At 41.3% G+C, this 282,757-nt stretch overlaps 2 protein-coding genes across 3 annotated transcripts; one reads left to right on the forward strand and one right to left on the reverse strand.

Moving 5' to 3' along the window:
* The first annotated feature begins 24,018 nt into the window (after positions 1-24,018).
* Positions 24,019-78,506, forward strand: B3GAT2 (beta-1,3-glucuronyltransferase 2). The gene is made up of 4 exons (XM_058554056.1): positions 24,019-25,173; positions 47,282-47,426; positions 77,248-77,396; positions 77,474-78,506. The coding sequence occupies exons 1-4, from the start codon at positions 24,589-24,591 to the stop codon at positions 77,558-77,560; spliced, it is 966 nt and encodes a 321-aa protein (XP_058410039.1). The 5' UTR covers positions 24,019-24,588; the 3' UTR covers positions 77,561-78,506.
* Positions 78,507-78,568: 62 nt separating this feature from the next.
* SMAP1 (small ArfGAP 1) lies at positions 78,569-234,258 on the reverse strand. Of its 2 annotated transcripts, XM_058554058.1 has the most exons (11): positions 234,078-234,258; positions 190,438-190,571; positions 166,645-166,730; positions 158,053-158,128; positions 147,854-147,934; positions 145,444-145,524; positions 103,672-103,762; positions 86,838-86,965; positions 82,296-82,467; positions 81,079-81,386; positions 78,569-78,984 (listed from the first exon to the last, which is right to left on the reverse strand). In XM_058554058.1, exons 1-11 carry the CDS (start codon positions 234,193-234,195, stop codon positions 78,850-78,852), a joined length of 1,410 nt encoding a protein of 469 aa, XP_058410041.1. In that variant the 5' UTR covers positions 234,196-234,258; the 3' UTR covers positions 78,569-78,849. The 2 variants fall into 2 exon arrangements, with proteins under 2 accessions (XP_058410041.1, XP_058410042.1); XM_058554059.1 differs by lacking the exon at positions 147,854-147,934 and having other exon boundaries at positions 234,078-234,256.
* Between the last annotated feature and the right edge of the window lie 48,499 nt (positions 234,259-282,757).

Raw genomic sequence — 282,757 nt, forward strand, 5'->3', positions numbered from 1 at the left:
ACTTTATCATGCATATTTTCTTTTTCCTTAAACATTAAAACGGTAGTAAACATTCTTCTCAGAGACCGTGCCTCAAGTGAAGTCTACTTATCTTTTCCATAAAGGCAGGAAAAAATAATATAATATATGTACCATTTATCTTAGAAAATACACAAATCCCATGTATTTATTATCATTAGGAATGTTATATTTGGATAAATAAATGTTGGGAAAACAAAGATTACACGTGCGGGGATGAAACTGAGGCACACGCGGCCCACTCACTCCAGAGGCCTAAGACGTGAGCACTCTCTGCTTCACCAGGAGGAGGTTGATCCTTCGACCTTCGCTTGATGTCTCATGTCTAGACTTTGGTTTCGGTATATGACGTTTTGATTCTCAGTGATGACCTTCTGTGCTGTATTGTATATATTTTAATTTTTCTGCTTATTAGGATGTTTTGACATCTTAGGGAATCTCTCTGGCTGGGGCGGGACTGCCCCTCCCAGGGCTAGCCGCTTCTTAGAAAAGGAAAGTGCCCAGCTAGGAGCGTGCCTTTGATCTGCAAACTAACTAATCGAGGGCCGAGGGCCGTCCCTGCTCTCTGTGCCCAGACACCCCAGGAGGCAATATTCCTCTGCCTGAAACCAGGGCCAGGTAGCAGACAACCACAGATGACCCTTACAGCCCAAAGCCCACCAAAAGGATTCAAGCCAGCCACTCCTACACTGTCTCCCTGCCCCGCCTGGGCTTTCCCGAGGAAACGCCGATAAGGGCATAGCCCAAGCCTCCCCTCCAGCCTCTGCCTCCTGACCACCCTGGTGACTTTCCCACGTGGCCCTGCAGGAGCCGCTCCTCCTGCCTCCAGGACCTGTGCATGTAACAAGCTCTGTTTCCCTGAGCCTCTCCTCTGTCTCCTCCCATGGCTACTCCTGGGTGAAGTGCTGCTACAGTGTGTGAGTGAATTTCCCTGGTGACTATGTTTATTTGCTGTAATCGAAGATTCTGCTCTTTCCTCTGTCACAATGGCTGCCATTTCTCAATATACTGACTTCCAGGCAAGCCTCCCGACACCACACTCGACATACGCCCAAGCTCCTGAGACCTCATACTCAGCAGACATGTTCATCTCTATCCCTCTCCATCTCCGTCTCTCTCTCTATCTCTATGGATCTCATCCTCTCTCTATCCATCTCATCTCCATCTCTCTCTATCTCTATCTCTATCCATCTCATCTCTCTCTCTCTATCTATATCCATCTCTCTCTATATATATATATCTCTACCTATCTCATCCTCTCTCTATCCATCTCATCTCTATCTCTCTATCTATATCCAGCTCTCTCTCTCTCTCTCTCTCTCTCTATCTCTACCTATCTCATCCTCTCTCTATCCATCTCATCTCCATCTCTATCTCTATAGATATATATCTATCCATCTCATCTCTATCTCTCTCTCTCTCTCTCTCTCTCTATCATCTCTCTCTCTCTCTCCCTCATTACATCTAATTCCCTGCCTTCTGAAACCTGGGAAGTAATGCAGGTCACCAGAGAAACCAGTCATGCTTGTTAGATCAAGTTTTACACAATGACAGGGTATCCTAAGCTGGTTCCTCACTTCTCACAAGGCCTTCCCTGGTCTATTCTGAGTGTGTAGCCACGTGGGGATCACTGAGAACGCCAGATGCCCCACCACCAGAGAGACGGAGCACAACTTTTCCACCTCTGTCCAGCAGTTCAGCTCAAGTTTCCTTCTTCATTAGAGACTAAATGTCTTCACTCGGCTCTCCTTACCCTGTACATCAGCAAACGAGATTCCTTTTTATTTTCTTTTTGATCCTCTTTCACACAATTTTAATGTATTGTTTCTACTAAAAATACATAATTTGCTTAATTTAAAAATTCCCAAGCAGTATTTTACTGACTTTTCAAAGACAAATTGAGTGTGAGAGAGTCGTTCTAAGTTTTTCCTCCCACTTTAGGAAGTGGTGATCTCAGCCTAATTGTGGAGCCGCAGCCCCAGAGCCGTAAAGAATGAGGTCTCAATCAAAATGACAATTAAATTAATCAGGCAAAGTGACCTCGACAGGAAGTGTTTAATCAAATATTTGTTTGTCCGTGAGGGGTGGTTGAGGGATTGTGTTTGCTGTCAGTCACTACTGGGAAAAAGAAATGAGTGACTGACAACAATGTGAGAGAAGAGATTTGATTGCTTTCAAATCAACTTACAGTCTGTCCTGGAATCAGCACAAATTCAGCCTTCTCTCCTGGCCCTTTGATGTTTCCAATTATGGTCCAGTCCAAAGTGATGTTCACAGTGATGTCTGGGCATTGTGGGAGTCTTGGTCGCCTAAGAGAAAATCAGTCATGTTCAGAACATCCCACTTGTAACTTCAGGAAGATTCTTAGCAATAGATGAACCAAAACCTTCCTCTGATTAGCTCTGACTGAACCATACAGTGCACTTGACCAGACTTGCCTCTCTACCAAATGAGGATTAATCAAAGTTTATCATATGTTTATTCCCTCTTGAAAATATTTTCATATGTCTCTCAAATGTCAATATCTATTTTATTTTTACATTCTGATATTTATGTATAACCTACTTTGTACCAGAAAAGATTTGATTGCTCATAAAATTCAAGTAATACAACCAAATAAAATAAATTCAAAATACGTTAAAAAACCTGAGACATAGATGTAATAAAGTAGGAAAGTTACACTGGGACCAGGATGAGGTAAGCACAAAAATGTAGTCTGTAAAACACTTCTCTTCTGCCAACATAAACTATAATTTTGTCTTTAAGCCTTTAGCAGCCAAGCATTTGCTCTGTAATTCTTCATTTCACAGAAAACCAAATAGAGCTATTGTGCTCAAGGTGGTAAGTGCCTATTAACATTAGCTAAAAACCAGCCTCTGAGATTCCAACAGGAAAATGAAACGGGCCAACAACTTTGCAACAGTCTTTATGGATCATAAAAGGCCAGAAGCACAGTGCAGGGGTTCTGGGGGGTGTGGGGAGCAGGGGACTCATGTCTCCAGAAGTTGGTCTGTTCCCATCCACAAAGACACTGGTCTTAGCAGATGAAGTACAAAGGAAGAAGCAGGAACACATCGCTCTGCCCCCTGGGCACCCTCTGCCCTCTCTCTGTCCCTGTAAGACACTGTCACTGGAGAAGACTGTATTTTATCTGTTTTTCATACAGTCTGAAAAGTAAAAACCTCAAGAGTGAAAACCCAACCAGCAGAAACGTTACTAGTGCAAAGTAAAAAATGATAATAATAAGGCCTATGTATGGAAATCAGCTTCATTAATTTTCACTTAGATTATCATAAATATTGAGATATTAATATAATTCCAAAATTAATGAAGTCCATTAATATTACTTAGGATATCATAAATATTGAGATTCCCTCCCTTGATAAGAAGGGTCAGGGCCTCTGGAGGCCAGGGCAGGGCCCTGGTGTGGCCACCAGAAGGGACTTCCTAAGAAAGTGACAGGTTAGATCCTGGCAGACTGTCTGAAATTCCATTGTGAACCCAATGGTTCAAGACCAAGAGGGGGAGGCAAAGGGTGTAGTCAAACCACCCAGAGAGGAGGGGAGGTGAGGACAGGACCGCAGTCTCTCTTCGTCCACTCTCTGAGGCCACTGCTGTTGGGCGAATGAGAGCATTCAAAGAGAGCAAACAAATAGGAGTGTTAAGAGGCTCAAAATGCAACCTAAATGCTATCTGTCACACACAGCTCCAGCAAGACAGAGAGGGCTCATAGACTGTACTAGCTACCACCCCATGTGGTTTGGGCTTACATATTTTTACGTCAACTTCATGGGCAAACAAACCTCGGTCTATAATTCAGTCAACATTTTTGGCCACCTTCCACATGTGGAGCCCTGGCACAGGTGCTGGGGGACACAAAATGCACAGAACCTGGCACTTCCCACCAGGAACTCGTTGAAAAGGGGGCGCAGGGAGAGGCCGTAGGGAAACCACAAACACATATAAAATGCTGAGGCCAGGGTGGGCTCATGAGCACTGTCACCAAAGTGCAGGCTGACGGAGAGACTCGACCGTGGAGGAAGGAGAAAAGACCCTCAACAGTGGGTAGGGGATCCAGGCGCTGACCTTGGGCGGGACCCCAGCAGGAGGTAGGAGGGGGAGCTGGGGGAGGGCCTTTTGAGGCAGCAGAGGCAAACAAGGCGGGCCAGGGAGAGATGTGAAGAGAGCAGACCTGAGTGTCGGGCTGGGTGTAGACAGTCACGTGAGGGCTGTTCTAACCAACTTTGTCTGTAAAAGACTTGTTCGATTGACTTAAAACTCACCCCAAAAAACAGTAAAACCTTAAGTAATTAATTCAAGTTCTTATGGTAAGGCCATGAAAGACTCAGTGTTCCACATATAACTTTCCATGGTTTTTAAGAACATTAACCCATCTACTTTACAGCATTCTGTTGCTGTGCATTTCCAGTTATGCTGACGAACGTCCATGAGAAACCATCACAAAACTGTTAAATTAATCCCCTTTACAGAGCAATCACATCTTACCTTCCTAATTTAGGTGTGGCTAAATTGGCAATTGCAGTCTGTGTTATGGTAAATTTTTCATTTAATAGTTATAGTGGCTACTTTTTCACAAAATGATCAATTTAGAAACAGGGGAGTAAACTGGTTTTGCAGCCCAGAAATAGTACAGTAAGCAAATGAAGCAAAATGAAACTTGATTATAGCAAATCTGATATGGTAGATGACATATTTAATAAAACTCATTGCTCTTCCTAGATAAGGAATCCATAATATAGACGTGTCAAATAAAACATTAATCACGCCCTGGGAAAATTATACAATATCTTATCTTTAGTGGAAAAGTAGGAAGACTACATAATTACTTCATTCAAAAATTAAATAGTATTATCTTCTTTGTAAAAAGTAATGCCAAGAATCTTAATAAATTCTTAGCCCACCTCTTCAGAAAAAGCATATTATTTTTAAGTGGTGTAATACAAAACATTTTAAACCCAGATGAAATAAGCATTGCAGAACTATTTGAGATTCATATTTCCAAACCTCAGAACAATTATGAAATGAATTCACTTATTTAACATTCTTTTCCAGTATGATGAATCAAAACTATTCCATTGTAGGATCAAAAATTGACCTGAAAAGATGAATTACTATTCTGGGTTTCCACTCTAGGTCAATGTCAGTTAAGGTTGAAATTTGGACGACAGAGTATTTGGTGGGATTTGATTCCTGAACATCATGTTCTTGTTCTTCCTGTTGAAATTAATTTGGTACTTAGAAGTAATTTTTTTCCTGGAGGTCCACTTTTGTTAATTTATATCTTAATTGTCCCCCAATATTATTTGCAGTGATTTAGGAGGATACATAAAATATTGCAAGATAAAATAAAAGTTGATGAGGAGAATGAAGCAGAAGGAAAATGAGGAGAGGAAAGCAATATGAAGCCAGCTGAGGTGAGGGCACACACGTGTGGTGTGAAGTCCTGGACCCTCACTCAAGAGGGCCACAAATTGGCCTCTCGATGTCGAAACAGTTAGTATGTAGAGTGGACCATGTGTCAGAAGGTCCTGTGGCCAATCATATTTTCCAAAAGTGGACAGAGCTGTATTTCCAGTCCCTTGTGTTTCTCTGGAAACTTGCTACTCCCAATCAAGAGGTCGACTCTATTTCCCTTCCCTGGGAACCTGGGAATGACTTTGTGACTGCCAACAAGAGCGAGGCAATAGAGGGGATGCTCTGTGACATCCATGGCTACGCCACAGAGGATGACACAGCTTCCACCTAGCTCACTCTCTCTGTCTCTCTCTCTCTGCAGATGTTCACACTTGGAACCCAGCCGCCACGTGTGAGGAAGCCCAGGTCACAAGGAGAAGCTGTATGTAAGTGTTCCAAAGCCAGCATCAGACACATGAGGGAATGAGCCTGCAGAAGACTCTAACCAGCCTTCGAGTCTTCCAGCAGAGACCCCAGACATTGTGGAGCAGAGACAAGACACCCCACTGTGCCCTGTTGGAATCCCCGGCCCACAGAATTCATGAGCATAATAAATGACCATTTTACACCACTAAGTTTTAGGGTAATTTATTAGGTGGCCATAGCAACTGCAACAATCTTTTCCATGAGAACAAATCTAGAGAAGCTCAACCATTCCCAGTTCTGAGAGACTAGAGACAAATTTCTCTCCTGGGTCTTCATTGAGAGAACACTGTAAAGTAATGAACAGATTCTCCACAATATTTGTACAACACAGTCATGGTTTCCTGGGTCTCACCTTACATTAACCCTCTGGGTAGGTTCACGTTTATAGCTGATGGCCTGGCCTGCTGCAGAGACAGGTGTGGCAGGTAGAGGGTGCAGCCTCAGACACAAAGACACTATTAAGGGTGCTTGGTCAGAGGGGTGGAGATGCCGGGGCTTGGGGGCGGTGGGATAAAGTGGAAAATCAGGGAACTTTTACTTCCTACTCTTTACTGCTGTTTGAAAAATTTACCCTAATCATATCCTTACTTTAAAAAAATTTTAAGAATTAATGAGGCTTTGAGTTTTATATGAGACATTTACAGTCTTCCAAATTTGTCCCTTTTTGTCCTTTTGGAAACCTTCCTAATATTGTTTGCCCTTGTCGTGTTCTCTCCCAAATATAGATATTTGGGGATGTATATAATCTTATTTTTTTCTTATTTTTCATAACCACAGGCAATTCACCTTTTTAGTTGACCCATACTGCTTACGTAGTGCTCAATTAATGACCACTCTCCTTTAGCTCTGGATTCTGGGAGCTGACATATGTGTGATGACCAAGGGCAGTTTGGGGTTCTGATTGGTTGAATTCCCTGGTGTTCTAATTAGTCAGAATCTCAGTCCGTGATACGTCTTCCCAAATGAGCAGGTTGTGGTAGCGGTGCTTCCAGCGAGTTCATTTTCTATTTCACATGGCATATAAGAGTGTTTATTTGTTCTAAGTGTCTGGCAATGTCCAGTTGCACAAATCCTGAAGATTAATAACACAGTCTCTCCCTACAAGATAGCAGAGACTGTGTCCTCGCATATATCTCATAATTTATTGTGGACTGAGCTCCTTCTGATGTTGCGGCAACAGGGAATCCTGTGAGCTCTTGAACCATATCACTGGCACTGGGGTGAGTCAGGCAAACAACAAAGATTACCAGGGATCACAGGGAAAACGGAGCAGGAGGAGGGCAATGGGCACATGTGAGCTGAAGAACAGTTCCTGGGTCAGAATTGGTGGGACTTTCCGAGGCTGGGTGGGAAGTCTAAACAGCCAGGTTAAACAGAAGGCCATCAGACAGAGCCATGATAGGGAGGGTCTGTGAAGGGTCCCACACGTCTACTGGAGGAAAAACGCCCGAGTCAGAGATTTGGTCTAACCTTCGAGGGACTTCAGGTGCTCTGTCCTCCTTCAGGAGGCAGCCGGAGGGTGGGAGAAACCCAGTTTCAGACGCCTCCCAGGATCCTAATGCCTTTCCTGGAAAGGGCCAAGGCCAAGGGTTAGACCACCTGCCTTTCCTTTATACCCTAGTCTTCTGAGAAAGTTCGGGGGGTCCCAGTCTAGATCCTAATTAGTTAAGAAAACCAGCCAGCATGGGCAGAATTGAACATTCACATTTAACACTCGCTCACGCCCGTTTCTCTACACCTTCAGGAGGAGAAGAAACCGAGGGAGCCACACACAAGACCATGTGTTATGGCTCTGCCATCCCACAGTGTGGAATCAGGCCGCTGTGAAAATGATGCCCACCACCACAGTAGCTGAACTGGCCCTCCTCCGTATCTGTCCACATTCAAAACTGATCCATAATCAATACAGACCGGGGTCTGTGCATGAAAGAGTGACCTCTCACCTGCCCGTGAGACCTTGCGTTCTACTCATGACATTATTGATGCCATTAGCCCAAACTTCAATGACTTTACATACCAGAGACCAGGGGTTTTAAAACACACAAATGAGATGACTTTCAGGAAGCATCATAGTTCCCTAAGAACAAAGACCCCTCCACATAGAGATTGACAGCCGTGGGTCTCCTGAGAATCGACGGAGGCATTTTGGAGAACATACCCTGAGTGTGGCAGGAGCTCCACAGAGCAGTGCTTCTTGACCGTGGTCCCTGGACTAACAGCATCAGCATCACGTGGGAACTAGTTGGAAATGCAGGCTCCCGGGCTCCACCCGGACCTGCTGAATCCGGAACTCGGGAGGTGGCCCTCCATCTGCATTCTAGCAAACCCTCCAGCAGGTGGTTCTGGAGCAGCTCGAGGTTGAGAACCACTGCCACTGGGGGATGAGAGGGCTGCCACCAGGACTCGGGGCGGAGGGGATGGTGGGTGGCTTTACCACCGTCACCACAGCTGCATTTCCACCACTGACCATTACAGGCTACTTTAAAAAATGAAGAAACGTGTAAGACAGGAGGAGGAGGGGAAAATTCTAAATAGGAAAATAAAGGGCGCGAGTAAACTTAGGACTGAAACAAGGAATTAAGGACAAACAGAAGGAAAGAAGACAGAAAGGGAGCAAACTTTAAAAAGTAAGTAAAAGGCAGCAGGAAGCCTGAGGGAGAGACAGAGGCAGACTGAAGGAGGCAGCTGAGTAGGACCTGAAAGCGAGCTGGACTGGGCTCATTCGAGCTCCGCCACTGGCTGGTTAAATGGCCTCTCCAGGCCCCAGCTTCCTTGCAAAACGGGTGGCATTGTTGTGAGGTGTCAATGACATAACATGTTTGAAGTGTTAGCACAGTGACTGACACACAACTACTGAATAAACACTGTTTCTTTCTAATTGGAAATAAAAGTCCAGCACTCCAACAATGGCATCACCCATCAGTGGCAAACACTGACGCATGTAAGAGTGTATTTGTAATGGAACTGGTGAAAAGCAGCAGGGAGGGGAAAGACAGGAAGAAAAGAAGTTAGAAAATAATCACATGCAGTTGATACAAGCGATTAGGTGACATGGGACCCTAGTCTTCGGGAGCTGGCTTTGGGTACCTGCCTCCGCTGCCCAGGCCTGATGCAGACCCTGGTCTGAGCGCCTCAGGGGAGGCTGACAACATCCCTTAGCCGCGTGTTGCCTCCCAGCGCCTTCAGAGGAGAGACCTTCCCGCCCTCTCGTCTCCACCTCCACCTCCGGGCCTCGCCTCCCAGGTGCACCTGCTCTGGAGGAGTGCCGCTGAGCTGACTGGTCTGAGCCCAAAACCCCACTGGGACTGGATTCCTAACGGGCAGGGCCCCCACACACCGGAGCCCCGTTAGTCTCTGCCTCCCCTCTCCTCATTCGGCTTCTAGGTTTTTCTGGGAATGCACCCTGCTTAGTCTCCTTCCTCCCGCCTGCCCTCTGCTCTGCCTGTGCTGAAGGTCCCAGATTCGCACGGATGGGGTGAGGGGCCAGTCCAACCCCAGCTGTGTATCAGAGCTCAGCCCTGGAATAGCAGGGTGGCCCAAGTACATACACATGGGTTTTCGTTCTGCTGTTTCCTGTGTGTGTGTTGTTCCCTTGAGAATCACAAAGATGGGTGTGAGTCAGGCTTTCTCGGGTCCCTGGCATTAACAGTGACAAAATTTCACCCTTAAGCATAGCAGCAGAGACTGGCCCTTTCCCAGGGGGAGGGGGAGGGAGGTCCTGTCAGGGAAAGTCCTGTCGCTTCAGTGAACAGATCTCTGCCCTTGTGAAGCTTCAGCAGCCTGGGAATCCAGGAGCAGCAGCTGGTCAGCTGTACGCCTGTGCACCTGGGTCATTCGCGACTGCTTAGACCTTAGGCTCTTATTCTAATACTGACACGATGCATCTACACAGTGGTTGGGTAATTATTTGAACACTTCCAAATATTCATTCATTCATTCAACGGACATTCATGGAGCACCTACAAAAGGCACAGAGTAGGCACACTAACGTGCCATCACTGTGCTAGGTTGTGCCAGAGGGGCCTCATTCAAAACTATTTTGAGTAGGTATAGCTTGGTTCAGTGTCCTTCTCGAGAAGAGGGTGGTCACAAGAAGACAGCATAAGAATAATTCCTAATTTGGGGAATTATTAGGAAGTTCTGACCTGTGGGTCAGATCTGATGATCTGATTTCATGTCGTCTGGTTTTAGGCAGGCTGGACAAATACCGCGGTGGTGTTCCTCTTTGTGCCTGTACTGGAGCTACAAAAGGAAGCCCTATCACAAACCTCAAGGCCTGTTGTGTGTGGGTGCCCCATGGATCCCTTTAGCTCCGGGACTGTCTGTGGCTCTCTCCCCACATCTGTCCATGCGCTCTTTCCACTCCCCTGCTCCTCCAGCCCAAGGCTAACGGCAATATGATGCAAGCTAGATACAAATTTTAAATTTTCTACTAGATTTTAAAAGTAGAAACAGGTAAAATTAATTTTAATACCTTTTTTTTTACACCCAATACATCCAAAATGTTATCATTTCAACCCGTCATCAATAGAAAAATTACTGAGATACTTTACATTTTTTTTTGTACTAAGACTTTGAAATCTTGTGTGCAGTTTACACACGCAGCACCTCTCAATTCAAACTGGCCACGTTTCAGTGCCCAACAGCCATGTGGGTCCAGCCGGCGGCCACCCTACTGGACAGCGCAGCTTTCGTCCATTTTCTCCCTTCCTCCACCCCGACTTTGTCTCTACCATTCCCCCTTCTCTTGTGTAGCTTATAGATACATCTGTCCATAACTGTTCGAAACTTTAAGAACGTATAGTTCTATTACTTGTGTCAGAAACGTGAGATTGCGTATTACCCCCTTACCGTTTATGAAGTGTTTGTACACGGTGACAAGGATGACCTTCCTAACAAGCCCCTGAGGGAGGCAGAGCTGGCTGGTACTGCTCGCCCTTGTCTTAGTCCCTTCCAGCTACTTAACAAAATACCATGAACTGGGCGGCTTACCCACAACAGAAGTTTATTTCTCACAGTCCTGGAGCGGGAAATCCAAGACCAGGGTCCCCGCACGTTCCAGTTCTGGCGCCAGCCCTCTTCAGGACTGCAACAGCTGACTTTGCCTTGTGTCCTCACATGTGGAAAGGCGCTCTTAGCTCCTCATCCCCTCGTAAGGACATCAATCCCACCGCGGGGGCTGCAGCCCATCACCTCATCCGCATCTAATCCCCTCCCAAAGGCCCCGCCTCCAATATCGTCCGTCACCTTGGGGATTAGATTCAACACTTGAATTTGGAGGGGACACAAACGTGCAGTCCATCACATCCCTCCTCGTCGACTTCTCTAAAAACAGCAATAATAACACCAGCTAACACACAGCACTTGCCACGTGCGAGCTCGTCGGAAGAACTCCACATATATCAAACAATGCACTAAATGAATTTTTTAAAATTTATATTTTCGGAGATTTTTTTTTCTCCTGATAGTCAAGTGCTCTTGTTAAAACAGAAAAAAAAAAGAACTATTCCTTTGAACTTACAGCCTGTATGCCATACGACATCAGTTACAGTCGGTCCAGTAAACATCCCTTTCTCTCTAGCTACCACCAATCTGACGCTGGCAGCAACAGAGAGAAAACACCCGTATCCATAAATCCTTACGCCCAACAGAGATGCCTTCTCTAAATCTCCACTATCATTTTTACAGTGTGGTGCTGATTACAAATAGAATTTCACACGCACTGTCCAAGTTAATCCTCGTGAAAATCCCCAGGTGGTCCCTATTGTTATGAGTCAAACATAAAACATAACAAGAGGGGCTGAAACCAGGACCCGCTCTTCTGAACTCCAGCCCAGGCCTCTTCCTACCACAAGTTTGTGCTTTTGGGTAACAATGACTGCTTGATTACTCATTTTTAAAAACGTCTGCAATCAGTCCTATTCTAATTGTCATGATTCACTGCATATTCAGAGGCCAAAAGTGCACCCTACGCCATCATCATCACAGCAGCAGCCATGCTTACTGAATACTCACTGTGTCATTGTCCTAAGAGTTTTACACACATCAGCTCATTTCACCACAAGGACTTTAAATGCTGAGATGACTTGCATTTACAGATCTCCTGTTACCCATTCAACTCTTTCACATTTGTAGAAAACAGCTCTAGTAGTGGAAAGAATGCTGGCTTCGGAATAAAAGAAGAATTGGATTCAAATTCAGTCTCATAACTTACCGGCTGGCTGACCTTAGAACAGTTTCCCAGTCTCGGCACCTACTTTGCAGAGCTGTGTGAAAGTGTGTTTAGTGCATTGAACAGAACCTGGTTCACGGCAGTACTTACACAGCATCTCGTAGTTCTAGGATAGACGACAGGAGGCAGTTACTGTTATCATATTCATTTGACAAGTGAGGAAGAAGTTCAGATAGGCACCCGTGATGGGTACCTAGGGTATGGACTCAGATCTCCTCATTCAGACCAGCTCTTCTTCCTGGGTGCCATGTTGCCACACTCTTAACAAGGTTGACCTGTGTCTCAGGTAACTTCTAAGCACTGTGGTAACCGTGCCAGCGGACAGCGTCCACACTTAGGTTTCCGTGCTTTATTACTACTGCGTTCTACATAATGAAGTGCTTCTGGATCCTACAGAGTGACAGCCCCTCCACTGTGACAGCCTCGCCACCCAGCTGCTGGAGATTGTATTAGAACGTGGGCTTCATTCGGAATTCAAGGGCTTTTGTTTTCGGTTAGTTGAAGTGTGACTCTGAGCAATTATACCATAGTTTGGGAATGATGATTTTGCTGGTTTAATTGCATTCTATTTGAATAGAATGCCAAGCACTTTTCTAGAAAAATAATGGACTCGATTTTGCAGCCCTTATGCTATTTCTGCTTCAGAACCAAGCCTACTTAATGAGCTCCTTTCCTGACTAAATGTATGTGGGTTAATTCTTAGGCTGAAGCTATAAACTCCCGAGGGGCAGAGGAAGAAGGGAACAGACCCCTTGTTCACTTTGTTTTAGGGGTTCATATTTCATTTACAATACATGCCCAAGCCAAGTCATACTTAATTTGGCAAGCAAGAAACAGAAACTAATAAATGTAGGCACTTCAATTGTCCAACGGTAAGCTCATAAATTAATTTGTTATGAAAATAATAAGGAACATTCAAGCCAATGGACTACAATATTTAGAAGAAATTGCCTCTAAAACATTGACAATGTTCTTTTAATTCTTATATTTTGGAGGTGGGGTGCTCATATAACACGTGTTTACCCACGGGGACTAGATTTACTTTTGAGACAGACAGGAGATACTTTCTCATTTAAGAAGATACTGCAAACCTTCTTTAACTCTGTGCAATGGACTAAAGGTTTGTGTGCCCCTAAAATTCATATGATAAAATCCTCATCCCCAATGTGATGGTATTAGGAAGTGGGCTTTTTGGGAGGAAATTAGGTCATGAGAGTAGAGCTCTCAAGAATGGGATTAGCTCTCTTACAAAGGGGACCCCAGAGAGCTCTCTTGCTGTCTTTCTGCCTTGTGAGACACCATGAAAAGTCATCAGTCAGCAACCCGGAAGAGGGCTCTCACCAGACACCGAATCTGCTGGCACCTTGATCTTGGGCTTATAAGCCACCAGAACTGGGACAAATAAATGTTTGTTGTTTAAGCCACTCAGTCTCTGCTCCTTTGTTATAGCAGCCTGAAGGGTTACAGAATACACCACCCCGAAATCTGCCACTTTGGTATCAGGATTATTTTGAGAGAAAGACACTTGAAAAATAGCAGGTCCAAGAAGGGCCTCTGACCACCTCCCCCCCGCCCCCACCGCCTTTTCTTCTGAAAGCAAAAGATAAAACTCCCTTGTGGAAGATGGTCTCCCCATACCACAAGGAAAGAAACATTCTCATCACCAGAGATGGGGAGTTGAGGCCGAGGAAATTCTGTACAGACCTTGTTAAAATAATTCTCATCTTCCTTTAGCCTCCCCATATATTTTAGTTACTTTTCCTCAATACCTCTCTGTTCAACCTAGTGTAAACGCATAGGTTGCACCACTTCTTTGGGGTCTTCATTTCCCTATGAGGGCTCCCATGTCACATAAAACTTCTATTAAAGAAGTTTGTATGCTTTTCTCCTGTTAATTAGTTGTACGTCTACTGAATTCTCAGGGTCAGCCAGAGACCCTAAGTTTTGCCTCCCCCACAGTTTCTGGACGATGAGGATGTGATGGTAAAGGGCTGGATGCCCCACCCTTGCCCTCTCCAGAGCCTGTGGATGGGGTCCTGGGAGAACTGACGAGAGCCGGCAGAAGGCAATTTTCGCCACAGTCAGCTCTCCCGGCTCTCTGTAGTACTGGTGCAGAGAGGAAGGTGGAAATTCCTCCTTGTCCCTTCCTTTCCAGGGATAGATTGGCAGGAGAAAAACATTTGAAAAAACTTAGTTTCTGGATTGTGACTCTTATGAATTTGGTTGTGGGTACCCATTGATTATTGATCCTTTCCCTTCCGGGGACAGCTATGGCTTTCGACTTTGTCTAATTTTGTGTACCGAGAGCTTGACTTGGCTTTCCATCTGCCAGGGCATGCGGATTGCTGGGCCTGTGTATGTGGCAGCCAGTTGTCAGACTGGGGGCCCTGAGAACATGGTGGGACAGAAATGTGGGCTGCACCCCCTGCAGCCAGCACCCTACCGACGGTTGCTAGTTCTCAGGGGGTCTGTCTGAGGCTGGATCTCGGGAGAGCTGCGTCTTTTGTGCCCTCTTTGGGGATGCCTCTTGCGACCACTGTTAATCCATTAAAAGGTTTACTGGTTTCAAGCCGTAAAAAGGCTTATTGGTTTGTAGTCACATTGAAATAGATATACCTTTGAAGATTTGCACTTTTATATCTCAAAGGATTTTTTAGAGATCTCTCATCCTAAACAAATGTCCTATTGTTATCTATGGGAAGATCAGATTGAAAGGAAAAAAATTAATAAAGCAAAGATGAGAATCAACTCCCATATAAATCAGTAAATTTTGTGTTTCTGTATTTATACCTAACTCATGACTAAAATATAAAATGAAAACTATAAGATCTCTGTGTCTGTCTGTCTATGTCTGTACATTATGTACTGGATAACGTGATCCTTTTCCTACCTGCAGATGATATTGCCAAAATTAATTCTTAAAAGAGCTTTATTTAATTGGCTTAAGGAAAATAAGCACTATATAAATTAAGTATTCATAAAATTCTCAGAAATATAGAACTCCAATGTTTTTCAAGGTTAGATGATCTGCAATAATCTTCAGTAAATAAAAACTAGTTTAAGTTTGTTGGCCTAATAAAAATAGGCGTGTCTTCAGAATTGTCAACATTGAATTTAGTGCAGGCATACAAATTCTTCCACTTGGGAAGCTTATGTTATCTCTACTAGATGTTTAAAATTGTAAAATTATAAGTTCGACCTAAGGACAAAACATGTAATAAAAAATAAATTCTTAATGTATGTCAATCATGGCAGTAAAAAAAGTTGGAGAGAACCATGTGTTTTTTTGCTTCTTTGCTCCTGTGATTTTTTTTTTTTTTTTATATTTGCCTGATTTGTCTACAGGAAACATAACTTAAGATGATGGACAGCTTCGTTTAACATCATGAAATTTTGATGAGCAATTCAAACATAATTGTTAAAACAAGTGAATTAAATGAATATAAGTAGGATAAAAGTTTATAAATAAACTTTTTCAATAATGATTATGTTTTGTAAAATATATCTGCTTAAAAATAGTTTCCAAAATCTTTTTTGGTATCTTGAAACTTTAAAGTTATACTAAGTTAAGTAAAATGATGGATTTTCATTGAATATCTAGATCCTTTCCAAACAAGATAAAATACTGAAACATTAATTGCTAAACATAAGTTTAGCTATTTTTGACTTCTTAAGTTTTACAGAGACAAAAGATATTCGAGTCTGCTAATAAACATGTTCTTTTATGTCACATTGAAAAATTATATTATGAAAAAGAATGTACCTATAAATCGTGAAATGATATATTCATAAAATTTGCTAGTTTGCTACAGAATGCTAGTATATGACAGGCACTACTACAGAAACTACTATATGACAGAAACTACTACAAACCATAAGAGTAAAGGGAAAAAATTTTGTATGCACAGTTTGAAAGGAAAGTAAGATGTACTTTTGATTAAAAAAAAAAAGTATGAGGTATGAAGGACATGTTTTCGTTAAGGGAAAAAGAGACTAATTTTGTCCTAAAATAAAATGACTGGTTGTTCCAGAATGAGAAATGGAAAAAGAGTAGGACAAAACCTAAATGGATATAGAAAGTTGCAGAAGATAGTAGGGGAAAAATTTTATGTTGCAAGGTCAAAGTTGAGTAAATGGATTTATTTATAAGAGTTTTTATAAACTCTTACAAATAAACGAGCTCAATAATAAACTGAAACAAAACTAGTGTTTAATTTTCTCTCTGTTAAAATGACAAAGTTTCTTAGATTATTGGTCTTCTATTAATAAGAGATTATAAAAGGTTTTCCTATACTTTTGAGTAATCTGTGTGGGAAACAAAGATTCTGTATATTATCAAAAGAATTTCCTCTGCTTCATGCAGCTTTATTAAGGCTTTGATTACATAGAAAAACTGAGTCTTCTCAATATTTAAAAAGCAAAGGTTTTTTTCACCTAAAGTATGTTACTTCCTGAATTTGCCTTTAAAATTTTTTATTGTCACTTTGGTTAGATGGATAACTAGACATTGTTTTATAGTGATCTGTGATCTATTTAATTAAGTGTTCAACTCTTTAACATTTTTTGACAAACTTCCTGTCTTGACATGAGTGCAGCCATGTTTGGCCGCTCCATTGACCTACAGCCACCAGCACAAAAAGAAATACAAAGCTGCTTTCTGCGTGGTGGGAACTGGCCCTTCTCTCACGGAGGGAGTTGCAAGTTGTAACATTTCAAGGCTCTTGGAGCGTCGTAGCACGGGATGGACTGGCCATCTGTGCCGGGCTGGGACGATAACCAAAGAGAACAATGCACGTACACAACTACTGGGCTGGGACGTTAGCCAGGGGGCTCAGTGCACGTACGCCACTGATAACCATTTTGTGCATGGGAACACTAAATGCTTGCTCTGCAAACTCTGTAATTGCTTACTCTGAAAATTACTGATGGTATAAAAACTGCTGGAAACTGAGACCCGGTGAGAGTTCCACCTGTGGAAGGGACACCTTGCCCAGGACGTGTGATCCTTGCCCAGCCGCGTCGATTGACAGAGCTCTCCCGGCAGTGAGGCGTGGATGTTGTGAGTAACTGATTTGATGTGAAGTAATTGATTTGATATGAAGTAATTGATTTGATATGAAGTAATTGATTTGATGTGTTCTCTTTTCGGTTAACCTGGTGTTTCTCTTTTTGGTTGATTTGTGTCATTTCTCTTCAGCCGATGTGGGTGTTTTCCCTTTCCAGTCGGGCTGATGTTTTTTTTCCCTCTTGATATTTGACCTATCTAGATCTGTTTGCAGACTGTCGCCTTTACTATCCTCTATATAATAAAATATACCTTCAGTCCATTTGTTTGGAGTGGAAAGTGTCTTTTACGTCTCCGATCGAATCCCCGAACCTCTCATAACACTTCCCAAAATCAAATTTTGAATAAAGTGTTTTTCGACCTGAAATTAACTTTGGGATGTCAATTACATTATAATAAACTCTCATCCGATCTTTAACCATAGCTTTCTTTGAGCCTTCCATCATTCACAGATAGTTATTTTTCACTCTAATGCTTCCCTGAAAACTTTTGCAGTCAACTACAAACAAAAGCGCTTCATCTTCAAAGACATTCACGGAAAGGACTCAGACAAGTACCCTGGAATACGGGTTTCTGGTAACTTTAAAATCATACCACTGAACTGGGTAAGAAATTCTAGAAATCTAATGGAGAAACTGATTCCTAAAACTGCTAACTCAAGATCAAGCAAAACAAGAATTAGGGCCAGCCCCAGTGGCCTAGTGGTTAAGTTCGTCACTCTCCGCTTCAGCAGCCGGGGTTCAGTTCCCCGGGCTCGGACCTACACCACTCATCCGTTAGTGGCCATGCTCTGGTGGTGGCTCACATAAAAGGAAAAAAAGAGGAAGACTGGCAATGGATGTTAGCTCAGGGCAAATCTTCCTCAGCAGGAAAAAGAAAAACCAAGAATTAATTACACGGGACTAAATAAACATTATATTTTTCAATTAATTTTTGTTAAAATATTACTTTTTAAAATTTTTGTCCAGATTAAAAGATTCATTTTCTCTTTTCTCTTAAACTATCTATAACTTAGAGAAATTTTGTAAATTATACCTTTGTAAACAGAATTGAAGCATTTATCTTTTCTTCTCACCTGATCCCTTCAGAATTTGCAAATTCTTATTGAATATTCTTATTTTCATGACAATATAGTTGTTTGCATAAATTCAATAAGAATTTATTCCTCTTGTAACAGGCCATAATTGAAAATATTGGTTATATTACCAGGGCTTTGACTGGAACATCATATTTGAGAATGATATGCACAGAATTAGATATAACCAGATGGATTTAAGGAACTAAGATTGATGGAGCCAATGCTTATAAAGTTCCTTGAAATACCAGCCTGGTAGCTTGCTTATAGGGTTTCCAAACTTACAGGAGAGCAAGGAAGGTCACTTCCTGACAGACCCAGGACACTAAAGATACAATGGGAACCTCCAAAAGAGAGGAATTTACCCAAATCTATAGGTACCGCAGGCCAACTCTGGTGGTGAGTTCCTGACTTGGCTTATTAACCTCTATAGGCTTTTAAAGATCCAATCTGGGATTCTTTATTGAAAGTTCCAGCCAAGCAGACTTCAAAAGAGCCTATATGATAAATCACTATTCTTGTCACACTTAAATGTAAACAATCAAGCCACGTTTAATGAGAGTAGACTTATTTTACAAACAAATTAGTCTTGCTTCGATTATCTTTGATAAAAATGGGGGTGATTGAAGGGAGGAAATTCTATGTTTCAATAAAAGCTATAACTCACCCTTGTGGGTTGTGGAACTGTGCCATGTTCACTGACCTTAAGCTTTTTATCCTCTTCATAAACTGGGTCCTGCCATTTTGTGCATTTTGTCAATAATTAATTTTTCCAATTGTTCTCCCCCCTCCTGGCTTGACATGACTAAAAACTAAAACTGCCCTTTTTCTGAAGCACTGCAAGGTGAAGCTTGATGACTTGATATAAATTTCAAGGAAATCACCACAACAGATCGTGTATGGACAACCTTCATGCCCCCTGCTGTGTGTCCCACTCAGAAAGTTCACCATAACACCTCATGCCATCACCAGAGACATTCAAACTACAAACCAAAAAGAAAAAAAATTCATCGGATTTCCAGCACCTGTCCTCACTCCACCATCTAAAGATCTAGAAATTTCGACTGACTGCCCTCTGGACCCAAAAACTGAGTTTATGCTTTGTTCTAATCATTAACCTTTGTTTTTCTTTTGTTTCCGTAGAAATGCCCCTCATTAAATGCCTGTTACTCATACCGTACAAAGCCCTAATTTAGATGCTCCCACTTCCATTACACGGTTGTCTCCTGAAATAGGACATAACACTTTAACTGAACTGGTCTATTCTCAGGACCAAGAGACTGATTGAACAAGATATGGAACGATCTACCAGCTCAGCTTCTGGCCTGTGACACCAGTATTATCTCAGTAAACAAACTGTAGTACATAATAACCTATTTTATGTATTTTAACTTTTTATTATGGAAATTTTGAAACATAGGTAAAAATAGGCCCAATAATACAAGGAAGCCCCCTACCCCCCCCACCCCCCTCCCCGTGTGTAATCTCCCAGCTTCAACAATTGTTAACTCAGAGCCAATCTCCTCTATTTTATGTATCAACTACTTTACAGTGCTTAAAATACTTGCATCTCATAACAACTGAGAAGGTAGGTCGTGTAATTTTACAGTAAAATCCTCTTTCTAACAAATTACCACTTTAATGTAAATGCCAATTTTAAAGATAGAGGAAAAAAGATACTATAAAGTGTGCTCATATGCCTTTATGCATGTTTTATTGGGTTTTGGTGTATCCTAATTCATTAACAAAGGGGAAAGGAGGAACACCAGCATGTTTTATCTTCAGCTATTCTTCAAACTGAATGCAATTATTTTTCAATAAAATTGTTAGGATAAATTGCCAATTTCTACTTTTCTAGAAAACTGCTTTTACTGAACAACCTTGATCCCAACCCAACCTATAAAAATAAAATTTTACTGAACTACTTCTAACATCAAATTTTGTACATAACAGCTGCGAATGTCTAAAATTTGAAGGAAGCATTATAATTTAGAACAATTCTAGGCCAAAAGTGACATTTGTAGAGGATCCAGATGCATGAAAATAAAATAAACCAAATGAGCTTTTTAATTCATGGTTTGGATATCATTTTTCTAAGAGTTATCAATGAAACTGTCACGTGTTCCTGGAATTTGGGGCTATTAGAATGATTTATTTTTACATCTCTCTTTCACATAATTGTGTCTGCTATTTTAACAGAAAATATTTATGTTCACATGCACATGGGTATTGATTATCAATACCTTCACATTACGTTATTACTTGCACATGAATTAGTTCCAATTCTCTTTTCAACCTGATTTGCATACCCATAATATTATCGTATAGTATGTATCATATTTACAAATACTTAATTGTGTATAGATTTTTTCTTGATCTTTTTCTTACTTGTCTAAGAATATCAAGGATGTCCCCCAAATGCTTATTTAAAGGTTGATTTAGTGACAGTAGCAGAACCCCAGGCTCCAATGTCAGATGGGAGGAGTTCTACACGGTGCACTAATTATGCTGCAGAAGTTACTTCTGCATTTTACTCACCAAGGCAAAAGTAAATGTTTAGGGATTATATGATATGTTTTTGTTAACTCCCAAGATGAGATTTTTTTTACCTTTACTTGAGAACTGAATGCTGAAATGAAGTGGCTGATGCCAACAATCTAAGGCTTCATTAGTACAGATGAAGCAATGCTCACTTCATTACACAAATAATTAGAGATTAAATGAAAACAAACACTGAGAACATGTACAGAAGCTCTGAAGTTAGGCAATCATTTTAATTACTCTAGTGACTTCCACCAACCTTCATTATCAACCACAGATCAAGTTTAAATTGTTCTATGTAAGAATATCATAAACTATATGGGAAAGTACGGTAGCTACCCAGTGATTATGCTTCATAAAAATGACATTTTCTTCAAGTTTCCATTTAAAGGAAGTGTTTCCATTCCAGTGCCTGATAAACTCTCTAAATATTTTTAAAGCATGATAAATTTTTGCATTTAACAGTGATTTACCCTGGTTTTCTGCTTCAAATGGACATTCTTAATAATTTTTGTATCTCCATATCTTTACTCAGATGTGATCATAAAAGATTTGGGTCCACATTTTTGAGTCATTGAATGTAAAACAATATGGCATATCCAGTCTTTGAAATAAATGTCACTTGGAATCATGTCACCCTTATTGCGTGACAAGCTGCACCTTGTATTGGGGGTAAATTGATTTCCTCTTTCTTCCCCTCTGTACCCCAAACTGAGAAGACTCTACTACACACACAACGCCTTCCTGACAGATGGGGCCCTATTTAGAGGCACTGTCAGTCCTGTTTAGAAGGGATTTCATTTTATAGTCCTGGGTGATGACAATCTTGCAAGATCTCCTGGGTTAAGATCTTTTGAGGAAGTGTTACTTGTATGTAAATACCATCTATTGACTGCCTGCATAATGCCAGCTCCTCTGCAAAATACTTTACCTAACTTATCCTGTTTAATCCTTACAAAATTCCCATGGAGTATGCATTATTAACTCCATCTTCTAGATAAGGAAATGGAGGCTTTGACAGGCCACTGACTTTCTAACGCTGCGTAAGTAGCCCAGCTGGGAATCAAACCCAGGTCTGCCGGCCTCCAAGAACCAGGATGCCCCCAAGAGATGGCTGAAGGAGGTAAACCGGGAAGCAAATACTGACCAAGGGTAATGGAGACGATGGTGTGACCTCCTTGATGCGGATGTGCCACTAAAGTGCCATGTTGTATGACACCTGTGAATTCTGGGCACCAGTTAATATCCCAAGTTCCAAAATTTGATTTTGAAAGTGTGTCATCTCTCAATAGCCCTGGTTGCTGGAGAAGAAGCGATTAAAAAATAGGTTTTATGGTATAGTGGGAATAACCAAGAGTTCACTAACGAGGTGCTTTTTAGTACAATTCGGGAACTACTTGAGCTTCACTCAGCCAACCCACAGGGCATTGTTCTTCAACTACGCACATTAAAAATTCCCACAGGGGGCCGGCCCGGTGGCGCAAGCGGTGCGCGCGCTCCGTTGCGGCCGCCCGGGGTTCGCTGGTTCAGATCCCGGGCGCGCACAGACGCACTGCTTGGTAAGCCATGCTGTGGCGGCGTCCCATATAAAGTGGAGGAAGATAGGCACAGATGTTAGCCCAGGGCCACAGATGTTAGCCCAGGGCCGTCTTCCTCAGCAAAAAAAGAGGAGGATTGGCGGATGTTAGCTCAGGGCTGATCGCCTCACAAAAAAAAAAAAAAATTCCCACAGGGTGAAGGAGACTTCGGTAACCCTTGGGGGGGGGGGGGGGCGTGTGTAGTGCTTTCTAGGATTTAAGAAAAGCCTTTGCTGAACTCCCTCCCCCAAGACACCGAGTTCGATTTCCGTGGGCGCACCCCCGGGCCAGACCAGGACACGTCTTCCCGAGGCTGCGTTATGATCGAGGCCCCCCCAGGCCGGCCGAGAACAGGATCGCACGGGAAGGGGTCTAACAGGTGCGGTGTTTCCCGTGTTGAGGATGCCCTAACTTGCCGCGTTTGAAGTGTGAGTTCTGAGCGATACAGGGAGGTGGGGACCGAAGGCTGGACCCTGGGAGGGTGGAGGCGGGTCAAAGCTACACGCTTCACTCTCAGGTCTCAAATTCCGGCGGAAAGGGGCTGGCGGGACCTTCACAGACGCGGCATCGCTGGGCGGGTGGGGGGCGCCGCAGCACCCCTACCCGCCCCCAGCTCTCCATCGCCCGCCCACAGGGAATTACTCGTGAACAAGCCTGAGCAAGACAGACAGCTCAGAAGACGGGCTCAGAAATTCTTATCGCCGGCCGGGAAGAGGCTCTCCCGCAGCAATGCCCGCGCCTCCCGGGCTGCGAGTGTGCGGCGCGCCCCCCGCTCCTCCCCGTGCGTTACAGACGCAGGGCTCGGCGGCAGGTGCGCCTCATAGAAGAGTCCACACCGAGCACCAACTGTTTGCTCGTGCCTTGCGGACACTATCCTCGGACGCTGTGACCGGTCGCACGTGCGCACACCCGGGAGCGCAGCCCCGCGCGGACGGCCGCGTCCGAGTGATTCCCAGGCCGCGCGGGAGCCACGTCCTGTGTCCGCTTGGCCGCTTGCCACTGACCTCAGGGAAGTCACTTTAAACTCTGAGCCTCGGCTTCCTCGTCCAGAAAATGAAGGCGATGCCACCTCCCAGGCCTCTAGAAGGGGTCGTTGGGAGGGTCAAACGGAATAATGCCGATGGCGCGGACTGCGAGGATTGTGACTTCAAATTACTGAGGAAAAATAAGTTAAACGTGCTCGGCTGGAGTGGCAGGAATTTCCCCAACGATCTACGTGCAGCGGGGCAGCGGCCCCTCGTCCCGGGCTCCGCCGACGTGGGCCTTTCGGGGACCCCGCTCTGCGGCCGCGCCTGGGCCCCCCCCCGGCGCCTGGCTCCAGAGAGGGTCCGGGCCCCTCCCGCCTCCTCGCACCCCGACCTCGGTTTCCCGAGCTTTCCGCCCGGGAATGCGCTTTCCTGGCGGATCTCCAAAGACAGGGCAGCATTTCAGAAAGCTGAGCGCGCGGACCTCAGCGGACTAGGGCCCCCTCCCGGAGATCGCGCCGCCCCGCGGTGCCGCCTGTCCGCCTCCCCTGGCCGTGCGCCCCCTCCCCTCCACTCCCCTCCCGCCCGCAGCAGCGCCGCGGTCTCCCTCGGGGGGGCTGGGAGCACGCCGGAGTCTGCAGCGCCCCCGCCCCTCGCTCCTTCTTTCTTCCCGGCTTTGGGATCCTGCTGCCGGAGCGGCAGAGGCGCTGAGCGGAGCAGGACGGAGCGCAGGCTTGGCTGCGGCGCGCGCTTGGAGCCGGAACCACCGCCCCGGCGTCCTCTCCCGGCCTCGCCGCCCCTGCCGGGACGTGACTAGGAGCCCTGGGCGCCGGCCTGCTGCCCTCGAAGGGGCCCCGGAGAGCGCATCGGGGCCCACGGCGGAGCCCCTCCGCCCGCAGCGCCGCGGGACCCGCTCCGGCTCGCAGTCCTGGGGAAGCGCGCGGGGATCTCCGCCTTCCCGGCGTCGGCACCACTCCGGCCTGCAGCGCGCGCTGCACCGAGTCCGCCTCGCGCCGACCCGCCCCGCGGCCCCCGCTCCTCGGCACCTGCGCGGAGCCCCCGAGCCCGGCGCCCGGCCCCGCAGCGCCCCGACCCCGACCCCATGGAGAGCGCGCCGGCCGCCGCTTCCTGAGCGCGGGCGCCGCCGTCCAAGCCGCGCGCTGGGTCCCCGTTCGCCCTCCTGGGGCGTCAGAGAGGCCGGCGGGGAGCGCGCCATGAAGTCCGTGCTGTTCAGCCGCTTCTTCACTCTCCTGCCCTGGGTCCTGATCGTCATCATCATGCTCGACGTGGACACGCGCAGGCCCGCGCCCCCGCTCACCCCGCGCCCCTACTTCTCCCCCTACGCGCGGGGCCGCGGGGGCGCCCGACCCCCGCTCCGCAGGGGCGGCCCGGGACGCGGGTCCGAGCGGCGCAACCAGTCCGGGCCGCCGCGCGCGCCGCCCCTGCCCACCATCTATGCCATCACGCCCACCTACAGCCGCCCGGTGCAGAAGGCCGAGCTGACGCGCCTGGCCAACACCTTCCGCCAGGTGGCGCAGCTACACTGGATCCTGGTGGAGGACGCGGCGGCGCGCAGCGAGCTGGTGAGCCGCTTCCTGGCGCGCGCCGGGCTGCCCTGCACGCACCTGCACGTGCCCACGCCGCGGCGCTACAAGCGGCCCGGGCTGCCGCGCGCCACCGAGCAGCGCAACGCCGGCCTGGCCTGGCTGCGCCAGCGGCACCGGCACCAGCGCGCGCAGCCTGGCGTGCTCTTCTTCGCCGACGACGACAACACCTACAGTCTGGAGCTCTTCCAGGAGGTAGCGCGCGCCGGGGGAGGCGGGAGGGCCTCGCCGGGCTGCCCGGGCCTCTCCTGCCCTGGGGGTGGGGGGCGGGCGAGAGGACCACCGTGGCCCAAGAGAGCGAGGCTGGCCGGGCTGTGCTGCCCCGGCCCCCGAGATCGGGCCGAGGGACGGCACAGGGCGAGGCGCGGGGAGGACGCCGGCCGTGAGGATGGAGCCCAGAGGCGGCGGGGCGAGCTCGGGGGACCCTGTGCACAGGTGTGACTCTGAGTGCAGAGCCACGTGGGGAGGAGGGTGCAGATGGTGACTCAGAATCAGCCCGGAGACGTTTCTCTCGTCCAGTCCGCTGGCACCAAAACGGTTATTGGTGAAAACGCGGACTTCCTCGGGGGTCCTTCTCTCTCTTCCTGCGCCCCGCAACGGCCGGTTCTGACTCCGAAGATGACCTCTTGTTCAAGTAGACCCTCTGGCAAATGAGTGGAGGCGGTTCTGCCGCGTGGTTGTCTTTTCGGAGCTGGACGGCCGGGTCTTTTTCTGGACCTTTCCCTCGGCCCCTCCTGCCCCGGGCCTCGCCCCCAGGTGCCCGCCGGAGGTCCTGGTTGCGGCCGGCCCTGCTGCCGAGACGGCGCTCTCTTCGCTCGGAGGGCGCGCGCCACGAGCTGCCTGCGCCGGCAGAGCGGATGTTGTGTCTGGAGGCTGGGATTTTGCAGTCTGTGTGTTTTCTGCAAACGAGACTTGGTTACCTGGTTTTGTCAGTTTTCTTTTTCCTTGTACACAAATAGACCTAAAAGAAAGTCTTGGATTCTTTGACATCCCGTCGGACCGTTGCCTTCCTCTACCCAACATTCCTCGACATCCTGCCTCTCAGACTCCCGCCCCCAAGTAAACTGGACAGTCTGTATATCTAGGAATCATATAGGCCCCACACTTTCATCCTAATAGCCGTTTGCCTTTATTAACTCAGGACAGAGGTACTCTTTACCCTTCCGGGTTAATTTTTCTTCCTATGTGGCTTTTAAAAATCCATTTCTTAGGGGCAGTAGCCGCCGTCATGTCTGTTCCTCCTCTCCTTTGTGGATAAAAGGACCAGGAATTGCTCTCCATCTTGCCTCTTCATCCTTTCACGATGTAGGGCTTCCCTTCCATGTTTCTTCAGAAATAAGTAAGCTTGACATTGTAGGGTGTGGTCTTTATTAAAACCAAGATTACAGTTATCATCTGTTTTTTCAAGTTGGGCTTTTATTTTGATCCTGCTTATTACTCTTTTCGCCAAAAGATGTGGTTTGTATTCTGAAGAAAAGACCTTTGCATTTCCGTGCACCATAATTTTAAACCTCAGAGGTTTTTTTTCTTCTACAGCTTGCAAGTGTCCTAGTCTGTGAACATGTGTAGTCTTGTGTAAGTGAAGTAATGCACATCATTGTTAGTTAACCTTTTAGGGCAGTGGGCTGTGAAGGGGGAGTGGTTTTCAGTTTATTCCCAGCTTCTAGCCTGGTTGGGATGCGGTGTTAGATGAGTTGAAGAGTTGGCACTACAGGCAGTGAGACGGTTCAGAACACAGGTTTTCTTTGATGCTTTCCAACTGAAAGGAAGGCTTGGTGGTGGATATTAAGCAGCAAGATAAGCATCCAGTAGATTTTTTCATTGGTCCATAGGAAAAAAAAAGAGCAAGAAGAAGAAAGAAAGAAGAGAGAGTGAGGAGAAAAAATAGTATTGGCCAGGAGGAAACTAGAAAGGAAAAAACATGCAAAGCTTTCAAGATACTAAAGTAAACTTAAATTAAGAGCATGTGCATCTCTTTTATAGAGATGCCAAGTATACAGATTACACAACAGAAGGAATTTTTAAAAAGCATAATATGCACAGCACACTTAGAATTTAAATTCTGTAGTCCTAGAGATTCCTTCCAGACAGCAATTTTAGGACCAGTCCCCTTCTCCAGCACCATCCATCCTCCCCACACACAGTGTTTTTGGACAGAGTAGGCATCTGTTCACCATGAGTACTTGTATCAACAAGTACCTTCTGTCTTTTTTACAACACCTTCTTTCCCTTGCGTGGCAAGCAGTATTGAACTCTCTAGAAAGTCAGATAGTGGAATTTATGCCTCCTTAGTCTTGTGCATTCATGAGATGGTCTACCCTACACCTGTTCTAGGGTTAGTGATTCCACGTGGATTACAGTCTAGACATTGCTCTCTTGGAGGAAAGGTAGCACCAGAAAAAACATCTAAAACCTGTGGCTTCCGGGGGAAGGGGAGATGCTGATAAGCAATGCTGTAGGGCCGAGGCGTATATCTCGGCCCTCTGCATTGTGCACACACATTAGTTTTTAAGTAATTCACAGTACTTAAGGAAAGGACATCCCAAGTCAGGCTTCATCTTTTATTCACAGTGCTTCTAATTTCCATGGTTGATGTTAACGTAGGTAAGATAAAAGGGGGAAGATGAACCGGATACAAATTACCTCGCTGAGCGCTGGTGGCAAATGAAGGCAGGGAAAGATGAAAGGTCTCCAAATTAAATTAAAGACACAACAGGCAGTCTGTGTTCAATTATTCCTCCCTGGTAACTGGAAGGGTGCTTTCTTCTCCCGTACAGCTGACTAATTTTCAGCCTCTCCTTTCAACCAAACTGTGCCACCAGGAAAGAAATGTTTGCACTGAGCAGCCCTGTGTTAACAGCCAGATCCCTTTGCAGATGAAGCTCGGTGTGAGTGGCAGCTGCAGACTGGGCCGGCCAGTGGAGACTGAGGTGGGCGGGGTGTTTAGGCTCCGGCACCTCAGGGACTCACTCCTCCTGCTCTTCCCGTGGCTTTGATGGGTCTTCCACTGGGGCACACAGGTCGTCCTGCCTGCCAGTGCACCTTATGGATGGAGCTCTCTGGAAAGCTTATTTGCAAAGGATTTAAACTGCCTTAATACAAACCACAACTACAGGTAAACGTGAGTCTGTACCTAGTGATATTTTCAATAACACTGTTGATCGGATTTCTTTATTAGAAAACTCCAAGCTTTCCTGACTTTAAAGCTGATGCTTCTCAGATGAAGTTGCTTTCACCTTGGAAATCAATTGAATTGAAAGGTTAAAAAATAGCACTTTCCAAGGAAGAAAAAAAAACTTTTAAAAATTTAACTTTAAATTTAATGAGGTAAGACTTGAAGACAGGCCGACTCTGAGACACTTAAGGGGCCCCTGAAAGGACTCAGTTAATGAGACTGCATCTCAAAGATGTCTCTGGCAAGCAGTGGCCTAAAGAGGCCCTTTGTCTGGGTTTTGTGGTTGGTGCTGTTAAGCTGTTTGTGCACTAGGCAGGTGGAGGGTCGAGGTTTAATTCTGTGGCTCCTTTTCTGAAGCATTTGTATCACTTCTGTGCTCCTCCTTTACGTGCAGCTTGTTGGAGCCATAATCCAAGGAAATTCAGATTTACAGTGCTTGCCACTTCTCCCCCTAAATAGTAAAGTCTGTGTGTGTTTCCTGACAGACAAGAGATACAGGTACTTCTGTAGGTAATTGTCTTTTCAAAGCAAGGAAACCTAGATTCTCCTAGGTGTAGCACAGAAAGACTATTTTACCTGAAATGTGCCCCTTGTGTTTTATGTCTCTCTGTCTAAAAGCTTATTGATAGTTATGCCATAGGTCTGATAAAATGTGAGAATTTTGTAAAAACCTGTATATAAAACTACAGCCAATTTTCTTAGGCCATCAATGTTAAATCTACAGAAGTTCTTTACTCTCCCTGGGTGTATAGTACTTGAGTTATGGCTGATTTTTTATGGGGTTTTCTTTGGTGACCAGCAGTTTTCATTTGGGATTTTGATATTTTAATGGACCAGAAATAACAATTTGGGTTTAAAAGACGTTCTCTATTCTGCCTCTTCCTATTGTGGTTTTCCATCATTCTTTGTTCTCCAGCCTACTTTTCACTGATTATTCTTCCTCATGGGCAGACGTGGAGACGTGTCTGGGTTATTGTTGGGTGCAGTGAATGTGTGGCTTGTCACATTTAGGCTCTTGTCTGCTGCTTCTGGAGACTCTGGGGGCGACTCCATTTCTTCTGTCTACTCCACCTGCCTCAAAATTACAAGCGGGTAAATTTCTCTTGTGTGAACAGTAGTGGAATAGTAATTGCTTTGAGGCATACTGCAAAAGCAAAACAGAAGACCCAAAGTCAGCTAGTCTGGGTGGTATTCAAGTAGAGCTTTTTTTTGAACAGAATTCAATAATGTTCAGATATGTCTATTGAAATCTTGTGGACTCTGATGGAATATCTGCTAAGTTAACACATTATTGTATATTTGGTTTACAGTGCTATTGAAGCATGAAATTTAAGTTTTGCCTGGTTCTCAAAATCTCTCCCCAAAATGTAAAATTGTTATACCTGCCCACAGATGGATAGATGAATAGATAGGTAGGTGGGGGATAAGTAAGTAGGTTTAGAATAGATTTCCAATTCACAGAAATGAACTAAGATAATCCATTGTGCATGCCTGATCATTTTTGTGTACAATTTTCAATAAATGTTAAAAAATACCCTTTACAATGGACCCGAGCAAAATACAGTTGTCATCGATTGAACCCTTGTGAGCCGGGAACCCCCTTGGGGCTTTACCTGTATTACTTTATTTGCTCTTCACAGCAGCCCCTGAGGGGAGACTAGTGCCTCCCCATTTCTTTCCTATCCTGATGCTGATACTCAGGTGTGAACAGGTCTTTGGTGCATGCTGGGTTTTTTTTGTTTTTTTCTTTTGTGAGGGAGATCAGCCCTGAGCTAACATCCGTGCTAATCCTCCTCTTTTTGCTGAGGAAGACAGGCTCTGAGCTAACATCTACTGCCAATCCTCCTCCCTTTTTTCCTTCTCCAAAGCCCCAGTGGATAGTTGTATGTCTTAGTTGCACATCCTTCTAGTTGCTGTATGTGGGACGCGGCCTCAGCATGGCCGGAGAAGCGGTGCGTTGGTGCGCACCGGGGATCCGAACCCTGGGCCACCAGTAGCGGAGTGCTCGCACTTAACTGCTAAGCCACCGGGCAGGCCCCAAGCCACCGGGCAGGCCCTGGGCTGAGGTTTTTAAAGTGTAGCTGACTCAAATGTAGGACGGACGTGCTGGGGAGTCACCTGGAGAGGTCGTGCAGCTGCTCAGAGGCGGGGTTTGAACTCGAGAGCCCTGGGTCAGCGCCTGTGCTGTGCACTGTCCCTCGGCACGTCTCGTGAGCTGCACAGGCAGGAAGACGGACCATGTCGCTGAGAGGAGTGAAGCCTTTGATCAGCAGGAGTCTTCTGCCACACGAGCTCAGCGCTGTCTCCTTGGCTGCATCAACTTCTGATTTTCTTTTTGACCTTTTTTTTTTCCTTGTACCATTTGGTCTTATGAAAATTTTATCTCCTCCCTGACTATCTCATGTATAGACCATTTGATTTTTAGATTGTTTTCTCAAGTCAGATGAACCTGCCAAGTCAGTATATAAACTACAGTCGTGGTAATATATATTTAACTAAGTATTCTTGTGAACAAATAAGAATTGCTAATTTCTGCAAGAAGATACAACGTTGAACTTGGCTGCTTTCCTCAGTAGACACGTGTGCATCAGCAGCTGTATCTACGGGGCATGAGTCTTGTCAGGGCGGACAGACTTGAGTGGAATAGTAATTGTCAGGGCAGAATGAAACGGGGGACGATACTGAATTGTTCAGGTGGACTCAGAAGTTCTCACTGGGACAGAGGCGAGGAGCTGGGAACCTGAGCCAGTCTGAGCTGCAGTCCATGTGGGTGATGGACACTGGCTGGTCGCTCCCTCTCGCAGAGGCTGAGGCGGCTCCTCCCTGGAGCACAGAGATGCTCTCATAGGAACTTCAAGCCTCACACTGGCATGCTGGTTGTGCTGGCTACTGATGGCTGCACTGCCCCAGTCACCCATGCGCTCCTTGTGGGTAGAAGGTTTGTTAATTTCCTTGTCTGATTTCTTCTGGGATTAGGAATTTCCCTGGATTAAAAACAAAATGAATAAATCATCGGCTGAGTCTTTTTGCATGCTAGGAAAACCCTGAGATGGCTGTGCTGAGGGGCTGACCATGTTCTCGACCACAGGTCAGATTATTTGGTCTTTTTCCCAAAATAACTAAAAACTCAGTAGTCTCCCCCACCACCACCATCTCCTCCATCAGTGGAAAGAGAACTTTAAAGAGTATGTATGTTACATGCAGAGTCGAGGACTACTGTTCGTTCACCTGAAGGGCAGGTGTTTATGAATTGTAGCTTCATCTCTGATGAAAGCTGAGTGAGCTACATGTGAACATTCTCCATTCACTGAGACTTCAGGTACCTGAGATAACAGTGTATCACTTTGCGAGACTCCTTCTGCCTACCTGAGCTTAAAGATTCCCATGTTCAGAAGGTATTTGAATACGTGTAGTTACTCAGTGTGCCTTTTCCTCCACATAACAAATGCTAATTGAGCACCTACTGTGTGCCAGGCACTGTGCTGACAACAGCAGGGGGATCCAGCCGTGGACACAGAGCATCGCAGCCTCACCAGTGACAGCAGGGGGATCCAGCCGTGGACACAGAGCATAGCAGGGGGATCCAGCCGTGGACACAGAGCATCCCAGCCTCACTAACGACAGCAGGGGGCATCCAGCTGTGGACACAGGGGGCATCCAGCTGTGGACACAGCACATCCCAGCCTCACAGATGGAGCGTCTGGATAAGTATGCACACTGAGATCAGCACATGCTGAGAGGAAGGCAGGTGCCCAGGAGTGCAAACAGAAGCACCCACTGGAGTTGCAGGTTGGAGGAGGAGTTGTGGAGGAGGTGACATTTGACCTGAGACCTAAAGGATGACAAGGCTCAAGGGTGATGGGGCAGGAAGGAAAGAGCTCTCCAGGTAGGGGCCATATCGGTGCACCTGAGAAAGGAGGGCATGTGACAATCCAGAGAATGAAAGCCATCCTTGACTGCAGGAGGCGTGGTGCCCAGAGGACGAGGGGGAGGAGTGGGTGGCCACCTCTCCGTCTCCTGCATGTCACAGTACGATGCTTGCCTTTAGGAGAAGAGGTAGCGTCCCTCCCTAGACCTGCCCTATAAAGAAAAGAAGTCATCAGTTTCTTTGTGTTTGGAAGTGTATTTAAATCTGGATGCTGCCACGTCCTGTGGAAATCTGTGAATGTGAAGTGTGTACAGAGCAGTGTGAGGAGCATGCTCTCATTTTTTTCCGTCTGTTTTTCAGATCCCCCTTAGGCACATCTTTCACCTTTAACTTTTTAAATAGAACTTGCATAAGGTGAGTAGTATATTAGTAGAAAAACTGTGAGTATTTGTACATCTAGCTGTGCAAAGGAAGTGGTAATATAGACCGTTGTGGATTCTCTATAGCGCCTAACATCGCATCATGTAATATAGTACAGTCGTGCGCCACGTAACGACGTTTCGGTCAAAGACAGACCACAGATAGGACGGTGGTCCCTGGTACCATAGAGCCTGGGTGTGTGGTAGGCTGTGCCATCTAGGTGTGTGTAAGTACACTCTGTGATGTTTGCACAAGGACGACATCGCCTAACGACACGTTTCTCAGAGCATCCCGCCGTTTAGCGACGCATGTCTGTACATGTATTTCAGTTGACTGTTTCTCCAGCTAGAATATAAACTCCGTAAGGGTAGGAATTTTCTTTTGTTCCCTGCTGTATCTCTAGTGTCCAGAGCAGAGCCTGGCTTGTAGTAAATGATCATTAAATATTTGTTGATTGAATGGATGAACTATAGGACGCTTAGAAGCTGAGCGATCTATTAGGAAGAAAGCTGTTCTTAGAAAGGAGCCCTGCGCAGATATTATCAGTCAAGTGATAGCTTTGAAGACTGTGTTGTGTGTCTAGGATTATATTGAGCCCTTTAAGTAGTAACTTAAAGATAAATGTGGGCCCTGCTCTGACTCTAAGAGCTGTCGTGCTACAAGGGGAGAGAGAAGGTCCATGAACATTTATGTCTGTAGCAGGCATACCTGGCAGTGCCCACTCAGGGGAGGGGAGGTGTGAGCCAGGTGAGTGTCAGACCCTTCACGTGTGAAAGGCTGGAGGCTGGGGGAGCTCGGATGGGAGCTCGGGAGCTCAGCAGCCCTGTCTGCAAATCCAGTATGCTTGCTGCAAGTACTGACCTGTAGGCAGTTATAAGTTAGTTACATGAGTAAGTTAGTTCTTGTTCCCTGTCCCCTCCCCTGTGACGACTGCTCCAGCTGAAGGGTGTACCAGATGGCTGCACGCTCTCTGTTGGTCAGATGCCTCTGAACACTTCCTGACATCTGGACGGTGTTTCTGGGGACCTGGCGGGAGGAGGAGGAGTAGAGGTGCTTGACTTTCCCAAATTAGTCTGTCCCCAGGCAGAACTGTATCAGTTGGGTGTCTTACTTACCCCACTGGGTGTTTCTGCCATGACTAGAGGCACAAGTGTTAAACAGGGCTCATCTACGAAGAGTCCTGGGAGGAAGTGAGAAGGGAGCCAGGAAGAAGCATCGACAGGACCTTATAGGGTGAGAGGAGGTGGAGGGTGTCCTGCGGGTCGAGGTCTGAGGCTGATGAGTGAGTGTGTGGAAGCTGGCAGGCCTGTAGCTCAGAGCAGGATGCTGCTAGATGTCGCGCAGGTGTGGGGTGTGATGTTTAGTTACTGCTGTCGTCCCCAGCACCCAGCGTGGACCCAGGGCATGTCACACGATAAATTATTTCTGGCATGAATGAATGAATCAAAGAAATAATGTTACAAAGCAGAGGGCAACTTAAGAGGGAGGAAGGAAATGAATGGATTTTTAAAACACATGATTAGAAGCAGTAGCTTGATTTTTTTTCCTTTTTGCTGAGGAAGATCGGCCCTGAGCTAACATCTGTGCCCATCTTCCTCTATTTTGTATATGGGATGCTGCCACAGCGTGGCTTGATGAGCGGTGAGTAGGTCCATGCCTGGGATCTGAACCCGCAAACCTCGGGCCACCAAAGCAGAGCGTGCGAACTTAACCACTACGCCACCGGGATGGCCCCTGTATAGCTTGATTTAGGGTCATTTGCTAGGGCGGGAGAGTTAGGAGTATGTCTTCCTCTTTCCAGCCCCTGGTGGAGGGGGCAGAGCACATCCCGTTGCGCAGCCTCCCCTCGCGCCCAGCCCCCCAGCCTCAGCCGGGACACTGAGCTGGCCTTCCGCTGACTTGCACCCTTAGCTTTTTGTTCAAACATTGCTTCAAGTTTCATAAATAAAAACATTTTAAACTTTCTTTCCTGCTAGAATGGGGAAGATGTAGCATTCGGAGGGGTGTGTGTGTGTGTGTGTGTGTGTGTGTGTGTGTGTGTGTGCACGTGCCCACAGGGTCCCCTGGTTGCCTCCCCGCCTGCGAATGAGTGGTGCTCTCCCGTTCTTTCTTCACAGACCCTGCACCTCCACGTCCGTCTCTGTCAGGAATCATGGTCGCACCCAGGGGCCTGGTGCAGTGGCCCTCAGCATTTTCACATGAGAGACTTTAGTAAAGTTACACACCCTCTAGGACATTTTCAGATTGGTGTCCAAATTTTTTAAATCATTTAAAATAGTTACAAAGCATGTGATTTCCAGTGTATTATAAGTATTATATTTATAATTATATATTAAGTATTAAATATATAGTATATTAAATATATATTTATTATTAATAATTTCATTAATAACAATGATATATTCTATTAATTATAATATATTCATAAGAATATTATAATAATAGTAAATATGTATAATACTATATATTTTAAGTGAAACTTAAATATACCCAGGGGATATAATAAATTCTGTAACAATTTTATACCCACTATTATTTATTTATTTATTTATTTATTTTGCAAGAGTTAAGTATATTTATCTTTTCATTGCGGTAACATTGGTGTATAACATTGTATAAATTTCAGGTGTACATCATTATACGTATATTTCTGCATAGATTACATCATGTTCACCACCCAAATACTAATTACAATCCATCACCACACACATATGCTTAATCATCCCTTTTGCCCCCCTGTCATTCATTTGGTAAGTAGACTTTTCAATAACATTTGGAAATTTTATATTGCCCCTTTTTCTATCTCCATTCTTCCTCAGAATTTCATCCTAGCCTAATATTTTGAGGTTCAGGGTCATTTACTGACCCTCCTGTCATGTGTATCTGTAGTAACAACAAAAAAATGAACATAGATGGAATTTAAATTTTTCAAAATTCCTGTGACTATAAGCTTCTGTCTCAAAAATTCTTTGGGATTGAGTTACCATTACAGTTAGTAGCAGTAAAAAAGTAATCAAAATAGCATAAATGTTACCAAGTTGGGTAACTGACTCTTAAGCATAAAAGCTCTATTTATTCGAAATTGATTTCCTAATCACATGGTTGGAGTGCGTTGTTGATATCTACTCTGTCTTCATTGATGAATACTGCTACTAGAAAGAGAGAGAGTTTAGCGTAAATTATGTTCCCATTAGGTCAACCTAAAAAGAAGTAAATCAGGTGGAAAGCATTTTCGTATAGCTGTGGTCTTCAATATTTTGAACTCTCAAACTCTAAGCCAAAAACCATGTGGTAATCAGCAAAAAATATTTAACGATCTATTGATGACATTAGGTCTCCTTCAATTTTGTTGAAAGCGAATAATTAGAATCCTCTAGTCTTCCAAAAGGATTTATTACCCATTCATTAGAGACATTAACTTAATAAAGAGAGCAGTCTTTCCAGTTCTCTTTGTTTAGGGCCCTGGGGTTCGACCACGGTGGGACAGTACACTGAGTACGGTTCGGGATGGTGAGAAGTTGGAGGGAGGAGGCGAGTGTGAGGGGGCAGAGGGAAGGCAGACCTGCCCCTCCGCCCGGGAGGTCAGTGTTGGGAGAGCACGGGTGGGCACGCTGGGGGGCTGGCATGCTGGATCCCTCTAAGGCTCCCCGTGCTCACGTACTCCAGGAGAGGCTGTGTGCGTCTGGGGCCCTGCGCCCTCAGTGCTCCTCCCCAGAAGGGGCGCTCAGTTAGGGCCTGGGCGCTGGGGCTCGGGCCCGGCTGACCCACCGACAGGGGAGCCGCCCCACGTCCTCTGGTCCGTGCGGCGAGGCGGCCCGCTGTGGGATTAGGTGTGCTGCTGCCGCTCAGGTTGCGCGCCTCTGAGCTGGGGCTTCGGGACAGGTGAGGACGGGCCCGGCACTCAGCTTCCGCACGCGCGCTGGGGAGAAGCAAGGGAGCCGCGGCGCGTGTCCGCGGTAGATATCCGTGTGGACGTCTGCTGCCTCAGAAGTCGGTGGCGCGGGAGCTGCCAGAGGCTGCAGGAGACGGGGTGGCACCAGCCCTCCCAGCCACCGTGGCCGCGGCGACCCGGGCCGCTGCTGTCGCCGGCGGGGCGGGAATCCGAGTCCTGTGTGGGACGTGTGTGGACGTGTCGTTTACCATCCAGATCAACTCGCATCACCAAATTCAAATGCCAGTGTCAGCTTTAAAGGTCGGGTGACAGTTTGGGGTATTTCTGTAACTCTGAAAAGTTTCTCCGCGGCGTCTGTTCACGCTGGAGGAAGTCCTTTCTGCCGGGGCGCCAGGCTCTGCAGAGGAGCCCCAGGCTCTGCAGAGGAGCCCCATTAGGTCCAGCTGTCAGCTGTGCTCCTTTTCCTCGCTGGTTATATTCACTCTTTGCCTTTCCATTTCTTTCCTGCTGTGCATCCTGCACATCCTGAAAAGGCAGGTTTTGTGATTTTTACCTTTTCTGGTCTCGCTTCTCCTTTGTCTTAGGATTTAAAAAACAAAAACATTCAGAGGCCGGGTTGACAATGCTTGTGGTTTGGGTGGACAGTGATTTGGGATTTTACAGCAGCCCAGGGTGTCCTCTGAGAATCCGATCATCGTCCCGTAGATTACAGTGTAGGCGTTCATGTGGTCGGCTCCTATAAATCCGGTGGAGTTGAAAGTATATGCCTCTTCTCTGTTTCTCGTCAGGTCACTTTTTCCCTAAATGTGAAGGGTCGTTGGGGAGAAACAAAAATTAATTGAATATTCTTACTTTTTTATTGTGGTAAAATGTACATGACATAAGTTTTACCATTTTAACCATTTTTAATTGTTCAGTTCAGTGGCATTAAGTACATTAACTTTGTTGTGCAACCATCACCTCTATCCATCTCCAGAACTCTTTCATCTTCCCAAACTGAAGCTCTGTCCCCATCAAACAATAACTCTCCATTTGTCCCTCCCCCTAGCCCCTGGTAACCTGTAATCTGCTTTCTGTCTCTATGCAATAGGTTATTCTAGGTACCTCATTTAAGGTAGAATCATACAATATTGTGCCTGGCTTATTTCACTTAGCACAGTGTCTTCAAGGTTTAGCCACATTGTAGCATGTATCAAAATTTCATTCCTTTTTAAGGCTGAATACTATTCCACTGTGTGTATAGGCCATGTTTTGTTTACCATTCACCCGTCAAGGGACCTTTGCATTGTTCCCACCGTGTGGCTGTTGTGAAGGCTGCTGCACATTGTGAACATCGGTGTGCAAATATCTGAGTTTCTGCGTTCAGTTCTTTTATGTGTGTGTGTACAGAAGTGGAGTTGCTGGGCCATATGGTGGTTCTACGTTTAATTTTGGGGGAACCACCATACTGTTTTGCACAGCAGCTGTACCATTTTATGTTCCCACTGACGGAGCACAAGGGTTTCAGTGGCTCCACATCCTCGCAACTCTTATTTTCTGTTTTTGATAATAGTGTGAAGCGGTAACTCATTGTGGTTTTGACTCGTGGTTCCCTAATGATTGGTGATGTTGAGCATCTTTTGATGTACCTACCTGTTGGCCATGTGTATGTCTTGTTTGTGGAAATGTCTATTCATGTCCTTTGCCCACTTTTGAATTGAGTTGTTTTTTTTTTTGTTGTCTGAAGTGTGGCCTGAGCTTTGGGGCCATGGTGGACAGGCAAGGGCTGGCCCCGCAGAAAGTGGCCTCTCAGTGCCACTGCAGCCATGATGGACGCTGGCCCAGTTTGCCACATTTTCAGAGAGTCCAGAAATCTTTGGATTTTAACAGGTCTCAATTTAGAACACAAGCTCTGTGCAGGCCAAACCAGACTTTCCTGTAGGGCCGCATATGGTCAAATGCTCCAGCTGTGACCTCTGGTCTGCACAATGGATAAGAGCAGAGAAAGTGAGGGAAAAATTGACCCCGGGCTAGAGAATAAGTCTGCGTCATACCCGACAGGGTGGAGAGAGAAGGATGATCGCCTTAGGCACTTCTGAAAGGGATTTCTTTTTCATAATAGACTTTATTTTTAGAACAGTTTTAAATTTACAGGAAAACTGAGAAGATACTAGAAGGTTCCCACATGCCCCACACCCAGTTTCCCTGTTATTAACATTTTACCTCAGTGTGGCACATGTTACACTTAGTGACTCAATAGTAACTAGAGTCTGTTCTTTGTTCACATGTCCTTGTTTGTTACCTAGGGTCCTTTTTCTGTTCCAGGATCCTGTTCTGGGTACCAAGTTACGTTTAGTGTCATGTCTCCATAGGTTTCTCTTGGCTGTGACGGCTTCCCAGATTTTCCTTGTGTTTTGATGACCTTGACGGTTTTGAGGAGTACTGGTCAGGTATTTTGTAGTATACCCCTCTAGTGGAATTTTCTGAGATTTTTCTCATGATTAGAGTGTGGTTGTGGGTTTTGGGGAAGATCACAGGGGTAAAGTGCCATTCTCATCACATCATGTCAAGGTAGCACACTATCAACATTATTTTATAGCTCAGATTGTTCCGGCTCTCGATATTGGGAGCTCTTTCAGTTGGCTGTGTTCTTTTTTTTTTTTTTTTTTGTGAGGAAGATCAGGCCTGAGCTAACATCCATGCTAATCCTCCTCTTTTTGCTGAGGAAGACCTGCTCTGAGCTAACAACTGTTGCCAATCCTCCTCCTTTATTTCCCCCCCCCCCAAAGCCCCAGTAGATAGTTGTATGTCATAGCTGCACATCCTTCTAGTTGCTGTATGTGGGACGCTGCCTCAGCATGGCCAGAGAAGCGGTGCATCGGTGCGCGCCCAGGATCCGAACTCGGGCCGCCAGTAGCGGAGCACGAGCACTTAACCGCTAAGCCATGGGGCCGGCCCTGGCTGTGTTCTTTTGACATGACCCCATCAATGTGGGTTTGTTTGGGGTTTTGTTTGTATTTTTTAAACATCTTCTTACTCCCTGGCACTACAAGATGCTTTAGGTTCGTCTTGTATTTTTCTCATCCCAGTCCTAGAATCAGCCATTTCTCCAGGAAGCTGGGGTTCCTCTTACTGGAGAATGGTATTAGAAAAGACCACAGAGGTCAAGTGTCACCCTCAGCACGTCATACCATATCAAGGGTATGTGCTGTCAACATGACTCGTCACTGTCGATGTTGACCTTCGTCACCCAGCAGAGGGAGGGTGATGTCCCCCATGAAGGTTTCTTCCCTGTGAAGATACACCCCCACCCCATACCGTTCTCCCTGGAAGGAAATTGCTGTGTGAGCCCACACCTAAGGGTGGGGAGTTATGCTGCACCTCCTTGGGTGGGGGAGGGTTATCTGCATAGTTACTTGGAATTCGTCTGCATGGGAGATTTGTCTGTTCCCCCGTTCTTATTTACTCAATCATTTATTTATGTACTTGAGGTTTTTAGTGTTTAGTTTTTAGTGTTCATTTTCTGCTTTAGGTTGTAACCCAATACTACCATATTTTGTTGCTCAAATTGTTCTGGTTTTGGCCATCGGGAGCTCTTTGAGTCAACTCCTGTGGGCCTTTTATGTGCCCCCATCAATATGTGAGTTTTTGTTTGTTTTTTTGAGCACTTCCTTAGTTTCTGGCTCCAAAGATACCCCAGGATCATCTTCTATATTTTCTGCCCCAGCCCTAGAATCAGCTACTTCTCCAAGTAGCTCAGGTTCCTTTATTAGGGCATAGTATTAGAAACCAAGATCTGGGTGCTTGGGGGGCTCATTGCTGCTGGAGAGTCATTGCTTCTAGCCCCCCTCAGCTGACAGAGCAAGGAGATATATGTGTGTACAAACCCATGTGTATACACATATCTATCAATGTGTCTGTACATAATCATCTCTGTATTAAGGTAAACATGAGTTCCTACTGATGTCTCCAGCTCTAATCCATAGCCACATGGATCATTCTAGCCTTCTCTCTTGCTTATCTGTAAGTTCTCACTCCAACAGTGAGAAGCCTGGCTCTCAACATCCACCCCCCGAAATAGATCTTTTTCATTAAGGATTGCAGGGCGATGCTCCTGTGAAGGCCTGTGGCACATGAGTTCCTTTCTTCCTGGCAGGCTTTTGGTTTTGGTCTCCCTGTCCACAGTGGTTAATGCCCCTTCTGCTTCGGGCTTAGCTCATGCTGATGTCCTCAAGGAAGCCCCCACAGGTCCAGACGCGTCAGCCTCTCTGCAGCATGCCCTCCTAGCACTATCCACTTCCCTTCCAGCACGGTCAGCATCAAACTCGACGAGTTTTGCTGTTAGTTGTGTCATTGCTTCTTTTTTCCCCCAGAATGTTGGCTTGCCAGGCAGGGACCTTGTCTGCCTTGCTCAGGGGCTAGCCCAGCACTGGACACACATTAGGTCCGTGAGAGATGTTCAGTGAAAAAATACAAGAGACATGGAAGAAGTGTTAGGCTCAATCTTCTACCTAGTGACATGGGAGAAGGGCTGAGAATATAGCATTAGGAATGTTTCTGCTTTCTAGAATTCTTAGCTCCTTTAAGTAACTAGCTTTTGCAGCTCAAAAGTTCATGCTGAGGAAATGTTGGTATATGGAAATCAAAACAGGCAAAGAAAGAGCCAGGGAAATAGAAAGTCACGTGAAGGACACTGTGTGGAGTGAATGTCGCTGAGCCGAGTAACAATCAGGGAGGAAAAGATGGTGAAATCATTAGGGGGCAGATGCAGGAAAGAGAAAGAGCAGACGTGATGTCAGCTTCCAAACTTGTTCCAAAGAACATTTACGGGTGTGTTGGATCGTAGAAATGTAGATTCTGTGATGGAAAATATCAGACATTTATGGACAAGGACATTGGAAAGACCCCTCAGCTGCGGCTGTCTCTTCTGTGTTCCTTCATCGCGTGGGCCCTGCTCTTCCCTTCGTGTCTGTAGTTCATTGATCCTGCTGGGTTTGGTGGGTGTTTTTGCCACTGAAATTATTAGTTTAAAAGCAGGATACAGGGCCGGCCCCGTGGCTTAGCGGTTAAGTGCGAACACTCCGCTGCTGGCGGCCCGGGTTCGGATCCCGGGCGTGCACCAACGCACCGCTTCTCCGGCCATGCTGAGCCCGAGTCCCACATACAGCAACTAGAAGGATGTGCAACTATGACATACAACTATCTACTGGGGCTTTGGGGGAAAAATAAATAAATAAAATTATTAAATAAATAAATAAATAAATAAAAGCAGGATACAGAGTGCAACATTCTTTATTGTAATTCTATTCCTTGAGATTGCCCATAGCGTTTGAAATTTCGGAAGATCAAGAACTTTATTCATTTCCCTTTGGAAAAAGTAAAACGAGATGTCACCTCGTGCTGCGTCTCAAAGGAAGCTGAAGGCGCTTGTTTAACTTGTTCTGCTCTAAGGGCATCCTGACAATCACCCACGTGTGATGCTCTCAAGGGTCCAGTCCCCAGAGCTGGCTGCCAGCTGTCTCCCAGGGAGGGACCAAAAGGATGCAGCTTGAAGCTGCAGAAAAGAGCTGGCTAAAGAAACAGGAGCTGGCTGTTGGTAAGACCAGAGTGCACAGTGGTTACCCGCCTCCTCCTTTCCTGGAGAAGATGGAGACAGACAGGCACCACCGGTCGTGGGATGGTTTCAGGGGCATTTAGCCGGAGGGTGTGGAGATGTGTCAAATCATCTTCTGGTCCTTTGTAGCCATTGGTCTATGGAAATTACTCTGCCTGGGATTTTGGCTGGTTAGCATTGCTATGCAGGTCCTGTCCGTTTAATTGTGCGTCGTGGCGGGAGGAATAAATGACAGAGTATGACTTTGGCGTTGAGTAAATAGGAGGAGAGTGCCTATGGGGGCCAGACTTGTTTGTCGTATCGTAACTCACAAATCTGTGAATTGCCTCTTCTTTTTCTTAGTATTCAGTGCTTCGTTCCTCAAGTTTAGATTGGAGCTCACACCAGGCACCTGGACTTGTGCCTGTTGTGTAACTGCTATTTTGTGTTAAGAAAGTAACAAAGCTCTTAAATACTGAGGATCTTTTAGTTATTATGAAAGAGCTTCTACTTTTAATAGTAACAGTCATTGTTACATTTCCCCCTCTCAGAAAAGAACTTGGCTGCCAAGGAATCCTTAAAGAGCACAGATTGAGTGAAAAGGACACAGAACAAAGGCGAGATCCCAGGGGTGAAATGAAGAAGTTCTGTAAATAGCTGTGCTATTTTCCTTTGAAATGTCTGGCACACTGTGTGGTGCCGTGGTCGAGCACCGAGGGGCTGTGCGTCTAACTCTGCGATGGAGGTTCCACGTTGAATCTCAGAGCAGCATACGTGGCAAGGGCATCTGGATCTTTCTGGAGTTTTAAGCTATTTAAATGACAAACTTCTTTTAATTTAGCATACCTGGAAACTAATCCTGCCACATCCCTGCGTTCAAGCGGTCACGGCTTCACCTTTAACGCCTGACCCCCTGAAAAGCTGAAACAGGAACGCATGGAAGCTCTGAGCTGCTCTCAGAAATTTGGAGTGTGCTGAGCAAAACCTACATAAGACGAAAAGATTGAAATGTTTCCATTTTCTGCAGTGTGTGAGGGAGCAGGAGTCTGAAGGTGGAGTGAGTTGGGGAAGGAGCTGTATTTCTGTGAAAATTTTAGTAAATTTTCTGGGGCTTTTTTTCCACCTGTGGAGAAGACCTAGGACCTAAAAGCATTACATGGTAATATTGATTCAAAAATTAAATCACCAAAATCTTGCTGAGAGAAATTATAGATCTAAACAGTTGGAGAGAGATATCATGTCCATGGGTGAGAAGACAATACTGTTAACAATGTCAGTTCTCACCAATTTGATATGTAGATTCAATGCAATCCCAATCAATGTGCTGAAATGGACAAACCGACTCTGAAACTCACATGGAAATGAAAAGGAGTCAGAACAGTCAAAACAACTTTGATAAAGAACAAAGTTGGAGGACTGACACTCCCTGATTACAGGAGTTGTTATAAAGCTACGAGAAATCAGGACAGTGTGGTTTTGGCATCAAGACCCCCAGACAGACCAATGGATCAGAGTGGAAAGCCCAGAAACAAACCCGCACATGTACGGCAACTGATTTTTCACAAAGGTGCAGAGGCAGTTCAATTGTTTTGGGACAATTAGATACAGTTGGAGCAATTGGAGATCCATATGCAAAAACAAGAAAAGAACTTCAATAAGTCCTCATACTATACACAAAAATTAACTCAAAATATATCACAACCTAAGTGTAAAACCTACAGCTGTGATACTTCTAGAAAGGAGGAGAAAACCCTTGTGCCCTTGAGCTTGGCGGCAGAGATGTCCAAGACACGAAACCAAGAGCACGATCCATGAAAGAGTCAGCTGATGGCTTGGACTTCATCAACATTAAGAGCTTCTGTTCTTCAAAAATACTATCATGAGAATGAAGAGATAAGCCACAGACTGGGGGAAAATATTTACAAAATCATAAATCTGAGAAGCGATTTGTATGCAGAATATATAAATAACTCTCAAAACTCAATAGTAAGGAAATAATTTTAAAAATAGGCTAAATATCTGAACAAATATTTCACCAAAGAAGAGATTCAGATGGCAAATAAGCACGTGAAAAGATACTCAACATCATTAGTCATTAGAAAAATGCAAACTAAAACCACAATCAGATACTATTCATGCCCATTAGAATGGCTAAAATAGGAGACTGTCACACCTGGTGTTGGTGAGGATATGGAGGACCTAGAACTCCCACACTGCTGGTGGGAATGTAAAATGGCACAACCATTTGGGAAAATAATTCAGCAGTTTCTTTAACAGTTAAAAGTACACCTGCCATACAATCCAGCCATTTTACTCCTAGGTTTGTATCCAAAAAGTGAAGTTCCCATAGACTTGTACACAGATGTTCATAGCAGCTTCATCTGTAGTAGCCAAAAGCTTGAAACAACCCAAATGTCCATCAACAGGCGAATGAATTAAAAAAACTGTGGTCCAGCCATACAGTAGAATACTATTCAGCAATATAAAGGAATGAACTACTGATACACATTACAGCATGGATGAATCTCCATATAATTATGCTGAGTGCAAGAAGCCAAATTAAAAAAAAAATAACAGTATGTACTATATGAATCCGTTCATATAAAACTCCAGGAAATGCAAACTAATGTGAAGTGACAGAAGGGGCTCAGTGGCTGCCTGGGGACAGGGCATGTGGAGAAGGGTGGGAGGGAGGGATTGAAAAAGGGCACAGGAGGGGCCGGCCCGGTGGCGCAAGCGGTTAAGTGCGCGCGCTCCGCTGCGGCGGCCCAGGGTTCGCTGGTTCGGATCCCGGGCGCGCACCGACGCACTGCTTGGTGGGCCATGCTGTGGCGGCGTCCCATATAAAGTGGAGGAAGATGGGCACCGATGTTAGCCCAGGGCCGTCTTCCTCAGCAAAAAACAAAAAAGAGGAGGATTGGCAGATGTTAGCTCAGGGCTGATCTCCTCACAAAAAAAAAAAAAAAAAAAAAAAAAAAAGGGCACAGGAGACTTGGGGGTGATGGATCTGTCCATTATCTTCATAGTGGTGGTGGCCTCATGGTTGTGTACATATGTCAAAATGTTTCAAATTTTACACTGTAAAAAGAGCATTTTAGGGCCGGCCCGGTGGTGTAGTGGTTAAGTTCGTGTGCTACTCTTTGGCGGCCTGGGGTTCACAGGTTTGAATCCCGGGCACGGACCTATGTGCCGCTCATCAAGCCATGCTGTGGTGGCATCCTATATAAAGTAGAGGAAGGTGGGCACAGATGTTAGCCCAGGGCCAGTCTTCTTCAGCAAAAAAAGAGGAGAATTGTCAACAGATGTTAGCTGAGGGCTAATCTGCCTCCCCTCCCCCCACAAAAAAAAGAGCATTTCATTCTTTCCGGGGCCCCCAAGACCACCGATATGTTTAGCGATTTACTAGGACTCGGAGCACTCGGCGTATAGTTGTACTTGTGGCTGAGATTTATTACAGTGGCACAGTCAGTACACACAGCCGGATCAGCGAGGGAAGAAGGCATCAGGAAGGGTCTGAGGAATCCACGTGCGGGCTTCCAGTGCTCTCTCCCTCCCGTAGGTAGTCACACGGAGCACACCTTCCCTCCAGCAGCAGAAGTGCAACCACAGGTGTACAATGTTTATGCCCATGGAACCCACGTAAGATTCAGGGCTCAGGGTTTTATGGGGGTTGGTCATCTAGGCACCCCCTGCCCACCACTATTTCAGATTCCCAAAAGGAAAGCAGGTGTTCAGTGCCCCAGGCAGGCAAAAGAACCCTATCAGCTGTTCCCATGTGCCTGCCAAGGGCCGTCCTTACAAGCAGGCCTTTGGAGACAAAGTGATCTCAGGACCATTAACTGTCTTCTGCGCTCAGCTATACCTCAGTAGAACTGTTTAAAAAGTCATCATATGTTAGCTCAGGGCCGGTCTTCCTCAGCAACAAGAGGAGGATTGGCATGGATGTTAGCTCAAGGCTGATCTTCCTCACAAAAAAAAAAAAAAAAGAGAGTGGAAATACTTTAAAAAGTCATCACATAAGTTCATATGAGCTAGCACAAGGCAACGGTGATTAATTTATTGAAAACGGGATAGACTATAAAAATAGCAATTTCCAACTTGGGGAAGACCAATATGGTGAGGTCTTCATTACCCGGAATGCCTTATGCCCTTAAATCCTTTTTTTGTAGTAACATGGGATATTAATAAATAAGTAAAATTAGGATGCTTAGCAAATGAGAGCTTCTAATTATTTTTACTCTCTAACAATATGACTTTTCATTTGAACTGTATTTGAAAATCTTGCCCAAGTATATAATTTTTATTTTTTCATAAAAAAATTCCTTGACTGATAGTCATTATTTTAACCATTGGTTAACTGATAATGACCCAGCTCTACAGCAAATAAAGGTGAGGCATTGGTGTTGAGGTTATAATTACCTCATGCCCTGGGGCAGGTTCTACCCAAGGACACACCTAGTTGAGGTTGAGTGGAGCTGCAACCCATCTGTACTTTGACGGCCGGCCCGTGAGCCATGGGCACCGAGAAAGGGGCACGTTGTTCTGGTTTGCACAGAGGTGCCGTGTGGCTGACTGTGGCCCTGTTCACATGTGTCCTGGAGGTTTTCCCCCAAAATGCTGCCTGATATTGGCAAGCTTGCTGGTGAACATGTCTGTCTTTCTCCTTAAAGAAATCCAGCGGATAACTTTGGGTTGATCATTGTCTTGACCCAGGACTCTGCTGGAAAGGAGCCAGCTACTCCCGATGCCCGCCTGGGGCCTTTCCTCTCTAGTTTGGCCCAATTGCCCTTGAAAGGCAGGTGAATTTAGGGTGCGTTGTTCTTTTTGTCACTCTGGAGGATGCCTGGCGTCTCTGCTGTGTCTGGATCCCATTATTAATATCCCTAGCCAAGATTTCTGTGTGTCTGTAGCAATAAAAAATTTGGAGAAAAGCAACTCCTGTGGCTCCTCTGAGTGAAACTTTTGCTGTTGCTGAGTAATAAAGTTTTGGAAAGGGGAAGTAAGCCTTCTCACCTCCAAAGATACAAAGTATGGTTTAAAAGATTCACCTTTGAAACAAATAGAAAATATCTGACAGTCATACCTTAGCTTCCCGTCAGGGATGCTCAGCTATGGACGCCCCCTGCACCCCCACTATTTCTCTCAGGCCTTGAGCTGCCGGCTGCGTGCATGACCGAGCACCCAGCAATGGCACTGAGCCGCCAAACGACATGGAGAAGGGTAGCAGTCTGTCAGCAGAAAGGTTCTGTCGGGAAACTCAGTTTTGGAAATCTGCACTCCTCCCTCCCATTTCTTCTCTGTGGCTCACATTCCTTTCCTCCCTTCAAGTTCTCTTCCTAAGGAAACTTAAAGCAGATCTCTCTCCCCTTTTCGTAGATGCGAACGACGCGCAAGGTCTCTGTGTGGCCAGTGGGCTTGGTTGGCGGGCGACGCTACGAACGTCCCTTGGTGGAAAACGGCAAAGTGGTTGGTTGGTACACCGGCTGGAGAGCAGACCGGCCCTTTGCCATCGACATGGCAGGTGAGGAGTGTGGAAGGTGACATTTATCCCGCCCCATTTGTAACAGGGCACCAGAGGAAGGAAGCTTTAGAAAACCACTTTGGTGAAAACCCTGGATCGTATCATATTCAGCAGATGAACTGTTTAAGTAAACTTTCAAAACAGGCTCTTTGGTTAATTCAGGTGGAAATTGATTTTATGGGTGATTAGAAAAGACTCATTCCGCTCCATTGTGTCACCTGGCCGTGTGTCCAGCCCTTTATCCAGCAGACGTTTACGGGCCGGGTCTGGGTTGGCATTGGACATTCAGGACGTGGCTCCTGCCTCACAGGGCTCTGTTGACTACCTTTTGGTACCTCTTTCTAGAAGTCCAGTTTGTTATAATATATCACGTGCTTGTAGATAAATTTAATAGTGATATGAAATTGACAAGGTAATCATTTTAATGCCTATTGATAAATTTAGTGCTTACTGATACATTTAATAGCTAAAATATAAATTTGGATTACTGGTTTTTCAGGCATTTATTAACTCTGAGTATAACTGTCTTTTAACATTTTTATTCTAATCAACCAACTGAATTGGATAAGACCTGTAGTAGACCACAAATTCTAAAATGCTGCTTTATCATCAAGTGACTCATTGTCTGTGGGTTATATAGAATGATGCCTGTGATAACTGTGGAAGGGTGCAGTTTGAAACATGAGGCTTAGAGGCAGAAAAATCACTGACATCTATAACCTAGAAGATGGAGGCAGAAAAGCTTCAACATCGATCTCGTCTGTCTTCAGCTCTGAAGCACAGCCCTGTCTGTCTGTCCCCTGTGCTTGGTCAATCGTGTATGCATCTCCCGACTGGGGTCAGAATCCCGCTGCTCAGAATTCTGAGGGGTGAAGGCCGTCCTCTGAACTGAAGTCCTCACTTCTGTTCTGACAATAGCATAAATTGGAGGAGCACGGTTATGAAGCACACGGGAGTAAGAGCTGTGGGGGAGGCGCTCGTGGATGGAGGTGTGAGGGGTCTGTCGCACTGCATCATGGGAGAAGACAAACTAGGACGTTTTTACTCCCGTTTAACAAACGCTGCCTGAGTGCCAGTTCTGTGGGACTGCATCGTGGTCTGTGACCCCTGGGACACTCGGGATCTCTTACCCTGCCCTGGTCACCCTCTGCCATGCCCCCCTCTGCTTTCTGACCTCTCCCTCCTCTTCTGACCCTAGCCTTCACTTCGGTCTTCAGTTCTTGCAGCCCCAGGGCCAAGCTGGTATCTCAACAAAAGCGTTTACCTGAAGGCAGACGGACAGGTGGGTGGGCCACACGTGGATGGTCCCGAGGCTTCTCAAGGGAGGCCTCTCCTCCATCAAGGCTGAGTTGGTGGCTCTGCAAATATAAGGCTGACCATAATGTGTCTTTTGAGAAGCAGGTTTCTTGCTGATCAGAAGTGTAACCTTGAGCAGAGCATCCGGAGAACATTAGGCAAAGTCTTGCTGTCTGGGACTTGGCTTCTCCTGGGTAAAACGAGGCAGAGGCGTGAGTGACCACCGAGGTCTTCTCTAAGGTACCCTTCCTCATCTGGCTTCCCTTCTGGAAGCTCAAAGAGCAGCCCAGGTCCCTGGGTGCCAGTTGAGGAGTCGTGATGCCTGAAGCAGCGGCTGATGGATGTTCGGCTCTTCTCCTTCCCAGAGCCTCGTTTCCACACAAGCCCCCCAGACGTGTCCCTTACACCCAGGATCTCGGCCCATTACCCTGCAAGGTAACTTCAAGGTGAGGGCAACTTGGACAACTCTGCCTGGACTTGATGCAAGAACTTGATGTGCAAGCTCAAGTATCGAGCAAACCCATTGAACATTCTGCACTGGTCGCCCCAGAATTTGGATCCCAATAGTTAGAGCTAAAATTCAAGAAAGGCGCATGGGTTTTGTGCATTCGAGCTGGCCCGTGAAAGGACATTTGATGCTCTTTCACTGCCAAATTGTCTGGGAAACTTTTCTCCATGACATAACTGATGTTTGGATTTTTCTGAGCATTTCCATGTATTTTCAAAGCATAATATCTGTCACAAAATATGAATGATTTGCTTGTTTTGTATTAATTATCCTTGTTTTAAAATAGGAATAACATTTCTGTCTCTAAGGAAACAACCTCTGCCACATTAAATGATTTTCTTCACTTCACATATGAACTTGCTTTGAAAATTATTTTTCAGTAAATTATTGATATTTTTGGAAAACTTTAAGCGAGACTGATTTGGTTGATAAGATAGCGATTCTGGTTTTGAGGCAGTTTGTTCTCATTTTAAAACTTGAAAATTCACAGCTTGTTTAGACTCCACGTAAGAGTCATTGATTCTCTGTGGGAAGAGGGGAAAGGCCTTTCGGACCTTCATGTCCAAATGGTACTTCCCACCTATTTTCAGGTTACATCAACACTCACAATATCGAGAAAGAGAGGGGAGCTGGAAGCCTCCTCCCTCCTGTACCCAAGACAGTCCAAGGAGCACTTCTCAGAAAATGGTCTGTGATCTCTGAGTGGGAGGGCTCGTTGGAGCCAGGGTCTCTCTTAGATTTCCGCAGCTGATTAAGAAACGTGGAGGAGCCCAAATGTAACATTTCCACAGGGGTCTTGCTTTGGGGGGTTGAGCATGTTCGGTGGGAGCCCCTCAGGGTCTGTCCTGTTTGTACTCCTGTGAAGTCAGCCTAGCCCATCACTAGAAGCTCATTCAAGTACCTCACATTACAACTGTCATGTTTGTGTCCTCCAGGGCGTTTGACTTAGTATCTCTCTGTATTTCGCCATATTGGACTTGGCAGATGCTATTTTTGCTCTCAGATGAGGAAACGTTGTTTTGAAATTATCTTGTATGCACAACACTAGTGGCAGAAGTAAAGATTGTTTCTGTTGTACTGGGAGAAAAATAAAAAAAAATTTCTCATGATTGATACTGCGAAAGAACTTAAGATGCCCACTCACAGACAGAAGGAAAGCATCAGGCAGCCCTGCGCGGGCAGCAGTGGGCCGCTGGCCTCTGCAGTCAGTCGGTGGCCACACTGCTCTGCCAAGCCAGTGGGATGCAGGAATATTTCCACTGGTCTGTGCCTCGGGCTTCAGTCCCTCACCTTGGGCATCTGACCACTGGCTGGTTCTTACTGACTAGGAGCGAGACGTCCACAGTTTTTAGCTCTGTTTTGAGGTCAGGGAGTCACTTTCAGGTGACAGACTCACTTGGCCAATTCCAGGGAGGTGTCAGTAAGAACCAACACTTGAAAGAACTGAGCTTACAGTAATCTTCAGCCGAGCAAGAAGGGTGGATTTGTTCAAATTCAGAACCTAAGGCTAAGATGTTGATTTCGAGTTCTCAACATTTGCAGGCACCTTATTCTCAACTCGAGAAGGTGGCAGACAGGGCGCTGTCCTCCTCCAATGATAATGTGTATAGTTGCAAGTCGAGTGCCTGGCGCACAGTAGGGATTCTGTCCCAGTAAAAATCCAACTGGGTGCAGTGCTGTTCAGCTCTGGCACTAACCACCCAGAGTTACACAGACCCACAGGTTAGAGGGCATGGTCCCCACAAGACTGCCCTTACCTCAGACACCAGCCACACTGGGCGTCCCCAGGCCATCTGCACTTTTGACCAACTGGCTATAAATATGATGTTTCCCACAAGGCTCTCAGGTTTGATAATTTCTTAGAAGGACTCACAGAACTCAGGATAGCGCTCTACTTATTATTACAATTCTATTACAAAAGATACAAAGTAGGACCAGCCGATGGAGAGACACACAGGGTGAGGTCTGGAGGAGGACGCAGAGCTTCTGTGCTTTCTCCTTGTGTGCTCAGGATGATCACCCTCCCAGCACGTTAGTGTGTTCACAGCCCGGGAAGCTCCACTGAACCTCTGTGTTCAGAGTTTTTGTCGCAGCTTCATTATGTAGGCACGGTTGATTAAATCAGTGGCCACGTGATTGAATTCAGTCTCTAGCTTCAGTCCCCAGAGGCCGGGATGGCCCAAAGTTCCAAGCCTCTAATCACATGGTTGGTTTTTCTGGTGACCAGCCCCCATCCTGAAGCTACCTAGGGCCCGCCACGAGCCACCCCATTAGCCTAACAGAGTCACTCCTGTCACTCGGGAAGTTCTAAGGCTTTGACAAGCTCCTTGCCAAGAACCTGGCACAAAGGCCAGACAAGTTTTTTGTCATGCCCTGGGCTCCGTAAAGGATAACTTTTATGTCCTAGAGAGGAGTGTCTCCTGCGTCCCCGATTTATCGTGCTTTCATCCACAAAGGCTAAGGGGGTGTTGTGTGATGTTTCAGGGTCACTTTCAGCCTTGTCTGTGGACTTTTCAGGACTGATAAAAATGAGACGTGGTTGTCATGTGATAAAACTGTCTCTCACATGTGGCTTACAGAGGGACGGGAAGTCTAGGAGGGGCCTTAGTGTTCCGGCCTGGAGTCCTGTGGGCAAGGGTGTGATGAAGGCCTGGGAGTGGACGAGCTCCCACAGGGAGACCTGTAACGGCCTAGGATTGCGTCCTGGGAGCAGTCATTTAAAGTGGCTGCAGGGGGAGGAGGCAGGGAGGGGGGCAGGGCCCAACGAGAGGGTGTTGGAGTGGACTGGATGCAGTCCCCAGAGAGAAAAGGTGGGCAAACCATGAATTTGGTTGTTGGATGTGGAAGAGGAGGGTGCTTGGTGAGTGTGGGGGTGGGAGCCAGGAGCACGTAGAGGGTGGTTGGCACCAACTAGGACCTCGAAGACTGTTCCTGGAACAAGGGATATATGAAAGAGTGAAGGGCCCTCATTCAGGAGGAGCAGAGGGTCAGCAGAGTGTCCGAGGAAAGTCAGGTTTCCAGCAGAGCCGAGAGGGAGAGGAAGTTCGCTCCTTGAAGGGGTTAAGGAGGTTCCATTTTGGTGGGAGGGCGACTAGAGAGGGTGTTGTGAAATGAGTGGCTGGGAGGCTCTGGGAGGGGGGTGTTGGGAGAGGTGGGTGGGGTGACTTCCGGGGTCCCTCCTGCTCCAGGAGGTGTGGGCTTTGACAGGTTCTGACTCTTGGGGTCGAGGCTGGTGTGCATGGCCCACGGATCTGTGCTGTTATTTCTGTTGACACCCAGCGTCCCCACACTGCGGCTCATCACCATTTCCAGTTGGTCATGGTTCTAGTCTCTGGAGACGGAAAGGGCCCTTTGCAAAGTAGGACAGTGAGGCAATGAGATGGTGATTTAGAAGAGATTTCAATGACACTCATGATTTAGAAGAGATTTCCAGGGGAAGTAGGGCGGATGGTGGCGCAGGGGTGGGGGGAGCGTCACTAGGGGGTGGCAGCTCAGGAGACAACTCTTTGAAGAAATGTGCAGGATGAGTAGGGAAGGGAGATGGTAGCAGTTTCAAAGTAGGAGATTTGCCTTTTTTCCCCTTTAATGATAGAGGAGAAGTTGAAGTTTTGAGAGGAAATGAGGGGGAATTGGGACCTTGGATGGACGAGTTCACCTCAGCAGAACCCCCTCCTATTCCTGTAAGGAGTGGGGGTGAGTAAGGAAACCAAGACCTGGCGGGTGGAGGGGCTGGTTGTTGAATGTTAACGAGAAGCGACGATGGACTGACCCACGAATGCCTCTTGAGCACAGGCTGCATGGCCTGAGGGACCGCGCCCGGCCTCCAGCAGAGAGCGGGTGTGAGAGTACATACCTCACTCCACCATGGGGCAGAAAATGGGGTACGGGTGGAATGTTTGGGGTTTACATTTAGAGCCGCTGCCGTTGGGGGCGGCTCAGGAAAGGCGTTGTGGAAGAGGTGGCACTGAGGGGCGCCCTGCGTGGAGGCCCAGGTCAGGGAGGGGCAGGGCGCCAGGGGAACAGCAGCCCTGGTGTGTCGCTCTCAGAGGAGAGCAGGCTGGGGGCGGACCGTGAGGGCCAGTTGCGGGGACAGAGGTCCGTCCTCCTCTGTGAGATGTTCCGAGTGGGCACTGACAGGATTAGAAACCTGATCTGAGGACAAGGCGGCGGCAGGTGCAGACAAATGGGGCTAGGGGGTGGGGGTGGCCCGCTGGGCGGGGGTCGTGAGGCTGAGGTGGGGAGGGAGGCGACAGGAGGCCCTAAAGGCAGCCGCTAGCAGGGATTTATAAACTTGAACAAGCCTTTTCAGATTCTGCCTGTAGTCAGCAGAATTGAGATCTCTTTAACACGGTTGTATGGTGATAACGGATGTACTACATTTAATTTTGGTTTGGTTTTAGTTGGTGTGACTTGCTGTCTTATCCTTTGAGTTGTAGCTTAGGTGCAGAAAACATGGTAATCTTGGGTAAGGAGAACATTCTGTTAACTGGAACACCAGTTGTGAAAAATAGGCATCTGCATATTAGGGACTAAATCGCTTTCCTGACTCAAGTTTCCGGCTCGATTCCTTGTGGGTGCACTGTCCTCACGGAGGGTGGCGGGGTTGGGAGGGCTCGAGGTGAGAGGGAAGACGACGATGGCGCTCCTGGGTCCTTCGTCGCTACGGCCCCCGCCTCCGAGAAGCGGGAGGAGGCCCAGGTTCTGACAGTTGCTCACGGCTCTTCAGAGGCCTCCTGTGCGCTTAGGGTGAGCGGCTCCTTGTCGCTGTTGCCCCACGGTCCTGCCTGGCCCCCCACCTGGCCCGCCGTGCAGCCTCGCGCCCTCTGCCCCGTCTTCGGTGGCACCGGCTCCTGCAGTTCCTCCAGTGCATCCTGCCCTTCCCCTCGGGGCCCGCACAGAGGCGAGGCCAGAACGCTCTTCCTCAGTTCAGCCCTGCTCATCCCTCAGGCCGCTTTCTCAGGGAAGCGCTGGCACCCCATGGAGACAGCTCCCCTGCCCGTGTTATCGCTGCCCAGAGTCATAAGCTCGCATGCTTCTGCCCCGTGGCACTTACCACCGTGTTAGGTCTTTAACTGTAACTGTTGAAGCCCCCCACTCCCACCCTGACCAGGATGTAGCCCCCGTGGGGGCAGACACCGAGCCTGTCCTGGCCCCCACCTGTCCCCTACCCTGGTCCCACGGGCACCTCGGCCCAGCCTGCAAGGGCTGAGAAATGGCCCTAGTCCAGAGTTTCTGTCCCCACTGCTGGTTACCAGGCAAAGATTTTTTTTTTCATTATTCTACGCGATGACTTGACCTGAAGAGGGCTGAGTGACGCCAGGCGGCTTACGGAAGCGCTCTCTGCGGCTCTCTGGAGGCAGCAGCTGTGCAGGGCCTTCTCTCGTGATGTTTGTTGATGAGGAACTCGGCCTGGTTGATTTCCTCGACACCCCTTCCGTGGTGGACAATGCAGTAAGGACCCTCAGCCCAGCTGGGGCAGATGATCACCAAGGCCAAGTGAGCACGGCCGGAACTGGTGGAGTTTTACTTTGCTTCGTGAACATAAATCCTGAGAGAGAAGGGAGGGTGACCTTCTCGCCACCTGGGAGCCATTTGTAATTTGTGTGCTGTTTTCAGCGCAGGAATGTCTGTAGGAGGAAGATGAAGTTCTTGAACGTTCTCAGGAGAGTGAATTCTTGTGTCATATGGTGCCTTTCAGTGCAGGGTCTGGGGACGACCTGGGACCCTGTCGTTAGGTCGGTGCAGTGCGACTGTGGCTGGAGCGGGGTGTGGGGTGGAGACGGCAGTTCTGTCCTGACAGCCGACAGAGCCGCGGCGCTGGTGTGGGTTGTGAGGGTAACGGCAGCCTGTCTCCCCTTTCTTATCTGTTTCTGAAATGAGGCGCATCCTAGAGCCTGGCAGGAGCTGATGGCCGCAACACCGTGTTCAGCCTCTCCTCGCGCACCGTGTCTGTGCTGGGTGGAGGAGGGCGCGTGGGTGAGGAGGCCAATCGGCGTGCTCAGAACCGGGGGGCTGTCCCTAGGGTGCTGGGGATGGGTGGCCGTGCTCACACTGGGCTTGGTGGAGGAGGAGTGTGTCCCCTCAGAATTTCAATGGAATAAAGCTTTCATTTAGGACTAAGAATTTTGAAAACCAGAAGTCTTCCCTTCTCTCAGGGAAATGGAACAGACTTCATCATCATCATCTACAGGGCGTTTACCAGGCTTCAGGCGTTCTTAGCACTCCGTGTGCTTTCTTCTTGAGTCCTCACTCAACTCTGCAAATTATCCGCATTTGAATAGAAGGAAACCGAGGCCTAGACTTGATGAGTAACTTGTCCCAGGTTGCACAGCGATGGGGGTAGAGCTGGGATTCAAACTCAGGTCTGCATGTCTCCAGGGACAGCCCTCCCGCTGGGCTGTGAACCCCATCTCACCCTCTTACAGCCAGTGACCGAGTTCTTGTCTCTGAGCCTCTGTTTTCTTCATCTGCAGAACAGAGGAAATGGAGTTTTTCACAGACTAGGACTCACATACAGAGCACCTGGTTCACCCTGTAGACAATGAATGTATGTCTCTCAACCAGGAAGCAAGATCCGATTCTGTGTCTGGATTCAGATGGCCCATGCATTTGTCCAGGGGAGTCTGCACGGTGCTGTGTGTGACTGATGGCCATGGTGCCAGACTCACGCAGGCAGCTGTGGGGAGGGGGATCGCTGACCCCCAGGCCCCGCTGGGCACACGCAGGCTGTACTGTCTCGATTCCTCACCTGTAGGTTAGGGATCAGACCTCTGCCTCCTGGGTGACATGGGGCTGAAATGAGAATAGAAACGTGCAGAAGCTCCTGCCGTTCTGTGAACGTGAGTCCGCACCGCATGCAGCCGTTTCAGAGCCTTCTTGAAGGTGATGCTTAAGAACATCCAAACTCTGCTGTGGGCTTGTGATGAGCTTCATTCCTCTCCTGGCTGGAGGACCTGTGCTCATCATCCTTCAGTGAATTAGCTCAGCACACAGGATGGCACGTGGGGATGAACGCTGGCCCTTGCTTTTGATAAAATACCCAAAAAGAGAGTGATAATGAGAAAAAAACAAAACCCAGAGAAAGATCATTAAAAACTTGTCAAGAAGCAGATATGTGCTCATTTTTGTAATTTCCCAGCTGAAAAACTAAACAAACAAACAAAAAGCATTTGAGCTTTCAAAAGAAAATGCTGTTTATGACATTTAGATCTGCAGGTATCTGGTGCGGCGTGCGTGTCAGCACCCCGCTGCCGGGGAGGAGCCTTGTTCTCTACGTGTTACTGATGGCGCCTGGGGGATTTAAAAGAATGATTCTCGTGTTTTCTAATCAGGTCACAAGGGGGGACAAATGTCCGTTTCCACCACCGTCACCTTCCTGAGAGTCCCTGGGAGAGCATCTGTCGACAGAGTTTTTGTCTGGACTCCATTAACGACAATTATTAGTGTAAAGAATAGGAATTCGGGATTGTCGCTGTGCACGGCTGACCCAGGGCCGGCGCGCTGCCAGTGTTCCTTGGCGCACAGGTTGGTTGCTCTGACCACTGCACATTTCTGCACTGGCTTCAGAAGTTAGTTAGCCGGGTTCTTCCTGGGCCGCCCGAGCAGCCGGATCACCCCAACCGTGAACACTGCACTTCAGTCCACCTTGTTACAAATCCCTCAACCACAGCTAACCGCCCAGATCAGCCAAGCGTTGCCCCAAGCTGATGGGCGTGAGGTCATTGAGTGGCACGCCCTCCACCATGCAACGTGGAATGTCACTTTGTCTTCCCATGTTTGCCTGGCTAATTTCCAGTCACCTCTCAAGACTCTTTAGTGGTGCCGGAAGTGCTTTCTCTGGGAAGGTTGTCCTGATTTTCTATCCAGTGTAGATGCTGCTCCCACACGTTCCCCTCAAGTCCTGCGCTTAGGCACTTGTTCTCGAGGTGGCGCTGGTGTCAGCGTCCTGCCTGCCCCCTGCTCCTCTGCTCCCCCGAGCTCCACCGAGAGAGGCCCCCATCTCATCTCCCTGCATCTCCAGGCCTGGCATGGTCCCTGATAAATGGCTGAGGAATGCATGAATTTTCACTTGTCTTTCTTTTCTCCTTTAAGGATTATCAAAATTAAAAGTTTCACAGCTTCTGGTCCCTTCTGAGACCACAGTGCCGTTACTTCTTAATGGTGAGATTAAAAAAAAAAAGGGGGGACCTTGAGCATATTCCAGAGAGCTCTCTCAGGGGGGTCTAACCCGGCGGGTCTCAACCTGGCTACACATCAGAATTACCCAGGGAGCTTTGAAAAAACACCCAACGCGGGGCTCCATTTCTGATCAATTAAGCCATAACCTCTGGGTGTGGGGCCTGTGTTGGGGTGTGTGTGTATTTCTTTAAGTCTTGGTGAGTATAAACTGCAGCCAGAGATCAGAACGGCTGGTGTAGGTGGCAGAGCCACTCTCATGTTCCCTGCTATAGTTCATTATAGTCTGTTAGTAGACACGGCCCTTCCCATGGCGCCCGCTGAGTCAGTCTGGGGGTTTGAGGTGGGAGAGCCCCATACTACCAAAAATGTGAGAATGCTCAGTAAAATTATTTCCACAGAATGCACTTCCATTGATCAAGCAAAAAGAGAATTTGAGCACAAGAGAGGAGTTTTTAAAATCCTAACAACTAAAAGACTGCCTGTATTCAGTAGAAATGCAAGTTTATCTTTTTATTGTGGTAAAATATACATAACATAAAATTTACTATTTTAACCATCTTCAAGTATACATTGGCACTAAGAGCATTCACACTGTGCCACCATCACAGCCATCCCACTCCAGAACTTTCTCATCGTTGCAAACTGCAACTCTGTTCCCATCAAACACCAGGCCCTGGTAACCCCCGTTCTGCTCTCCATCTCTATGAATTGGACTATTCTGGGCACCTCACAGAAGTGCAGTTATATAGTGTTTGTCCTTTGTGTCTGGCTCATTTCACTTAGCACGATGTCAAGGTTCTTGCATGTGGTGACGCATCAGAACTTCCTTCCTTTGTGAGTCTGAATGATACTTCGTTGTATGTGTAGACGACGTTTGCTTATCCATCCACCCACTGAGGGGCATGGGGTTCTCTCCGGCTTTTGGCTTTGTGAATAGTCTGCTATGAACGTGGGTGTGCAGACACTGTTCACGTCCCTGCTTGCCGTGCCATGGGGTACACGCCTGGATGTGGAATTGCAGGGCTGTATGGTCACTGTGCATTGTGTTTCTTTGAGGAACCACCATACTTTTTTCTACAGTGGCTGCACCATTTTACATTCCAAATTCTGCATATCCTCGCTCTTATTATTTTAAAATTATTTTCCTTGTATTCGCTGGGGTTTGGGGAGCAGGAAGATAGATGCCTGTCTGCCTGTTGTGCTGTGTTTTCTGGGTTAGACCAGAGTGGTTGGTGCAACACATTCAGCGGTGCTCACGGATAACGTAAAGCAGAAAGTCTCCAAGGTGAAGTAAAGCATGAGACGTGAGACGGTGGTTCTTACCAGGGCAGCGGGAAGCCTGTGGATTCTGGGATTCTGGGATTCCCAGCGTACATGAGGGGTCATTGCCCATCAGAGTCTGGCTGTCGAGCCAGCAGAACCGCTTCCCCTCTGAACACCAGTACTGGGCATCCTTAGCTCCCTACACCACTGACTAGAGAGTCATGGATATTTTTAGTTTTCAGCTAATTAAGCCTCCTTAATTTAACTTTTATTCTTAGGATCAAGTTTTCTATCTTTGTTCAGCCTCCTGATTGTTTCCTTAGCAGATTTAAGTTTTCTATGATGGTTTATTGCTTTCAGAGTAGAGATTTAAATGAATCATTTATAGATTAAAGAAAGAATACTTCTTAGAAATGAAGTCTTATTTTTTCCACAAAGAACAATGGCTGCTAAATGGCTTTTGAGGAGTTTTAAAAACTAGACAATAAAAAAAAAAAAGGTTTACCCTGAAGCAGTCACAAAGTTTCAGGCAGCATTCAGGAGCGGATCTACAGTCCTATTGAACAGCCCCGGCCAGGCTTCTTCATTCCTTTTCTGCACCAGAAGAAAATGATTCTAAATTATAACTGGAAATAAATGTGGAAAGCTATAGTTCTGTCTGCCCCTTAGGAAGCCGTGGATTGGGGAGGAATCTCTATCATGGCCATAAAAGAGCACGTCATGACATGCGAGCATTCAGTCTTAGAACCAAGGACATCTACAGTTGAACACTGGCATGAAACAGTGGCAATTTAGAGATGATAGTCAATAAGGACACATTCCTTTTATGTAGCCTTTTCTGCTTTCTGTATCTGATTTAATCTAGTGAAAATGATTCCTAAAACACTACTATTAACATATTTGTTTCTCAGTTGGATAGTTCTGAGATAAACAGGCTGGAAGGTACAAGATTATGAAAAAAAGCACTTAAGTAGCAGGTTTCCATTTTCCCCTTCATGCCTACGTTACTGTAGCTTTTTCTTCCATGCTTATCTGCCTCAAAGGGTGATAATGGGATTAAGGAGTTTGAAAAAGAGAAAGGCAGTGACATCATTGGAAATAGCAGAGTAAGGACCTCCAATAGCCACTCCTCCGTAGAAACAATGAGAATGCTGGCAAAAATTGTCAAATTCAGCTACTTCAGAACTGGAAACTAACCAAAGGTGTGCAACGATCTGGAAAGTGTTTATTCAAGAAAAATAGCCAAATCTTGGTAAGAACAGTAAGTATTGCAGTGTTTCAACTTGCCCTGTTCCCATCCCCTCTCCCCAGCTCCACATGGTCACCTTGAGAAGCAGAGCCCTGTAATCCTGGTGGACGTCAGCAGCCACGGATCCTACAGCCCTGGAGGGGAAGAACAGGGTTGGCACTCCTTCAGGCTCCACTCTGGGAGAATTGCCATTATGTGACCCAGCAGTTCCCTAGAAAAAACCATTCCCAGGCTTGTCTTTATCTGACCTCACTCAGAGCTCACCCAGTGCAAACAGCCTTTTCTCTGGCAGCATTTGTCAAAAACAGAAACCTCAAAACAAATAAAGCCAAGACAAAAAAATAAAAACAAAATGTTGATTTTTACCATCACAGCTCCCTGAGGCAATGGTAACAGTTGTGGGAAACAGTAAGTGAAGCAAAAAATTTAAAAGAAAAAGCTGGGGGAATCCTTCATTGCATAGAGGGCTTTAAGAAGTTCTGACGTATTTCTGGCCATGGATGTGTAGGTCTGTGTGCACACGCTCAGAAACCGTACAAGGCTCTGAGTTCTTCCCCCAGGCTGACCTGGAGCCTCTGTGCACGCAAGAAGTGAAGGCTGGGGCAGAGGTTGTAAACTGCGTGGCCGACTTGTGAAGGCATGGCCGGCATGCACAAGGGGCCCCTTGGCAAAGACTGAGACTCTGGTTCCAGGCCTTTATGGAAGTCTGTGTCCAATAGCTGACCTCTAAGCTAACTGAGCAGAGACTTCAGTGGCCACATATCGCAAAGAACACAGACGTTACAGCATTAGTTCAAGAAAGTCAGTAAACAAACATTAACAACAAAGAGCAACAACAACAAACCCTAGAGAGGTGAGAGAATCTGATTTCCAGAGTTGCCACATTATTGAAAATGTGCAGTTTTCAACAAGAAATTACAAGACATGCAAAGAAACAGATCATGGCCAATATACAAGAAAGCAAGTCAATAGAAACTGTCCCTGAGAAAGTCCAGACATGGTACTTACTAGACAAAGACTTTATTTTTTTTATTGAGATAAAATTGGTATACAACATTATATAAATTTCAGGTGTACAACATTATAATTTGGTATTTGTATACACTACAAAGTGATCACCACCATAAGTCTAGTTACTGTCCATCACCATACAATTGACCCCCTTCACCCATTTTGCCCACCCACAACCCCCTTCCCCTCTGGTAACCACCACTCTGTTCTCTGTATCTATGAGGTTTTGTTTCTTTGTTTTTTAGATTCCACATATAAGTGAAATCATATGGTATTTGTCTTTCTCTATCTGACTTATTTCATTTAGCATAAAAACCTCAAGGTCCATCCATGTTGTCACAAATGGCAACATTTTTATCCTTTTTTGATGGATGCATAGTATTCCATTGTGTGTGTGTGTCTATATATATATGCACATATTCTTTATCCATTCATTCCTCAATGGACACTCAGGTTGTTTCCAAGTCTTGGTTATTGTGAATAATGCTGCAATGAACATACAGGTGCATATATCTTTTAAAATTAGTGTTTTCTTATTCCTAGGATAAATACCTAGAAGTGGGAGAGCTGTATCATATGGTAGTTCTATTTTTAATTTCTTGAGGAATCTTCTTACTGTTTTCCATAGTGGCTGAACCAATTTACATTCCCACCAACAGTGTACAAGGGTTCCCTTTTCTCCACATCCTCTCCAACACTTGTTATTTCTTGTCTTTTTGATAATAGCTCTTCTAACAGGTGTAAGGTGATGTCTCATTGTGGTTTTGATTTGCATTTCCCTGATAATTAGTTATATTGAACATCTTTTCATGTGCCTGTTGGCCATCTGTATATCTTCTTTGGAAAAATGTCTGTTCAGATCCTCTGCCCATTTGTTAACTGGGTTGTTTGTTTTTCGGTTGTTGAGTTGTATGAGTTCTTTATATATTTTGGATATTAACCCCTTATCAGATATATGATTTTCAAATATCTTCTCCCATTCAGTAGGTTGCCTTTTCATTTTGTTGATGGTTTCCTTCACTGTGCAGAAGCTTTTTAGTTTGATGTGGTCCCAGTTGTTTATTTTTGCTTTCGTTTCCCTTGCCATTGAAGTCAGATCCGGAAAAAACATTGCTAAGACTGATGTCAAGGAGCTTAGGGCCTATGTTTTCCTCTAGGAATTTTATGGTTTCAGGTCTTATATTCAAGTCCTTAATACATTTTGAGTTAGTTTTTGTGTATGGTGTATGTTAGTGATCTAGTTTCATTCTTTTACATGTGGCTGTCCAGTTTTTCCAACCCCATTTATTGAAGACCATCCTTTCCCCATTGTATATTCTTGCCTCCTTTATCATAAATTAATTGACCATATATGCGTGGGTTTATTTCTGGGCTTTCTAGTCTGTTCCATTGATCTATGTGTCTGTTTTTTCTACTAATACCATACTGTTTTGATTACTTTAGCTTTGTAGTATACTTTGAAATCAGGGAGCGTGATGCCTGCAGATTTGTTCTTCTTTCTCAAGATTGCTTTGGCTGTTTGGGGTCTTAAGTGGTTCCATGCAAACTGTAGAATTATTTACCCGATTTTGTGAAAAATGCCATTGGAATTTTGATAGGGATTGCATTGAATCTGTAGATTGCTTTGGATAGAGTGGACATTTTAACAGTTTTAATTTTTCCAATTCATGAGCACAGAATATTTTTACATTTATTTGTGTCTTCATTTTCTTTCATCAGTGTCTTGTAGTTTTCAGTGTACAGGTCTTTCATCTCTTTGGTTAAATTTATTCCTAAGTATTTTAATCTTTTTGATGCAATCTAAATGGGATTTTCTTAGTTTCTCTTTCTGATGTTCATTATTAATGTATAGAAACACCACACATTTCTCTATATTGATTTTGTATCCTGCAACTTGACTGAATTCATTTATTCTAACAGTTTTTTGGTGGAGTCTTTTAAAGTTTTCTATATATAGTCATGTCATCTGCAAAGAGTGACAGTTTTACTTCTTCCTTTCTGATTTGGATGCCTTTTATTTCTTTTTCTTGCCTAATTGCTGTGGCTAGACTTCTGATACTATATTGAATAAGTGTATGAGGGTGGGCATCCTTATCTTGTTCCTTATCTTACAGGAAAAACTTTTCAGCTTTTTAAGCATTAGATATGATGCTAGCTGTGGGCTTGTCATATATAGCCTTTGTTATGTTGAGGTATGTTCCCTCTATACCCACTTTATTAAGAGTTTTTCTCACAAATGGATGTTGAACTTTGTCAAATGCTTTTTCTGCATCTATTGAAATGACCATGTGATTTTTATCCTTCATCTTGTTAATGTGGTGTATCACATTGATTGATTTGTACATGTTGCACCATCCTTGCATCCCTGGGATAAATCCCACTTGATCATGTTGTGTGATCCTTTTAATGCATTGTTGAATTCAGTTTGCTGATATTTTGTTGAGGATTTTTGCATCTGTGTTCATAAGGAATATTGGCCTGCAATTTTCCTTTTTTGTGGTATCTTTGTCTGGTTTTGGTATCAGGTAATGCTGGCTTTGTAAAATGAGTTGGAAGCATTCTCTCCTCTTCAACTTTTTGGAAGAGTTTGAGGAGGATTGGTATTAAATCTTCTTTGAATGTTTGGTAGAATTCACCAGTGAAGCTGTCTGGTCCTGGAATTTTGTTTGTTGGAGGTTTTTTATTACTGATTCAATCTCCTTACTAGTAATTCATCTATTCTCATTTTCTGTTTCTTCATGATTGTCTTGGAAGACTGTATGTTTCTAGGAATTTATCGATTTTCTAGGTTGTCCAGTTTGTTGGTGTATAATTGTTCATAGTAGTCTCTTATGATCTTTTGTGTTTCTATTGTATCAGTTGTAACTTCTCTTTCATTTCTAATTTTATTTATTTGAACCATCTCTTTTTTTATTGTTGAGGCTAGCTGAAGGTTTGTCAATTTTGTTTATCTTTACAAAGAACCAGCTCTTTGTTTCATTGACCTTTTCTATTGTTTTTTTAGTCTGTATTTCATTTTATTTCCACTTTGAACTTTTTTTTCCCCTTATATTAACTTTGGGCTTTGTTTTTTCTTCTTTTTCTAGTTCTTGTAGGTATCAAGTTAGATTATTTGAGATTTTTCTTGTTTCTTGAGGTAGGCCTATATCGCTATGAACCTCCCTCTTAACTACTTTTGCTGCATCTCATAGATTTTAGTATGTTGTATTTCCATTTTTCATTTGTCTCAAGGTATTTTTCTCCTTTGATATCTTTTTTGACCTATTGGGTTTTCGGTAGCAGATTGTTTAATCTCTACCTGTTTGTGATTTTTTTTTTTTCAGTTTTCTTTTTGTGATTGACTTCCAGTTTCATACCATTGTGGCACAAAAAGATGCTTGATATGATTTTAGTCTTCTTAAATTTATTGAGACTTGTTTTGTGGAGTACCATATGATCTGTCCTGGAGAATGTTCCATGTATGCCTGAGAAGAATGTGTATTCTCCTGCTTTTGGATGGGATGTTTTGTATATATCTATTAAGTCCATCTGTTCTAATGTGTCATTTAAGGTCGATGTTTCCTTGTTGACTTTCTGGATGATCTATCCATTGATGTAAGTGGGGTATTCAAGTCCCCTACTGTTATTCTTGCTGTTGCTCTCTCCCTTTAGGTCTATTAATATTTGCTTTATATATTTAGATGCTTCTATGTTGGGTGCATAAATATTTACCAATGTTATATCTTCTTGTTGGATTGACCCCTTTATCATTATGTAATGTCCATTTTTGTCTTTTATTAGTCTTTGTTTTAAAGTCTGTTTTGTCTAAGTATAGCTACCCCAGCTTTCTTTTGTTTCCATTTGCATGAAACATCTTTTTCCATCCTTTCACTTTCAGTCTGTGTGTGTCCTTACGTCTGACATGCTCTTGTAGGCAGCATATAGATGGATCTAGTTTTTCTTTTATCCATTCAGCCACTCTGTGTCTTTTGATTGGAGCATTTAGTCCATTTACATTTGAAGGAATTATAGATAGGTATGTACTTATTGCCATTTTGTTAATTATTTTCTGGCTGTTTTGTAGTTCCTCTCTCTCACTTTTTTCTTCTTTTTCTCTTTTTATTGTGGTTTGATGACTTTCTTTACTGTTATATTTAGATTCTACTATCATTAGCTTTTGTGTATCTACTATAGGTTTTTACTTTGTGGTAAAAAATGAGGCTGATATATGGGAGCATGAAGCTTCCATATATCAGCCTATGTATATACTGGTCTCTTTTAAGCTGATAAGTTTGAACACATTCTAAAACTACATTTTTACTCCCCCCACTCACATTTTATGTTTTTGATGTCACATTTTATATCTTTTTATTTTGTGTATACCTTAACTAATTGTTCTATTTATTTTTACTACTTTTGTCTTTTAACCTTCATATTAGCTTTATAGTTGATTAGTCTGCTACCTTTAATATATATTTACCTTTGTCAGTGAGATTTTTACTTTCTTATGTTTTCTTATTACTAATTAGTGCCCTTTCTTTTCAGCTGAAAGGAGTTTCTTTAACATTTCTTGTAAGGCTGGTTTAGTGGTGGTGAACTCCTTTCCTTTTTGCGTGTCTGGAAAAGCTCTTTTTCTCTCCTTTGATTCTGAATGATAACCTTGCCAAGTAGAGTATTTTTGCTTTCAGCATTTTGAATACATCATGCCACTCTCTTCTGGCCTGTACAGTTTCAGCTGAAAAATCTGCTCATAGTTTTATGGAGGTTCCCTTGTACATAACATGTTTTTCTCTTGCTGCTTTTAAGACTCTCTCTTTATCTTTTACTTTTGACATTTTAATTATAATGTGACTTGGTGTGGATCTCTTTGGGTTCATTTTGTTTGGGACTCGCTGGGCTTCTTGAACCTGGATGTCTGTTTCCTTCCCCAGGTTAGGGAAGTTTTCAGCTATTATTTCTTCAAGTAGGTTTTCTGTCCCTTTTTCTCTCTTCTCCTTCTGGGACGCCCATAATTTGAATTTTGTTCTGCTTGATGTTGTCACATAGCTCTCTTAAGCTATCGTAGCTTTCTAAAATTCTTTTTACTTTTTTCTGCTTTGTCTGTGTGAGTTCCACTGCACTGTCTTTCAGGTCACTGATCCTTTCTTCTGCTTTATCTAATCTGCTGTTGAACACCTCTGGTGTATTTTTTATTTCAGTTATTGTATTCTTCAGCTCTGTGACTTCTGTTTGGAATTTTCTTAAATTCTTTTTGTTGAAGTTCTCACTGTGTTCATCCATTCTTCTCCTAAGATTGGTGAGCATCTTTCTGACCATTACTTTGAACTCTTTATCAGGTAAATTACTTATCTCTGTTTCCTTAAGGTTTTTTGGGGGGTTTTATCTCATTCTTTCATTTAGACCATATTCCTCTTTGCTCATTTTGCTTGACTGTGTTTGTTTCTGTGTATTAGGTGAAACAGCTCTCTCGCCCATTCTTGAAGGAGTGGTCACAGGAATACTGAGAGTGTGTTCCAGTCTGTGTCTGTGCAGTGTCCTGGGGGTGGTAGCCCGCCAAGAAATGTCTCTCCAATTGTTTCAGTTTGTAAGGACCTAGAAACGTAGGCCCCTCGGCCACCAGTGCCAGGTGTTCACAGGGCGTCCCCTGTGTGGACTGCATGGACCTATGAGGTTTGGTGGGGCAGGGCCACACTGCAGTAGAGTGCCAGGCTGGTCTTGGCCACAGTGGAGCACCAGGCCAGGACAACTGGCACTAGCAGGGTAGAGGGAGGGCACCAAAAATGGAATCCACAAACACTGAGCTAGCAAGGCAGAAGGAGAGTGTAAAATTGGCACCCACCTGCGCTTCTGTACCCAGAGAGAGTTCCAGCAGACCCCTGTCCCTCAGCAGACACTGTAGGATTAGTCAGCGTGTCTCCTTCACATACAGTCCAGGTGCTTTCCAAACTGCTGCATCTGTGCTGGATCCCGGGCAAGTGAGTCTGTGCATGAGCCCTGTAACAGCAGACTCAGTTTCCTACAGCCCTCTGGGTCTCCTGGATGTAAGCCCCATTGGTTTTCAAAGCCAGATGATTTGGGGGCACGTCTCTCCAAGGCAGATTTCAAGGGGTGGGGTGTCTGCTGTGGCCTTGAGCCCCTTGCTCTTCAGGGAGAAGCTCCATGTTTGTGACATCCCTCCTGCCTGTGGGTCACCACACTGGGGGTAGAAGTTTTGGCAAGGGCATCTCTGCCTCTTCTACCCATCTCAAGGTGGCCTTTTTATCTTTTCCTTGGAAGAGCTGTTCAGTTAATCCTCAGGTCTTTCTCAGAGAGAATTGTTCTCTTTGTAGCCATAACCTTGGTGTGTCCGTGGGAGGAGGTGAACTCAGGATCTTCCTACACCGCCATCTTGAACCTTCTTGTTTAGACAAAGACTTCCAGTCAGCTATTTTAAATATATCCAATCAACCAAAGGAAACCATGTCTAAATAACTAAAGGAAAATATGAGAATGATGTCTCATACAATAGAGGATATAAAGAGGCAGAAATTATATTTTAAAAAAGGAAACAAGAAGAAATTCTGGAGTTGAAAAGTACAATAACAGAAATGAAAAATTCACTAGAGAGGGTCAAAGTAGATTTGAGCAGGTCAAAGAATCAGAAAACTTGAAAGGTCAATTGAGATGATCAAGTTTGAGGAATAGAAAGAAAAAAATGAAGAAAAATGAACAGAACCTCAGAGACCTATGGATCAAGAGTACCAATAAATGCATAGTTGAGTCCCAGAAAGAGAAGGAAAGGGCTAGAGAGAATATTTGAAGAAATAATGGTTGAAAACTTCCCAAATTTGTACAAAAAACGTTAATCTACATATCCAAAAGCTTAATGGATTCCAAGTAGGATAAATTCAAAGAGAACCACATGTAGACGCATCATAAACAAACAGTTAAAAGCCAAAGATGAAGAGAATCTTGAGAGTAGCAAAAGAGAAGTGATGTATCACATATAAGTGATCTTCAATAAGATTAACAGCTAATTTCTCATCAGGAATGATGTAAGCCAGAAGGCAGTGAGATGATATATTTAAAATACCAGAAGAAGAACATTATCAACCAAGAATTCTATATCCCACAAAATTATCCTTCACAAATGAAGAAGAAATCAAAATATTCCCAATAAACAAATGCCGTGAAAATTCATTGCTAGCAAATGTGTCCTACAAGAAATACTAAAGGGAGTCCTTCAGGCTGAAATAAGTGACACTAGATAGTAACTCTACTCCACGTGAAGAAATAAGAACACCAGTAAAGGTAACTCCGTAGATAAATTGAAAAGACAGTATAAAGGTAATTTTCACCTGTAACTCTTCTTCTCCTCTCTGATTTAAAAGGCAGCTGCATAAAGAAATAATTAGGAATCTGGGCTGAGACATACAATGTATGCAGATGTAATTTGTATGACAATTACAGCATAAAGGAGGAGCTAAAAGAATGGAGCTATGTAGGAGCACAGTTTTTGTATACTACTGAAATTAAGTTGGTATTAATCTGAACTGGATCATTAGAAGTTAAGATGCTAATTGTAATCCACAGGGCAACCTCTAAGAAGATAACTCCAAAAACTATTGTGAAAGAAATGACAAGTACACTACAAAGCATACACTAGGGAATTTCTGTTTTTTAGTGTGTGTGTGTGTGAGGAAGATCAGCCCTGTACTAACATCTGCCAATCTTCTTTTTTTTTTTTTTTTGCTGAGGAAGACTGGCCCTGGGCTAACATCCATGCCTATCTTCCTCCACTTTATGTGGGACGCCGCCACAGCATGGATTACCAAGTGGTACATTGGTGCACGCCCAGGATCTGAACCGGCGAACCCCCGGGCTGCCGCAGCAGAGCGCACACTTAACCGCTTGCGCCACCGGGCTGGCCCCCAGGAATTTCTGTTTAATGCAAAAGAAGATGGTAATGGAGAAACAGAGAAATGAAAATACATTAAACATATAGAAAACAAATTGCAAAATGGCAGATGTAAATCTTAATTTATCAGTAATTACATTAAATGTAAATAGATTAAAGAATCTAGTCAAAAGGCAGATGGGCAGAATGGATTTAAAAAAACATGATTCAACTCTATGCTGTGTACAAGGCAAACATTTTAGATTCAAAGACACAAACAAGTTGAAAGCAAAAGAATGAAAAAAAAAATCATGCGAACAAGAACCAAAAAAAGCTGAAATGCCTATGTGAATACCAGGCAAAATAGATTTTAAGACAAAAATTGTTACTAGACACAAAAAAATGTTATTGTATAATGATAAAAAGATCAATTCATCACAAAGATATAACAATTATAAACATATACGCATCTTACAATAAAGCCCCAAAATACTTAAAGCAAAAATGACAGAACTGAAGGGAGAAATAGACAATTCAACAATAATAGTTGCAAATATCAACATCCCACTTTCAATAATAGAACAACTAGATAGGAGATCAGCTAGAAGCCTTGAAACTACTACAAAACAACTAGACCTATGACATCTATAGAACACCTCACCCAACAGCAGAATGCAGTCTTCTCAAATGCACAATTGAATCTTCTCCAGGATAGACCATATGTTAGGCCATAAAACAGGTATAAATAAACTTAAAATAATTGAAATTATACCCAGTATATTCTTGGACTACACGAGAATGAAATTAGAAATGACTACCAGAGAGGAGTTTGTGAAATTCACAAGTACGTGAAAATTAAACAGCACACTCCTAAATAAAAATTGGTCAAATAAGAAATCATAAGGGATACTGGAAAATACTTTGAGATGAGTGAAAATGGAAACACAACATACTAAAACTTATGGGGTGCAGCTAAAGCACTGCTTAGAGGAAAATTTATAGCTGCAAATGCTTCTATTAAAAAGAAGAAAGATCTCAAACCAGTAACCAACCCTTTTACCATAACTAGAACCAGAAGAGGAAACTAAACCCAAAATAAGCAGTAGGAAGGAAATAAAGATTAGAGCAAAAATAAATGAAATAGAGAATAAAAAAGCAAAGGACAGAAGCCACATGATCAGGGGACAGCCCAGTAGCGTAGTGGTTAAGTTCACGGTTAAGTTCACATGCTCTGGTTTGGAGGCCCAGGATTCATGGGTTCAGATCCTGGGGGCAGACCTACACACCGCTCATCAAGCCATACTGTGGTGGCATCCCGCATAAAAATAGAGGAAGATTGGCATAGATGTTAGCTCAAGAAAAATCTTCCTCACCACACACACACAAAAAAAACCCACATGATCAAATCAATAGATGCAGAAAAAGCACCTGAGAGCATTCAACATTCTTTCATGATAAAAACACTAGACAGAAGTTCAATAAACGAGGAATGGAAAGGGACATCTTCTGCTTGATAAAGGGCATCTAGGAAAAACCCACAGCCAACATCGTATTTAATTGTTGAAGACTGAAAGCTTTTCTCCTAAAATCAAGCACAGAACGAGGATGAGACCTTTTTTTTTTTTTTAAGGAAGATTTGCCCTGAGCTAACATCTGTGCCAATCTTCCTCTATTTTGTATGCAAGCAGACACCACAGCATAGCTGCCAATGAGTGGTGTAGGTGCATGCCCGGGAACCGAACCCAGGCCACAGAAGTAGAATGTGCCAAACTTAACCACTAGGCCATGGAGCTGGCCCTGGATGAGCCTTCTTAACACTTGTTTTCACCAGTGTACTCTAGGTTGTAGCAGGACAATTAGGCAAAAAAGGGAATAAAAGGCATCCAGGTTGGTAAGGAAGAAGTAAAACTATCTCCATTTATCAACAACATGATCTTTTACATAGCAAATACTCAGGAGTATATACACAAGCGCACGTGCACACACACACAACACTACAAAAAGCAGCGTGTGCTTTGCTGGGAAGAGATACGAAAGGAGAGGCAGCCACTTCAGATAGAATTAGGGAAGAGCGGAAAAGGGGTGCCTCACATGTTTTTCTTTCTCCAGCAAGTTCCCTGATACTACTGCGTGTGTAGACACTTCAATTTAGAAATTGAAATCTTTTTTTTTTCCTTCTTATTGTTTAAAGTGGGTAGAGAGAGACTTCTGAAATTACCTGATACTTATTGGCAACAGCAGAGTGTCAAGAGCCCAATACTCCAGTACAACTAGCCAGAGCAACTGTTGCAGACAGAAAGCCATTAGGGTCTTTGTTTTGACCAGACTGTGAAGGTATTGTTGCCAAAAACCATCCTTTGGGAACTGGCAGTGGTTTTGATGTGTGGCAGCCTTGCTGAAATTAGATTATGTGTAGTTAGAGGAGAGAGAGTGGTAGTGGGCGTGTGTGTGGAGGTGAGATGAGACTAAGTTGACACACAATTGAAGAACAAGCATTACTGATGCTCTTAACTGTGGCTGAGGGGGGAAGGGGAGGTTTGCTGGACTTCCTCCTTTCCAATTTGTCTGTCTTTTTTCTTTCCTTCCTTCTTTCTTTTTTTTTCCCCCGTTATTGCAATGGCTAGGACCTTCAGTACACTGTTGAATACAAGTCAAGAGCAGACACCCTTGCTTCATTCCATCTTCAGGGCTGTAACACCCAATCTTTCACCGTCAAGTATGATGTTCACAATAGTTTTTGTAGATGCCCTTTCTCAGTTGAGGAAGTTCACTTCTATTCTTAGTTTGCTGAGAGGCTTTTTTAAAATCATGACTAGATGTTGGATTTTGTCAAGTGCAACTTCTCCATCCATTGAGATAATCAGATAGATGTTTTTTAATTTTTCAGTCTGTTAATGTGGTGAATTACAATGATATTGAAATGTTAAACCAACATTGCAGTCTTGGGATAAACCTCACTTGGTTATGATTTATTGTCTTTTTTATAGTCGGATTCAGTTTGCTAAAACTTGGAAGAATTTTTCTGTGTTCATGGGAGTGGTGGGTTTGTAGTTTTCTTGTAATGCTTCTGTCTGGTTTTGGTATCCGGGTACTGCTGGCCTCATGGAATGATCTGAGAAGTGCTCCCTCCTTTTCTGTTTTCTGGACAAGTTCTATTATTTCTTCCTTAAATGTTTGGTAGAAACCACCAGTGAAGCTATCTGGGCCTGGAGGGGTTTTTTTGGTTTTATTTATTTATTTATTTATTTTTGTGAGGAAGATCAGCCCTGAGCTGACATCCATGCCAATCCTCCTCTTTTTGCTGAGGAAGACCAGCCCTGAGCTAACATCTATTGCCAATCCTCCTCCTTTTTTTTTCCCTTTTTCTCCCCAAAGCCCCAGTAGATAGTTGTACGTTGTAGTTGCACATCCTGCTAGTTGCTGTATGTGGGACGCCACCTCAGCATGGCCGGACAAGTGGTGCATCGGTGCGCGCCCAGGATCCGAACCCGGGCCACCAGTAGCGGAGTGTGTGCACTTAACCGCTAAGCCACAGGGCCGGCCCCTGGTTTTATTTTTGTGTGTGGGTTTTTTTGGTGGGAAGATCTTTAACTACATATTTAATTTCTTTAATTGATACAGGGTATTCAGATTATCTGTGTCTTCATAAGTGAGCTTTGATAGTTTGTGTCTTTCAAGAAACTTGTCCATTTTTATCTAAGTTGTCAAATTTACTGCCATAAAGATGTTCATACTACTCCTTTATTTTCATTTTAATGTTTGTAGAACCTGTGCCCGTCCTCCTCCCTCATTCCTGGCATAGGTCATTGGGGTCCTCTCTCTTTTTTCCTGATAAAAATGGGTAGATGTTTATCAATTTTATTGACTTTTTTTTCAAAGGACAAGGTTTGATTTCACTGATCTTCTTGTTTTCTATTTCTATTTCAGTGATTTTGGCTCTTATATTTATTAGTACTTATTTTTTCTATTTACTTTTGGTCTCATTTACTCTTCTTTTTCTAGTATATAAAGGTGGGAGCTTAGGTCACTGAGTTGAGAACTTTATTCTCATCAAAAGTGGTTAGTGTTTTTAAAAATTCATTTTTCATCTAAGTACTGCTTTAGATGCATTGCACAAATTTTGATGTTTTGTTTTCATTTTCATTCAGTTAACCACTTTTTCATTTCCCTTTTGATTTTTTCTTTGATCTACATTTTAGTTTGAATTATGTTGTTTAGTTTTCAAATATTCGGGGGATTTTCCAGATGTCTTTATATTATTGGTTTCTATTTTACTTCCATTGTGGTCAGAGAAATACTTTGTAGAATTTGAATTCTTTTAATTTTATTGAGATTTGATGTATGGCCCAGACTATGGCCTGTCTTGATAATGTCCCATGTGCACTTGAAAAGATTGTGTATTCTGCTGTTGTTGGGTGGAGTGTTCTATGAGTGTCAGCTCAAGTTGGTTGAGTGTTAAGTCTTATATAAAGATATATATCTTTACTGATTTTTCAGATTTGGAAAATTTTCAGTTATTTCTTCAAAAAAGTGTTTTGTTACCTCTCCCCCTTTCATTCTGTTTCTGTGACTTCAGTGTGTGTGTTTGTGTGTGTGTGTGTATGCACACACGTATGTGTGTGTTGTACATGCACGTGTGTCTCTTCCTTTTTGTGTTTCATTTTGGTGGTTTCTATTGTTATGCATTCAAGGTTACTCATCTTTTACTCTGCAATTTCTCGTCACTTGTTCATCCCACCCAGCATAGTTTTCATCTCGACACTGCAATTTTCATGACAAGAACACTTTGGGTCTTTTTGTCTTCCATGTCTCTCCTTAGCATGCTCAATCTTTCCTCTACCCATTTGAACACATGAAGTATATTTATAATATGTTTCAATGTTCTTGTTCAGTAATTCTATCATGTGTGTCATTTCTGGGTTTGTTTCTGCTAATTTTTTCTCTTCATTATGAGATTGTACTTTATACATCTGGTAATTTCTATATCAGGCATTTTGAATTTTATGTAACTAGGTAAGAATTATATATGTATATATGCATACAAGTAATATGTATAACATACATTTTTTATACACACATTTTTTTCCTGGGATACAACTAAGTTACTTGGAAACATTTGATTCTTTCCAGGCTTTTACGGTGTGTTAGGCAGAACCAGCTCAGCCTTTAGCTTTGGGCTAATTTGCCCCCACAGTGGACACGATACCCTTCCAAGTACTCTTCCAAATGCCCCAGCTACCACCAGCTGCATCTGGCTGGTGGGAGTGTGAACTCTTCCTGGCCCTGAGTGACCTCCAGGACATGGTCCACTTGCTTTTTTCCAGTGGTTCTGTACTTGGCCTTGGTCGTTTCACAGGCATTTGCTGATCACACTCAGCTGGACTTGAGTAGCGCCCTGGACAGGCAACAGGGCTCTTTCCTCTCCAGTACTCTGCCCTGCGAAGTCTAGCTGTCTTGGCCTTTCCAAATTCTCAGTTCTGTTTCCTCAGCTCAAGGAGACTGCAACGCTGTGCGAGTTCCTCTCCCCATGGAGAGCCTGCAAACTCGCTGCAGGCAGGAAGCCAGGGCAACGCAGGGCTCCTGTCTGTCTCCCTCTTCTGAGATCTGTCTTGTGTGCCTCGTTTCCAGTGTCTGGAAGCCATCCCCGCTGCCCACCAAATATCTTGTCTGATTTTTAGTTACTTAAGACAGTGGGAAAACCCAGTCCTCGCTGCGCCGTCTTGTCCAGAAGTGGAAATGGCTTGTTGGACTTTGAATATCTCACAGATGTTGTTTCTACTCATTAATCAATAAGCATATATTGAGGCGGGCCTGTCCCCCTCACTGGGAGGGAGCAAATCCCCACCCTCCATTGGAAGTCAGGAAATCTTGCATTCACAGTCAACAGCCAGTTTTCATTTCATTTTTTACACACTGACCAGGACAGAGAATCCTACTCCCATGAATTTGTAAGGCCTCTAGTATCTCAAAAGCTACTGTAAGCATCTTTAAAGCTAAATTAACTTCACTAAAAAAAGGAAAAGGTACAACTTGTAATACTTGAGGCATAAATACTTGGAAATGAAGAATACCCACTATATCTTGGGTTGGAAACTAATGGGTTGGGAACGAAAAACTCCTTGTTCACTTTCAGAGGGAGAACTCGAACTCTCCAGCTTCCCAGCAGGTCAGATGGTTCCCCAAAACGCATCCTGGGGTTTGCCCTCATTAGCACGTGCTTCCCATGCTGGCTGCAACCTGCTTCCTTTGAAGGTTCCCTGAGCAAGGGTGCCACGCAGGAAATGGAGGTGGGTTTTGAGGAGCATCTGAATAGCCCCCACCCCCTCTTGCATTAGAAAATACAGAGCCGCTTTGCTGCTGTGGCAGCCCCCACTCGATCTCTCTCCAGGGAGTTGGCCTTCCAGTTCTCCTCTCCCCAGTGAGGCCAGGAAAGGGCCTCACAGCAGAACAATGTGCAGCTTCACACCTTCTGTCAGCTTTGCTGAAATTGTAGATTTTGCCATGTAACTAACTTTGCTGTAAGAGCCAGAAGGATATTTCTGAGCTACATATGGAAAGCAAGAAAATAATCTGAATCCTGCAGCATCACGATGATGAATGTGTTAAAGTCTTAGGGGAAAATGAAGGAAATCGGATCAACATGGTTTTGCATCATTTGCAGAATGACTTCTGCAAAATGCACACCCAATTTTTTTTTTTATGAGAATGGGGAAATACAATCAGTACCTTGAAGCCATGTGAAAAATATACCAGGAGCTTCAGTGTGATCGATAAGGGCAGACCTCCTCAACCAAGAAAAAAGAGGAATCAGCACAGGAAAATAAAGCAAGCAATCTGAGTGACCTCTTAGAAAAGGCCCTTCTCATGTGTTAATTCAAACCTCTGGCTCTCTGTCGAGGAGCCTGTGGCTGTTCTGCCAGCCAGGCCTGAGTGAAGAGTGGTGTGAAGTGCAGCTGGCCTGCTCGGCGGGACTTCCACAAGCCCTTTACACCCCCCGTACACACTGCTCTCCAGCGCTCTCGTGATGACATTTACAATGGCATTTTTATTTATATACTGCAGTATCTTTTGAACAGTGCTTTGCAGTTAGTGGAGTCTTTCCATACACTGGTTTTACCTGAGACAGGGAGTTGAGAAGGTGTCACACCTCTTGGCAGATGAGGAAATGGAAGTTTCAGAACCAAGAACGGTTGAGTGACTTGGCCAGTGTCCCAGGGAAAGGACCTAGGCAAAACAAAAGGCTTCTAATTCCAAATTCAGTGTTCTTTCTGCTGGAACGTGCTGCCCCCCAGGACTGGTGGGAGCTTCTGGGGCCAGTTCTCAGGCTAATGCTTCGTGATTGTTCTTTGTTCTTCACTCAGCACCCTTCGTGCCCACCTGCCGTGCACAGAGCTTCGTGCTAAGGTTTCCCACGAAGACAGCAGGGTCTAGAACACAGGACTGGCCGGCGTAGCCTCTGGGGACTTACGGGAATGCTGGCGTGGTTTTCTCACAGTTCCTCATTACTGCCTGGTCTCATTTGGTACTTACTTTGCTAACTATATTTTTGCAAGAATCAGCATAAATCAGGTCAGTTAATGTAGAGATGGGCAAAAAACTGCTAAAAAATGTTGCTGGGATTGGTCCTCATAGCTGTTAACTCTGGGGGTGCCTGGCTTTACAGTGTCGCCGTAGTCATGAGAGCAGTGGTCCAGGGCTTCAGGCTTTCAAAGCAGCTGTGAAGGTTGTAACAATTGCTTGCTGAGATGGCTTGTAGAGTGTTTCATGGCTAAGCCTTTAACACAGAGTTTATTAACTAGAGATTAACAGTAGTGATTTTTCTTATGACCAAACCATTGAAGGAAATTGACACTAATTTATTTCCTTGAAAAATGAAATGCAAAAAACAAATTTATCAAATGACCTGATATTTTCTGCACTGATTTCCAACCCCACCCCCAGTTCAGATTGAACCAAATTGGAAATTTAAACCAAATGATTATGTATTATACATTTTCTAGTTAAGTGACTTCTGTTTCTCAGTCTTCTAAATTCAGGGTACATCAGAGCAGTGTGGGTCTTGATAAAGCATACATATACCAAGATGTCAAAGGGCAGTGCGGGTAGGTCTGGAGGCTCTTTGGCTACATTCAGTTCTCAGTTGTCCCGGAGTGTCTTATGCAGGGTGTGCAGCGTCTGCTACAAGTCACCCTGAGTTATCCACAGCCTGGACTGCCTACTTCACAGTAGAGGCCCGTGCTCAGGCCCCTACCACGGCACTGCAGGGGCAACAGGGTGACGACTGGTATCCTTTTGAGACTGTGATGCACGTAATGCTCCCGTTCAACTGTGTGAACCAAGATCTGGCATAGAGCAGATATTTAAAAATTGTTTTTGATGTGACCAAAATTATACATAGAAAAAAGAGAAGCACACCAATATTTTAAAGTCTTTTTTTTTCCTTCCCTAACTTTTCACAAAGGATTTGCTGTAAGTCTTCAAGTCATCTTGTCCAATCCAAAAGCTGTGTTTAAGCGTCGTGGATCCCAGCCAGGGATGCAAGAGTCTGACTTTCTAAAGCAGATAACAACAGTCGAAGAACTGGAACCGAAAGCAAGTAACTGCACCAAGGTATTCATTTCACTTGTGCTGCTTGACCATGTAGAGGGTCAGCGTTGTGTGGCTACCAAAGGTCTCCCTCCCCTTAGGTCCTCGTGTGGCACACTCGGACAGAGAAGGTTAATCTAGCCAACGAGCCAAAGTACCACCTGGACACAGTGAAAATTGAGGTGTAAACGCAGTAGCACCTGGTGCCGCCTGCCTGGCCAGTGAACGTGGAAGAGGACACGGGGAGGCCTGGCTGCAGAGCATTCAGGTACTGTCCTTCACTTCAGTACAACAGCCTGTCGTCACCTGATGGACATCTGTTTACACAGAGCTCGTCAGTTGACATCAGCTAACTGGATGGTATAAGATGTATGTTTTTGTCTTTGTTTGTTCTGCATGTTCTCCCTACAACTAAACTGGAAGACCTCTGTACAGCACAGCTCAGTGACACTGCAGGGACCACTCTGAGTATCTCGTATACTTTTCCTTCCCCCATTTGGCCTTATAATTGGTAGAACTGAACAGGTTTTAGAAACAGCTTACAGGTATTTCATCAACTAAATGTTCCCATCCCTGACTGCAATGTTACCTAATTTTTGTAAGGTTGGTAGCAGTATACATCATAGGAAATAAAACCCACAAAAAAAAGGTCTATGGATTCATCTGTTTAATATAGGGCTATAACATTTTATCAGTACTAGGCACCATAAAATGTAAACACAATTACTGTCATAAACCTGGATATACCTTCAAGGATTGAAAGTGGCTTTGTTTAGTTACCCTGTTTGCATATAGTGCAGAGAAAGGTCTTCATGTTAGCACTATGTATATAAGAGATCCAAATTACAAGAGAGGCAGATAAAATCTGAATTCTTTCAACATTCATTAAAGTAAGTTTTGTAGTGACATCCAGGTTTATCTTCCTTTCACTAACCACGTTCCCTGTAAGCACATCGTAACCACAGCACAGTGAGTGAATGATGAAATCAAGGAATCTGGAACACCAGGAAACAGTGCTCAGTGACACATTTACAGTCTATTTATAGGATTACACATTTGATCGTACAGTACCTTCCTACAGGATTACGGGCTAATTTGGGGGCAAGGTTTATACTGTTAGAGGTATTACTAACATGATGATAACTACTTCCCTTATATGCAAACATTAGAGCTATAATTTTATCAAGTAAAACTGATTGATTGATTATGCAAGTTGACTGAGCAGCTTATCAAACAATGTGGTTTATGAAATCATGGGAAATACGAGCAAAGCTGCCCTGGACATAAAATGGTTTCTCAACCTGCTTTTCACCACATCAAATTTAATCAGTACAGACCACACGGTCAATCAGGTAATTCTTAATATGAACAAATGGGGGAAAAGAAAAAAATATATGTACATGAATAAACAGGGACTAGATGCATTTCAGCAAGGAATGTCAGGTGGCGGTTCTGGGGGAAACTTGCACTGTGGCTTTCACTTCCACAGCTGTGTGCTGAGAGTCTGACCCGATGAGCTTCCAGACCATCCTGCTGTTGTGTTGGGGGGCTGGCCGAGACCCACGGGAGGGCTCGCACTGCTGAGAGCCATGCCAGCCATCTGCTGATTCATCTGTGAAACATAAAAGGCTCAGTTTAAGAGGCTTACATCACTTCTAATTCTTGTTTCTTTAACCACAGGTAGACATTTTTAATAGTCACCCTATTTTATTGGAAGCTGCCTTTATTTGAAGACATACTGAAGCTTAATAGCAATTATAATAAGTATTTTTCATCAATGTGAAAATCAGAGCCCTGGGTACAAGCAGACTAAATACAGTTATTTCTCTACAGAAAGCAAAGAGCTACGTTGTTCCCATCTTAGTCTTTTTTCCTTCTACTTTTTAGCACTGTCCATAAAGTGATCTCAATATATTCATTTTCTAGACTCCATTTCTTATCCCCTAAAGATTAACCACAACTGAAAAAAAGTACCAAAGCAATCTTTGACATACATTTTTTTCTTCTGCTTAGCTAACCACATAAACATCTAAAATTAATTTTCATTATAAGATATAAGGTATAAGATGACATGTATTTTTCTTCCAGACTGGAGTCCTGTTTGTTTGTATAGAAGCATCTTAACCCTTCCCTGTGGTTCTCTTCCTTCTAAGACTGATGATAAGTGAAGGCAAGGCAAGAAGATTTACCACAAGGCAGAGCAGGTTAAAAACCTGGGCTCAGGGTTGGACTGCATTCTTGATGAAGACACTAGTATTAACCACATCACTGATCAGGCATGAGTGTCTGAAGGGGCAGATCACTTCTTCAGACTCACTAAAGGATGCTGTAACCACCTTGTGGTTGGCCAGCAGATGCCACTGAGGGGGAGTAGAGAACGGCACTCCCCTTCAGCACGACGGAGTAAGAGCCCCCGCTGGCTCCTCACGGGCTCATCCAGCACCTTCACCTGAGCAGGTGAGCTTCAGCATGTTGGCTACACAAAAGCTGCTACTAACATTTCATACTTGGAATTTCTGTGATTCCCAGAGAGTGGAGACCAATGTCATACAGACATTCCTTTAAATAGTGACAGTAAAAGTCACTTGGAGCATTCACAGGGTATACAATGACGTTAGTTAGAAACCACTACAGACTATCCCCTGAATGCTCTCAAGGTAAAACAGCCGACCACAACAGAAACCCAGATCACCAGAATGCTGGAGGCACATCAAACAGCAAGTGCAGGGGAGGGGCAGCAGGAGCATGGACCTGTCTGAGGCCTTTGTCTCTGGAGTCAGAGGAGTCAGACGGAGCACCTCAGACAGAAGTGGATTTGAAAGAGGTAATACTACAACGTCATCTCCTGGCTCTAAACTAACTTAAGTAGAAACAAGATTTTATATATGAAGAGGTGTCTGAGACAAATAAGGGTTTGTTCATATCTTATGCGAATTCTTGAACTAGTGGTAATCTTTTTAAACATAAATATAATTATGGGGATGAGTAAAAAGGAAATACAACTTTACAACGATTTTTTTGTGTGTGTGAGAAGAATTGGCCCTCAGCTACCATCCGTGCCCATCTTCCTCTACTTTATATGTGGGACACCGGCACAGCATAGCTTGATGAGCAGTGCACAGGTCTGTGCCCGGGATCTGAACCTGCGAACCCCAGGCCACTGAAGCGGAGTGCATGAACTTAACCACTACGCCACCGGGCCGGCCCCCAAAGATTTTTGAAGAAAAAGATTTTTTATAAATCCATGGGCAGTAGCCATAGGACATGGAGAACAGCCTAAATCCCTCATAAAATAGTACTTGAAATACATGAGGCTGGATTTTCTTTCTAATTTTTGAAAGTTATAAAAAACTCAAAAGTTATTAAGATAGGTTGGGCTAAGTGCACTATAAAAATGCCCCCCAGGGAGCTGAATTAGGCCTGGTGCTAATTTAAAGGGGGCAGACAGGGAGTCTCTCAGGATGCCCAAGATGACTTCTCCTGTCACTCATGTTAGAATCTGAACATTCTTGGTACAGGGACAAGGACAGCTCCTTTGTCTATTTGATATAACTTCAAAATATCTATAGACAGTTTGACCTTATACAACATTATCCCCACTCAATTCTTTCTGACAGATTGTTAGATTTAAATACAAATAAAACCATTTACAAAATAAATCTAGTTTCTTTGATTTTGGAGAAGTTGGAGAGTAAATGACCCCTACCTGCGAGAGGTTCCACTGAGGCTGTTGAGCTTGTGGCAGGCCAAACTTACTCTGGGGTGCGCCCATCTGTCCCACCATTCCTCCTTGGGCGCCAACAATGTTTTGAGGAAGTGGCATCACACCAGTTTGTGCATTTCCCATAAACCCATTGGGCATGGGCATGCCCACCATCATGCTTGCATTCTGTCCCATCACATTTCCTATAAGGCCAGGCGCTCCAGGCACAGGTACGCCCATCGACGGAAAACCCTGAAATGCAGTCGGTGCTTGTGAGGTAAATGGTATATTCGTGGGTCCCAAATAGACACCTGCATCATAAGAACCATGAAAAGAAAATGGATGAGGAAAACAGCTATTGTATCCAGGTGCACTCACCTCTATAATCACAGAAAAAGGATACCATATTTCTGAACTACCCACAGAAAAAATTTTAATTCCAGTCTAGCTGCTCCTACTGCTCAGACCAACTCACACCTACTCCTTCAGAGCTGGTTACTTCCAGAATGCAGACACATCAGTTATTAACCTGAGCAAGTTTAATTAGGATAAATAAGTCTTATGCAATAGCTATGGAAAATACCCACTGTGAAGACCATGCGATTATGTGCTGTCTCTGCTGACCTGCTCCACTGGTCCCCCACTACCAGATACACAGTGAGAGCTGACTGTGTCTGGATCTAATGGAAGCAGCTGGGATGTCACACAATTTCAGCTCATATGTGAAATGTAGCTCATCATTGTAGACGAAATCGTCTGACATTAAAACTGTGTAAACAATAAATCTTACCATGCTAGTATTTCATTATAATTATTTTAAACATCCCGAAGCTTTTTTGGAATCCATGTGATAATTCAGACTGCTTACTGTTCACTTGCAGAGAAAATACCATACTGTACACAGTTATCAACTTCATGCAAATCAAATTTAAATAATTCTTTAAAGATAATCCATGTCCTATAAGCTTGTGAAACAATGTCAAGTGATATGTGAACAGCTTGTGAATTCTAATGAATAAAGTTTTGTGAATTCTGTACATGCTTTTTAATTTTAATGCCTCATTCATTTCAGTTTTGTAGTTGTGTAAATTGCAACAACAAAAGCACCCATTACATAGACAAATAGGTAAGAAACATAATTGATAATATTGTAACCACAAAGGATATACTTTTAGTAATGTCACTACAATTCACTGAAAGTAGATTTCAAACTGAATTACCAGGAGTACTCTGCTGCTGAATGGTGCCTGTACCATACAGAGATAAGATGGAGTCTTTGGAGAGCTGTTTCTTCGCCACCTCTTCTGACTTTGTAGTTTGCTCAGTGAACAGATCCAGATCCCCAGATGTTACTGTAGACAGAGTGGCAGTGGCTGGTACGGAGGATGTCCCCTAAGATAAACACCAAAATAAGCTGTTGAATTCTGTATACTAAAACAAAGCTCATCCATTACTTAAAATCCAAATGAAGTTATGAAACTAGACAGAAATAAAACGATTGTAGAAGGTAAAATGGTGACATTAAAGAGGATCATTCCACAAGCCCACACATAAAAAAAAAAAATCTAGGATAAAGGTACAATGTTTCCTATTTTGAATCTGTTCATGTAGCAGTAGATCAAAGCTCTTTCATAATCAATTGCATTTACCTGCTAGACTAAAGCAGAGGTTTTGCCCATCACGTCCTGACCACAATGGTATGTGGCTGCTGTCTGAGGACCTCCATTCCTGGGAGACTCTCGGGCTCTCCCTCAGCAACTACTGCTTCAAGGAACTGGTGTCCCTTGGAATAAAGAACATTTCTACAACTAGAGCAGACTGCAACAGGGTCCTGCAATGGCTGATTTTGTCTTTTTGGGGGGTAAATAAGGGTTTTGTTTTTCAAAAGCTGCATCATGATATTTTTATAAACCTAATCTAGATCAGTTTTAACCACATTAGAATATTCAGATATTTAAAGTCTTAGCTAAAAAACCTTGCAATAAATTGCCATCCAAGTATTGTATTCACAAACTAAGCAGAACAATATTTTGAATCTATTACGACAAATTAAGCAAGAATTTTGAGATGGAAAGAAAAAGCCACTTAATTGTGCAAAAGATCTGAAATGTATAAGAAATTAGACACGATGGAACAGCAAATATAACAATGTGCTTGAATACAGCATATCTGAACTACCAGTGAAGATGCAGATCTAAGGCTGAAAGCGTGGGTTCCACAGCCAGCCCGCCAGGACCAAGGCTCTGGCCCCCTCACTTCCTGTCACCTGCCCTTCCTCACCCTCAATCACCTCTCTCCTGGAAAATGTGGATAAGAAGATACCTACCTTACAGAACTGCTTGGTAACCACGAGATGTGCTGTGCAGAATGGCAGGGTCAAGCACACAGTGTTTACTGTTAATGTCAGATAGAGCAACCACCTCACTAAGCGATCTTTTTCTCTTTTTCCAATATGTTTAAATTTATGTTTATTCATTCATAAGCTATATGTATACATTATGATGAAAATGCTAGGTTAAAAATACTATTTATTGAATGCAAGTTGAACGAGTAAAGTCAATTCTGTATTCTTGTTTTTTATGAGATGATTCAGATTGCAGTTTAGCCAACATATATTCATTCATTTAATACATGTTTTTGTTCTGTTTTACCCTTTTGACCCCCTTCACCTATTTCTCCCCCTCCCACACCCCACCTCTGGCAAACGCCAATTGGTTCTCTGTATCTGAGCTTGTTTTGTTGGTTTTTTTTTTTTAGATCACTAAGAGATCTTTTCATCACATTTAGTGTCTGTTCAATCTAAGAGATAACTACAAGAAAACACAAAGTGGTTGGGAAAGCTTTACCCCAGATTCCTCCTAGAGCAGCCTGACTGATACTCACAGGCTCCAAACATGGATGTTTCTTCTGATGAAGGCAGATAATACGGAATATCTACTTCAACATGGACACAGTCTAAAACAGCCCCACCAAACAGCATGACTAGTAAGCACTCAAACGTCCATTTATTTATTTATTTATTTATTTATTTTTGGCACTCCATTTGCCAGCCCTAGAACTCCAGGATAAAAGAACAATTTTGCCCGTCAAGTGACACTGCAGGACCCCTACCCAAAGGCCCTCTGGCTGTCTGGGATCCTAGGGCTGAACCAAGGAGAGGCCAGAGCACTTGTGCAGGTCTAGATACTGTTGGTGTGTGTATATTACAGATAGAACAGAAAAGGATGCTTCTACATGTCACCTTTGGGGGCTCTGCAACGATTCCCCTCAACCCTCCATACACATGTGCACTCTGGTCAGCAGAGTATTTCTAACTCACTCAGGGAAGACTACACAGCCAGACGGGTAAAGCAGAATGTAAAATCAATTATCTCATATTCACATGAGTGGGAAAATCTTTTACTAGAATTTGTACTATGTTCAGAAAATAAAATCAGAAGTAAACGAATATAGGATTCAGAGTAATTCCTACTGGTGCTCAATCAATTTCACATAATAAAAACTCACCAAAACTAGTAAATTACCAACTACCAGTATATGTATAAAAGTGTACTTTAACCTGACTTCCCCTTCCTCCTATTTTCAAAAACATTACTTTGAAAACATGCCTGGATTTTAATCTTTACATGTAGATTGGATGACAGATAATTCTGTTTATCAAATATTATAGGGCTCAATACAACTGGCACAATTTTGGTCCAAAAGCAACATTCCAAAGAAAGAATCATGTGATTAAAAAAAATGGCCCTGTTAGTCCATCAGTTACTGATGCAGAATGCCAAAGCATGAAGGCTACTCTAACCCCCCATAAAGGCAGGACCCCACACTCCTTGTCATGGTGCCACCTAAGAGTTCAGTGAGGTCTGCACTGTTCCACTTGCTGCCCTGATACTGAACAGAACACATGAGTACACTGACGCCTCAGACGTGGGGTCTAATTCTCCAAGCAGCTGCAAAGCAATTCTCTCCCCTGCTAAAGAAGTTTAGCAGATAAAACAGCCTCACTAGAATACCAGACCAAAAGAAACTACTTTTCATGCTCAGATTGTCAAATACCCTAAATACTTCCTTCTAAAGAGACAATACTAGCATTAGACAATTTTTTATTATCACATGCATAAGCCCATGCCTGCACAAATTCACAAGGTAATTAATGTTAACTGAAACAATAGTGGAAACACTTAGTTCCTCTATTTATGTGCTGGGGGAGGGGGAGGAAAAGGGGCAAAGCCCTCTTTCCTGAAAATAAACATTAATGCTGCAGACAATTTTGATCAAGATCCATTTAAACTAATAATTCCTAAGAAATCCATTTGCTCAATTCTAGTGGTAATTATACAATGACTATCATAAAAACAATAAATATATGTAATAAAATATATGTAATTAGTCTTCTTAATAAGACATAGGTTCATTCTTAGCAAAACTTTCCATCCAAACAATTCCCATTTGGCTCAGTTTTTCTAGAGAAAGGAACATATTTTACCTCAAAAATTATGCTGTACTGAAACAAACTGGCTGTCTATAAAGTATAAATTTAAAATAGAATCTTAAAGTTATATGCTTAAGAGTAACCTGTATTCCTGAAAGTTCATATATGTCATCTTAAAGAAAGACGAATACTGTATGATATCACTTATATGTGGAATCTAAAAAAAAAGTCATACTCATAGAAACAGAGAGCAGAATGGGGGGGGGTGTTGGTAAAAGAGTACAAACTTCCAGTGAGAAGATGAACAAGGTCTGAGGATCTCATGTATAACATGGTGACTATGGTGGACAACGCCGTATTGTACAAGTGAAATCTGCTAAGAGAGCAGAACTTAAGTGTTCTCACCCCACCTAAGAAAGGTAAATAATGTGAGGTGATGGATGTGTTAATTAACTTGATGGTAGGAATCCCTTCACAATGTACACACATATCAAATTATTATTTTATACACTTTAAATATATTATAGTTTTGTCAATTATACCTCAATAAAGCTAAAAAGTTATTTAAAGTATTAAACTATTTACAATTTAAAAACAGGCAAAAAAACATTCCATGTCATGTTAAGAAGGCAATTCAAAATTTCTTGACCATTGATAGTTAAAAAAAATCCTTCATGTTCTAAATAGCTTTTAAAGAATCATTAAAATAAAAAAAGTAAGGAAGGTTTTAATGCTTAAAGGCTTTTATGAAGATCAACTTTAAACAGTTTATCTTCATAAAAAAGAATATGAGGACTGAATTTGCTAGAATTTCTTATTCTTGGTTTTCCTGCAGCCATAAGTAAACACTATCTTGGGGACGACACAGCAGAGCATAAGAACGACTGGCTGCTTGGTCAATACTGATAGAACCACAGTTTAAAAACCTCTGAAGTGAGTGGCCTTGTTGATAGTAGGCAAGGCTGAAACAGTCTGAGTTTTCCCACTTGTTCATTCTCAACACTGTTGTTTTCCTCAAGCAAGTCAGCAAACTTTAGACAGTGAATATTGAGGCTCTTTGGGTCATACAGTGTCTGTTCAACTATTGAGCTTGCTTTTGTATTGTTAAAGCAGCCACACACAACATGTAAACGAGTGGGAGTGGCTGTGTTCCAATAAACTTTATTTACAAAAACCAGCTGCAGGCTTGGTTTGCCAACCCCTGGTCAAAAGAACAGAGGCTTTCAAAACAGTGACTGCTCAGAAACAATTCTTGCAAATTTGAAATTCTGAAACTTTCCCAAAAAGGAAATAAGCAGTGATCATGTAAAACCATATTCTTACCACATACCTGAGCTGGGGGCATGACAGATGCAGGTAAGGGATTAGAAATCATTGGTCCAAAGATGTCCAGATCATCATTCAGGGCTGGCACCGTGGTCATATTCCCGTTGGTAACTGGTGCCTCAGCAGGGCCATCTGAAAAGAACATAGATTCTTGTCTCTAAGTAGAATCTCTTAAATTACTTGAAACATGGCATTATTTTAAAAATTAATATATTGTTTTAAAAAAGAACAGTTCAAAAGGTTGACAACAAAATATACATTCCCTTTCTACCCCAGGTTCTATCCTCTTTCCCCAAAAAACCATTTTCAGTTTTGTTTATTCTCCCAGAAATATTCCTTACCCGCCGTCTCGAGGTACATATCCAAACCCCTTGTTAAGGAATGGTATCATACTCTTCACGTTACTCTGCATCTGATGCTTCCTTACGTGCCAGGCACTGTTCTGGGTACTTCATATATATTTGCTCATTTAATCCCCATAACCTTATGAGACAGACACTACTTCCAAGATAACTGGCGAAGCTGGGAATTGCTACCACGTTCTTACAGGTAACACCTCCCCATGAATGTGTGTGTGTGTGCATGAATGTTTTGGATATCGTTTCGTATCAAGTCTACCTATCTTGAAAATAAATGTTGATGACTAAAATTTAACATTTTCAGACATTTTAAGTTAAAATAAGGAAAAAAACTGGATAGAAAGAAAAAACAAACATAGAACTAGGTAAACTGATTATAGGAAGTATCCATAAAACTCTGAAATAAACCACAGCCACCTTCAGTGATGGCAGTACGGGAGGGGACTCTGGTAGAGTGCCAACGTGCTCTATCAGCTTCCTCCTCACCCTACCATTCCTTTTTACCTCAGTGCAGAACTGACTAAGCGGAAGGGGTGGAGTTGGAGTGGAGTGTGGCGGAGTTTGCGCGCCCGGTCTTCCGGGGACTGAAACATCTCTCACAGCTCGGTTTTCTGTGGCCACAACCAGACAACAGCTCAGAGTGTCAAATCCAATCTCTTGGGACTTATATCCTAACCGAGCTTCTGTTCTAATCATTTACTGTCTCATCTGATCTCTCTCTGATCTACACACTCCTCACAGGCACAGCCGTCATCCTTTAGAACCTCTTCAAAGTTGAGTGGGATGTCCTGCACAGAGTAGGTGCTCAAATATCTGACAAATTGAACGGAAGGTCTACCACATGCTGGGTATTTCTACCACAACCACAGAAACTCAAAGGTTTCTTCTCTTTTTTGAAATACCACTATAGAAATTGGTATCTTTTATTTCCCTGTTTAAGCTTCAGTGAATCACAAATTATCATTAGTTTCAATGAGTGAATGGTCACAATAAAATATTTTTTACTACTTAATTTATAAAAGGGTGTGTGAAACCCACAAAAGGTTGGTCTGCAAGAGATAACTGCAAATATTTTCAGTGACTGTCAGAGATGTATTATGAGTACGACCTGTGTGCATGTGTTGCACCTGTTATTTATCTCGTCAAGCACTATCGACAATTCAAAGGTGAAGCAATAAAACAATGCGTAGATTATTACCAATGTGCAATATACAGAATTTTAAGCTAAGACACAACTGTGACATAAAAGAATTCAAATATGACTCATACATGGAAGTAACTGTTTTCATTTCTAACCCTTTCAAATGGCAACATTTTGAAGTTAGATCTCTTTAAAGAGCTATCTTATGTTTTCCAGTGCATTCCACATTCCATTTACACGATGTGTGTAATACATCATGTACTTATTAACCAGAAATAAAATATTTTAAAAGGACAAGGTATTTTAGATTAAAAACACAATGACAGGGGCCGGCACGGTGGCATAATGGTTAAGTGCTCGTGCTCTGCTCAGGCAGCCCAGGGTTCACAGGTTTGGATCCCAGGCGCGGACCAACGCATCGCTTATCAAGCCATGCTGTAGTGGCGTCCCATATAAAATAGAGGAAGATGGGCAGGGATGTTAGCCCAGGGCCAATCTTCCTCAGCAAAAAGAGGAGGATTGGCAACAGATGTTAGCTCAGGGCTAACCTTCCTCACCAAAAAAAAAAAAAAAAAAAAAAAAAACTACAATGATAGGAACATCTTTTTATTGTGGTATCCACGATAGCTCAGTAAGGAAACTTGAACAGCAACACCATGTGAGCCAGTGGTGTCTTTTTTTTTTTTTTTAATTGCAGTGACATTGGTTTATAACATTGTATAAATTTCAGGTGTACATCATTATACTTCTATTTCTGCATAGATTACATCATGTTCACCACCCAAATACTAATTACAACCCATCACCACACACGTGCCGAATTATCCCTTTCCAGCCAGTGTCTTAACCCATGAGCTGCAGAGCTGGGGCTGGGAAACAACCTCACCAACAGATGTGTTTCATTCTCTCCTACGGACAAGGAAGCAATTTATTTGCAGAAAATATGACTGACCATATATATGCAATTTAAACTCACAAACAGAAGCACATGTCCTCAAAGTAAACTACAACCAAGAGGAACAAAAGCAGAAAAAGAAAAAGCTGATAAGTTGAGTATAAGTATTTCCAGTTTTTCAGTTAAAATTTTTTGCTTTCCCAAGTAATAGCAGATACTAACAATTAGGACAAATTTATGAAAAAAAAAATCTTAAACCTGAGAAAATACTTTTAACAACTTAATTTTTTTTTGGTAAATTGAGAAAATACTATCAACAGATTTTTCCCACGGGACACAGTCTAGTGTATAGAACACCAGTGAGCCCAGGACACACTGTGCGAGAACTTAAGAGGTTCATCCACTACATGCAAATGATCTGTTTTCATTACTTTTATAAACTGTACATCTGTCAGAAATTTAAAGTCTATTCTAAATAGTACATTACAGTCCACTAAGAATATTAACTTATTGAGACTTTCAAATCTGAACCCTATTCAGTACCTGGTAGTACAGGGTCTAATCTGTACAACAGGCAGCACTTGACTTGGTTTTGAGTCTTACTTTGTCATTCACACCCCTAGGGGCACATATGTGACTAATGAAAGAACAGCTGCACATAGCATGGTGCTTCTATGTGCCAAGCCTGAAAAATACAAATACACACACACAGCTGCCTGTTGAATCTCTGTAACGAAACTGTGAGAGAGGGACTACTCATCATGCCACTCACAGATGGCAAAGAGTTACACGTGTCCAGTGTCCCAGAGCTGGAGCAAAGCCTTAGGTGTAATCGTCCTCAGTTTCTACTAGAAAAGGAATACATTCTTGTAAGAGATTCAAATCATGCAAAAATGAATAAACTAAAAGTTTCCTACCATGGATGGTGGCGATGGTTGCACAATAATGTGAATGTACTTAATGCCACTAAACTGTACACTTAAAACTGGTTAAAATGGCAAATTTGATGTCGTGTATTTCACCACAATAGAAGTATCCCTACCATACATTTTCTATGCTTATAAACATATGCTTAAAAATATGCTTGAAACAATGTATATACACAAATACAATACAAAAATAGTTTTCTTTACATAAAATTGTGTATCTGTGGTTGGGGGTAGACTGCATTCTATGATACCACATGGACCCATAATAGCGTATTTATTCAATCCTTCACTACTGAGCATTGAGGTAGTTTCCAGACTTTTGCTATTACAAAAACAGAACAGTGAACATCCACACTCAACAGAAAGTCTGCACAGATCACTCTCTTCACTGCAGGTAACATGACTTCTGTCTCTACCACTGCACTGTAAACAACTCCATTCTCTTATTCCATTAAAAAAATTTTTTTACGTGGCCTTTTGAAATCTCAGAAAGGCACTCCACACAAGCAACAAAGTTGGGCTCTCTTTGTATCCCCTACCACAGTTAATGGAGCTGTCATGAAAGTCAACTCACACTGTGAGTCCAAAGGGCTGTGGGATCCTTTAGAATGAGATGGAGGAAGCATCTGCTTAGGGAGAGCCATCTTTGTGGCCAGACTGACACTATTTTCAAGTGACTGGGGAAGATTTTCTCTTAGCTCCAAAAACCTCAGGTAAGGAACTTACTCCCAGCCTGACCAAGGCTTCTCTGTCCAGCCTAGTGATCGACACAGTTGACTCTGCTCTGCTCTCAAGTCTATAACATTCCTGCCACCCTCTTTTCTCTCTACCCCAGTCTTCTCCCCATATGATCCCCAAATATGATGGATTTCACCTCCATCAATTTTCCTTGTTACTACAAAAGCTAAGCATTCACAGAATTATTGAAAAACAAATCCTTAACTTAAATGAAAACTTGTCAGCCTTGCAAAATCAGTAAATACAAGTTCCCAGTGAGTTTCCCCAATGGATTTCAATGTTGGCTAATATGACTTACTGTATGTGGCTTGCTAAACACATTCTTTAAAAAAAATTGTTTCAATTCATTTTGAAGATTGTTGTGTTTTTTATTTTCAGTATTTAAAAAGGACAATTAAAGACTAGCTATCATTACCATCATTATAAACATCACATGTTGCCTGGATGTTTTTAAAGAATGTTTACATGTTATTGTTTTTGTCTCCATGAAAGATGGGAGGCCCATCTCCTTCCATTATCTCCCGTTACAAAAACTAAGGAGCAGAAAGACGAAAAGACTTGCTCAATGTCACTTCCCTCTGCACTAGAACAGAGTCTTCTGACCCCTCAACTAGTGAGTGCTCTTTTCTTTAAACCACAAAAAAAGTCATGTAATTACAACTGCACCAAATTACAAAGAAATCACTTAAAATTATGAAAACTAAAACCAAGTTTTAAATAGTTGATAGTTATTTGTACTAAGTGAGAGAAGCAGTGACATAAACAGTTCAAAACCCATTCAGTACCACAAACACTTCCTCATCTCCCCACTCCACTGTCCTCCTACCAGCCCAGATTCTTCTCAATTTACAGTGAGGGATCCAGGTCGACGTGGTCATCAATGAGCAAACTGGGCTGAGGGAAGCAGCTGTGGATATAATCAGCCCTGTATCCACAGAGTATTCACAAGTCACTGGGAGTTCAATGCATCCTTTGACCAAGGGTCCACTAATAGCACAGTCTTTGCTGATGTAATGAAAGCTCAGAGGCCACAAAAGCAACAGAATACCAAGATGTTGAAAACACAGTTTTTCAGGTAAATAATTTAAAAATCTAGAAAGAATATGGCTTATTCAAATTAAATGAATTAAATAGTATAAATCACCATAATTTCAGAAAAATATTTAAACCCACATGGGTTACATTTTGTGTGCACAAACATGCGTGCCCATGCACACACACACACACACACACAGACAAATGGAAACCTCCTTCCTCTTCCAGGGTGGTGGGAACCGCAGATGCTGCCTTCTGTGAGAAAAGGATGTCGGTGCAAACAGCCCATCGGAGTCCACACAGACAGGCACCTCGGTGTGCATGTGGTGTTCCTTGCTCAGCCGCAGAATAGTGGTGGGGGCAGCAGCCCCTTGAATCAGTAGGCAGAAACAGTAGTTGGCAAACAATAAAAATAATGGGAGACCCAGAGTACAAGAAAAGCCTGAGGCAGATGGAAGAAATTTAGTTGAGGACAACATCATAAAGAACGATAATGAAGCACAAAGGACCCCTCAAAAAGGCAATGAGCAAACAGAAGAAATTAGGACAATGCGGTAACATGACGACGGAATCTCAATCTTAAAGGCAAAGGCATCAAGCCTTCAGTTAGCAGCTTGTGGGTAACTATTTTCTTTCAACGTTACCTTAAGATTTCAGGCTAGCATTTTATTTGAACATTGAGTTGGTAAATGACTATTTTAAACTGCACACATACCAGAAATTGATAAAAAAATGTTAAAATGTTTTGAGGTAAAGAAAAAAAGTTGTTAAAATCAGTGCTCCATCTCTCATGAACAGAAGGCGTGCCCAGCATGCATTTACTGGCCCACTTCACATCATGACCCTGACGGATGCTGAGAAAGAAGGCAGCATTTCAAATGGGACAGTCATGAAGGCCAGTCTCTGTCATTTAGAAATCCTCAATATGGTTCTATTAACTGTGGCTATAGCAGAACTCATCTGACACCAATAATCCAAATCAGTCAAGGCAAACAAAGTATTTAAAACAATATTTAGTGTCTTCTTCTTGGCCCATTCCAAGTGCCTTTGAACAATAATTTATAAACTAAAAGGAAATAAGAATATAACACTTTGCATTTTATTAACTTTTTTTTAGTATACAAACTGAAATATTTATTGATTTTAACTAATTGTATATATACTATTATATTATAATTCTACCTGTATTTAATTCCATATATAATGTATATAATATATAATAATTCTATCTATATATATAATTCTTTTTTTGTAGATAGTTGTATGTCATAGTTGTACATATTAACACATTTGTAACACTAATATTTTTATTTAAGCTCTATTGCCAGGTACTCTGATGGACGCTCTATACAAAGTATGGTGGTTCATGCCTCGCATGGCCTCAGGACAGTTTACACAACGAGCCAGGACTTCCACAGAAGTCTGGTGATGCACCTGGAAAGCTCACCTGTTCTAACCAGTTTGAGAAGCTTTTCCTGATGCCCCTTCCCCATCCTGAGTTGAAATCCTTCACATGGCCCTCCCTCCCCATAAAAGCGCCTTGAGGGCAGGGGCTGGCTTCAGTACCCAGCGCAGGCACAGCACTTGGCCCGAGCTCCCTTCTGAGGCAACGAAGGACTCCTGAGCCCACAAGACCGGGCCCCACTCCCACTGTAGGCCACCTCCCCCCATCTGGTCAGTCAGGCCTACTGGCTCTTCCTCCCCAAATCCAGGGGCTGTCAAGTGGCCGCCTGCTCAAGGGCCTTACTATTTTCCCGTTCAGTTTTTCAGGCACCTGAATGCACTGCGATTGGATGGGCATGCCCCCGTGCACTACAGGCCTCTTGATTCCACCCTGGCACCCAGGGTGTACAGCCCAGAGCTCATGCCCACTCCCTCCTGGCCTCTCCCCAGAAGAGAGAGTGCAGCTGCCACCCTGATTCAATGCTTAACACAAGGCAAATGCTCAATAAATGCCTGATGAGCTGAAATCTTTCCTGACACAGATGATGGGGGGAATTCTGGTGACAGCAGAGCAATGGTGGAAAACAACAGTTAAGTGATCCTACTTGTGTTGGGAGAAAAAGTGAAATAATGACTCTACTTTGGAAAAGTACCAGGGATCTGCTGACAAATCCCTCATTAGTCCTTGCCCTACTTCACCACCAGCACATTTAGCTCTAGCTGATACTTCCTCCTTGAAAATCTCCTCCCTTTGAGTCTAAGGCCACACTCTTGTGGAAGAGCCTCCAGCCTCTCTGTCGATATGCTCGCTGGCTCCTCTGCTCTCGCAGCCACAGCTTCCCCGCAGCTGTCTGCCTGGGCATCACAGGGGCTTCCCCTCGGGAACACCTACCCCAGGTTTCCTTGCTCCAGTTCACTGACGACGAGGAGGCTGGAACCATCTCTCTAAACCAGAAACATGTCCTCCAGACTCGCTCTGTCCACAGCCTGGTGCCCCACTGCTGCACAGCCGCACACACAACACTCACGCACGCATCAGTGTCCTCCACAAACACCTCGCAGGCAAGGCGGCATCTCACTCCCCTCTCCCACAGATGGGCTCCAAGGGCACCCGACAGGGACCCTGAAGCTCGGTAAGACACGGACAGGTTACAAAGGGAGGGCACGAGGAGCTGCACTTATCTGGGGAACTGCTTATCTTTTCCCACTGTTATTCACTCTAAAGACGACCTCCAGAACACATTAGATTTTAGTTGAATTAAGTCTGCACAGTTCAAAAAACCTCATTTGTTCCTCCTCTAACTAGCAGCAGCAAGAAAATTAACCTTTGAATTGAGGAAAATAAAATTTAAATTGGGAATTTTAGCATTATTCCAGATTTCAAACTGAATTCTCGTAACCAACTCTCTTACGTAATCCCATCTCTTCCCTCAGTAATAGTCCTCTGTCTTCTAGTTTCCAGATTGCAACCTCGTCCCCCACTTGCACTCCTCTACAGACAGAGAGCTGCATATTCTGGTACCTACTAGAGTCCCATGAACTCTGCTGGTGCTAATAAATGTTAATTGAGTTCATCCTTTACCTGAATGTCAGAGGCATTAACTGGTTATAATCTATTTGCACAAATAATAAAAAAAAGGTCAAAGAGCAACATGAGATTTGATGTATCACTAATCTAGTTTAAGGCAGATAAGAATATGGTAGGTAAACAGATCTTATGTTTTTCATTACCGGTTTTGACTGAGTGTGAACATGCAGCCTTAAGTGTACCCTTGCTACAGTGACAACCGCCATGTCTAATTCTTCATTGGTAACTACTAAGGTGTCATCCAGAGAATGAGTTTACAGTGGAAGCAGCACTGATTAAAGAAGGCTGCTTCCACGAGATGCAGCGATGCTCGCCTTAATGGCAAAACTCCTTAAAGCTTTATAAATTTTCATATTACTCAAAGAACCCTTTATATTTTCTACTAAGAAACCATTTAAAGCCTTTTCCTCAATAAAAATATTATTTGAAATTCCTTTGTATTAAAACACATGACTTGCTTTATAAAATGAAATAAACTCCCATGTGTGTTACTTTGTAAATTCAAGTCACAAATGTCCATTTGAAGCATATTAAAATTTCCACGCTTCAAACTGTTTTCAAATGCTTAAAAAAAAATAGGTGCCTGAGAGTTAAGTGGAGCTATTTATTTTTATTTTTTAGTTAACTTTTCCTCCTGCTAAATAGGTGGTATTTAGGCTAATTTACCAAAATGACTGAAGTGGCCTTAAAAGGTGATCTTAACCCTCTTGCTGTCCGTCCGTCCCTTCCTGAGCCCTCCCTGCTGCTCACTGCTGCAACCCGGCTGACTGGAGCAGGGCGCCCGTATGAATGTGGTGCAGTGAGCAGCTGCACCACCGCCCTCAGGGGACAGCCATCTGGAGCTGCCGTCTGAGGCTGCTGAGGAGCGGTCAGAGGCAACTTCAGAGAACTGATTGTTTAAAACATACCTCTCACATATTTACGAAGTCTCAAAACACAAGAAATATATAAATATGAAATACCAAATTGTAGGAAAAAAACTTCTTTCTAAATACTTAAATGGTGACAGACTAGATTTCCTTGAGGCCACCCAATTTCCTCAGCTCTCTTGGCAGCTGCAAATCCTCCACAGGCCAGACTACGGAGGCTCTGTGACCCAGTCTCCAGCAGGAGTGCTGTCCTGCATTACTCAGCATAACGTGAGCCCCCCTGCACACCCATCTAAAGGCCCAGGCTGTCTCTTAACTGCTCTCATCTGACTTGACGCTCAGGGTACAGTCTGGCACAGCACTGCGAGTGTTACTGTGCTAGGTGCTTCACGTTTATCTGTTTGTTTATTCTCATCATCAACCACAGAGGGGTTATTTGCATTTCCCCAGATGGAGATGCTAGAGCCCAGACAAAACACAGGTGCTGCCTCTAAATCCAGTGCTCATCTTATAACATAATGCTGCCAGCTATCAATTTGACGAATGGGTCCCATGTCTTAGAATTTTATTTTCTATCACAGCTCATCATAGTGTGATCATTAAGAACATGGGCCTGGCTCTGTAATCTACTGGCTCTGTGACTTTGGGCAACTTATTTAACTTCTCTGTGCCTCAGTTTCTTCATCTGTAAAATGTAAATAATGGTAGTTCACCAACCTCAGGGCCGTTGCAAAGATTCAATGAATAAACATCTGTAAACACACAAAACAGTGCCTGGCACATAGTAAGCACTATCTGTTTCTTAGTTGGGGTAACAAGATACTGATTTAATGAATACTTGAATCAAACACCTTGGTTTGGTTCATCTTAAGAGCTGAGACTAGACTTTGGGGTCAGACAGACCTAGGTTTCAGTCCCAGTTCTACTGTCCAGAGGCTGCACCTTGGAATTAACTTTTGTTAGCTTCAGTTTTCTTGTCTGTTAAAAACAAAAAGGAAAAAGGTGCGTGTGTGTGTGTAAAACACTCTCCACCCTCCATGGCTGTTGTATGATGACACGCACCTGTGCCAGGTACTACGGCCACCGAAGCCCCGTGGGGCGCTCCCTGCTGGCAAAGCCCACCTCCCGCTCTAGAGGTTGAATACTGTTTCCTCGCCCCTCCTGCAACCAGAGTGAGGAAACATAATCCAGTTCTGACCAGGGGACCCTGAGAACTCTGCTGGGGGAATTCTCTGGAAAAAAGTTTTCCTTCCTGAGAAAAGAAACTTGTGAAGAAAAACCATCCTCTGGATGTGGCTCTGGGAGGATGAAGTGCACCACCCATCTGTTGACACAAGGGCACAAGCCTGAAGACTGAAGCCAGTGCTGGGATGAGGGTGGCAGGATGGGAAGAAGAAAGAGGAGCCTAGCTCCTCACCTCCGTCCCACCCGGCTCGGCCCTGAACCCTCACACCTCCAGACTCACCAGTAACTAGATGTCCTTCCGTTTAAGCCACTTGCAAGCTTTCCGTTACTTGCAATCAGAAGCGGCCTCATTCACAGGTCATTTTCACTCCTTTAAACACCTGAATATAGTAGGCCCCCTAATCCACAGTTTCGCTTTACATGGTTTTTGCTTTACACGGTTTCAGTTACCTGCAGTCAACTGTGGTCTGAAAATATTAGATAGGAATGCCAGAAATACACAATTCATAAGCTTTAAATTGCATGCCCTTCTGAGCAGCATGATGAAATCTCTCGCCGTCCTGCTCCATCCCGCCCAGATGTGACTCATCCTTTGTCCAGGGGATCCACGCTGTACACACCACTCACCTGTGAGTCATATCTCAGTTACCAGCTCAACTGTCGAGGTATCGCAGTGCTTGTGTTCAAATAACTCTTATTTTACTTAATAACGGCCCCAAAGCACAAAAGCAGTAATGCAGGCAATTCAGATATGCCGGAGAGAGGGGTAAGAGCTTCCTTTAGGTGAAAAGGTGAACGTTCTCCACTTAATAAGGAAAGAAAAAAATTGTATGCCGAGATTGCTAAGATCTACGGTAACTTTTATTACAGTATATTGTTATAACTGTTCTATTTTGTTATGTTATTGCTATTAATCTCTAACCCTGCCTAATTTATAAATTAAACTTTATCATAGGTATGTATGTGTAAGAAAAACCATAGTACAGACAGGGTTTGGTACTATGCACAGTTTCAGCCATCTACTGGGGTCTTGGACTGTATCCCCCCGCAGATAAGGGGGGATGACTGTCTTCTCTCTTTGCTGTCCTGTCCATCAGCACAGTCTTGAGAGGTTCTGTGCTGTTTCAGACTACCAAGAAGCTGCCCCTTCCTGCTCGCCTCTCAAGTCTGAGACATCACCTGTCTCTGGCGCCAGTCCTCTTAACGGCCTAGTCCACGTCCCCTTCGCTTCTCCCTAGCATGGACTCAGGACCATCTGCAAGGGTCTGCCTACTGCCAGTTCTCTTACAGCAATATATTCACCTACCTGTATTTTTTTTCCTCCACAGGTGTGACTACACAAAAACAAAACCAATTCCTAAGACGTCCTTTTTGAAAGTTCATTGAACATACTCCTCTGAGCAGAAGCAATACAAGTTTTCATTAGGTTTTAAATCACATCTGAAAAACGTAACAGACTATAAAATTACTTGGGGCACTTGTGCTGGAGTATTGAGGAGTGTGTACACAGCTGCACAAGCATCCTCCTGACCTGGTCCATGCACAGCTCACAGGACTTTTCCTGGGGGGTTTTCCAGGGCCACTGCTGCTGAGTCCAGGATTCTCTCAGTCACCTCACTTCCAGACTGGTTTTATGTTATGGCATATGGACTCTGAAAAAGAGGAATTTCTCTGTGGGAATTCTCTGCTCTAGAGATAAGCAGAGTGCTTTCTGTGGGTGTTCTATCCTTTAGTTTGTTTTTGTCCAGTAAATCACTGGGAATCAAAAAGAGAGTAATGCATTCATCTCTCTCATTAAACTGGAGGGTACGTTACTAATTAAGTAGGTTATATACTGATAACTGTGTTTAACTAGCATTGTCAACCCATTTTAACTTGGCCATTGTAATAAGTTGAAGCTTTTATTTCCTGAAATACAAGCATGAATGAGAAAACTTTAAAACTTGCCCAAATCTACATGTTCCTTTAAGCTTCTCAATTAAGAAAAAACTGAGGGAACCTCTATCTACTTCTCTATATAATTCAGTATTTAAAATAAAACTTATAAAATATTTAGGCAGAAATGTCCCTAAAGTGAGTAAACGTAAGAACAGATCATTTTATTTAAGCAGTGAATACACCCCTGAGCTAGACTTTCATTAGCAAGATCATACTTGATTCTTTGTGAGATGGCTCCTAGAGCCCTGAGAGACACAGCAAGGTCCACCCCCATCACACACACCCTCTGTGCCTGACAGGACTGCGGGTCACAGCCTCCTGACGAGGGGCCCGGCTGCTCTGTAGTGTCTGCAGTGTGCACGCAGTGCAGGGACCGCCACAAGACAGAAACCCCGCAGGAGGGCTTTCCACCTTTGGCGAAAGATGGAACTGAAACCTTAAGGTCATGTCTAACACTAGCAATTTGTGATTCTTCTCAAGCCTTAAGCTTAGAGCATGCCCTCACCCTTGAAGATTCTATTCTCAAACAGGGTCTTCCACAGGAAAAAAAAAAGCACTGCTGAATGCCAGTATTAGTCTGGGGGGATTATCCTAACCAGACTGCTAAGCAGTCTGTCAGCTTTTATCATGTAAAACTAAGTAAAAATCAACAAAGAATGGACACTAGCATAATTCCCAGTCCTGGACTAACTACACAAGTAGGCGCATGAAGAGCACCCCCCACATGCCCTAGAAGCTGATTTCCATTCTCTTCTAACATAGGAGGTACACATTCAAGTCAAGATGGGTCTGTGTTGGAGTCTGATTCGTGTCTTTGGCATTCAGGAATTGTGCAGTCTGGCCCTTAGTTAAGGGGGGGCCCCAAGATCTTAGGTTATTTCCAAGACTAGAGGGCAGGTAATAACCAAGAATCTGACCCCACTTCTGGTATCAGAGAGTAAAACACTGACTAAATAGCATTTCCACAGGCTTCAAACGCAAATCAACGTCTAAATGTGAAGCAGTTCTTCCAGGTACGGCCAGGAACACAAAGCCAAGGTCAGCACACTACAGCCCACTGCTTGTTTTTAAAGTTTACTGGGACACAGCCACATGCATTCATTTATGTATCTGTTTATGGCTACCTGCACATTACAACCGGAGAGGCGAGCAGTTGCAACAGAGACCATACAGCCTGCAAAGCCCAAAGTATTGGGCCCTTTTCAGAAAAAAATTGCTGACCCTTGCTAACAAGTATACAGAGAGCATTTTATGTTCGACCCTGGGATGGGGAGTGGATCAGGAACAGTGAGCTGAAGAAAATGTTTAGCCTGAGTCACCAGGTTTAAAGAGAGAGCATGGGCTCACCAAAGTCCCATGTAAAGAGAAGATCAAATTACTAAAATGAGATCTTACCCATGACCCTATTATGAGCCTATCAATAGTGATCCCAAATACAAACTGTAAACTCGTGGTTTGTGGCCCTCTGTGGCTGAAATAACTCTGTGGGGATTTGCTCTGTATTTTCTGCAAATGTTTTAAGTCAATGCCTGTTCTGGTCTCACTCATATGAGGATATGCTGTCATACTTGCATGGCCACAAATCATACTTCCAAGTACCTGCTCCCTACTCCCCATCATGTTTCAATTTACAGGGGAAAACCAAAGTCCCATTAAGGAGAGAGATATGCTTACAAGCAGAAAAATAGTCTGCTGCCCACGGCAGACACCAATACTCAATCCTGATTTAAGACCACTGTTTGTTTTGAGCTGGAAGGGACCTTTGATTCTCTGTGGTCCCCTGGACTTTCATGAACTCATCAAATCTCATGCTTAACAGAGCTTTAGGAAAAAAAGGTCTGAAAATATTTTTTAAAATAATTTTATTTAGGATATTGATAAGCAGCAGGAGTGAAGAGTAGCATGTGCTCTGGGTAACACACCTCCGTTTCCTGCTGCTAAAACTCCATCGGCCAGATATTCCTCTTTCTGACCTCAGCTCCCACCCGACACCTCTGGAGCTCTTTCAATGTCTGATCTAAAACTGTCAGTCACCAGCAAAACCCCCTATATATCCTTAACCTCTTCTTCAAACGTTCCCTTCCCCTTCCAGTCCTTAATGAACCTCAGTTCTCCCCTAAAGACACTGTTTCCTGAAGCTCTCCCATTGTCTAAGAGAACGGTCTCAGCAGACCCACAGACCCATGCATGAGGAAAATAAAGGTTAACTGATGCAATCCACTGAGATTCTGGAATTGTTTGCTATGCAGCATGGGCACCAATGGCTGACTGACTGTCATGGAAACTGATACCAGAAGAGCTATCAGCTCCATCAGCAAACCCTAAAATCTGTGGTACTGACTTTGAGACCAGGCAGTGTTAGACAAGTAAACCCTTATAGGAGCTGGAAAAATGGAGACATAATATGCAACAGTGAAACCGTTGGTAAGCAGTTCCCAGCAACAACCTGGAAGGTAGGAAACATCAAATAAAGTTCTAGCAGAGAGGCCTCAGCTGACCCACAGACCTGAGAGTAAGAGGAATAAATGTTGACTGACGTGGCTGTTGAGCGCGGGGGGTTGTTTACTAGGCAACATGACTGCAGCAACAGCTGAGTGTCTAAGGCCGGTCACTCCAACTGTCTACAGTTCCCATCCCCTCCTTGCTATTCAAGACATTGCTACAGCAATTTTCATTGCCCTGAAGCATCCGATTTGCTTCTTCTACAGGCTCATTCTCAAAGGTAAACATCCTCTAATTTCAACTGGTCAGCAAATCCTTGGGCTCTATCTTTAAAATATATCCGGAACTTGATTACTTCTTATAACCTCAATGCCACCACCTACCCTAAGCCAATGCCATCTCTCAATTCTATTATTGTAATAGTTTCTGTTCTGGTCTCCCTGCTTGCAGCCTTGCCCTGCTACAACCTATTCTTAACAGTGCAGCTACAAGAATTCTTTAAAAGCTCAAGTCAGATCATGTACTTCTTTGCTCAAATCCTTCCAATGTGTTTCCAGGTCACTCAGCGTAGAAGGCGAAGTCTGTCTCTATGTGCCTGCCTCCCTCCTCACCCCTGCTCCTCTTCTCCACCACTGCTCTTCCTCAGACCACCCCGCTCCAGCTCACCGTCATCCTTGTGGTCCTTGCACACGGCAGGGAAGCTGCTAACTGCAGAGCCTCTGCACTTGCGCTCAACTCAGAATGCTCTTGCCCACATGTCCGGACAGCCACAACTCTCTGAGTCTCTGCTCCAGCGATATCTCAGTGAGCCCCCGCCCCCGGCCACCCTATTTAAAATTACAACCACTCATTTTTGTTTTCTTTTCTCTATAGCACTGACCATATATGATCCATGAGATATTTTACTTAACTGTTTAATCACCATCTCCTCAGACAGAATGAAAGCTCTCAGAGTCAGGTATTTTATCTGTTTCTTTTCACAGCTATCTCCCTAGTGCCTACAATGGTGCCTGGACACACAACAGACACTTAACAGACATTTGCTGAATCAACGCATGAGCCTGTAGGATAAGAGGCAGGTCTAGTATATCTTATACTTCTTAGTTATGAGAAAATCAACCAGGCTCTTAGAACGGAAAGGAAACACTGCAGTCAGGACAAAGATACACACAGTTTTAGTAAGATATTTTCTTACTTTGGTAATAAGCCTTTTTTCTTTTCTCATTTACAGCAAAGGAAATAAAATACAGAAATTATGATGACTAGAATTCAATATAATTATATTTAGTGCCCCTGGACTGAAGCCCTATTTTCAAAATTTCAGTTATTTTTTTATATTTCTAATGTATTACTTATTTTCACCATCACAGAAGATTTTTACCTCCTGGGAGTGTATTTGCATGACATACTAGCTTCCTAAGAAATGAATAAAACATTCACCCATGTTCTTAAAACAGAAAACAGTTTACTCAATAAGAACTACGTCAATTTTTAGAAAAACAGTAATGAAGTTCAACTGTACCCTTCAACTATCTTTTATTCTTCTCTTTTGTTAATCTTTCTCCAAACTAAAAAAGAAATTTTTTTAATTAATTACTGCTCTAAGGCTTAGATGTTACTAGAAATAACCATTTATCAAGTTATTTTAGAAGGAAGAGGAGGGAAATGTAAGACGAGCTGACAATACTTGTAGATAATCACAGTGCGAGCACTCCTTGAACGAAGCCTATTTATCAGACAACACATATCTGTCAACCACGAGAAGAAATATGACATTATTGTCATCAGATATGTGAAATGAATCTAGCCACTAGATCTAAGTATGAAGCGTATTGCTTCAGTTAACCAAAATTAAATTTTATTTTAAACCAGCACATTTTACAATAAGGCTACCCTGGAATTATTTTGTTAAGGGAACCTACCCCCACCACCCCAAGAAAAACTAAAAGAGAGAGAGAGAGAAGAAAAAAGCATCTCTTTTTCATTTTAAGTGTGGCAATGTCACAGTCTACCAAGCCTTTGAAGATTACTTTGATATCTCCTCTTTCCCTAAGGAACTCATTACTCGTATTTCAGTGAAGACGGTGTGACAGACACTAGCTCTTTTAATAAAGATTTACTTTTTTGTGGGAACTCGGCAAACAAATCATACCATTTTCAAATTCAGTTAACAGGTATCTTTTGGCATATTGACAAGAAAGCCATCGTATTCATTTCAAATCAAGGTTTCAATTGTTTTGTAACTCTAATGGTGACTAGCGTTTTTTATTACTTACCGAGTCCCAAAAGATCAACCGTGGGCTCTGCAGCCTTCTTGGGGCTGGTACTTTTTTTAGGCTCCACCTGCTGATCTTCTTTCTTCTGCAGCTTTAAAGTAAATAATCAGATTTATTAATTTTTCTTTAATAAATCAAACAAGCTTTTAACCCTCAATTAATTTTGTGTATTTCTGACGTAATGAAGCATATGAGGCATGGTGTAATGAAGCCTACAGCGTTTATTACTGTATAAAAAACAAGCAAATATGATCATTGAACTTGAAATGACAAACCTTACTTATTCAGACCCCAAAATCATGAATATACACATTTAATCTTAATGTTATTATTCTTAATCATTAAATCCTTTATGTGAAATTATATTTTTTTAAGAGCTGCATTTCATAGTATTTGCCAGTTACTGTTAACGCGTGCCTGTTGGCAGAGGTCGGTCGGGCAGGCCTTGGCGTCTCCATGAGCACACTGTCACCCTCCCCTCATCCACACTGCTGACAAGTGAGACTTCACTGCACCAAGAAAAGCCTAATGAAATGTTATTTGATATAGGTTTTCCTGCTGAGTGTACACTAGCAGTTACATTTTATATATAATATTCTTCTAGTTCTCAGGAGCCCAAGTCACAGAGACACATTCCAAACTCTCTTTCTCATTCTTATTTATACAAAAAATGTGTAGGACAGGATGAAAAGACCTACATCTACTGGATTCTCAACTCAAGAGCCTACCTCTCCATTTCTTTAGTGAGGTTTAATTGACACATAGCATTATATTAGTTTCAGGCGTACAACATGACGACACGAGATTTGTATATACTGCACAAGGATCACCACAATAAGTCTAGTTAACATCCATTACCATACACTGTTACAAAATTTTATTTTCTTGTGATGAAAACTTTTAAGATCTACTCAATCCACTCTCTTAGCAACTTTCAAATATACAATACAGAATTATTAACTATAGCTGTACATTACACCCCCAGGACTTATTTATTTTATAGCTGGAAGTTTGTACTTTTTAACTTCCTTCTTCCATTTCACCCAATCCCACCCCTGCCTCTGGTAACCACCAATCTGTCTGTTCTTTGTACCTATGAGCTCGGGGTTTTTTTTGTGTACGTGGGGTTTTTTGTTTTGGTTTTGTTGGTTTTTTTTTTAGATTCCACATATAAGCGAGATCACATGGTACTTGTCTTTCTCTGTCTGACTTATTTCACTTAGCATGATGCCTTCAGGGTCCATCCGTGTTGTCACAAATAGCAAGATTTCATTTTTTTATGGCTGAATGATATTCCATTGAATACACAGCCTACCTCTCTTAAACCGAGAAAACAAAGCATTCATTCATTCTTTTCTCAAACCATTCCTACAAGATTATTGCTTCTACAACTACACACAACTAGTTGTTATAAGAGTTCATTTTTTGTTGGCTATACAGATATATAATTTCTAAGAACATACATCTACCCTTACTTGTTTTTAGTCACTACTATCTCCTCAGAATTATTTTTTTAACCAATTAGCCTACCGTCACAGATATCAATTCTTTAATAACCTTCTCAAACACAGAAATATCAGCCTATAATTATATATAATTCTCAGAAGTTTAACATAATCCATTTCACATTCTCTTTTACTTTTCAAACTCCAGTATAAGAAAGACCTACCTTCTCAGTAAAATAATTTCAAAGAAAGCATAGTTTGTAGTAGCAAAGTAAGCAATTCTTTTCAACTGAATAGTTAAACTGCTGGGATTTCCTTCCTTTTTTTCCTTAACTGGAGAGCCTGTGTTACTATAAACACCTGATCTGCAAGAGAATCTGAGGATTAAGTGGCCATAAGCACACACTGCAAATATTCCTGGGCAGGATCCGGGAGCATCCTGGGGCAGGTCTTCACTGGGCACACCCCCGCCTGCAGTACTCTGGATATTAAGGTCTGAGTGTCTTATGCTCAGTAGGCATTTAAAAATCTAGTCCCTGATTTACTTTAAAATCAGAAAGCCTTTTAAAGTTGAAAATAAATTTAGATAACCTGGCCAAACTCATTCATTGTGCAAATTAACTGAGGCTAAGATATTATATGCCAAACAGAGATAGAATAACTGATTTTATTTTCTGTCCCTCAAATTAGAATTCTTTCTTTGGTGTGATATTTTACTGAAGCTTCTTCCATGGAAAGAAGCATGGAACAGAAACCAAACCTGTGAGGGCCTCCTTGCTATTCACTTTCTGCAGTCTAAGAATCTGGAACGTCTTCAGGCTAAAATGACTTCTTTTTATTTTTTATTTTATTTTTTTATTTTTTTTTGTGAGGAAGATCAGCCCTGAGCTAACAACTGCCAATCCTCTTCTTCTTTTTTTTTTTTTTTTTTGCTGAGGAAGACTGGCCCTGGGCTAACATCCGTGCCCATCTTCCTCCACTTTATATGGGACGCCGCCACAGCGTGGCCTGACAAGCGGTGCATCGGTGCGCACCCAGGATCCAAACCGGCAAACCCTGGGCGGCTGCAGCAGAGTGCACACACTTAACCGCTTGCGCCACCGGGCCAGCCCCTAAAATGATTTCTTTTTAAAAATTCAAATTCAAATTCTGGTTTGAGGGACCTTCCCAGCAAATTAGAACTACATTTTAAAATAGCTCTGAGTATGAAATTACCCTCACTGTTTGGAAGGGGGCGAAAAAGCCGAACGCAGCAATGTAGAGATCCTCTGGTAATCACTCCCACCCTCAGAACTCCTGCCAACAATGGAAAGTATCTTTCCTTCCAGATGTCCACACATCTGCAAGTGTCGCAAGAGTTTCTCTTTTTCCTTAGATTTCAGTGCATCTTAGTTTAAATGGGTGTTTGTCAACCACTTCCATAGGAAACTATATAACAGAGAACATGTATATCTATGCAGGGTGAAGAGAAATTTGACAGCAAGAATAAAGGAAGAACCTAAAGAGAGTTTATCTGCAGGTGTGGCCCACAAGTGGGTTTTGAAATCTATTTTACAGATTACAACTAGAATTTTTTTTTTTTTGGCATTTAAAAGAAAATGAAATAGAATAGAAAATAGAATGCACCACAAAGTAAAGGTAAGTATTCATGAATTGTTTTGCACATTTGTGACACACATGAGTGCCTGCGGGCTGGATCATAACGTACAAGATATTTCTTACCAGAGTCAGGGGCTGAGAAACACTGCTCTGAAGACAGTCTGCTCCTTTGCTCCTACGATGGGTCAACTACATGGGTGAGGAACGCCTGTGCCCTAAACCTTACCAACTACAGTCATGTGTCACGTACCAACATTTCAGTCAACGACAAACCGCATTACGATGGTGGTCCCATAAGATTGGTACCACACAGCCTAGGTGTGTAGTAGGCTAGAGCATCTAGGTTTGTAAAGGACACCCTACAATGCTCACACAACGATGAAATTGCCTAACAATGCATTTCTCAGAACATGTCCCCATTGTTAAGTGACACATGACTGTACTCCAAATAGAGATGGCTCTTCTAGATGGATTTCAACAATTTAGACATGAATTACCCTTATAGTTGGCATCTCAAAGGTTGTTCCACCAATCAAAAAGGCAAAAGAGTTGATTACTTTGTCTACTATCCCTTCATCCTTAAATCCTGCTGAGCAGTATCATGAACATGTTGATGTGTGGCAGAGATAATTTCAGAGATCACTCTTCCATGTCTTCATAGTAATCCAAGTGCTGCCTTATAGACATTAGTGAGAGCTACAAAGACTGTATTCAGATGATACTCTTCTTTGCTCATAAATGTAAACGTAAGAAATTAACCTATTTTTATTTTGAAACATATAAAGAGAAAATTCAAGGACAGATACACCAAAGGACCAAACTACACAGGTAAGGAATCATCCTGAAATAATAGCCAGAATAATACGTAATCTTTTAGAGCTAAATGTCCATAAAAAGAGAGTAATTTTGTATACAACTTCTTCAAGTGACTTTCCAATAACTGAAAATTAATTCTCATTTATATTTACAATTATTTTTACAGATCTTTGTGTAAAATGATAGGAAGAAAGTATTTATTTTTTTAGTCTTGGCTGAGTTATCTAAAAATATAGACTTGGAGCATAAAAAAAATCTTTGCTTATATAGTGTCATTATGAGGGTTCAAAAAAACCTCTAAAACAATCTTCTAAATTGGGCAATCCTCTAAACAAAGACAGACCCAATGTTTAAAAAAACACAAACTAAAAATATCTAGATATTGCATTTTATTCCATTATAATGTACATTTAAGCCCAATACTATCACCAATAAATTGAGAGGTAAAGCCTATTTCAGAAGGGTCCTACTTCTAGCCATAAAGTCATATCCACTGCTGAGGCTGCCCAATACTGCTATATTCTAAAGACTGACAAGACAGCTACGCAGTTTTTGACTGAGGAGGAAGATTATGGATGGTCTCAGATATTGGACTTAGAAGAGACAGTCAAAATAATAAATAATAAATCTCTTTACCACACTGTATAATCCAGCATTTCAAAAATGAAACATTTAAAATTATCAAAATCCAATCTAAGAAGTAAGACAGGAAGTTTGGAATAGTATTCTTCTTGTCCCTCACTACAATTTCCATAGCAACAAGGCAAAGCAATGGCCTTTAAATCTCCCGGATCTCTCAAGAAGGGAGTAGATGCATTTGCCCTGGAAACTGCATTTACCCCGAAAACCCGGTCTCATGGCCACTCTGAAGTCTACTTAGTTTCTATAGCAACACATACTTGTTGCTCTCTTTATTTACATAAAGAATTTATCTATAGATATAGATATAGATATATATTACCAGGTTAACGTCAGAGAAGACTTGTAAGTGGATTCCCAAAATGTATTCCAATTAAACACTTTGGTTAACAAATGGAAGTGTAATAGATTATGCCTTCCTGACAAGCTCTTCTAAAATGAAAAAATCTTCAAGAACATATCTGATTTCTACCAGACTTGCCTATAACACAAGTCCTATTTATCAAGTATTTTTAGGCTATAAAGATAGAAAACAAACAACAAAAATATTAACGTATAAACTATTAATCGTTACTTTTATTCTATAGCATACTAATTCTGTTGTACTTTGCAAAGAATAACAAGATAAGATTAAGATATTGGAAATATGGCTATCACATAAATATAAAGTACATAATTTCTTGAAGTCAAATTTTGGAAGACTTAAGAATGACAATACTATTATCTTGTTAGGATTTTGGGGCAGGGATATAATCAAGTGTGAGAACAGTAAACCAAGACCTTAACAACTACATTTTCCCTCATATAACTGTCACCCTTTTGATATTTCACATTCAGCTCAGACATGTCAAGCAGTCTGAATAGAATCATTCTACTTTAAATTTCCTGACACTTAAAACATCACATATGGAATTTGCCTTTTAATAAGGGAGGAATGCAGTTGACTGTGAGTGGATAACATTAGGGAATCTAGGGGCTGGCCAGGTGGTGCAAGCGCTCCACTGCAGCGACCCGGGGTTCGCCAGTTTGGATCCCGGGTGCACACCGACACACCACTTGTCAAGGCATGCTGTGGCGGCATCCCATATAAAGTAGAGGAAGATGGGCACGGATGTTAGCCCAGGGCCAGTCTTCCTCAGCAAAAAGAGGAAGGATTGGCAGATGTTAGCTCAGGGCTGATCTTCCTCACCAAAAAAAAAAAAAAAAAAAAAATTAGGCAATCTATAATTTATTAAACAAAATTTTCTAACAAGTAAGAACATAAGTCCACTTAGATAAAGCAATTTTATAAAATGTAATTTCCTTAGATTCATATTGAGCAGATGTTTCTTTCAAATTATTAAAACCTTATTAGTGGAAGCTGCCCTAGCCAATCTTCTCCTAATTTATAACACTACTCCACAGAATATAACTGAATCAAAAACAACTTAGTTTCCAAATTCTACAATTACTACCATTTCCTTACCCTTTAAATAACAGAAATAACAGCTGAGCCTCTACAGTGTGATTCACTCTTCTTTAGTTGGCCAATCAATGTAGATAACAGCATTAATATATATTATAAGATTAAGGAAGCTAAACGACTTTCTAAGTTCTAAAAGTAGTTATTCAAAATTTCCTTTAAAAACTGACTACATCTCAAATTATGCCTTAACTAGTTCATCTATCATTAGTTTCCTTTAACATTCATAGAATCATACAAGTAGAAGAGACATAAAACCTATTATGTTCAACTCTCTCCTTTGAAAGTAAAGATATTAGAGGGATATGATTTGTCCAAAGGCTCCACAATGCAGAGGCTAATCTCCTGACAGGGCTCCTTCCTCTACCCATGATGCCTTTTCCTTAATAATTTCTATTTATTACAAATTAGATTCAAAAATAAATATTTACCCAATGCCTACTACATTCCTACTATACTGATGGCTATAATTACTATATATGTGTGCACTTTCACAACCAAATTATATACAACCCTGTTTAAAACTATTTTATGCGGGAAACAATTTTGCACATAACTCTTGTTTATTCCCAATATCTTATTTCGTTTAACTTATTCAAAATCTTATTAAAGTTTCCCTTTTTCTTCTTTACCATTCTTTGTAATGTACTTATAGATCTTTTTCACATTAATCTCTTAATATATTATATACTCTGTTTCTGAATTTAATATTCTTTCTTTTTTTTTTTTTAATGTTTTTATTTATTTTTTTTCCCCTAAAGCCCCAGTAGATAGTTGTATGTCATAGTTGCACAGCCTTCTAGTTGCTGTATGTGGGACGTGGCCTCAGCATGGCCAGAGAAGTGGTGCATCGGTGCACGCCCGGGATCCGAACCCGGGCCGCCAGTAGCGGAGCACGCGCACTTAACCACTAAGCCACGGGGCCGGCCCTTAATATTCTTTCTTAAATTGTATTTTTAGGGTTCAATTTAAAATTGTAATCTACATTTTATTTCCCCAATCATAGGGACACCTTTCAGTAAATGGCTCTCTATAGGGCCTAGAGACACTACAATCCCAAACAATACTTCACTGGGCTGGAGAAGTATCAAAGATTGATATAAATTTCAGAACAGGAAGGATCCTTAGAAGACACTTAGTTCATTATGTGATGCATAAAATACCTCTAATGTCTCTCTTACGTGGCCAGTCTCTCTGTAAGAAAATTTTCCAGTATTATGGAATCATTGGCTATGAGCACACAGCATATTCTATATTTGGACAATGCTGAATATGAGAGTTTCCTCTTCAGCCAACTCGGCACATCCACCCACTTACCCCTCTGCTCCATGACACAGCCATGCAAAGAGCAAACAGAGAACAGAGTAAGTGGAGCAGCGACCCTCTCGGCAGCCATTCAGACCACTCGTTCACAGCAAGCCCTCAGTCATCTAAAATTCCCTGACATTTTCTTTTGTGCAAATATATTCAGGGTGCATATTCTGGGTGCATCTATTTCAGAATTTTACTTTTATCCAATTTGTTAGTATTTTGTGTTTAAGATATTCTGAGGATTTGATTCTGTCATGCAATGTTTTAACTAATCTTCATTACTTGGTCATTTGAAAATCTGACATTGATGTACTCAATTAATAAAAATGCAGAAAAGAACAAAGTCCAGACCTGATCCCTGAAAAATGCAGCAAACTCCCTTGATACTGACATCAATGCTATTAATTGGACTTCTCCGAGTAAAGCTGTCCATCCAGCTCACAGTCTACCCTGCAATCTGATCAGGAGGCCCACCTGCGTACATCTTGACCAGAAGGATATCTAAAAATCTTGATCAATAGACTTAATCCGACAGGAACTGTTTGTTCTTAGTGATCCCATGCAGGCAACTAGTGTGCTAACACTTTGAAAAAAGAACTAAGCCATTAAAAAAGATCCCACTTAAATTTTGCATAGAATTCATCCTGACTAGTCATGTGGTTTATTGAGATGGGAGAGACAGCAGAATGAGAAGGACCAAGAATTCTGTTTTGGTCATGTTCAGTTTAAGACATCTGCTATGTGGAGAGGACAAGAAGGCCGCTGAATACATTTGTCTTGGGTTCTAAGGCGGAGTCAAGACTAGAGATACAGACTTGGGAGCTATCTGTGTGTCCTTGAGAGTTAAAGCTATGGCACTGGTTCAGGCATTCAGGCAGAGTAGAGTACAAAAGAAGGGAGCCCAGCACTGAACTAGGGTCCTACAACATTTTGGGGTCTGGCAGAGGAGATGGAGCCTTTGTTGGACACTTACAAGGGACAGGCAACAACGTGAGAATCAAAATAGGAGACTGGGGTTCGTGAAAACCAAGACAAGAAAGTGCTTTAAGTAAGAGGGAGTAGCCATCTGTATAGGAAACTGATGAGAAGAAAGATAAAAACAGAAAAATCCACTGGATTTGGGAACACAGAGATAACTGGCGACCTTGATTTGAGGAGTGTCACGAGAGAGCTGCAAAAAGAAAGTGGAGTAGAATGCAATGAGGAGAAAACCTTGTGTAAGAAAGTGTAAACAATGACCAAAGATGGCTCTTTTCAAAAAGACTGGTAGCCAGAGGTGATAATAATTAGAGATAAGAAGATACAGTAGAAAGGAGATAACTGAGGGAGCAGGGGAGGGGACCAACAAGGACTAAAGCTGTTAAGTAAAATATTCAGAGCCCAGCTGGAGCAGCTGGTCTCTGGCAGGGGCAGGACCGTCCATTTCATCAAGAGGAAAGGGGCACAGACGTAACTGACTGTTTGGTGGTGGGAAAACGAAGGCATTCCCCCATGACTGCTATTTTCTCAGTCAAATATGAAGCAAAAACATTACTGAAATGGGGTGTGTAATATGTTTACAGAGAGAAGAGAAAAGCATGAAATAACCCTTTGGAAAACTAGAAAGCAAACATACCAGGAAAGAGGACAGTGTAATCGGACTGGAAGACAACACTGAACGCCCATTTGAGATCGCAGCCATGAACTGAAAGTGAGACCAGTCAGCAGACAGAGTTTCTGCTCAATTGAGGGCACGAAATAGGACAACAATTGGGTTGAATCAGTACTTGCCAGACAGAAGTCCCACTGAGGGAGAGCAGGGTAGTCACAGAAGTGAGCAGAAGGAGACTATGGAATTTGTTATGTCCAGAGGACTATTTAAATCATTCCATTTTGAGGCACACAGGTCAACATCTTCAGCAATTTTCTCAACATCTTCTCAATTTTCTTTGCTTGTTAACCGGCTTATCTCTACCAAATCCTCATTTGACAGTGGCACTGCAAATAATTAGAGCAGTGTTCCAACAACATTATCTACTTGAAATCTTTTCATATTATTACTCAACTGCAGTGACTGGATTTCTCAATAAAGACTTCCTACATACAATTGTACGCATGACAAAACATCAGAAAAGAGGGATGGTATGAAAATATCACTGAAAGAGCAACTAAAATTAAACCAGATGAAGCAGAAAACAAAATATATATATAATCTGGAAATATACCTTCCTCCTTTCCTCCCCTCAAGGAATACCTGAGGGATCACCATGGGCCAGGAAGAGGGAATGACTGAGGTTAAGGACATGTACAACGAAGCCTTACACTCCTGCTAGTAGGTTCTGATGAGTTTTTATGGAAGAAAAGAGCGGAGGGAGGGGTTGGGGAGTGACCACAGGCAGGAGACAACAGGTTTCTTCCTCTCTTTTTCCTTGGCTCCTCATCTTTCTCCTAGACTCTAAGCTCCGACAGGACACATATTTTTTTCTGATGTCATCTTGGCACCTCCAATGCTAGAACAGGACCCATCACATAAAGATGGTCAATAAACGCGTACTGAATTAAGAACACCCAGGCAAAGCTAGAGAAGACTGACGGTCCTGGAGAAAGCTAGTGCAGATGGGACCTAAACGTCTTTGTTCCTAGAGGCTCTTGGAAATGAACTCTATCAAGCAGACCAGCCTTTTACCTATCAGGTTGCTAGAAGGAGATAGTATCAAGATCACAGTTTCCCAAGAGCAAATCATAACTAAATCCACTTGATTAGACTCTAAGCTATAAAGGGCAGGGATTTTTGTCTGATTTGCTCACTGTTGTATTCCAGGAGCCTTTTACCGTGTCTGTCACGTATCAGGCACTCATTACATATCTGTTGAATAATTTGGGTGCATCTTCAGGATTAGACAGATGAGTGGTCCACCCCAAAATGCTTATAAACTATGACTTTGAATTACCATTTTAAAATTAAACTTTAATCATAAACACTGAGATCCTTCTGACTCCAAAGTCCATGTTCTTTTTACTATACCATGTTGCCATTATTTAGCTGAGATGGTGTGTTGAATCACTCCAGGAACACACATATTAGAAAATTTATGCTAAAGATATAAACAGCTTGCTACTTCCCAACGAGTATCAGCAGTTGTTTAAGTTAATCCACAGCAGACATTCCGTGAACTCCCTATCAGTGGCCTCTTTTTGAAAAGATTTCTCTATCAATTATGAGATGTGTGACCCTGGTAAATGTCTCTGTCTCTGTCTGAATCTTATGTTTCTCGTCTGTCTGATGACTATATTAAAACTATCTAGGGTCACTGTGAGAATTAACGAGCACACATAAAATGCTACTATTAGCACAACGCAGGCACTTAGTAGAAACTCAGTTAATCCCTTGAGCATTCTCTTTTCTTTCTCAACTTTTGGCCACAATAGTGATACACTGAGAGGCCACACAGCATACTGGTAAAAAGCAAAAGGTTCCGATTCAGATCTCAGCTTGGCCACTCAATAGCTGTGTGACCATGAATAAATCCCCAAGGCTCTCAGTAGTAAACAAGGACAACAACAGTATCACCTCCTGCAGTCATTGTGAGGACTACGAAATCACACACAGTAAGGGGTTACACGATGCCTGCTAACTTAAGCACCGAGGACTGTGCACTTAACTGTTTTCATTACCTTCAGTGATCTATCAAGTCTAACTGTGATCCTTCTACCTTGGCTGCAACATTCTTATGCACAGGCTTTAACTTAGTCAAACTATCTTTCATCAAAGCATTTATTGAGGAAACATTTTTCTTATTTTCCATTTAAGGAAATTTCTAATTTACTGTGAGGGACTGTAAAGATTGTATGCTTACTGAACAAAAGTCTGTCTTTCATTAAATAGGAAATGAAAGTTTTGCATATAAAGTAATTGGATTTCTTCCCTTTTTATTGCCTCACTTGCAATAAAGCTTTAAATGACTGTAAAAACATTTTAGAACTCCATGAAGAAAAAAAAGGTTTCCAATTTACTACAAGGCTGTAACAGAACCTAAAATATGGTTTTCTGTCACAACTTATATACTCTTTATCATCACACTTACTTTAATAATGAGCAAGTATTAAAAAGCTATTACAGGGGCCGGCCCGGTGGCGCAAGCGGTTAAGTGCGCACGTTCCGCTGCGGCGGCCCAGGGTTCACCGGTTCAGATCCCGGGTGCGCACCGACGCACCGCTTGTTAAGCCATGCTGTGGTGGCGTCCCATATAAAATAGAGGAAGATGGCCATGGATGTTAGCCCAGGGCCAGTCTTCCTCAGCAAAAAAGAGGAGGATTGGCATTGGATGTTAGCTCAGGGTTGGTCCTCCTCACAAAAAAAAAAAAAAAAAAAGCTATTACAACTTCAGCTGGTTTCTTTTTCTTTTTAGGCTTGAAGGTATTTTAGTATATAGTTATTTAACTAACAAAATTAAGTTACTATCATCTTGTTATTGCTTTCTATGAGACAATAATTCCTATTTTAGCTACTCAATTCTTTCTTTTTTGAACTAGATAAAACAGTAAGAAGAGAGCAAATTCTTTTGGGTAAAAGAACTGCCTGCACATTCTATACACTTAATTAGCACCAACTAATAAAAATACTAGTTTCTATACTCATCAGATTCTTTTTTTAAATGACAATACAAAGTTTTGGTGAAAAATGCAAAGCAACTGTAACTATATAAACACTGGAGAGAACATAAATTGGTACAATCACTGTGGAAAACTCTTTGGCTTAAAGACTGAAGCTGGACATACACATACCCTCAAGCCAGCACTTCCACACTTAGGTATATACCCAGTAAGCTATGTGTGTATGTTTACCAAAAGACATGTACAAGAATGTTCATAGCAGCTCTATTTACCAAAGTCCTGCTCATGTTAACCATCTAGAATGGAAAAATTAAGTAGGGCACATGTAGACAACAGAATAATACTTAGCAATAAGATAAGAAAAGAACACACAATAACACAGATGAATCTCACAGACATAATGATAAGCAAAAGAAACCAGACACAGAAAGACTACGCACTGTATCATTCCATTTATGTGAAATTCAAAAGCAGACAAAACTTACCTATATTGACAGAAATTTGAATAGTGATTAACTTTGGGAGAGTGCTGAGTAAGAGAGTGCAGAGGTGCTGGTAACGTTTTGATAGTGATCTGTGCATTGGTTACACAAGTGTATAAATCTGTAAAAATTCACTGAGCTATAAACTTAAGACCTATATGTTATACTTCAATAAAAAGGTTAAGAAATTTTTTAAAACTTCTAAAATCTCTATGAAGTCACAAAATGTCACTTTCAGACAGATATATACTCACGATATAATAGTTTTTTACAATTCTCTTAATTTTCTCTTCAAAAATAGGATATCTTGGAAAAAAATCCCAACAGCAATTTCAAGTGCTACCTAGAGTGATACGCTGTAACACTGGTTTCACTGAGAAAAAGGACAGAGAAGTCAAACGTAGACTGTATGAGGACTAAACCCAGCAGCTACTGATTACTCCCTTGAACTACAGTTCCTGATCTATCGATTAGCTCATTCATGTGTATTGTTTAGCCTATTTAAAAAGAAGAAGAGTCTGGGGGCCCACCTGGTGGCGCAAGTGGTTAAGTGCGAGTGCTCCACTGCGGCGGCCCAGGGTTCGCTGGTTCAGATCCCAGGTGCACACTGACGCACCACTTGTCAAGCCATGCTATGGCGGCGTCCCATATAAAGTGGAGGAAGATGGGCATGGATGTTAGCCCAGGGCCAGTCTTGCTCAGCAAAAAGAGGAGGATTGGCAGATATTAGCTCAGGGCAGATCTTCCTCACAAAATAAATAAATAAATAAAAAGAAGAAGAGTCTGGAGATTTAAATGCTTATTTAAGGATTCTTCCACAGTGGTGAAAAGCAAACTTCTAAATAATGCTTCTACTTACAAGAAAGTAAACTCACTCATTCTGTATAATTAAGTGGAAAAAATAACAAAAAATATCTGCCTGATTGTCCTAGATGGAAATTATCTCACTGGCTCTGAATTACCTTGAATAATATATAAAATTTTCACAATTTTTCTTTAGTCTCTGTACTAAGACATACCATACCTATCACCATCAAATCAGTTTTCTTCTCCCTTTACAAAACTGATAATATCAATTGACTGTTTCCTTACATTTTACTGTAGAGAAAAGTGATATGAAAATCTATAAACAATATATCCAATAGACATTGCTTGTTTTTGGTAAATTACTATTTGGTGTGTAACTTAGCTCAAGTTTACTTAATCAAAGGAAGATATTCTTTAAATTAGTTTTTTATGTTTTCACTTATAATATTCTATAGCCAACATGGCTCCAGAATTTCATCCTTAATCACATCCCTTCACCTTCAAACATATGACAAAATACTAAATGAGAAGACCCATAAGATCAGTCAGGCTCAGAACTGAAGTAAACATCTTCCTGGAGCAGAAATCAAACAGAAAGGCAAAGCAGAGAGTGAAACTGAAGCCACTGCCCTATAGAGCCCGATAAGCAGGGAGTACAGAGTAACAGGATTCTGAATCCAGTCCACTGTGTGAATTCAGGGGCTAAGACAAGCCTTTCCAAAATAATCTTAAGTAAAGGCATGTTACTGCCAACTCAGCAGAATGCTCCTTTCTTACTGGCAGAATTTAGTTTTAAATAACAACGTATTTGGCATCCTATTTCAAAATCTTAGAAATATTAATATTGTTTTAATGTGGCTTCAACATATTCTGTTCCAATAAAAACTGTATCAAGGCTACTCCCATTTAGTAGTCAATTAAACCCCTCAGTTTATTAGGATAAACAGTTCTCACCATTTACCATCTGGGTCTAAGCAACCCTTTTTATTTTTTCATATTTTCAAGTCATTTTATGCTTACTTTAGAGAAGTAAGAATAAAAGATGAAAAACTACATTAAATATTTCAATTTAATTGAATTGAAACACAATTCAAATTAATTGAATTGAAACACAGAAAACTCAAATTTTAATTCCACGTTTCTGGTTTTGAGAGTATACAGACCTGAAATGGGCAATATTCTCTGAATGAAACATCCATGTACATGGAATTTATCTGTCTTGTAATCACTGATTCCAGATTTCAAATATCTACCAATAAATGGCTACTTCTGGTTCTTCTTATTGTTGCATCATTAAAACATGATACTTTTTAAAACTTTGACAGCTCATAATTTTGTTGATGAGAGAATGACCACTTCTTCACTCCATAATTGCAACAACAAAAAATACATTACAAGAAAAGAATATGAGATTGTCACATGCTACGACATGGATGAATCTTAAAAACATTATGCTAAGTGAAAGAAGCCAGTCACAAAATACCACATGGTATAAGACACCATTTATATGAAATGTCCAGAATAGGCAAATCCATAGACACACAAAGATTAGTGGTTGCCATGGAAAGTGACTGGTAATAGCTATGGGGTTTCTTTTGGGGGTGATGAAAATTTTCTAAAATTGGACAGTGGTGATGGTTGTGCAACTCTAATATACTAAAAACCACTAAATTTTACACACTAATGGGTGAATTTTATAATATGTGACATATTTCAATAAAGCTGTTATTTAAAAAATAACATGGTAGAAAAATTCACAATTGGAAAATGCCATTAGCATGTTTTTTCCACAAACTAGAAACAAAAAGACTACCAGGATTATACTTTAATAGTAAATATTCCAATCCAGTCTGAGGAATGCCAACACTCTATGGAGACAGGCTCCCACCACCACAGAGCTAATGTCCTCCAGCCCAGCTCCTCTTCTTCCTCTGAAAGAAAGAAGGTTAGGAAGCCAGGAAGGAAGAAAGAGAAGATTAAGGAAAGCACCTCTCCATCTCAACATCCCACCCCAAAAGCCAGAATTATCTCCTGATACCAACTGCTGAAAGAAATCTCTATTATACCCTTCCTCTGTTCCATTTTGCTTGCAAATACATTTGTATGTGGTAAACCAGCATAAGATGAAAACCACAGTAATCGGCTTTCTTTATAAACAAGATCTGAGTACACCCTATCAATTTTTAATGTACTAGCATATTTAAAAATAGGATCTAGAAAGGGGGGAAAGCGAAAATAATGGAGAAATGGGAATGGAAGAAATACCTGCTGACCATGGTTCCTGAACCGCAGGTCACAGATCTAACAAGGTCACTGTCGGCTATTCAGTGTGGGAACAATATTTTTTCAACTAAAAAAAACAGTAAACTATGGAGTTCTAAATTCAAATCTACAATCTGTTCTTGATTTGCCATCACCAGTCGCAACTTTTTTCTACAAAATGACAGGCACAGAAAGCAAACAACTTAATTTGAAAAACTGTCTATCATATACAGACTGACATGAGCACCCCTAAGGCCTATACTATGGTAATGAAATAGCCTTTTCCACTAAAAGGAAGCAGGGCTCTCTAGTCAAATGGCTGATTAAAGGTCTGGGGCAGGCAGTGTACAGGATGAGCTTAAAATAATTATCACACCAAATATGAAGGAAATTACCAGATGACTACAGCTGCATCACAGAGATACTGAGGAGCCAACTTGAAGAGGCTTCCCATCACAGGATAGTAACTGCAGTGGACAGAAACACATCACGTATGTTTAATTCATACATAATGAGTATGAATTTAATGAATGAGTATAATACATACATAATGAGACAAAAAAACCCTAATTGGACACAACTGAAGGACACTAATCAATCAACTCATTATTCTGAAAACTGGTAAATTAAAGCAAAGAATCAAGCTGCCTCTCCTATATGAAGTACACTACCAGGTAACCAAAACTAGTAGAAATATTTCAATTACTAAATGACAAACAAGGAGGAGGGCTTTGGTAACAGGGCATACGCATACAGTGATAGATGGTAATTAGTCTTCGGGTGGTGAACATGATGTGGTCTACACAGAAATCGAACCATGATGTACATCTGAAATTTATATAATATCATAAACCAATGTTACCTCAATTAAAATAAAAAGAAACAATAGAATTAGGATATCACCATTTTGCAGCCCCTGATGAACTGCTGGAAATAGGTATTGAGGTAAACGGGCTAACATCACAAAAGGACAAACAGCCAAACATTATGTGCCTCCAATGGAAAAATAATAATACCACAACAGTCTAGCTTAAAAAAAAAAAAAATCAAATGAGAATCCAATCAACTACCTATTTAGAGGAAACAGAAAAAACAAAACTATGGAGATGCAAATTTGCAAAATTCATTTCTAGGATTTGTTTCAAAATAATATGTGGAGAGAATAAAGGCACAGCTGAAACAAGGTTGGGCATGAGTCGATAACTGCTGAAGCCAAGTAACAGGTACGCAGCCATCTGACATCTTTCACATAAAGTTTAATAAAATGAAATTTTAAATATCTGAACTGAATTCACATTTACAAATACAATATACTTTCAGAAATAAATCTCAAAGATTTATGATCTTGTAATAAAGGGAAATTTATATAAATATTATAACAATGTTACCTTGACAATTAACTCTTTTTTTTTTAGATTTTATAATGTAATTACGAACACTTGTTTCAAAGACAATTCTCAACATCCTTGGGTCTTCCAAAATGGGTTTACAGGGCAACCCCTTACTCTCTTACGGACCTTACTGGCTTGTACTTGGTTTTCAGGGAACTCAAAGCACCCGCGCAGTGGAAAATAAACATTAAATAAACTTTTCATTTTCTGACCTCTCTTTACAATCAACAAAGAGATGGCGCCAAAGAGGATTTAAACTTTGTGAACATCTTTGAGAACTCAGACATACAACAGTTACAATAAAAACATACAAAAAAGAAGCAAAGAAGACTCTCGGTAAGTTAAGTGCCCAGACTATCCGGCTGTCATTTAAAACGACTTCGTCAAGAGAAGTGGAGACTCTAAGCTGGAGGAGCTGTGGTTGATGAGAGCAAGTCCCCGTGTTCTGAGAGCCTGCAGAGAAGGGGATGTCCGACCCTCTGTCCTGTCACTGCAGGAGCGAGGATTATACAGACCATGGTCAGATCTCCGGAGATCAGAAGATGAGAGAAACTAAGGAGACCTTTCCCCAGATGTTTTCAAATCAATGATGAAGGAAGGATTGCTTCCCCTTCCAGAAGTCAGTTCCAGAAATCTAAAGTTCACAAAGCTATAGAAATAAGGTCCTAAGGTATAGTACAAAAAAATAGGGACACTGGACCTGTATCTACTCAGCAGAATCACAGAAGTTTGGCTTCAACAGGATTAGTGGTTAAGAAGTAGAGAAAATGGTAGAAAAATATGTTCTTGCTGCATTTCATCTCCATTAGAAGCTGTGTATTAAACATACAAAATTTGGCAGCCCATCGCAGAACTGCTAAATTAAAATAACTAGGGATGGAAGGATTCTTATATAGTTTGAGAACTACTGCTGGGACCAAAACTAAGGTCTGGGAATGGGGTCCTGTAACCAAAACCTATCTATTGGTTGGAGAAGAGATGGATTTGGGGGGATTTGTTAGATTCAATGCAATGTCCATAAATCACCAATATATCTGAAATAGACATTTGCTAAATTTCCTTGAAAAATAAGTAAATGCATATTCATCATTAAAATCACAGTACTGTATCTTTAAACTCTTTACCAATGCTATAAAGTTTAAAGTCTAATGATCTGCTAAAATATCTCTTGGGAGATAAAATATAGAGAGTTGGCATAATAATGTCATTTTAGGCTTTTGGTTAATAAAAAGTAATGGTAGTGGCAATTACTAAACATTACATTAATATGTTTTATTGGTAAAGAACCTTACGCATTTGAAATGATTCCATGTACATTTTCATATGAAGGCAGGAATTTTTGTTTTGTTTATTACTGTAGCCCTAGTGCTGTGTGTACAGTGACTGCTTAATAAATATTTGTTGAGTGAATAAACGAATGAATCTGATACAACAGGCCCTTGGAGTCTGACAAGACTATTTGTTAAAAAGCAAAGCAAAATGCACTACAACAAAAAAGTCTTTCAATCATTCTAAGAGAAGCAGATGCTGGCTAATCTATTTTTATAGACAGCACTCTCCGTCAAGCCTCCTTTATCTCTTGCTTGGACTACAGCTCAGTCTCTCCTCCTTTCAATACATCTTACATTCTGCAGCCAGGATATCATCTGACTAAATCCCCGCTCAAATCAATACACTTCCCTACTCAAAATCAGAGGCAATCCACTGTTTATCATGAAACTTCAGGTTCTCTCAAAATTATCTTCACTGTATTATGCTTCATTATTGTCCTACATTCTAGTTAAATTGGACTATTCACTATTGCCAAAATATGCCTTACAATTTCAATCATTTTTTCATGCTATTCCCTCTGCCTGTTGCCCTCTCCTCCTCCTTCCTAACAATCTTTCAAAGCTCATGTCAAATGTACCCACTTCATGAAGACTTTCCTAACAATCCCAACACGTCATCCCTCACATCTCTAAACCTCCACACTCTGTAATACCTCTCCTGTTGTACTGTATCAACCTTTTGTTAAAGTTATTTTTCATATCATCCCCTTTCAATCACTTGCTCTTTCTGAATTTTAAGATTCTTGAGGGTAAGCTGTCTTCATCATTTTTATATTCCTTCCAACCCTTTAGCGTGCCTTGTACACTGAAAGCATCGTAATAGTTGCTACATTCAATCCAAACATTTCCTCCCAGAAATCTTCCAATGTATCTCTCTAAATCTCCTTCCCTCCCTCAACCTCTCTCCCTTTCTCTATCACACACACACACACACACACACACACACACAAAACATCTGGGTGCAAAATGGTGGTACCATTTAGTATACTTGAAAGCAACCAAACTGTCTGACCAAATCCCTCTGAAGGTCACTTTTATCAGCCTTACACTTAAATCGCACAGAATGTCACAGCAGCTCAAGCAGCAACACCCACTCAGTCCTACAGCATGCATTACACAGTCAAGACAGGAGGACTAAGTGTGGGTGTGGATGAAGATATCGGATGGTATACTCAGGGAACTGAGTTCAGGTCAACTGAAGCAACAGGGTATAAAATACAGTGCACACCTGCAGGCTCTGATGACACCTGATCAAAGCTGTGCAGCCTCTGAACTAAAAGGAAAAGCTTCCAGTGATGGAATGTCTGGATAGTACCAGGCAGAGAGGGAAAAACAAAGACTCTACGGTGGTCTCTACAAGGTTATTAATATCCACTGCTATCAGTGTCCTGGTCAGAGTCAAAGGACGTGCATCCCAGGCAGTAACCACGAAGTGATGAGACCTGCTGTGGCAATCCACACATAAAAACCCCTCTGGATACTTTTGGAGCAATACCTCAATCAAGACTGCTTATCACTGCTGCCAGAAAAGAGAGTCCCTCTCTACTTCTCCATATCCACAGCTAAGAATGTTAAATGTAGGAATAATCAGGGCCAGCTGGTAGCAGGAGGCCACAAACCCACGCAAGAGAGAACTCTTAATATCAGATAGAGACGTGCATCTAGAACAGCCATCTCTGGCAGGCAACAAAACAGAAAGAGCTGGAACTCCCAAGGCCAGGGGTTCCTTTCCTGTACACAGGACGAAACTTTTTAAAAACAACATGGGTGCCTCCCACGTGAGTGGAAAGCTTGTGCTTTCATCGCTGCACATTTTTTTACTTTCTGGTCAGATTTTATCAGCTGAATTAAGGGATAAAGAATGTAAAGAAAATGATCTTCAAGTTAAATAAGAAACAGGTTTTGAAATTTTTCTCAGAGTTTTTGTGCACTTAGAATTTTTTTTTAAAAAACAAGTATTACCAGAGAAAGCATATGTTAATACATCTGCAGCACTACAAGTTTAGTATTCAAAGTGTAAGTCCTTTCTCACTGGTTTTATTTTTGGGAGGTACAAGGGGAAATAGGGAAAGAAAATGTAAAAATGATATGTCAAATTTTTACATTTAGAAATTTTATGTAATTAAGAAAACAACATTAAGCCTTAATTATTTTTAGTAGTCTATCACATGGTGTGTAAATAGTTGGTGGAGAGGAGCATCTGAGAGTCTTAGATGTTTTCATTTAAACAAAATGTTATGCAAATATATTTGTATAACTTAAGCATACTTTATTTTCAATTCACTATGGTTCTCACCTGTAAGGATGGCACAGTACAGGGGAAGATAAAATACCCTTACTCACTTTTGTTACTGGGGGGTGAGCATTACTCCTCTGGACAAGCAGACCCTTCCCGCCCTCCACGCCTGCAGCTTCCCCATGCACACGACCACAGGTCAGTGCAACACACTGCCGTTACAGGTAAAATAAGCTAATGCTTTGTTTTCAAAGTTTAAACATCATATTTAAAAACAACTTTTGAAACAGCATGATTACAAGAGAAAAGGCTGTAACTCAGATATACAGAATACTCAGCTAAAAGGCAGCCAAAATAAATGCCATAATTCATGAACGCCCAAACATGTATTCAAAAGAAAAACATGATGATAAAATTGTTATACTATAAAATTCATTAAAATTGGGTTACAAAGATAAAATTGAATATGTTTACAAAGTACCTTTAAAAAATTTATTTATTAAATTTTAATTGTGGCAAAATACATAACATAAAATTTACCTTATTAAGCATTTTTAAGTGTACAGTTCAGTAGCATTAAGTACATTCAGATTGCTGTGCAACCATCACAGCCATCCATCGCCACAACTCTTTTCATCCCGCAAAAATGAAACTCTGTGCCCACCAAACAGTAACTGCCCATTTCCCCCACCCGCCAGCCCCTGGCAACCACCATTCTACTCTCTGTCTCTATGAATCTGACTACTCTAGGCACCTCATATAGGTACTCAGAAGTGGAATCCAACAGTATTTTCCTTTTGTAATTGGCTTATCTCACTTTGTATGATGTCCTCAAGGATCATTCATGTTGTAGCATGTGTCAGAATCTCCTTCCTTTTTATAAGGCTGAATAACATTCCACTGTATGTATATACCACATTTTGCTTATCCAGCCACCCACTCATGGACATTTAGGTTGTTCCCACTTTTGGGGTTTTGTGAATAATGCTGCTATGAATATAGGTGTGCAAATATCTGTTTGAGTCCCTGTTTTTAATTCTTTTTGGTATACATCCAGAAGTGAAATTGCTGGATCACATGGTAATTCTATGTTTAATTTTGTGAAGAATCAGTACGTTGTTTTCCACAGTGGCTGCACCATTTCACATTCCCACCATCAGTGCACAAGGCTCACCATCTCTCCACATCCTGACCTACCCTTGTTATTGTCTGTTTTTTCAATCGTAGTCATCCTAATGAGTGTCAGGTACAAAGTACACTTCTTAAATCCTATAAAAGTTTTCATTTCCACCTATACTTGGAAGTGTCATAAAATGAGGTAGAAACTTAGAAAATATAAAATCTTATTAATGCAGTCCATATACTAAAATTTATAGTAATACAAATATTGCATAAGAAAATGCTCATTATATAATATTAAGTGGGGGATGAAGAAAGAAAAATATAATCACAATACGGTCCACATAGGAAAAAAGAACTGGAAGTAAAAACTAAAATGTTAAAAGTGGTGAGACTCTGGGTAGTAGGATGACAGGTGATTTCAGACTGGTTTTCCTTTATACCTTTTCTTGTATTTTCCATGGCTTTTGTAACAAGGAAAAAATGGCTATAAAAAGAGATGAGGCTGCATATCACCATCACAATGATCAAGATTTAGGAGGACATGCAGAGCTGGTTAGGTGGAAAGAAGAGACATGCAAGGGGGAGAACCAAATCAAAGTTTTTGAGACAAAAATAAGAACTGCATGTTCAGAAAACAGTATCTCCCCAGTTTCCCTGGAACTTGTATAGATTTGGGAAAAGATTAACTAAAACGAAAAGTGAAAATGGGTAACAGCCAGATGCTGGAGGGCCTGGGCACTTGGACTTCATTCTGTAAGCAATCGGACTCAGTCACCTTTTCATTTTTCAGTGTTCAGGCCCCCAACAAGTTTTGATGAAGCTGCAATCATTTTTTTCTGCTTCCAGTTTTTCTAGCACTGCAATACTTTCAAATAAATGCAGTAATTTAGACAAATAATTATAAGTACTGTAAAAGTAATATTTCAGAAGATGAATAACAACCAAGTTTATGGCTATAGGGCTAATGCTTTCTGTGGCTCAAGTCTAATCATCTAATCTAATTTTTATCCTAACACTCTATTCTGTTTTTGGCTCCAAAATGCAGATGATTCTAATCAGACAGGAATTAGATGAAAAGATATGTGATCTTAAAAGATAAACTTGACTCTGAATGACTTCTAATTAAGAAAATGCCCATTTCTGTTCCAATTGATCTTATATTTTACCTCCTACTTAACAGCATTATTATAAACTTTTCTCATATACATAACGATATTATTTCCTTTCAGCATCTGAGAAAAGGATTTGTGTCTATATCCAAAACCAGCCTTGTTCTCACTGGTGCTCCCCAGCGAGTCCTGCAACAGACAGGCTCTCGTTCTACTACTGAGACCCAGTTCCATGGATCTAGAATTTGAAGCAGCGATTCTGGAGTGAGGAGCAATTTTGCATGAGACACTCAGCAATGTCTGAAGACATTTTTGATTATGAGGACAGGTGGGATGCTGCTAAACACCCTACAAGATGCAGGACATGCCCTACCACCTGTATCCCTAGTACCTAAAATAGTGCTTGGCATGTGGGAGGTACTCAAAGACGCCCACTGAATTAACAGATTTACATATGAGGAAACTGAGGCTCAAAGTGGTCAGACAGTTAGTAAACAGCAGAGCTGAGAAGTGAATTAAAGTCTTCTAACCAAGTCTAGCCTCTTCCATCTTTATCTTCTAGTAGTTTGTTAATATTTTTCAAAAGACTTTGTAAAAGTCCATATCCTTTGACTTAGCAATACCCATTTTAAAAACTGGTCCTAAGAAGTTATCACATAGTTGTGTACTGATTATATACACAGATTTTCATTATTCAAAAGAGGGATAAATTTTAAGAAGAATCTTACAGTACTCAGAAGAAGATAAATTATAATGCACCCATTCAATAGAATGTTATTAAAGATAGAAAAGCATATGTAAATTTATCAGTAAGAAAAGACATTCAAGATATATTGTTAAATGACAGAGAAGCAGCAGGTTACACAATAATATGTATAGTATGATCCTATGTGGATATGGGATATGGGTCGTTTCATGGGAAACAATCAGGAAGGATGAACACCAAAACGTTAAGAGAGAATTTTTTCTACGTGGTCAGATCTGTGGTGATATTTTTTTTCTTTCTGCTTATGCATGTGTTCTAACTTCTTAAAAATATATATGGTTGGGGTATTATTGGGAGGTAAAACAGACAGGCTCTGAAAAATTCACTAGGTTTTTATCTACCCAGTCTCCTGGTTACAGAACGAGAAACTCTATAAATTTACTGGACAGAACATATAATTTCTTTTATGGGTAGCACTGTGATCTTTTCTTTTTCAGAGAGAAAAGATTTATCTGTTTAAAAAATACTTAATAGCTAAGGAAAAACAGAAAATTGTCAATAGTAACTAGCAATCTATACATTAATAAAACTTGGACAACCGAGAAGCAGCACTAAAATGCTTTCTAAGCCTAATGTATAGTGGTATTGAATATTATTTTTTTTTAAATCTACAAACAAAAGATTATTATCAAACTACTCTCCAAGGTCAAGCTTTAAGCTGGAAATGAAATGATTTGTGGAAAACATAAAGAATTTTCCAAACGCACTTATGAAATGCTCTGTGAGACATCTGCTGTGCCTGCTCACCTAGATATATGTTTCCATGATTCCTACCAAAGCATTAATTATTGGAAATATCTTATTCTCAAATGCATTAATGCATCACATGAAAGGTTTATTTAGCCTAAATTACACTGAGAGCTTGGTGGCTGTGAAAACGTCTCTGTCAGACTGCTAAACAACATAATCTATCAATATAGCATCTGGCAATGAGCCATTTAATTTAACTTTAATGGTTTACTAAGAATAATTTATTTGATTTAAAACTGGTTGCTTACCTTTACATGGCTGTATTGAAATTTCAAGTTCAAAAGATTTGCAATTGTACTTTTCCTTATATTGAAAGGTTAGACTACTTCTATTTATCAAGCAAAAATCTATTTTTTACAGTTTTATTAACATAAAAGTTTTGTTCAAAAAGGCAACTGTGCTGGTTGTTTTTGGTTCTTTCCCAACTAGTTAAAAAAAAATCACTATTCATCTAAATCATCTTAAAGATTTGAATATATGTCATATCTTGAGATAAACTCTTTTATGACAGTCATTATTATTAAAAGCAGGGGCCTTCTCCTTCCCACAGAATTACTGCTCCTCTACTTTCCTTCCTGGGGTTTTTTATTTTACATTCATATACTTTGTGTATTGATTTTCTCTTATATATTTCAAGAAGCTAGTGGCAGATATCTGCACAAAAAACACTTTTTAAATTTCACATTTAAAAAAACCATAACACACACTTTGGGGACCACAAGCCATTGAGAGCAATCTCTTTTAAACTAAAGTACCCAGCATAGGATACACACAGCACAGAAAGTTATACCACAAAATGTTGAAAACAGTTATCCTTAAGTAGAGGGACTATGAGAAGTTACATATTTTTTAAATGTTTTGATTGTTGCATATTTTATTTTTTTCTACACAGAATATGTAATACTTAATAAAGAAATAATAAAAGTTTGAATAATAGAATTTTAAGTACATAAAAATATTCCAAGATAGATGCATAATTATGTCCTAAATTCTCATTACAATTACCTCAAAGAGACTCTAAGAAAGTCCATGAAAATATAAAATCTTCACTTTGATAGAATAATCTAAATTATTCTGTTAATAGATCCTTTACACAGAAAACCAATGATGCAATAACACTTATACAGATAGACACCTAATAGAAATACCTAAACACCTTAAAGTCATTTTTTTCAAATTTTATATATATGTTTGTTCTATATAAATACAGAAGTAGCTTGCATTACAAATAACTGAACACCTTTTCTCCTAAATTAGATTTTGTGTTTTAAAAGGAAAACAGCTGACTAAAGAGAACGGCAACTAAGGTGGGTGAGAAACCAGTCTGAAATAACAGGGAGAACTCACTGAATAAAAACCAACTCTGCAGAGTTCTGAGAGCCATCTTTATGGGTGTTTTCAGATGATTTTAGCAATCTGTACCTATGTTCAGTAGGTGGAATAAGTAAATCTAAATTTAGAACTCTTTATTGTCAGAGGATCTCTAGAGATCATCCAGGCAAAACTTATCATTAATAAATGAAGCAAAGGGGGTTCTGCGCAGTTAACTTACTTTGACAAGGAGACAACTAACCACAGGGCTTGAGCCTGGCTCTCCTGATCCCGCTTCTTCCACTGAACCAACTCTCAATTGTGGGGAAGCAGAGGAGGAAGGATCTCTACAAACTAGGCCACCTCTTTTTATAAATAAGGTTTTACTGGAACACATTCATTTACTGCTTTGGTGCTACAAAGAGTTGAGTAGTTGTGAAAGACACCTTATAGTCTATAGCCTAAAATATTTACTATAGGGTTCTTTAGAGAGAAAAGTTTGCTGAACCCTATATTAAATGTTTCTTTTTTTTTATTGTAGTAACATTGGTTTATAACATTATATAAATTTCGAGTGTACATCATTATATTTTGATTTCTCTGTAGATTCCATCAAAGTCACTACCCAAAGACTAATTACAATCCATCGCCACGCACCTGTGCCTAATCACCCCTTTCACCCTCCCCTCTTCCCTCTTCCCCTCTGGTAACCACCAATCCAATATCTGTCTCTATGTGTTTGTCTCTTGTTTTTTTTATCTTCCACTTATGAGTGAGATGATATGATATCTGACTTTCGCCCTCTTACTTATTTACCTTTGCATAATACCCTCAAGGTCCATCCATGTTGTGACAAATGACCAGATTTCATCCTTTTTTATGGCTGAGTAATAGTCCATTGCATATATATATATATCACATCTTCTTTATCCATTTGTCCCTTGATGGACACCTAGTTTGCTTCCAAGTCTTGGCTATTAGTGAATAATGCTGCAATGAACAGAGGGGTGCACATATCGTTATGCATTCATGTTTTCATGTTCGTTGGATTGTTTATCCCAGCAGAGGAATGGCTGGACCGTAGGGTAGTTCTATTCTTAATTTTTTGAGAACTCTCCATACTGTTTTCCATAGTGGCTGCACCAGGGTGCACTTTTACCAGCAGTGTATGCGAGTTCTCTTTTCTCCACATCCTCTCCAACACTTCTTGTTTCCTATCTTGTTAATTATAGCCATTCTAAGGGGCGTGAGGCGATATTCTCATTGTAGTTCTGATTTGCATTTCTCTGATAATTAGTGTTGTTGAACATCTTCTCATGTGCCTGTTTGTCATCTGTATATCTTCTTTGGAGAAATGTCTGTTCAGGTCTTTTGCCTGGTTTTTAATTGGCTTGTTAGTTTTTTTGTTGTTGAGATGTATGAGTTCTTTGTATACTTTGGAGATTAACCCCTTAGCAGATGTATGGTTTGCAAATAAATTCTCCCAATTGTTAGGTTGCCTTTTTGTTTTGTTGATGGTTTCCTTTGTTATGCAGAAGCTTTTTAGTTTGATTTAGTCCCATTGGTTTATTTTTTCTATTGTTTCCATTGCCCAGTCAGACATGATACTTGAAAATATGCTGCGAAGACCGATATCAAAGAGCATACTGCCTTGTGTTTTCCTCTAGAAGTTGCATGGTTTCCAGTCTTACATTCAAGTCTATAATCCATTTTGAGTTGATTTTTGTGTATGATGTAAGATAATGGTCTACTTTCATTCTTTTTCATGTGGCTGTCCACTTTTCCCAACACCATTTATTAAAGAGACTTTCCTTTCTCCATTGTATGTTCTTGGCTACACTGTTGAAAATTAGCTGTCCATAAATGTGTGTTTATTTCTGGACTCTCAACTCTGTTCCATTGATCTGCATGTCTGATTTTGTGCCAGTACCATGCTGTTTTGGTTACTATAGCTTTGTAGTATATTTTGAAATCAGGGAGTGTGATACCTCCAGGTTTGTTTTTTTCTTCTCAGGATTCCCTTGGCTGTTTGGGGTCTTTTGCTGTTCCAAATAAATTTTAGGATTCTTTGTTCTATTTCTGTGCAAAATGTCATTGCAGCTTTGATACAGATTACACTGAATCTGTAGACTGCTTTAGGAAGTATGGACATTTTAACTATGTTAATTCTTCCCATCCACAAGCATGGAATATATTTCCATTTCTTTGTGTCTTCTATTTCTTTCAACGTTTTATAGTTTTGAGTGCACATATCTTTCACCTCTTTGGTTAAGTTTATTCCTAGGTATTTTGTTCTTTTTGTTGTAATTGTAAATGGGATTGTATTCTTAATTTCTCTTTCTGCTATTTCATTGGTAGTGTATAGAAACACAACTGATTTCTGTACCTTGATTTTGTATCCTGCAACTTTACCGTATTCATTTCTTATTTCTAAAAGTTTTTTGGTGGATTCTTTAGGGTTTTCTATATATAAAATCATGTCATCTGTAAATAGTGACAGTTTCACTTCTTCCTTTTCAATTTGGATCCCTTTTATTTCTTTTCTTGCCTGATTGCTCTGGCTAGGACTTCCAGTACTATGTTAAATAGGAGTGGTGACAGTGGGCATCCTTGTCTGGTTCCTGTTCTTAGAGGGATAGCTTTCAGTTTTTCTCCATTGAGAATGATATTAGCTGTGGGTTTGTCATATATGGTCTTTATTACATTGAGGTACTTTCCTTCTATAACGATTTTATTCAGAGTTTTTTTAATCATAAATGGAAGTTGGATCTTGTCAAATGCTTTCTCTCAATCTACTGAGATGACCATGTGATTTTTACTCATCATTTTGTTAATATGGTGTATCACGCTGTATGATTTTTGGATTTTGAACCACCCCTGCCTCCTGGAATAAATCTCATTTGATCATGGTATATGATCTTTTTAATGTATTGTTGTATTCAATTTGCTAGTATTTTGTTGGGTATTTTTGTGTGTGTGTGTGAGGAAGATCAGCCCTGAGCTAACATCCATGCTAATCCTCTTTTTGCTGAGGAAGACTGGCTCTGAGCTAACATCTATTGCCAACCCGCCTCCTTTTTTTCCCCAAAGCCCCACTGGATAGTTGTATGTCATAGTTGCACATCCTTCTAGTGGCTGTATGTGGGACGCGGCCTCAGCATGGCCAGAGAAGCGGTGCGTCGGTGCGTGCCCGGGATCCGAACCCAGGCTGCCAGTAGCGGAGCTCAAGCACTTACCGCTAAGCCACGGGGCCGGCCCATGTGGAGGATTTTTGCATTGATGTTCATCAGGAATACTGGCCTGTAATTTTCTTTTTATGTGTTGTCCTTTTCTGGTTTTGCTTTCAGGGTAACATTGGCTTGGCAGAATGAGTTAGGGAGCTTCCCGTCTCTTCAATTTTTTGGAAGAGTTTGAGAAGGATAGGTATCAAGACTTCTTTGAATGTTTGGTGGAATTCACCAGGGAAGCCAACTGGTCTTGGACTTTTATTTTGGGGGAGGTTTTTGATTACTGTTTCAATCTCTTTACTGGTGACTGGTCTATTCAAATTCCATATTTCTTCTTTATTCAGTTTGGAAGGTATGATTCTAAGAATTTATGCATTTCTTTTATATTATCCAACTTGTTGGCATAAAGCTTTTTGTAGTATTCTCTTATAATCTTTTGTATTTCTGAGGTGACCATTGTAATTTCCCCTTTTTCATTTATGACTTTATTTGAGCCTTCTCTCTTTTTTCTTGATGAGCCTAGCTAAAAGTTTGTCGATTTTGTTTACTTTTTCAAAGCACCAGCTCTTAGTTTCATTGACTTTTTTCTATTGTTTTTTTTTTTTCCTCTATTTCATTTATCTCTGCTCTGATTTTTATTATCTCCTTCCTTCTACTGATTTGGGGCTTTGTTTGTTCTTCTTTTCCCAATTCCTTTAGGTGCACTGTTAGATTGTTTATTTGAGATTTTTCCTGTTTGTTGAGGTAGGCCTGTATTGCTTTAAATTTCCCTTTTAGAACTGCTTTTGCTGTATCCCATAAATTTTGGCATGTTGTATTTTAATTTTCATTTGTCTACAGGTATTTTTTTATTTCTCCTCTGATTTCTTCACTGACCCAATTGTTCAGCAGCATTTTGTTTAATCTCCACATTTGTGGCTTTTCTGATTTTCTTCCTGTAGTTGATTTCCAGTTTCATACCGTTGTGATCAGAAAAGGTGCTTGGTATTATTTCAGTCTTCTTAAATTTATGGAGACTTGTTTTGTGGCCTAATATGTGATCTACCCTGGAGAATGTTAAAGGTTTCTTAACATGCAATTCAGAAGTTTTGGAACTTAACCCATAAAAACTCATTTAATGGACTGTAATAAATAGCAATAAAACCAGAAACACAATAAAGAGTTTAACTCCTCAACCATAAGGAACTATTTCTCCATTCCACGTTTTGATATGCACATCTTTAAGAAAAGAAAAACTATCAAATTGACAACCTTCCAAAGAGGAAATTATAATATGATTATTTAAACTGAAAGAGAACTCATATACATTCCTTTAATAGAGTACTTCTCATCTACATGAACATAATTATAGACCTCTGGCTACGTGGGAGATACACTAGTAGATAAAGCTAAACCTAATGCATGAGAAAGTTCAACAGGGCGAGCCCCAGTGGCCTACTGGGTAAGTCTGACACGCTCCACTTAGATGGCCTGGGTTCGGTTCCCAGACGCAGACTTACACCACTTGATTGTCACTGGCCATGCTGTGGTGGCTCGCATGCAAAAAGAAGAAGATTGACAGTGGAAGTTAGCTCAGTGCTAATCTTCCTCAACAAAAAAAAGAAAAAAGAAAGAAAGAAACATCAAACATATGACAGAATATTTTAGAAAAAGTCAAATTTATACACAATTTTTCAGCAGAATATCTAAAGCACAAAGGAGAGACGTTTATTTAAATGTCAAAAGCAACTGTCCTATTAATGACTTGATTCATTAAAATTTTAAGTTTTACCTTTCTCCTCCCACAAAAGAAAGTCAACCTGGATCCAGCTGACCCCATTAGTAACAGATGCTTGCATACCACAAAAATGTAAACCTCAGTGAGACTTAAGTAAGTACAAAACACAATTTAAACAAAAGTACAGTGATGTCAGCAACATGATGGAGTGAGCTGTTCCCTTTGACTCTTCCCCTCTGAGGTACAACTAAACAGACATTCACTGACTGACAGAGGATACCCACAGAGCACAACAGGACACCTGAGAGACCCACGCAATTATGCATCTGAAGGTGGATGGACTGGGTCCCTGGGATGCAGTGGAAAGAGGTGAGCGCACCCCTCCGCCTCCCTGGCAGCAGTGAGTCAGGCTGCAGGTCATTTCACAGAGGCCAGTGCTATTCTAAGAGGAGGCAGGGTCAGCCTAGACCACAGGTGAACACTATCCTGGCCATAAGAGCACACACCGTGCCACCACACCCCTGCCAGTGGGAACGTGCTTCAGGGCAACTGTAAGAAGAAGCGGCAGCAGCCCTGCACGCACACACGAACACTTCCCCAGCCTGTCGGAGGGCCCACTATTCTGCACAACTTACAGCAGACGGGGTGGGATCAGAAACACAGCTCCAGATTCCCCTCAGCAGTAGCAGGTGGAATCTGCAACCTGATACAACCACAGATGACCTGGCAGAGGATTAGTTCATCAAACGCCATGAAAAACTACAGTAACAATTCAGAGCAGAAAGAAAATGACAAGTCTCCAGAAATCAAAGCTGATATCACAAAAATTTACAATCTAAATGACAAAGAATTCAAAATAGCTGTTATAAAGAAACATAATGAGGGGTAGCCCGGTGGCGTAGTGGTTAAGTTTGGCGCGCTCTGCTTCAGCAGCCTGGGTTCATGGGTTCAGATCCCTGGCATGGACCTACAACACTCATCAAGCAATGCTGTGGAGACTACTCACATACAAAATAGAGGAAGATGCACATGTGTTAGCTCAGGGACAATCTTCCTCAGGCAAGAAGAGGAAGATTGGCAACGGATGTTAGCTCACAGCCACCCTTCCTCACCACAAAAAAAAAAGAAACTCAATGAGTTACAAGGAAATTCAGAAAGACAGTTCAGTGAGGTCAGGAACAAAATTAAGGAGAAGAAGGAAGATTTCACCAAAGAGATAGAAACTATAAAAAAAAAACAGAAATTATGCATATGAATAGCACAATCAATGGGATAAAAAACAATTTAGAATCCTTAAAAAATAGAGCTGATGTTATGGAGGACAGAATTAGTGAGTTAAAGGATAGAAATAAAGAAATGCTTCAGGTGGAGAAGGGGAGAGAACTAAGGTTTTTAAAAAATGAAGGAATTCTTTCAGAAATGTCCACCTCGATTCGGAAAAGCAACATGCAGATTATAGGTATTCCAGAGAGAGAAAAGCAGGAGAAAGGAGCAGAGAGCTTGTTCAAAGAAATTACTGCTGAGAATTTCCCAAAGCTGGGGAAGGAACTGGACTTACAAATATATTAAGCCAATAGAACTCCTAATTATATCAGTGCAAAAAAAACCTTCTCCAAGGCATATAATAGTAAAACTGCCAAAAGAAGACAACAAAGAAAAAATGTTAAGGGCAGCAAGGCATAAGAAAATAATCTACAAAGGAACCCCTATCAGGCTTTCAGTGAAATTTTCAGCAGAAATCTTTCCGGCTATGAGAGAATGGAATGATATATTCAAAATACTGAGAGACAAAAACTTTCAGCCAAGAAAACTATACTAGTTTCCAGCAACACTATCCTTCAGATACGATGGAGAAGTAAAAGCTTTACCAGATAAACAAAAGCTGGGGAGTTCATCTGCCTCTAGACCTCCCTAACAAGAAATGATAAACAAAGCCCTCATATCTGAAACAAAAAGGCAAAGGTCTACAAAGCTTTCAGCAAGGAGATAGACAAAATCAGAACAGTGAAGCTCTATATCAGAACAGGTTAGCAAACAATTATAACACAAAAGATAAAAAGGAAGGAAAGCAACAACACTAAATATAAATGCTTCAACTTAGTCACAAACTCACAACACAAAACAGAATAATTTGTGACAACAACTCAGAAGGGGAAGAGGAGAGGGATGGAACCTGCTTAGGCTAATGGAGAAAAGAGGCTATCAGAAAATGCACTATCTCATCTAGGAGAGCTCTTATACAAACATCACAGTAAACACTAAACAAAAAATCAGAGCAGGGGGCCAGCCCTGTGGCACAGCAGCTAAGTGCGCGCACTCTGCTGCTAATGGCCCATGTTCGGATCCCAGGCGTGCACCAACGCACTGCTTGTCAGGCCATGCTGTGGCAGCGTCCCACATAAAGTGGAGGAAGATGGGCACAGATGTTAGCTCAGGGACAGTCTTCCTCAACAAAAAAAAGGGGAGGACTGGCATGGATGTTAGCTCAGGGCTGATCTTCCTCACAAAAAAAAAAATCAGAGCAGAGCCACAATTCATAAATAAAGAGAAAACCACCAAACTGAAACAGCAGTCAAAAATACAAAGGAAATATAGAACAACTGGAAAACAAGAGATAAAATCGTAGTGTTAAGCCCTTATAAATCAATAATCACTCTAAATGTAAATGGACTGAATTCTCCAATCAAATGACACAGAGTAGCGGGATGGATTAAAAAACAAGACTCAACAGTATGCTACCTCCAGGAAACACATCTCAGGTCAAAAGACAAACATAGGCTCAGAGTCAACGGATGGAAGATGATACTGCAAGCAAATGGCGAACAAAAGAAAGTAAGTGTTGCCATACTTATATCAGACAAAGCAACTTCAAGATAAAAAAGACAATGAGACAAAGAGGGGCAGTATATACTGATAAAAAGAACTTTCGTCCAAGAGGACATAACACTTATGAATATATATGCACCTGACAAAGAAGCACCAAGAATATAAAACAAGTATTAACAGACCTAAAGGGAGAAAATAACAGCAACACAATAATAGTAGAGGACCTCAATACCCAACTTACATCAATGGATATATCATCCAGACAGAAAGTCAACAAAGAAATAGTGGATTTAAATGAAACACCCGATCAGATGGACTTAATAGATATATATAGATCATTCCATCCAAAAACAGCAGAATACACATTCTTCTCAAATGCACATGGAACACTCTCAAAGATAGACCATATGCTGGGAAACAAGACAAGCCTCAACAAATTTAAGAAGATAGAAATCACATTAAGCATCTTTTCCAACCACAATGCCATGAAACTACAAATCAAGAAAAAAGCTGGGAAAGTGACAAATATGTGCAGGCTAAACAACGTGCTACTAAAAAACCAATGGATCAATGAAGAAACCAAAGGAGAAATTAAAAAATACCTGGAGACAAATGAAAATGAAAATACAACATACCAACTCTTGTGGGATGCAGCAAAAGTGGTTCTAAGAGGGAAATTCATAGCAATACAGGCACAACTCAAAAAATAACAAAAATCTCAAATATGTAATCTTAAAATACGCCTAACAGAACTAGAAAAAGAACAAAGCCCAAAGTCACCAGAAGGAGGGAAATAATAAAAATTAGAGCAGACATAAATGAAATAAAGACTAAAAAAACAGTAGAAAGGATCAATGAAATTAAGAGCTGGTTCTTTGAGAAGATAAACAAAAATGACAAGCCCTTAGCCAGACTCACTGAGGAAAAAAAGAAAGAAGGCTCAAATAAATAAAATTAGAAATGAAAGAGGAGAAATTACAAGAGACACCTCAGAAATACAAAAGACTATAAGAGAATACTATGAAAAACTATGTCAACAAATTGGATAACCTAGAAGAAATGGATAAATTCTTTGACTCATACAATCTCCCAAGGCTGAATCAAGAAGAAATAGAGAATCTGAATAGACCAATAACAAGTAAAGAGATTGATACAGTAATCAAAAACCTCCCAAAAAACAAAAGTCCAGGACCAGATGACTTCTCTGGAGAATTCTACCAAACATTCAAAGAAGATTTAATACCTATCCGTCTCAAACTATTCCAAAAAACTGAAGAAGATGGAATGCTTCCTTACTCAGATATGAATCCCACATCACCCAGATACTAAAACCAGACAAGGACAACACAAAGAAGGAAAATTACAGGCCAATATCGCTGATGAACATAGATGCAAAACTCCTCAACAAAATATTGGCAAACCAAATACAGCAATACATTAAAAGGATCATACACCATGATCAAGTGGGATTTATACCAGGGATGCAGGGATGGTTCAACATCCGCAAATCAATCAATGTGATACAGCACGTTAACAAAATGAGAAATAAAATCACATAATCATCTCAATAGATGCAAAGAAAGCATTTGACAAGATCCAACATCCATTTGTGATAAATACTCTCAGTAAAATGGGTACAGGGGGTTGGCCCCGTGGCTTAGCAGTTAAGTGCACGCGCTCTCCAACTGGCGGCACGGGTTCGGATCCCGGCTGCACCCCGACGCACCACTTCTTTGGCCATGCTGAGGCTGCGTCCCACATACAGCAACTAGAAGGATGTGCAACTATGACATACAACTATCTACTGGGGCTTTGGGGGAAAAAAAGGAGGACTGGCAATAGATATTAGCTCAGAGCCGGTCTTCCTCAGCAAAAAGAGGAGGATTAGCATGGATGTTAGCTCAGGGCTGATCTTCCTCACACACACACAAAAAATGGGTACAGGGGGCCAGCCTGGGGGTATAGCGGTTAAGCACGCACGCTCCACTGTGGCGGCCCGGGGTTCAGATCCCGGGGGCGCACCGACACACCACTTGCCAAGCCGTGCTGTGGCGGCATGCCACATAAAGTGGAGGAAGATGGGCACGGATGTCAGCCCAGGGCCAGTCTTCCTCAGCAAAAGGAAGAGGATTGGGGATAGATGTTAGCTCAGGGCTAATCTTCCTCATAAAAAAAAAAAAATGGGTACAGAAGGAAAGTACCTTAACATAATAATGGCCATATATGACAAACCCATAGCCAACATCACACTTAACAGTGAAAAACTAAAAGCCATCCCTCTCAGAACAGGAATAAGACAAGGGTACCCACTCTCACCACTCCTATTCAACATAGTACTGGAGGTTTTTGTCAGAGCCATTAGGCAAGAAAAAGAAATAAAAGGTATCCAAATTGGAAGGCAAGAAGTAAAACCTTTGCTGTTTGCAGATGAGATGATTCTATATATAGAAAACCCTAAAGAATCCATCAGAAAACTATTAGAAATAATCAACAACTACAGTGAAGCTGCAGGGTACAACATCAACTTACAAAATTAGCTGCATTTCTATACACTAATAATGAACTAGCAGAAAGAGAAATCAAGAATACAAACCCATTTACAACTGCAACAAAAAGAATAAAATATTTAGGAATAAATTTAACCAAAGAGGTGAAAAACCCATACACTGAAACTCTAAGACATTACTGAAGGAAACTGAAAAAGACATAAAGAAATTGAAAGATATTCCATGCTCATGGATTGGAAGAATAAACATAGTTAAAATGTCCATACTACCTAAAGCAATCAACAGAATCAATGCAATACCAATCAGAATCCCAATGACATTCTTTACGGAAATAGAACAAAGAATTCTAAAATTTATATGGAACAAAAGACCTCAAATAGCCAAAGGAATCCCGAGGAAAAAGAACAAAGCTGGAGGCATCACAATCCCTGACTTCAAAATATACTACAAAGCTACAGTATTCAAAACAGCATGGTACTCGCACAAAAACAGACACACAGATCACTGGAATAGAATTGAAAGCCCAGAAATAAAACGACACATCTATAGATAGTTAATCTTCGACAAAGGAGCCAAGAACATAGAACGGTGAAAGGAAAGTCTCTTCAGTCGATGGTGTTGGGAAAACTGGACAGCCACAGGCAAAAGAATGAAAGTAGACCATTATTTTACACCACACACAAAAATTAACTCAAAATGGATTAAAGACTTGAATTAAGACCTGAAACCATAAAACTCCTGGAAGAAAATATAGGCAGTACACTCTTTGACATCCGTCTTAGCAGCACCTTTTTGAATACCATGTCTACTCAGGCAAGAGAAACCAAAGAAAAAATAAACAAATGGGACTTCACCAGACTACAGAGCTTCTGCAAAGCAAAGGAAACCATGAACAAAAGCAGAAGACAACCCACCAAATGGAAGAAAATATTTGTAAATCATATATCTGACAAGCTGTTAATATCCAAAATATGTCAAGAACTCATACAACTCAACAACAAAAAGACAAACAACTCGATCAAAACATGGGCAATGGATATGAACAGACATTTTTCCAAAGAAGATTTACAGATGGTCAAGAGGCACATGAAAAGATGTTCAACATCACCAATTATTAGGGAAATGCAAATCAAAACTACGAGATATCACCTTACCCCTGTCAGAACGGCTATAATTAACAAGACAACAAATAACAAACGTTAGAGAGGATATGGAGAAAAGAGAACCCTCATACACTGCTAGTGGGAATGCAAACTGGTGCAGCCATTATGGAAAACAGTATGGAGATTTCTCAAAAAATTAACAACAGAAATACCATATGATCCAGCTATCCCACTACTGGCATTTATCCAAAGAACTTGAAATCAACAATGCGAAGACACTTATGCACCCCTATGTTCATTGCAGCATTATTCACAGTAGCCAGCTGCTTCTAGTAGTGGAAGCAATCCAAGTGCCCTTCAACTGATGAATGGATAAAGAAGATGTCACACACACACACACACACACACACACACTGGAATACTACTCAGCCATAAAAAAGACAAAATCGTCCCATCTGCAACAACATGGATGGACCTTGAGGGTGTGATGTTGAGCGAAATAAGCCAGACAGAGAAAGTCAAACACTGCATGATTTCACTCATATGTGGAAGATACATACATGGATAAAAAGAACAGATTAGTCCTTACCAGAGGGTAAGGGAGTTGGTGGGTGGGCGAAAGGGGTAAAGGGGCACATAAAGGGGTAAAGGATAAAAATTAGACTATTGGTGGTAAGCACGAAGCAGTCTATACAGAAACTGATAAATAATAATGTGCACCTGAAATTACACAATGTTATAAATCATGATGACCTCACTAAAACACTTGGGAAAAAGAAAAGTAGTAGACTGAGCAAAGAAACTAGATTATTTACAGAAGGAAGAAGTCCCTACTGGAAGCTTACAAATCAGTAAAAGTTATTAATTCACTAGCTATGATGGTATGAGATGGGGCTATATTTAACACACAGTTGTTTTTTAGGGAACCCTGGACAGTTCATTATAAAATGATGTAGAATGTACAACAGAACTAAAAATTGCAACAAGAAAGGATCCTGAAGACACACACACAAGCTTGACACTTAAATGAGAAGACCTGGGTTCAAATCCCTGAGCTGCTACCAACTGTTAACACTAAGAAAGTCATGACTTAGTGACTTGGGGGTCCTTGTAGGATTTAGTTTACCTCCTTATAAAATAAAGGATTTGTCCTGGAGTAGTAAGGTTCTCTCCAACCCCCAAATTAACATATTTTTAAGTAACCATTTATTAAGTCACTGTTGTGTGTCAAGAACCATACTAATGACTTCAATTATTTGTAGAAATAAGTGGGCTTAGAAAAAGTATTCTAGAATGAGTAACCCCTATCAAGCATCATTCTTTTAAACATGCGAAGAGATATGATATGGCATTCAATGTGCTGCCTTAAAAAAATAAATAAAATCCTTACTCTTCCAAACCAGACTGCATAAATTCTCTAACTAAACTAGGGGACATTAGGCAAATCATCTATTCTCTCTGAATCTTGGCTCCTCCATCTATAAAATGAGACCACCAACAACAACTTCGTAGTTTTTGTGAGGAAGAAAGAACACATTCAGGTGAAAAGTTGAAAGCTTCCCTTTGATGTCAGGAATAAGACAAGGATGTCCTTTATCACCAATTCACAAACCAGAAATAAAAAGAGCAAAAAAAGAGCAATAAAATCAGCCACAATAAAGTCACAGAGATAAGATATTCACAAACACGTAACTGGAAAAGGACTAGTATCCTCTACGTGTGTGTGTGTGTGTGTGTGTCTGTGTATGCGTAGAGATTGTTACAAATCAATAAGGAAAAGGTAAGCAATCCAACTGAAAAAGAGGCAAAAGATCTGAATCAGAACTCCAAAAGAGAAAATCCAAATGGGCAATTTTAATGTCCATTAAAACCAGTTAAATATTAAACATTAAAATATTGTGAGATACCATTACATACCCACCAGACTGCAAATAATAAAACCTCTGACGATATCATATGTTGTAAAGAATGACATGACCAGAATACATTTGGTATACATTTTGGAAAATAAGTTTGACATTATTTAGTAAAGTTCAAGATACAGGTACTTTGTGATCCAACAATTCCACTCCAAAGTACATCCTAAAGGAATGCATACTTAGAAGCATATACAATAGTGTTCATAGCAGCACTACTTACAACAGCTAAAGCCTGGATACAATCCCAATGTTTACCAACAGTGGAATGGATAAATAAAATGAGGAACATATATATAATGGAATACTACAACATACTTAACTAAATAAACTGTAACTACATATACAACACAATTGAGCCTTACAAACAAAATGCTGACTAGAAAAAGCAAAACACAAAAGAACATCTGTGGTATCATTTCATTCATATGTTCAAAAAACAGAGAAAAACCACATTATTTAGAAAGACATGTGGAGAAGGCAAACTTTACTTCTAACCTGCAAGGAAATGATTATTTCTGGGGAGAAGGGAACTGATTTTGGATGGGGAATGGGGGCAGGGTGCAGCTTCCGTGTGCTGGCCCCATTCTAGCTGCTGACTTAGGAAATACATAGATAGGTGGTCACTTTACCGCTAAGTTCTACATGCAGAACCACACACGCAAGTTGTGCACCAGCACCGTCCTGGCAACCAGCAGACGGTCAAAGCCAACTCTTACTTAGGATGATGATATTATTCTGACATCTGACTATGATGATACATTCTGATGATATTGTTATTGCTACTATTTTCACTAGTATCACTACTAATTTCTCCTCTGTAATATATATGTAATATATGTATATGAAATATATATATACTACTAATATATGCCTCTTGAAAATATCAGCTCAGAGAGAACATAAGAAAAATGCCTATATGTGAGGTAAAGCTTCATTTGTGCTATTTTCTTTCAGTTTCCCCTCTGTTATACTTCTAAATGTTCTTCTTATACACTCTGCATGATGTTGACCACAGATTTTGAGAGGAACTACAGTTTTTCCCTCCATGTGAGTACTTCTTCAGCAAGGCTCCCAGCATCAGCAGCAGGAGTCCTGAACCTCTGCAGGATGAGCTAGAACAAGAGACGAGGCGTGAACAGGATCTAACAAAACCTCCTCACTGAAAGGAAACAGTGAGGGAAAGTGCTCGACCCCTCACTGCTCACACCCCTGAACTGCTCTCCTCCAGCTCCCCAGCCAGGACCGATTCGGTTCTCAGGTAGCTGTTGTGGCCCCCTTCCCCACGCAACAGAAGGCAAGGATTTACATGCAAGGCTGTGAAACACACACGGTCACTACATCAAATGCTCACCATATTTTAATGGTAAAATATTCTTTTAAAGAGATAAAATATAAGATGTTTTAAAAGTGGTTAAATTTACAGTCTTTGGTATTTAATAAATTAATCAGTAATAAATTGCAGTTTATTAATTGTTCTGCATGACCTTGGAATCAAGACACTAACAGAAATTACAAGACAAAAAACATCAATGAATCAATGCACATGTATTTATCCTAAACATCTACCACACACAAGAAACTGTCAAAAAATACAAAGAAATGCATGACTTAGTTTCCACCTGATTGATGCATAATCTCAGGAAACAAAACACCTATGCACCTGTGTTACGTAAGGAAATTTATCTAACAATACAATGAAACAATGCTACCAGGCAGGAAGTAATCAAATCAAATGTATGACAATGTCAGAATTTTGAGGAAGGGAGAACTCGAGTCTAGGTGGGATGCTTAGAGGGGCTTCATGAAAAACATGGACTGAGTCAGCTTCAGGTAAGAGTCAGGGATAGGAAAGGACATTCTCGACACAGCAATTTAGTGAACAGAGAGACGGAAAGTATGTTAGGTGAGAACAGACAAGTCTGACTGCTATGAAGAAGGAAGGGAGAATGCTAGGCAGGGAGGCAAAGAGTCAGATGGCCTCGTGAAGGACTGAGCAGTGCTGTACTCAGTACATCTGAAGTGCCGCGGCATGTCTGTAACTCTTTAAAGATAGAGATTGTTCTAATAAATGACAGAGAAAGAACCAGTATACACTCGTGTTGTACACTTTAAATGGATGTACTTTGTAGTATGTAAGTTATGCCTTATCTGATAAAGTCAATTTTTAAAATTTCAACAACTCAAGTCAAGGTTGCTCCCTTTCCTGACAATTCCCTTACCATGCTTCTATACTTGTATGATGAAATGCACCCAAAGCCAAGCCGCGATAATTATTTAACCAACCCCTTTACAAAAATGTGATGTTTTCTCTACCTCTAGTTGGCCTAATCACATCTCTCCTGCATATCATTGCCAAATAACCTTCCAGAAGAACCCTTTTGAATTAGGTGTATCATCTGCTTTAGAAACTTTGAAACGCTGCCCACAGCGTTTCCCCCAAAAAATAATCAATGTGAACTTTAAGGTCCTCTATAATTTGAGCTCAATCTACCATTCTGGTCTCATTTTTCACTACTTTCTATCTACACATAGACTCATATCTTTCTTCAAACTCCACTACTCACTGTTTTTCTAAACATAGTTTGTCTATTTCCAGTTTCCACATCTGTCCTCAAGGTGTTCTCTCCAACTGATATACTCTAGCCTTCCACCTTAATCCTACCCACACTTCAAAATCTAGCTCAAATGCTAACCTTAAGCATGGAGTCTTTTTTGAAGGCCCCTTCAAGTATGATCACTTCATTCTCTAAGCTTTCACTGAAGTCTCACTGTGCATGAAAGCTAAAAACACCATTCTTTATGTCATTAATAAGAAAACACTTGTCCTTGAGGAACTCACATGATCTCTATGCACACAAATGTAACTGATTACAAATTGTATAGAACAAGCTAGAAGGATATGCTTAGCAGTCAGTATTCACTCAACAAATACTTGTTGAAAGAATGACTATTTGCATATCATAAATATCCCAAAAGTCACTCAAACATAAGTATACAAATAAAATGGTAATCTTTATAGATTTAAAAAAAAGGAATTTTACCTTGTCAGTTGTAAGAGGTTTTGCAGGCTTTTCTGGCTCCTTTTCTCTCTTTTTCTCTTCTTTTTTTTTTTCCTTTTCTTTCTAAAATATAGCCCAAAGTTTTGATGAGTTTATTTTTTAAAAAATGTCAGCTCAACACATTTTTATTTTATTAGTTTGAGTCACCTTGAGAAAGGTACAAATATTCAATGATGGCAATATCCAGTTATACTGAAATATAAAAGTACACATAGAAAATTCATACTCTCATTGAGCTTATATATTGATAACACACTTTTTCATTAAAAAAATTAAGACAGAGGTGAGACAGTTTAGAACTTTTTTGATAGTTTATAGAGTTTGCTTTAAACAAATGAGACCTCTATTCAATAAATTCTCACTGCATCTTTACGTACAGCTTCCTAATAGCAACCATGAAGTTGAAATTTGAATAAGAAGTAAACTAACTGATGGAACAGAATTCCTCATCACACAGATGAAGACAGATTATAACATGTAAACAGGAGGAAAAAAGAATAAAATCACTTTAATTTTTAAAAATATCACAAAACAGTTTTGGTCCATTACTATAGTGTTGTGATAATAAAAAAGGCAAATACAATAATTTTCTCATGAAAAAAAAGTTACAGATGCTTGGGGACCAGAGCCAACTGATTAGTTAGTGTATCTAATTTAATCCAGTCTGGGTAAACTATAATGGTATTATGATGTTCACAGTTTGCATTTCCAAGAAGGATGAAACAAGATACAATATTAAAAACTTAAGGGTCACACATATGTCAAAAAAGGAACATGAAATAAAGATTAAGCAAAGAGTATTCATCACGCATTTAGAGGGAAGAGATACTAGAAACCTAGAATAGGATGGCTACTGCAACTGAGCACTGACCCAGACCTCAGTTTCATGGCCGCAAACATGAAAAGGCAAACTGATAAAACTAGGAAAGGCAGAATAATGAACACAGAAAACTCAGCCCAAATGCCCAAAGGTTGCATTTGCACCTGTGCCTTTAACATGGCGCTCGACATAACCTCTCTCAAGAAAAGACATTTTGCTATTTGTAAATCAGGAAAGATAACATTGGCAATTCCTAGGCTATAACATAAGAGGTGGAATAAAAGTTCCTACAGGCGAGGCACTGTGATGAGCACCTTGTTGTTTAATTTCATTTTTACAATAACTGTCGTTAAAAAAAGGCATCGTTGTCGTTTTACAAACGGAGAAACAAAATCTTAGGAAAGTAATGCACAAAGCAACACAGCTCACCAGCGACAGGGCCGAGGGCTACCAAGCCGAGCTCTCAAATCTCTACTCACTGCCATCAGTGGAGCACAGTTACTCATCATGGTGCTGTTCTTCCTCACAGCAGCCAGTATTTACTGAACTCTATGACCAGACACTGTTCTGACTCATTTAATCCTCACAACCACTTCATGAGGTCGCTAATATTATCCCCACTTTATAAGTGAAGAATAAACGAGATGTGCAAAAATCCTTTCCATACTATAAAATGTTTTCCAGATATATCAGTCAAATTTAGTGAGAAAAGCAGCGTGATTGACCACTCTCACTAACACGCATGCTCCTCTACTGACACAGCACAGGGAGTGGACGTCCACCACAGCACAGGGCACACAGCAGCAGGAGACACCTCTGTACAGTGGTCTCTGCTCCTCCACCAGACTACAAGCTCCTTGATGGCAAGGGCTATATCTTCTTTGTCTTTGTATCCCCCATGTCTAGCACACCATTTATCAAAGAGTAGACAGAGAAAAAGTGTTGCCTGAAAGAATGTCTCAAACTAATTCATTAAGGTCATTATAACAAAAGAAAAAAAGTAGAGTCAAAAAAATTAAAACCCCCAAATATCTGTAGGGATGACTTTAAATACCCATAATGGTAGCATCTTGCACCCTGACCACCCCTACCCCAAACACATTCTAACAATTATCATTGATGCTTCTATACTACACACACTGTATCTGCATGATGGTTACTGTTGCTTAAAAAACCAAACTTGATATGAACTTTGTTCAAGTGCTTATAACAACAGAATCAAAGAAAGAAAACATTTTTAATCAAAGACTTTCCTAATAAATCAAAAGAATTCAAAAGCAACTATAAAAAAGTTCCTGCAAGTATAAGGTAGCAATGAAAACAACAAAACACTAATTGCTTCTTAAATGTTGAGATCTATCTATGGTACCAATAAATCAGTCATTATGAAATTAAATATAGATTAAAGCCCTGTAATCCTACCTGTGGCACAGGAAAATAGTCTAGAAATTGTTGTATTTAACATATTTCATATAAACAACTATTACAGCACTCTCAAATTATGGCACATTGTGAAAAGAAGATCGTTTACCACCAAGCACTACATAATGTGGCTTGCTACAACACTCATACCTCTAATTTGTTTTTCTCAGCAGCAGCTTGTAGAGAAGGAGAGGATACCAAAGGCTGAAGAGGAGCATCAGAGGAGGAAATCTGTGAATGCAGATGAAAAGTCAGGAAAAAAAACAAGGAGGCAATGAGAATTGATAGGCACAGGGAACAAACAAAAACCCACGTATTTCTGATATACAGAAGCACTTTGAAGTATGTTAAAGGAAAATAATGCATCAAGGAGAAAGTATTGCTGCTTAAAATTTCCATATGGAATTTCTAAAAGTAAAAGTATTTATTATAGAATAGTGTATGATTTAAAATGCATTTCACGGGGCTGGCCTCGTGGCATAGCGGTTAAGTGCACGCGCTCCGCTGCTGGAGGCCTGGGTTTGGATCCCAGGCACGTACCAATGCACCGCTTGTCAACCCATGCTCTGGCGGCGTCCCATATAAAGTGGAGGCAGATGGGCACCCATGTTAGCCCAGGACCAGTCTTCCTCAGCAAGAAGAGGAGGATTGGCATGGATGTTAGCTCAGGGCTGATCTTTCTCACCAAAAAGAATAAAATAAAATGAAATGAATTTCACTATAATATAAAATTTAAAATGTACTCAGACAAGATCATAACAAAAGTATTTGAAAAATAATGAAGTTTCTCCAATGGTTCACTTTTAGTCAATGTTAGTATTGAAATACTAATGCTCTGAAGCATGAAGACACATTGTTCCAAGTAGCAGGTGAGCACAAATGAGTTTTTGTTTTTACTTACAATAACTGTTTTGAGAATGGAAAATAAAACAGAGCTGAAATAGTAAAAGTTAATTAAAGTTTTACACAACTGCTTAAGAAAACAGTAAAAAGGCTGGGAGAAAAAAGAGTGGATTAATGCACTATAACAGCTGAGCAGCACAGGGACGTATAAAGCAATGGATACACTTCCGTCTTGAAGATCAGTATGCACAAACACCATTCCAGAGCTATACTTGCTGAATTACCCCAAAAGCATTATAAGACAATCATATACGCAGCAGAGGCCTTTTCACACATCTTCCTACCCAATTTCTACATGCGTAGTTGATCACTTTAATGGAAGCATTATCTTCCTGCTCTCTTTACTGCCAAAATATAACTGAAATAACGTTTACAAAATGCGTAGTAGATCTCTGGAGCCACAAAACTGACATCTCTACATTGCCCTATCATATCAATAGTGCCCGTGAGGAATTTTTAAAAATAAAAGGTGCTGTTATAGAAAGGTCATTACGTAATGTCAAAATAACGTTGTGAGATGACAAGTCCTCATTCAATCTTCTTGTTATTAAGTTAGTTATGGCTGTAGTTCTTGAATCACAACCCAAGACCACAAACTTAATGGGTTTTTTCTCTTACACACTGTTTGTTGGCTATTATAATTTTGCAAACTAGCCATTTAGTCTACTAATGAAAATTACACATAGAAGAAAATATTTAAAAAGTCAAACTGCACCTTAATTAAAGCCTGGCTTCAAGGCTGCTGACATTATCCTATAGGACATTTACCTGCCAGAGATCTTTAATTGCCACTTTATGTAGAAAACAAAAAATAAAAAAGCACATAAAATCACTTAATGTGATAACCTTACTGTATCATAAAGACCTTTCTGTCCAAACTCATGTAAAAGCTGAACATAAAAATATAAAAGAGGAACAGGGGCATTTAGTATGTCGAGGGTTACTAATTCAAGATAACTCACTGTAAAAGTGCTTGTTTTCGTTTTGAGAAGATGATAAACTGATCTGGCCACTTTAAAAACTTAGAGGCAGGAATGAAAAACTATTCAAAAATATCAGTAATTTAGCAAAGTATTTTAATGTCAAAAAAAAAAAAGCTGTAATACTATGTTCCAGCCAGCAAAAAACACAAAGACCTCTTCAGTAGGGAAGACATCTGAAAAGTCAAAGGGCAAGTCAGTCGGTGAATGGAGAAACAAACTGTGGTGGTATACAGTCGGCCCCCCGTATCTGCAGGTTCTGTATCCGCAGGTTCCACCAACTGTGGACTGAAAGGCCTGTGATGGCTACGTCTGTACCGACCACGTACAGACTTTTTTCTTGTCATTATTCCCTAAACGATACAGTATAACAACTATTTACACAGCACTTACATTGTATTAGGTACTATAAGTAATCTAGAGATGATTTAGGGTATACAGGAAGATGTGCACAGATTATATGCAAACACCACGTCATTTTACATAAGGGACTTGAGCATCCAAGGATTTTGGTATCCGAGGAGGGGGACATCCTGAAACCAATCTCCCTCAGATACTGGGAGATGACTGTACCCATAAATTGAACTAACATCCATGAATTAAAAAGGAATGGTCTAACAGTACACACAAAAATCGAGCTGAATTTCAGAAACATACTGAAAGAAAGAAGCCAGACACAAGAGTACACAGTGTATGATACCATTCCTATAAAACTCAAGCAAAGACAAATATAATCTACACTAATAAAAGCACATCAGTGGCTATCTGGGCCAGGAGTGGGAGCTAAGAGGCACAAAGGAACCTTTTGGAGTGAAGGAAAGGTTCTATAAGCTGATTGTCATGGTGATATATACACAGGGGTATATATTTTTCAAAGCTCACTGAACTGTATCTTAAATTGTCTGCTTTTATTGTACGTAAATTATGCCTCAATCAAGTTGAATTTTACAAAGTCAATGAGCAGGATAAGATACATTATGTGAGCAAGGAATGAAGAAATAGAGGTCAACATATTGACAACTGGAAGCAAAAGACACTACAGAACATGGAGATAGATGAGGGAAAACAAACAAGGGCAGGGGAAAGAGAAAAGAAAAAAATACAGAGGTAACACAACCCAGGTGCTCCTGAGCACTCTTTCTAAATCTCTCAACTCACCTTCCACCACCCCCCACTAAACGCCCCAGCAGGAAATCACTGTCACCTGTCACCTGTATTAGTCCTCCTAACTGTCTCCTCACCCAAGTCTTGCTCTTCTCCAAACTATGACGTTCTCAAATGCAAATCTCATCACTGTATGTCCCCACTCAGAAGCCTTAAACAGTTCACACACATCATATACAGAGAGTCCAAACTCCTTAGCCAAGCCACAAATGTCATCTACCTTCTCTCCCTACCCTTCCCTACCCTGGCTACACTGCTGTCCGGCCACACACAATTCCAAGCTCCAGCTCTCCAGTGTGCTTCTCCTGCCTCCACAGGTCTTTGTTCCTGCTGTTGCCTCTGCCTGAAATACCCACACTTCTGCTAGTTCCCACCCATCCTTTAATTCTGAGTTGACACTGGCCCTCCAGTCTGAGTTAAGAGGCCACTTTAGGTGCTCCCAAAGCTTCTATAATACTTCCCTATTGTAGAAGTTATCGTTATCCCATGTACAGATCTGTACAGATCTGACTACTTATCAGTACTCTTTGTTCAACTGAAGTTCTCTAAGACAGACATTGTTTCTAGTCTGTTCACCACCTTTGGCATCCAGCATTCAACAGGTGTCCATAAACATTTTTTATTGAGGAAAAGAAAAAACGAGGAAGACAGCATCTCCAAGAGAGAACCAAAAGGAGGTTTAATCTCAGCAGTTATCATTGTTCATTATCATTGTGCACTGCTTTGCTACAAACTTTTCTGAAATCTCATATAAATTGTCTACACTTATTGTCAAATTCAGAATTTATTTTAGATGTTACTTCCATTTCATTGGATTCTAGTACTTTCAGAGAGAGAGAGGACAAGACTTTGGCCTTAGTAAATTCAGCAGTCATGTTTGAATGTTCCTCTGTTCCCTACCCTTCTCCTGCCCTCTCCAGCCACAAGAGAACGTACAGGGGGGACCCAGTGAGGACATCCTTCAGGAATAAATGAGTTACAGTCCTTCCTTCAGTTACTCTTCAGTGCAGAGGTGCCTCTCTAGGTCACCACCAGCATAAACTACAGGTGAAGAAACTCCCAGAGCAGGACAATCATACAAACTCACCAAGATCTGGCAAAAGAAAAACTCATCAGGCAAAACAGGTTTCCAACTCTTGCCTACCAGGATAAGGTGAGTAAATACACCTTGAAAGGGTATCAACTATTATAAAAACATCTTGATTATTTGAAGGCCATTAAGGCAAAATGGTCATCTATCTTTTCAAGAAAAAATTACATTATTTTCTTGATGATTTTTTTTTTCCTATCACTCTTTTTAACAGAATAATGCTATAATAAAAATCTGGTGCTCCAAAACACTGAAAAATATCTTACAGATTAATTGCTAGCAGCAGAATGCTTCAAACCCATTTTGGAAATTCTTGGATATGTTTTTTAAGTGGAGATTTTATCACAGTTGTTCTCAAATGGCTATCTCATGAGCTTTCAATATATTGTGAAGCTCAAGTTTTTCAGGAGTCCAGAAATCATTTTAAAAATATGATTTGCAATGTCAATTACATTCCATGGCATGTCTTAGATACATTTAAGTCATCTAAGTTTCTCCTCCCTATCTTGAAGGACATCTAAAATTCATTGCAATTCACACTGTCTTGAAATTAGGGCTCACATATCTTAAATAATTAGATAATCATCGGGTCACTGTAAACAGAGCTTAATAAAATTACTAGTGCTATCACATTTTCATTATAATACAGAACACATTGTTTCTACAATAATTTCTAAGTTGAAATAATGGATTTGTTTACTTTAGTTTAAAAACATATACAAAACAAAACAAGTAAAAACTTTACTGTTTAAATTTCTCATACAATACTCAATTTATGGCAACTGATTGGAAAAGCAATTTTGTGTGCAATTCAGATTGGAGAATTAAAACCTTTGTGTGCTGCAACTCAAGTATATACTCAAATTGAGTTCACTAGATTACTTCTGAGAGATGAGAAGTGGTAAAGGAGGCAAGAAATATATACGATAAACTGAAACAAGCACAAGTGAGTGCTCATTTTCAAGTCACCAATTCCCAAAGATTATTAGCTGTTTTTCCAAGACAAAATGAGGAAAATTATGGGGTCAGGATTAAATAGTTAGGGTTACCTATACATTTTACTGCTCTCGTAGATTTTCTTTTTGTTTTTGATCATTATGACGCCAAATGAATAATGTGAACATGGAAATAACGGGGGAGAGGGAGAGAGGAGGTGAGAGGGGGAAAGAGGGAAAGAGAAAAGCTGCTGATGGAAAAGAGCAAATAATACGGCAGAGCCTCACCTCCTCAGGAGCCCTTATCACTGTGCTTCCATTGTGACTCACGGTTGATTAAGGGGGGGGAGGGGAGAAGACAGATGGGCAGATTTCTGCGCTCAAAGTTTTTCAATTTCCCCTATCACTCATTCAATTAAGAAACAACCAGGGAGGGCAGATTCATTCTGTGTCGGTGTGGTACAGAGAATTCTAAGACAGCCACCCAAATTCCCACCCCCTGGTATATACCCCCTGTATAATGCCCTCCCTTTCAGCGTGGGCAGCCTATGAATATGATGGAGTCATGCCTTTGATTAGTTTGTTAAATGACAAAGGTGAAGGAATTTTGCACATGTAATTAAGATCCCAAAATAGTTGATTATGGATTAATCAAATAGGAGATTATTCTGGTGTGTGCCTGGCCTCACTTGCTGGGCCCTTAAAAGGGGCCAGGCCCTTCCTGAAATAAGATATTTCAAGTGTGAGACGAGTTCTCCAATTGGCCTTGAAGAAGTAAGCTGCCATGTTGTAGGAGGATGGGGTTATCTGGCAAGGACCTGAAGGTGGCCCCTAGGAACTGAGAGTGGTCCTGTCCAACAGTCAGCAAGACACAAGACCTGAGTCACACAGCCACAAGGAAATGAATTCTGACAACAACCGTGAGATGGAAGAAGACAGGAGCCTCAGATAAGATCAACCCCTGGCCAACTCTCTGATTTCAGCCCAGTGGTAGCCTAAGCTGAGAAGTCAGCTAACTCATGCCCAGACTTGACCAACAGAAACTGTAAGACAATAAATGTGTGTTGTTTTAAGTCACTGAGTTTCTACAATTTGTTAAATAGCAAAATAAAATTAATACAATAACCATCCCTTACTCAAAAAAAGTGGAAAATCCTGAGTAGTCTGGCATTCGAGTCCTCCATACAATCCCTATTTGCCTTTCAAGACTCATTTCCTCATACATTTATTTTCTCCTCATCTTCCCACCCAGAGAGCCCTCTTTCACACTCACAAGACAAGACATGCTTGTGGACTACTCACCAAACCCAAACACCAAATAACACACCTCAACCGTCTTTCCTCCTCATCTTACTTTGGCATAGATGGGATAAAATGCCCCTTCAGCCTGAAATGTCCTTCCTGCATTATCAACACTCATCCCATTTTCTCTTTGCTGAAATCCTTCTTTTCTATTAAGAATAATCTCAAACATACCACCATTAAGAATTCTACCAGTGGAAACTAACTAGTGCTACCTAAATTCTGTGTTCCCATAGCACTTTTATTCTTCTATTATAACAGTTACTACATTCTGCTTTAGAATACAGCTCATTGTGCATGTACATTACGTGTTGATAATGTCTGAAAGTAAGCTACTTTGGACAAAGATTATATAATTTCAGGGGCCGGCCTCGTGGCGTAGCAGTTCAGTGTGTGTGCTCCACTGCTGGCGGCCCAGGTTCGGATCCCGGGCGCGCACTGAGGCACTGCTTGTCAGGCCATGCTTTGGGGGTGTCCCACATAAAGTGGAGGAAGACGGGCACAGATGTTAGCCCAGGGTCAGTCTTCCTCAGCAAAAAGAGGAGGATTGGCATGGATGTTAGCTCAGGGCTGATCTTCCTCACAAAAAAAAAAAAGGATTATATCATTTCAATCTCAGAGCCTTGCACATGGCATACATTCAATAATGTTTGTTTGTTGCATGACTAAATGAACAAATAAAGGAAAGAACAATCCAAGGGAACTTTGACAGGCAAGCTCTGTCATTCCACATCTATTTCAAAATGAGAGGCTAGCACAGACCACAGCAGCGAGGGAGGGAAGCACTGAGGGTTGACAAGAATAAGGGTGGATATGATACACCCACACTGTCACCCAGCACCAGGCAGTTACTTTTAAAAATGCAAAAGAAATAAAACATCTTTTTTCTGCTTGATGCTACAAACCAGTAAAAACTCTAGTACAAAAACATTTCTACCTGTAACATATTTTCCCTTGTTTCTGTCGTTATCTGAACTCCGCTTTCCCTTCTAAGCCTCCTCCCTTAATTCATACTTACAGTGCCACACGGCACTCAAAACCATATGGCTACACCACAGCTCCCTCCATAAAAGCAGCATATACCACCCTCTTGCTTTCTCAGAAGTACCACGTTCATAAAACCAGACACCATATTTATTAACATTCGCTGAAGTCACTTGTCACAATTACAAATAAATCCCTAGGAATGAAGGAAGTACCATCCTTGCCCCCTCATACTCTACTTGATGGATTCCCATGGGGCTTAGTTCACAGTCACATTAAATGGCCTGGGACGCGGGGGACAATGTTTTAGAAAAACAGCAAGACTCTCCCACTGTTTTGTTGTAGTTTATTGCTTTGTATTTTGCCACAACATTCTGAAATGTTCACGTTTCAGAAGGGCAAGAAATTTATCAGTGGTTTTTTTAAAAGGGTTAAAAAATTACTGCCTTACACAGAGAAACGGGGTCCCCTTCAGGCCCATACTCTGGCTTAACATAAGAAAATAAAAAGAGTAGTGTTATATCGGCAGTACTAAAAAATGACAGCTAAAACAAGAGGAAACAGAAAAATTATAAAAATCCGGCACAGGGCCGGCCCCGTGGCTTAGCGGTTAAGTGCGCGCGCTCCGCTGCTGGCAGCGCGGGTTCGGATCCCGGGCGCGCACCAACGCACCGCTTCTCCGGCCATGCTGAGGCCACGTCCCACATACAGCAACTAGAAGGATGTACATCTATGACATACAACTATCTACTTTGGGGCTTTGGGGGAAAAATAAATAAATAAATAAAATTAAAAAAAAAATCCAGCACAAAAACTATAAAGATAAAGCAATTTGGAGCCATTTAATATAGAAGTCACAGCAGTATCAAGCTTACTAGGCACTCAAGACATCTCCGTATCAGAGCACAACTGGTATTCAAACTGTCCCTCCTTAGATGGCCCCTTAAGTGCCCTCTTACTCCTTAAGTGAGGTGCTTAAGTATCAGATATTTATATTTTGTCTCATACTATGTTTATTTTTTAACTTGGTCTCATCCCCACCATCAAATTTAAATCTCTCTGAAAGCAAACGTCATGTCCTCCTTGTTTTTAGTATCCTAGGAAACCGTGACCAGAATAAGTGATCAAAAACTATTATTTAAATGAATGTGCAATCTGTTACTGAAGATAAAACACTGGATATAAATATATAATGTAATACATAAGAATAGTAATTACTTGCACATTGATTGCCATGAAAAGAGGAAGAAATATTTTAAACTTGTTAGAATACATTATTTTGCTTACAAATGAATAAGTAGAATATATTTTCCCTTGGGTTAAACGGGATTTTTGTGAACTTTTCTGAATTTTCATTACACTCGAGAGTATACAATCTTTCATCCTGAAATTTTTGTTTTCATGTCTAAAAAAAATGTAAAAAATTGTAGAATGAAAATCTCTACAAACTTTACTAATACTCATTAAATGTTAACATTATGCCACTTTGTTCTCTCTCTCTAGGTGTGCACAAGCAAACGCGTGCACGGAGTCTCTCTCTCTCCCCTTCTCCGTCTCCCTCTCTCTGCCTCTCTCTCTCCGTCTCTCTCTCTCCCTCCCTTTCCCTCTCTCAGCTGTCAGGTTTCACTGAGCCATTTAAAAATGAGTTATAGATATCATGACACTTGATCCCTAAATATTTTGTTCCAGCACACATCTCTTATAAACGAAGAAATTCTCTTAACTAAGCATAATACCGTTATTACACCTAAAGGGAAAAAACAATTTCACAACAATAGCTATCATCCAAAGATAAACTGTTTCCCTTACTTCACTACATAAAAATAATTTCCAAATTGTTGTCAAGAAGGAAAAAAAATACTATAAATATAAATATAGATATAATAAAAAACAACAAAAATGTTTAGGATTTTTTTAAAGGGTGTTTAATGTAAAGCAGTACGTTTTATAAAATATACTAAAATGATTTCTTAAATTTCAAATGAAAATATATTATTTATGTTTTAAAACTAGTCCTTTTTTCCCCATAATGCTATAACTAAACTTAATTTTATGGACATTATAAATATCATTCTCAATCCTGTCAATTTTTATCAATCTTTCAAGAGATTTCCTCTCCACATCCACTGTAAATGTAGCCCTAACTCTACACATAAGGATATCTTTGCTCCAAAATGTACAGTAATGTTACTTTCAACATTTTTTAACAAGATTTTTTCATGGTCAAAGATATTAAAATATCCTTACTTTGTTAATATTTGATTTTTTAGTATATTGCTTCTCCATATGGACTGAAAAGGAAAACCCAGTTTGCATGCAAAATGAGATGAAATTATTGTCTCTAAATTGCTTGACAGATGACTTAACCACGAGATTAGCTGATTTATAGCTTGTTTATTAATCTAGGAATCAAAGGCCAAAAAAATTATTGCAACAATAACGACAATGAGCTTTGAACAGTATTAACTGGGATGGGAAAATGTAATCAAAAAGAAGAAAAGCAACAGTGATATAACACATTTCATTACTATAGTAAGGTCTCAACTATTGGGTATCAAAATGCTTGAGAATAACCAATTCAAATGCCATGTTTTCATACACTTATTTCTGGACGGAGTCACCAAAGCCCTGAGGGGGAGGATAAATTTGACTTTTTTTCTTTTTCATTCATTTCCAGAATACAGTAAAATAATTTTCTCTCCCTCCTTTCTCAATTAGTGGCTTTATCTTCTTGCAAATTTCATAAAATTAACTTAATTAAATGCCATTTAAGGAGTTATTAGACTCTTACTTGAAATATGCTCCTTTCTGATAAAGAGTTATGCTTGTGAGAGCTCATTAACACCATGTGACAAAAAATTCCAACATTAAGATCTTAAAAAGTACATAACTAGTATATTTTTACAATGAATAAGCTGTACTGTATATTAAAAGTTTGAATCTATTCAACAAACATCATCAAGTGATGATAGAGATGAAGGTTTTACTTACGTTTGCAATAGCTATAGCATTTTTATCGTAGTATTTCTTCTTTTCGTATTTGTCTCTGATGAAAAACTCCACTGCTCTGAAAACAGATAACTTAAGGAAAAGCATGAGTTCCATGACACGTACCCTCCTCCCCTGTATTCATCTTCTCCACTGAGCTGAGATTCCAAACTCCATCCTCCTACTGCTCAGTCTGTGCTTTCTGCAACTAAATTCTGTAACCTACTTTTCTTTCTGCCAAAAGAAAGTCTTTATCATTCAGGAAATTTTCCCCATTCAACAAAACCACTCAACCCAATTCTAGAAAGAAAAGTAACCACACTTCTCAATTCCACCACACTCCTCAGCCCTCCAACCCCCCACCAAACTCTAAATTCAATTAAGGTTCATTTTGGATTTTCAATATAAGTAAAGCAACTAATATCCACGCAGTCCCCACCCAGTAACATGTATATTATCATTTCCACATCAGTGATGAACAATCAGCCACTTGGAAAGACGAAACGGTTGTGATTTCAATACTTATGTTCTTTCCCACCATGCATGGCTGCCTCTGGTTGTACCGTGAGGATTCCCTGTGTATTAGAAGAATGGTGACCAATTTTTTTCTTGCAAAGCTGAGGAATGGAGAAGCCAAGACGCTAAAACCAAGGTTAGTGCCATTTAATTTTTTGAAGTTGGCTAGACTAGCCTCATCTGTTGATAGAGTAAGCCACTTCTAGTGGAATGTGAGAATTTTGAGTTATCTGATATAGATGACTTTTCTTGCCACTCAATATCTGCTTTATCATATTCCACTAAAATGGGAATTCTTCCATCAGGGATTCTGAACCTTTTGAGTATGAACTCCTCTGGTAGTCAGGTAAGGCCTGTGGACTCCTTTCTGGAATAGTGCTTTTTAAAGCATAAAATAATATACACAGAATTACAAAGGAAATGAATTACAATGAAATACAATGTCTCTGTGAATCTCAAGTTTAAACATTCTTCTGTTCAAAAGAAATGTTACCTGAAGCAGTAAAACAATACACTTTCAGTCAACAACTCATTTATTAAAAGTTAACAAGAGCCTTTTAAATTGACAGTTGAGGCAACAGGTAACAGAAAGAGTTGGCAGACCACTACACCACAGATATTAAAGAGTTGGGGCATTATGAAAGCACACAGAGGGGCAAGGGAAGGCAAGTAAGAAAGGAAATCTAAGCATTCAGTTTATTAAGTAAGCTGACTGACTGAAGGCCATTTTTAAAGACACTCTTCTACAAGCTGAGTATGTAAAAGGCACTTTAGGTTACCACTTTTTCTCCTCTTAACAACCTATAACGTAGGTGCCGTTTCACAACTAAACCTGGAGCACAGAAAGTTTAAGTTCTCAGATTCTACAATACAGGGCAGAGTTGTGATTCAAAGCCAGTAATGTCTGACATCTGCCTTTTCTTTTTTCTTTTTCCTTTTTTTTTTTTTGGAAGATTGGTCCTGAGCTAACATCTGTGCCCACCTTCCTCTATTTTTTTGTATGCAGGGCACCACCACAGCACGGCTTGATGAGCAGTGCGTAGGTCCGCACCCGGGATCCAAACCTGCAAACCCGTGCTGCCAGAGCAGAGCACACGAACTTAGCCACTATGCCACCAGGCCAGCCCCATGACATCTGCTTTTCAGAATGTTACTGGTCATCACAAGTTCATTTGTGATTCAGTTAATTTCTGCTAAAGATAATAAATGCTTCAAAATCTAGGGAAGAATGTCAAATTTGGAGGGCGCCTTTGTTTTCAAGGTAGCCTTAGAGACCCTTTCAAGTGAAAGGCCTTGGAGCTGCCATAAGGCTGCTTATTTAGGTATGTAAATATTTAGATACTTATGTGCTCATTTAGGTATTTTGGCAGCCAATTCAATACCAAACAACTACCACAAATATGCTAAGATTTTCATAAAATGCAAGAACGTTATTTTATTTAAAATATTTCACGTGTAAATCAGCTAAATGTTAAATTTGCTCATAATTGTAAATCCAAATTCAATATTATATTTTTCTAATAGGAAAAAATAAAACAAAAAAGCTGGCCCTTTGGATGAGGTGTATGTACTGAGCAATTTTCATTATAGAGACAACTATATACCTCCATCAAAGGGAAAAGAAAAAAGAATTTACTTAGACTGATGTCACTTTCACTCCAGATAATATAAAATATGTTTACTGTTTTTAAAAATTATTTAAAAATATTACATAACATAATATGTATACAGTTTTTTTAACTGAAGAAAATTTTTAGAAATCTAAAGTCTTAGAGAATAATTTTTATGTTTAAATATCTGGGAGGAGAATAACACTAATGTTTTTCCTTCTTAAAGACAGAAACAACAGTTTATTTTGCATATTGTGTAAAGTGTACTACATATTAAAGCTTGAAAAGATTTCACTACTCTCATTTATGAAATGTTTATAACAAAGAAAGGTCACTGTTTATGACCAAAAAATTACTCCTAGAAAACTCAGTAAGGTTAGAAATACAGTAGATAAAATAATTTAACCACCAACAGTAAAACTAAAATATTAAACCTATGATGGGTTTATAAATACTGAATTTGAAAAAAGCAGACATTTTAAGTATACAATCTTTTGGAGTAAAAAACAATACTAACATCTGATGAAATGATATGTTGCTGTGAATTTTCAGAAATAACAGGTATCAGTGAAATCTTAATTTATACTTAATGTACTTTATATAAATAATTCAAATGGTTTCTGCATATGATAAGAAACCCTCTCAGAAATTATCTAAGAAGTAAGCAATTAAAAAAAAATTATATGAGACAAAAGTTGATCTGTTTTTCAAGGATATAAAAATAAAACAAAATAAAATAAAGCGTTAGGGCAGGAGAACTTCCTTGCTAATTATTAAGCTAAAACACTATCTTTTAAAAAGCAATCAAAGCACAATAGAAAGTGAATTTCTAAAATTCCAAGGAGTCACTCGAGGAAGGACTGTGATTTAGGGAACATGCTATGCCGTTGGTTGCTCTCAGTTCCTACATGCCTCTTAGAGTAAGAACGATCACAAGGTCCTTATGTATTTTTGTACAAGGTCACAGTTCTTCATTGTTAATTCACCTAAAGAAACAATGATTTATTCCAGGGTCAGCATACTTTTTCTTAAAGGGCCAGAGAGTAAATATTTTAGGCTTTGCAGGACAATTGGTCTATGTTACAACTACTCAACCCTGTCTTTGTAGCTCCAAAGCAGCCAGATAAAATTCATAAATGAATGAGCATGGCTGTGGTCTAATAAAACTCTATTTACCAAAAGAGGAACTGGCTCATGGGTCTGAAGTTACCGATTCCTGAATTCTATTCCAACACTAGAGGGCAAAGAACAGCCCAGTTGCATTTATAGAGGGACTCTATGTCTGCAAACTGTCATTACAGATAATTTAAGGGATTTTCAAGGGAAATTCTGACACTAATTTTCTGTTACATGCTGACTGTAGTACCAATTCTCAAAGAAGATGGTACACTCACTTATTTTTTCGGTGAGGAAGATTCGCCCCAAGCCAACATCTGTGCCAATCTTCCTCTACCTTGTATATGGGACGCCTCCAAAGCATGGCTCGACGAGCAGTGCGTAGGTCCGTGCCCAGGATCCGAACCCACAAACCCCAGGCCACCAAACCAGAGTGCGCAAACCCAACCACCACACCACCAGGCTGGCCCCTAGCTTTTATTTTTATATAACTTTGTCTTAGTTTCCACACCTGTAGAATGGAGATGACACTAAGACTCATCTCACAGGATTATTGTAAAAATTTAAAAAGCTGGTGTGTAAACAACTAAGAACAGTGCCTGGCACATAATGAGTGCTATTTAATTTTTAGCTCTTATAATTAATAAATGTATTTTGATAGGCAAATCTTTTAAAACAGAGGGTCCATTGTCCAAGGAGGAAATGGACAACAGCTACTGTGTGAAGGGCTAAGATGCCTCATACATCATCAAGTTTAAATAGACGAGTAAATGTGAAATAACAAAAGAATCAACGAATTTGCAGACCAAGAAATATTTATCTTCATTTTCCATTCTCCAGATGTCATTTGAGACATAAGGACTTAGTTATACTGATAGAGACCAATAACACAACCAAAAAAAACCTAGAAAGAGAACAATAATATCTTCAGGGAATCAATGTAAGGAATATATTAATCACAACTCAATTCAAGTTTAAGTGGTTGATTTGGGATTTAATAAACAAACAACAACAAAATACCCCAGAATCTTCCCCATGCCTATAGTTACAAATCATTCAGTACAGTACCCTTAACTGTCCCCATCTTCAAAACTAACAAATGGTACTATACAAGACCAGAAAAACTTTAACATTACTGTGTTTTATCTTTTAACACGTATTTTAAGATTTTTTTCCTTTCTTTAAAGATACCATTTAAAAGACAATTAAATTAATATCCTCTCCCAAGAGCAAAATCTTCCAGTTCCACACAAACACCACTGACAGCAGCAAAACTTCCAAAAGCTGAAGAACCGCTGAGCAGCTTTGGTGCAAAAGAGATCTCCCGGAACTGAAGGACGGTCACGCACCACATGGCGACATTCCAGTCAGTGACAGACCTCATATACGATGGAGCGACGCACGACCGTCAAGTTTTTAGTGAGATGAAATATCCTAATAATGAAAAGCTTAATGTACAGCTTTATCATTTGTCATGCACTAGAACATGCAGCCTATAACTAACCGCATCCCACATGAGAAATTACACTTTCACAGCAGCTTTTGCATAACCTCTTTAAATCGTAACGCTTTTAAAAAGTGACAAATCTTGTTAAGAATGCAGTGAGGTCCCATATTATGTGAGTTTTACTCGGTTTGGTTCCACTTGCCTCTAGGGATGAGACAACTATATATAAATCGATAAAAGTGCAGAGATGTTAGGCTTTTCAAAGAGCATACTGAGCTTTAGAATGATTCACCAAAGAAAGAAAGAGAAAGGGAACTGGTTTTCTTACTAGTCTCCCTAATAAAACACCCAAATCACAGTGTTTAATAATTAAAGGAAGGAATTAAAGTGATGTTGCCATAATAACTATGGTAAAAAAAAAAAATTTTAAGGCTACAGAATTACATTAGATATAGGGGCTGGTCTCATGGTCCAAGAGATGTCATCCTATACTCTTATCACTAGTAACCATCTATCTCAAATTTGTTTAGACAAAATCCCTCTTAGAGTAGTTTCTGACAACCACTAAATTATCTTTTTGTGAACAGTGAGAGGTCAGCACCTCATATAAATATGACCATGACTTGTAAATGCTTTAGAAGAAGTAACATTTAGCTTGAAAAATAAAATAAGCACGCTTGACTAACAACAGCAAATATACATAATCCAAAAGCCTGAAGTGAATCATACCAGGGACTCAAAAGTTGAAATCTTTACATAGACCTTATGGCCTAGTTGCAGAGAGTCCCAAAGTATAAGCTTATCTATTTTCAAAGGTCATCAAGACTCAAAGGTGGCAACACTGATCTTACTCAGACCATCACCATTAATAACATCCAAGCGCCCTTACACAGGAGGGAAAGTCTGGAGCCACTGGGAAGTCCCTTAACAGCTCTTTGAGCATCTCACCCTCTCCCCTGCCAAAAATGAAAATATTATGCTCTATCTCATTGAGTTATTTTGAGAATTAAAAAAGATAATGTACATAAAATACGAAGCTCGGTGCTTGGCACACAGCAAACCCTTACTGAGCAGTAAGGCTACTGCAGCCACTGCTTCCAACATGGTATCGTCACTGTGTCAAAGGTCAAGCACTTACTGACTGACACCAGACATCAATCAATTTACTAAAAAAAATCTCATCTCTCCTGAAATTTTTAGATAAGGACCAAATATTCAAAAATATATCAGCAAAAATACCAAAACTAATAACTATCTCATAATCTTTTACTTCTATAATGTTCAAAATAAAACTGATGGTAATTACTTAAGAAACAGTATTCCTACCAACATATACAAAACGGTGCATAGGGAGAGCTCAATATAAGAATACCAAGAAGCTACATATTGTCCTTCCCCGAATATCTTCAAGGTTTATTCAAAAACAACATGGAATCATGGTGATGGAGTAAATAACTTGGAAGCCACTTTCATCCACAAGGTACCACATAACGGATACTACCAAAAATTTCAAGAACCTCAAGTAATTTATCCAATAATATTCAAGAGAAGTCCAAAAGTCCCAACTCAAACCAACCCCCCCTCCCCCAACATACACACAAACTTCCAGAAAAGGGATTCTTCAATTTGAGGGATAATATATGTCAGCTCAGGCTTGGGGGTGACGGGCAGAAAGAAGAGGAATAAATCACTACAACTAGCAAGCAGCTGGTAACAACCACCTAGGACATTTATTTGCTCTGCTGTATTTCCTTCTACCATTCTCTGTTCCCCAGGATTCTGCCCTAGGCCTTCATGTTTCACAGAAGGAAAACAGCATTCCCAATATTCTCAATAAAATCCACCAAAAGAACAAAGGACCACTGCCCTAGATAAACAAAACTTTGCCCATCACTCTTCTATTGCCTACATGCTAGGTGACTCCAATCTATACTGCATTTCCTGCTTCCTTCTAGCATCCAGACTCATGTTCCAGCTGCCACATGGGTTTCTCCAGGATTATGTCCAACTCCACAATCTGCCCAAAGTAACGAAGCATGGCTCATTATCTTTCATTTCCAACCCTTAAACCTTCGTCTGGTACTGAACTCCTTCTCTTAGTGAATAAGCTTTACCTCACCCACAGAACCTCACCTAAGCTAGAATATTTGGGGTCATCTCAGTGTCTTCCTCAGAGACAAAGCCAACTGGAACCTAATCCAACCACTCCTGCTTTCCCAGTCCTTCCTGCCCATTGTCAGTGACACGATCTGGTTTACATCTCCATCACTGCTCAGTTCAGGGCTGTACTAGTATTCTACACGGTCTCTCTCACTCCAGGAGCTTCTCCAACGACTCTTCCTTGTGGTAGAAGTTAATGTTTCTACTAAGGTTTCTCTTGCTTCAAAAGCCTTCATAACTTTTCAACTCCATCAACCCTTTGGACCAATGAAATGAGGTCCAAACTGCTCTATATACTATTGAAAACTCTTCACAATCTGGAAAACAAGCTTCTTCTGCCACTTGCCCCACCAAACTTAAATCTTGTCACATTAAAACCTTAAAATGTCATGTTTCCTCACACAGTATTTTATGGCTGAAATGTTCCTCCCACTCTTACCCTAGGATCTTGCTGTAATAAAAATCGCCTTGGATATCAGACTGCTAAATTTGTGGGAAGGAGGTGGGAGGAGCAAAAACACAAAAGGCCAAATACAAATACTAACTTTTTGAATATAATTTAAAAGGTTTCTATACAAATATGAAAACATAGATAATAGCCTGTATCCCTGTGTGAGAAAAGATAACATTTTTTTCACTGACCACACAAACTGTTTTAGTATACAAATGAGTAAGATATAACTGATCTTTAAGAAACTACATTTTATTGTCAAAACCACAAATGTCACCTTTGGATAGAATCACAATTACATACAATCAATTAGATAATCTTATTATAGAGCACCACAATTCTGAATTCTTAATTCAGAATTCTCACCACAATTCTCAAGCTTCAATATGAGTTTGAGAAATCCTATAGATCAAATGATTTTATATTTAACAAACGTGCAAAACATCTTGACTAAAATGCCTGTGAGAAAATATTCTATTCATTCTATTCATTAGATTTGTAAAGCAAACACAGTTGTGCAACTTATGACAAAGATAAAATGTCAGTAACAAATACTAGCATAAATTACTTTTAACTTCCACTTACACTAAATATGTAATTTGCCCTTTAAATGCATACACGCCAAATTGCTTCACATAAATATAACTGCCACATAAAAGCGATCAAAGAAAATCCCTTTGGAAATGATTTTTAAAAATATCTCAAGATGCAGAGCCGGCCCAGTGGTGTAGCGGTTAAGTTCACACGCTCCGCTTCGGCAGCCCAGGGTTCACGGGTTCAGATGCCAGGCACGCACCGACGCACCGCTTACCAAGCCATGCTGTGGCGGCATCCCATATAAAGTAGAGGAAGATGGGCACAGATGTTAGCCTAGGGTCAATCTTCCTCAGCAAAAAAAAAGAGGAGGATTGGCAACAGATGTTAGCTCAGAGCTATTCTTCCTAAAAAAAAAAAAAATACTCAAGATGCTCACAAACCAAATCTCTAATAATAGTCTAAAATAATAAACAACACACATGCTCCAATCAAGAACTGGAGATCAATCAAGAAGAATCAGTCACAATATTTTACTCTTAGTAAAAATTACATAAAAATACTACATAGATCATGTATTACCAGATTCCTATTAAAAACCTACTAGATACAAAGCATGGCTCAGGGCAAATAAATTTCTACCCTTAATGAACAATAGTTTGATAAAGGTCACATCTTCTTAAATACAAACAGTTAAAATATGTACTGTAAAAACAAGTTAATTCTTTTAAAACTCACAATAAAGAAAGTTTAAAGGATACTGATCTGTCTGTGGTCTTCGAAAGTTCTCTGGAAGATTGGCTTCATACAGTAGTCTTGCTTTTGTATTTCCCATATCTTGCATACACTAGAAGAAAAAAAAAAAATCAAGTATTTTCATTACTCATATAAACATTAAAAAGTAATTCCTATACACACATACATATACATAGATATACACATATATACAAACAAATAACAGGTAATATTTATTATTTCCAATATTCTTCTCCTTAGAAAAATAATTTAAATCACAACTAAGAAATTAATTACTCAAGTTCAAAATAGAAGCATATTTGTAATCCTTCACATTTTTTCAACATATGTAGATCCAGTTTTCTCAAGTCTCTTTCTGTGAAAACATTACCTTCTTTATTTATACTCACTACTTCCTAAAAGTGCATTCCCTGGTAGTTCGTGGGCAGTTTTATGACTGTTTTAAACATACCACTTGACAAAACTGCCATTTCCAAGGCCAACGACTCAAGATCAGATTTTCCTTGTTTTGAGCTTCAAAACACTCTGGGGTTTTCATGATTTACAATCAAGATCACAATGGAGGGGCCAGCCCGGTGGTGCAAGCAGTTAGGTGCACGCCCTCTGCTGCGGCGGCCCGGGGTTCGCCGGTTCGGATCCCAGGTGCACACCGATGCACCGCTTGTTAGGCCGTGCTATGGCGGCGTCCCATATAAAGTGGAGGAAGATGGGCACGAATGTTAGCCCAGGGCCAGTCTTCCTCAGCAAAAAAAAAGTGGAGGATTGGCATTGGATGTTAGCTCAGGGCTGGTCCTCCTCACAAAAAAAAAAAAAAAAAAAAAGATCACAATGGAGAGCAGATAAAAAAGAAATACTGCTGACCTAGAACTCCAGTGGTCTGATTTCTTTGAGGTTACTAACCTCTTTGAGATTCTGCCAAAAGCTATGGATCCTCTCCCCACAGAAAAGCTGTGCCTGAAGACCGAATCTTACACACAAGCTCAGGAGTGCACAGGACCTCCTCCCTGAAATCTACAAACCCCAAGAGTAAGAATCACCGTTCAGGAGGAATAAAATGATTTGACAATCACTTCACCCAGTTTAATGAAGCTTCAGTACCATCTATGAGGAAGGACTAGCCAAACCACACCTCCCAGATATTCCGGTATATTAAAGACCAAACATAACACTTAACAACAAAACATTGTACTATTCCTATTTTACACCGTTTACATAGTGCTTGAGCTCCTTAAAACGTTTTAATTGGTAGAAAGATCAGTTTTATAATTCTTTGCTCTTTTTCTGATTTCCTAGACACACACCCCCACACCATTGAGAAGACAATCCAGGTTTAACAGATCACCAGATGTCCACCTTGAGTTGTAGCCCTCAAGTGTATACAGAATCATCTTCTTCCAAATAAAAATAAAAAAATACGGGGCCGGCCCGGTGGCGCAAGCGGTTAAGTGCGCGCGCTCCGCTGCGGCGGCCCGGGGTTCGCTGGTTCGGATCCCGGGCGCGCACCGACGCATTGCTTGGTAAGCCATGCTGTGGCGGCGTCCCATATAAAGTGGAGGAAGATAGGCACAGATGTTAGCCCAGGGCCGTCTTCCTCAGCAAAAAAAGAGGAGGATTGGCGGATGTTAGCTCAGGGCTGATCTCCTCACAAAAAAAAAAAAAAATAAAATAAAAAAATAAAAAAAAAATAAAAAAATACAGTGACTTTTCTCCCAACTGAGAGTTTTAAGGTATGCAAAATACTAACATACACTCACTTCTGGATATCTACTCCACCCTACCTCAACATAAGTATTCTCTCAGAGTAAACGAGATTTCTAAGTCATTCCTCTAAAGATAATGATAAAGTGAAGTACATAATACAGGGATAGGAAACAGAAGAGAGAGTAAACCAGAAAAGAATTAAGGGTTTTCTGCTTTTTAGCTCTGGAGAGAAAACAGAAGCTAAGATAAAATAAACCCAAGCTTCAAAAGTGTGTAAGATAAGGAAATAAAGACTGCATGGGGTGAACCAACAGCACAAGGCAGAGGGCTCTACTACGTCGTGCCGCACACGAGCACGAAGCACTATGAGCAGGGCTAACACGTAATCCTGCGTGTGGGCAGAAGAGCTGAGAAACTCGCAGCACAGCTTACCCTCCCTGAAAAGAGAAGAAATGTTTTCCCTCACAAGCATTCAAATGAAAATGCATCTTTGTACCATGGTGGGAATTGGGAAGTAGAGATGATCAAGTTATGTAATCATAAAGGCATTTCTTAAGAACTAGACCAAAAAAAAAATGTCTCAGTGTGCACAGTATCTGCAATGAAGCAAAATACAATTCAGATACAGCTCACAGAAACTATACAAGTAAAAAAATTTGAAAAGTTTCTATCAAGCAAACAAGACTACATGGAAATTTTAATAAAAAATTTAATAAGACTAAAAACAGTATCTATTAGGGGCCGGCCCCGTGGCTTAGCAGTTAAGTGCTCGCGCTCCGCTGCTGGCTGCCCAGGTTCGGATCCGGGCGTGCACCGACGCACTGCTTCTCCGGCCATGCTGAGGCGGAGACCGACATACAGCAACTAGAAGGATGTGCAACTATGACATACAACTATCTACTGGGGCTTTGGGGGGAAAAATAAATAAAGTTTAAAAAAAAAAAAAAAAACAGTACCTATTATACATGCCATATCTCATTAATCATCCTAACTTACATTTTTTTTCATATTTTAACATTTATGAAATAGGAATGCATCTTACAATCGATGGTGTCTTATAATAATATATTTTTTTAAAGATTTTATTTATTTTTTTCCCCCCAAAGCCCTAGTAGACAGTTATATGTCATAGCTGCACATCCTTCTAGTTGCTGTATGTGGGACGTGGCCTCAGCATGGCCGGAGAAGCGGTGCGTCGGTGCGCGCCCGGGATCCGAACCCGGGCCGCCAGCAGCGGAGCTCGCGCACTTAACCACTAAGCCATGGGGCCGGCCCAATAATTTTTTTCTTATTAGTCCATAAAATGAAGGTGCTTCTTACAATCAGCAATATATATATTCAATCAACATGACTGTATACATTTTATATAAAATATTCTCTTTACTTAATGTAGGTCATTAATATCTTATTTTGGCAAAATAAAAAATAGAAACAAGGCATACATATACATTATAGCAAATTATTTAATGTTGTCCTAGGGATGCTATCCATCACAATTATACAGGAGGGGAAAACAGAGGTATAAAAATCTGAAAGGGAGAAGTGATGTGAAATAATGAGCCATTTCTACAGGAGACCACTGCCAAAAAGTGACTGGGTGCACGCACGAGTGGGGACTGGGGGAAACCAGGATTCAACAACATCACAGATGTAGAGATCATTTTGTAAGGAAAAGCAAGATACTGGTAAGCTCAGATAGTTTCTAGATGTCTAGAAAGTAGAATAGAGTAGAGTGGGAGGAAGGCCAGCAATGCAAGGACCAGTGGAGATGAAAGGCTAAGCAATTTGGAAATGGTCAGAGCAGGGGGAAAAAACAACAAGGGCTGGCATTTTGGGGAGGTGACAGGAGTATGGTACAAGCAAGCTGTCCTCAAAGCTTCAGGACACTACAGGGAAGGGCCCTATAGAATACTTATGAAAATTGTATTTATTTATTCTATTGGCCCAGAAGACCAAACTCTGTCTGGTAACTGGCAGAAGAACATAATGAAAATAGCCTAACAACTACAGTGACAGGCATTAGCCTCAATATATTATTATAAATTGCATATATAAAATACATATTGTATTACATATATATATATGCCACTTTAAATTGCAAAACACCCTGATTTAGGCATTATTACCCTAATTTGACAGGAAAGGAAACTGAAGCTGCAAGACGTTGAGTACTTGCCCAAGACAATTAGTCTCCATGAGTCTTTAACTCTTGATAGAACCAACATCAGCCACCAGCAGGTTAGCTATCTCAGGCTGCATCCAATGGAACCGGGGACTCTGTCCCTCAGGCTGACAAACACCAGGCTCTTTGCTTTAGAGGCTCAGTTTTCATCTTACAGATGAGAAAATTGAAGCACAGAGGTTATATGATTCGTCTACTGGGTAATACAATAAATCAGTTACAGAGCTGAGGCTAGGATCAAGTTCCCTCTCTCCAATCCTTACCACCATGTATCCACTAGTCAAAAAAAGTATCCAAAAACCACAAAATAGAATACTCTAAGTGTTGCCTCCATTATTAATACATGATTTCTGTTACTAAAACATTATTCTTTTTCTTTTAGGTGATCTTATCCAAAATGCTTTAAAAAAATGCACTACTAGGGGAATTTTAGTTGCTTATTCTTTAGCAATTTATGATTCAGTTTTCCAGAGCTGAGATGAGCAAACTGGTTGCAAAGAAAAAAAAAAAGCATTGACAAAGGGCATACACTTCTTTTAAAAGAAAACGTAAGATTTATATTTTTAATTATTTTTAACTACAATAAAACTTAAGTTATGGGTTATGAACTAGCTACCTTAACTTCTACCATCTAGTTCCGGGGAATCAAGCCAGACCCTAAGGACTACACATCATTCTGAAAAACTTAAATTTTCCACAACCTATTTTCACTTCTCCAACAGAAGGGATACTGGTAAGGCTATCAAATAGACTATTAAAAATTCAAAGATCTTACCAATTTTGAAAATTCTTTAGCTCTACAGAAGTCATGTCATTCTTTGTCAATATTTTTTTTCTCTTTTCTCTCACACTTCAAGTATGAAAAGGGGAGGAAGAGGACTCAACTACTTAAGTCAAAGTTTCTATTAAGTTTGTTTTTAAAATATTTTTAAATAAATATTTATTTACTTGATAAACTATAATTGATCTCAAAATTAGATTTTTTAAAAAAGTCAAGCATACAACCTCCCAAAATTGAACCAAGAAGAAATGGAGAATCTGAATAGACCAATCACAAGTAAAGAGATTGAAATAGTAATCAAAAACCTCCCAAAAAATAAAAGTCCAGGACCAGATGGCTTCTCCAGTGAATTTTACCAAACATTCAAAGAAGATTTAATACCCATCCTCCTCAAACTATTCCAAAAAATAGAGGAAGATGGAACACTTCCTGAATCATTCTATGAGGCCAACATCACCCTGATACCAAAACCAGACAAAGAAAATACAAAGAAAGAAAATTACAGGCCAATATCGCTGATGAACATTGATGCAAAAATCCTCAAATATTGGCAAACCGAATACAACAATATATTAAAAAGATCATACACCATGATCAAGTGGGATTTATACCAGAGACGCAGGGATGGTTCAACATCCGCAAATCAATCAACGTGATACATCACATCAACAAAACAAAGAATAAAAACCACATGATCGTCTCAATAGACACAGAGAAGGCATTTGACAAGATACAACATCCATTTATGATAAAAACTCTCAATAAAATGGGAATAGAAGGAAAGTACCTCAACATAATAAAGGCCATATATGACAAACCCACAGCTAACATCATACTCAACGGGGAAAGACTGAAAGCCATTCCCCTGAGAACAGGAAGGAGGCAGGGCTGCCCACTCTCACCACTCCTGTTCAACATAGTACTGGAGGTTTTGGCCAGAGCAATTAGGCAAGAAAAAGGAATAAAAGGAATCCAAATAGGTAACGAAGTGAAACTCTCACTATTTGCAGATGACATGATTGTATATATAGAAAACCCTAAAGAATCTGTTGGAAAACTGTTAGAAACAATCAACAACTACAGCAAAGTTGCAGGGTACAAAATCAATCTACAAAAATCAGTTGCATTTCTATATGCTAATAATGAACTAACAGAAAGAGAGCTCAAAAAGATAATACCATTTACAATTGCATCAAAAAGAATAAAATACCTAGGAATAAATCTTACCAAGGAGGTGAAGGACCTATACAATGAGAACTACAAGACATTATTGAGGGAAATCCACGATGACATAAAGAAATGGAAAGATATCCCATGCACGTGGATTGGAAGAATAAACATAGTTAAAATGTCTATATTACCTAAAGCAATCTACAGATTCAATGCAATCCCAATCAGAATCCCAATGACATTCTTCACAGAAATAGAAAAAAGAATACTAAAATTTATATGGGGCAACAAAAGACCCCGACTAGCTAAAGAAATCCTAAAGAAAAAGAACAAAGCAGGAGGCATCACAATTCCTGACTTCAAAACATACTACAAAGCAATAGTAATCAAAACAGCATGGTACTGGTACAAAAACAGACACACAGATCAATGGAACAGAATTGAAAGCCCAGAAATAAAACCACACATATACGGACAGCTAATTTTCGACAAAGGTGCTAAGGACATGCAATGGAGAAAGGAAAGTCTCTTCAATAAATGGTGTTGGGAAAACTGGACAGCCACATGCAAAAGAATGAAAGTGGACCATGTGCTATCGCCATTCACAAAAATTAACTCAAAATGGATCAAAGACCTGAAGGTGAGACCTGAAACTATAAAACTCATAGAAGAAAATATAGGCAACACACTATTTGACATTGGTTTTAAAGGAATCTTTTCGGATGACATGCCTACCCAGACTAGGGAAACTAAAGAAAAAATAAACAAATGGGACTTTATCAGATTAAAGAGCTTTTATAAGACAAATGAAACCAGAATCAAGATGAACAACCAACCAACCAGCTGGGAGAGAATATTTGCAAAACATACATCTGACAAGGGGTTGATCTCCATAATATATAAAGAACTCACACAATTGAACAACAAAAAAACAAACAACCCCATCAAAAAATGGGCAGAGGAAATGAACAGACACTTCTCCAAGGAAGATATACAGATGGCCAATAGGCACATGAAAAGATGCTCAACATCACTAATCATCAGGGAAATGCAAATCAAAACAACACTAAGATACCACCTCACGCCCGTTAGAATGGCTATAATCACCAAGACAAAAAACAACAAATGTTGGAGAGGATGTGGAGAAACAGGAACCCTCATACACAGCTGGTGGGAATGCAAATTGGTGCAGCCTCTATGGAAAACGGTATGGAGATTCCTCAAAGAATTAAAAATAGAGATGCCCTATGATCCAGCCATCCCACTACTGGGAATCTATCCAACGCACCTGAAATCAACAATCCAAAGAGGCTTATGCACCCCTATGTTCATTGCAGCATTATTCACCATAGCCAAGAAGTGGAAGCAACCTAAGTGTCCCTCGACTGACGACTGGATTAAGAAAATGTGGTATATATATACAATGGAATACTACTCAGCCATAAAAAAAGACAAAATCGTCCCATTTGCAACAACATGGATGGGCCTGGAGCGTATTATGTTAAGTGAAATAAGCCAGAAAGAGAAAGACAAACACTGTATGATCTCACTCATATGTGGAATATAAACCAACACATGGACAGAGAAAACTGGACTGTGGTTACCAGGGCAGTGGGGGTGGGGGGTGGGCACAAGGGTTGAAGGGAGTCATATATGTGGTGATGGACAAACAAAAATGTACAACCCAAAATTTCACAATGTTAGAAACCATTAAAACATCAATTAAAAAAAAAAAAAAAAAAAGTCAAGCATCCAGTGAGTAGAAAATGTATTGATATTCCTGACAAAGAAATGAATGTTGGAACATATTAAATACAAAGTCAAGATTCATTTTTACTTTAAAAAATATATACTAAAATAATGAGAAATAAGTGAAATGTGTACTTTATAGTTAATAATAAATGCCATTTAGGTAAAACATATTTTAAAATTAATGTTATTTACTGTTCTTATTAAATCAATCTGTCCTCATTTTATACATTTTATGTTCCTAGAAAGATGAATTTTATACTGCACTTTTTGACTGAACCATCTTCATCCAAAATCACCACCATTATAATGGCAAAGGAAGGCTTCAGATGGAAATAGTATAATAAATCACACTTAAGAATCCCAAAACCTCTACTAAGAGAGTACTTTGTCCTCGTCAATCTGCAATCTACGTGTTTTTGGTTTCTCCACATAATCCAGTACATAGAACAGCACCTTCCCAAAGCCTCACACACCACTTGAGATTCAATTTCAAAAAATACTATTTGACCTGATACACTGAAAAGCATCCACGGGCTAACATACTGTCATCACAATCTAACACAGCAAAGCATTTCTATTTCTGAAACTTTCTAAGTAGAAAACATTTCACCCAATCCTAACTAAAACCAATAAAACCTATTCTAAAAGAGTTCTAAGTTTTTAATGTTTTACAGAGATTGAAGAGAATTGGGATTGTCAATTTAAAGTTTAACTGGCATTTATTTATTGGATTTGTGGAATTTAATTAAGTAAAACATACAAAAAATAAATGAAAAATAACAAAAAGTGGGAATAGATAAAAAGAAAATAGGCAGAATCGATAAGTATGCAAAGAAATGTAATAGGAAATTTTATTTTTATGTAACAATACGGTATATGTTCAAAAAAAATCAGTTTTATGTCAACAAGGCATCTCCAGTGAAAAAATGGTAATTAAGAGCACACAAAAAGTTTTACTGAAAAAAGAGCTTTGAAATAAATGTGAAGATAAGAGGTAACAGGAACAGATAGAAACAAAATGTGTCCAAGTTTAAGTCATTGTCACTATCAGGAAATAATAAAAGGCAAGATAAATGACAGGCCACCTGAAATTCCAAGTTAATGATTCACTCTCCTGAGACTAAAACTTGTCAAATTTGTTCTTTTCTTTAATCTTCCAAAATCTTGGAAAGCAGAGCTCTTTGTAGAATCCAACTAAGTGATACAGGTACGTCAGGGTATGGCTTCTCTTTGTCCTAGCCCAACTGAAGCCAAAGCTGGTCCAGGCGGGTTCAGTGGTACGTTTAAGAGCTAAGGCTCCTTGGACCCCCGCTCTCCTTCACCTTCGCACAGGCTCCCCCTCTTCTTCTCAGCACCTGCCTCCTATCTGTCCCCATAACGCTTCCTGCACATTCTCCCTCGGACACTAAGAAGCACCTGGTCAACAGCCATTCACAGTTAAACTAAAATTCACATCCACGTACTATTTCAGGAAGCTACCTGCATAGTTTTCACAAATTATGTGTGTACTGACTACTGACTTGCCCTTTGGGGTTGACTGGCTGTTTTTAAAAATGGAATAAGTGGAAAAAATAATAGAATAGCAACTATAAAATAAAGGACTGAGATTACTAATTGCTTTGCAGTAAATGATCAGGTTACAATGTGGCAACTAGATCTTCTAGATTCCCAATGGCAAAAATGCAAAACATTAAAATAATCAACAGAATATCACACAATTGTGAATAACGGAACGGTGCTACATATCTGTGTTAAATCTGGAGGAAGAAAGGTAAAACTGTAAATTAAAAACTGTTCTGGGGGGCCGGCCCCGTGTCTTAGCGGTTAAGTGCGCACGCTCCGCTACTGGCGGCCCGGGTTCGCATCCCGGGCGCGCACCGATGCACCGCTTCTCCGGCCATGATGAGGCCGCGTCCCACATACAGCAACTAGAAGGATGTGGAGCTATGACATACAACTATCTACTGGGGCCTTGGCGGGAAAAAAAAAGGAGGAGGATTGGCAATAGATGTTAGCTCAGAGCCGGTCTTCCTCAGCAAAAGGAGGAGGATTAGCATGGATGTTAGCTCAGGGCTGATCTTCCTCACAAAAAAATAATTAAATAAAAAAATAAAATAAAATAAAATAGAAATTAAAAAAAAAAAACTTTTCTGGGGCCGGCCCCTCAGCATAGCGGTTAAGGGCACGCGCTCCACTGCTGGCGGCCCTGGTTCGGATCCCGGGCACGCACTGATGCACCGCTTGTCAGGCCATGCTGTGGCGGCATCCCATATAAAGTGGAGGAAGATGGGCACAGATGTTAGCCCAAGGCCAGTCTTCCTCAGCAAAAAGAGTAGGATTGGCATCGGATGTTAGCTCAGGATCTTTTGTGAGGATCTTCCTCACAAAAAAAAAAAAAAAAGAAAAATTCTTCTACCCAACTTTCTGAGGAATAGATGGGAGAAAAGAAGAATCTTACCTCCAGGTCAAAAGACTAGTGTGTAGTAAGAATATAAAAACAGCTAAAACTGTGTACCACCTATATGTCCATATATACGCATAAAATATTTCAGGAAGAATATATATGAAACTGATAAATATGGTTGCTCTGAGGAAACTGGATGACTGAGGGACAGAAATGGGAGGGAGACTATTCACTAGACACTTTTTGTATCCTTTGAAATTTGTACCATGTCCATATATTTCCCATTCCCCAAAACAATAAAATAATTAGAGGTGGGCTCTATTAATCCTGCATTGTTTCTAAATAAAATACTATCCAGAGGGAGCTTAGTTAGGGTACCCAAGCAGCACCGGAATCAGCAAGGAAAGTCCTCCTCACTGGTGTCCTCACTCCCACCAGAATAGTCTTCTGATGATCAAAGAGGTTATATATCAAATCAAATTAACACGTTTTAAAAAACCTCATCCAAGTAGATTTTACACTCAAAATACACTCAAAGTATAAATATGGCATTTATTTACCACGTCTTTTCCCGGTATCATCATCTTCATAAAGAAACAGTATTTCTGATGAAGATTACATCACTGAAATTTCAATGTATTTGTTTTTGCTTCTTAAAATATCAATGTATGTGTTTCTGTGTGGGATAGGGAGTACTATTTGCTCTACTATTTTCTACTCATTAACATTTTTAGAACACAAAGACTAAGATTTTCAAACCGCCTTAGCTGAATGTACTTTTTTTAAATCTCTTAATTAAAAAGAGAAAATGAATATGTGTAGTCCCTGGATAAATTCTTTTCATGTCAGTGACTCACCTCTACTACCACTTGAAATTTTCCAGAACAGTTCTCTATCTTCCTCTCAAAAGCCACCAGGATTTCTTGCATAGGAGCAAGCTTTTCAGGACTGGTTTCAAGATCTTTTGGATTCCAGCTGCTGGAAAAGAAGGGCCACCATTTTTGGTCTCAGGAACTCTTTGGAAATATTTAATACAGAGTCCATTTCTTCAGTTTTCATAAAATTGTGTTTTAGGGGAGTTGTTTTCTTTCTGTTTTAACTGTTTTTAAGAACAAAGTCAGTAAACCACACATTTAAAAATTAAAATTTTAAAATATTGATGTGGAATTAGAGGTACCAGTTTTCATATTTTTCACAGTTTCTAGATATTCTTAGATCTTGATTTATCTGTTGCAGCATTTGCCAGCTGCTACAAATTCAGAGAATACATTCTTTTTTATAAGCAATAATATTAAACATTGTTATTACAAAGTTGGAAAAGTTACACATCACACTCTTCTATGGTCATCTCTACTTACTATTAAATTCATACCATTTGAGTCTAGGAATAAACCACTACTTTCATCCTAGGTGCTTCAGGCCCAGCTCAGGAGTCTTCCTAGACTCTCCTCTTCAGTCAAAAGTCTTCATGACTCTAACTCTTTAATATTCCTTCTAGGTTTCCCCCGTTAACCAGCCCCACTGCCGCTACTTTAGTTCAAGTTCTACTCATCCACTGCCTAGGCCATTGCAGGAACAAGCCCATCATATTCACGTTCTTAAAAAGAACATAGCATTACATGTCACTCTTCAATGTTTAACACTTTATGAGGTCCCTGCTCTGTCCCTATCCCCAACCCCACCACCTTCACCTCCAATTGGTCACCTCACATGACCAATACTCTGGTCACAGAAAACTACCTTACTTCTCAAATACGACATGCTTTCTCCATCTTTCTGCCTAGAAGGCCCTCTGCATATCACAGGATGCTTTTAGAAATTCATAAACAAATAAAGGTCACTATAAAATAGTATGAGACATTTTAAGAATATGTTTAGAACTTATCATATCACTAGATACTGATAATATTTTTTTAAAAAAGGAGCCACTAGTAGGTAAATGACTTGCTGAAGATCATCCACCATGTGGTTAACAAAGCCAAAACCAGAACTCAGGTCTGCAGAGCACCAGGCCAGGGCTCTGACCTTGACTGCCACCCTCTATCATCATTCTACTCATTGGAGCAGGGAAGAGAAGTGACCACACCTCTAAAAGACTATGAGCAATGCAATTAATAATAATTGTTTCCAGATGGTCTACTCATACAGGCATTCATCCACTGCCACCTAACACTCTCCCACCAAATACAGCACTCTACACAGGGATATCAGCCCTTCCCATTAAACAGTTTATTACTCCTCTAGTTACACTCTCTCAGTTCTTCCTAAATTAGGCAGTATAGAATTAGCAGAGTTAAATTAATGAAAGACTTCCACTAAAGGAACATCTTACCATTTTGTTCACTGTTTTGACCCAAGAACTATAGCCAGTCACTAGGAATAGAGAATTCTAAAAACTATTACTGACTTTTTTAAAAGTTGAACCTTAAAAATAAACAAATCGAGACAAAAAGGAAAATACAGGGCACAATCTTGCACATTCAAATTCAAAATAAATGTGACTTTTCCCCAAATGGATTGCTTAAAAATGCAAACCTCTTATTAACAGACAGCACCACAATTCTTTCTGCACCTCACTCTGCACATCCAGGTAATGCGTAAACCCAACGCTGCAAGCTACCCCCTTGCTCTGCTCTTCTTTGAGGACACATTAAATGATCTTGGCAAGGAGTCAGCGTAAGACGAATCTCAATCAACTTAAAAAGTTAAATATGTACATAAGGCCATGATTTGAGAAAGTTCATCAGCTTGAAGGAATTATAAAGAGCACTCCTGCCACAAAATAAGAAAAAAGCTGTCTGACCTGGGTTTTTCTGGAACAAACGTAAACCAAGAATTGTGTGCTAAAAGCGTGCTATGAGCCTGGCTCCATAAGCACTACGGAAATCTGTGTAAGGGTCAAAACCTTGGGAGACTAAGCAACGTTCTAACACATAAATCACGGAGCTCTCCAAACCGGCTTCTTTAACTGGAATTTTATTCTGTTAAACATTGCTTGTCATGGGAATTCTGTAATAGCAGTGACAGCTTCTGAAGCTCCCAGAAGCTCTTCACAAAAAAAAAAAAAAGGCGAGAGAGAGAGAGTAACTAGATAGAAAGACCAAAAACCCATGGACAATATTTACAACAAACTTGGTGATCCAGTATCCCCACACAGCCCAAAACGCCATCAGGTAGGGACGAGGCACTAACGACCACTAGACCTACATGATGTCGGTAACTCGTGGGGTGTGGGGTGGATGCGAGAACAAAACACCAAAATAATGAGGAGATACAAACTGGAAACTACCAGTGAACCAATCTGAAGAAAGCACATGAAACTGAAAAGGATTTTTACCCAATCCATAGCAACTAAGTGCAAAGGGTCCACTATAAGCTCGGAATGGGGGGGAACATTCTAGGCCCTATGAACTCCCATAACATGACCACAAAATGTCCCTTCCAGGACAGGGCCCCACACACAGGAGAAACTCCAGGAAATGATTCAAAACTGAGCAGGACAGGAATAATGAGATAAGGGAAGAGAAGGTCCAGATAAAAGTGGGAGAAGGAAATAGAGCAAGAAGATCTCAAAAAACAAGTGGCCCTATTTTTAAACATTACATGAAAACAACTGAAGAGAGAGGTCTGTGAAGTTCGAAGCTATCTTTAACAGCAATTCCTTCTAACACTCATGTCACTTAGAAAAGATCAACAGGAAAGAATAAAGGTCAAATCTCATACAAAGTTACCAGAAGCAGCAGCAGCAGCAGAGTAACATCTCTGCAATGACACCACACTGGAACCAAACACCCAGAAAAAAAGACCAAAACTGTGACCCACTAATTCAGAACGAGCTAAAAGACACAAGATGTGAAAGAACATGCGAAAGGAGTTAAAAGACATGAAGTTATGAAAAAACAACTAAATCAGAAATTAGAAACATGCAGAATTAAAATGAAAACTTGGAAAAAAATGAGAAATAAAAGAACAAATATTTCAGAAATGAATACGAAATAAAATGGAACATGAGAACAAATAAACACAATAACAGCCTAAGAAAACTGGAGAGACAAAAGAAGAAAAAATCTTTAAATTAAAAAAAAAGAAGAAAGTAATGAAAAGGATCCAAGAGAAAGTGAGAAACACTGAAGTCAGGCAGCGAAGACCCATCACACAGGTCAGGGTCCCTGAAGAAGAAAACTCAAACAAGGAAACAGAATACTAAAAAACTAATTTAAAAAGGTCACTGAAAAAAAAAACATGAAATTACATATGGAGAGAGCATACAACATGCAGGCATTTCTCATCTAAAAGAAACCTCTTCATATTTAAAGGAGTACACAGGTTACAGATAAAAGCACAAAGAACACACACCGTGCAAACACGGAACAGAGGATGGAAGGCGGCTGCCGTGGCTCCAGGCCACCGCAGAACAACTCAAGACACCTACACCCTGCGGTGCTACAGGAGACCATCTGAGCCAGTTATATCTCTTTACATTTTCTAGTAGCCTCATTATAAAAAAGGAAAACGTGTAAAATTAATTTTAATAATATTTTATTTCATCATCTTTCTTCTCTGCAGAACTCCCATGGAAAACACAGTGATTTATCTCACCTTCATCTAAAGACTCAAGCATTGTGTCACAAAGCTATTTTTTGCAATGAACCGGTAATCTAATTACTCACCAATAGTTAAGACCAGGCTCAGGAAAAAGGATCAATGCAATACTTTCTTGAATCCTGTTCCAAGTAAAACAAACCTGCATAACTGCAGGATTCATGCAAAATTTAAGTTTCAACTGCCGTCAATATTCTAGGTTTTCTCTTGTTCCAGGTTTCTATTTTTTAAAGACAGCAGAGGTACCTCACCCGAATGCTGTGCCTCTACCAACTGCAAGACATTTTATCTCACAAAATTAATATGCTTTTAAAGAATAAAATTTATCATAACTTTATCTGAAATATACTACGTCAGAGAGTCAAAGAGGAGACGACTACTTTAATGTGTTTTCAGCCACTATTCATTCCCTACCTCTTACAATCCTTTACATCCCAATTTCACCATGGAAGATGGGCACAACATGACCACCAATATAACAAGTACCTGTAATTTTAGCTGCTTTTTAAGCCACAGAAAAGTATTTGAAGTATCTATCAATTCTCTTTTGCCCATTCTCCCTGTATTTGGCCTAAATGACTGGGAATTCAAGCTGAGGCCACGGAATATGGCAAAGCCTACTGCTAAAGATTAATGAAAATTCATGATTTTAGCTTCCTTAGGAAAATTTTTTTTCTAAGAAAGATTAAAGTTTAAATTAAGGGGCTGGCTTGGTGGGGTACTGGTTAAGTTCGTGTGCTCTGCTTAGGTGACCTGGGCGCGGACCTACTCACTGCTCAACAAGCCATGCTGTGGCGGCTTCCCACACACAAAATAGAGGAAGACAGGCACAGATGTTAGCTCAGGGCTAATCTTCCTCAAAAAAAAAAAAAGTTTAAATGAAGACAAGCAGGTCAATGCTATGACACATCTATTGCTAAATTAAACTAAAGTCTATGAAGTTACCTTACAGTGAGTTTTTGTAGGAGTAACAAGGTTCTAACAGAAATCTATATCCAGTTAGCTAGTGCTTTTATCCTGATGATAGAAAATATAAACAGCAAAAATGTTTGTTCAAAACATTTTTAGAACCTATCTTTCAGACTTAAGCCAAGACTCTTGTCACAGTCTTTTGAATTACCCAAGAGTGCAGAAAATTTTTATCCTGACATTAGAATTCGACTTTTGGAAAACACTGAATCACACTGCTAACTATGATACACCATGTGTATTCAAAGGCAAATAATGAAATGTTTTCTGAACTGCTGTGGTAACAGAGGACTGAGCACACAAAGAACCTCAAGAATGGAAGAGACTTCAGAGTCTTCAAACTAGTCCCCATCTGCCCGTTCAATGCCTAAATCCCAGCTACACATTTCCAAGCAGCTGTTCAGCCTCTGTGCAAACCATTCTGGTAATGAGAAACTCACTACTTTCCAAGGCAATTAATTTCAGTTTGGGATGGTTTGAAATATCGCAAAATACTGCCTTTTTAGTACCTGCGTATACTGGAAGTTGCACACGCTAGCTTAAGTTATACTCCCTTATGGCTCCCTATGGCTGCTTATTTTGGGAATTTTACAAATACATAGGAAACACGGGGAGAAAAGAGCAGAGATCAAGAAATGAAAAAGACGCTATATACAAAATACAGGATACATTGGGGGGGGAAGCTTGATTTTTTTCATTTTCTCTATTCTCCCTATTCATTGGCAAAGACAGCAAGCATTCTCTCACAGAATTATATCAAACCAAAGATTATTCTTGGCAGCCATTAAAAACATTAAGCACATTCTGTGTTCCTAGCACTGTGGTAGCCATCACAAGGACTACAGATACACATACGATAAAGTTTCTAACTACTAGAAGCTTACAATTAAGTTAACTCAACAGACATGCACAAAAGTCAATAACAATATGTGGTAATAGATAATTAAGTACTATAGTCAGAGAAGGTTTTATTAGAGGAGAGGTTTCAGCTGGGCTTTAAAGAATGGGAAGGATTTAGTTTGACAGTAAGAATATGCAAAAAACATTTCCAACAAGGGCAACAACAAAACCAAAACAAAAAGTCAACAAACAAGGACACACCATCAGATGGATTCACCAGGAAGAGCTGTCTCTATACAGCCAAAGCCATTTGTTGTAAAGCATCTGCAGTAAGGTCAAAGGCACAGGATGAAGCCAGATGGCAGAGGTACTGGGTTACCAATTTAAGGAAAATAAACGTTCATGATTCTCAGAGGAGAACCAATGCAAATCTCTTAGGAGAGAAGTAAAATGACCAAACCAATGTTCCAGGGAGATTATTCTGGACATGGGACGTAATGCAGAGGGAGAGAGGACGGTGAGAGGAAGATCAGGAACAAGCCGAAGCCCTGGACATGGTGGGAGAAAAGAGAACAGAAAGCAACAGCAGCGACGATGGAACAGAGAGGCACAAGAAAGAAAGAAGAAAGAACCCCAGAACACTACGAGTTTTTAAGGTTAACTAGATCAAGGACATTAACTAAGAAAGCAAGCCAGTCTGGACAACCAGATAAGTATTTAAATTTTAGATTTGTCAAGTTGCAAGTAAACAGATATCTACCAGTCTTAACATTTACAAATGCTATACATTAACAACTATGACTGCAGCCAAAATTTCCCAAATTGAAATAACTGAAACAACTTCATAAATCCTTTTTATCCTGTTTCCACATGGAACATATAGAGGTTTTCTTGATACTGTTGTAGAGTAATGGTTAATTCTGATATTCTATTCTTTATTCTACTCAAATGTACAATGTTATCTGAAAAAAAAAAAAAACTCATGCCTAGTCATAACTGTTCCTTTCTCTTAGCTTCTATCATTGCAGTAACAGCCAGCTTTTTTTGCTTCATTGCAAAGCATTTTTCATAAAGCAACAAGACTTTTAATTACTTCACAAGAATCACTCAATACACAAAGATGAGTAGAAAATGCAACGCCATGTTGACATTCCAGCATCATAGAATCAACCTAACTGGCTAACTCCAACCTCAGAGAATACACAACTGAAGCCAGGTACCTGAGGGTTACTGTAGATATTCAATAAGAACATGAATGCCTTTCAACCTTTTTTGTTTGTTTTCTGTTTTTTGTTCTTTCTGTTTTGTTTTTTTTTGTGAGGAAGATCAGCCCTGAGCTAACATCCGTGCTACTCCTCCTCTTTCTGCTGAGGAAGACCGGCTCTGAGCTAACATCTATTGCCAATCCTCCTCCTTTTTTCTTCCCCCCAAAGCCCCAGTAGATAGTTGTATGTCATAGTTGCACAGCCTTCTAGTTGCTGTATGTGGCACGCAGCCTCAGCATGGTCGGAGAAGTGGTGTGTCGGTGCGCGCCCGGGATCTGAACCCGGGCCGCCAGCAGCAGAGCGCGCGCACTTAACTGCTAAGTCACGGGGCTGGCCCGAATGCCTTTCAACCTCGTCCCCAACACAGACAAAGATGAATCTTGTCAATCTGCTGTTTTCTTGTTTAACTTAAGGGGTGGGTGACTCAGGGGTCGAGAGGATTTGTGAGCTTGTTTTGCAGAAGAAAGAGAACTCCTTTGGGGAGGCTGTGATCAGTAGATGGCGGGCCCGCAGCAGCCCTTGATGCCCAGAAGTCAGATTGCCCAGGGGCTTATTGGGAGTGACCCCTTTGTTTTCCAGAAGCTCCTCCTGCCAGGCCCCTTAGCTCTATAAAACCCCCTGCTCTCTGCCCTTGTTAAGCAGATTTGAGAGAACTTATGCTCCCACCTTCTCGTTTTGGCCAATTCAAATGAACCTTTCTCCATCTCCAAGCACCGATGTCTCAGTGTTTGGCTTACTGTGCATCGGGCACAGAAACTTGAGATTAAGAGGTTTGGAATCACAAAAAAAATGGATGCTTAGGAAAATTACCAATTACTTCATGCCAAGGATTTCCAAGGTTTCTTACCAGTTACTTCATGCCAAGCATATCCAAGCTTTCTTAAGAATGACAAATCCATGAACACCAAAGGTCTCTAACAGACAATCTAAAAAAAGAACTGAAACTCATTGTAGAAGTCACTACTGGAAACAGAGAGGAGAACCACCTGCGCAGAAATATAACAGCTGAATCCACAAGAGTAAATGAGTTTTCCTATAGAGAAAGACAAAAGAACAAAAAGGTCTAAAGACAAAACTGTAAAAATCTCCAGCAAGAGGGAAAAGCAGGAAAAGAAATAGTAAAAAAATATAGACTAAATAAACAAAGTAAAAGATGTCGGATAGTAACTTTAGCTTTCGTTACAAAGAAAAAGCTTCAAGAAGGCAGTGGTTAGTGTCAGGTGAAGCAGGAAGATCAAGGAGGAGATGGATGGAGAGTTGGATTTAGTCATCAGGAGTAACTAGTGCTCTTTGTGAGTGCAAACTTCGCAGAATGATGGGAACAAAAATGAGTTAGCAGAGGCAAAAGTAAGGTAAAGAAATGAAAAAGTAAGTGAAGACCTTGCTCAAGAAATTCAACTGCTAAAGGAAGATAATAGCTAGTCCCTAGAAGATAGTGGCTGGCACACTGTGAGTACTTAATAAATGCTTACTGACTGAACAAGCAAACAAATGAATAAGTAAGTATAGCAGTGTCAAGAGCTGTATGTTGAGGGAAAGAGGGTCTTGAGAGAGACTTTTTTACAAAGGCTGGGGCGGGGGGGGCCGGTAAGGCAACAAGTTTCAAAGAAGAAGAAAGTTTAAACAGGCCTCCAAGTGAATATAATTTTTTTAATTGGATGGGAAAGCAGGAAGGAAGATTGAGAATAAAAATAAAGGCAGAGAAACTAGCAACCACCACCGTCTTCCACTCTGGCCCTAAAACAAGAACAAAAAAGCTGGAAATCAAAGCAGAAACATTCAGAGGTTGGATGAACAGAAAATGGGAGGGAAGAAAGCTTCTATTCTCTTATTATAATAGTAAACACGACGTGAAAAGAGCTGGGTTTAAAGATCTTTCCTTCTAGTCCAAATATAGTCAAAGCTAAAGTAAAAACGGTAAAGATAGAAACTGAGGGAGTGGAAACGCCTAGAAAATGCTGAAGGCAAGTTCACTAAGGACAGATCATATCCCTATGGAGACTGGGCAATTTCAAAGGTAAAGTTCTCAAGATATATTTTTACAAAAGAATAAATTTAAATTGTGTGGGCTTCGCATTACCAGGAAAACACTAAGTACATAACAACAAATGACATGAGTAGGGGGTAAACAAAGAGCCTGTAAGAAAAGATACTGAAAGATTTATAGAAACACAACGTAACAAAAGGGCTCCAAAAGCTATCAAGATAAATACCAATACATGGAGTATATTCTGTAATATGGACAAGGTCTCATTGAGATGTTTTATTAAGCAACACAATTTACAAGGCTCTCTGCAAGTGAGCTAAAAAACTTGAGAGCACAAGTAACATTCCTCTGTAATAAAAACAAAGTACTCCTCATTTTTACTCCTTCAATACATGCACTGAAAAAAGAGTAATTAAGATTTTAAAATAATGGGGAAAAATGGTAATCAAGACTTAGGGTTAATGAATCAATACAAAATAAAAAAGAAACGCTAAAGTATTTGTAAAAGTAAAAAAAAGGTGGCCTTTTCCAAAAATTTGAGAATTACCTGACAATAAACCCAAGATCAAAGACATTTAATCTGACCATGAACCACATTATAAAAAAGAATTTTGATTCAAATTTAAGGTGAATAACTCTATTTCTATGCTAACAAAAAATCAAAATAAGTTTTGGCAGATACATTATTTTCTTTTAAAAATAAGCATACAGCAATTCTAACAGTTATAATATGGTAGATGCCTACAAATTGACTCACACACATACAACATATATATATAAATAACCGATATAAATACAGAATATATAGTATCAGTTGATAAGTAACCTTGAGGCAAAACTTAATAAGTAGTTACACATTGGGCCGGCCCCGTGGCTCGGCGGTTAAGTGCGTGCGCTCCGCTGCTGGCAGCCCGGGTTCGGATCCCGGGTGCACACCGACGCACCGCTTCTCCGGCCATGCTGAGGCCGCGTCCCACGTACAGCAACTAGAAGGATGTGCAGCTACGACATACAACTATCTACTGGGGCTTTGGGGGAAAAAATAAATGAAATAAAATTAAAAAATAAATAAATAAATAAGTAGTTACACTTTACAGAGTCACAAAAAAAGGGAACAATTTTATTTAATTACTTGACTGGGCTCAAAGATTAAATCATGGTTCCACATTTACTAATAAAAGATTAAAAAAAAAATAGAACTAACCAAAACTAAGTATAGTCTTTGAAAATCAGAAACGTGATTTTCATGAAATGTTGGCAGTGGTGGTAGGGAAAACAGAGAGTAGAACTATATATGCAGTGAAAGTACTTCTCTTACTTCTATAAATAAATACTTCCAATCATTTTTTATATCAAAGAAATTCTCATAAAATATCATATGAATAAGGAACACAGACAAAATACTATAAAATATTCATATGAATAAGGAATAAATCACATTGTGATCTTCACTTTCCCTAATCTGAATTAAGAGTCAGAGTTAATAAGAACGAACTTCAAAGTTTTATTTATTTATTTATTTATTTTTTGTGAGGAAGATCGGCCCTGAGCTAACATCTGCCAATCCTCCTCTTTTTGCTGAGGAAGACTGGCCCTGAGCTAACATCCATGCCCATCTTCCTCCACTTTATATGGGACGCCGCCACAGCATGGCTTGCCAGGCAGTGCGTCGGTGCGCGCCCGGGATCCAAACCAGCGAACCCTGAGCCTCCGCAGCAAAACGCGCACACTTAACCGCTTGCACCACAGGGCCGGCCCCAAACAAACTTCAAAAACTAAAAATTCCAGGGGCGCCGGCCCAGTGGCGTAGTGGTTAAGTTCACGCATCCCGCTCCAGCGGCCTGGGGTTCGCAGGTTCAAATTCCAGGCACAGACCGACACACCACTCATCAAGCCATGTTGTGGTGGCGTCCCATATACAAAACAGAAGAAGATGGGCACAGATGTTATTAGCTCAGGGCTAATCTTCCTCAGCAAAAAGAGGCCGATTGACAACAGATGTTAGCTCATGGCCAAGCTTCCTCACAAAAGAAAAAAAAAATCCAAAGTATAGCTAAACTAACATAAGGGGATAGAAGTCAGTTTAGTGGTTGCCTGTGGGAGGCCTGGCTGGAAACTGGCACAATGAAACTTCCTAGGATGACAGAAATGCTCTGTATATCTTCAACAGGGTGTTGGTGTCACAGTACAGACATTCACCAAGACCCACAAAACTCATATCTGTAAATTATTCTCTGTAATTAGATCTCATTTTTTTTTAAAAAAGTAAAAAAATCATAATGCCAAGGTATAAACAAGAGTTGAATTATATGGAACATAGCTACAACCACAGGAAACAGGATATGCTTAAATCCGAAGAAAAAGCAACCTCAATACACAACTGATGTGATTACTTAACTATTCATCTCAAAATGCCTTAGCATCCAATACTGCTCAAAATGAATTAATTATTTTTGGCAAATATTCTCAAAAAGTAATTCATTTATACTCAATAATACTGCACAATGGATCAATTTTGTGTATTTTGTATTTACTCAGTAGTATATGTAGCAACCAACACACTACAACTACAACAGGAAGCTAAATTCCTTAAGATCAGAAAGATACTCAAGGCAGGGCTGCTGAGGGTCTTACACAATGAACAAATGGACTAACACTACTACTAACTGACGAGCTAACATTACTGAGAGTTTAAGATGGGCCAGGGACTGTGCACTCACTGGATGCTCACAGCAACCCACAGAAGCAGGCGCTGCTCCTTCCCACTTCACCAAGGAAGAGGCGAAGGTGCCTGAGGGTAAGGATCCTGTCAAGACCACCAAGGTCTACCTCTGGGTCCTGAATGTGTTGTACCTCCATAACCCATTACAAACACCAATTTACCTTTTCAAATGACATGTCACATTTTCTTAAAGACAACTTAAGAAACAACATCATGAAATCTATTACCACAGTGACTACAGAGACGTCATTAAGAACACTGCCTTATATGAAGCATTCAAAAAGCTCTGCTTCCTTGATGTCACAAGCAAATTTTCTCCTCACGAATCTTGAAAATACATAAAATATCATACTTCCTTTTATGCCCTAGCCAGCAAAAAACTCAAAAACTAATTTGACTGAACTAAATAAATCATGCTTGACTTTATAGCCTGAAGATCTCTATTTTTTTCCTTTGAATGTTTTTAATCTTTAATTTTTAAAAACATTTAAATCTCTGCTCCATTTAGAATTTACTTTGGCACAAATATGTCTTCAGTATAGAAGCTTTACTTTCTTTAACCAAATCTACGTATCTTTTTTTTTAAAAACCAACTCCCCCCACCATTCTATTCTATTCTTTCTACTCTTACCTCACCCCAGCCACGCCAATTTTTGTGTTCTTTTTGTTTGTGTCTGATTCTGAGGTATGTATACATATCACTGAGGTTCAACTACACATATCTGTGTATTTAGCCTTCATATTAACTAAAAGTCATTTCAAAGGACATAAGAAAAAGTAGTATAATTCCAATGTAAATGATAAAGCCAGGAGAAATAATCATTTTTACATTAGCAGTCAACTTTAAGGGTTAGAAAGTATGCTTTTGAGAATTTAAGATGGTCATACTGGAAAAATGGCAAAACCTTAAAATTATAAATTTGTCTCTAACAAAGCTAACCCACTTGAAACAAATCCAAATCAGTCATTAGAACATTTGCTAACTATGCTGTCTTCTAACTATTAGGCCCTGTCTGAAAATCAAGAATATCTCTGCAGAGAAGGGAAATCCTGCAAGTCCGTTCCCAGGCTGGCAGGGGTTTATCCTTTACCTCTACCCAGGCTCCCTCTGCTGACAGGAAAACAAAACAGACTACGGAATTATACTGGCAAATTTCATCAACACAAGGGAAAGGAATTCATTTTTTAAATACTGCAAAATCAATATTTTAGATAAAAGTAGATTAAAAACTGACTTTAATATAGACCCAAGAAGAAATAAACATCCGTGAACTGACAATTCAAATAACACTCAAATTTTATACGTGGCACATGCCATTTCAACATACTACTTTTAAATGTTAATTCTCGGACGCAAGAAGCATTAAAGATTTTAAATTCACTTTAAATATTTTTAATAATTTCTCGGTAAGGAAATGTTTACCTGTATCTGTTCCGGTGTCCATTGGTCTAGGTTGACTGACTTGACCCTGGATATATGAACTCCAAGATTTCTATGGATTCCAGCACATCTGATGCAAATAAACACACCAATATTCCAGGAAGCCCATCGGGGACCTAATTAAGAAGACGAAACAAAGAAAACTAAATATTAAAAACCAAAATAAACATCATGACAGAATAGTATAAAGCATTCTGGTTTTTTATACAATTATAATGGAGGCTTACAGAATTTATGTGCTCAAATTTTCAAACGGTACCAACAGCGGCTTGCTAAGAAGACACGTGGGTTGGCTGTGCTGAAAGGTTATAAATCAACCTTCAGCAACCTTAATAATAGTTTACAAATTTTGCTTTCCTAGAAACCTTCCCCCAAATCTAAGAATTTAGAAGTAATTTATATGTGAACAGTTTTTTCACGCAGCATACTTGAACCAGGAGTAGCAATATCCTGCAAAGTAAGCTCTTTATTAAATGTGTAAGATAGTGCTCAAAAAATCACCAACAAATAAAAGTCAAACAAAGAGATTTTAAAAAATGAAACGCAGAAATTAGTAAGAAAAAGACAACCAACCTAACAGAAAATTGGGCAAAAAGACATGAATGGGTAATTCACAGAAGAAATGCACAGCCAATAAACATATGAAAACAGGCACAACCTCAAGGTAATCAGGGAAAATGCCCTGTAAAATCAATGACCCCATTTTGCACTCAATACAAAACTTGAAAAGTTGGAAACTTTTTTTAAATCGATTAATACTAAGTGTTGGCAAAATTTAGTAACAAGGAAACAACAAGGACTGCCTCAAGAAGCCTTATATCAACATGGATAAATCTCAAATCTAACCCGGAGACTAAGAAAGGTTACAGATGAACTGAGTCCTGCTATAAAATGTTAGGTTCTTGGGGTCATGACCAAAAAATTCTGAGAAACACTGTAGAGAAACTCATACAAGCATACAAGAATACAAGCCTTAGCCTTACTATTCTTCATACCTCTGAATGTATTCTTTCATGCTAATTTAAAATGTTCTTATGATTATTTTCACATATTGCTTGTATAATGAAAAAATAAAAGTAGTATCCAGAAATTATGTCACATATTCAGAAGCTTGTACCTCACAGATTCCTATAAATCACTTGATTATGAAAAAAAATATACACAGTAAGAGATATCAAGAAAACCAAGCTTTTTTTAAAAATTTAGGCTTCTGTTTCAAGTACATACTTTTTATCTAAAGGTGAAAGTTAATCTACAAAATAACACTGAAGCAAGTAATTACAATGCAGTAAATAAAACTAAATACATCCCCCCCCAAATTCCTTAATTACACAGGAGGTAGACTATGCATATACAATTTATGCCAAAATCCTGCTTTTAAATTTGAGGAATGACAACTGTAAACTGACAAACATCTGGGACATACGTGCCCTGTTTAAATATCTGTTTGACTGCTAATGGTGTCAAAATGAATTAGAGGCCAAAGACCTGGACTGTCAACCCCTCTGCCACCTTTCAGCTGCATAAATCGCCCTCGACTAACAACAAATGGAGCAACGAGGTTCTCACCTGTCAAAGGAGTGAGGACTGGCTGCCCTCAGCACCTAGGTGAGACCTGTAAGAAAAATATTTTGAAAGTTTTAAAGCACTACTTAAGTGCAAGTAATCCTCATATGAAGAAATTTTGCAACACTTCTCTAGAGAAGTTTCTGCATTGGCCTGCAAAACAACTGTATCTTATCTTTCCTCAAGAACAACTCCCAAAAGGGCAGGGAGTTCAGAGCATGATGGGAAAACAAGATTTTCAATGCACTCTATGTGTGGTTTCATTTTTGCTCTTAAAATAGAATGACTCCCCTCAGAATATCTGCTAGACCCACAGCCAAATACAAATGCAGACTTTTCTCCATAGCACAGTTTTCCTGAAGCAGCAAATGCAGTGACTGAATGGATTAATTAGGAAGCATCACTTGCACAACGTGACAGTGATTGCCCCTGCAGGTAAAAAGCTGCAGCATCCAAGACAGTGGTGCACTTTTACAATACCCACAGATGATAAAGGGAGTAAAATGTACAAAAGCATCACACAATAATAATGCTGCAGTAATAGGAAAAAATGGCTACATTACTATAAAGCAAAGCTAGATGTAATTAAATGTTAGGTGATGCCCAGGTTTTACACAATTTAAGGCTATAAAAACCATTTTATGATTCCTGCAACAACAACAACAAAAACTGTGCATTCCTTACGAGAAACTTTAACCCAATGACTTTTCACACATTGAAACAATAATGTAATTCTGTCAATGCATTTTTCTTTGGAAAATAACTATCATATCTTAACAATACAGTTGGGAACCCCCAAAAATAGACTTTTAAAAGCCTAACTGAAACTACAAATGGACTGATTATCTGCTCTATAAAATCAGCCTTGCAAATTTACCTAAAATTGCCTTGATAAAACAGTAGCTGTTCAACATAACTGTCCTTCAATTATTGGTAGGAAATCCTCATTTTTATTTGCCCAACTATTCAGTGAATACTTACCAACTCTGTGCCAAGTAAATGCTGTTAAAAGACCACAGACACAAAGGCAGAAAGCCAAGTTCCCAGATGCAGGAGGCCAAGCCAGGTGTAAACAAGTATAACCACGTAAAACCAATCTGTGAAATCCAGTCAAGTTCTAGATGAATAAACCCTTATACCAGGCAATCTATTCACATTCCCTGTCTCACACACACACATGCTTACACACACATACATATGTTTGTAAGTCTATATGTTATATGACATATCTTTATACACATACACACTCACATAAGACACCCTACAGATATATTTTAAACGATAGATCACAGTTCATTAATTTAAACTCAACAAGCATTTATTTTTAGAAGAGAATGAAAAAATAAGATACAGGTGTATCACATGAAGGAAAAATATAATTTTGCTAAATTTTTTTTAAAAAAATCAGTAACATATGTATATATGTGTATAGACACACATACACACACAAACTGAGTCATTGTAAAATGTTGTTTCTCTGGGTCATGGTGGAAAAAGGCTGAAAAACACTACAAAGAAACTCATACACGCCTTCAAGAAGCCATACACCAAAATATTTATAGCAGTGTGGTTCCTAAAACAATTGGAAATAACTTCAATGTTCACCAGTATGTTTATCTCACCATACAACGGAATACTACACGACCATGAAAATGAATAAACTGCACATATCAACGTGGATAAATCTGAACTATAACAGAGAGTAATCAATTTTAGCATAATGTGATATATACATAAAGGGCAATGGGGACCCCAACTAAGGAGACACAGTCAGCTGGAAGGCACGCGGGTCTCACAGAGGAGGCAAAGCCTAAGTAAAACCTAGAGGCTGACTACTAAGCAGTAGGCACAGATTATGCCAAGACACATTCTTGGCAAAGGCTAAAAAAGGTGCGGTATGGTAGAGGACCTTGGTACAGGTGAAGGGTAGAGTATGAGAGTATTTCGGGAAACTTTCAGGAGATGATGGGAGGAGGCCACACAACAAAAGGCCTTATATGGCAGGCTCACTAGTTTACCCTGGCCCCCACAGAGAAGGCCCCTAACACCTCTTCCAAGCCCACTACGGTACTCCCACTCACTACTATGATTACCCATGTCCTCTCATGCCTTCGTCTGCTGCTTCCTCTGCCCTGAATGTTTTTCATCAGCTCTTTACATGCCTGGCTCACTTTGTCCTGTGGGCCTCAGTTCACAGGAGGACTTCCTGCCTGCTCACAGAGGACTTCCATGAGGACTCTACTAGAGGTGCATCTCCCAGGTTACTTCCATCATTTATAACACTCATAACAATCTATTTTGAAGTTGACACAAAAACCTAAGGTAACCAAATAGATGAAGACAAACAGATTAATAGCTGAAGGATTTAATGATTTTAGCAGCTAAGTCTTAAAACTAAGAAAGGTTAAAGAAATGTACAGTCACTTCTAGAGGAGTGTCTCTCAAACTCTAATGTGCATGCACACCCCTAGGGATATAATGAAAATGCAGATGCTATTTCTGCAGCCCTGGAGTGGAATCTGAGATTCTGCATTCCTAACAAGGACCAGTGATGTCCATGCTGCCATCCACAAACCACATTTTGAATAGCAAGATTCTAGATTATTCTTGACATGGTCTTTAACTCCAGCATTCAGCTTACTTCCTGATCTGCTTTCACTATTCTTATTGAGTATGCAACTTAAACTGTGCAAATTTATTTTAACAAACTAGGAAGTAAATCTGTTGAGAAAAAAATTCAAAGCTTATTTTGAATTCAAATGTCAGGTTATCTTGAGTTATCCACATCACTATCTCACTAAAAACAACACGAATAAGCTAGCATCAACTAAACTAATATGAGTCATTTCATCATCACAATCACACTAAAGCAAGGCTCTAGTAACAGGAGAGACGCTGACATTTGGCCTCGCTAATGTTAGCACCCTGACCGTACCCATCATCAGTGAATACCTAGGGAACACTGATAATCCAACACACCATATTAGAGGACTGATAAATGTAGCAGCAATAAGAACAGAAATGAACAAACGTGAGAATCACCAAGAAGAACCGACAGGACTCAGTGATTAGGAAACACAGGGAAAAGGGAGAGATAAGATGTCTGAACTTCTGCTTTCTATGTGGGATTTAAAGCATAAAGGTACTTGCAGAGTCAGAAAACTGTGGAGATCTGCTGTATGCTTTAAATGATAGCGACACATCAAGATAAAAATGTCCAGTAAGCACTTAGAAATATGGAACTAAAGTTCAACCTGGAATATATATATGAGCATCTTCTTCAAGACAACAGCTACAGCCCCAAAAACAAAAAAGAGCCAAAAAAGCAGAGTACGAAGTCTTAGGGAGAAAATGAAAGGCAGTGCAAAATCAGAGAAGGCTAAAGTTTTAAAGAAAAGATGGTCAACAATGTCAAAAATCTGACAGAAGTCAAGAAGAATGGGGCTAGAAAAGAACAAATGGATGTGTTAACTGAGAGGTCACAGGTAACCTCACAGAAAGCAGGCAGGAGGGAGGGAGGGAATTCACTCATTCTGAATTCCATTATCAGATTAAACCCTATGACTGTTTCAGTTTCCAACTCCAAACCGTGAACACAGTTTTCTATTTCCCTATATTTTGTTTTTATGACCATCCATAATCTTGATCCTTGTTAAACCAACTTTACTTCGCACCAACTCAGGGAGCCAATCAGAACAGACTCCTTGCTTTCCCTGGAATACAACTCAATTATCCTGTCTTCACACTTTCCTGAACACCATTTCCCTTGCCCAGAATGTTCTGCTTATGATCATACAAAGCCTACCTCATCTTCAAGGCCTAACTAGACTCCCATATTCTCCATAATGCCTTTCCTTATGACTCCATCCCTCCATTCTCTTTTCCTGTAAACGTTACAGCCCCATGACAGCTTGCCCCACACAACATGCCACAATAGGAACCTGCTATGTTTTCAGTCACGTTGACTAATGTAGACGGTAAATTTCTCACTGGGCAGACTTTATACGGCCTTCCACATCACCTACATAGGGGAACAGGCAGCATAACAAAAAACGTGCTAAGGCTGATGCCTTAGTCAAATACACAGCTTCTTTGTTACTTGAAGCAATTCATCTACTGCTTTAAAAAACAGAAACAAAAGCAAAACCTGTGTGGCAGAAGCTGTTGTCTTTAATATTCATTTTTCCATTCTTCTTTTTAATAAAAGCCCTTAAGATTTAGCTAGAAACATGGCTGCCTAGATAGAGACGACATTTCTAGCCTCTCCTGCAGCCAAGTGTGGCCACACAACCAAGTTCTGGCAAATGGAATGTGAGCCGAAATGATGTGTTTTGCCATTAACCGAACTGGGCCTGTGTTCCCAGGCCTCCACCTCTTTCCCGTTAGCTGGGAGACGATAAGAAACGCACCTGCTACCTTGGATCTGGATATGAAAGCCCCACGTTGAAGATAACAGAGCTACTCTATCCACACTGGACAGTTCATCTCCAGACTGAGATGTGAAGGAGAAATAAACTACTATCCTGTTTAAGCCACAGTATTTTGGGTTTTTTTTGTTAGAGCAGCTAAGCCTGCAACCTACCTAATTCAACAAGCATGATATTTGCAAGTTGGTGGCAGTAAACAGAATGTACCAGTGATTCAATCTCTTATTTCAGAGCCAAAATTCGAAAAGAGGGGTGAAAGAATAATACAGCACATTTTCACCAAATCTTAGTTTTCTAGATTCAATTTAAATACCAAATACGTATTAAGTGTCTATTTTCAACAAGGTAGTAAATGAAGAGGACAAAACACAGGTCCTGCTTTCAAGGAGCTTGCACTCTGGTAAGTCACACAGCAGTTATAGTATAAAGGATAAACAGTGGGGGACACAGTAGAGGAACAGATGAACAGTGACCAGGGCTATCAGTGCAGGCTTTGCAGAGACGGAGGCATTCAAGGCGATTACCAAAGATAAGTCCAATTAGAGCCAGTCAAGTCTGGACAAGGTACATTCTGGTTAAATGAACAGTGCCCCTCCCACACTGAGGAGTTTCAGTCATGCTGTAATGCTGTAGCCAAAAAGTACAATATTGCAGTACCTGATTACTACTAAGGTTCTTTAATTTAAATACTGTTTGATTTTTTTTAAAGTTGTGATATACATACGTCTAAAATTTATGTACTGCCAAGTGACTAATAACTTTCAGATAGAGATGAAAGAGTTTTAAGATACAGAACCTCTGTAGAAAGTAGAAATATGAAGTTTACTGAATGATAAATCATTATATATCTAAATAATGTAAAAAATACTATATCTAAAAAATGAACAGGAATTTTTCTGAGAACTCAATGTATGTACCTTGTAGCTATGACACCATTTGAGAAATAAAATGAAGTTGTATGCTCTTCTGAGAAGAAACTTCTAAGTTTCTGATTACCCTGATAGACTAGCAAATAGAAAAGCTTCTTTGAATTTTTTAATAAATAAAAAATAAAACATGACAAAGGACAGAAAACAATGCTAATTACTATCAGTAATTTCCTTTTAAGACTTAGTTCTTCTATAAAGCCTTCTCCAATTCCCCCACAACACTTTTTTAATAACATTTATCACAATGATTTACAGTTAATTGTTTTAGCTATATTTTCTGAGAAAGTGATCTCTTTGAGAATAGGGACTTCACTTTATCCATCTCTGTATGCTCTGGACTGAGCACAACGTCTCTATAAAAACGTAGGCAGAGTCTCTAGCTTACAAATGTTAGCTAGGACCTTGAGCCACCTGAGTTACTGCTGCCAAAACTGCCAGGAGAGTACTTTTAGGGGAAACCACCATTTTACTGAATATGCAAGACATCATTCATCATATTTCCAAATACACAGTCTGATTTAATCCTAATAAACAGGTGAGGCACATAATATTACCACACCGTTTTCGGGACTGAGAAACTTAGGGTCAAAACATAAGGAAAAATGCTAGAAAGCAGGAGAAAGCCAAGACTACGCCATGGGTAGATCCTAAAATGCAACTGTGAATACTTTGTGTCTCCTACCACAATACTTCCATCCTCTCAAACAAAATCCCCTTACACTGGCTGACTGGTTTTACTCTATTCTGTCAACTTTTTGAAATGACAAATCACTTATTGTTGAGGCTAATAATATAGATTTAAAGATGCAAATAGCCCTTCCATTTTTCCATAAGTATCAATCCTTCTCACATTATTATACATTCACTTTATTTCTTTCCTCATAATACCCAAGATTAGAGGCAGTAAAAACTGAATTTGTTTATTTGTTGGAGAAGGAAACGGGGAAGGATAGAGAATTCTGATCAAGGGGGAAAAGAGGAGGAGGGCCAAATCAAGTGGGACATAAAGGGTAGTTCATAAGGCAGCATCTCAGTGGTAAAGGACCCTAAAAAGAAACTACCTATATCAAAATACTATCCAGGATCAAGCATGAGACAACGAAGCAGCCCTTTCTTTATCAGAGGCCCTTTGTTCTTCACCCAAGATTGCTGCCTGGCCTTTCACTGTTCATGGTCAGCTACGCCATGGGTTAGATACGCTGTGGATCACCAAGAGAACAAGCAACAATCCACAAGAACATGTTTTCCACATGGTAAACAACTGAACTACAAACTTGCAAAAGAACCTGTATGGGGAGAGGGGGAAGGGGGAATTACCGCAAATAAGCATGAGTGATCATTTTGGAATGATGAAATATTCTAAAATTCCATTATGGTGATAGTTGCAAAACTGTTACTATACTAAAAATCATTGAATTATACACTGAAAATAAGTCAATATTATACTATGTAAGTTATATCTCAACAAGGTTGTTTAAAAAAAACCTGTATACATTTCTTTAAATATAGACATGAAATACCATACATTCCTTTTATTGCTTTTTCCTTACTTTATCAGAAAAGAACAGCAGCCAGTAGTAGAACTAAGAGTTGAGGTTGATAAGACACAGGTGGATGATCTCAGGATGTGGACTCCTGGCAGATATACAGAAACATCAGGCAAGAAGCCATGGACACAGATGCTATCATATTAAAAAGGTTTCTGAATTAAACCTAACAGTTTAAACACAAGTTCCATAAATAGTACCTCAACAACAGTTATTTTAAATTGCCAGTTTCTTCCAGTAACATACTCAACAGAATGTTTAGTTCATTTTTTAAAATATTAAATATTTAACATACAGTATTTTACTAAGAAGGAAATAAAATGTTCTTTAAAATATTCTTTTTTTTAATCCGAAAGTAACTAACGTATTTTGGTATGACGTAGTCGCCTATGGTTGATCTACCTCACATTCACATCTTCCTGTAAAGTAGCATCAGTAATGCTAAAAGATGATATGTAGGAACAACATTTGAAAATCAGAGTTCCTGCACAACTTTATAATCTCCAGAGAGAGTCATTACAGTGCTGATTAGAAGAAAGGTTCCACATGCTCCGCAAGTCAGTCACTTCCTGGACGCTGGACTATGAAGCATTAACAGAAGCCAAGCGATTGCGATCACTCAAAAACGAGCTCACAGCAACTTCCTACCTTTCAAGATAAACTCGGATAAAAAGCCCTCCAAATACAAATTTCACTCGCAACAACAGAGGTAATTAATTTAGCCTTCTAAAATTTGTCTGAAACAAGACTGACATTAAATAGTAAGAAAAGAAAATTTTTGTATCATTAAAAAAAAAGAATCGAGGGCCAGCCCTGGTGGCCTAGTGGTTAAGTTCAGTGTGCTCCACTTCGGAGGCCCCAGTTTGGTTCCTGGGCGCGGACATACACCACTCGTCAGTGGCCATGCTGTGGCAGTAGCTCACATACGAAATACAGGAAGACTGGCACAGATGTTAGCTCAGGGCAAACCTTCCTCAGCAAAAAGACGACAACTGGCAACAGATGTTAGCTCAGGGCGAATCTTCTTCACAAAAAGGAAAAAAAAAAAACCACCGAACTCACAGAAAAAGAGATCAGCTTTGTGGTTGGGGGGGGGGTTGGAACTGATGCAGGTGGTCAAAAGGCACAAACTTTCATACAGCATGATGACTACAGTTAACACTGCTGTATGATATACATGAAAGTTGTTGAGTATCTAAGAGTTTTCATCACAAGGAAAAATATATATAAATATATATTTTTTGTATCTATACGAGATAATGGATGTTAACTAAATTTATTGTGGTAATCATTTCACAATATATGTAAGATAAATCATTATGCTGTACAACCTAAACTTATACAATGCTGTATGTCAATTATATCTCAATAAAACTGGAAAAAAAATTCACCTATCATTCCCTTTAACCTAAAAAAATGTTTAAATGAGACTATAAACTTTTTATTTATTATTACTAATTTAAGTTCAACATCTCTCTGTTATTGAAATAAATCACACACTTTGTCGTAGATAATTCATGAAAATTCTAGAGAGTGGATACAATTGGACACATTCAGAGAGGAAATGAAGTTTATTTATTTTGTCAAATTGAGACAGAGCTCAAAATGATGCATGTTTATGTGATAAAAATATAACAAAAATCTGACTAAGCCTATACATTAGCAACTCAATTACTCCACTTTTTCTTTCATTCCTGAATTCTAGACCCCATTATTATGAGATTATACATTCATGCCAAAATTCTAACAATACTTGTAACATAATATGATTCAGAAAATGGTGTAGGCATCTTAATTTTGATTAATAGTGGGCACCATCTGGCGGTATGACAAAGATTTAAAATTTTTTTCATTTGTTTATTAATACAAAGGCATTTATTAAATACAAATAGGGTTACACAATTTTTTTGAAATTTTAATTATGAAAATATTTCAAGTGTACAGAAAAGCAAACAGAATAACTGATAGCACAATGTGACCAACAATATGAACCCACTTTAACCTCTATTTTAAACAGAACCTACAGTGGTTTATCAGATCTTCCACTGAGCAACCAGATAAAAGTTTCTCTCAGCAACAGCTTAATATGGTGTGTCTGGTCCACAGGAAACCATGAGGAAAGGCAAATTCAAAAAAAATGCGTTATCAGTAAACATTATCTTCACTAAAAACAAATTATTAGTTCACTAGTTTTAACTTAAGATGAAAATTCATTTGAGGGAAAAGGACTCCTTTTTACTACAAGACTTAATATTTTTGTTTCTGATACCAGAACACAAGTCAGTAGTTATAATAAAGAGGGTGCAAGCACGAAGAATGACGACTGTGAGGAAGCCACCGGTGGGCTACTATTGTACAGAGTCAGGAAGTGAACATGGCATGACGTCCAGAGCACAGGTCTGCAGACTGCAGAGTGACCCATTATCTGTCATATCTATCCTGGGGTAAACACAACAGTACAGAGCAGAAGAGAGGGTGCAACACTACGGTAAGAGTAAATGTTACTTGAGAAACACTTCTTTCAGTCACATGTATGTAAGCATGTATGTATGCACTGAGTCACCATGTAAAATGTTTTTTCTCAATGTGTCCCACAGACAACAAGTCTGAGGCTACTGCTGACTCCACCATTTTCACTGCTGTGTGAGTCTGGACACTCTCCGAGCTTTAGCTTCCTGATATGTGAAATGGTGCTGAAAATAGAAACTTGAAAACAATGGTTGTAGAAAACATTAAATGAGATAATGTACATACGTCATAATATCTGACACATGGTAAGCTCTTGATAAGTATTAATTTTTAATTAATATATATCCTAATTAAACACGGTAGCTATCACCCTCTGGAGATTGGCTTAATAGTTAAGGTCTTTCATTTTAATTTTTAAGTAAGATCATTTGGATCATATAAAAACAAAAACTAAAGCAATAAATCCCAATAAAAAATGTTTCTTAAAGAAATCAAAACAAGATCTACCAACTTTGTTGTCAAAGTCTTGACCTATCACCAGGCCAAGATCTGAACAGATTGATAAAGTTTGGTGCCTCTGTTTCCCTTTTGGTGTTTCTAATTACACCACTATCCAAAACCTTTTTGTCTTCCTAGCCAAGTGTTGTCATTCTGTACCATTCAAGTAGAAATGTCAAACTGCCAAACCTTTACACAATCGTAATGGACGTTGAGTTCATGAAGTAGTTACTCACTGAAGGCAGCATAATAGCTCTTCTACAAAGGAAGACCTGGGTTTGAATCACCAATCAGCCAAGGCTATAGAACTACAGACAAATTATATGACCTCTCTAAACATCAGTGTCCACAGCTATAAAACAGGACGAGTTCATCTACACCTTTTAGGGTCCTCCGAAATTAAAGGCATGAAGCAAGTACACAAGCACCTAGCACAAAGAGAACTATATGTGTCAACTCTAGTCCCCTTTACTGACAAGGCCATCCTGTCACTCCTTAAACATTTCAAATAAGAATGTTCCCATCTTGCAGCCTACTCCAATTACGCGCAATTGGATCTATTAGAAAATTCTCTCTTACACTGATATGAAAATGCTATGAGTTCAAAGTAGGAAAAGACCACAGTGAGCTGAAGGAGTTGGAGACAGCTTCATTCAAAGGCAGCTTCATGAATGTAGTGTATCTTTGAAACGGGCCTGGAAAGATGCGTTAGATTTGGATAAGCAGAAACGTTAATTGTTCATTCACTCATTCACTGACTCATTGTCATCAAAAATGTGCTGAATGTGCCAAGAACTCTCTAGATGCTGAGGATCCAGTAGGAAAATAGAACAGATCAAAGTCCTTGCCCTCATGAACTATATATATTCCAGTGGAGCAAGAGAGAGAGACAAACAAGTTATAAAACATATAGGATGTCAGATTGTGATAAAGGCTATGGAGAAAAAAAATTAAGTAGGTAAAGAGAACAGGAAGTGCTTAGAAAAAGATGGGATGCTATTTTAAAGACAATGGTGAGATGGGCCGACCCCGTGGCTTAGGGTTAAGTGCGCGCGCTCCGCTGCTGGCGGCCCGGGGTTCGGATCCCGGCGCGCACCGACGCACCGCTTCTCCGGCCATGCTGAGGCCACGTCCCACGTACAGCAACTAGAGGGATGTGCAGATATGACATACACCTATCTACTGGGGCTTTAAGGGGAAAAAAATAAATAAATAAAATCTTTAAAGACAATGGTGAGGGAACAACACTGATAAAGTCGCATTTGAGCAGAGCCCTAAAGCAAGGAGCCACTCAGGCATATCTGGGGAAAAGGTTCCAGGTAGAGAGAGTAGCAAGCACAAAGGCCCTGAGGTTATCCCAGTAGGATAAAGACCAAGCACGTGCAGAGATGAAAGCACACCACACCTGTGGTCCACAGCATCTAGCAGAAAACAAAGGAGAACAGCCTAGTGAACATACAGGCTGAAGGCACTACAGAGAGCCTCGACTCAAATTTGATTTTATACCATTAGCATCAAGGAGTCACTGAACAGCTTTGAACAGGCCAGGGAAATGAATGCCATCACAGCTTAAGAAAAAACATATAATCAATAAATACTCAACTTATTCAGAGTCTATGCCTGTTTATTAACTACACATTAACAAAAAGTAACTTGCTTTTTCATTTTCTTTAGATGCTGATTCAATTAACACCAACTTTCAGCTTGAAGTAGAAAAAAATAATTGAAATTATTATTGTCTCTATACATTGGAACTGCTGCTTTAAAAAAAAGCCTTGAGATGGGGAAAGCAGAAACTGTTGGCTAAAATGATATTCTGAATTAACTATAAAGCTCAACTACTTTTTTTTTTTTTTTTGTGAGGAGGATCAGCCCTAAGCTAACATCCATGCTAATCCTCCTCTTTTTGCTGAGGAAGACTGGCTCTGAGCTAACATCTATTGCCAATCCTCCTCCTTTCCACCCCCCACAAAGCCCCAGTAGATAGCTGTATGTCATAGTTGCACATCCTTCTTGGTGCTGTATGCGGGACGCAGCCTCAGCATGGCCCGAGAAGCGGTGCGTCAGTGCGCGCCCGGGGAACCGAACTCGGGCCGCCAGTAGCAGAGCGCGCACACTTAACCGCTAAGCCACGGGGCCAGCCCAACTACTTTCTTGTCTTTCAAGTTCACAAATAATGCAGATGGCTGACTAAGCCCATTTAAAGTCTTTGATACCAGTAATAAACCAATGAAACATTGATACATCAAGATTTTAACAAATACCATTGTGGAATACATTAGCCTTGTTTACATTTTTAGCCTTAAAAATGCAAACACCAAGCCAAATTCTGTACCAGTTTGAGAATAGCAAGCTATAATTATAGAAACAGACATTTTCAATAGTACAAAATAGAATAAGATGATCTTTGAAACATGAAATATTTAATAATATGCTGCAGAGTATAATCAAATGTTTTAATTTGACTTCAAAAAAAATCTGTGATATCAGCAGTCAGCAAAATAACACTAAATTTATATACGAAGAGCACATCATAAGAGATTTCCTCTATAAGCTGATTTAGCCTTCAGAGAACAGGGAGGGCTGATTTAGTAGATTAATTTGTTTTGCATCATGTAGTCAGCAGAGTCAGGATCGGAACCGACAAAAGAACAGCAGAGTACTAGCAACATCAATAGTTCTGTCATTTTCTCCTATGTTGTGTTAGTAACTCTAAGTATATCATGAAGACAGATGTTCTAAATAAATTTAAATAGAACTATTCTCTTCAAAGAGACTAGGAAAAGTTTAAGCTTCAATAAAAAGAAACAAAAGGTTTAAAAGCAATTTTCTTTTCATGCCCATAAAATACTATACTGGGTTCTGTTTCTAACCAACATGAAGAAACAGACATTGAATTTACCCTACTGACTAAAAAAACATAAAAACCAAACAAAATATATACAACAACATTCCTAAAGAAACTGTTAATCAAGAGATGGAAAACAAACTAGGTGCGAGACCCATAATGAACTCAGCTTACTGCCTGGGCAAAGTCCAGACCACAGCACAGGGACGGTAAACCCAGGAGCTGCCCGGGTCTCCCTGACTCAAGGAGACGGAGCTGGGAGTCCACAGAGACCAAGGGGGCTAGCTTTCATAAGGCAGAGTACAAGAGAGGAGAGAGGTGCACAGAAAAGTCCTCAGATCTGCAAAAGGTCACCCATGTGTATTCAACCAAGTACCCATATTCCTCCTTTCTGTGAGGAAAGCACAGAAAGGAGAGAGAGAACCACCCAAAACCATTAGACAGAACAGAACAATCTTAAAGCTCAAAACAGTCAGGAATAGTGTCTGTGCCCATCAGTCAGACTAGAAAATCACTCATGGAGCATCAGATGTGGTAATCAGAATTTTAGCCTCACTAGTGGGAAAAATCAACTCGAAAGTAAACGCAGCTCTAGTTTCACCTAACAAAGCTTAAAAGCAAGATCTGGAAGGGTCAGACTATTTCCAAATAACTGCATCAAAGAAATAAAAAGCTCAAGAATATTTATAGAAATACAAAAAAAATACATAACCAACAGGCAAAATTCACAGTATCTAGCATCCATTAAAAAATTACCAGGCATGCCAGAAGCAGGAAAATACAATCTATACAGAAGAGAAAAGTCAATCAGTTGAAACTGACCCATAAATTACATAATGATAGGATAAGTAAGCAAAGACATTATTATCTGTGACTTGCATATTCCAAGAAGCTATAGGAAAGACTGAAAAAGTTAAGTCGAGGCATGGATATATATATATATATCCCAAGTCACACTGCTAGAGATGCAAACTACAAAGCCTGAGATAAAAAAACACACTGGATAGAATTAACAGGAGATTAGATAATAAAGAAAAATAAAGATTAAAGAATTTGAAGACAAAACAATAGCAACTATCAAAAATAAAAAACACAGACCCAAAAAAAGCACATCAGTGAGCTATGTAACAATTTCAGCAGCCTAATTAACTTATAACTAGAATCCCTGAATTAGGAGAGGAAGGTGAAAGAAAGAACTATTTAAAGAAATAACTGCAGAAATGTTTCCAAGTTTTTTGAAAACTATAACCCTGCAGAACCAAGAACCTCAAAGAACCCCAAACACAAGAAATATAAAGAAAATCACCCACAGGTATACTGTAACATAACTGCCTAAAACTAGGGATAAATAGAAAAATCCTAAAAGCAGCTGGGGAAAAAAACGACACATTATGTACAAAGAAACAAATATAAGGTCCACAGATTTCTCATCAGAAACAATGCAAGCTAGAAGACAGTGAGACAACATCTTAGAAGTACTGCAAGTAAAATATTGTCCACCTAGATCTGTTTACCATGCTAACTATCTTTCAAAAACAAAGGTGACATAAAGATCAGGACAGAAACCAATGAAACAGGAAAACAACAAAGAAAGTCAATGAAAATAAAACATGATTATTTGAGAAAAACCTAAAATGGATAAACCTCTAGCAGGACTGATTAGGAAAAAGAGAAAACACAAATGACCAATATCAGGGATGAGAGAAGCGACATCACTACAGACTCTACAGATATGAGAAAGATGATAAGGGAATATTACGAACGACTTTATGCTAATATGTCCACCAATTCCTTGAAAGACACAAATGAGCTCTTTCCGGGAAAAAAAGGTAACCTGAAAAGCCCAATATCTATTAAAGAAATTGAATCTGTAGTTAAAAACCTTCCAGCAAAAAACACTCCAGGCTCAGATGGCTTCACTAGGGAAATCTACCAAACAATTAAGGAACGATAAATTCTACACAAATTCTACAAATTCTTCAGGAAACTGAGAAAAGAAAAAAAAGGGTGGGGGAGGGTAATATTTCCCAATTCATTCTATGAAACCAACATAACCCTGATACTAAAACCAGACAAGGATATCACAAGAAACAAAACCAACAGGTCAACACCCTTCATGTAGATCTACAAAAACTTCTAATAAAGTTGTAGCAAATCAAATCTAGGAATATATGAGAAAAATAATACATCATGATCAAGTGTAGTTTGTCTCAAGAATGGAAGGTTAGTTTAAGTTTCCTTCTTAAAAAAGAAAAACTACATGATCTCAATAGATGCAGAAAAAGCGTTTGATAAAACCCATCATCCATTTCTGATTAAAAAAAAAAAAAAACCTCAGCAAACTAGGAATAGAAGGGAACCTCCACAACTTGACAAAAATCATCTATGAAAAACCTATAGCTAACATCATACTTAAGGGTGAAAGTCTCAATGCTTCCCCCTCTTTAACACCATGAATAAGACAAGCAAGTCCATCCTCACCACTTCTGTTTTTTGTGTTTTTTTGTGTGTGTGTGAGGAAGATTAGCCCTATGCTAACATCCGATGCCAATCCTCCTCTTTTTGCTGAGGAAGATTGGCCCTGGGCTAACACCAGTGCCCATCTTCCTCTACTTTATATGAGATGCCGCCACAGCATGGCTTGATAAGCGATGTGTAGGTCCGTGCCCAGGATCTGAACCTGCGAACCCCGGGCTGCCGAAGTGGAGCACGCGCACTTAACCACTATGCCACCGGGTCAGCCCCCTTACCACTTCTACTTTACTGAAGGTTCTAGCTAGTGAAATAAGGTAAGAAAAATGAAATTACAGGCATCCAAATTGAAGAGGAAATAAAAATTGTCTTTACTTGAGGAAGAGAATCACCTAGGTAGGATATCTGATAGAATCTACAAAAAAGCTACTAAAACAAATATGTGAGGTTAGCAAAATTGCAGGATGGAAGGTAAATATGCAAAAATCTACTATATTTCAACCACAAACAGTAATTGAAATTTTAAAAATACCATTTATAATAACATTTACAAATAAAAACTACTTAGAAATAAATCTAACAAAAGATAAACAAGACCCATACACTGAAAACTACAAAATACTGCTGAGAGAAATTAAATAAGATCTAAATAAATGGAGAGATATACTTAGTTCATGGATTGGAAGACTCCACATTGTTAAAGATGTCAATTCTCTCTCAAATAGATCTACAGACTCAGAGCAATTCCAACTAAAATCCCAGAAGACTACTGTGTAGAAACTGACAAACTGATTCTAAAATTCATCTGGAAATGCAGGGGACCTAGATTAGCCAAAACAACTTTGAAAAAGAATAACAAAGTTGGAGGACTTACACTACCTTACTTCAAAACTTATTATAAAGCTACAGTAATGAAGATGTTGTAATACTGGCATAAAGGCAGACAAACAGAGCATAATAAAATCCAGAAATACAGGCATACCTCACTCTATTGCACCTCACTTGATTGTGCTTCGCAGATACTATGTTTTTTACAAGACCCCCACCAGCAAAGATTACAACTCGCTGAAGACTCATTGAAGGTTAACATTTTTTAGCAATAAAGTATTTTTAAATTAAGGTATGTACATTGTTTTTTTAGACATAATGCTACTGCACATTTAACAGACTACAGTGTAGTGTCAACATAACTTTTATATGCACTGGGAAACCAAAAAATTAGTGCAACTCCTTTATTGCAATACTTGCTTTACTGCAGTGGTCTGGAACCAAACCCGCAATAGCTCCAAGGTATGCCTGTACCTCCAGACATATATGGTCAAACGATTTTTGACAAAAGGCAATTCAGGGTAGAAGAGATCATCTTTTCAAGAAATGGTGTTGGGATGACTGAATATCTATACACAAAAAAATTAACTTTGATCCATACCTTATATCATATACAAAAAGAAACTCAAAATGGATCTCAAAATGGATCACAGCCATAAATATAAAACTATAAAACTTCTAGGAAACAACATGAAGGAAATCTTCACAATTTGGGTTAGGAAAGAATACTCAGACTTGCCAAAAACACAACTCATGAAAGGAAAAATTAATAAATTGAACCTCATCAAAATAAAAACTTTTGCTCTGTAAAACACCATGCAAAAAGGATGTAAAGACAAGCTACAAAGTAGAACAAAATATGTGCATATATCAGACAAAGGACTAGTATATAAAGAATATATAAAGCACCTGCAAAACTCAACAGGATGTTGATAACGGCAGAGGCTATACATATGTAGGGGCAGGAAGTATATGGGAAATCTCTGTACCTTCTACTCAATTTTGCTGTGCACCTATAATTGCTCTAAAAAAGTCCATTAAAAAAAAAACTCAGGGCCGGCCCCACGGCATGGTGGTTAAGTTCAGCACACTCCGCTTCAGCAGCCCAGGTTCACAGTTTCAGATCCCAGGCTCGGACCTACACCACTCATCAGCCATGCTGTGGTGGTGACCCACATACAAAATAGAGGAAGACTAGCATGGATGTTAGCTCAGGGGTAATCTTCCTCAAGCAAAAAAAGAGGAAGATTGGCAACAGATGTTAGCTCAAGGTGAGTCTTCCTCAGCCAAAAAAAAAAAAAAAAAAAAACCTCAACAATAAAAAAAAATCCATTAGAAAATAAAAGACATGAACAGATATTTCACTGAAGGCGATATAAAGATGGCAAATGAGCACATGGAAAGATGTTCAACACCATTAACCCTTAGGGAAATGCAAATCAAAACCAGTATTACTATCACTACACATCTAACAGAATGGCTAAAATAAAGAACAGTAACACTACCAAATGCTGGCAAAGATGTGAAGACACTGGATCACTCATACACTGCTGTTGGGAATGTAAAATAATACAACCATTTTGGAAAAGTTTGGAAGTTTTTTAACAATTCTAAACATGCAATTATCACACAACCTAGCAACTGCACTATTGGGCACTTATCAGGGAAATGAAAACTTATGTTCACACAAAAACCTGTAGACAAATGTACAGCTTTATTCGTAACCGTCAAAAACTAGAAACAGCCCAGAGGTCCTTCAATGGGTGAATGGCTAAACAAACTATGGTACATATATACATAGCATAAAATTCTACTTATTAATAAAAATGAAACAACCATTAATACACATAACTACTTGGAAGAATCTCAAAAGAATTATACTGAGTGAATACAGCCAATCCCAAAAGTACTGTATGATTCCATTTCTGTAACATTTTTGGAGTGACAAAGTTTTAGAAGTGGCAAACAGATTAGTGGTTGCCAGAGGTCAGGGATAGGGGGAGGGGGAGGAACGGGAGGAATGCGTGTGTGCCTATAAGTGGGCAACGCAAGAGATCCTAGTGGTGATGAAACTATACTGTGCCTTGACTGTGGTGGCAGATACATGAAATCTACATATGTGACAAAATTGTACAGAACTAAATACATACACACACACTGTGCAACATGTTACCATTAGAGGAAGGTGGCTAAAGTGTCTATTTTTTTTAATCCACCAACATATATTAAACTATGATTCATGCTGTCATCAAGTCTTAGTTTCCTTCCATATGTTCTGATTTATAGTTTTCCTTTTACCCCAAACACACATCAAAAGGAGAAAGAAGCTACTACCTCAACTAAATGGCACAGAGAAAATATGACATTATTTTTAACCTAACTTTAATCTTCAAAACAGAGAATGAAAACAATAGAAACGCTCAGTGCTCAACATTGAGAAAACTGTACTGTAATCATTTGGTAAATAAAGATATAAAAGGTGCAGTAAATTACATGGTACAAAAAAATCTTAAATCCTACTAAACAGATTCCCTTAGCTAATTAAGGTACTTTATAGATAAACTGTGTTTATATGAAAAAAGCATATGGCAAAGAAAGAAATTCATTACAAATTTAAGAACAATGATTACTGAATGAAAATAATAATCCTCATTATTTAAAATCCAGAAGTTAGCACAGCACTGTCCACTGAACTTCCTGGGACAGGGAAACATTCTTTAACCCACACTGTCCACACGGCAGCTGCAGCACATGCGGCTGCTGAGCCCTGATACGTGGCCAGTGGGACTAAGGAACAGAGGACTTAACTGCAGTTAAATAGCCACATATGGCTAGTGGCTACCACACTGGACAGAGCAGATCTAGATCTCACAAAAAAATTCAAAAAAGAATACAAACACACACAATGTGAAAATAATCATCAGCAGTGTAGTGGGTCAATACTTCTCACGTATGGCACTACTGGCTTTTTTGGCAGGATAATTCGTTGTGCAGGACTGCCCTAAAGAGAATATATTCCTTTCAAACAATAACAGGATTTTTTTCCCAATTTAAATGTTACGGCCACTTTTGATATTATAGAGTATCACTTCATTCAAAAAAATTACCAAGTTACTGAGTTAACAGCAATAATGCATTTTCACCAGCAGAGGGCAGATATATGTTATAAACACAGCTTACACCAATTTCAAAAAGAGGTTCAATTGTACTGAATCAAAAGACACTAGTATAGTCACACAAAAGAAACTGTACTTCTTAAGGGTAAGAGAGAAAATGTGCTAAAAATAAACGTAGATTTTTTCAAAAATAAATGGACAGGTCTCCTCAGAAACCAGTTTTTGTGAATTTTATCAGTTTATTCAAGAGTTAACTATAATACCTCAAACAAAACAAAATAATCCTGACAAATAAAACGTCAACTAAGCCCTATTTTCAAGGCCATTTACATATATATTAACATCATTCCTCAGGCTGCAAAATAAATTCTAAACCATTTTCCTCACAGAGTATAAAAGCTGTAAGAATTCCATGGGAAAATAAATCATTTGTTTCAGAAGTAAACTAAACGCAGAAAACAAAACAAGCAATGAAATTTGGCAAAGGTGCTAAAAACTGGCAAAAGTTTGCCTGAAAGAAACTTGAGGAATGGTGTCCACACGGAAGAATCACCTTCTTGACTCGCACTGCACAGCAGGTGGAAAGAGGCCCTGGAGCAGCCTGGGCTCAGCTTCACAACACACTCACTCCTAAGAGCTTAGAATACAGTTTTCACGTCTACCAGAACAAATGCCCTTTTCTAGACCCTTCTACTCCCTACTGCATCTAATTTTCCTGACTATGCCCCCTTCTTAAACCCTCTTCTCCTGAGGCTCCTCTGTTCTGGTTTTCCTTGCAGTCCAACCTCGCAGGCCCCTGCTGAGTTCCTCCAATGTTTCTACCTCCTACTGCTATCCACCCCCACACATGGAGGAACGAATGTTGCCCAACATTTTGTGTTGTGGCCCAATGACTGGTCAAGAGAAAAATGTGAAAAAGACAGGCAACCCTGTCGTGGCCATGGACCCTCTGGTCTACAAGTGCCTCTGGCAAACACTTCCATGCAGATGACTCCCAAATCAACAATCACCCCTTGGCTATCCCCCCTCTTGCATTTCTGCCTGGTGCCTAGCCCCGCCTGCAGGAATGGGAAAAGATTGTGCACTAAAGACACGCACAAACCTGTCTGCCAGCTTCTCCCCACCTTAGAAGACTCTGCCCCTCTTCTCCCTTCGGTTTGATTCCACTCCTCCTCAAGAACTACCTCATCCATCAAAGGCTTCTCCAACTCACGCTCTTGGTGATATTTACTTCCTCTGAACTTCTGTGACACTTAATGCTTGCTCCACTCTCTCCACACAGGGATCCAGAATACACTCTGCGGACGGCCTGCCTGTCTCCTCAGAGTGGAGGCTCCTAAGCCAGGGCAAGGCTTCTTACTGACGTCCACTCTAGTGGGCCAGCAGATAAACGGTAAAAAAATAAATAAGATTACTGCCTTCTCTTCCTGAGCCCTCCATAAAGTACTCTCATGCAGATCTAGTCTCAGACTCTGCTCAATTACACTGTTTACCAAAAAAGTATAATTCACAAATGCTTCCTGCAAAGTAATAAAATGACTATGAGTGCTAAAAACAAAAAAAAAAAAAAACAAGACCCGACATAACTATCAAACCGTTACTCATTTATCAAACCCTTACTTGTTTGGTAAGGGCCAACCACGAAGCCAGACATGACTTCACAAACTGAGTTAACCCTCATGACCCTGTGACACAGGTACGTCCATTTTACATGTAATGACACTGAGGCTTAGAAAGTTTAAATCCACACTCCCAGCACAAGGAAGGAAGGAGGGAGGAGAGGGAAGAAGGGAAGAAGAGAAGGAAGGAAGGGAGGGAAAGAAAAGGAAGAAATCACAGAGCCAGCAATGGGAGGGCTGACTTTAACCCAAGCAGTCAGCCCTCACAGCCCATGCTCTGAGCTACAGAACAAGCGCACCTCTCAAGGGGCACAGCGGAGCAATGATCTACCAACTCACGGTCCACCAGCGAGAACACCGTAGATGAAGAGTTAACACATAACTCTATCATTTCTTATTATATGTATCTCTTAAACTTGGGAAGAAGGAATAAATATGTAAATAAATTCAAAATATCAAAAGGACACTGAAAAGCTTACCAGGTTCTTTAGGGAACTAATAAAATTTACAAATACAGCATTCCCCTGCCATATTTCAATGCTGATTTACTTTGGCAAAGAGGTTAAACTGTGGTAATCATTTAAGGATCCACTGGTCATCAGATGGTTCAAAATCAAAGGAGAAACTGAAATGAGACCACTTCAAGAATCGAGAATCCCTGTTTCACCTGACTGTCCTGAAGTTTAAGCCTTGTTAAACCTATTTCTTACTTGGCTCAGGTGACTCAGCATGATTCAGAAGCCCACGTTTCGAAGCTGCAAAGTTTGAGCAAGCATGTCACAGTCTTCTCTACTTCGCTTCCTCCTCACAAATACCCTAGCACTGTGTATTTGCAAAACTTCTCCCTCAAGCACAAAGATCTTCAAAATTTACAAATATTGCTCTCTTTTAAACTATTCTCAACACTATTTACAGATTTATTTCATGAGATAATATTTGCTTTTAGTTAACACTGCAGACACGTCAACAAACAGAATTCCAAGTTTTGCAAGATGTTTCCATGACTGCCAAATCTGTGTTTAAATAACCTGGTTAAGTAAATACTTAATACGTAATCATTCCTCACTCTGATTACTAATTTTTTTCTTAATATTCTGCCAACACATAGTTATGGTTTGGTTAAGCAAAAAAACACAGAATTTACCTCCCTTCTCATTGTGTATCATGGCTGAACGTAAAGGGAATGAAAAAATTAGGAGCTGAGAGTTACCTTTTGTAAAGGTCAAGGGTAACACATTTATCTGTGGACTCACAAAGCAACAGACAGGATTCCAGACACCTTGGGTTCGTTCCCATGGTCTCTCACTGTTACAAAGCTTTGAGCAAGTCATTAGGCTATCTTGATCCGCTTCACCTCTAAGAGGAGAGTAGACCAGACAGCATGAAAGGTCTCTTCTACCTCTAAACTTTCTATAATTTTGTAGTTACAAAAAAACGTAGATCACAGACTGAAAATCTGTCCAAGGTGCTCAACTGTCACTTATTCACAGGCTTATAGAATCTACGGGTCAATGACGTGGCCTACCACCACACATGGAGGAACGAATGTTGCCCAACATTTTGTGTTGTGGCCCAATGACTGGTCAAGAGAAAAATGTGAAAAAGACAGGCAACCCTGCCCCCAAAATGAAGGGGCAAATCATAAAAGAACAGAAATGACCAATAAGCATATTAAAAATGTTCTATTTTAAGAGTATCAAGAAAATGCAAAATAAAACAGTGTGATACCATTTTCACCTACCACATTAACAAAACATTTCAAAAACATGAAAACCCAGGACAGGTTGGGTTGCAGAGGGTCAGCCAGTCTGCACACACTACAGATGGGAAGGTAAACTGGCCCAGCATTCCTGGCAATACAAATCAAACAGGCTTTAATCTGGCATACTCTAAATACACTTTTCACATGAGATTTTATTCTGAGGAAATGATTGTGTACAAACAAAACTTTAACAGCAGGACTATCTATAACCACAAAAATCAGAAAGCAAATACCCATCAATGAGGGGGCAGATTAGTTCAAAATACTATTAAATTATTTTAAAATACTTACTATTAGCAAGCATTCTGTGCAGAGAGTAACCTTAACTCCCCTGCAATGTCCTACTATCCTTAAACTCAGCAATTGTCTTCATCACCTAACTGTCCCCTCACATTTCAGACCCTCTCACTCTCCTTCCTCATAAACTGATCCACATTCTTCCCGATCTTTTTCTCCTGTCCAAAGCTAACCACTTCATCTGTGTTTTGAATCAAATATTCCTCCAAATCTTGCATTAATATAGTAACTATATATACCACACTTCCTTCTTAGAGAACGTGCCTGCTCTTAGCCATGGAAAGGAATCCGTACTTGCTGTTCCTGCAGCCCTCCTGCCTCCAAACCAAGATGACCAGAGGTGAGCATATGGCTCAGGCTGAGCCAGGTCATTTCACCCAGGAGTATGGAATAGGACCCAAAGAAAGAGACAACCACCTACAGGAAGCCAAAGAGGAGCTAATGAGGCACAGGCAATCACATAAGGAAAGCAGTCAGTGAAGGATGAAGCAGGGGGAAGAGTCATGCTTTACAGACCCAGAGACAGCCCAAGACAGACAGAAAGAATAGTGGCCTGAAGACTTTCTAGTTCTTTCCAGGTCAAGCTGTGCATGTTCTACTCATTCTGAAGCAACTAGCTAAGAAAAGAAGCCACAGTAGGTATTGCTGATTTGCTCACGCAACCTCTATTCCACCCTATATCTGGTATGCCTTCCTGTATTCAGAGGATGGAAAGTTAAAAAGCTCTATTTCTCAGATTCCTTTGTAGTTAGAGTTTTGAACGAGAATTAGTTTCCACCAACTAGATGCACTCATGCAATATTTAAAAGCAAAAATGAGATGGAGACTATCTTCCTGCCCTTTTTGGCTGTTCTCTGCAGGAAGACAAGATCAAAGAATGTCTCATCTCTAGCTTCTTGGGAGTGAAGAAGCAGTTTTGACGCGGATGACGGATAGACCCCACATTCCAATACCCAGTCGCCAACGTACAGGTGTTGTAAGGCAGCTGTAGCTTTCTAATCCCTGGATCACAGTAACTTGGTGTTTCTTAGACTCAACAGCTCCAGCGACAGCCTCAGCGCTGATGGCTCCCTGGCAGGTCAGTTCTGCTGTGATCTGAGAGTCATTCCTGAAGGCTCAGCCTAGAGCCTATTCTTCTACTCCTTCCAGGGCTTTCCTAAGCACCTGATTTCCTGTATTAAAGCATTCCTATCAACACACCTACAGTGTTCTGTTTTCTGTGCTGAAGCCCTACTAAAACAACCTCAACTTAAACATACAAAAAGAATACATGATTACAATATTCAAAGCCAGTGGCTTTTACAAATCTGACCAAAGTTTTATACAAGCTAGAAAAGAAAAAGCTAGAAACAGAGAAATATTGGGCGAGGTCTTATTTTCCAGAAAGAAAACCATCAAGTATTTCTAAGACCACTTAGATAAATTACCTTTTTATATACTGCTTGTATTGTGGTTATCTTCCGTAGATAGTGTCCTAAACTGGCAATATACATTATTCTTGTGCCCAGCATGCTTCTCCCCCTCCTGTCATTTATTCATTCAATATTTATGTGCCAGGAAGTATTCTAGGCACTGAACAAAAAAGACAAAAATCCCTGACTTCTTACATTCTAGAAAGGGAAACAAATACTTAACAAAATTAAGTATATAATACATTTGAGTGAGGACCTAACCTAGGTGAGGAGGCCCACCACACATATGTATGTGCGTATCTGGAAGAACATTCCAGGGATAGGGAACAACAGTGTGAAAGCACTGAGGCAGAAGCCTGATGAGTATATTCAAGAACAAGGAGGGCAGTGTGGACCACTGTAAGGACTTTGGCTTTTACTCTGACGGACAAAAACAATGGAGGGTTCCAGGTATGGCCACAACATGATCTAACTGATCTGCCTTACCTTTTTAAAGATCACCCTGTGTTAGAACAGACCACAGGAGGTAAGAATAAAAGCTGGGAGACAGACTACTGGAATCAGCATGGGGACAATGCCAAAGTTCTGGGCCAAAGCAAAAGGGCAGAGTAAGATGGGGAAGCCCAAGGAGCATGCTCAGAGGAGAAAGATCAAGAATTCAGATAAGACATGCTAATTTGGACCTGCTGAATGAACCAGCACAGGCAACTGGATATACCAGTATGGAGTTCTCGGAGGAGGTCTTTGGGCCTGAATATATATATCTGGAAGTTGACTTAGAATCAACAGTTATAATCAAGAGACTGGAAGAGATTGGCAAGAGAATGAACGCAAACAGAGAGGTTCAAGAACTGAGTCCTGGGGGGGCAAGCCTCCCTCCTCCTCTGATAAAAAAACCCAATAGCCAGGGCTATTTTGCTTAATTCTAGTTCTGTTTCTATACCCTCTAAAGGAAAGTCCTAAATAATACAGAAAGCCTTGAGGTCAGGATTCATATACCTTATACAACTTCAATTCGTACGGCAATTAGCAGTTGTGCTTTACACATAACAGGTGCTCAGAAAATACCTGTGCCATGAATATTTCTTTAAGTAACCCCTGGATAAAATCTAGATCGTGATTGGCATTAGAGGTTCCGGTGTATTTTCACGGTTTGTGGCAGTTCTTTTCAATGTGTTCTTGAAAAACAGGATGATGGAGAAGTAAAATTAGAAGAACATTCATTACTACATCTTCAAACGTTTTTTTAACAACAGCTATACAGAACTAGAACAGCTCTTGGGCCGACCCCGTGGCTTAGCGGTTGGGTGCGCGTGCTCCGCTGCTGGCGGCCCAGGTTCGGATCCCAGGCGCGCACCGACGCACCGCTTCTCCGGCCATGCTGAGGCCGTGTCCCACATACAGCAACTAGAAGGATGTGCGGCTATGACATACAACTATCTACTGGGGCTTTGGGGGAAAAAATAAATAAATAAAATTATAAAAAAAAAAAAAGAACTAGAACAGCTCCACGATTATCCTATTTTGATAAGCAACCTAAAGTGATTAGGGGTCTAATATAAAAAGCCAACAGCTAATTTAAGTACTCCTTAATCACACTGTCTTTGCAATAGTAGTTTATTTGAATTTTTTTAAACTTCTTGCGTTCTCATGGTATGTTTACATAGATTCTGAGCATGTTCAGAATAGTTGATACATGCTGAAAAACAGTCACTCTCTACAAGAATACGTAAATGTCCAGACATACATCGTCAGTGGAGATTAGTTACTCGATGCTATTCTTCTAACTGGAAAAAAAAAACCTGCATACCAAGGTGAACAGAACATATTTAAGTCCAGAAGGGTCTCCCTCATTTGTTGGTAGTTTGACTTTGTTCCTTAGGCACAAAAACTAGAATCTTTTTTTTCTTAATTTTTATCATCAAAATTTTTCAAATACAGAAATAGTACAATAAATACCCAGATATCCACTGCCCAGATTCAACAACTGTTAATATTTCGCCATGTTTTCATCTTTTTTAATGTTGCAGTATCTTAAAGTAATTTCAGACATCAAGACATCATCCTTTAACACGTCAGTATGAATTTATAAGAAAACGAAATTTCTCCCCATAACCACAATACCATTATCGCACCTACCAAACTAACAATAAGTTCTCAGTGTCATCTAATATTCAGTATGTGTTCTATTTCCCACACTGCGCTTCCAAAAAAGATGTTTTTGTAAAGGTCTTTTTCAAAAAAGTATCCTCTCAAGGACCATGCACTGTGATTGGTTATGTCTCTTAAGTTCCTTTTAATTTAAAAGAGTCCCCCCCCTCGGGGCCGGCCCCGTGGCTTAGCGGTTAAGTGCACGCGCTCTGATGCTGGCGGCCTGGGTTCGGATCCCAAGCGCGCACCGACGCACCACTTCTCCAGCCATGCTGAGGCCGAGTCCCACATACAGCAACTAGAAGGGTGTGCAACTATGACGTACAACTATCTACTGGGGCTTTGGGGGGATAAATAAATAAATAAACTTTAAAAAAAAAAAAATTAAAAAAAATAAATAAATAAATAAAAGAGTCCCCCTCCCCAACTTTTTTCATATCATTAACTCGGTAAGGAGATATTAAACCCAGGTTTAATATAATGAATAATTACAACCTATATTTAAAATATTTTCAGTGGACACATCCATATACGAAATGTCACTGATCAGTATAATGCTCCCTCGTGTGAATTCTAAAAATAATCTGAATGTGGATATTCAAGTTCTGCCATAAAGATTAAAGCTCAGCTGAGTGGGACTGGTCTCAAGATCTGTCCCTTCACTCTGGGGTAAACTATTTTTGGGGACTGATACTCTCCTCCACAAAAACTTCAGAACCTTTTAAACTAAAAGAATTTACTATAGATTTCACATAAACAAATAAGTTTCAATCTTGACATATAGTAACTTTAGCCATTTATATATTAAGCTACATATACAGATGTGTTTTATACATGCATTTAACCATATGAAAATATTTTTACATGTTTTTCTAATTACATTTAGATCTCACAAGGCATGGGCTGACAGCCTGTTTCCATACTTCAGATATTTGATAACATCTTCACTGTTAAATTTAAGAATCTCAACTATTTTTTTGCCTCTTAGTAAGCCTTGTCATTTTTTTCTTGATAGCTGCACATGCTGTCCTGGGTAAACACAGTAACTACCGTGAACAGGCCTTTGAAAGCTGGTGGTAAGGTGTGGAGACGGGAAGCGCCCCCTAGTCTAGGATGAGGTCTCAGTCTTCCAGGGAGCCCCTGCCTCTGTCCTGTGAACTTCACAAGTCTTCTCAGGTCCCCTCTTCAGTGGGACAGGACGCCTCGAGTAGGCTGGAGTTGGGACTTCCCTTCTGTCACGTGAAGGGCCAGCGGTGGCTGAAGTCAGGTATTTCCCTTCCCCCACATCAGTTAAGCTCTCGTTAAACAGCTTCTGCTGACGGCAGACTTTGCTAAGAAGAACAGAATGCGCTGGTGTACTTCAAAATGGTTCCTTTTCCCCTTCCCCTGCCAGAAGCACTAGGAGATCTTTCTCCCACATTCACTGTGTTGAGCTCCTGGAGGTAAAACTCACACAAGTGTGGAAACTCTGCTCACGACTGAGCCCCTGGAGTTTCCGACTCAGCCTTGTGCCCACCGAGCCTCCAGCAATCGGTCAGTTACAGTTCAGGCTTTCCCATCCCAGTCCTGGTTCCCACGGCTGTGCCTGGACATGTGATGCTCTGTATTCTCCTGCCTGTCTCTCCAGTATTGGGGTCAGTGGTTTGCCCTGTGATCCCACTTCTCTGATGGATCTAAGAAGAGACGTTGATTTTTCAATTTGCTCAGCTTTTTACTTGTTGTTAGGACGGTTTGGAGACTTGAAGCTCCTTCCGGTGTTGAAGCCAGACTGGAAACTGAAGTCCCCACAACTATTTTTTTGAAAACTAGAGAAACATTTATTTTAGGTAAAAATCTTTACTTCCTGTTGCTTACAGGCGTATTTTAACAACTAAGTTAAAAACAATCAAAAGCATAACTGCCTAAATTTGGGACAAGTGATAAAAGCCCAACAAAGAAGGCCATCACCTGATAGCTTTGTTTTATCTATGGAAGTGAAATCATTGTCTCCACTAAAAAAGAAATTCCAAATAACAACTAATTTTCATTAAATAAACAAAAGAGGGAAAACTGCTTCTGTACAATGGTTGAGCAGAATTTTCACAGGGAAAAGCATTTATTTTAATCTGACAATATGGGGGGAGTAACAGCAGCAAGAAACTAGTAACCTTTGCTTATAAAAATAATAATTTAATGAAAACAGAAAAGGAAACCATACTACAAAGAAGAGAAAGTGTCTTTATCAAATATTTGGATAGAATTTATCCTTTTTTTACATCCTACAATAATTACATCAAAGTTAACCCTCATAAAATAATCAATTACAACTTAAAAGTTAAAAAAATATTTAAAATTCAGAAAATTTTCACAATAAAACTCAGGCAAAATCAGGAGGAAGAAGCAGTTTTCTTACATCTGAAACCTTGGACAATTCTTTTAAAAAGTAATTGGAAGGAAACAGAAAACAAAAATTTTTTTTGCTTTATTTTTAAAATTCAGTTATCAAGGGGGCACATTAAAAATGTGTTTAATAAGCCAATCTCTTCAACATCTATATCAATATGTTAACAAGACTGCCATGTCTTTTAAATGCGTGTTGCAAAACCGTCTCCCTCTGGCATTCAAGCTTTCGTCACCACACACCTGAATTACTCTGATATCTGTACAGGTGGGCACACAGCATCAGATTAGCTTTCCTACTGAATTCTAAAATGAAATGAGATAAAATAAAATGAAATTTAAAATAAAATGAAACGAATATGGATTGTCCACCTTCCTACCACTAGATTACTCATCCGAGACTCCTTCACATCAAAACTAGGAGCCCTTTAAGCCCTGCCTCAGCAGACTCCTCAGAGACTCAGCAACCTTCCTTCTTTCTGCAGGTCCCAGGCAGGATCCAACAGCAGCGAGGGACGTCCACACGAAAGTAAGCATAGAAAGCGCTCTAGCCACAAGCATCAACAATGGTTAAAGGAGGGGCCGGCCCCGGTGGCGTAGTGGTTAAGTTCATGCAAGCCACTTCGGCAGCCCAGGGTTCGCGGGTTCAGATCCAGGGCGCAGACCTACACAACGTTCATCAACCCATGCTGTGGCGGTGTCCCATATACAAAATAGAGGAAGACGGGCACGAATGATTTTAAAATCCAACCACCTATATGGATGTCATACTGTCAACACTAGAGGGTGCAGAACTAAACTAAAATGGAGTACTTGTGTCAAGGACACACTGGAGACGTCAACACAGGCGCATAAAGGAAACTTAACCTAACCTCACAGGCATTTATAGCTCTTCTCAGAAATCAGTGGAGGACACCGGCCAACCCCCAAACACCAAGTCTGTTCACGTCATCTCTGGACTCAGCTACCCTGATCCAAGTAAGAAAGAAGACCACCAGGCAACCAGCAGCTGAAAAAGCCAAATAACCTCCATATTTATCCCATAAAAATCCCTTAGTCTGTCAGCAACTCGGAACTCACTGCTCCCACAGCCTTGAGTTTCCTGGTTTGCCAGTCGAAAGCCTTGCAATAAACTCATCTTTCTGCTTTGTTTTATTCAGTGTGCCGAGTTTGGTTTTTGACAAAAGTATGGTCGGTTGGTGAAGGCCCTATTATCTGCTGGATCAAGTTCATGCTCCATTGTCTGCCATTAAATGTAATCCACAACTTTGTCCTCATTTACCTATTCAAATATATTACCTAGTAACATGAACCCTAGAGTGGGGCAGGCTAATCTCAGGAAAAAGATCTGCCACTTTGTTGAGATCAAAAACAGAATATTACTTCACAAGAAAGAATTAAGACAAGACATAAATTTGAGAAAACCCCTCTTTGATTATAAAGTCTAGATGCTGAAAACGGCATATTAATAGAGCAGTAACTCATTTCCGCAAAACAGAAAGCCATTAAAATCAGAATAACTTTCCATATCCACGACCAAGGAATTCCTTATATGTACAACCACATAACAAATTAATTTTAAATTTTTCAGCAAATTTCAAGAAGCTGCAGCAGACACATATTAATAAAGACATGATCCTACTTAACAACTTTCTGGAACAGGAAAAGATAAAAGCAGGCATAGTCCTGCCTTCAAGTAGTTTATAAGCTGGAAGAGAACATAGAAATTTAGGACTCCCTGTGAAAGGGTCCCAGGTTGGCTTATGATCTGAATTTCCCCCAAATAATGATTTCTAAGTCCTAAGAAGTGGGCCACTGGTCTCACAACAAAAAATTCCAGTATGATAGAACCAAAAAGTTGTATAGCTTCTTGGAGTTAAAAGTACTTAAGTGGTATTTTTTTGGCTGACATTATAACAATCATATCTATAGACTGTATTTTCAGTACATCCCTATAGATTATCATAGTGCCTAGCAGAAAATCCCACACCCATGAAGCACCAAAAAACTCATGTCCTAAAGATGTCACAAGGAAATTTAGAGCTGTGTATGAATAACACAACTCCTCAGGAAAACAAAAAGTTAAACCAGCGATTTCCAGAAAGTTTTTAAAGTACTCGTTAGTATTTTAATAGACTTGGCAAAAAAAAAAAAGGCACCAATCAAGGATTCTTCATCCTTTCAGCCAGGATCAAAAAGAGTATTACTTTTGCAAAATCTTTACTCATACTACTAAATTTATTTTCATGGAAAAGGAAAATTAGGAGTGTACATGTTGTACAGATGTAAATAAAATAACTGAAAAACTGCTATACAATCTACAGTAACTGTTAATACCACCAAATAAATAAAACAATATATCATTTTACTTTTGAAAAACAGCTAACCACTCTCACCCCCAACCCTTGGAAACCACTGATCTATTTTCTGTTCCTATAAGTTTTACCTTTCTAGAAGTCCATATAATTGGAATTATATATTATGTAGTCTTTTGTGCATGGATTCCTTCACTAAGCATAATGTTTTTAAGATTCATCCATGTTACTGACTGTATCATGAGTATGCTCCTTTATATTGCAAAGTAGTATTCCACTGTATGGATGTACCACAGTTTCTTTATCCATTCACCAACTGATGGACATCTGGACTATTTCCAGTGTTTGGCTATTATAAATAAAGCTGCTATGAACATTCAAGTACATGTTTTATCTTGTCTTATTAAGTTGCAATATTTCTTTATATATTCTGAAAGAAAGTCCTTATCACATATATTTTATCCCAGTCTACGGTCTTTTAATTTTTTTTAATATTTTCTTTTGAAAAGCAGTATTTTTAATTTTGATGAAGTCTATTTTCTCAATTTTATCTTATGGATTGTGCTTTTGTGTCCTATGCAGAAAATATTTGCCCAACTCAAGGTCCCAGAGGTTTTCTCCTGTTTTCTTCTGGAAGTTTTAAGGTTTTAGCTCTTAAATTTGGTTTTATTATCCATTTTGAGTTAATTTTTGTGCATGGTGTGAAGTAAGGGTCACACTGTTGTTGTTGTTGCTAAAAAGACTATCCTTACCCTATTGAATAACCTTGGCACTTCTGTTAAAAATTAACTGACCCTATACGTGAATCTATTTCTTGACTCTCTATTATGTTCCACTGATCTATGACTGTCCTTACACCAATATCACACTGTCTTGATTACAGTAACTTTATAATAACTGTTGAAGTCAGGTTGTGTAAGAACTCCAATGTTCTTTTACTTTTTCAAAACTGTTTAGATTTTGGGGGAGTCTTTTGCATTTCTTCATAAATTTTAGAATCAGCTTGTCAATTTCCACAAGAAAAGTCTTCTGGGATTTTGACTGGGATCATGTTGAATCTACAGATTAATTTCAAGAGAACTGACATAAAGATTGAGTCTTCTAATCCATAAACATGGTATATCTCTCCATTTCTTTAGATATTCTTCAATTTCCCTCAGCAATCTTTGGTAGTTTTTGGCGTACAAATCTTGCATGCATTTGTTAAATTTATCTCTAAGTTTTTCATATTTTTATGCTAATGTAAATGGTAATTTTTATTTCAACCTCCAACTGTTTGCTGCTAGTATATAGAAATAGTTATTTTTTCTACATTCACCTTGATTCCTACAACCTTGATAAACTCAATTATTGGTTCTAATAGCTTTTTTTGTAAATTTCTAAGGATTTTCTAAATAAATGATCATGTTGCAAAGAGTTTGTTAAATGACTCCTGCATGCATATAACATTTTCAAAATAATTTCCGTGAGAACAGCTAATTTAAATTGTATTCACTTCACCATCCTATGCCATCTTAAGTACATCCAAAGCAGTACCTTTTATAAAAATCTAGGTTTAATATACAATTTTTATCGCAAATCCACTTGTGATAAGCAGGGGCCAATAATGGCTCCCGAAGATGTCCATGTTCCAACCCCTGGAATCTGTAAATATGTTACCTTCTATGGCAAAAGAGACTTTGCAGGTGTGTTTAAGTTAAGGACACTAAAATGGTATTATCCTGAATTATCCAAGTAAACCCAATGTAATCACAAGGGTCCTTAAAAAAGCCAGAGAAGATGTAATGATGGAAGCAGAGAAAGAGATCTGAAGATGATACACTGAAGATGGAGGAGGAGCCATGAAGCAAACATCACAGGTAACCTCTAGAAGCTGGAAAAAGAGGAGGAAACAGATTCTCCCCTAGCGCCTCCAAAAGGAACACCTTTGATTTAAACTCAGTTAAGACTTATTTTGGATTCTAACATCCAGAACTGTAAGACGATAAATTTGTGTTGTTTTCAGCCACTAAGTTCGTGGTAATTTGTTACAGCAGCAATAGGAAATTAATATCAGTGATGATCATTTAACTTCAATAAAGATACTTCTGCTAGTTTTTTGGCAGCATGCACCATCACCACCCTACACCAAAAGCAACTTTCAAGAGCAGAAATGCATGAACTAAGAAACATCTAGACTAAAGCATAATTTTTAATGAATTACCTTATACCGGAAGATAAAGCTATTCTAAATATGATTTCCCACATTAAAATCCCCTTTATTTTCTTTTTTTAAGTTTGGATTCGAGCTGATCACTGGTCCTTGAAATGCATTCTTTACAAAAGATCAATGACAGACATCTGAAGGTCTATCATCAATCACTCCTAAAAGCAATCACTTGGATCTCTTGTGAAATGACCATAATCTGCTGAGGGGGGCGAGGGGCACAGACAATGGAGGATTACTAGAAAGCTTCTAATTCTCTCCCTCTGGACCCTCCAAGTCCTCACATTTACCACTCAAAATATATGTGAACATGAAATTAGCACATATTTCCAACAGCATCTTACCTAAAGCTCTGCTTTAAGCAATATATTTTTTTAAAATCATTTCTATATGGTACTATAAGCTAAATGCCATTCAGAGTTAACATAACTACCTAATATCTTAGGTAGAAAATACTGACGTTGATAAATGTACATGGTGATTGAAAATTTAACAGACTTCTAGGTCTTTTCTTTAAAAGGATGAATAAAAGGGTCTTGGGCTGTAGAAGCTGACTGGAAGAGGTGGTGGTTTCCTTGACTTTACTCTCACTACTCCAAGACAGCATTAAAGTGGAAAAGTTCCAAACAAAAGGATTCCTCAACCTGTAAAGAATATTCCTGTGAGTTCTATGATATGGTTTGAGACAATTAAAAATAATACCAGGTAAATTCACGCAGCAAGACCTAAGTCATCAGTGAAAAGCTTTAAAAAGTATAAAGGTTTGATCATGATCCAAAGTTAAATAAAACCCCAAAATTTAAACCCTCAAAAATAGAAATTTTGAAAAACAAACAGTAATAGTAAATGCTGACATAGAACTGACAAGAGGCATGGGATTCAGAAAAGAACACGGAGCATGTCACAGCTGAAATCAATCTTTGCAGTAAGGCTCAAGCAAGTCAGAGGCCAAGCTTGGACTCAAATCTAGCTTTACTTTAACTAACCCAGGCCAGTGCTCTTTCAAGTCTACCATCTTGTTTCTGCGGTTTAAAAACCAGGGTAGAGGCCAGACCGGTGGTGCAGCAGTTGGGTTTGTGCACTCTGCTTCAGTGGCCCGGGGTTCACAGGTTTGGATCCCGGGTGCAGACCTACACACCGCTCATCAGGCCATGCTGTGACAGCGTCTCATATACAAAATAGAGGAAGATAAGCACAGACGTTGGCTCAAGGCCAATCTTTCTCAGCAAAAAGAGGAGGATTGGCAACAGATGTTAGCTCAGGGCCAATCTTCCTCACCAAAAAAAAAAAAAAAAGCCAGGGTAGATGACCAGTAACTGACCTAGGGACATAACTGCAGAAATAGCAAACAAAGAAGCTATATGGAAGACCAAAAACAAAAAAGAACACTAAAGGACTTGTCTATAGATTCAATTTGTAGAATAAAGTTTAGTGATCAGAAAAAAGTTCTGTTTTGTTTATATTAGTATTTTGAAGTTATGGCGGTTCTGCTATTAGATGCAAAGAGATAAAACAGACACTGTGCACAGTGGAGCAGGTTTGACAATAATTTCTTTGAGAAACACATTAAGTCAGCTGTAAGGGGACAGTCTCTTTCCAACAATAATCTCTTCTATCACAAAACTTCAACTGCAAAAGCATGGGTTTTATCTTTCATGCCATCGAACACGTGGTTAACAGCACAAACTCTGGAGCTGGACCTCCTGGGTTCAAATCCTGACACTACAGTCCAATTCCCACCTCCGTATCATCCCAGTACAGCCAGAATTTCCTCTAATGTTCATGCCTGCTCCTCCGGGCTGTACCCTTGCTAGTAGGTTAGGTTCTAGAGCTGGTTGAGATACGCTGAGACTCCAACATGTCCTGTACAGTACACTGGAGGAAAATACACATTATCAATTACGTTGGGAGGTTCACAAGACCACCCTCAGGTTCGGTAATTTGCTAAGAGGACTCACAAGACTCCAATACAGTTGTCCTCATGGCTATCATTTATTACAGGAGAAGGAGACCAAGCATAATCAGCAAAGGGGAAAGCGACACGAAGTCTAGAAGGAAACAGGCACAAATGCCCAGACGTCCCCCCCTTCCAGTGGAGTTGCACTGGACAGACTTAATTCTCCCAGCAATGAGTTCTGACAAGTGTGAAATGTTACCAACCAGGGAAGCTCATGAGAGACTCAGCACCTAGAGTTTTTACTGAGGGGGCCGGTCACACAGGCACCTTTGCCTAGCTCATATGCAAATTCCAGACTCTCAGAAGGAAAGCAGGTGTTCAGCGTAAACCACACTATTTGTACAGTTCAGGCACAGTGACTGACGTTTATCACTAAGGGTGATCAGACCCTCCCCAAATCCAAGTTCCCTGATGCCAGCCAAGGGCCAACCTTGCAAGTCAGACCTACTTCCAACAAATTAGTAGATCCAATAGACTAGTAGATCCTTTAGAGCATGGACCTCATCTACCTTCTCCCTGCTTCTAGAAAAAGTGCCTGAAATATAGCAGCCATCAAAAACTTTTTTCTTTTAATGAAAAAATTCCTGGCTCTACCACTTTTTAGCTATATAACCTTCGGAAAGTTACTTAAGCTCTGTGTGCCTCATTTGTAAGATGGGATAATAATACTACCTACCTCAAAATGTTGTTTTGAGAATGAAATGAATGAATACACAACAAGGCCTGGTAGGAAGAAAGCACCATGTAACTTACATGCATATATACAATGTTATAATTTGTTCTGTTTTGTTTTGAACTTTCAACCCTACAGTTGTACCTTCTCCAAGGCACACTGAGCTCCCCCATCACTAAACTTTTAATGAATCTACAGTCTACCCATAGATTAGACCTTAACTGATCATCGTTTCATGTGTACTGAAATCTCTAACCAGTTTGTGGGCCATACCCAAAACTTCTTAGCACACAAAACAGTATCTGACATGACACATAATCTTCACAGTGCCCAGGAAATACTGATTTACCAACAAAATTATATGTCTGTCAAATCAACTCTTTACAGTGGTCAGAACGAAGGCAGTCAACACTTTTGATAATAATTGCAACTTAAACGAAATGGCCTCCAAGTTTCTTTGATCTTCTATTGAAAAAAGGAAAGATAAATGAGTTGATTCTATCCAGTGAAAAGACTAGTAGCAGCAGCAGTAAGAGAAGGCTTGAATTTATAAAGTACATAATTAGAATGTCAAATATTTGACTCTGCCTTAAAGAGAGCATGGGTTTAAGTCCTCGTGGGTCAATAAGGGTTAAATATATCTTGTACAGCAAGAATTAAAGAGACATACGTTTCCTTAATTAATGAAATCAAGAGGTGAAAGAATATTTTAGGGCCGGCCCCGTGGCTTAGCAGTTAAGTGCGCGCACTCCGCTGCTGGTGGCCCGGGTTCGGATCCCGGGCGCGCACCGACACACCGCTTCTCCGGCCATGCTGAGGCCACATCCCACATACAGCAACTAGAAGGATGTGCAGCTATGACATACAACTATCTACTGGGGCTTTGGGGGGAAAAATAAATAAAATAAAATTAAGAATATTTTAATCTTTAAGAAAAGGCGAAGAAGAATCAGGAGGGAACAAAGGAGTGGGACAACGTGTGGTCCAAGTTTTGAACTGTGTCCACCCCGGCTGACACCAGGCCTCTGCACTCCATCAGGAAAAACCTACAGATCAGCAGAAGCACAAGAACAACAGGCCCATCAGACCGAAGCTGAGCATTCTGAGAGAACTTCAGATTGGCAGGCCTCTTCAGATGAATGATCGTCACAGACCTCTGTCTTCATGACTTTATCCTACAAGCATCAACATCATCATAAACTGCCGATCCTCAAGGTGAACTTCACATTTTAGTATGAATTACTTTAAAACAGGTTTATATCACAAGTCTTAAATATTAACCACTTAATGAAAAACATTCTCCGTCCTCATTTCCTGTAGTGGACTCTTGGACTAGGTCTCACAACCTCCATTTCATGTTTCTACTTTTTGAAGAGGTAGGAAAACTAAAAGACTCCCCTGAAGGTCAGGTGTTGGACACAGGTCTGCCAATTATTTACACATGGAAGGCACAAGAGCAGCCAATGCTACCTTCCTACAGTAAGGGCAAATGACAAAAATGTCTAATAGATACTGAATGGTTGCAGTAACCCTGGTTCCCCATCAGCTCACCAGCCTCATGGGTAAGAAGCAGCCATGACAGTGGCGGTAGTGGCAGCAGTGGCCACAGTGCACGGCCTTGAAACCAGAAGTCCAGTAGTAGCTCCCTGATCTTTGCTCCTCTAGACCTTCCAACCATGTGGTAAGCACCTTATTCCTTAAAATAGCTACCGTGTTCTGATTCCTGCCCTGCACCCTGACTTCCGACACACTGACATTAGGTGAGGTCAGGTCCTCTTACACTCACTTGGACTACTGTTATAACTAGGTGACTTCCCTGCAATCTCTCACCATTCCAGGTCTTCCTCCAACTTGCCACCACCAAATCTGACTGTGCTTAAAGAAAGCTTATCAAAAAGAGGCCATCTAGAAACCTCTTACGTTCTCTCATACATCTGTACCTCGTGTGTGCAGCTGACTGTGTCCTTTAATTCCTTCTCCATCTGGTGGAATCCCACTCCACCTCCAGAACCTAGCTCACACAAGACTCCTGTGAATCTTTCCCAACAGGGTCACTCCACAGGCCCATATGTGCACTCACTTCCACAAAACCTGCTGCCTGCCCTTGGCTCTGTGCTCACTCACATTCATTCATTCAAAAGATATTTGCTGAGTTACATTTACCTACCACATGTCACACATTGTGCAGAGAGCTGGGGGTACAAGCCAAAATGAGACAGACAAGGTCTCTTCTCTCTTACAGCTATAATCCAACAGGGATATAGATTACCCAGTAAACACCCAAATAACTTTTAATTGCAATTGTGGTAAGTGTACTAAAAGATTCAGGGTGCATCTTACATGTATAAATGGAAGTCTAACTTAATCTGGAAGGATCAGGGAGAACCATTTCCCCCGAAAAGACATTTAAGCAGAAACTGGAAGATAGATAAAAATGATCAGGCAAAAAATTGTTAAAGAACTTCCTAGGCAGAAGGAACAGCGTGTGCAAAGGCCTTGAGGCAGCAGTCTAGGAACTGTGAAGACCATCAACGGACAGAAGTCAGGATGCAAGGGAGACAGCTGCCCAAAATAAGTGGGGAGGCAGTGACTTCTTATAACCACTGTTACAATACTTAGTACGTTGTTTTGGAATTATTCATTTGCAAAAATGCAGCCCCCCACTAAAAAAACTCCTTTAGGTCTTACAAATTGTTTTGGCCCCATAGTCCAACACAGTGCTTAACATGTCCCCTCAGGTCAAGATCTGCCAATGAAGAAACGAGTGTGTGATCTGCACAAGGAGCTTAACCTCTCAGTTCCAGACAGGCGGAACAAAACTCTCTCTAGGCTTCAAAAACCTCACGTTTCTGACTACCCCCAAACTCACTGGGCAGGAGACACATTTTCATGCCAACTTACAGGTGTTCAGAATCAAAGCTAGTATTTACTGTGGACGAAATTTTAAATAGTAAAAACTATCTTTAAGTTGGCAAAGGGCTCTCAATCCTCACTGCTCCATGAAGTGCCACCAACTAACAACCAACAGGACTGCTTTACAGCTCCCCAGAGTCACGACCAAGGCCAGGGGGAGTGAGCACAGCTCTATCTGCCTGTTCTTACTCTCCCACTGCTCAACAGATTTGGTAGGAGTAGGCTCAAGAGCAGAAAACTGGCACCTATGCCATTCTTTTCTCCTTCCTCACTTCCTAAATACTGATGACTCAGGAAACATACCAGGGACTCAGTAAGAAAATGTCAAAATCCAGTTGACACACCTCTGCCAGCTATTATAAGTCTACAGAATAGGGCAATCTCTAGCCCTAGACTTCAGTTTTTGGTACATGTTCTCAAAGAGCAGTGGGGGAAGCATTCTTGGAAAGAAAGAAAATTGAGTTAGCTAGGAAATAGTTTCAAAATACATGAAAAGCTTGACGTAGTTTGTTAGTGAAGAAAACATCAATACATATATACAGTAAGGAACTTATAACTGAGCTGTAGAATGAGACCCTTAGCATGTCTTTTAAAAGTAAATTTAATCAGAATTTCACTACCTACATTTATTATGTCATCTGGCATATATAATAATAGATCCAAAATCATGTAACAAGAATTCTACTAAGAGCTCCATAATGGGGTTCAACCATACCAAAGACTCAAAAACTTTACAAAATATATTTAATTCTATTAATTGCCCAATCATGTCAAATTTTTCAATTATTACAACTATGAAATCAAGTCTAATTAAACCAGTAAGTGGCCTTAACCATGATATTTTTTCTTGCAAGTTCAAGATAAAACAGTAAAATAATTTAGAAGATCATTTCAACATTCCAGATTTAGCAGAACAAGGAAAAAAATAACAATCCTCCTAAATCCTGACTGTGGAGTTCATACGCCTCACCTTGCACCTTTGAACTCTGGATACTATTCTCTTCTCTCCCACTTCCTCCACTTCTCAAAAGCAAACAAACGCACAAACAAAAGACCAAACAAAACCAAAATAAAACAGATCTTCCTTCAATATACATCTATTGACCTCAGTGGCAGTACAAATAGCAAAACTAATGCTCCCTATTCCTCAGGGCAGAAGAAATAAAATTTTTTGTCCTAATTTGAGAAATACATGATTCTCCTCCCCCCACCTCAAAAAAAGACAATAAAAATGTTAACAAGTGGTAAGTAGCAGCTTTTTAAAAACTTATAAATTATTTTAGGAAGCATTATTGAAAAGTTTGATTTATAAAGTACTTTTTTGGGGAAAAAAATTTGAACAAAAATTATTTTCAATGATTTCTATACCTAAAGGGAGATAATAACTAAAACTGTTATAATTCCATTTTTAATGAATAGATTTACTATTTACTAGCATCTCTATTTAACCATGTTACTTATTACTCAAAATGCCTACTCTGTAACCTCTGCTCCTGCCTTTTTCTCGCCTTTCAAAGGGCCGCTGTTCAGTGTTCAGTGCAGTGATGAGTGAGCACCTGAGCCTCAACACATAACAGTATCCCCCCAAAAACCCACACACATAATCAATACCAGGTAAACAAATACTACCACAATAACCAGGCATTTTTAACTCATCACCTGAAAAGTCTCATAGAATAAACATAAGATTGGCTCAATAAAGTTACCACCTTACTGAAAGTGCTTCATAAATGGTCTGGTTACAGCATTCCCATCTGATCTTCTTGGAGTCCAGTACCTGCTCTGGCAGTGAAGTAATTCCTGATGCCGTGCGGCTCAGGCTAATCCAACAGCACCAGCCTACTGAAACGTGACTCACTGACGTAGTATTGAGGAAGAACAGTAAAGCTTCAGGACAACTCCAGGTCGAATGAGGCAGGAACCTCAAATGACATTCCCAAAGACTGACTGAGTCCTACTGTGGAGACCTACCTATTTCTCATCAAATAAGCCAATCTATAAATAAGCAAGATCTTTTCCTAACCACACGAGAGGTCTGTTTTTAAAAACCTGAAACATTTGTCCCATGAGATTACTTATAAAACATTAAATATAAATCAGATCTCCAATCCCAAAACATATAGGCTAAAAATAGAGTTTCTATTTCAGAGGCTGAGGCAGAAACCCTCCAACTGAACAAACTAAAATTAGGTTCTTTTTCGTCTCTGAATCCTTAAAACGCCCCCTCAACGTGGATGGGACACACAAACCACTGTCCACATATCCTGCCCAACCGGGTGGTCAGAGAGAATCTGATTCCTGTTGACCCCCCGTCCGAGACTCGGGGGGTGAAATTCCCATCCGTTCTGGCTCACACCCAGACTAAAAAGCCCCCTCCCCAACTGCCTTATTCGGCGAAACTCCAACCCACCCCGAGCACGCGTGTCTCCCGGGAAGCAGAGGCCGAGGCGGGCGGCTGGCCGGGCCCGGGCCCGGAGCCCCGAGGGGAGGTCGCGGTCCGGGGGGCCGAGGCGGCCGAGACCCCAGGGCGGCCACGGAGGCAGCGGGGCGGAGGCGGGAGGAGAGCAGCCCTGACCCCGGACCCCCGCTCCCTGCTCCCCGCTCCTCGGCTCTTGCTGCCCACTCCCCGGCTCCCACTCCGGCCCCCCATCCCCCACTCCCGGACCCGGCCCCCCACTCCTGGACCCCGCTCCCCGGACCCCGGACCCCACTCCCGGCCCCCGCACCCCGGTCCCGGACCCCGCTCCCGGCCGCCGCTGCCCGCTCCCCGGCCCCCACTCCCGGCCCCCGCCCCCCGGTCCCAGACCCCGGCCCCCGCTGCCTGCTCCCCGGCCCCCACTCCCGGACCCCGGTCCCGGACCCCGGCCCCCACTCCCGGCCGCCGCTGCCCCCTCCCCGGCCCCCGCCCCCCGGTCCCAGACCCCGGCCCCCGCTGCCCGCTCCCCGGCCCCCACTCCCGGTCCCTGGTCCCGGACCCCGGACCCCGCTCCCGGCCGCCGCTGCCCGCTTCCCGGACCCCACTCCCGGCCCCCGCCCCCCGGTCCCAGACCCCGGCCCCCGCTCCCCGGCCCCCGGTCCCGGACCCCGGACCCCGCTCCCGGACCCCGGACCTCGCTCCCGGCCGCCGCCCCCCGCTGCCAGCTCCCCGGCCCCGACTCCCGGTCCCCGCTCCCCGCTGCCCGGCATCCTGAGGGGCCGCCCGCCCTCCGCGGGCCCGGAAGGTCACGCGGCGCCGCACCTTTGGCCTCGCAGTCGGCGCAGTACTTGTTGTCCTCCTCCCGCAGCAGCCGGGACAGGATCAGCTGGTGCTGCTCGTTCAGCTTCTGCGCCTTCTCCCGGCAGGAGCGCGTCGCCATCGCGGCGGCGGACGCGCGGGCAGGAGCCTGGCCGGGGACCGACCGCGGGGACGCAGCCCAGGAAGCGGCAGCGGTGGCAGCGCCGACGTGTCCCGCCCCCTCGGCGGCCACCCGCACGCACCTCCAGGCCGGCGGGAGGGGAGGGGCGGAGGGCGGGGCCACGACTTCCGGGCGCCGCCGGAAGAAGCCCGCGCCGCCGTGCGCATGCGCAGGTCTTCCCGGAAGCCGCCCTGAAGCCCTGTCCGCGTGCGGCCCTGGGCGCGGTGGTTCCGGAAGGGCGTCCGCCCTGCCCGCTGGAGGCGTCCCCAGTGTGCACGTGACTGGCGCCGAGGGCCTCGGGAAACCCGGCACAGGAAGACTGTTCACAGGGAAGCCGCTCTCCCCTGCCTCCTGGGCTCTGCCCTTGGTGGCGCGACATTGGACACTCGGAAGTGCCTAGGTGGACTCGTGTCTACACTCGAGGACGAGTCCCTTGCAGTTCTGAAGCGGCCGGGTCCTGGAGGCTGGAGATGTGGACTGAAGTGGACAGCCGCCCCTCCCGTGGACGGACAGAAGTGTGTGGTCCTGACGTGTGGAGGGCTACCACTGATAATTGCTGCGCCGTGAGCCAGTGCCTCCTGCCGCCCCGTCGGACCGGGACACCTGACCCCCTCACACGGGAGGGCAGCGGCCTGCGGGCGACTGACCTGGCCGGTTACAGAGCCGCGCAGTGGAGGGGGAGCCGGGAGTCCAGTCCAGAGTCCACACGCCTGAGTGACCTGCCGGGTCACAGAGCCGCGCGGTGGGGGCGGGGGAGCCGAGTGTGGCTGAGGAGCGAACGCCGGGCTGTCAGCTAAAGAGCGCCATAAGCCGTGGTCTTGACTGAAGGTGAGGACCACCGGGGCATGGAGAGGGTCCTGACTAGAGCCCAGAGCTGGTGTCCAGGCTTGTGGGATGCCAACTGGCGGGAGGCGACTGGAACGTTCAGCATGTTGTGGCTGTTGACCTTACAGAGACAGCCAGTTTTTTCTCCAGCAAAAGTGGGTTCATTCCACTTTTTGAGGGATCAGCAAAGAATTACAATTTGATTTGGGATCTGAAACCGTCGCTAGCCCCCAGCAGCAAGGAAGGAGAAGCGTTTCACAGAGAAGAGGAAGTTGGGGGCTGTTGTAAATAAGAAGAATTGAAGAATTGAGAGTTCCATATGCAGTGGCTTCTAAAGGGCTGAGTTGAGACAGTCTCTGGTTGGCTGACAGTCTCTCTCTTCTTGATGGTCAAGGAGGGGAAGTCTGTCTTCTTCCTGTTGGGTTCTGCTATCAAGATAGGGCTGAGTGCCCTGCCTTTTGGCCTTCCCACTACAATTTAATGAGGTTTCTGTTTATGAATTTCCACATGGCTTATTAGCAATTTCTCATATAAGGCTTATGTGATCAGAATAAACATGGCCCTTGCCTGGTGGGGCCGATGCTAAGAAAGGCAATGAGCAGGAGTCTGTGTCTTAGACTTCTTATTTGTTTGCTTGGGTTTGGTTTGGTTTGGGGGGGTGGCTTGTTGTTGCTGAGGAAGACTTGCTGTGAGCTAACATCTGTGCCAGTCTTGCTCTATTTTGTATGTGGGCCGCCACCACAGGACAGCTGACAAGTGGTGTAGGTCCACACCTGGGATCCAAACCCACAAACCCAGGCTGCCAAAGCAGGGTGCACCAAACTTAACCACTAGGCCATGGGGCCAGCTCTTGTCATATACTTTTTATAGGGCCAATTCCTAGCCTAGACCCTGCATAAAAGTGACCCTCATCTTCTCGAATCCCATGTCTGCTCGGACAAGGGAAACAAAAGAAAAAATAAAGAAGTGGGACTTCATCAGACTAAAGAGCTTCTGCAAGACAAACAAAATCAAGATCAAAATGAAAAGACAACCCACCAAGAGAAAATATTTGCAAACCATATATCCAACAAGGGATTAATCTCCATAATATACAAAGAACTCACACATCTGAACAACAAAAAAACAACCCGATCAAAAAATGGGCGGAGGATGTGAACAGACATTTTTCCAAGGAAGACATACAGATGGCCAATAGGCATATGAACAGATGTTCAACATGACTAATCATCAGGGAAATGCAAATCAAAACAACACTAAGATACCGCTGTGAGAATGGCTATAATTACCAAGACAAAAAATAACAAATGTTGGAGATGTTGTGGAGAAAAGGGAACCCTCATTCACTGATGGTGGGGATGCAAACTGGTGCAGCCTCTATGGAAAATAGTATGGGGATTCCTCAAAAAATTAAAAATAAAAATACCTTATGATCCAGCTATCCCACTTCTGGGTATTTATCCAAAGAACTTGAAATAAACAATCCAAAGAGGCTTATGCACCCGTATGTTCATTGCAGCATTATTCACTATAGCCAAGACGTGGAAGCAGCCCAAGTGTCCCTCGCCTGATGAGTGGATAAAGAAGATGTGGTATATATATACCATGGAATACTACTCAGCCATTAAAAAAAGACAAAATCATCCCATTTGCAACAACATGGGTGGACCAGGAGGGTATTATGTTAAGTAAAATAAGCCAGACAGAGAAAGACAAACACTGTATGACCTCTCTGATATGTGGAAGATAAACTAACACAGAGACAGAACAGTTTGGTGGTTTCCACGGGGAAGGGAGTTGGGGGGTGGGCACAAGGGGTGAAGGGGTGCATTTATGTGGCGACTGACAGATAATAATGTACAACTGGAATCTCACAACGTTATAAACTTATGATATCAATTAAAAAAAAGATTAAGTGACCGTCATGCTCACCTAGCCCCATTCTTGGCCCAGGGTCTCAAGTGTGTTTGTGGAATTAAATTGAATGGTGATGGAAGTGAAGATGCTGAATAATTCAACAAATTAGAGCTTAAACTGTGTGGCTCTGACAAATAATAACTATGAAGATATCAGCATAAGTTCCAATAAGCAGAAAATAAGATCTTGTGGGAGGTAGAACTTGTAAGCCACGTCTTGAAGACTGACTTGGTTTAGATGGGGGTGCAGGAGGGAGTCATTGAGCAAGAGCAGCATGCACAAAAGCACCAAGACTTCAAGGAGCTTAGAAAACAGACTGAAGGATGGGGTACTTCTTAGGGTGAGTGGAGATAAAGCTGGATAAGTCAAGTGCAACAGAATTAAAGAAGGTTTGGGGAACCAGACAAAGCAATCTGCCTTGATGCACTTGCTGGTAGAAAACTGAGGATTCTTCAACTAGGATAGCAGCATGAAAAGAAAGGATGTTTTGAGAAAGTTAGTCCAGTTAACAAACATCATTTTTGAGTGGCTCCCCCCACCTCCAGAAAATTTTGCTTAGCACTGCAAAGATTCAGAAAAAACAGAAGACAAAGCTTACTGTAAAGAAATGATCTAGACAGTGGATTGAAGGGTCACGGCAATGTCTACAGAGATATAATGCACACCACATGTGTACTTTTAAATTTTCTACAGGCCACATTTAAAAATAGAAAAAGAAACAGGTGAAATTTTATTTATTTATTTTTTTTGCTGAGGAAGATTTGCCCTGAGCTAACATCCATGCCAATCTTGCTCTGTTTTTTATTATGTGGGCCACCAGCACAGCATGGCCGCTACCAGAGCAGTGTAGATCTGCATCTGGAACCCAAACCTGGGCCACCGAAGTGGAGTGCACTGAACTTAACCACTAGGCCACTGGGTGAAATTAATTTTAATAGTACATTTTATTTAATCCAATGTATCCAAAATATCATTTCAACATGTAACATAAAATATTATTAGTGAGATATTTTACATTCTTGTTTTCATTTTGTCTTCAAAGCCTAGTGTGTATTATACACTTACAGCTCATTTCACCTTGGACTGGCTGCATTTCAAGTGCTCAATAGCCACACGCGGCTAGTGGGTACATTATTGGACAGTGCTGCTCTAGATTGTCAGCCTAGAGGTCATTAAAAATCTAAGTTTGCATTGGTTGTTTATTAGGGATGTAATAGGAAGAATGGAAAAGAAGACACTGATGCCAAAAACATCTTGGGAGGAAAATAACATTGCATTCGTTCACCGAGATTTATTAAACAACTTCTGTTCAGTTCTCTGATGATCAGAAGCTTCCATGTGTTACAGTCTAGTGTGAGATACAAACATGTAAATTGAAAAATTAAGAACCACACTGTAAATTTTGTAGCAAATATAAAGTATTCTGGGAGCAAAAGAAACAGAACATCAGTGGCCTGGAAGAATCGGGGAAGGCTTAATCAAGTATGTGATGCTTAAATTTGATTTTAACAGGAATTTTTCAAATGAATAGAAGTGGAGAGGAGGAAAAGGAATAGCTTGAAAAAAACATGCATGAACTTCTGAAAGTGCATGGTTGTGTGCTGGAAGTAGTGAGAGTGTAGGGAACAGGAACCTAGAATTTGCAAGGAGAATGTGAAGGGAGGAGAAGAAACTTAGGTGGAGAGGTTGACTGGGGCCAGGAGATCCAGAGCTTTGTAGCCAAACTACATAGTTTGAATATTACCCCCATGGGCATAGAGAGCCCACAGAAGCTTTTACACAGAGAAAAGACTTAATTAGCTTTGTGTTCTGTAACTAGAGTGTCAGGCTGTGGAATATGAGTGGGGAAAAATGTTATCAAAGAAACAGATTACGGACGGGGCTGTTTCAATAATATGATGCATATAATGCCCCAAGAAGATATGATGAAAGCCTATTATAAGCCAGTAGCATAGAGTTTGGAAGAGACAGAATCAAATGATGTTTTATTTTTTTATTTTATTTTTTAATAATTTTATTTATTTTTCCCCCCAAAGCCCCAGTAGATAGTTGTATGTCATAGCTGCACATCCTTCTAGTTGCTGTATGTGGGACGCGGCCTCAGCATGGCCAGAGAAGCGGTGCGTCGGTGCGCGCCCGGGATCCAAACCCGGGCCGCCAGCGGCGGAGCTCATGCACTTAACCACTAAGCCACGGGGCCAGACCTCAAATGATGTTTTAAAGTTAGAAGCAGCAAGATGTGGCAGCTCACTGTATGTGGGGGTTGAGAGAGAGGAGGTGAGAATAACACCAAGTTTCTAAGTTGGGAGACAGGTAAATGGTGATGCCATCAACCCAGATCAAGAATAGAAGGAATAGTACAGATTTGGGGTCCAACAAGAAAAGGTGTGTGCTTGAAGACGTGTTAAGTTTAAGGTGTGCATGAGACATCCAGTCTATATGTCTAATAGGACATTGTATCTGGAAGTATCTACTTCCAGAGCTCTAAGGAGAAGTCAGTGCTAGGAAAGTCATCTGGGAGTCATCCACATGTAAATGGTCACGGAAGCCGTAAGGGTGGATAAGATTCCTTCAGAGAAAGAATGCAGACAACAAAGAGAATTGTCCCAAGGACAAAACCCTGGGGATTGCCAGCTAAATTAGGAGTGGACAGAGAAAGGAGAACCGCTGCAGGTAGAGGTGAAGGGGGCCAGGAAGAGAGCCAGAGGCTGTGGGAGGAGAGGTTTCTGGGAAGTAAGGGTGAACCCTCATGCAACCGCTCCAGAAGTCACTTATCTCAGTCCTGGATCACACGTGTGGCCTGCAGTTACAGGTCTGTGCAGTGCGTTCTTTTCCTTCACAACTCACCTTTAGCCCAGGAACAAGAGAAGAGGAATCACCGGGTGAGGCTTCCCAGGGACTGCGATCATCTCATGTTTCAGTAAAATGTTGAGGAAGGGGTGGAGATGGTTAGAAGGGGAAAATAGCAGAAAATGTAGGGACAAGGATAGGAAGCAGTGCTAGAGTTGACTGTGGTGTGTAAGGTGAAGGAAGTGTCCACAATGCCCATGGGAGAGGAGGAGCAGGAGCAGCCGATGCCCACAGGTTCCTTTGAGGCCACAGGTGATTTGGTTTCCTTAGGATGTGGGTGCTAACAGATAAAAAAGAGAGAACCTCGTGACAGCTCTCAGAGGGGAGAAATAAATTTTGTACTGAAGAGGTCCAGGATGTGAGGGTGTCTATGGGTACTTGATGGCTGGGCAGTGAGGTTGAAAGTCTGTTCCTGCAGGTTCTTAGAGAGGTGAGGTCCCTTTCAATTCTAAAATTCTGTTTCCAGCTGGAGGAAAAAATGAGAAACGGGTTTAGAGAGTTGGAACACGGTGGAGCCGCTATTCCACAGAGGACACAGGGACAGAGGGAGAATGTGGAAATGAAAGGAAATACAGGTAGAGTGAAATGGACAAGAGTGAGGCACGTGGGAGGGTGTGGGCGGAAGGTCTGATGAGAGCAGGAGAGAGGACAGCTGGGAGAATGGAGGTAACACTAATTAGAGCCACTGCTGTGGGTTAATAATCCTCACACCAACTGCTCAGGTAAATCTTATTACTCACTATTCATGTTAGGAAGTGTAGGGGAAGAGGGAGAATCCCCCTCTGCCCTTTCCCTTAAGCTTCTTATGGCTGGCCAAATAATTAAGAAGACAGGTTAGCAGGAGAAAATAATACCAAGTTTAATAACATGTATACATGGGAGAAACCAGGGACACTTAGTTTCTCAACACAATAGCAGAGATTCTCCTCTTAAATACCATCTTCAGCCAGAGATAAAGGAGGATGCTGGGGGTGGGGGGAGTCAGTTATGGGAGATCATCAGAAAAGCACAGTAAACAAGAGTAAGGTTATTATGCAGATTTAAGGCCTCACCTTTCACATCAATAAGTTTTTGGAGATGAGGTCATCCCCCCTCCTCCCAGCACAGAGAGGGAGATAGATACATTTACAGATGGAGATTTCCCTTATAAATGTAAATGTTTGTCTGGCAACTCCCAGCAGGGCCACCCAGAGAATGTGGCCAGGAAGAGACAGAATTTTGATAAGAGGGGCTTGGTGCCTTTCCTATTGTAACATCTATTTTACATTATACTACAGCCATCATGATAGTAATTCCTTCCTGAAGCAGATCTTTTAAGTTCTTTAGGCAGTTTGGGAGGGGAAATTCAAATGTTCTTCCTGAGTTTTCTGAGTCTTTATTGTCTTCAGCTCGAAATAATCTGCATACCAGAGTGGTGCATCTTGGGGTGGCCTGCCCTGAGCACCATCAGAAGCATCAGCCGGGATGGGCTAATTCATGTTGAGTAACCAATAACCCCAAAATCTCAGTGACTTCAAATGATGTAAATTGATTTCTTGGTCATGCTACTTGTCCTTTGGCTTGGTAGGGATTCTGCTCCCTGGTGCCCTCACTCAGGGACCAGACTGATAGAGTCTCTGCCACCTTTCAGGGGAGAGGCAATGAGACAGCTCTCTTACAGGCTTCTCCCCAGGAACAACACCTGCCGGCTGCTACTCTCCCTCCGTGGGCCAAAGCAAGAGCGTGACCCGTCCTAAAACCAAGGGAACCAGCAGTGCAATCCTACCATGCACACAGAAGGAGACATGGAAATATCACTGAACAGCACAGAAACCATGACTCAGAGATGTTGAGGACTTTGCTGCAAGTTGCCTAGATATTAAATAGTGTAACCGGCATTTGAGGTTCAGTCTTTTCGCCACTGAGGCCCTGCTGCTCTCATAAGCCATGCTCCCCCCAGTATGGAAGACAAGCATAACAAGTTAGATCCAGTGATGACAACTTAAAGAGAGGCCGAGTGATTGAGGCAAGAGGAACACACTAACATGGAGCTATGTAAAGAAACACGACGCACACAAGCACAGAGAAGGGACAACCAGGAAAGACCCAGATTTTACTTTTGTTTTGTTTTAAAAGTTACACCAGGGCCAGCCCCGTGGCTTAGCGGTTAGGTGCACGAGCTCTGCTGCTGGCGGCCGGGGTTCAGATCCCAGGCGCGCACCGATGCACCGCTTCTCCAGCCATGCTGAGGCCATGTCCCACATACAGCAACTAGAAGGATGTGCAACTATGACATACAACTATCTACTGGGGCTTTGGGAATAAAAAGGAGGAGGATTGGCAGTGGATGTTAGCTCAGAGCCAGTCTTCCTCAGCAAAAGAGGAGGATTAGCATGGATGTTAGCTCAGGGCTGATCTTCCTCACCAAAAAAAAAAAAAAGTTACACCAGGGAATGTTAGTGTGTTTGTAGTTCCTAAAAACTCTGCCCAACAGTATGTGGGGCACTCTTTTGATCTTTGCTTAGATACCCGTGGACTCTCCTCAGTGTGGGAAGTGTGGTCTCTGTTGAACAGGTGTGACTTCCACACACTTCTTCCCCACCCTCCTTCAGAAGTGAGTCATTTCCACACATATAGGACTGAGCAAGTGTCTATTATACAAGAACCCACAACATCACAGTGCTCCATGTGGGAAGAAGTAATTTCCAGATTCTTAATACCTCATCTTTTTACACCCTGTACAGAGACACTGAAATTTCTTTGGTGTTCATATGGGCCATCAGCGTCCCAGTCACAGAAAGCCTGATACCAGGAGCCAGGAGAGCACAGCCAGTCCTGCAGTTGTTTCATAGAGTCGGGAGAACCGACCTATGTGAGGAGCTGAAGGCAGGCGCCTGCTGGGACCACAGAGGGGGAGCCAGGCCTCAAGTTTGGGCTTGGGCAACCCCAGCCTTCATTCTTTTAGGAATTTTGTTGAGGCAAAATTCAACAACTCTAAAAAAATTTTCCTGAACCTGCCCCTTCCCATTATCCTCTTGGGTCCCAAGCCCACCAGTCTTTGATGGGAGTTCACTGCTCCCTCCATCCATTTATTCATCCAGTCAACAAGATGTTTTTGAGTTCCTTCTGTTTCAGGCACTGTGCTCAGTCCTGGAGATAACAGTTAGTGAACAAACCAGTCATTGCCCGATTCCTCACTGCTGTAGTAGTTTATTGTCTATTTTCATAGATCGGGTTCTCTCACTATCTCCTCATTAGGGATCTCCAGAGCCCCCGCCACTAATGCACATGGCAAGCCCTTAATAAATGTTTGCTGAATGAATGAGTGAGAAAATAAGATTGAGTATAGGAGCTTGTATATGAAAACATATAGTTTCTCAAAGCAAAATTAAGGAATATAACTTTTTAAGCAGTTTTTAAAAAGGAAATCTAATGCATAAAAACTCTATAACACTCCTAGCTCACTTCCGATCTTAGTCAAGTTATATTTTATTTAGCATCATCCGTTTTTGCCACTTAATATTAGATTTCACAGAGTTTCTGCATCTCAATTTAAAAAGAAGATTCTAAGTAATCAGAAATACACAGTCGACTTCAAGACACAAAACAATAATAACAACAAAACTGACCTGGGATGAGCTCTGGTCAGTGACACTCGCTTTCACAAATTTGGCCTTGGTGGTAACGTAATTTAACTCGGCCAAGCCCAGATATCTGAGGGAAGACTCAAAGAGAAGTGAATAAAGGCAATCTCGTCTTGCCCAGGCAGAGACACAAACACAGGTGGAAAGATGCGTGTTCTGCCTTCATCAGGGTGCAGTGGGAGTTGTTTTCGCCCTCCCAGGATCCATCCCCCCTTCTTCTAGTAGCAGTGCCCCAGTTTCCCTTTGGAGAATTATCCCCTTCCTCTGTTGAATCCAGTTTTGAACGAGAGACTGTCAGCGAGGTCCCTGTTCCTCCCCGGGTCCTGTGGCCACATTAGGCCATTCAGATACTTTCCCCTTGGGAGGTGAGATTGAGAAGAGTGACACAGACAGAAACCGCTGGAGACCATTCATCCCCACGGAGCTCTATTCATCTAGTTGATCCTGTTCCCTTCAACCTCACAGCTGCTCTGGCGCCTGTCCCTTCTGAAGACTGGATCTAGCTTTCCTTAGATTCTCTCACTACCCCAATAAGTCTGCCAATGCAGTGCTCTTTCGTTTGTTAGATATAAAAAGTCAAACTAACATTGATTTATGTAGAGCACCAAAATTATTGATAATGAGCCGTGTGCCGTTTGATGGAAGTGGAGTGGGCACGTTCTCAAAGAATGTAGCTTCTTTTTCTGGTCTTTAAAGGAACCCATTCCTTTCCTTCGAGGCCTTTGAGGTTTGGTGACCTTGCTGGGATGAGACGCTCCATACGTGAAATTTTCTACCATTCTCATTCTTGACCTTCCTACCGAAACGGTTCGTCTCATCTTAGTAGTTTTAAACCAAAAGTAGCATCATTTTAGGAGAAAGGGGGAAAGGAAATAGGCATAGGTTTATTTTAAAGTATTTTTAAATGTTATTTATCCTTTATCACCTTAAGATAGGCAGAGATTTCTTAGACACAAGATGCGCTGACCATAAAAGAAAAAAATTGAAAATCAGACTTCATCAAAACCTAAAATTTCTGCTCTTCAAAAGACACCATTAAGAAAACAAAAAGGTGGGCCGGCCCCGTGGCTTAGTGGTTAAGTGCATGCGCTCGGCTGCTGGCGGCCCGGGGTTCAGATCCCGGGCCGCACCGACGCACCGCTTCTCCGGCCATGCTGAGGCCGCGTCCCACATACAGCAGCTAGAAGGACATGCAACTATGACATACAACTATCTACTGGGGGTTTGGGGGAAAAAATAAATAAATAAAAATTAAAAAAAAAGAAAACAAAAAGGTATTGCACACCTTAAACTTACACATTGTTTAAGGTAAACGTTATATAATATGTCAATTATATTTCAAAAAAGTTGGGGGAAAAATGGAAATAAAATTTTGAAAATATGTTTTAAAAAAAGAAAATGAAAAAGCAAGTCATGGATTTGGAGAAAATATTTGTAATACATGATAAATACAAAGGACCTATTTAGAGATTATATAAGGAACTCCTGCAAATCAAGAATAAAAAGACAAACGGCCCAATAAAAATGGCAAAAGACTCAAAGAGATGTCAAAAAGAAGATATGTGAATGAGCAATAACCACATGAAAAGGTGTTCAACATCATTAGTCATTAAGGAATATTGATAAAAACCACAATGAGGTATCACTTTATACCCACTAGAATGACTAAAATGAAAAAGACTGACAATCCCAAATATTAAATAGGTTGTGAAGCAACTGGTACTCTATTGCTGGTGGGAGTATGGAATGTTATACCCATTTTGGAAAACTATTTGTCAGATAAAGTTAAACACACACTTCTCCTGTGACCCAACAATTCCACTTCAAAAGAAATGAAAAAATATGTTCACAAGAAGACTTACATAAGAATGTTCATAATAGCTTAATTCATAATATCCAAAACCTGGAAACAACCTAAACGTCCATAAACAAGTGAATGGATAAACAAACAATAGTGTGTGTATACAATGGAATACTACTCAGCAATTAAAAGGAACAAACTACTGTACACAAAACACATGGATGAATCTCAAAAATACTATGTGAAGTAACAGAAGTCTGACACAAACTCTGATTCCATTTATATAAGGTTCTAGGTCAGACAAAACTAATACATGGCTATGGAAGTCAGAACCCTAATTGCCTGGGGAGGGAGCGGGGGCAGGTGTTGACTGGATAGGTGCACGAGGAGCTTTCTGGGGTGATGTAAATGTTTTGTATGTTAACTGGGAAGTGTATATAGTAATATATGCAGGTGTATACAGTTGTCAGAACTCATTGAACTATATCCCTCAGAGCTCTACGTTTTATTATACATAAATTATATCTCAGTAAAAGGATATTTAAAAAGGCATTGGGGACATTATATCACATAGGTCCACTAGGAAACTGAGCATAATTTGGTTTCACTTGTTCTCATTACTCTTGATTCTGTGCTGAGCATTTCCCCTTCTCCTTCCTTGAAGCTCTCCCCTCAGCACTTCGTGCTGCATGTGTACCTGCATCACAACGCTCCTTCTCTGAGCCTCATGAAAACCTCGCTTCTTCCCTTCCCTCATTGTTGGTGCTGAGTCCCAGCCCCTTGCCTTTCTCTCCTAAAGCACCTGTGTTTTTTCAGGGACTGTGCATTCTCACCCGTCCACTGTCACTTCTACTCTGAGGAACTAGCAGAAAGGTCCTGTCTTTGCACATGGCCGAAGCTACAGGCCTTGACAGCCACCCTCCTGTAGGCTCAGAGAATTGTCTCCAGGGTCTCCTTTCCACCACCCTCTGCAAACCTTCCCTCTCTTCTGAGCCCCATTTCCCATTCACTCAGCTGCCATCCAGTTTCCACATTTCTGCCTTGATACTTTGCACTGGGAGCTCCTCTGACCATCTACTCTGCTTGTTAGATGCCCAGGCAGCCTTTTCCCTCTCTCTATGGAACTGCCTCTCAGGCACCTCCCTATGCTCCTCTCAGTGCTGCGAGCTGCCCTTACCTCCTCACTCAACCCAGATGTCCAGTGAATGAATGAATGGATGGTTGTAAGAAAGGAGACTCAAGTCCCTGATCTGCTGGTGCCTTGGGACTTTTGGTTCTTTACAGCTGCTTTTTCTGCCTGATAAAGTCTCTATGACTCAGCTGCTGTGGAAGGCTTCTTGGAAGAGAAGACATTCATTGGGCTTCAGACCTCCCACACCAGATTCATTTTACATCTGCAAGTGCCCCACTGACCATTCCCACTAGGAGAGCCTGGCTTCACTTAGAAATCTGCGTCTTCAAAACCAAACTCATCTTCCTGCTCGTTTGGACTCCACCTTCCAACTCCCCTGCCTCTGACATTGGCATCTCCATGATCCTAATCACCTGACTTAAAACCTTAGAGTCATCTTTGATTCATTCCAAATAAATGAAATGTTCAGTAAGTGACCTTCTCATTCATTTCTTTTAAAAATGTCTCCTGTAATTTGGCTCATCAGCTCCTCTTCATCTTAATCATTTATTTACTGTTGTGTAACAAACTACACCAAAACTTAGTAGCTCAAAACAACCATCATTTTACTGCTCACAGTTGTGTGCGTCAGCAGTTCTGCCTGGTCTCAACTGGATGATTCTTCTCTTGTCTCACCTGATGTCACTAATGCAACTGTGATCCTCTAGTGCCTCAACTGGGATGGAGGGCCCAAGACGGCCTCGCTCACCCGTCCGGTGCCCTAGCTGGGACGGACGGCCCGAGACGGCCTCGCTCACCCGTCTGGTGCCCCAGCTGGGATGGACGGCCGGGGACGGCCTCGCTCACCCATCTGGTGCCCCTGCTGGGACGGCTGAACGACTGGCACTGCCAGGCCTCACTCTTCATGTGTTTTCTGTCTCTCCTGTGGTCTCCAACCCTCAAGGAGGCTAGCCCGGACTTGCTCACACAGCAAGGGCAGCATTCCAAAAGGACAAACCCTAATGCACTGGTCATATTGGTTGATATATTGGCCAAGGCAAGTCACGTGTCCAAGCTCAGGGTCCAGGTTGGGGGAGAGAGGAGAAACTCCTTATCTACAGGTATATACAAGTCCCTGTATACAAGCATGGACGCTGGGAGGAGTGGGTTGGTGGGGGTGAGGAATGGTAGCCATCTACCACAGTCATCTCCCACTTAGGAACCTATAATGATTCCTTATTTCCTGTCACGTCCAGTCTAAATGACTTCTCTCCACAGTACATGACCTACTGTTCTTTCTAGTCAGGCTAGTTCTCTCACTGTGCTTCATTCTTGCTATGACCTCTGCATGACACTCCTTCTCCATGACCCAGCCTTCTCCATCTGGCTAATTTTACCCATCTTTTAGGCTCATTCCAACTTTCACATTTTTATTCGTTTTATTCTCTCAGCCTATAACACCACCCCCTCCAGTCCTACAGCAACAGCAATATCTGGCCAATTCTAATCTCAGCTTCCCCACGAAGCCTCCTTAGGTTGCTCCTGCCTTCACGGATCAGTCCTGTCTATAAGTTCCTAATGATCTAATAACTATAACAAACCATTTTGAACTTAATTATGTATATTTTTTACTGTTGGCTTTACATAAATATACCTTTTTCTCACAACTTGATTGCAAATTCCTTGATAAAGGGAGCTGTGTCATAGATCTCTTTAACATAATGGCATATAAAGATGAACAAAGCAGTGGTCTCAAGAATGTCACCACCCAATGGGAAGATGCGCCGATGAAGAGGCGACTCTAACAGAGGAGAGGTGCTACTGAAAGCTTCAGCACAGGACGCTGTGGGAAAACAGTGAGCGGGCTCTACATGTGTTGTCATGGCTGTCATCTTTGGGGGTCTTTGTGTTTTTGTTTTTGTTATTTATTTATTTTTGGTGAGGAAGATAATTGTCCCTGAGCTAACATCCATGCCAGTTTTCCTCTATTTTGTATGTGGGATGCTGCCACAGCGTGGCTGATGAGTGGTGTAGGTGCGCTCCTGGGACCCAAAGCCGCAAACCCTGGCCGAGACAGCGGAGCACTCAAGCTTATTAGCCACTACGCCCCTGGGCTGGCCCCTTTTTTTTTTTTTTCAGCAGGGCAGGGCACGGTCAGGGAAGCTGACCTCTGGACTGAAACTGCAGTAAGGAGCAAAAATAGCCAAAGGAGAGCAGGGCTGGGACAAAGCAGCATGAAGCTGAGGTCTTATAAGAATATAGGTAAAGAGAGAGGAGAGTGCTGTTCTTTAGGAATTCCGAGTTAATTCAGGCTAGTTAATCAGAGGACTCAGTCTAGCTGGAGGATAGTGAGAGAAGAGCAGTAGTTAATCTAGACTAGTTAATCAGAGTGCTCAATCTAGCTGGAGAATAGTGAGACTAGTTAATTCGAGGACTCAGTCTAGCTGGAGGACAGTGAGAGAGGAGCAGTAGTTACTCTAGACTAGTTAATCCGAGGACTCAATCTGGCTGGAGGACAGCGAGAGAAGAGCAGTCATGAGATCCGAGACTCGGGAATTCAGCACTACAGAAGCCGTCTCCATGTTCTGTCGTGTTATCCACGATGCTCTGTTTGGAGGTAGGACTGGCCCAGTGCTGGTAGGGCGTTGAAGGAGCCTCAAGATGGGGGCAGGGAGGTTAGAGGAGGACCCTCATGGTCACTGTTCCCTCACCTACAGGACTCCTGTGCTGTATCCCGCCATCTCTGTTCAACCCCCAGAGGAAAGACCTGCACAGGGACCTTAGTGCCTCCACCTTGAAAAACTGATGAAGACACAGCTGTGAACACAAGAGGTCAGGGTTCCTGTGGTCTCTTACCTCAATCTGTAAAACTGTGTAAAATCATGTAGCTGAGTGACACTGATTACGACCCAATTTCAAACGGTGATGAAGAATCACGGCCTTTGTTCCTATGCAGCAGCCACATTGTAACATTGTAACGCTGTAATTGGTGAAAACTAATTTTACAAGCCAGTCACCAAACAAACGCTTCTCTTGTGTGATTTTTTTCATAAAATAGATACGACCCCCAATCAGCCTACAATACTAATTAGCCCCTTCTCAAATCCCTTAAATGGTCAGTCAGCCTCATTTTAGAAAAGGCCAGCTGTTTTGTGGAAAACTCATGGGAACAAAAAGACAAAAATAAGTTTACTCCACCAAGCTGTGTTTGTGTGGGCTCCTGCTGAGACAGCAAGCGTGTCAGTGATGCATCTAACATAGAATTTTCTTTAGACATATCTGAAGCTCTAATCAGCCAGATCCTGTTGTGGGAGTAAACTAATCCAAATACAAGTAAGGCATTTACAAAGTGTTTTAACTCTTTCAAATCTTTTGACCACAAAATAAAGATCCTGGAGCAGCCAGTAATCTTTAGATTGAATTGAAGAGGGGCAAGTGAAACTTTCCCAGTTAGAGTGGTCATTTGAGAAAATCTAAATGTGCTTCCAAATGACCTATTTACATTTAGTTTAGAGACGACAGAAACAACTTATTATACCTGTCGGGGATCCTCTGCCTGTTTCCAGTCTGAGTTCTCCCCTGCAATGATTAATTCAGCTATTATGCAACATCTGAATCTTTGCCTTTCCTCTCTGCTAAGAAATTCTCAGGTATTTCAACTGTGAAGCCATATAACAGAAAATAAGTTCATAATGGTTATTCCAAGAATAATTTTTTTTATGCACAACAGTCCTAGTAACTAAAATTCAAATAGGTCAGTGACTCACACTTGTGTGTGTTTGTTAAAAAGGGGGAAAAAGGAGGGACAGGCAGTGAAATGGAATATGATTGTTTAATTTTAGAAATATTTTAACTGGAAAGGAGTTCAATGAGGAGTCTTCATGTAGTCATATAAAATTACAAAAAAGTTGGAAACAACCTAAATGTCCAACAATAGGTAAATGGATAAATCATGTAGGACAGACCCACATAATAGACAATCATATAAATATTAAAATGATTTTTATGGACAATTTATATAACATGTCACTATATGATCACAATTATAGTCTAATTAATTTGCTGAGGAAAAATCTGGAAGAAAACATATCAAAATGATAATAGTAGTAGACTTTGAAAGAAGGACCTGTAATTCTTTCTCTATATAATAAAATTTTCAAATTTTTAACAAAGAGCATATGCCAGTTGTATAATCTGGAAAATTCCACTTTTATAAACAAAAACACATTTTTAAAAATCATATTTCGTAGATCATGTACTGAAACTAAATTCAGTGACTACAGTAGCTATAATGCTGCACAGTTCACACTAAACTTGCACGCTTATTCTCCATCATCTGCAGCAACTGAGATCTTAGCACACTGTTATTTCATATCGAGTTAAGTAATTGTATTCCACTTTTCACAACATGATATTAAACCAAGCAAATGTTTTGGTACAAACAGGATAATTCCTAAAAGTAATTTTTTTATGACTCATCATAAAATGCATATTATGGATGTAGCAATAGAAGAAGCTTATGGAAATTATTATATTGGAAGTATTTTAAACCCTCACACAAAGTGCTCGCTCCTTCACTGATCCCCATATAATATTTTAAACCTTTCAAATGCTCCCTGGAGACAACACTCAGAACCCTCCCTCCTCCTAGCCCTACACCCCCATTTTCTTGCCTCCAACTTTCCAGAAGGAAAAAAAAAGAAACTGAGTATACCAGGCTTGGACTCTCTCAACATCCCACCCTCACACCCAGGTTCAGCTACATGATTTGCAGGGTTCAATGCAAAATGAAAATGCAGGCCTTCTTCTTTTATTTATTTATTTATTTATTGTTTGTGTGAGGAAGATCAGCCCTGCGCTAACATCCATGCTAATCCTCCTCTTTTTGCTGAGGAAGACCGGCTCTGAGCTAACATCTATTGCCAATCCGCCTCCTTTTTTTCCCCCAAAGCCCCAGTAGATAGTTGTATGTCATAGTTGCACATCCTTCTAGTTGCTGTATGTGGGATGCGGCCTCAGCATGGCCGGAGAAGCCGTGCGTCAGTGCGCACCCGGGATCCGAACAGGGGCCGCCAGCAGCGGAGCGCAGGCACTTAACCGCTAAGCCACGAGGCCGGCCCAGGCCTTCTTTTAAAAAACAAGAAAAAAAGTGCAGTTAAAGGTACAAAAATATAAAGCTTTTTCCTCTAAAATATTTTATTAATTATAAAATATATTAGGAGTAATAGTGATACATGAATAAAACAAACTTACAAGTTGCAAAAAAATAATATCTTTGGTATCATAATTTTATATACTACAATAAATAACAATATTTTATTAATGTGACATCCTGATCACAAGATTCTTCTGGCTCACTTTTCTGCAAGTTCATTTATTAGGTTGGCACAGTTTTTACTTTCAGCAACTTCATTTTCAACGATATAATTGAAAGTAACACCAGTTGCTCTTTTCAAATGCAAGATTGCAAGTATTTTTGATAATTTTTAATTTTGAGAAGGATCTTTCTGCTGATGCAACTATTATGGGAACTCAAGCATATTTTATAGGCTATGACAACATTGAGATAAGTTTCTGATAAATTATTTTGAAATATAAATTTTAGTACATCTAGAGCTGATGATTCTTGTGGAACAATTTTTCTAAAAAGATTCAACTCTTCATATAAATCAGTTTTGTGTTAGTCTGAATTTAATTTTGAATGTAAACCTATACACTGGCAATTCAGTGGACGTTTGCTTGGCAGTGTTGCGGTAGCTTTCAAAACCAGAAATTCTGAACTCTGAAATATTCTAACAGCTCGTTGATATGCTTAATTGCAATCCAACTTCTATCTGCATTAATTGTTTTTACAGAGTTTACTGCCTGAGCACCAACAGTTCCTGTTCCAGTGTCACCCAGAAAAGTTAATATTTGTGCAGATGCCACAGAGCTGGGGTCCTGGGACAAATGCAGGCTGGCCTCCCACAGCAGGTCCGTGCTGAGCCCCTCCTCCCTCCCAGGGCTAGGTCTGTGGCCACCACCACTGCTGCTGCTGCTGCTACCACCATGACTACCACTGCCAGTCTGGACCCAGCTCTCAGCCTCGGCCCCCGCTTAGGCCCCTGTAGCTCCTCAGACTGTGTCAGGTGTGTGCATGTGCACAGGCAGCCAGGTGAACTGCCTGCTGCCTACCATGTCTGTGGACTTAAACTTGAGTGTGTGCACACTGCCGCCAGGCGTATCGTCTCTGTTCATGCACGTGCTTCATTGTCCCATCGGACTCAACACGCAAAACGCAAGTTCAAAGATAACACTGTTAAGATTTTCAAAGTGGCCACAGCAGAGATTAAACGAAGCATAGGGCCCCTTCTGAGAGTGAGCCCTACGCACCTGCACAGCTCACAGGCCCACAAAGCTTGTGCTGCTCACACCTGCGTGTTTACTATATTGGCCCCAACCTCACTTCCTCTTCTCTAATCCCAGCAGAAGCTGTCTTGCTTGCTGTCCAGCGCTTCTTTCTCCTGGTGGAATCCTCTTCCAGTACCTGAAGGATCTTGCACCATTAGTCATCTCTTTTCTCTCCAGTATTTTAAAATTATCAAATTACTCTTTACTGATACCCTCTAGATGCTTGTGAGCAGGCTCAAATCTCTGCATCTTAAAACAGCTCTGCACCCCCTCTGGATACATTCCTATCTCTCTCCCTCCCTTTGAAGCCGGGTGCTGGAACACCAGACTGAGATCATTGTCTTGGCTTTTTGACTTCTCCCTTTATCTGCCGTCAGACTCCTACACTCACAATTTCACCAAAATCTGTTCTGACCAAGGCCACCAAATGCTTCTTGACTGTCAAATCCTTGTTATAGACTACATGTTTTTGTCCCCCCCAAATTCATATGTTTAAGCCCTAACCCCCAACGTGATGGTATTTAGATGTGGGGCCTTTGGGAGGTGGTTAGGTTTAGATGAGGTCATGAGGTTGGGACCTTCATGACAATAGGATGATGTCTTATAAGAAGCAGAAGAGAGACCAGAGTTCTTGCACGCCCTTCCCCTCTCTCTCTCTCTCTCTCTCTCTCTGCCCTCTGCCATGGGAGGACACAGCCAGAAGGTGGCCATTGGCAAATCAGGAAGAGGGCTCTCACCAAGAACCGAATCTACCAGCACCTTGATCTTGGACTTCCCAGCCTCCGGAACTGTGAGAAATCAATGTCTGTTGTGAAAGCCTATGGTAATTTGTTATAGCTGCCTGAGCTAACTAAGACAATCTTCATCTTACTTGATGGTAACTCCACTTCTTGAAATGCCTCCCTTAATTTCTCTTTTTTCTTTTTTCTTTTTTGTTTTGTGAGGAAGATCAGTCCTGAGCTAACATCCATGCCAATACTCCTCTTTTTTTCCCCCCTCCTTTTACTCCCCAAAGCCCCAGTAGATAGTTGTATGTCATAGTTGCACATCCTTCTAGTTGCTGTATGTGGGACGTGGCCTCAGCATGGCCGGACAAGTGGTGCGTCGGTGTGCGCCCGGGATCCAAACCGGGGCCACCAGTATTGGAGCATGCACACTTAACCACTAAGCCACAGGGCCGGCCCAGGGATTGTATATTTTTAATATCTCAGCATTGTCTTCTCTTTCTCTGTCTCCACAGAGCCGACCTTATTTCAGGTCTCTGTTGTCTTTCTTTAGGCTATTGCAATAGTTCTTTTTGACCATCTCCTCTGCTCCACGTATGTCCTGTCCACCTTATCTCCTACTTTGCTGTAAGAGTGACCTTCCCAACACAAATCTGCTTATGTTTCCCTCTACTTAAGACTTTTCAACGACTCCTCATTGCCTGAAAAATTAAGTCCACACCACCTAGTAAATAACAGAGGGATCTGGTCTCTGTGTATTTCTCCAGCCTCATTTCTTACACCCTTTACTCTAGTATGTTAAACTATGAGCAGTCCTCCAAATATGTCATTACTCTTCCCTGCTTTTCTTTTCTTTTGCTTAGAAAGCTTCTCCTTATTCCCTACCAGTCCTTATTCTCCTCCACATGCTCCAGGCTTCTCAAATAGTGTACCACAGACCAACAGTGCACAAGATATGAAGCCACTCAGTCTGGGGCAGAAAGGAAAGACCTAGGGTGGCCCAAGGTGGTAAGAAATGGGCAAATTTCCCACACATTGGATGTGAGATGTGAGACAGAGAGGAGTCAAAGGTGAGCCAAGGCTTTTGGCCTGAACAACTGGAAAGATGGAGTTGCCATTAATCCTAATGAGGAAGACTGAAGACTGGGTGGTGTCAGTTTAGAAGGGAAGATAAAATGTCAGTTTGGGATATGCCAGATTTGAGATGCCAGTTAGACACTCAAGTGGGGATGTTGAGTAGGAAGTTATAGAATTCAGCGACAGACCTGGGCCAAAGACAAAATCTAGGAGTCATAAGTACACGTGTGGCATTTGATACCATGAAACTGAATCAGATCATCATGGAGTGAATGGAGATAGGAAGGAGTCCAAGGTCTGAGTTCTTGGGCTTTCAGAAGAAGCAGCCAGTGAGATGGAAGGAAAATCAGAAAACTCTGGTGTCCTTGAAGTTAAGTGCAGAAAAGGATGAAATAAGATGAAATCCCTGATACATGGAGTAAAATGAAGACTGAGAATAAACAATTAGACTTTGGAATATGGAGTTTTAGTGGGTGGTGGTAAGGAAAGGCTGTTAGAGAGGGTTCAAAGGAAAATGGAAGGAAAGGACTTGGAAACAGTGAATATAGACAACTCTTTAAGAATTTTGTTTCTATACAGGGAAAGAGAGAAAGCATAGTAGTTAGTGGAGGAAGTAGGATAAAAAACGGTGTTTGTTTTTCAAGATGGGAGAAATTATAGCATGTATTGTATTATTAAAGAAAAATTAGGAAGAGAAAGAAAACTTGAAGAAACGAGAGAGGAGACTCAGTGGAGTGCCATCTATGAGCAGTGAGAAGGGACAGGTGGGAGCAAGCAGTGGAGGCAACATCCAGGGGTGGTTACGATTGATCAAGGTATCTACGCTGGATCAGGAGGGGTTGAAATAGGAGTGGAGTGAGGGAGAGCGAGAAGGCGTGGTGATGGAGTGGAGGAGCGCTGGGGTTGGGGTACTGGAGGAAACAGGCTAGAACACTGGAAGGTGGTGGTCAGAAAGTAGAGTGCCTGGAATTGAATTTGTGGGAGCAGGCAGTTTTATGTAAATGATAAGGTCTAGGGCATCATGGGAGTAAGTGGAGGAAAAGATCATTGGAAGAGAGGACAGAAAGGAACTGAGAGGTCAGAGTGTTAGAAGGATTATGTACATGGATACTGAACTCAACGCATTTTATGAAAGGACTAGTTTTGAAGAAGGTGACAGGGGTCCAGGAGCTAAAATCTTCCCTAACAATATCACTCTCCCACTCGTCAAGATGCCTGTTTTACGCATTCTCTTTCCTCATGCTTTCAACACTGGCTCCCCATCCTAGCCCTCAGCAGATGGCTTGTTTCTTATTTCACTAAGAAAATCAAATCAATTTGAAGAAAACTTCCAAATGCTCCCCACTCACCTGCATCCGAGCTGTGCTCTCTGCCTTCCTTTCTGTTGGAATGGAAGGACAACGTGGGTTCCTATCTAAGGCAACCTCTCCACTTGTCACCAGTTCCCATCCCTCTCACTGCTAGACTCCACACTGCCCCACAACTACCTCTAATTTCTCGGCTCCCCTTTGCAACAAAACTCAAGGACAGGCTTGAATCACTGTGTCCTCTGCCTCCACTCCCATTCTCTCCTGCACCCACTTGGATCAGGACTCATTCTCACCACACACTGACAATGCTCTGACCCACATTTTCAAATCCAGCGGTCATTTCTCAGTCCTCCTCATATTGAATCCCTTGGGGGCATTTGACAGAGCTGATCACTCCCACATTCTTCAAACATCTTCTTCATTTGACTTCTGGAATATTACTCTCTCCTGGACTTTTTTCCCAACAGATGCTCTTTTTTTTCCATGGTGCTCCTAGACACAGTCCTCGGATTGCTTCTTTTCTCCATCATCCTTATTTCCGTGGTGATCTCATCCAGTCCCGTGACTTTGAATAGCATCCATATGCCTATCACCTGCAAATTTATATCCCCACCTCCAGCTTCTCCCCTGAACTGCCTCCTAGACATCTCCACTTGGATTTCTGATAGACACCTACCTCCAACTTAGTATGTCCAAAATTGAACTCTTGATTCCCTCCTTCCCAAACCTGCTCCTCCTCCAGCGTCTCCTAGCTCAGTAAACAGCATCTCCATTCAGCCAGATGCTCAAGTTCAAAGCTTGGAATCATCCTTGATTCCTTTCTTTCTCTCACACTCCTCATCCAATTTATCAGTAAGAATTGCCAACATTACCTTGGAAGTACATCATGTATCCAAACTTTCCTCATCACCTTCACCCTATGACTCTAGACCAGTGCCGTCCAACAGAAATATGATGTGAGCCACATGTATAATTCTCAATTTCCCAGTAGTCACATTAAAAAAGGTAAAAAGAAGGAAGTGAAATCAATTTTAATTATATATTTTATTTAACCAAATATATCCAAATTTTTATCATTTCAACATGTAATAAATATAAAAATTATGTGAGATTTTTTACACTATTTTTTCAACTATCTTCCAAACCCCATGTGTATTTCTTTTTTTTTTTGAGGAAGATCAGCCCTGAGCTAACATCCATGCTAATCTTCCTCTTTTTGCTGAGGAAGACCGGCTCTGAGCTAACATCTATTGCCAATCCTCCTCCTTTTTTTTTTTTTCCACCCCCAAAGCCCCAGTATATAGTTGTATGTCATAGTTGCACATCTTTCTAGCTGTCGTATATGGGACACGGCCTCAGCATGGCTGGAGAAGTGGTGCGTCACTGCGTGCCGGGGCCGGCAGTAGCGGAGCGCGAGCACTTAACCGCTAAGCCACGGGCCGGCTCTCCCATGTGTATTTTATGCTTACAGCACATCTCAACGTGGACTGGCCCCATTTCAAGCGCTCCAGAGCCACGTGTAACACTCGGTACCACATGGAACAGAGCATCGTCTCTCACCTGCCTGATGACGTTGTATGTTAATTGGTCTCCCAGCTTACATCATACCTCTCCTCTGCTGCCCTCCACAGATAGTCTCCTCTTGTCAGCCAGGGGGTTTCTTTAAAAATAGAAGCAAGATCATGTTCATTCCCTGCTCAAAGCCTCCAATGACTTGGATCACACTTAGAATAAAGTCCAAACACTTCATCACTGCTTACAAAGCCCTTCATGATCTGACCTCCCTTCACTCACCCTCCCCAGACCTTCCCTCGGACCAGAGACCCCGTCTTCACTCCTTTGCCACCCGCAGACCTCCAGGCTGTTCCTCAAACATACTGAGCATACCCTCCCCACCAGGTACTTTCAATTGCTGTTCCTTCTGCTTGGAATTCTTTTCCCTCAGGCCTTTCATGGTTTACTCCCTCACTTCATTCAGATCTCTGCTCAGATCACCTCAGAAGCGGCCCTCCCTGTCTACCGGATCTAAAACAGAACCTCCAGCACTCGGGCTTTCTGTCTCTTCATCGCATTTGATACGAAGGTCAGCACTTCCTGACCTTGTTTTATCCGTTTATTTGTTTGCTTAGTTAAATCACCACATTGGAGCATAATCCCCGGCGAACAAGGACTGTCCCTTATTCACTACATCCTGGCTCATTTATCTGCGTTATAAGTAGGTGCTCAATAAATATTTATTGAATGAACAATTGAATTGAAAAAGAAAGACACAAAGCAGCAGCCCCAGACTGTCCGCGCTCGCCTGACACGGCTGGGCCGTGTTATGTTCCTGTTAGAATAAAGCGTCTCAGGGCCTCAGACAAGCTTACTCTGAGACCGTGATAAAATGAGATGAGGAAGGCCACTTCATAATTTTGTCTAAGAACAGACAAAAACAAGATCAGTGTGCCACCCCCAAATGCCCCCTCTTTGGACAAAATGAGCAACTGCTTCTTTACAAATTACAACTCCATCCTCATTCTAGTCTGCCCTTCTCCTAAATAAGAGTTGGGATACCCAGCCACAGAAGCCTCGTGCTTTCCGTCAGGAACCCGTCTAGAGCGAACCCCTTCTCCCCTTCCCTAGACCCTCCCCGAATCACTCAAGGCACAAGCCCTAGAGCAGCACATTCTCTCCGACACCCTCTCACTGAGAGACCTGATGTCCTCCAGGGGGTGTCTCCCCCACTGCAGTGAATAATTAGTCCAACTTGTTCAACTTCAGCGGTGTTCCTGGAGGTCTTTGCTAGTGGGTGGGACAGACTGAATGAATCAATCAGTCTCTGCATTTGGAAATTATGGAGGATCTTTATTCTCTTCTTTATATTTTTCTATTTTTTCAGTATTTTCCAATGTTTCCATAAAGAACAAGTATTACTTTGGAATCAGGAAAATCTGAGCACATATTTAATTTTAAAATAACAACTAGTATTGTATATCAGAGACATAAATTCTTAATAAGTAGGACACCTGGTTTTGAAGCCAACTCTGACACTTCCTAGCTAAGTAAACCTGAGAAATTCATTCAGCCTTTTTGGATCTCACTGCTAAGAGGCAGGAGATATCTTGAAACCCCTTGTGGCTCTAAGAGTTTTAATTAAAATTCTTTCAAAGTAACTGTATGTAACTCGACACAACGATGTTCAGAAATGGGGCAGTGAGGTGAGTGGTAAAATATGATCATATGCCAATTTCTTCTGCTTACTTTTTTTGCATGATATTGGACAAATCATTTTAAAACCTTGATTTCTTTATTCCTACCTGTAAAGTATAAGTTGTAACGTCTCCCCTTACGCGGACGAGATTTCTTAGGCATCATTTTGTCAATAGGCGTGTCAGTTGGAGTGTCGGGCACACTCGTCCTCCATTTCTGTTCAGTGGCACCACTATGGAAGCCAGGATGCTGGGTGCTGGAGACAGAACTGCCCCACTCTCAAGAAACTCAAGGCAACGGGTGAAAGGGAGATGTAAACAGAGGGTTAGAATATTGTGTGATGCACTTAATATGAGATGTATGTCCAAGACACAGATAACGTAAGTGTTGGGGTTTAGGGAGCGTTTAGAGAAGAACACCCGCGAGCGGAGGAAAGGAGGCGGAGAAGTACATGTTGGAGGAGGGCCTTCCACGCAGAGAAAACATCTACGAGCACGGAGCAACATCAGGGGAACATAAGGAGCGTGGCCGCACTGGAGCGGGGTGTGGGGAGCGGGGAGGCGAGCGGCGGGGGCCGTGGGAGGTGAGGGTAGCACTCCCGCGGGCGGTTCACCCCAAATCCCAGCCCAGCCAGGGACTCCTCCTGGACGCGACAGGGGCGCGCTCCATGTGGCGGCCCGCGTGCCCGCGCTGCTGTTTCCATTTAAATTCTAGACACTTAATTCAGTTCCTCGGTCACACTAGGCACGTTTCAAGGGCTCTTTGCCCGTGTGGCTGGCGGCTAGTGTCGTGACAGGACAGATCTGGGACCCTTCCATCGCTGCACAAAGTTCCACTGGACAGCGCCGCTCTAGACAGATGCCCGCTTATCTGCTACTTGAACGGCGGGGAAATGGCTACTTTCCGAGATGGGATATTCTCTTTTTAGATAGGTCTATTTGCCAGAACATAATTTTAAACAATTTACCCCATAATGTATTTGCCTCTGATTTCTGCATAAGAATCCTATGTAACCCACGTTGATGCTGTCTTTCCCTCCGCAGCTGTTTTCAGACCGCTGGCCTGTCTCCCTCTTTGCTTCTCTTCCTCGGCCAATCCTCCCCTGACTGCTCCCGGAGTCCTTCTGTTCCCGTGGCCCTCCTCCACGCTGCTCCTGGATTAACTTTTCCCAAAGTGAACCCGTTATCTCAGTTGTGGTTTCATCAGCAGAAAATAGAACTACTACCCTCCTGCGCTCCAAGCACGTCATTTCCACATACGGAACCTAAGTTGGTTTTGCCTTTTTTTTTTTTTTAAACATCTATTATTCTGTTGTGCATATTAAGCTCATTGGCCACTAACATCCAGTCCTCACTTTCTTTTTAACATAAGCTCCTGTTCTAGTAAGTCTCCCTAAGCTTTTATCAGACAAGTAACATTTTTTTTAAACCTTTAATTTCCTGTTGACTTCTGGAATATTAATCTCCCCTGGACTTTTTAAATTTCTTGTTGTTGATGAAATTCTGTTACATAATGTAGGGAAAAAGGGACAGCAGAGGAGTGAGAAAACTCAGAAAGGTAAACAAAGTAATTAAGAAATATCTTATGACATTAAATCTGTCTCATAAAAATATGAAATTGGATATAAAACAAAATATAAACAAGAGAAATAATAACCTTTCGCATAAAATGGTGATAAAAAGACCAATTGAAAATGGGCTGACAATAAGTTGCTCTTTCCAGTAAATGACCTTTAAGCCCTTCTTAGGCTAACGCTGAATTATTGAGAATGCCTTTCTGCCATGCTAATACCCAAGGCAGAAAAGTTTCACTTTATCTTTGGCGGTGCAGGTTTCTGAGCAAGTGTGCACCTGGAGATTGCAAGTGCTCCCATCTCTGAATGAGGCCAGCAGGAACCGCCTGGGGCGAGCCTTGTTGCACCTGCAGTCTTTACCTAATTAAGGAAACACGCCCTCCATCCTCTCCTTTGGATCAGGAGTGGAAAGGGCATCCCGGCCATGACTCTGAGTCACAAGTTACTAAAACTGTCTTTGGATTAGGCCTCCTCTCCCTGCTCTTCTTGTATCAGCCTCTGAAATGACGGTTTTCCCAAAGCACGGCTTAGTGGTGCACTTGCCACAGCGACTGGGAGTGGCTGAGTCCCAGGAATTGAGGTGCCTCAGATCTCATCCTGAGAATTTCCGTACCACACCAGGATCCTGAAATTGGGTAACTGACACACAGCTTCATTGTGCATGTTTCATTAAAGTACTAGTTTACTCACTTTAGTGAGCAATGTGTCCCCAGATGTTCTGGGCCAAAGGTCTACTGTGCCTGCGCAGTTGTTCTGTCTTTTCAGAAAACTCTAGAAAGCTGACAGTCGAATATCTGGTTACTCCTTTTTAGGATGTTTTCAATACATGATCTACATATGCTGAGTAGTGAAATTATTAGTAATCTCGTAGACTTGATGAGCTTCTTCATATCCATTATCTCACTGGGTCCCTACAACCCTTCATGAGACCCATGGGGCAGAAGTAATCCCCCTTTATATAAGAGGAGTCTTAGATTGCAAGAGACAAAGTGATCTGCCCACGGTCACCCAGACAGTGGGTGGTAAGCCAGGATTCAAACCTCAGCCTGACAAACAGCAAAGTGCTTTCCACTCTAGTACAATGCCTTCCTACGCTAGGGAGGTGCATTCAGCTAAACTTTTCCCACTTATTTCAAGAAAAGGGGCTTTGTAGAATATTCGTTTCATCTTGGAAAGAAATTACCAGACTTACTCTATGGTACATTCTGTGATATCCAATCCTCTGTTGACAAAACTAAACACATGGTTTATAAAATATTCAGCAGGATCTAAGTCTCAAATCATGTGAACAACCATTTTCTAATGTTCATCCCTCCATTTATAACAGATTCTTGGAGATTCTCTACTGAACAGTGTTATGCAGTATGGTGATATAATAGAATTTGTGCCTGGAAGGGATTTTCATCTTTTAAACCTTTTTAAGTTAGCTCTTTTTTAATTGAAAAGGTAATACATGCATATAGGAAAAATTCAAATAGGGTAAGAAGGTATGCCTACATATTTGAATTTTCATACCCTATTTGAACATTTGAAAAAATATCTATATATATATTTAAATCTCCTCAACCTAGAGCTCTAGTTCCCCAGTCTTCCTCCCGAGAGACAATTTATAGATTCTCCCAGACACTGTCTAGGCACACACAGAGGGGGCTGTGCACACTGCTCTGCATCTTGCTTTTTTTACTTAATATATCTTGGAGGCTGTTCCTTAGCAGTGCATTATTCTCCAGGGCTACATAGTATTCCATACTATAATTTATTCAACCAGTCCTAATGATGTGAAATTTGGGGGGCTATATTCACTCTCTTGCTATTCTAAACAATACTGTAATCATAACCTTTACATACATTTTAACTAAATGTGAAATTGCTAGGCCAACATGTATGCGTTTTTATTGTACCCTTTTATCATTATAAACTGACTGTCTTTGTACAGCTTAATGCTTTTTCCTGTAAATTCAACCTTGTCTGATATTAATACTGGATCTCTATTTTCCTTTTGGGTTAATTTGTTTGACGTATCTTTGACCATTCTTTTACTTTCAAACTCTGAGTCCCTTTTTTGTGTGTGTCTGCTATTTGGTGCTTAAATGTAAGCTTTGCTTTGTAATCCAAACTGAGATTTTTATCTTTTAATTAGTGAGTCTATTCATTGTATATTAGTTATGTCATCCAATTTTGTTATGTTTTCAGTCTTTAATGCTTCATTTTTCACTTGGTTGCTTTTCAAAAGTCTTCTCCTAAAAAGAAACTTAGGAAAGATAACAAGAAACTAATGAAATGGGTCGTATACAGGATCTGGATGGGAACAAAATGGCAAGGATAAGAGAAGGAGCGACACTGTCTGAGCACAGTGTGTATAGTTTTTATTCCGGAAAAATAAATGTTTTACATATTCAAAAATAGAATTACATCCAGTAAGCTTGGAAATACAACACTAAAATAGAGTATAAAGAGAAACAAATGAACCTCGTATTTCAAATGAACATCACAACTTCAGAGACAAAATAAACTAATCCAGGTAATTTTGAACACAGTACTTTATCTACACTTGGAGTAAAAATAATATAAGAAATGCCAACAAATCTTAAACTCTATAATTGGTTGGAAATGTCAGTTTTTTAGTTTTTCACTTTAATAAACAGACATACTTTTAAAAAAACAGCTTATTAAGATATAATTCACAACCATACAATTCACCCATTTACTGTATGCAATTCAATGGTGTTTAGTGTATTCACAGAGTTGTGCAACCATGACCACAATCAATTTAGAAGATTTTCATTGCCCAAGAAGAAACCCCACACCCACCAGCACACACTCTCATTTCCTAGCCTTAGATGGACTCTGATGTACTTTCTGTTCCTGTAGATTCTATTCTGGACTTTTCATTATAAATGGAACTATACAATATGTGATCTCCCGTGACTGGCTTCCTTCACGTAGTATAATGTTTCAGGTTCATCCATGCTGTAGTAGGTGTCAGTACTTCACTCCTTTTTACTGCTGTGTAATAATATTCTGCTGTGTGGATATACCACATTTTACTTATCCATTCATCAAAGTGGACATTTGGGTTGTTCCCACTTTTTTACTGTTATGAATAATGCGGCTATGACTATTTATGTGCAAGTTCTTCTGTGGACATGGTTTCATTTCTCTTGGGTATATATGTAGAAGTAGAATTTCTAGGTCATAGAAATTTTGAGGAACTGCTAAACATTTTTTCAAAGTGGCTACATCGTTTTACATTCCTACCAGCTGTGTATGAGGGTTCCAATTCCTCCACATCCTCGCCAACACTTGCTATTGTCTATTTTTTTTAATTATAGCCATCCTAGTGGATGTGAAGTGGCATCTTATTGTGGTTTTGATTTGCATTTCCATAATGGCTAATAATGTAGAGCATCTTTTCACAAACTCATTGGTCATTTGTATATATTCTTTGGAGAAATGTGTATTCAGTTCCTTTGTCTATTTGTATTTTCATTATTGAGTGGTAAGTGTTCTTTATGTATTCTGGATATAATTCCCATTAGATATATGAAATGCAAATATTTTCTCCCATTCTGTGAGATGTCTTTCACTTTCATGATATTGTCCTTTGAAACACAAAAGTTTTAAATTTTGATGAAACCCAGTTGATCTATTTTTCCTTTGTCATGTGTACTTTTGGTGTCATAGCTAAGAAACCATCCATTGTATAACCAAGGTCATGAAGATGTGGTCTTGTGCTATCTCCTAGGAGCTGCATGGTTTTAGCTCTGACATTTAGGTCTGTGATCAATTTTGAGTTAATTTTTTGTATACGGTGTAAGGAACAAGTATAACTTTATTCTTTTGCATGTCTATATTCAGTTGTCCCAGCACCATTTGTTGAAAAGGTTATCCTTTCTCCATTGAATTGTCCTGTTACCTTTGTCAAAAATCAATTGAGCATGTGAGGGTTTACTTCTGGACTCTCAATTCTATTCCTTTGATTTATATGTCCATCCTTATGCCAGTACCACAGTCTTGATTACTACAGTTCTTAGTAAGCTTGGAAATCAGGAAGCATGGATCCTCCAACTTTGTTTTGTTTTATTTTTAATTGTTTTGGCTAGTCTGAGTCTCTTACATTTCCATTGGAATTTTGGAATCAGCTTGTCAATTTATTCAAAAAAGGCAGCTGCTATTTTGATAGAGTTCATACTGAATCTATAGATCAACTGGGGAGTACTGCCATCTTAACATTAAGTCTTCTGATGCATCAACAGGGATCTCTTTCCACTTACTTAGGTCTTCCTTAATTTCCATCAATAACGTTTTGTAGTTCTTGGAGTAGTTTTCACTTCTTTTTTAAAATTTATTCATAAGTATTGTATTCTCTTTGATGCTGTTGTAAATGAAATTGTTTTCTTAATGTCATTTTGGTTTGTTCATTGCTAATGTATAAAAATACAATTGATTTTGTATCCTTCAACCTTGCTGAACTCATTAGTTCTCATAGTTTTTTAGTGGATTCCTCTGGATTTTCTCTGAACATAATCATATCATCAGCAAACAGAGATAACTGTACGTCTTCCTTTCCTATTTGGATGCCTTTTATCTCTTTCTCTTGCTTAGTTGCCCGGTCTAGAACTTCCAGTGTGATGTTGAATGGAAGTGGCGGGAGCAGACATCCTTGTCTTATTCCTGATCTCAGGGGGAAGCTTTCCACCTTTCACCTTCAAGGATGAAGTTAGCTATGGGGTTTTCATAGAGTAACACTAAAGTATTAGAGATAACAGGCATCATGTCTGCAATTCACTCTCTCAAAGGGAACAGAAAAAGTGCTAATGATTTGTGTGTGTGTGCATGCAAGTGTGTGCTCATGTGTGCGAGTATGGGGAGAAAGAGCGAGCAGGACAGTGACTATGACAATGCTGATGTGGTAAGTGTTAGCGGGGAATTCTGGAGAGCCACTCTCCTCAGTCTGTTTTCCCTGAGCTCTTTTTCCAACTGAAGGATTTACCGGGTGCCAGCTTGTCGACTCAGAGGTGTAAACCATGGGTCTGAAAGCCACATCCTGGGCTTGATCCTTGCTGCAAATTCAATACATTTCTTAATTTTATTCTTTTATTATTTGGAGTTGAGTAGCAGTTGCCTCTTTCAATGCTATGAGTTCTGAATTTCCAGACTCTCCATTACCTTTTGTTCCTGCTTATGAACTAGCCAGTTATTTCTGAACCCATCAGACTCGTGGTAATTTGTGAAATGCAACAAAGATTAACCAATCTCTTCTCCTAAAATTTCAAGTCCATCATCTGCCTTCTAAGTTATCAGACGCAACAGTGTCTTTTGCCACAGCATAATGTGAATCACCATTCATCCTCAAAATGTTTCATATTTGGCCAGTGGGAGACCTTCCACGGTGGCTCCTGTGTCCTTCTGCTTATTATTCTTTGAAAACATCTTTTTGTTGTTAGTGCCGTGGAGTGGATTCCAACTCCCAGTGACCCTGTGGACAGCAGAGCGGAACCCTGCCTGGTCTTTTTGCATCAACCTCTCACCTTCTGGTGCTCTATCAGACAATGCTCTGCTGCTATTCACAGGGTTTTCATGGGCAATGTTTTTGAAAGTGGGTGGCCAGGTCCTTCTTCCTAGTCTGTCTCAGTCTGGAAGCTCTGCTGAAACCTGTCCACCGTGGGTGACCCTGCTGGTATTTGAAATCCTGGTGGCAGAGCTTTCAGCATCAAAGCAACAGTCAGCCACCACAGTATGACAACCGACAGACAGGTGGTATGGTTCCCTGACTGGGAAATGAACCTGGGCCATGGCAGTGAGAGTGCTGATCTTAACTGCTAGAACACATCCTTACTTTCTGGAAAAATTAGATATTCCGGGCTCACCTTGTACTTTTCCTGCCCCAGTCCTACAATCAGCCATTTATTCCAGAGCCCTGGTTCCTTGAGTGGAGAATGGAATTAGAAACCAAGACCTGGGAGTTAAGTGTGCTCATTGCTACAGGAATGTCACTACCTCCAGGCCCTCTCAGCAGAATAAGCCAAGTGATATATGTATGTGTATACACACATGCACACCTCTATGCAAATGCCTATTATCTATCATCTACCTACCTAACTACCTTGACAACCAAATTTTCATGCTGATACCTCCACCTCCAATTCCCACTCGATGCTCCAGCATTTCTCCTGGCCTCCCCTCTTCCATATTTGTACCTCCTTTCTCTGACAGGAGGAAGCCTGGCTCCTATCATCCTCAACATCTCTACTTGCCTGCTCAGTCTCTCCATATGTAATCAGCCTTCTAAACATTCAGGCTGTACATTTGGCCTCACCTCCTCTGGACACATAGACCACACTGACCAAGTCCCCTTTACCCTGGCTCCAGCGCTGCTGAGCACTCGAACCACATTAGCTGAGTGCCCATCCCAACCAAAGGAAGGTGAAATGGCCAATGAAGTTTTTGAGGCAGTAGTATTAGCAAAGAAATAATAATCCTGGGCTAAAAATGTTTGTGATCGTTGGCATCTTAAAAGGACCCTTGGGCCCCCAACCCACCTCAGCAGATACTAGTCTATCCTGCCTGATGCAACAATCAATACACGTGGGTGAGGTGGGAGTGGGGGCTGCTAGTCTCTAAGAGTAACTCTCTGCTCAGCTTGAAGAATACGTCTTTTCTATGTCTAATGAAACTGAGAACAAAGAAGTTAAAATCTTCCCTAGAGCAAAAACTTTGAGATAAGTTTTGCTAACTGCAGCTGTGCATACTCAGCATAATCAACCAACTGTTGTTTGAAACTAACCAGGTTTGCTGTCCCTCCTTAGTCTATGAGCCAGCTGTCTTTTCCAGGATGTCAAGGTCCAGATGTCAAGATTCAGCCTCACAAGGCCAAACGCAGGCCGAAGATGAAAACTAACCAGAAAAGTCCAGACAGTCATGGGAAACGAAATTCAGCCTTCAAGGCCAAACACAGGCTGGTGGGAAGGTGCCAACCAGCACGGCCACATGCTCCCCCTCCCCTACCTAAAACCCAGCCACATGCTCCCCCTCCCCTACCTGAAACCCCAGCACATGCTCCCCTCCCCCACCTAAACCCCAGCACACGCTCCCCCTCCCCTACCTAAAACCCCAGCACACGCTCCCCTCCCCTACCTAAAACCCAGCCACATGCTCCCCCTCCCCTACCTAAACCCCAGCACATGCTCCCCCTCCCCTACCTAAACCCCAGCACATGCTCCCCCTTCCCTACCTAAAACCCAGCACATGCTCCCCCTCCCCTACCTAAAACCCCAGCACATGCTCCCCTCCCCTACCTAAAACCCAGCCACATGCTCCCCCTCCCCTACCTAAACCCCAGCACATGCTCCCCCTCCCCTACCTAAAACCCCAGCACATGCTCCCCTCCCCCGCCTAACAGCTCAGCACATGCTCCCCCTCCCCTACCTAAAACCCAGCACATGCTCCCCTCCCCCGCCTAACAGCTCAGCACATGCTCCCCCTCCCCTACTTAAAACCCAGCAGATGCTCCCCCTCCCCTACCTAAAACCCAGCAGATGCTCCCCCTCCCCTACCTAAAACCCAGCAGATGCTCCCCTCCCCCGCCTAACAGCTCAGCACATGCTCCCCCTCCCCAAAACCCAGCACATGCTCCCCTCCCCCGCCTAACAGCTCAGCACATGCTCCCCCTCCCCTACCTAAAACCCAGCACATGCTCCCCCTCCCCTACCTAAAACCCAGCAGATGCTCCCCCTCCCCTACCTAAAACCCAGCACATGCTCCCCCTCCCCTACCTAAAACCCAGCACATGCTCCCCTCCCCCGCCTAACAGCTCAGCACATGCTCCCCCTCCCCTACCTAAAACCCAGCACATGCTCCCCCTCCCCTGCCTAACACCCCAGCACATGCTCCCCCTCCCCTACCTAAAACCCAGCAGATGCTCCCCCTCCCCTACCTAAAACCCAGCACATGCTCCCCCTCCCCTACCTAAAACCCAGCAGATGCTCCCCCCCACCTAAGATCCCAGCACATGCTCCCCCTCCCCTACGTAAGACCCCAGCACATGCTTCCCCTCCCCTACCTAAAACCTAGCACATGCTCCCCCTCCCCTACGTAAGACCCCAGCAGATGCTCCCCCTCCCCTACCTAAAACCCAGCACATGCTCCCCCTCCCCTACCTAACACCCCAGCCACTGCTCCCCCTCCCCTACCTAAAACCCCTCCCCTACTTAAAACCCCAGATAAAAACCCCTACCTTTTCCCTTCTAGCAGGTGGATCTGGGTTCTAACTCCCATCTCCTCCTCTAGCTGCCTTTTGATAGTAAACCTCTTTCCTTGCCACAAACCTGTCATTCCAGTTATTGGCCCTCCTGTGCAGCGAATAACTGAACCTGTGTTTGTGTTTGGTAACACTAGTGTGTGTATATATATAAGTGTGTGCATTTATCTGTCTGAGATGGTTTGAGTGTGTGCATTATATATGCATACATGTATACATCACTAGTAGAGAAACATTACCAATTGCATTTCCTTTTGTAATTCTAAGAACAAAAATGGGTATAGACCAAGTAAAAGTAGTAGTCTATTTTTATTTTTATAATTTTAGTGTACCCTGTTTTCAAGCTAATGTCACCACTCTCACAAATTGAGATTTAATTTAGCTTGGAGTTAATGAATGTGTTGCTTTGGACTGGTAATTTGCTGTTCAAATTTGAAATGATCCTACCAAACACATTAGAGTAATGAATGCCAGTGAAAGCATAATTTCCAAACTGTGTGCAGAAACAGTAAGCTATTCATCATATCAGTTTGGCAAATAAATAAATGTGTCAATCTTTCATTTGAAAGGGCTATTTCATAATTGCGGGAAAAGATCAGTAAACCAGAACCCAGTCCAATTTCTGAAAGCTCCCGGGGAAGTGGGCCAGCCAGTTTCTTGGTGGATAACTATTCACCACCTCTCTATTGGTCAGCTCTCCGACCCTGGTGATGGACACTCTGACGAAGAAGAGCTGAATCCAGGGGGGCTGCCTCGGTTGGTTGTGTCTCACACTGGGCGGGGGGGACTCCCCGTGTGATCCTGTGTTTCCCACACTGACCCTCTCTGAGCTCAGTTTTCTTATCTGTAAAATAAGAGGACCAGAAGCAGTCATTCTGTGGTTTATTCTAGTTCTAGGATTCTTCTACCAATTAGGGTTATTTATTTCCCTAAGTAAGACTTTCCACCTTGATCAGAAATCTTATCTCCTGAAAAGATTTGATGAACCTGAATTCCTGGCTTGCAGGAATCGAGTGGAGAATTCACACATAGCTCATGTTCTTAGTTACAGCTGCTTCTCAAGATCCTCTGAAGCAATTAGTTTCATAAACAGAAATATAAATATAAATTATTTAATTTGCAAATTATTCTCCTCTGCTCTGAAAACAATTTGGAATTTATGATGCATAGGCAGTGTCCACTTCTAACCTCTGATCAACTTGACCAGAACTGGTGCTGCCTCTAGGAGAGGAGGGAAAGTAGCCACAGGCCCCACGAGAAGGTGTGGGGCTTCCCCCTGTCCAGTCTCCTCTGCCGAGGGGCCTGGGCTGGGCATGGCCTGACACGCTCCAGGCCCTGGGTGGTGTGCAGGGGCATCGTCCCTGTGACATGGACCAGAGACGGAGGTTCTCGAGGATAGTGAGTGAAATGGCCAGGAGCTCCCTGTGGGAGCGAGTTTCGTTCATCTTTATTATCACCACTTGGACGCTGACAGGAGACAGAGGGTGCTCTCCATACACAGGCAGCTCCGTCCTGGAAGGGAGAACAGTTCCAAGGAAAAGCAGCCGTCCTGGGGAAGCTGACGAATGTGCCATTCCCAAACACCCACCACATGATACGTCCACGAGCACCAATAATTCTGCCCCTAGAATGGCTCGGGAAGCTGAAGGTGAGGAGAGGACATGTTTGCACAGTTTAATCACCACAAAAATCATGTATGGTGAATCGAGAGCGGATCATCGAGTTTCACCAGTTATTTGTTCTCAGGAATAGGAATGACAAATGGATTTGCACTAATAACATTTTTAGAGTGGCTTCATATAATTTTCGTTGAATACTTTGTATACTGACTCTTCACCCTTTTAACAGCCTGGTTTGACTTTAGAAAAACGGACCGAGCACACTAGGTTTTCTGCTTGGGGTTTTTTTTTTTTTTTGCTTGTGAGTAAATAAATAAATAAACATGGATGGTTTCATAAAAAACATATGTAATTTAGTTTGTACCAATACGTTTAAAACCAGGAAATAACTGATGAACTTTCTGGAAATGATTTGTAACCAGGCCGTTAACCTGTCAGTGCCGTACTTCTTGGTGTTGGGGTGTGAGATACCACTGATGGCCTCTCGGAGTGTGAAGGACTGTGTGGGGAAATGAGTTCAAGCTGATGACTTTGGGGCACAGAAGCAGGGAAGTCCTAATAGTGTTACCGGTGCTGGAGGCTGGGCTACCATACTCAGGCAAGTGGGCACAGCATGCTGTTCTCGACTGTCCCCTCTGCATTCTAGAAGCAGTTTAGAGAAGAAATAGGCTCGCAGAGAATCTCTGAAATGGAGGCTAGCAACTCACTTCTAAAGTTAAGATATGTGCTTGACTGTCAGTTTCATCTACATTATGTTATTTTCTGAAATGACTAAATATGGAGGAAAATATTACATTAGTGATCTATGATCTCTATACTCCTCAAATAAAACAAATTCAGACTGGAAACTTTCATTTCTAAGTTGGTGACATTTTAAATTTAGTTTCCAGAGAAGCAATGTGGGGTTGCGGGGGGTGAGGCCCCCTGACCTGGAGGTCAAGAACCCAGGTTCTGGCCCCGGGCTACTGAGCCAGGTCACGCACTAGTCTCTGCACCTATTTGCTGGGCTGAACACTGGGTCATCCCAGGGACCGTTGAGATCTAACCCTGTGGTCAAGGTCTAACAGCCATGACTCTAGGATGAACTCTTACCCTCATTGCACGTGCCTCCTCAAACACACGGTCCTTCCTCAAGAGACAACGTCGCCTGCTCCAGCTCTGCCCCGACAGGGACTCGTGCGCTGGTCTCAGTTCTCACACAGCAGAACCCGGGTCCTCCTCTGGTTCCCACCCCACCCTTCCTCGTCCACATTGTCACAGGGTACAGCTAATCCAGCTTCGGGTATAGGAGTCAATGAATCGCAGTAATTTTCCCTGGGCTGACTATGGGTGTGTCCAGGCACTGGATCACAAATACGCACAGCCCTGAAGAAAAATTATATACATACTTACAATAAACTGACTTCCTCTTTGTAAAATGACCCTGCACTCAGATTGCTAAAACTGCCATAATGATTGTCTACGAAGGGAGGGTGACGGGCAATTTCCAACAGCCCCACCTTCTCATTCTTTTAAAGGAGAATTTTTTAAAGTATTCAATAAATAAAGTGGATTAGCAATTTTATTGGTAATTAGTTGTATTATCAAATATAACTAAAATGGTTTTATATAATACTTAGATGATTTTACAATTTGCCTGTTGTTGCCTTAATTCTTGGATTTTTCCCCTCTGTGCAACTGCGTGAAGAAGCTTTGATTACAGAGCAGTGTTCAGAGGTTTCCATTTTGTCTCTGAGTCGGAGGTTGTTATTTATGGGTTTTAAAAACCTGTAGACAGATTTTAGTTTTAAAACTAAGGAAAAATCAGAGTGGTGATATCTCAAATGAATTTGAGCAGAAATGGGGCGTTTCTTTGATTTTTATATAACTGGAAGAAAAAATCCAGCCTCCCATATTCTCAACCCCAGGACTGGCTTGATGAGGAGATGAACATGTTTTCTATCGCTCCCCTGCTGCTTAGAGTCTGCTAGGGGAATGAGTTCTTCCCACACATCTTATATAGGAGGTATTAAAGAAAAATCGTCACCACAAAATGTTTTAGTACTGAGACTGCTGACCAAGAGAGGTGGCTCTTTGACTAGGAAGTGACCTTGGTATTTTGCCCATGTGTATTTAGGCCATAAAAGTCTCAAATGTCAGAAGAAAAGGCGAGGCTTCTAAAGGTAGAGCACTCGCAAGTGTGCACAGTGAATGACAGGCTGGGTGCTCGAAAGATGTCAGGTGTCCTCATCTGAACTTGCCCCATGCCCTCAGGGGTGGAATCGCCAAAGCTACCCTCCCCGCCCCGGGGAAGTGCAACACAGTCAGATTATCAGGGGTGATGGAGGGGAGTGTGGGAGGCTTCCCTCGTTCATGAGGTTGTGTCAGTCTCTAAACACTTACAGTCTAGATAACCCGGGGACAGCCTCTGGTCTTTAGCTGGTCCATGCCGAGAACAGTCCCTATTCAAGCTTGCTTGGCATATTCAAGGGCTTGGCTGCCTCCTGCAGAGTATGGTGGACCCTAATCCAATATGACTGGTGTACTTGTAAGAAGATGGCCATGTGAAAAGAGACGCACAATGAGAATGCCACGTGACTACAAAGGCAGAGACTGGAGCCAAGGATTGCTGGCATTCCACCAGAAGGTAGGAAGAGGCAAGGAAGGATTCTCCCCTGCAGGTTCCAAAGGGAGTATGGCTCTGCTGACACCTTGATTTCAGACTTCCAGGTGCCAGAACTGAGAGAGAATAAATTCTGTTGTTTTAAGCCACTTAATTTGTGACCCTTAGTTACGGCAGCCCCAGGAAACAAACACAGCCTCCGAGGCTGTGGGACGCAGCATTTGTCCCCAGAAATCCCCTATCCATCCCCGCAGAAGTGTTTCCTCCAGGGGTGCTGCTTGGGGTGGGGTCCACATGGGCCATACTGGCCCTCATCCTCTCTCCTTCAGAGGTGGCCGGTTCAGTCCCCTCAAAGGACCTGAATCACAGCAGCTGTTACTTCCCTGGTGGAGAGACGTAAATAGAACCGGGACTTGAGAACACAGTACCAGTCTCTCCTTACTGGACTGGTGGAAGGGGTGGAGAAATTTTTCTTCCCTGGTGAGGCCACAATAATTAAACAAAACCAATAACATAAGAAAAAGCCCAGTGGATTTTTTTCCTTAGTAACTTATCCTGTTAGTGTGCAGTTGTTCCTGCTCTGTGCTGCCCCAAACACAAGCTCAGTCACCCCAAACCTTCAGTGAGAGGCTGGCGTGAGCACAGGGGGTCAGGGACACGAGGGTACAGGGAGTACGGCCCTGTCCCATCACCTTCCGCCCTGCCGTGGTGGCTGCTCCAAATCCCACCAGGAGGAGGCAGGGCACGGAGGTGTGGGCAGGGCTGGGAGTCACCGCTGGGCGCCAAGTGGCCGAGTGGCCCAGAGGACACCTCTGCAGTGAGGACTGACTCACACACTGTGCTGTGACAAACCCCTTTCCCAACATGCTGAGGCGAGGAGGAGGGAGTCACTGGGGCTTCACTCCATCTAAAGACAGACCAGGGACCACCTGAAAGACTGCATGCTGACTATTTGGAAACAGACATTTGTTTAAGGAATGGTGCCCCAGAGTTTACCTGCCACTTTTCCAAAGGAAAAGAAATGGAAATATACTATAAAATCAAAGAGAGTTGAACCAATAATAATACTTTTCCTGAATGTAAAAGATGATGAAACTTTTTAATGTATGTCCTAAAATTCGTCAAATCCTTGTCTTTGGCCTTTAAGAGTAGATTACAAAACTGAGAAACTGAGAACCAACGGGTTACCATCTTGCTCACAACAGGACAAACTCAATGCAATGAGGAGTCGTCCAAGTCTAAAAGAAACACCTCAAACTAAATGAATACAGGCAAAGTCTCTCTGTATGTAAGATGAAAATAAGCCTTAGAACAAGACCACTTTTTGGTTTGCAGTCAACATCAGTTGTTTCCTTCTCAGAAAATAGACATTTAAAAAAAATTCACTGACCCTTCGGAGCCCCAGCCATGGGCTAGCGCCCTCTTCATGCTGACACCCCCGTGAGCTTCACCCCCATCTCCACAGGCTGCCCAGCCAGGGACCCATCCTCTAAAGTGTGCCTACCTCCTCTATATACAAAAAAATCACATATCCAGTCTGAAGTTGTTTGCTATAAAATATCTCAAAGGGGAGAAAAAGTGTGTATAAGGGGATAATGAAACAAGACTAATAACTGTTGATAAATATTAGCAAATGTTAAACTTGGGTCATGGGTTCACAGAAGACACATCATATTATTCTTTCTACCTCTGTGTGTTTGAATATTTCCATAATAAAAGCTTAAGCAACAATAAAGATGACATGTCTGGTCTCTCTGCAGGCATTAATTTTCCATTAAGGAGACTGCTTAATACCAAGCAGCGATGAATGTATTAAAAGCAATTAACACATTCTAATGAGTTACACATGTTAACGTGTACCTTAAACTGAGACAAGCATGCACGTGCACCTAGAGGGCGGTTTGGGGGTGACCCTGATGTGAGGAAGATCATAAAGAGTAGTGGGGAAAAGTTGAGGAAAAGAAAGTTTTATGAGAGCTTAAATTAGATCACGATAGGGAGGTCTTGAACTGGCTCTGAATGTGCCCTGAAGAATTTTCCTAGCATTCACATTTTGAAGGGAAAAACGGGAACTATCTTGTGCCTCAATTACTGACATGGCTATGGCATTTCACGCCTAAGCACCTTTCCAGCGGCCCGACCCTAGAGTGGTGCCAGGCCCCCTGCTCGCCCACAGCGGGAGAGGACGTGGGTTCAGGGCCTGGCAGGAACGGGCAGCAGCTCGCTCTCCACTGGAGGCCATCGGTCAGGCTGCCCACCACCGGCCAGAGGAGTACGTGAAAACGTCAGCCTTCTTCATTTCTGAAACTACTTTTGCCTTTTACATTTTAATTATTCTAAATTTTGGAAAGTATCTGAACACGGTAAAGAGTCTTTGTCATTTTGGCACTTGCTGTACTTACAGATTGATTCCCATTTCTGGTAAATTCTCTTTAGATTTCCTTAATAAAAATTAAACGCAAATAATACGGGTAGTTTAAGTAAATTGAATGGTTCTGAAAAGAAAGTGAGGTCACCTTACTCAGTCTGAAATTCTTGGTTCATTTACCGAAAATGAGGGCAATTGCCTTGTGGCTCATCTTTATCCTTATAAAAATGATGTTAGGACCAGGACCAGTCTCAGACATTTTGAGATCAAGTTCATTACTAGGTTAAATTCCTCCCCACTCGGCACTTCCCAGCCTCTCCAGCCCGTGTCCCTCAGGCAGCACGTTAGCCTGACCTGCCCGATGGTCTTCCTTAACCACCACCCACCTGTATCACTTGCTCCCGAAAGTCAAGTGGAACTTTCTGCTCCGTCTCATATTGACCTTAGAAATCTTAGAAGATCCCAAATCTTTTAGTATTTTGAGTGCTTTTAAAAAATAATGCATTTTTATTTAATAAATCAATTCCTAAAAGAATTTGGGGCATTTTTATAGCAATTTAAAGTCTTAAAAATGCTTCTCATATTTTCTAAATTAAAGCAAATAGCATTATACATTGTATCTGAATGTTCTTTGAATGACTTAGAATTAATTATTTTATCTCACCTGAGGAACTCAATTGGCCTAATTCTAGAATATGGGGCCAGGTAACTGCTCTTAGAGGCGACAGTCTGAGAAGGAAACATCTGCCTTCTGGGCAGGGAACGAGACCAGGCTGTCGGAGGAAGGTCAGCCCAGCAGGCTTGACGCAGCACACGGAAGTGGTCACAATAACTGGTGGGCGGTGCTCATCACTCACCAGTGGTTCCCTGGGGAACGAGCGTCACTGCAGAGGAACAGGAGTGACAGAACACACAGACAACATGGCAGGAAGGAATCCAAGCGCAGTCACTAAACTCTGTTGTTATCAACAGGGAGTTGGCACAAGGAAGAATGCGGACGCATAGTAGGGCTTCGTTTCTCTGCACAAGAATGCGGACGCATAGTAGGGCTTCGTTTCTCTTCAGAGAGACAATGGCAAGAGTTCTGCAGAGCAGATCTCAGATTTTGTGTATGAATCATCAAAAGAAGGATCCAGTTATCCACACTAAAACCCAGCCCAGTCGTTGCTCCTGAGATTCAAGGCCAATGACCTAGTAACAGCAGCTTGAACACTGCATCAGTTTTCTATTGCTGCATCAGACATTACCGCAAACTTAGTGGCTTAAAGCAGCACAGATTTACCACCCCCAGCCTCCTTCGGTCAGGAGTCTGGGTACCGGTTAGTTGGCTCCTCTGCTCAGGGTCTCACTAGTCTGAAATCAAGGTGTCAGCCAGGGCTGGGCTCTCATCTGAGGCTCAGAACCCTCTTCCAACCTCACTCAGGTGGTTGGCAGAATGCAGCCTTGTGGCTATAGGACTGAGGCCCTTGTTTTCTTGCTGGCTGTCAGTGGGGGATCACTCTCAGCTCCTAGAGGACCTGCCTTCAGGTCCTGGCCAATGGCACTCTCACAACATAGTATCTGAGTTCTTCAAAGCCAGCAGAAGGATCTTTCCCCAGTTGGCTGCAGTGGAGTCTTATAAAGGTGACACGACACTAGAATGACCATTCCATCACCTCGGCCACATCACGTAACCTAATCAAGGGAATGACCATCCCCCCATATTCACAGGTCCCATCCACACTGGAGGGGGAGGGGATGATACAGTGCACCAACACCAGGAGGAGGGGATCTTGGGGGCCATCGTGGAATTCTGCCCACCACAAATATCAAATTATTCAACATTGAGCCAACATTTATTGAGTATTTACTAAATACCCAGCACTGTGCTGCAATTGAGGGTACAGAGCTGAATAAAATAAACCAGGAATACAAAGACAGATAAGGAAGCCCACAGACTAATGAAGGAGACAGAATTGAAAATTATTTTTTTTTTTTTGTGAGGAAGATTAGCCCTGAGCTAACATCTGTTGCCAATCCTCCTTTTTGCTGAGGAAGACTGGCCCTGGGCTAACATCTGTGCCCATCGTCCTCTACTTTATATGGGAGGCTGCCACAGCATGGCTTGACAAGCAGTGTCGGTGCGCGCCTGGGATCCGGGCCTGCAAACCCTCAGGCCGCCGAAGCGGAGCGCAAGCACTTGAGCACTTAACCTTAACCGCTTGCGCCACCGGGGCCAGCCCCTTGAAAATTAATTCTAAAATGAGTGAGTATGTCTGTAATAGCTGAATGTGGAAACGACACAGAAAAGATAGTCAAGGAGGTGAGGTATAGCTCAAAGGTGTTTTCTAGGCAGATAGTAAAGAAAAGGGCATTTCAGGCAGAAGGCACGCTTATCTACCAAGGTGTGGAGGGACTGAAAAGCCTGTTGGAGAGGCTGTGGGTGGTGGGGCTGGACTGAGGGGAATGGCCTGCGTAAGAGGGGCCGAAACAGATGTCAAGGGCCAGACCAAGAGGGACACGGAACCAAGACTTCATCATGGGAACCACTGAAGGGATTTGGGAAGGAATATTAATAAATTAAGGACACAGAGGCCCAGTTATTATATAAAGAAAAAAAGACTGACTCTATAAAAATAATAAAAACTTCAGCATAAACGTGCACAACTGAAAAGCAAAAGTCTCATACAAATTGATAACAAAAAGACCAATATCCAACAGAAAATGAGCAAGAGACAAGAAAAAGTAATTAGTAGGAAAAATGCAAAAGGCTGATAAACACAGGGAAAAGTGTTTAACATCACTTGTGATTAAGAAAGTGAAAATTAAAATGGTGAAATATCGTTTTGGCTATGAAATTGCTAGGATAACAGCTATCTAGAAAACCCGTATACATAGACTACTAGCATATTCAAGGACGACACATCACAGTTGAGCAGGTATCGAGGTTTTACAGATAATTTTTATATTTATATTATATATATTTTATTAAAAAATTTTCTCTTTATACTGTTTTCTAAATTTCTCCAATGAACCTGTATAAATTCTTAAAATAATAACTAAAATATTCATTTAAGAAATAGAGCTTCCAATGAAAAACAGCAGTCCCTGCCCAGCCACTTCACCCCCAGAGGCAACCACTTTCAGCTCTTCTCTTTGATTCCACCTCCATATTTCGAAATAACATGCATACATCGTTTTCCCTGGATTTATCGATTTTAGCAATTTCTCGTCTTCCTATTAACATGGAGTTGTAGATTCAGCTCTCTAACACTACCATTCTCTGCCCACTTCCTCTCCCTCCTCTCCATACAGGGATGTTATAATTTTAAAAAATGCAATAGACAATGTTTTAACAATTGTTATGATTATGTGATAACTACATACCTTCTGGGTTACCTTCTGAGCCAGGTATGTACTGTAGTTAACATATTCTTTCTTGCACCAAGTATTGTTTTTCCTAGAGTTAATAATTTAATAATTGTCTCATTTTTTATTTGCATCATTTTCTACATACCTGTTGACGTTTCCTAAATTCTCCAACATTTGTCAAATTATAAATAGCTTTTCGAATGCTCACGCACGGTAAATAATAGATCGTTTCCATATCCCTCTCCCCCTTATCTCCCTCCCACACACCTCCCACCTCACTCTCCTCTGGCTGGCTATTCTCAGGGCAGTTGCTCAGCTGTGTCCTGGAACTTCCCTTTACTGCACCCCTTGGTTGAATCTCTTGTTCCTAGATCCCAAGTCGTATGCTTTTTTTGGTTTATGCCCTCTCTGCTAGAGCACATCCCTCAGTAGTTTCCTAAGATGAGGTACATGGGAGCAAAGTTGGTTTTGGCCTAGCACATCCGTCAGTAGTTTCCTAAGATGAGGTACATGGGAGCAAAGTCGGTTTTTCCCCTAGGCCTTGCTGTCTGAACATATTTTATTCTATTCTCACACTTGATGGTGTATATCCTATGCTCACACTTGATTGGCAGGCTTTTCTGAATTCTAAATAAAAAAAATTTACTGTCAAAATTTGGATCAGATCGCTTTACTATTTTCCAGTGTTTTGTTGGAAAGCTTGGTACCATTTGCTTTTTCCTGTGACTTTTTTTTTTCTCTTCTTTGGAAACCTTTTGATGTTCTTTTTATCTCTGATAGTCTGCAGTTTCATGACAACTTGGAATCGGTACTAGGGGGCCTCTTTAGTCTGGTAATAAATTCTTTGATTCTGCTAGAAAGTCTTGTATTGATTCTTTAATAATTTCCACCCCTCTGTTCCTCTTTCTGTCTTTCTGGATTCCTATCAGTTAGCCGGGGTGGGGACTGCCATGGGGGTGGGGGTCAAGCAGCTCATACAGAGAAAAGGGGGTGTAGAGTCTAGGAACTAAACAGGACGTGACACAGCTGTTCTATTCACAGATAAATACCTTGACAGAGTTCCCTGCAAGATTTAGACACCTCTCTAGTTATTCTACATGGAAAGGTATTTAAGTGCTGAAAACATTTCTGGAAGGGACAGGTAGGCAGACTCTAGATTGGACTTCCAGGAATAATGTCAAGAGAAAGATGGCCAAACTGGCCTATCGTGGGGTGGGGGGCTGTCTCCTCTGCCACAGTGAGGAAGGCGGGGAATTAGGAGTGTCTGTCTGGAAGTGTCCAGTACAAGAATACACTGACAGCATCGCCACCCAGGAGCCAGGAGTCCTGGATGTCACTCCTGCAGTGCCTCCTGACCCCACAGAGCTAGCGACCAGACACTGGTGTGCTGCTGCAGGTCAGTCCAGGTCTCCACACTGCGCAGCCAACTGTGAGACGATGGCCCTGCCCATCCCCTTCCAGCTTCCACAAGTGCACCTAATGCAGAACCTAACTCGCACTCAGAACCCCCACTAGAAATGCAGTCTTCGGCACTCTAACCCTTACGGAAAAGAAGAGAACAGAAAAGCTCCCCAGGAAATTGGAAGAGAGGACAAGGGCAAGCCACCACAACCAGCACAGTAGCCATGTGCGCAAGGGCAGCACACGCTTACAAGAGGGACAAGGAGCCGCTGCAGTGATGGGCATGGCCGGAGGGGTCAGGAGTCATGAGCTGGCAAAACAGCAGGTCTGCCGTGAGCCATACGTTCTTGTGTAGAGAAGGGCATTTCACTTATCTAATTTTTACTTATCCTCATTCCACAAAGGACTGGAAGAGAGAGGAGAGGTGCTGGGAGAGAGGGGCAGGGGGCGCTCTAGGCAGCGTAACCTACACGAAGCAGTGAAATACAAAGACGTGGGGTGCTGCCAGGTTGCAGCATTTGGGAGGTAGGTGTGGACAACGCAGAGGGCTGTGACTAGTACACAGGGGTTCAGGTTTGCCTGAGACAACCCCTCAGGAGTCCTGACACTTCTGACCAGAGCAAAATGAGAGGGTAACTATCAAAACAAAATCTTGTATAAGCTTTTTTAAAAATAAGGGATCTACCTGAGTGTCTGACTTAGTGATGAGACAAACATGAAGCTCTTGTGGTAAACCAAAGAATCTGAATTTTATATACCTTCCAAGTTGTGGATACTAATTCCTCCCGTGCTAAGAAATATACACTTTTTAAGTCCATTGCCTATAACATCTCAGTTTATACATTCAGATTTTTCCAAAGGGGCTACTTAAAGACAACCCTGCAGAGACACTTCCTAGCTTTTTCCTTGTGCATATTTTCGGCTTCCAATATTCTCTAATACTTGCTTCTGAAAGCTCCTTTGTTTTCCACCTCCTTCTCACACCTGCACCAACAACAACCTCCCTTCTCAATCTGTCCACGATTCCTTCCTACCAGCAACAGCTAATTAGGAATACTTGGGGTTTCAAGGCTTCAGACAAGATTGCACTTGCCATGACTAAGTTAGAAATACAAGGCTTAAATATACCTAAACTGTATTTTACAAGAATATAGGATGTTACAGAATTTTAAGCAACTTTTACATAACTAATCTTCATATTCACTAACCAAGGCTATGTAAAAGATAAAAATAAATTATAGGCTCAAATGCCCCATCTTCGTGGGAGCATTCTTCAAATGAGCAGGAACAGACATTTAACACGTCTTAGGGATGACTTAAACCTTATTTTTACACATCTGTATTATATTTTATATATTTTACACTTCTATATAATATGCCCCAATAACTGATCCTCAACTAGTTTCCTCAGATTGTGGTGGTGGACAAGTCATATCTGTGTCTGCCCACAATCTTCTGGGCACTGTTTTCCCATCCGATAGTTTCCCCATGTGGAGCCTGCCTTACCCACACGGAATTCAGTAAAAGTGCACTTCCCAGCCTCCGGGAGGGTGCAGACTTCTGACTTGAGTGTCCATGCACACAACACAAGGACGCAGAAACGGGTCAGAGGAGGGGAAAAGAAAGCCACGGGGCTTTATTTTGCCAGTGTGGTCGGTAGCAGTCTCAGGGTTTGGCAGTGGTGGCGGTTCCCGCGTGCAGAGGTGCGGTTGACCCTGACTTCAGGCAGCAGCTCCCTTCTCCGGCCAGCGCTGCTGTGTAGTTCTGGAACGTGGTCTTGGAGGCTCAGCCTGTTCCGCTACCCCTTCAAAGTCTGCATTTAGCACCTCCCTTTCTACTTCAATCAGCTCAGCAGTTCTTGGAAGGATGTGGTCCAAGGACCCTGGGGGTCCCTGAGGGACTTTCAGGGGGTCTGCGAGATCCTCCCTTTTCTAACCACATAGCTGTGTGAAGCCAGCTTTTCTTCTTTACACCTCCATCAAAATATCACAGCAGACTGAACGCAGAAGATGACATGAGAATACAGCTGCCTTCCATTAAGTTAGACATTAAAGAGAATTGCAAAAAGATAATACAATGTCACTCTACTTAATTATTTTTGGAAAAACTATATTAGTGTATTTTTTTCAAAAAAATTTTATTTTATGTTAAAATATAATGAGTTTATTATTGGGTTGTTTTTAAATGAATTAAGTATTTTAAACATTGCTCAGTTTTCATTCGTAATATAGTAAGTATCGCTAGACATAACACACACAAACAAAAGTTCTTTGGGGTCCTAAACAATTTAGGGACCCCCAAAAGATGCTGAGCATAAAAGGGCCCTATGACCGAAAAGTTTAACAGCCACTGAAATAGAGTAGATTCTGTCAGCTTTATCTAAAAACTTTGAATAAAAGAGAAGGCTACATTCTTCTTTAATTTTCCACCCAGATTTGGGTGATTATAAGAGGGAAGTTGGTTTAAGAGAACTGCCCACTCTAAGGAGAAGGAAAAGGAGAAGAGGGAGATGCAAAAGCAGCACACAT

Source organism: Diceros bicornis, chromosome 14, assembly GCF_020826845.1.
Source record: "Diceros bicornis minor isolate mBicDic1 chromosome 14, mDicBic1.mat.cur, whole genome shotgun sequence".
Taxonomy (NCBI): Eukaryota; Metazoa; Chordata; class Mammalia; order Perissodactyla; family Rhinocerotidae; genus Diceros; species Diceros bicornis.

Excerpts from the sequence above, each read along its gene's own strand:
- B3GAT2 (XM_058554056.1), top strand. The coding sequence starts at position 24,589 with ATGAAGTCCGTGCTGTTCAGCCGCTTCTTCACTCTCCTGCCCTGGGTC. Across the intron at positions 25,174-47,281 it reads GTCTGGAGCTCTTCCAGGAG|ATGCGAACGACGCGCAAGGT; the intron begins GTAGCGCGCGCC and ends CCCTTTTCGTAG. Across the intron at positions 47,427-77,247 it reads CTTTGCCATCGACATGGCAG|GATTTGCTGTAAGTCTTCAA; the intron begins GTGAGGAGTGTG and ends CTTTTCACAAAG.
- SMAP1 (XM_058554058.1), bottom strand. The coding sequence starts at position 234,195 with ATGGCGACGCGCTCCTGCCGGGAGAAGGCGCAGAAGCTGAACGAGCAG. Across the intron at positions 166,731-190,437 it reads GGACACCGGAACAGATACAG|TGTATGCAAGATATGGGAAA; the intron begins GTAAACATTTCC and ends TTTTTCTTCTAG. Across the intron at positions 103,763-145,443 it reads AACCTCTTACAACTGACAAG|CTGCAGAAGAAAGAAGATCA; the intron begins GTAAAATTCCTT and ends TTTACTTTAAAG.